The 245,426-nt window shown below is 37.9% G+C and overlaps 8 protein-coding genes across 10 annotated transcripts; 3 read left to right on the forward strand and 5 right to left on the reverse strand.

Moving 5' to 3' along the window:
• Nucleotides 1-58,496: 58,496 nt before the first annotated feature.
• LOC128507632 (vitelline membrane outer layer protein 1-like) lies at nt 58,497-66,644 on the reverse strand. The gene is made up of 4 exons (XM_053478681.1): nt 66,395-66,644; nt 64,448-64,563; nt 59,014-59,127; nt 58,497-58,777 (listed from the first exon to the last, which is right to left on the reverse strand). Exons 1-4 carry the CDS (start codon nt 66,578-66,580, stop codon nt 58,597-58,599), a joined length of 597 nt encoding a protein of 198 aa, XP_053334656.1. The 5' UTR covers nt 66,581-66,644; the 3' UTR covers nt 58,497-58,596.
• Nucleotides 66,645-115,878: 49,234 nt separating this feature from the next.
• On the forward strand, nt 115,879-119,376 carry si:ch73-321d9.2 (uncharacterized). Its single transcript, XM_053479077.1, has 5 exons — nt 115,879-115,958; nt 116,067-117,094; nt 117,325-117,480; nt 117,572-117,664; nt 118,612-119,376. Exons 2-5 carry the CDS (start codon nt 116,078-116,080, stop codon nt 118,921-118,923), a joined length of 1,578 nt encoding a protein of 525 aa, XP_053335052.1. The 5' UTR covers nt 115,879-115,958; nt 116,067-116,077; the 3' UTR covers nt 118,924-119,376.
• A 16,957-nt stretch (nt 119,377-136,333) lies between these two features.
• On the reverse strand, nt 136,334-139,847 carry LOC128507569 (vitelline membrane outer layer protein 1-like). The gene is made up of 5 exons (XM_053478588.1): nt 139,599-139,847; nt 139,264-139,379; nt 137,409-137,525; nt 136,979-137,160; nt 136,334-136,509 (listed from the first exon to the last, which is right to left on the reverse strand). The coding sequence occupies exons 1-4, from the start codon at nt 139,788-139,790 to the stop codon at nt 136,980-136,982; spliced, it is 606 nt and encodes a 201-aa protein (XP_053334563.1). The 5' UTR covers nt 139,791-139,847; the 3' UTR covers nt 136,334-136,509; nt 136,979.
• A 1,237-nt stretch (nt 139,848-141,084) lies between these two features.
• Nucleotides 141,085-143,246, reverse strand: LOC128507568 (vitelline membrane outer layer protein 1 homolog). The gene is made up of 4 exons (XM_053478587.1): nt 142,989-143,246; nt 142,625-142,758; nt 141,791-141,907; nt 141,085-141,451 (listed from the first exon to the last, which is right to left on the reverse strand). The coding sequence occupies exons 1-4, from the start codon at nt 143,184-143,186 to the stop codon at nt 141,268-141,270; spliced, it is 633 nt and encodes a 210-aa protein (XP_053334562.1). The 5' UTR covers nt 143,187-143,246; the 3' UTR covers nt 141,085-141,267.
• A 3,310-nt stretch (nt 143,247-146,556) lies between these two features.
• Nucleotides 146,557-159,364, reverse strand: c19h18orf54 (chromosome 19 C18orf54 homolog). Of its 3 annotated transcripts, none has more exons than XM_053479201.1 (8): nt 159,248-159,364; nt 156,174-156,467; nt 154,523-155,140; nt 154,268-154,424; nt 151,651-151,726; nt 150,951-151,142; nt 148,126-148,184; nt 146,557-147,511 (listed from the first exon to the last, which is right to left on the reverse strand). In XM_053479201.1, the coding sequence occupies exons 2-8, from the start codon at nt 156,433-156,435 to the stop codon at nt 147,409-147,411; spliced, it is 1,467 nt and encodes a 488-aa protein (XP_053335176.1). In that variant the 5' UTR covers nt 156,436-156,467; nt 159,248-159,364; the 3' UTR covers nt 146,557-147,408. The 3 variants fall into 3 exon arrangements, with proteins under 3 accessions (XP_053335176.1, XP_053335177.1, XP_053335175.1); XM_053479202.1 differs by lacking the exon at nt 159,248-159,364 and adding an exon at nt 158,864-158,985 and having other exon boundaries at nt 154,268-154,364; XM_053479200.1 differs by lacking the exon at nt 159,248-159,364 and adding an exon at nt 158,864-158,985.
• Nucleotides 159,365-159,433: 69 nt separating this feature from the next.
• Nucleotides 159,434-184,558, forward strand: scarb2c (scavenger receptor class B, member 2c). The gene is made up of 12 exons (XM_053478406.1): nt 159,434-159,641; nt 161,818-161,975; nt 162,538-162,682; nt 165,164-165,352; nt 166,436-166,527; nt 166,635-166,754; nt 168,717-168,892; nt 169,253-169,371; nt 173,176-173,249; nt 176,157-176,208; nt 180,725-180,868; nt 182,073-184,558. The coding sequence occupies exons 1-12, from the start codon at nt 159,522-159,524 to the stop codon at nt 182,112-182,114; spliced, it is 1,431 nt and encodes a 476-aa protein (XP_053334381.1). The 5' UTR covers nt 159,434-159,521; the 3' UTR covers nt 182,115-184,558.
• A 2,183-nt stretch (nt 184,559-186,741) lies between these two features.
• On the reverse strand, nt 186,742-189,958 carry LOC128507648 (liver-expressed antimicrobial peptide 2). Its single transcript, XM_053478700.1, has 3 exons — nt 189,810-189,958; nt 188,317-188,459; nt 186,742-186,926 (listed from the first exon to the last, which is right to left on the reverse strand). The coding sequence occupies exons 1-3, from the start codon at nt 189,873-189,875 to the stop codon at nt 186,884-186,886; spliced, it is 252 nt and encodes an 83-aa protein (XP_053334675.1). The 5' UTR covers nt 189,876-189,958; the 3' UTR covers nt 186,742-186,883.
• A 10,094-nt stretch (nt 189,959-200,052) lies between these two features.
• On the forward strand, nt 200,053-243,227 carry LOC128507168 (lysosome membrane protein 2-like). The gene is made up of 12 exons (XM_053477843.1): nt 200,053-200,543; nt 212,993-213,150; nt 217,543-217,690; nt 218,976-219,170; nt 219,329-219,420; nt 222,764-222,883; nt 226,965-227,143; nt 234,506-234,624; nt 236,025-236,098; nt 236,923-236,974; nt 237,349-237,501; nt 240,292-243,227. The coding sequence occupies exons 1-12, from the start codon at nt 200,421-200,423 to the stop codon at nt 240,388-240,390; spliced, it is 1,512 nt and encodes a 503-aa protein (XP_053333818.1). The 5' UTR covers nt 200,053-200,420; the 3' UTR covers nt 240,391-243,227.
• The last annotated feature ends 2,199 nt before the right edge of the window (nt 243,228-245,426 follow it).

A 245,426-nucleotide genomic window follows, 5' to 3' on the forward strand; every position in this document is an offset into this window, starting at 1 on the left:
TTCGACTAAACGAACCTTTTACTAACCGTTTTTGGCCAGCTGTCAGATTAAACAGTGGCTTTGCGATTCGTGAACATCCAGGGATAAAGCTTTGGTAGTAAAGGGCCATGCCCAGAAATGATCTTATTTTCTTTGGAGAAGGCGTGGAGCCATCCTCTTTCATCAGGTCTTTCTTCTGAAAAGCAGAAATGACCGCTACCTTGTCTTCATCTACGGACACACCAGAACCGCTGATCACATGACCAAGAAATTTGATAGACTGCCTGAGAAAGTGACACTTTTTCGGAGCCAATTTCAAATTACTCGTCCGCAACCGTGAAAACACCACTTCCAAGCGTGTTAAGGCCTCCTGTTCAGAACGGGCGAAAATCAGTAAGTCATCAAGATAACAAAGAAGGCTGGAAAAGTTGAGATCACCAAATATGCTAAGCATCATGCGCATAAAGGATGCTGGACTATTACACAGGCCTTGTGGAAGACGATTATATTCATATAGGCCCATGGGTGTTGTGAATGCTGTGTAATGCCGATCAGCCACATGGAGAGGAATGTTGTAAAATCCAGATGTTAAATCCATAGAGCTGAACAGAAGATTGCCGCCAAGAGCAGCTAGGCAATCTGCCTGATGAGGCAAAGGATGAGCATCCTTGACAGTTTTTGCATTAAGCCAGCGAAAATCAGTACAAACCCTCAGAGAGCCATCTTTCTTCCAGGCCATTACCAAGGGAGACGCGTACTCACTGATGGACTTACTAATGATTCCCTTCTCCTCCATGTCAGAAAGAACCTCTCTTAACTTGAGATAGTGGGCAGGGGGAATTCTGCGATAGGGCAGACGGAAAGGACGCTCATCGCACAGATGGATCCTGTGGACAAAGTCCTTCACCTCTCCACAGTCAAGCCTGTCTCTCGAGAAAATGTCACAATAGGACACAATAAGACTCGCTAACTCCTCCTTACATGACTTTGAGACCTCACACCCATCAATGTCAATATCCCCCAAACCATACTCATGCAGTAATTGCGTTGGGTCTACAGATGGAAAAGGCTTGGTGAAAGCTGAATCAGTGACATTGAGAGGTCTGCACAGACCTTGTGTGACAGTAACATCCTCCACCGCCAAGCAAGGGGACACGTCAGCCAGCTTTGTATTACGACGAAGAGTTATTGGAGACTGGGTGGGATTAAGTATTTTCACTGGCACCCACCGATCGCCCCACAAAGGAGATACCACACGCCCAACAAGAACATGACGGGGCGCTGAACGTGATGTAGTGGGCTCAACAATGACCGTGCTACCAGGGGAAATATGAGCATTCCCAGGCAATTTTCCCCAGACAAGATGCTCACACCTGGGAAGTAAAGTGACTGCTTGACGAAGCTTAACTGAGCCAAGTTTTTCAGGTCGAGTTGACCCAGACCAACGAGAAGTACAGCTCAATAGCTCAAGAAACTCTTCACACTCAGCGTTGCCGCTTTGGCTGGAAATTAGCTCCCAGTATTTCTTCTCCTCCTTCATCTTCCGAAGCACATGTTTGATGACATTACTGCCAATAATAAACTCATCCTTCTGCCCAGGTACTACCAAAGTAGGCACAATAAACTTAGACCCGTATACCTCAATTTCCAGATCATACGTGCATTTAGGATGAACAGTAAGACCACCACAGCCAACTAGGACCATGTCACTGGGAATCACAGAGGGTTCTGGGAGAACGCCATCAGCACGTAACTTAGATTCGCCATCTGTACTCAGGGTGCAAGCCATACTGCCAGAATCAAGCAAACCATTAAGTACGGACCGGCCCCCGACAGTCAAAGGAGCATAAAACAGATCACTAGCTCCATCAATTTTCTGAGATCCCACATACAACACTGTTTTGTCAGGTGGCAACAATTTACAACTATTCACAAAAACTTCTTTTGGGTCGAACGCATCTTTAAGGGGAAGTTCGTCACCGCCCACGCTAACCCCCTCCACGCATGGGCTGTTTAGTTTAACTGCGTAAGAGGAGGAAGTGGGTTAGAGTCTGCTGCCCTTGTACAGTTACTCTTAAAGTGTCCAGGTTTGAAACAGTTACGACACAGCCTATGACGCATACAGTGAGTATACGTTGTATGCTCCTTTGACTGACATACTCTACACGCCGGACTAACGTCGGGCTTAAAACCTGAGGCCCTGCTAGGACACGCCGAGTTGGACGTTGACAATGAGGCAGTACATAGCGCTAAAACTTTACCCATCATATCAACCAGCTGTTGCGTATCGGTATTTGAGACAAAAGGGGCGGCGTTGGGGTTTAACAGAACATTAGAACTTGGTGACTGACCTGACGGGAGTTCAGGTTGTTTCGGAAGACTGCATACTGAATCATCACAAACCGTCACTGTATTCTGATGGCAAGCGGACACAGATGGGTAACGTGGGGTTCTAATAGAAGCTCTTTTCGTGTCCCTATGGTGACAATCCAGCCGCTCTTGAACCTCGGCCGCACTCCACTGTTCAGCAGGTTTGAACTGAAAAGACAACGCAAGCCCAGGATCTGGACAGTGAGAGACAAACATCATGACAGCTTCAGCTGCTGGGTCTTCAACGCATTTGTTCCGCCCACGCAAACACTCGTCAGCCACATCAATTGCCTTATTTAGCCTTATCCAATAATCCATTGGACCCTCATCTACCTTGGGAAGTGTGTTATAAAAGTCAGCCATAGGCATGTTAGAATATGTTGACTCGCTGAAATTACGCTTTAAAATATCAAACACTCTGCTAGGGGGCACTGCAGCAGTTGGTCCAGAAAAGCTGCGCAGGGATACTTTGACTACATCCCTTGCTTTTCCTGCTAACCTAGTTAAAATGAACTCACAGACCTCAGCATCGTCAGTGCATTTCCTACTGTTCAAATAAGTGCGCATCATGTCTTCCCATTCATGCACGGTAAATGAATCACTCTTATCACCTCTGAAGAATGGTGGAGGCGTAACATCATGTTGCACAATAACTTTCAGCTTGGAACCATCAACACATCCACTAGAGTGCTGCACATTTGACATGGACTGCATGAGGGCTGGCTGTTGTGTTAAATTGAGACTGGTTGAAATGCTTTCACCAATTTTCTGTGCCAAATCAGAGATAATACCGCCTAAAGACTCAGTGATAACGCGATCAGTATTTGGACACGTAAAAGGAGTGGAACAAGCAGCTGGGCCCACTGAGGCACCAATACCTGAATCAGATGCATGTGTATGGTCAGTTTCAGCATTAAAGAAGAATCTACCCCTACCAACACATCGAGGTGAAATTTCAGATAAGTTCTCAGTATGATTAACTATATTCCCTCTACCCCTACCTACTGAGAACACAGCACTGGGCTGTCGCAGAGGGCTAACGTTATCCTGACTAATAGTGTCCTCAAACATGACTTAAGTAGAGATCACAAAAAGAAACGTAATAACTATCTCGAAGGCAATAAGAAAAAGAATTAAAAAATGAAATCACAACCTTACATAGGTGAACGTATAAGCACTTGCAGAAACAACCATGTACTAGCACTTTTACAAAGTAATCAAAAGTTCAGTATAACGCTGTACAGGGTAAGAAAAAGAGAAGAAGAAAAAAAAGTTCCACACGCGACAATCACTAAAACAGCAGCGTGAGTACAGCACAAAACTTTTTTTTTTTTTTTTTAATAATGAGCGTGCAGCAGCGCGAAAACTCAGTCACGTTAAATGTGCTGCTAACAGTTCAATGCCTTTCGAAGACAAACAAGATGCCGAATAATCTTTGATAAAAGCCTAAATAGTTTTTCACCATACCTCACCAAGTGCAAGTGTTTGGGTGAAACCATCCAACGGTGAGCAACGGACAAGATGAAATCGGGAGACGAGACCAAAACGCGAGGTGGCTTCTTCAATCGGCGAAACACTCCTCCGGCGTCCCTGAAGCAACGCGCAGCGCATGCGCAGTTTATCCGAAGCAGCACTCCCGGTGAGCGGCGAGCAGCCAATCACGTAAAATCCAAAGGGTCACGGCACCACGTGTAACCGGTCACTCCAGTTAGACTTTATTCTGCGTTGTGTGAATCAGACACGGGACACAGATGGCGGTTCACTGGAAGCATTTAATCTCTGACACATAAAGGAACAAACAGCCTTCGAGTGAGAATAGCCCTTGTTCTCTCTTCCATACAGTTCCATCAGGAAAAGGGGAAGAATTACAGCATAAATAATTGAACATATGTAAACAAAATTAAAAATTAAATATTAAGAAACATACCTGACACATAAAGGAACAAACAGCCTTCGAGTGAGAATAGCCCTTGTTCTCTATAAAATAAATATGATGTACATCATGTGCTTGATTTCCACATGTTTAAACCAAAATTGGTAATATAACCCAAAAAAATGAAAAATGCCATAAAATAATCATGCAAATACATTTTATAACATTATACACACAAATTGGAGTAAAGATATAGAAATAAAAAGAATAATAAAAATAAAGATTTAATTGGATTACAGGGAGTCAGAGACAACATACCTCTTCCATACAGTTCCATCAGGAAAAGGGAAGAGGAGGGGACAAAACAGGAAATTGTATTGGCTTTAGATGACATCACAGGATTTAAAGGGGAAAGGGCCTACCTCGAACAGGCATCTACATCAGGTATATGAAATGAACAATTTTGTGTAAATTCTAACAATTTAACAGGTTAATTTCTATACCTGTTACACGTGCGCCCAAATCTACTATCGCTTTTCGCTCAGTCCGTAGACTCACTCCCGCGGTGCCTTTCACTTCGTGCAGGCGCGCTGCTTCCACGTGCTCTGTTCTGCCACTCTGCCCACCGCCACCTTTCGCCAGCTATGTGCCCGCATCTGCACATGCACTTCATCCCTTCCCCTTTTCTTTCCATCCGCCCTTCTTTAACCCTTTCCTTCCCTATTTTACCAAAATTAATTATCCCTCTTCCTGTAAGACCTCGTGTCCGTGCTTCATGGTGCTGCCCATTACAGATACCAAATCCCGAGCCCAAACCTCATTTAAATTGAATTAACAAATACAATAGCCCACAATTAGAAAACTTTCAGAAATTTTTTCAGAGGCTGCATTGGGCCGCTGTTATGCACAGGGCCGGGAGATTTTCTAAAGCTCAACTCTCTGAAAGCTACACTTGTGACACAATAACAGTATTATTTCAAACATTTTTCAGGCTGCCATTTGGAGAAACCAGAGAATAAAAAATAAACCAGTTGTTGGGTCAAAATAACCCAACCAGGTGTTAATTTGTAAATGACTCACTACCTCTCATTTGACCCAAAATAAGCAGTACAACAATGTGTTTAAAGTACCCGAAATAACCCAGAATTTTGAACCAGCATAAACCACCCAACAATGTGTTTACAGAAACAACACAGCATTTTTAGTGCGTCTTTTTTGAGTTGTTGTAATGTTTTATTCTGAAAGTCTATTTTAAGTGTTATTTCTATATTTAAAGTTTGATGTTTTTAAATGTAACAATTTTTTAATAATAAGAATAAACAGATACAAACAGAGAAAGGCTATATACAGTAACAGTTCATTCATTGTACAAATAAAATTATCAGCTAGTAAACTTGATCGTCTGTCCAAACAACATTTAATCAATGTTTTTTTTTTTTTGACTCATTATTATAAAATCAATATCAATATCTCTGGTTGAGATTTTTCATTTTTGTACAGTTCTCAGATGTGGAAAATACAATCACTGTAGTATTTTTTCAATACAACATGTTGTTAAGACGTTTTTATGACTTAATTATATCTAAAACTGCCTAAATTAAAAAATGTCACTTTGTGCCACCTGGCGGTCATTTCACGAATGACTTTAAAATGCAACTTATTTATTTTGGCTGCTGCCATTTTTCCATGGTGGTAAGCGGGACGGTAATAGGCATTGTGGTTGTCTACCTACTGTTATGGAGGGATATCTTAGACAATATTTAAAAGGAATTGCAAATTGCATTTGCAATTATGTTTCCCATATGTGGACGCACAAAGTGTGCCATAATTCAAATGCAATTGCAAACTTTGCATTACCATTTGCTGTATCGCCTTCCTGAACGCACACTGACTGCCGAATTTCAAATAAAAAAAAAAGTCCATTTGCATTTGTATATTCCATATCTTACAAGTCATGAACCTGCCATATTTAAATAGCAAAATCAATGACCACGTTTGCTTTTTCACTTTCTCTGCGTCGCGCGTCAAGCGCCAATTTAAAAATCTAATCTGCTATCTCTGTGCTGTGATGAGGCCTAAATTTTGACTGATACAGTTTGTGTATGCTATTCCTATGCAGATAAAAACATAGCTGCTACGCTTCTATTTTTTTCTGGATCTTTAAGATAAAGGGGGTTTGATATGATTACAGACCGATTTCAAACCTTCCGTTCATATAAAAAATATTAGAAAAAGTAGTATCAGCTCAAATATGCACATTCTTGCAGGAAAACTAAAAGAATTTCAGGCAGGATTCAGGCCCCATCATAGTACAGAAACTGCACTAGTTAAGATTGCGAACAACTTGTTTTTAGCTTCAGACCAAGGCTGCATCTCAATACTAGTCTTACTTGATCTTAGTGCTGCATTCGACACCATAGATCATAATATTCTCATAGATCGCCTACAAAATCATATAGGTATTCAGGGGCAGGCATTAAAATGGTTTAGATCATACCTGTCTGATTGATACCATTTTGTAGATCTAAATGGAGTACCGTCTGATGTAATGCCAGTGAAATATGGGGTCCCACAAGGGTCAGTTTTAGGACCTCTGCTGTTCTCAATATACATGCTTCCCTTGGGAAAAAACATCATTAGAAGGCATGGGATTAGTTTCCATTGTTATGCTGATGATACCGAATTATATATCACAACAAAACCAGATGAAATACCCAAGTTGTCTAGATTAACCGAGTGTGTCCAGGACATAAAAGATTGGATGACCAATAACTTTCTTTTACTAAATTCAGATAAGACAGAGATATTACTTATCGGCCCAAAAACCAGCACATAACAGCTTTCACAATTCAGCCTGCATTTAGAAGGATGTACTCTTACTACCAGCTCAACAGTAAAAGACTGGGTGTAATATTAGACAGTAACTTGTCTTTTGAAAATCATATTTCCAATATCACAAAAACACCCTTTTTACATCTTAGAAATATTGCCAAACAAAGTATCCTATCCGTATCTGATGCAGAAAAGCTAGTTCATGCATTCATGACCTCCAGACTGGACTATTGTAATGCATTAGGTGGTTGTCCTGCATCCTCAATAAACGAGCTACAGTTAGTCCAAAATGCAGCCACTAGGGTTCTTACTAGATCCAGAAAATATGATCATATAACACCTATATTATGATCCCTGCACTGGCTACCTTTTCAGTTTAGAATTAATTACAAAATAGTATTACTTACATACTGTACAAGGCTTTAAATGGTTTAGCTTCCACATACCTAACCAGTCTTCTGATATGCTACAATCCACCACGTCCCTTAAGATCACAAAACTCCGAGCTTCTGGTAATTCCCAGAATTTTAAAATCTACAAAAGGGGGCAGGGCATGTTTATATTTAGCTCCAAAACTTTGGAATAGCCTTCCAGACAGTGTTCGGGGAACAGACAATTGTTTCCCAATTCAAAAGTAGACTAAAGACGCATCTTTTTAATCTGGCATACGCGTAACTCATCCCATAACCTCATACTCTAGGACATCTATCCTAATTAGCAACTACGATAATTCTCTTCTTTTTTTCTGTATTTTTCTACCCATCCCGAGGCATCTAGAGATTATGCCAGCTTTAGTAGACAAAGGCAAACCCTGCGAGGTTTTTTTTAGGCATCCAGAGAAGGACCAGCTCCAGCTGGATTCTGCTTTATGATGGTTGGAGCTACACATCCTGCTCCTGTGCTCCCAGTGACCCAGACCCCATCTGCCCTTTGCACCTACTGACTCCCTGTGCTGAACTGGACTTCATGTTAATCTACACAACTTCTGTTATATTGAACTTTCAGCTGCACAACACACATGATGTTATTTCTATCTGTTATCACCCAGATGAGGATGGGTTCCCTGTTGAGTCTGGTTCCTCTCAAGGTTTCTTTCTATTGCCATCTCAGGGAGTTTTTCCTTGCCACCGTCGCCGTCACCCTTGGCTTGCTCATCAGAGACATTTCATTCATCATTCATTCATCTAATTATTATCTAGACACATTTTTTTTCACACATACACACTTCCAAATATTTTCTTATCTTTTCTATATATATATATATATATATATATATATATATATATATATATATATATATATAATTCTTAAATTTTTTGTGAAGCTGCTTTGAGACAATGACCATTGTTAAAAGCGCTATACAGTAGGAAAAAAATTTAATTGAATTGAATATGAGCCTGTAGTTGGACAGCTGAAAAGGGGTCAAGGTCAGGTTATTTAGTTTTAAACATACCCACTGCTAAGTAAAGAGTTAACTATTTTCAACAGGGGTTCCATTATTGCTAATATTAACTGCTTTAATTAGAAGTATCGGTATAGGATCTAATATACTGTACAGGTTGATGATTTTGCAGAAAAGATGAGAGAAATTAGTTCACTCTCTTCAAGGGGAGTAAAATATTCCTGGTTTTTGGCATGTATTTACTACACATCTCAGAATCACTTGTAGGAACCGGGCTCAAAGTTAATTTAGGACTAAAAAATATTCCTACCTCAAGACATAAAAGTTTTTTATAAAGCTTCCTGTTCTTACTTTGAGCGAGGAGTAGGACTTCGCGCCAAGAAAAGCGTGATGTCACTTTTTATGACACAGAAATCTGCAAAATAGACTGCATGTTATAGTGAGTGTTGTAGTCTTTACAGGTTTTTGTAGTTTTAAATGTTGGAAAAGTGAAATCGTGAAATCAATGGCAGTTGTGTAAAAGCTTTTTGCAAGCAGACAAAATGTATAGATGTGTGACTCGCTGCATGATGGTATCCTAATCAGACTGCTCCAATCACAACTGTTTAAAGCCCCTATAATAGAACTGTGAAGTACTTGTCATAATCTGATTAAAATGATTTTGAAAAAAATGTGAAACTGGAGAGGGGACGAGAGTGTTTTGCTTGCGGAGGAGGGAGTAGAATATAAACTGTAAAGAAATAAGGTAAAATTCTGCTCTACTCTTACCTGTAAAGAAAAAAATTGTGTGGACAGCGATTTGTAAGAGCATCAATGCCACCTGTCAGTCTGCAGCACGTATCCCGAGGAGTGTGTAAGACAGGGATACATGGTGTTAATAAAGTAATTAAGTACTGCTTATAACGGATAATCTTAAATAAACAGTTGTGTACACTCAAATAAAGTAAGTATATAAAATGTATACATAAATATAATTATTTTAATGTGTGTGCCATGGATGATGCCCACAACTCCATGAATGCAGCTTACTTGTTGTTCATGCTGCATGGTGGAGAAATGTATCCCTTTGCTCAAGATCTGTGGTGCTGTGAGCAGAATTTCTTTTATTATTTCCAGCACTGTTGGCTGCGTCACGGCTGCATTGTCATTGATGTATTCCAACAAGCATCTCTGAAAAACATGTTGAACTTTGAGGCAGATGGGCTAGACCATGAGACCACACCAGATGCCATGCCATATTTTTTCCCATGTTCTCACCCTGCTTGGTGGGTTTTCTTTAGGTGCTAGACTAAGTGATAGAGTAAGAGCTACAGAAGTCATGTCACATAAACATGTCATTTGAGATATCTTTTATGAGCTATTTCTTTCTCAGCCAATCACATGGCAGCAGCTCGATGCATTTAGGAAGTAGACATGGTCAAGATGATCTGTTGAAGCAAATCATCAGCATGAATCAGAATGGGGAATAAAGGTGGTCTACTGGGATTTTTATGCACAACCATTTCTAGAATGCTCTAAAAAAAGTAATAAAAAAATATCTTGCTTATGTATTCTCCCACAGCCCAATTAACTAGATTAGGGTAATTGGTGTTTTCAAATTGTCTGTAAAGTGGTAAAGAAAATAATTGATAGAGTAAGACCTACAGAAGTCATGTCACATAAACATGTCATTTGAGATTTAAAAATGACTAAAAAATATTTTTTTCTAAAATCATATATAATTTTCCTTACACATGTTTTTGGACAAAATGATTACTAAATTGGAATTTGATGTCTCTTGTTGCATTAACATTGCATAGACATTAATATATGTACTTTAGAGGCAGCAATAATGAAGGGTACCATTAAGGGAGGTGCTGTCTTCGGAAAACAGTGGTGGCACTTTTATTTGTATTCCACAGTTTTGAAAATTCCAGTTCCAACGCATGTATTACTTCATTACAGTATTGTATTGGCATTATTAAAATGTATTAGTAAACAGAATATGACGTGTGAAATATGAAATCTAAAAAAAGTCTCATTAACAAACTTTAAGGCTGGTTGGGAAATAGTATAGCAACTTTTTAAGTATTAAGTAATTTATTATAACAATAATGATAGTCACAGTCAATTAGGTAAGCCAGTCAGTTAGGCAGAAAGAGGAAGATTTAAGATGCAAGTCAGACGGAAAGAAGAAGAAACGTGGAAAAAAGAAAAAGCTTGGTAATCATGATGGATGGCCTTAGACAAAACAGAAAATAAACAAGAGAAAAGTAGCTCAGTACAAAAGAACAATACATAAGTATCTATTGTTACAATATGAATGTGGCACTGGAACAACAAAAGAGGCATAATGAGTGTGTATAGAGAATAAGATAATTCAATAGAGAGAGTAAGGGAGAATACATCCTTAATGATATAATAGACACAAGATTCTCTAACCATGACAAGTAAATCGTGGTTGGGTGATTCCTGAGATAACAGACGCATTAATTCACCAGGGCAAGTCTTGAACATAAACTAGGTTGATTGGAGTGTAAACAGCGCCAAAGTAACTGACAACCCTAAGAGAGACATTCCTGCACCTTTTATTTCCTCATCTTTCCCATTGCGTGTAAATCTGGTAAATATTAAGCAGGTTTCATATATTGAGCCTAAAACAAAAGTTAGATACATATTTTATATGCATTATTTTTTATGTGATTAAGTGATAATTAAATTAAAAGTCTTATGCAAATTGGAAAAATGTCATCACTTTTTATAAGCTTTTTAATCTACTCCTTTTAGCCTGCTATCTTTAAATCCGATAAATGATTAAACTTGTAAGCATTGTACGACCCAATGCCCCCTCTATGAGATATCTTACCAGAAGCGGGGCACTGGGATGAGGGGCGGGATGTGTAGCTCAATAGACAGAGACAGGGACAGGAGAGGAAGAGAAGAGGGATAACAGTTAGGTCAAACAGTAAAATAAGGTGAATGAATATTTAGTGCGGAGTGAAAGCTGAGACGTAAAGCTACCAATCACCCCACCGTCAACAAACCTACATGATCAATAAGAATGGGGAAAATAGCATAATTAGTGCATACTATACTTGTATACTATCTTCTGACCATGAGAGTCTGTTACTACCACTCTTTTGGATATTTTCCATGCTTCAGAGTTTGCCTTGGGCTGTGATGGCATCTATAAAACCATAAGTCACTTGTTCTCACTATTCTCATTCTGCGCATGGACCAAACACATTTCCAGAGTTTTCGCCTGTGACAAAAAAAAAATCATAACACATTACTGCTACATACCACCCTCCTTCCTCCTCTCATTCATTACATCCACATCGACTACAGCTCTGCATTTAATACCATAATTCCCTTCACACTCACCACCAAGCTGGAGCACCTGGGACTCAGCTCATCTATGTGCCAGTGGATCTCCAACTTTCTAACTGGCAGACGACAGGCAGAAAGGATGGGCGGACATGTCTCAGCCTCACTCACTCTCAGCACTGGAGCCCCCCAGGGTTGTGTTCTGAGCCCCCTGCTGTACTCTTTGTACACCCACGACTGCGTGGCCACTACCAACTCCACCGCCATCATCAAGTTTGCTGACGACACTGTCGTGGTGGGCCTGATCACCAACAATGATGAGTCGGCCTACCTAGAGGAGATTGTAAATCTGGAGAACTGGTGCCAGAGGAACAATCTCCTCCTGAACGTCAGCAAGACAAAGGAGCTGATAGTGGACTTTAGTACAAAGCAGGAGAGGAACTACCAGACCCCCATCATCAATGAGAACCCAGTGGAGAGAGTGGACAGCTTCCGATACCTCGGTGTTCACATCATGCAGGACCTGTCATGGTCCTGTCACATCAACACCGTGGTAAAAAAGGCCCGGCAGCGTCTCTACCACCTCAGACGCTTGAGAGACTTTAGACTGCCCTCTAAGGTGCTCAGGAATTTCTACTCCTGTACCATAGAGAGCATCCTGACGGGAAACATTACGACCTGGTTTGGAAACAGCACCATGCAGGACAGACGAGCTCTACAGAGGGTGGTGCGATCAGCTGAGCGCATCATCCGCACCAGGCTCCCTGACCTGCACTTGATCTACAGCAAGCGGTGCTGGACCAAGGCCAGAAAGATTGTGAAGGACCTCAGCCATCCCAACAATGGACTGTTTTCTCTGTTGCGGTCTGGGAAGCGATTCCGCTCCCTGAAGGCCAACACAGAGAGACTGAGGAGGAGCTTCTTCCCGCAGGCGATAAGGTCTCTTAATCACATCACACCACACAGGAGTTAACGTCTTTTAAACATTGACACTGACTGGACAATCATGGACACATTCATGCAATACATATTTACATATCTGAAGCCATTGCACATGTCACTTTATACAATACATGTTTACCTGCCATTGCACATGACACTTTGCCACTCTGACACTTTAGAACATTTCAATGCCACTTTAAAACACTTTAAAAAAATGTATATATATATTCCCCCCCATATTCCTATATTCTATCATTTTTACATGCCCTTATTTGTACAGTTGTTAATTTTACTAGTTACATTTATTTTCCTTTGTGTTTTATGTTATTTCTTTTATTAATATTTATTCCTTATATATAGTTTTTTTTTTTTTCTTTTTAAGGTCACCGGCAGTAGTATAAGTATTTCACTGCATATCGTACTGTGTATGACTGTGTATTTGACAAATAAAATTTTTATTTGAATTTGAATTTAGTATAACTAACAAGGCTCGACCCAGTTTTCTTCTTCTTCTTTTGGAGTTTTACGGCGGCTTGCATCCGTAGGTGTTGCACTACCGCCACCTTCTGGTTACTTTTCCTGTGATCTTTCTTCACTTCCAGATTATTTCTTTCATCGCTTATATTCTATCCATCAAACCAGTTGCAACTAAGAAGTTACAGATATTTTTCTTTTCTCGCCCAATCATCCCACTTTTCAATAATTTTTTTTATCTCTGTCCCAACCAATCTACCTTTTCTTAATTCTTCCACCATTTTCCTCCTTTGTTCTTCATATCTTCTGCAATTTAAAAGTACATTCTATGGTTTCAATTGTCTGACAAACCTCACAAAAACCAGTGGGATGCTTCTCTATAATGTATAATGTATTATTCAGGTTACTGTGTCCAATTCTTAATCTTGTCCTTACTGTTTCCTCTCTTCTAGTCCCTCCCCAGTTCCTCTCAGTTCCAACTTTATTTTAAATGCCATATAAATGTCTCCCTTTAATTTCCCTATCCCACTGCTGTTGCCATTCTCTTACAGCTTCTTTCCAAACTATACTTTTCACTTTATTCTTTGACATTTTTATATTTACTTCAATTTTATCTTTTTTAGTTGCTTGCTTGGCTAATTTATCCACCCTCTCGTTTCCCAAAATACCTATGTGAGCTGGAGTCCAAATAAGTTGAAACTCTTTACCTTTTTCTTTTATTCTCACATATATTATCAATATTGCATACAACAGATCCTGACGGCTATTGGACACCCCTGATCTGAGACTGATGAATGCAGACAATGAATCACTTCAAATTAAGTATTTGCTTATTTTTTCCTCCTTTCCAATCCATTCTAATGCCATCTTAATGATAGCATACAGTTCAACTGTATACACACTCAGATTATTCGATGTTCGTTTGCTTTCTTCATTTCCCTGGTTACTTATAACAATTGCAGATCCAGTCCTTCCAGTTTCAGGTTCTTTTGATCCATCTGTGTAAATCTGAATATGGTCTCTATACTTTTGTTCCACATATCTATAAAATTCATCTACTAGGTCTATATTATTATTTATTGACTTGATTTAACGCAATTTAAAATCAACTTCTGTGGTTTCCATTTTCCACACTGGATAGTCAGGCCATATCACAGTTGGACAGAATTCTTTTTTACTCACCCCCAAATCTCTAGCTGACTCATCTCCTACCCACCCAAAACTATTCTTTTGTACTTTTTCCTTTTCCCAACAAGTTCGTAATACTTTCTTAGTGGGGTGATTGTCTCTATGTCCCTTTAAATTAATCCAATAATTTACCAGCAGTTGCTTACGTCGAATGTTTAATGGCATTTCTCCCGCTTCCACCTGAAGAGCACATACTGGAGATGTTTTTACTGCACCTAAGCATAATCTCAAAGCTTTAGCCTGTATTTTATCAAGCCTTGTAAGTACAGTTTTGGCTGCTGATCCGTACACCATACTCCCATAGTCAATTCTTGATCTTATTAAACTTACATATATATATTTCAGTGATTGATAGTCTGCACCCCATTCCAGTCCTGTTAAACACCTCATTGTGTTTATTACTTTTTTGCATTTATCCTCCACCTTCCTTATATGTTCCGCCCAGGTTAGCCTTGGATCAAAATGTACTCCCAGAAAGCAAAATTTATTAACCTTCTCCAGACTATTTCCATATAATTTTAAATTAATCCCCTCATTAATTTTCTTCCTAGTAAAAAACATTACTTTAGTTTTTCCAACAGAGAATTTAAAGCCCCATTTTATTTCCCACCTCTCAACCTACTGGATACCTTCTTGCATTTTCTTAACTATATACTCCACATTTCTTCCTCTTTTCCATATTGCCCCATCATCCGCAAACAAAGATCTCCCCATGTCCACTTGTACATTTCCATATATATCACTTATCATAATTGAAAATAACATGGGACTTATTACACTCCCCTGGGGGGTTCCATTCTCTGCCACATGTTTGCTAGACATTACTTCTCCTATCCTAACCTGTATTGTTCTGCCTTTCAGAAAATCCCTAACCTAATTCTTCCTCTAATTCCCATTTTATATAACCTAAGTTATTTTCTCCATAGCATGTCATATGCTTTTTCCACATCAAAAAATACTGCTATTACTGTCTATTTATTTATTTGAACTTTCCTTTTCTCATCTTCCAAGCATAACACTGCATCCATAGTACCCCTCCCTCTCCTAAATCCACTTTGATTCTTAGTCACCATACCTTGTTCGACCCAGTTTTCCAGACTACACAGCTATTTATAGAGGTTTTAATGATTTGCCTCTGATGCTCCTGCATCACCTGACCGAGGTGCCTTCTGGGAAACTGGGTCTGCAAACAAAAAAAAATAATACAAAGGAAACAGTGACCTCTAGTGGAGATCCCCTACAGATTTAAGGAACAATTTAAGGCGATAAAAAAAAGGAACTCCAAAGCTTTCTCAGATACATACACACTTGACTTACCCAGACAATGTCAACTAGCACCAGCCTTCCTCATCTGATCATTACCTGGTATCCTTCACCATAACCCTTCCCATTCTATGTAAACCTAACCACCAAAATGTCTCTTTTACCCGCAAAAACCTTCACTCTGTCTCCCCTTCCTCTGTGTCTTCATACACCCTATCATTCCTCCCAGACCCAGACTCCTTCTCCTCTTTACCACTAGAGACTGCGACTGAAACTTTCCTCTCCTCTCTCTCCTCATCCATAGATCTCCTTTGCCCGCTGTCATCTAAACCAAGGAAGACGTCTTGTCCTGCTCCTTGGCTATCTGATGTACTGCGCAACAACAGGAGAGAATAAAGAACTGCGGAGAGAAGATGGAAGAAATCACAGCTTGATGCAGATCTCATCTCTTACCAGACTCTTCTTTCCAAATTCTCATGTGATGTGACTTCTGCCAAAACTACCTTCTTCAGACAAAAGTTGGAAGCGTCTGCACATGATCCTGGCAAACTCCACAACATCTTCTCCTCACTACTCAACCCACCGACTCCTCCTGCCCCTTCCTCTCTGACTGCTGACGATTTTGCCACATTCTACGATGGGAAGATTGCAGCAATCCGCCAGTCCTTCGCTCTCAACCAAACTCCTACGGCAGAACCTCAGGACCTTAGATAGAATTTTCCAACTTGTCATCTGACGAGATTCAACAGATCATCTCGTCATCTAAGCCCACCACCTGTTCATTAGACCCAATCCCTTCCACAATCCTCCAGGCCATCTCACGAGACCTCCTTCCCTTCACCACAGCCATCATCAACCAATCCATATCATCTGGTCATGTTCCTGCCGCTTTTAAGAAGGCGAGGGTTATTCCCATCCTCAAGAAACCCTGCCTGGACCCATCAGTAGTTAACAACTATCGCCCGGTATCACTGCTCTCTTTTATTTCCAAAATTCTTGAAAGAACGGTTTATAATCAAATGTCTCTTTATCTCTCACAGAACAACCTTAATGACCCAAACCAATCTGGATTCAAAGTGGCACATTCCACAGAGACTGCCCTTCTGTCAGTCACTGAGAAGCTCCATGCTGCTAGATCTGCTAAACTTTCATCTGTCCTCATCCTCCTGGACCTGTCAGCTGCATTTGACACCGTGAACCACAAGATTCTATTATCTATTCTTACAAGCCTTGGAATTTGTGGAACAGCGTGGCAATGGTTTGCTTCTTACCTAAAAGATAGGTCATATGAGGTAACATGGAAGGGATCTACATCTGCCCCACGTAGACTCTCTACTGGTGTCCCGCAGGGCTCAGTACTTGGTCCTCTTCTGTTCTCCCTCTATACCCGGTCTTTTGGTAAGGTCATATTATCGCATGGATTCTCCTACCACTGTTATGCAGACGACACCCAACTTGTTCTCTCCTTTCCTCCCTCTGACACTCAGGTTTCCACCCGGATCTCAGCATGTCTGGCAGACATCTCATTTTGGATGGCTGCTCATCAGCTGAAGCTTAATCTCAGTAAAACCGAACTGTTGTTTATCCCTTGTGACTCATCTCCAGGTCAAGACCTTGTGATATCCATGGACAACAACCAAATCACTCCCTCAACCACTAACAATAACACACAATAACAGATGCCTGCCCATACCATAACCCCACCACCACCACAACATTGACACTCGATCCACAACATTGACATCAGCAAAGCGCTCACCCACACGACGCCACACACGCTGTCTGCCATCTGCCCTGAACAATGTAAACCGAGATTCATCCGTGAAGAGGACACCTCTCCAACGTGCCAGACGCCATCGAATGTGAGCATTTGCCCACTCAAGTCTGTTACGGCGACGAACTGGAGTCAGGTCAAGACCCCGATGAGGACGACGAGCATGCGGTTGAGCTTCCCTGAGACGGTTTCTGACAGTTGCAAACCAATTGTTTCAGCAGCTGTCTGAGTGGCTGGTCTCAGACGATCTTGGAGGTGAACCTGCTGGATGTGGAGGTCCTGGGCTGGTGTGGTTACACGTGGTCTGCGGTTGTGAGGCCGGTTGGATGTACTGCCATATTCTCTGAAACGCCTTTGGAGACGGCTTATGGTGGAGAAATGAACATTCAATGCACGAGCAACAGATCTGGTTGACATTCCTGCTGTCAGCATGCCAATTGCACGCTTCCTCAATGCTTGTAGCATCTGTGGCATTTTGCTGTGAGACAAAACTGCACATTCCAGGGTGGCCTTTTATTGTGGGCAGTATAAGGTACACCTGTGCACTACTCATGATGTCAGATCAGCATCTTGATGTGGCACACCTGTGAGGTGGAATAGATTATCTCAGCAAAGCAGAAGTGCTCACTAGCCTACATTTAGACTGATTTGTGAACAATGTTTGAGAGAAATGATAATATTGTGTATCTGGAATGAATTTTAGATCTTTAAGTCCATCTCATAAAAAATTGGAGCAGAAACAAAGGTGTTGCGTTTATATTTTTGTTGAGTGTAGATTGAGCAGGCTTTTATTATTTATTTATTTTTGTTTAAACCGAAAGCCCGGGCGAGGGAATAGCGGAAAAATAGTGGAAAAATACGAAAGGGGGGGGAAGCATGCTGATCACGCAGTTACAAGGTGAAGGCGCTTAAATTGTGTACTACAAGAGTTTACATGCAAGTGTTAGGCCTTGTTCACACGGGCGTTACATTTTTGGATAAACAAACGCGCTCTGAACGTCCTATACGTTTGTGTTGTGTTTTGTAGTGGCGCTCAATTGACTTCTACACCGGCGTTCGTTTGTCTCTGTCTAACGTCACCCTGCAGCCCAAATTGTAGTTTGTGTGTTAACCAGTGGAGGCAGTGTCGAGAACTGGATATAAAAGCCTGCCGCTGCTGGGTTCACTCTCTGACTGCACAACGTCGAATTAAAGGAAGTTTTTTGTGGTTTATGAAGAAATGCGAAAAAAATTTTGATGCCATATAAACGCGCCGCAGGACAAACGCATGTCACCAAAGTGTGAACACACTCATTGACTCCTATGTGTAGAAAACACTCTGCGCTTGATCCGCGCTCACCTCACGCTACGAGCACAAGAAAAACACTTGATTCTAACGCCCATGTGAACAAGGCCTAAGACTGACAGGAGGACAATCTAAAATAATGCAAACTTTTGTGAGAGACTGAGAGGTTCGGCTAGAATTTCCTTGAGTTAAATATTTTCTGGATACCGGCTCGTTAATACAGCGAGGGGAGTTCAGCAACATGGATAGACTGAGTGAGTTAGCTAGTTACTTTAGATGAAAAATTAGTATTTGTTTAATTTGTTTTATTGTTTAATTAAACTTAAATATATATTTTTCTAAACAAGCTTAGTGATTATTATTGTTTATGGATAACAAATACTGTTGGGACTTTAAAGTGTCAGTGCACATGGTTTTTTTATTCTGTACTGATAGTATTATTTAGCATAAGAGGTACATATTGTGATAGTGACCCAAGTCTTATAATATTAGGAAATAGAATAATCTGAGTTATCATAAAAGTAAGTTAGACTAAAAGGACTCCATTCTACGTACATTGAGAGTAGATGGGCTACATAAAATGGAGGCACTGCTGGGATAAGTCTTGGGTATCTAAAGGTTAAAGTACTTACTAAAACAAAGACCGAGTTGAGTTGTTAAGATGACAGTCAAGAGGGAGTTAGTTTCTGAGCTGAAAAGGTGGTGCAGAGGTAAAGGTTTGTATGAGGCCCTTGTGCTACTGGTCGTTGTTCCAGAAGATACTGAAATATCCAAAATTAAAGAGACTATTAAGTGCTTGGGCAGAGCACGACTCAACTGAAGGATCTTTAATGTAAGACTGAACAGCTTAATGGTCTTGTGTGAATGCAAAGAAGCCCTAACTGCAGTGAAAGTACCACCTGAGGTCTATTTTCCAGAGAGTGATGAAACATGGTCAATAGTCATTACAGATACGGCCCCAGTTTCCAATGAAGACTTTAATAGCAAATTAGCATTACTGCTTCAGTCTGAGGGCAAAACTTTAGAAGATATTAGAACTCTTTTGCCCGGTGCACAACCCTCAGTATGAACACTGGCTTGAACAAGCGTGGCTAATGGTAGAGGAGGGTGAATGCACCAACAGAGAGAAAAGGCGCAGATTGATGGAAAGCTTAAAGGGTCCTGCACTAGAAATAGTTAAAGCTGTATGAGTCAGTGACCCTGATGCTAACCCTACTGAATACTTGGAAGACCTCTGAAAGTGCTTTTGGAACTGCAGAATCAGGAGATGATTTGTATTTTGCTTTTTTAACTAATGCAGCAGCAACCTGGAGAGAAACTGTCAGAATTCCTCAAATGATTAGAGCGCTTTCTAAAGTTGTGCAGAGGGGCGGCCTTCCCCAAACCAGTATAGATAAAGCTTGTGTGGAACAGCTGCTGAGATGTGCAGTTGCTTCTGACCTTATGCTGATTCAGCTTCGCTTAAGAGAGTGAAAGACAGATCCCCCTAAATTTCTGAAACTCTTGAGTGAAATAAGAGCTAAGGAGGAATATGAGGCTTCAAGGATGAAGATTAACACTTCAGTACAGGCTATACAAACAAAACAGACAGCTGATGTGAAACAGTCTGAGATTCAGACCCTAAAAGCTGAAATGAAAGAGCTTAAGTCCATTATTTCGTCTGTTGTAGTTCCACCAGTGGAAACTCAGGAGGAGTGTTCTACAAATGCGCTTTCAGGTATTACACCGGCAAGTGAAAAGGGCCAAGATTGTGAACTTAGAGCTTCAAAGAAACAAGTAAAAAGAGTACAGCACAAACTAAATTTAAAAAGTCCCTGCAGCAGGTACTTCAATCCAGCAACAGTTGAAGCTTCCCCTTAGGCTAGTAGTTTTCCTAGTAGACCCTTTAGACCCTCTGAGGATTAGTTTTGCTACTGGTGTGGAGGAAATGGACACTTTGCAGTCAAGTGGCATTATCCTGAGAATCATAACAAAGTTATTAAAAGGCTGATTCAAGCCTTAAAGCTATCAAAATAAAATTAGCCTTCTACTAACAGCTCAGAGGCTGAAACGACTTGTATAGTTAAGAGGAGTCTTGTAATCACACCTGACAACACAGGAATACCTGAAGGTTTGATTGGGCCATCTAGTATAGTACAATTAAAAGCCAATGGCTCTGTTTAACAGTGGCTCCCAAGTTACTATCATATTTGAATCATGGTACCAAAAAGACCTGTGTAATGTCCCAGTGCACCATGTGTTTGGTCTTGCTCTCTGGGGTTTAAATGAGTCTGGTCTGGTTCTCTTAGGGATGGGGGGGGGTGGGGGGGTGTAATCATGGGAGAAGTAGTGGAGGGTTTCAGTTGAGATGTATGGAAGACAGGGTGGATCCGGAGCGCCGCAGGCAGCTGGAGCCGGTAGGTGACAGGATCGATCCGAAGGGTGATACGGTAAGGGCCAATGTACCTGATGCTCGGCTTTGGAGAACCGATCGACGATGGTCAGGATGGTGTTTTTTCCTTCGGAAACCGGCAGGCCCGTGATAAAATCAATGGCAACGTGCAACTGGGTGGAGGAGCCGGCGAGGGCCGACGAGGAACAGAAAGCGGTTGAAGTTCTCCAGGTGACGGTTGGTTGGTGTCTTTGGCCCTGGTGCACACTGGGCACGTCCGGACGAACTTTTCTACATCCTTGGCCATGAAGGGCCACCAGAAGGCACTTGAGGTTTCGAATAGTGATTAGGTTTTGGTGATCGGTCCAGATGATGAATGGCTCTCTGGAACCCTAGAGCCAGTGACGCCACTCCTCCAAAGACCACTTTATGGCCAACAGCTCGCGGTTCCCTACACTGTATCGCTGCTGAGTGGAATAAAATTTTTTGAAGAAGAAACTATAAGGATGTAGTTTCTGATCTGGACCTCGCTGGGAGAGAACAGCCCCGGCGGGTACTAGTGCCGGTCGCAGCGCGAGTGTGCATGACAATGGCAGATTCGTTGTGTCAGCTGGACAGTCATCACACTTCTTACAAAATGGAATGACTGGAATGTTGCAGCTCATAATTATATTTAGGCTCTACATCAGAAGTAGTAAATAGATAGACAGGGAAATGTTTTTTATAAAAAAAAAACTGCAGTAAGAATGTAGGTTCCTCTCTATCTGTTTACTTCATGTCATCATCGCTTATCCTAGAACACATGAATAAAATATGCTTACTACTTAATGTTTTCAGAGGACATTCATGAAATCATATTATAGAATATTAATAATTTTTTCATATCGAATAATTGACACCCGTCCACCTTCCTTGAAAGACATTTACATAAGACGCTGTCTGCAAAGGGCAGAGGCTACAGATGCATCCCGCACCAACAGACTGGATTTTTTTTTCCTATGGCTGTTACTGCACTGAACAGCTGATCATGGCCTGTTAGCTTACACATCACTGCACTCTGACTTTCTGTTTATATATTGCACTGCTTCATTTTTTTTTTTACCACTATGCATCTTTGCACCATCGATAATTATGCTCATCATTGCACTACTGTATATTCCATCCATATTTATTCTGTATATACTGTACAAATAAGAACTCACACATATACATACTGTATGTATATTCTGTTACTTTCAGGCATGTAATCTTCCAGTCATGCTAATTCACTGGAAGGTTTGCAAAATTTTGCAATACACTGTATTATACTGTACACCATTATATAGTAAATATATTCCACATATTTATTATCTAATGCACCTTTTGTTTACTATGTTACGCCCCGGTCTAGGTCGGGCCGTATCAGGAGTGAAAAGAAAAAAAAGGGGGTGAGACCCAAAAGTGCGTTTGCTTAGTGTTTATTTTACAAAAAGGTGAATAAGCAAATCCCCAAAAGGTGGCTGTGAGCTTCAGAAGCCGACAAGGCCAAAACAATAAACAAAATTCCCTCTACGTAGTACCAAAAGTGACCTTACCTGCACCAAAAATAAAGAAACAGAAATACAAGACTCTTCCCTTACTCCCTAACTAACCACAAACCAAGAAGAAACAAGGGGCAAACAAAATGGCGTTGACTTATTACTAAGCCACTCAAAAAAAAGAGTCTCAAACCAAACAGAGGGCAAAAAGCGTAGTCAACATAAGCAAAAGGGTCATTCACGGAATAGTCAAACAAAACCAAGCAACCAAAAAGTAGGAGTAGTCCGAACGTAGCAAAGGGGTCATACACAGAATAACATTCAAGATTAAGTATTGGATAAACAGTAAGCAAAAACAAGGTCTGTAGCATGGTGGTCTGAAGGCCAGAACTACCAGAGAGGGGCCATTTGGCCCTATACCCCTAGCTCTACCAGAGAGGGGCCATTTGGCCCGGTTGTTTTTACCTAATATCCTTAACCACGTGTGAACAGTTGCCTTTGTTCTGTAAATGTGGCAATTACTTACAGAGCGACGTACAGGGTGCTATTGACTTTACAATCAGGGATCACAGTCATCTAGGAGCAATATGTAAGGGGCCATACCAAGGGTACAATTGGTGTAGAAAAATTTTATTTGTCACATTCACATACATACACGGTACGGCATGAAGTGAAACACAATAAGAAAACACAAAAAAATAGAATAAAAATAAAAGCATAGAAGAGGCATACTGAAGACAAATGGTATGTAAATGCCACTCATTTATCTCCACCTAGCCTTCTTCCAGTATATAAACTACTACCACTAATAAAGTATGCAACATCTGGTGTTTGTGTATGTGTGTGTGTGTGTGAAAGTGCACTGCCACTCAGTTTCCTTTTTGCATTTTCCACATGTGCACTTGTAGCAGGCTACACAGCGTAAGCTTGCATTATTTTTCTTGCACTGGAAGGTCACCTGACACTTGGCCCTTTTCCCTGGGTGTGGTGTGGCAGGTTGTTGCCAAAGCAGCTGCTCCTTGTCCACCATCCTTGCTTGCATAAACTGCTTAGCAAGCTCAGTTGCAAGCTGCGCCAGGAAATCCACCCTTCTCTCCTTCACTCCAGTGCATGCCTGATACAGCACATGAGCATTCATTGCTGCCATGTCAATCAAGTTGTAAAACACAGCGACTGGCCATCGCCGTGTTTCTGCCCGTACGGTGTACTGTCAAACCTTTTGGTCCATAATGTCCACGCCACACTTCATGGTGTTGTAGACAGTGACTGTGTTTGGCTTCCTCTTTCTGTTATCCCCAATCTCAACTATGTTGTGCATGGTGCTGAGGATGCAGACGGTCTTCCTCCGCTTGGGCGCACAAACTGTGAGTATAGTGCCAGTTGTTGAAAACACCTGAAGTAAGATAAGAAAAGATGAAACGTTATAGCAATTGCACTTTTATATATAGTATAATAGCACAATGAAATTGGAAGCTCTTGCTCTAGGTTCAAAATAGAAAAGAAAAATAATAGCACTTATATAAATGCGTATATTAATATAGATCAAATAAATAATACAGCACTTTATATAAAAATAACGACAACATACCTGTGTGGTGAATTCGTTGCGGTCCGTGGAAGCTCACAACGAATTTTGTTTATGGTGCCAACAAGGGTAGTTTTTCGGCTGAGCAGTCGTCCAGCAAGTGACAATGAAGTGAAGTAATTGTCAGTGGTAACAGTTCTTCCCTTGTCCATGAAAGGCTCCATCAGCTTCATGACCACATTCTCGGACAGTCTCTCCCCAGAGGGACGACTGAGGTCCTTGCCAAGATAAGGTATAGCGTTGCACGTGTATTTTGACTTCAAGTCACATGCAACCCAAAACTTGATTCCAAACTTGTCAGGTTTTGTGACAATGTACTGCTGGAAAGGAAAAAGTTGCTTGTTGACAGTGACTTGTCCGTTGCTACCCGTTGAGTGCGTGTGTCCTTGTCATCAAAGCGTAGGTGTCTCATGATGTCCTGGAAGCGGTTTCGGGGCCATCGTGCTCTTGACGTGGGAGATCCCCAATGTTGCCGACCATGCATCAGCCAGCGACGGAATTCTGATTACCCCCCTCCAGAGAAGGATGGAGATGAACGCCATCAGTTCATAGACAGACATGTCCCAATCTGCTTCCATCCTGCGGCCATACTCAACTGTACATTTTCTTATAGTGTGAAGGATGTCCCAACTCACCAAAAACAAGAAGCTCTGCAAGCGATTTTTGATGGTTCTTCTGACTTCTCCTGTTGGCTCTCCATCACATGTATATGTTTCTAGTTGGCCATGAGGGAGCAGCCTCCCTTCTTCTTCCACAACCCACACTGTGCCATCTTTTGCCGTCTCATAGCTGGAATTCTTCTGTGTGGTCTGTGTCTCCAGCCGACTTTTCTTCTTAAGAGGAGTTCTACTTTCTAACCCGGAATACATCTCATCACCTGAAGACATGTCAGAGCCCAAACTCTCTTGCAAGTGAATGGATACTTCCCCACCATCCGAGTCACAAGAGTCCATGTTTTGCAGCAGTGCCAAAGCCTCAGCAGCAGTGTAATGTCTTGGCATCTTTGCAGCTTGTTCGTACCGATAAGTTCTTGAAGATTGTGAATGCATGTAGTAAACTATCCCTTTTATTCCCAAGTTTAGCTTGTCATCAGTTCACAGCCCTGCCCACAGTCATCCAAACCACAGCCATGTGTGAGGTACTTTAGAGTACACTTCTTGGGTGGAAGGGGAGTGACACATTACAATGGGCCCCCATTTACAAATTCATTTTGGTCACATATTATTGTAGAACAGTTTGTGCTGATTACAAGAAAAATACAGGTTGGTCAATAATGTTATAAATAGCTGAAAAAAAGCACAAATATCAGAACCAAACATCCAAAGGGCCCTAAAATCACCTCGGGCCCCAGAGGGTTAACCACATATTTTAGGTTTCAGACATTTAAACACACATATATACTAGTAAAACAACACATGTTAAGCTTGTAAAATACACAAAGATGTCTATGGAAGCAACAATAACAACCCAATTCAAATCTAATTTGCTCATGTGTTTTATTCATAACAGATACACATAGTGTAAGTAACTATAAATTTCACTCTATTCTTCACACATATTTAAGATAAAATAGAATGAAATGATGGATGAAGTGTGTGAGCATATTGTGTTTCACCTTTTATGTTTGTTAATTCAATTCAGCGTGTTCAGAGAGAGAGAGAGATCACATCACACATACGCTTCTTCCACTCAACTCTTTAGGTGGATTTTTTCCTGGTTTTTGTTCTCCTCTTCGATTTAAATATGGTTTCCCAGCGTCCTTCAAAGCTTTTCTTACTCTGCCCTTCCATTTGTGGGGGGAAGGGGAGTGACACATTCTAATCGGCCACCCATTTACAAATGAATGGGAGTCAATTATCGGTGATTAAGTTGTTTGTTTAAAACCAAGGGGCCATTTGGCCTACCTCTGGTAGGGCTGGAGGGGTCAGAAAAACCTGGTAGTTCTAGTGTTAAGTAGGCCTCTGGGTTGACTGTAGGACCAATCATCTGGGAGGAGGCGGGACCAACAAAGGACAGGCAGAGCAACAGCCAATAGATTTTTGGCAATGGCAGAAGTGGGCAGAACCTGCAAAGACAAGGAAGACACAAGCCCAATCCACCCCACCAGCAGAGACATAGCAGAGATAAAGCAAGCATCCCCAGACACACAAAACAAACAAATCCAATATTGTAACAACTATAGCACATTTACTGCACAATTGTGGACAGTTATACTGTACATTACTATATTTTATATATATATAACACATTGCATTTATTGTAAATAGGCCACTTATGCACTTCTGGTTAGATGCTAACTGCATTTCATTGGCTCTGTACATGTATGGGGCGAAATGACAATAAAGTTGAATCCAATCTAATCTGTTGCTACAGGGGTTAAAGTTGATGGGTTGTGTCACGTTAGGGACAAATCAGCTCTCATTTACCCGTTTTCCACTAAAGTGAACCAGATGCTAGTTCATGTCTGGTGCTAGCGCAGGTGCAAAGCTGGTGCAGAGCTGGTTCAATACCGAACCTGCATAAGAACTGACTTTACTTTTTACAAAGATAGCGGCAATGCTAGCAGGAATTCCATCAGCAGGCAAAAAATGGTAACGGCAAACACAAACACTGCATTGACTATTTGATTAAATTAAATTTAATTACATTTTATTTATAAAATAATATTTATTTTATTTCATCTAGTTTTGTTGAGATGTATAACTGGCTATTATCAGCATAACAATGGAAACTAATCTCATGTTTTTCTAATGATGTTACCAAAGGAAGGCATGTATGGTTAGTCCCCTTGGGGGACCCCATATTTCACTGGCATTACACCAGACAGTTCTCCATTTAGATCTACAAAATGGTATCGATTAGACAGGTAGGATCTAAACCATTTTAACACTAGAAGCGCCGAGCAGCGGTCATTTGACCGCAAGGGGGTAAAAAAATAATAATACTTCACACTTGATCAAATTCCAGGACCCTCCTTTCATGATTTTTCCTAGTTCTGTGAGCTTAATCACCCTGTATGCTTACATTTTCAAAATCGCACCAGTAAAAGCCAGTATAAAGCTATTTTGCTCTTATTTACGTAAAATCGCTGACAGCTGCGCGCCAGTTATGCCGTTTCCTGCCTTTTCCAACCTGCGATTCCCATTTCTCTCAGCAGATGGCGCAAGGGATCGCGCATACTTTCTATGCGTCATTCAGTGCGTATATGTAACTATTTCAGGTTTCATTCCATATATGCAGTTTATTTTATATATATATATATATATATATATTACGTTTTGAGAAAATTCATTAGTCTGTTCATTCTGTTAGAAGCTTCTGTGAAATTATCTCTAAAACAATATTGTTTTACATATTACATATGTAATGACCCCTCCTGAGGATATAAAGCCTCATTATTACATTTGAATAAATCAGATCTACCACAGCAGATAATAAACTATGCTATGTCATAACCGAAGCAAACACCACGATTATGCCTCGTTTCGTTCAGTGTTGCTGGGCAACGAACCAGCGTTCCCGCCAATTAGGCGCGGTGTATTATAAACCTGCGAATTGTTTCACTGCGTATGGTCATGTAATAAAAGCGAGGGAAATGTTGAAGTGATGTGTGGCCACTGAATGAGAACTAAATCAAAGATTTTGGTAACTACCCTGAGTGTAACATCTGCATAGTGACACTAAACAGCTGAACAACTTCACTTTTCCGTTTACCTCTGAGAAAAAAAGCTGTATTTTGTTTGTTTATATTTAGAATGTTTATAAAAGTACACGAAGTAGGCGCGCGCACACACACACACCTCCCCTGAGCCCTCGGTCAACATCTAATCACCGTCGATATGCAAATGAGTCAAGACGTAGCCTAACGTGGTGTCGTGTCGGATTTCAGCGGTCACGGAGTGGAAAGACTTTGAAGCAGTTGCAGCGTTTTTTCAGTTACAACAAGCACAGCGATGAGTCCACGTTGTTTCACTGTTTATGACATAGTGACACTAAACAGCTGAACAACTTCACTTTTCCGTTTACCTCTGAGAAAAAAAAGCTGTATTTTGTTTGGATATATTTAAAGTAACACCTTTCAACCACCTCTTATAGTCTATTGTTAGTTTTAATGATTTGGCAGAAACTAATTGTCACTACATAAGTACCCCAACACCATTGATCATGAGTTTCAGCTGAAACTAATTCTATACATGCAACAGTAAATGTAGATGCATATATATAGTCTGTATGCACACTCAGCGGTCATGGAGTGAAAAGACTTTGAAGCAGTTTATATATTAATCTAAGCTTGAACTTAACATTGAACTTGAACATTGTTTCGTTCAGATTCCGCTTCAGTGTGTTTCTTAATCTTTCCCTATATGATTTATTAATTTATTTATTAATTTTTTTTCAAATAAAATCGCTATTACTTGACCCTGAAGTTTAGTTTAGCACACAAAAAACTGAAAAGTCCTTTCTGGTAAATCAACTGCGTATGTATTTTATTTACAGCATTTCATTAAAAATGAATATACATTGTACAGTACAAGGTAAACACGAGAAAGATTACAAAATAAAAAAACAGTGTCTTCTTTATAAACAGCTTATACTGTGCGTCGAGATGCTGAAACCCCTTGCATGTTGCCCCTCAATTTTGTGCTTCCATTTCAAGTGAGATATTTGACCGACAGCTTAGAACAAAAGAACTGTAGGTGTGATCACAACCCCCTCCGAACGACCGTGCCATCAATCACTGACCACCTCAGAAGTTCCCTCCAATGTATGCTGATGTTTTGCAAGTATTTTTGCAAAACTATGGCACTCTTGAGAGGTGGTTGAAATGTGTTATTCATTTATTTATTCTATACAAGGGCACTACCTACACAGACCAAACTGTTACCTTATTGTATTCTTATACTCATCGCTGTGCTTGTTGTAACTGAAAAAACGCTGCAACTGCTTTAGGGGAGGTGCGTGTGTGTGCTGCAGCCTGTGCATTAATACGCACAGCCGAGAACAGAGACATGAGGGACATCTAATACCGTATTGTTTAGTGTCCCTTTTCAGCGGATTTTTTTGCTACCGCAGATCAGTTTATCAACTTGTAATATATTACTTGTAGGAAAATATTAACATGTGCAAACATTTAGTTGAGGGGACGCTGCCCCTCTTGCCCCTGAATAGAGCCAGCCTCAATTACACACACACACACACATAGCATGCATCTTTATACATTTGGAATCTGCATCTACATTTTCTGTTGCATGCAAGAATTAGTTTCAGCTGAAACTCATCATCAATGGTGTTGGGGTACTTATGTAGTGATAATTAGTTTCTGCCAAATCATTAAAACTAACAATAGACTATGAGAGATGGTTGGAAGGTGTTACTCTAAATATAAACAAACAAAATACAGCTTTTTTTTCTCAACGGTAAACGGTAAAGTGAAGTTGTTCAGCTGTTTGGTGTCACTATGTCATAAACAGTGAAACAACGTGGACTCATCGCTGTGCTTGTTGTAACTAAAAAAAACGCTGCAACTGCTTTAAAGTCTTTGCACTCCATGACCGCTGAAATCCGACACAACACCACATTAGGCTACGTCTTGACTCATTTGCATATCGACGGTGATTGGATGTTGACCGAGGGCTCAGGGGAGGTGTGTGTGTGTGTGCGCGCGCGCGCGCCTACTTCTTGGACTTATATAAACATTCTAAATATGAACAAACAAAATACAGCTTTTCGTAAAAAGGAAAAGTGAAGTTGTTCAGCTCTTTAGTGTCACTATGCAGATGTTACACTTAGTGTAGTTACCGAAATCTTTGATTTAGTTCTCATTCAGTGGCCACACATCACTTCCACATTTCCCTCGCTTTTATTACATGAGCATAAGCAGTGAAACATTCCGTAGGTTTACACCGCTGCAAAGTGAACCACGTTCCCGCCGATTAGGCCGTGGTTCGTTGCCTAGCAACACTGAACGAAACGAGGCATATGCGTGGTGTTTTTACGATATAAAATTAAGTAGAGCTTTCCTTTTTGTTATAGTACAAAGCCCCTAGATGAATAAAGGAGAAGAAAAAACGGCAGAAAAAAGTCATGCCAAAAACTTTGGGTTATAATGCAAAACATGACTTGTTTTTTTTCCTGCCGTTTTTTCCCTCTTCCTTTGTCCCCTTAGAGACTCTGTAGTAGGTTTTCTCAGTTGAATATGAAAAAAAGATACCGCTGATTATCAACGCAGGAATGAATTGCGCATTGTCCAAGTGCAAGTTGATCTGGCAGCTAAACTATTTGCTTTGGGTGAAAGCGCCATCTAGCGATCATTGTGTGTCAGCAGCAGCTTCTCATTCAAAACAATAGGCGGTCAAATGACAGCTGATATAAGCCGCGTTATAAGTAGGTGACACTGGCGCGGCGCTTCTAGTGTTAATGCCTGTCCCTGAATACCTATGTGATATTGTAGGCAATCTTTGAGAATATTATGATTTATAGTGTCGAATGCAGCACTAAGATCAAGTAAGAATAGTATTGAGATGCAGTCTTGGTCCGAAGCTAAAAACAAGTCATTTGCAATTTTAACTAGTGCAGTTTCTGTACTATGATGGTGCCTGAAACCTGACTAAAATTCTTTGAGGATATTGCTTTCCTGTAAGAATGTGCACATTTGAGCTGATACTACCTTGTCTACTATTTTTTTATATAAACGGAAGGTTTGAAATTGGTCTGTAATTTATTTTACGTCAAATAGCCGCGACCTTGTGAATGGCGTGCGAATGGCTTACGGCTGCCCTATGGATGCCGTTATCCCCCCCTCCTTTTCCTTCCAGAAAGGCGTGTCAAGATTTCACAGTAAACACGTCCATTCAAGCACTATTTACTCATTTACCTGGTCCACCACTAGATGGCGCTTCGTTCTTAAGAACACGTTAACACAAGCCAGCAATTTAGCTGCGCTGAATTGCAATCACATGATTTTAACAACGATCAAACTGCACTACAGAGATGAAGATGGCAGATTAATGGACTATTCGCGGTAAGTGGTGTTTTATTTCATACATTTTCTTTGGGATTAGTGTACAGTTTATTTCCCAGTTTTGTTTTTTATTGGTCATTTTGAAAATCACTGGCAGCACCAGCAGCGGTCAGATGTGACTTTAGATAACTTAATGGTCTGTTTACCAAATCTGGAATTAACATTACAGCTTACTGTCAGTGTCACAAACTCACAATGTCACTTCTCTTTAACTCAAAAAGATGCTAAAGCTTTAAAAGTACTATTAATGTCCACATTACAAAAGCTGCACTACCCGAGAAAGAGTGTTTGTGCTCTCTGAAAATACCTTCAGTATCTGACCGCGTGTTGTCTGGATAAATTCAGCATTTATTTATTCTTAGAGTAAGAGTTAATCTGCAGGTTATTTCTGTGAATAGAATGTGATGCAGTTCATGAAGGACACAAGCTGAGGATAGATGTACAGGAGCTAGCGAGCTAAACGCTCATAACCGAGTTTATATTTTTCTTAATTTGGCCGTAAGTTTGCGCGATAGCGCAAGCACTTAGTAAACGAGCTGGATAAAAACTCTGAAGTGTTTATCAGTTAAGGAGTGGGGGGGGGGGGGGTGTGTGGAGGGGAGGTTTGTGTGTGGGGGCTTCAATACTCGGTAAGTTTGGCTTCAGAGGTGAACTAATGCTCATATACGAGTGTTATATCGCTTAACTGTCCTTATTCTCCTGGACCTGTCAGCTGCATTTGACACTGTGAACCACAAGATTCTAGTATCTATTCTTACAAGATTGGAATTTGTGGAACAGCATGGCAATGGTTTGCTTCTTACCTAGAAGATAGGTCATATGAGGTAACATGGTGGGGCAGATGTAGATCCCCTCCTAGACTCTCTACTGGTAGCCCGCAGGGCTCAGTACTTGGTCCTCTTCTGTTCTCCCTCCATACTTGGTCTCTGGTAAGGTCATATCATCGCATTGATTTTCATACCATTGTTATGCAGACAACACCCAACTTGTTCTCTCCTTTCCTCCCTCTGACACTCAGGTTTCCACCCAGATCTCAGCAAGTCTGGCAGACATCTCATTCTGGATGGCTGCTCATCAGCTGAAGCTCAATCTTAGTAAAACTGAACTGTTGTTTATCCCTTGTGACTCATCCCCAGGTCAAGACCTTGTGATATCCCTGGACAACAACTACATCACTCCTTCAGCCACCGCCTGCAATCTTGGGGTAACCATGGACAATCATTTGTCATTTTTCCCACACATCGCTAACCTTACTTGCTCTTGTCGATTTTGAAGCTACAAAGGGAGCCTGAACAAGCTGTTGAGGGAGCTGTAGTATGAATGATGTCACAGTGCAACAGCTTTAAAATGATGTTTGGTTAGGTCTACTGTATATTCTGAACATAGAATTGCAAAACATCTGATACTTTAGGGGGGAAACAAAGAATTAAACTGTTCCATCTTTAATATTTTTTAAAATTGATATTTTAATATAAAAGAACCAGATAGAGACTGATAAGCAGCTGGTGTTATCCGGGTATTTTAATGACCTTTAAGCAAAAATACAACATGTATTCACCTGTTTTATACAAATTACTGTTTTACCTTTGACTAGTTTTGGAAGAATACATTTTATTTTTAAAGTCATGTGTGCGTGTTTTAATTGTTGGGGGATTGTTTGGGTATTTAAAAATACATTTATTTGAACCAACAACTTCAATGGGCAAAAATGGGAGACAAATAGTCAAAGAGTTGGGCTAATAATAATAATAATAATTATTATTATTATTAATATTATTACTGGTCATAGAAACAAATGAAAACAACAGTTAAACACTTGATCATAAGTATCTGTGCTAGTTTGTGATTATATGACCCATATAAATTTTTTCTCAGTATAATTTTTTGGGGGGGTTTTAAGAACTCTTTATCAAAAGAGCAAAGACAAACTTAGAAGGAGTGGAAGGTGAGAAACCTCAGTGGAGAATATTGACTATGACATGGCGCTAATTACTCTGTATGTGTGGGGGGGTTTTTTTGGCCGGGGGAGGGGTTCTTTAGACTTACTTGTCTGTGCGCAAATGTGTTTGTGTTAAAGCGAATGGAGAAATGCAAAAGCGCGCGCACACACACCTTTCATCCACAAATGCTTTAACTGTTGTCTTGTAAATTGTTGATTAAACCTATGAACACAGCTGTTCAGCATCAGTCCTAAACACAAGCGCAGGGTTTGTTTTTGTCCTTAATTAAAAGACATTAACATTGTTTATTTTGTGGAATAAGGTAATAAGCAACGTTTAAAATAAAACAAACCAGGAAGTAAGTGTTTCATACATTAAAGTGCTGTGTATAACCAAGTGGCCCAACAATTAGCAACAGTGTACAGAGTGTGTGCGCTGTGGGGGATTGGAAGGTGAATGAGGATAATCATTTACAAGACAAAAGAAGTTCAGAGGTGTTTTATGCCCTAAAAAAAACCCTGCCACAGGTTGCCCCCCATTACACAATCGCTATCTTCAAAGAAAAGCCGTCGCCCCTTTCCATTCAAACGCGTTAGCGAGTGTTTTTTCTTTCCCTACACTGGGTTTTGTGAACACAGTTGCATTCAGTAACACGATGGAACCAATTACCTAAACAGCAGCAACAACAACCATCATGATCACACTTTGTTGATTTTATATTGCTTAAATATTTCGCAGCTCTGTCCTCTTTGCATTGCTACGTGTTTATTTACTTCCTTTTCGCATTGCACGTATAATGCACTCTAAAATTGACACTCTCAAACTTGGAAATGATATAACAACCAATCAAACATCACATTAGTAAAAGTAAAGAATTTGTCACTACTCTCCTCTTATGCAGCACGGCTAAAAAGATAGCACACAAATGACAGTAGTATAACTAATAATGCTCGACCCAGTTTCCCAGACTAAACAGCTATTTATAGATGGATTAATGGCTACCTCGGCTCAGGTGTGCACTTGCATCACCTGACTGAGGTGCCTTCTGGGAAACTGAAAAACAGCGACCTCTGGTGGTGGTTCCTTAGTTTCCTCAAGAGATGAGATTAAACGCTGTTTGCCAACATTAATGTAGTGTGTATTTTTGAAAACACTGTTACAACAACAATATTATTATTAAATATAGATATTTGATTTATTTCACATCACTTCGTCACATAAAACAGACTTAGAAATTACTGCAACAGTTTTGGAAAAGCAAATAAAAATGTCTATTCACTGTTGTCCTTGAGTGTCTTGAAAAGCACCTGGTGGAGTTGGAATTTTACAATACCCTTGTTTTCTTCGGGTTCAGCCAAAGTCGCGTGCATTTTCGGGAGATAGATAGATATATATAAATATACTGCATTAACAAAACTTTTTTCCTATCGCCGACTCATTTTGGAAATGAGGTACTTAATGCAAATGGAATTTGTCACATTCCTATAAATAATGTTTGCCCATAAGCAAATGCATGGGCTTTGTTAGGCCATTTTTAGGCTTTTGCCCCCCTAAATTTATGTTTAGCGCCCCTAAAAAATTTGCAATTAGCTTCACAAACTCAAAAATTTATTATCGTCTCTTTCCCCTTTACATTTGATCCTTCACGTCTTTTTGCACATTTTTCAATCAGCTCAACAGCAGCGCAGAGTGAGAAACGGAGATCAAGGTGTGTGTTCATGAATAAATTGATAGATTTACATCTGTTCAGTTCTTCACTATAAATACAGTTAATAAAATATCATGAGGGAATAATCAGTTTCCGTTTTGAGTAAAGTTTCACTGCATTCACCTGTCCTCACACAACTGTTTCCTCCAGAGATAAGATTAAACGCTGTTTGCCAACATTAATGTAGTGTGTATTTTTGAAATCACTGTTACAACAATATTATATATAGATATTTGATTTATTTTACATCAGTCCGTCACATAAAACCTGCGTGGCTCCGCTTCCTGCACGCGTCTTTGGCAGAACCCAAAGAAGAAACTTGGTGTAAAATTCTGAACAAATAGACAAATATATAAGAATTGTCTATTTGTTCAGAATTTATTGTAGCTTTTTTCACACAATCACTAAGTTACATGTGCATGTAGACTATACCATACTGTACATTGCAGACTTTAAATGATTATACATATAATGTGCTTTGGCAGAGTTCTTCCATGTGCCACCTGGTGGGAATTCTGTGAAGTACAACACTTGGATGAAAATTGCAAGGTGCACACTCGCAGAATAGCGCGGCAGTCAGCGAGAAGAATTGCGTCATGCTATAGAAAAAAAAAAACGCTCGTTTTTAAATGCGCATCTGTATCTAGCCCATTTTCCGTGGTCTGGTTGATACTTGATCAACATTTTGTGCTGTCATCATATTATATTAATTTTCAAATGGTCATTTTGCATCAAAATTTGCTCCAGGAGAGTTGGAATTGCTTTTTGGACTATATTTTGGACATCAGTGATAGATGTGATGTTAAAGCTCAAAGTGTTGCCTTAAACAATTACAGTACTATTAACTGAAGAAAGTGAGCCTTGCAGTTCTAGATGTTGTAGTTCTTTAAACATTTGTACATTTGCATGTGTGCAAAAAATGGTGCCGCAGGCACAGCTGCAAAGTAATCACACTTTAAAGTGTTTGTATATTTATATATGTGTAACTAACAAAACTTCATTTATTTTGTTGTTTAATCTGTGCGTTTTCTTTTCCAGCTTTATTTTTATTACTTTATTGCTACATTACCCATTCTTAAAAAATATCTCTGGAGTGACATAAAACTATATTGCAGCTCATACTAATATTTATGTGCTTCCTGTTCCCTGTGCAGTCTACTTATGGCAGTCAGCTAGGCATGGCTTTTAGCTAAACATGGTTAAGATTGCTCTTAACCATGGCAGTCCGCTACACATTCACCTAGCATTCACATGTCTTCAGCCCCAACATGCACTAAGCTACCCTTACCTAATTTACATTTAGGCATTTTGGCAGACGCTCTTATCCAGAGCGACTTACATTTTTATCTCACTACACATCTGAGCAATTGAGGGTTAAGGGCCACGCTCAAGGGCCCAACAGTGGCAACTTGGTGGTTGTGGGGTTTGAACCTGGGATCTTCCGAACCGTAGTCCAATGCCTTAATAACTGAGCTACCCCTGGCCCATAATAGCTCATTAGGGAATGGGGGGCACAGAAAACACAGAGACAAGGGATACCCATTGGCTAGGCTAGAAGACATTCAAAGGCCAAGCTCACTGGGACACTAGGGACACAGGAAACACAGAATAGCTAGAGACACAAAGGGGCTATGGCTAGAAGCATGCTAGTTAGCTTAACCTAGATTTTAGCTACCAACACTTCTAGCCAAACACACACCTATCTATTTACCTGTTCTAGCTAAACCCACATGAAAACAAGGGGACAAGAACATGTACATACATACACAGATGACATGACAGGAATCAGCGCAACCCACAGACAGAACATCTACAGAGAAACATTGCCAAACAGAGCCCAAGTCAACAGAACATAAATCAAAATATAAACTAAAAGAACTAAACACAAAATGCCCACACAAATGACAGTGGTAAAAATAAAAAATGCTTGACCCAGTTTCCCAAACTAAACAGCTATTTATAGATGGATTAATGGCTACCTCGGCTCAGGTGTGCACTTGCATCACCTGACCGAGGTGCCTGCTGGGAAACTGAGTCAGCCAACAACAACTACAAATAAAAAACAGCGACCTCTGGTGGTGGACCCTTACAGTGAAAATGTAATTCAAGCATTTAAAATTCAATGCAAAAATATTGAAGTTACTAAATTGCAGTTCAAAAATATTTTCACGTGTTAAAAATACAATCTTCATTATTTTTCAATCTTACAAATTCAGGTCGACAAAATTCAGGTAACACAATTCAGGTCGCTAAAATTCAGATAATAAAATTCAAGTTGCTAAAATGCAGGTCTTCACATCCGGGATATCACAGGGAGAGCAGTGGAGAGCCGATTGCTGCTGTCCGTGCTGCAGTGTACTTTAAAGTGTGCTTCCTGTTCCCTGTGCAGTCTACTTCTCAGAAACTACGTACCGATCGGAACGCAGCCCTCTTAACTAACAGCTTGGGTTGCCAGTTGCACAATAAAACGGTTAAAATCACCCCTTTGCCGTAAACGCTATATTAAAAGCTTTCATTCACACGCGGGAGACCATGGGTTTCTGCCCCTGAGCTCAGTAATTTACCATCTGTGGAAAAATTCTGTACAGCAGCAGAAACAAATTTAGGAAGCAGTCAAACAGCATGTGTTTAACGAGTGACCCCAGAGTAACTGCTCTAAGGATTTTTTTAAAAATTCAGATAAAATTGCAATGCAGAAAAATTCAAACATTTGTTTTTTTCAGTTCATGTAATTTAACCTGCTATTTTGCTTTGAGGAATTTTGGCACTAATATACTTCCATAGTTAAAGCTTAAAATAGGCTGATCAGCTTTAATGCAATCAGTGATATTATTATTTCAGGCTGAAGCCCATGTACATGTCACGTGAAATTTCAGATACAGTATCTATGTACTGCAAAGGTTTTATTTAAATGCGGACTGGCCAGTTTTGTGTGATAAAATCATGTTTTGATAAATATTATTTTTATAGGGATTATATAGGGGGGCAATCTATGTCAAGGAGGCATTTTAGTGCATTCAATAGGTAGTCAACAGGAATGCCTATTACCACCGTGCTTACCGCTGCATCAAAACGACAACCAAAATAAATCAGTTGCATTTTAAAGTCATTTGTGAAATGACCGCCAGGTGGTACAAAGTGACATTTTCATTCGCTGCAGTTTTAAAATATAATCAGAGCTTAAGTCATAAAAAGGTCATAACAATATGTTGTATAGAAGAAATACTATAGTGAGGTTAATTTTCACATATGAGTACTTTATACAACACACATGAAAAATCAGAACCAGAGCTATTGATATTTATTGTACAATAATGAGTTAGAAAAAAAACCTTGGTTAAATGCTGTTTAGAAAGACAATCAAGTCCAATAGCTGACAATTTTATTTGTACAAATAATGAACTGTTTATAGCCATATCTCTTTTTGTATCTGTTTATTGTTATTTTTAAAAAATACATTTGAAGATATCAAACTTAAAATATAGAAATAACTGAAAAAATAGACTTTCAGAATAGAACCTTAGAATAACAAAAAAAAAAAATACACTCTAAAAAAATCCTGTGTTGTTTCTGTTAACACATTGTTGGGTTGGTTATGCTAGGTCACAACTTTAGGTTATTTCGGGTACTTTAAACACATTGTTGGGTTGCTCATGCTGGATCAAATTAGATGTTGTGAGTCATTTACAAATGAACAACTGGTTGGGTTATTTTGACCCAACAACTGGTATATTCTTTATTCTTTGCTTTCTCCAAACGGCAGCCTGCATAATGTTTGAAATATTACTTTTATCATGTCACGAAGTGTAGTTGTTTAGGTGAGAATGCATGTGTGTACAGCTCAAAACCTCCATCGGTTATTAAAGATAGCATCTATTTAAAAAATTGCCCCAAAGTTTTCGGAGATTTAAGCTCCAGGCAATCCCAAGGCACTCTGCGCTCATGTACCGCCCAATGCAGCCTCACCTCGGAAATAACTTCCAAAAACTGCCACTGGCTGTGATGTCTCTGTAGTATTTAAAACAGTGGGGATGATTTATTTTGGGTACTTCTAATTTTCGTTGGTATAATATGGTTATAGTATAATATATCGCGGCTGTGTGACGCATCCTGTACTCTGCCCTCCAGACTATTTGGTGGAGGCTGTTGACAAGTTTTTCTTGTCTTTGAACTACACAAAGCAGTGTCTTCCCACCTGGGAGTTTCTCCAGCATACTGTACAGTATATAAGATTGATGGACATGAGTCCATATCTGTTAAATTTTTGAGAACAGTTTTTTTTCAGCCCACAATTAATCAATAATATTTAAGCAAATGAGTTTTATTGTTCTTGTTTTTAATGTTATTTTGAAGTAAATGAAATAGTAATAGTTAAAACATATTGTAGCATTTTTCATTGCTACGAAGGGACTTGGAGAGACGAGTGAGCTTCCTTGCTGCCCAATGCAAATGGCTGGGAGTATTTTATTCATTACGGCACAGAAAAACAGCATAAACTACACAGTCACAATCACTAAACACAGATCAACAGGACACACTTCTAACTCACACACACACCCTGGCCGAAGCCACTAACCCAACCACCTTTCCTCGATAGGGTGAACACCTAACAACCCCTCCCGCAAAGCATGATGGTTACTAGTCCAAACCCCACCCACGCCACAATACAGTTAAAATACTAGAATGGGAAATGTTTGATGTCATGTGGGCATTATAAGAATTGTATTTAAAACATCTTAATAAAAAGTGTTAGATGGCATACCTAAAAATAGGTTTCTCGATTTATCAATTAGGTTAAGTATTCAGTGTGCACCGTTTGTTCAGTTGGTATATCTGTTATGTTAGAACTATATCATAACACACAGAAAGACCTTTTATTTGGGGTAAAGTAACTGATGTGCCTAATGTTTTTTTCAACAGAGCCTCTGTTTCACTAAATAATCCACAAGTTTTCATGATTATGTAAGACGTATTGCCACCTCTCAGGTATAACCACACACACAACCTGACCACACTATAGATGACAGAGACGGGGGACTCCTGAAAAGCAGACCAATGATCATCAGCACGTGTCTCTGCCAAACAGAGCAGCAATGAGCATTAACTTACACCTAAAGAGTCGTTTACATAGATTAATGACCAATAGCTCATGATACATACATTTAAACAATTTAATTATACAGATGTACCTGTTTTACATGGAAATTTACAGGTTTGTCACTGAATGATTTACCCTGATAAAGAGCCGTATAGGAACAGTGGCAGCTGGCACACCTAAAATACTGTAGATGCAGGATACTTTTTTATAGTCTAAATAAAAATGCTTTTCTAAACGTGGACTATTGTTGTTTACTTACAATATTTGTTGATTTAATTTAAATGAGGTTTGGACTCGGGATGTTGAGCCAGCATTGTGATCCTCCTCTTTAACTTCCTACATAACCTAATCAGCGCTCAACTGCACACATGAAGTTTTCTAGAGCACACCGGCAGAAGTAGACTAATGATTATAAATGCGTCAGGGAAGAACTGCAAAGAGACTGACTTTGGCCATTTTAATAATTCATTGAAAATTTTTGATGTCTTTGGTTTCGGCTGTAATGATGAAGGTAATCATGTCGTCTCGTCATGTTCACAGCAGTGAATGCGCCAATAATTCACGTTTTATACCAATTACATAATCTAAATTTTTTTATTAGTTTATATAAAAGCAGACATTTCGCTTTCTACAAGTATATATTTTTCATGTTTGTGAGGCGAGTATACACAGAGTTTCAGTCCATTTTCTAATGCACTCATCGTTACCGAAATAAATACAGAATAGCGCACCTTGTTTGCTTCATTATTTTATAATATCATAACGTTTTGTCGTTATTGTGAGTGCGTTTAAAGTGGAATATTTTAAAGGTTATGTAGCTTACAGTATATAATTTTTGCACATAAATCTGACATTAACTGTGGCACACCCACTTTTTCTGATGCACACCTAGAGTCTGTTTTATGACTATACGCTAGTGTTACACATGATAAAATCTAAAGTATAGATATATAGGTAAGCATTTACTTTGCTTTAATTCAATGCAAATAAAAAATGCCTTTAAATTTAAATTTGTACTGTAATTTTAGTGCTGTGATTGCAAAATTGTAATGTTTCACTTGTATCTCACAAAGTTTTGCTGGCGGTGGTACAGTGCAACGGGGGTGCTACTGGGATGTAAAAATGTATTGTAAGGATTTCTTGAATTTTGGTAGACCTCCTTTTGTCTACTCAGTGCTCAGCCTGTATTCTGCTTGTCCCGCCTGGATCCAGGGAACCCCTCAATGATACACACAAGTCAGTGCTCAGTGAGACGTTCAAAGTTTATTGTGGGAGACAGGAGTATATATACGCACACACACAAAGAACCAAAGAAAAGGTGAATGCAGGAGTGTTTACATCCAGTCTGGAATGCTTTTAAAAGATAAGGTAAGGAAGAACATAAATTTAGGAGTAGCTCTACATTTACGAGCGTTTAACAGTTTCACAACCTTTAACATAAACTACTATAGAATGTGTTTATTGAAAGTACAGCTTGTATCGTGAAAAAAGGAAGAAAATCACTCTGTTCTCATGCACACAGAATACAATGAAACATACTAAAAATCAAATATTCCCTACAATTCCCCCCTTTTATTCATAAGAAATATTGTTAAATAAAACTCAGAGCTTTCAAGAAGTCGCCGGCGGATAATAAGTCATCGGACGCGGCGCAGGAACATAACCTGAAACATACTTATACAAAAGATTTTGCACACAGCGAAAAATGCATGGACCTAAAAGACACAACAACAATAAAATAAACAAAACCGGTACGACAGGGGAGAAATAAGGAGCCCATTGACCAAACAAAGTATACCAAACTCCCCAGCCTACTAAGAGAGCTGATTCATTACCAGGTAGGGGTCTCAGTGACGTCTGTCCTACAGCGGAAGGGAAATGTTGGCACACATAACAAGACTCATTGGTATATTGCTTAGCGGTCCAATTAGCGAATCTCCAAAAAACATTATCATGTGGATGAGGTTGCACTATGTACAACAATCCCTTGTTCAAGATTAGGAGGACAAAAAGAACCTTCATCCTAAGACAGGAGAGGTTTCCACTCTACTCCTAGTGCTGTTCTACAAACTCTACAGGATGGAGTGTGACCAAAAGAATACACAGAAATATAACAGGTTGAGTGCAAACTCATAAATAACTACTAGTGGTGAACTATTGCCTTTCTTGACGATACAGTGCTCAGAGTGCGGGCACGCCCAATCTGCACTCGTCCCACCTTACGAGGTGCTAAGACACCACCAGAAATGCTACACTAATAGCAGAAATAAAGTCGTTCAGTGGCAACCCCAGGCGATCCCTCTGTGTCACGTCACTCTCTCTATGTCACACCACGGGTTGGACATCACTGCAGCACGTCTTTAGTCTAGGAAACAAAAATCACAGACAGAAAGATACACATGCATTTATTCATCCTTTGTTCTCACGCCGACAGGACATCTCTTCAGCCTAGTAGCATGGATCCACTGTGGAAAAAGATCAGTTAAGACAGCAGTACGAGTAATTGCGATTATTTCTGCTGGTCCATCATATTTACAATCTCCCAGTTTTCTGGGGGTCAAAGATTTTACCAGAACAGTATCTCCCACATTAAAAGGATGTGTGGGTTTTGTTGAGGGTATTAAAGTCACATCAGCAATTTGTTCATAATGTTTAGTTAGAGTATCTATCAGAGCAGCAGAATATTCAGCAATATGTACATCAAGATCAGTTGTTCCTATCGTGGGTTTACCTTTCCTCCATGGCACGGGAAAGGGTCTGCTAAATATAATTACATGTGGGCACATGTGCACGTCTATTCTTGGTGTCATTCTCATTTCAGCTAGAACAGCAGGTAACAGATCAACCCAGTTTTTACTCCCCATGGTTTGCATTGCTTTAGTCAATTTTTCTTTCAGTGTCCTATTTGTTCTTTCTACTATACCTGATGACTGTGGATGATAAGGAATGTGAAAATACCAGGACAGTGAAAGATATTTACACAAATTCTGTGTTACCTGAGATGTAAAAGGTGTTCCTTTATCTGAGTCAATAGCATGAGGCACGCCATAACGAGGTATTATTTCTTTCGCTAAGACTCGGGTCACCATCTTTGCACTCTCACAAGCACACGGGAAAGCTTTCACCCACCTAGAAAACTTGTCTACCAAAACCAGAAGATATTTGAATGTGCCACATGCAGGCATATGCGTAAAATCAATTTGCCACTCTGCAAATGGGGCAGTAGGTAATGGAAGACTTTCGTGTTTACCTAAACCCTTTGTCACGTTATTCTGAGCACACACCAAACATCTAGATTCAATTCAATTCAATTCAATTTTATTTGTATAGCGCTTTTAGCAATTTTCATTGCCGCAAAGCAGCTTTACATAGTCAAAAGAATTATTTATGAGGTGATAAAAGCATGAACTAGTTTTTCTGCGTCGTTTAGCGACAATAAATTTCTTATTCTGGCAATATTTCTGAGGTGAAAGAATGCTATCCTGGTAATATTATCTACATGTGCTTCAAATGAAAGGCTGGAATCAATAATCACACCAAGGTCTTTTACTGTTGCATTTGATGGAACAGAAAGGCCATTTAAAGTTACGGTGTGATCTAAAATTTTACTCCTAGCTGTATGCGGTCCTATGACTAGAACTTCTGTCTTATCCGGATTTAGCAGAAGGAAGTTAATTAGCATCCAATTTCTTATGTCCTGCACACATTGCTCAATTTTAGTAAGCTGTTTTTTCTCATCAGGTTTTGCTGAGACATATAACTGTGTATCGTCGGCATAACAATGAAAACTAATACCATGCTTACGGATTATGTTGCCCAGAGGAAGCATGTAAAGGGAAAAAAGCAGTGGACCTAAAACTGAACCCTGCGGAACGCCAAACTCCACTAGAGAACATGCAGAATAATCACCATTTAAGTCTACATACTGATAACGATGGGTCAGATAGGATCTGAGCCAGGAGAGGGCTGTACCCTTAATTCCCACTACATTTTCTAATCTGTGAAGAAGAATAGCGTGATCAACAGTGTCAAAAGCTGCACTGAGGTCAAGTAATACAAGCATAGTTACACAACCCTGATCAGAGGCCAATAGAATGTCATTTACTACTTTAACGAGCGCTGTCTCTGTACTGTGATGAGGCCTAAATCCTGACTGATACAGTTCATGTATGCCATTTCTATGTAGATATAAGCATAGCTGCTCCGCTACTATCTTTTCCAGGATCTTAGAGATAAAGGGGAGGTTTGATATTGGTCTGTAACTGGACAGCTGACACGGGTCGAGGTCAGGTTTCTTAATTATTGGTTTGATAACTGCTAATTTAAAAGATTTTGGAACATAACCAATGCTGAGTGAAGAATTAATTATTCTCAACAGGGGTTCTATTATTGCTGGTACTATCTGTTTAAGAAAATGTGTCGGTACAGGATCTAATATACAGGTTGATGAATTTGCAGAAGAGATGAGTGAAATTAGTTCATTCTCTTCAAGGGGAGTAAAGTATTCTAGGTTCTGGTCTGACATGGCTAGATTAACATCTGCATCAATTACATTGTTCGGTTTCAAAACCTCAATTTTATGCCTAATATTTACAATTTTATTATTAAAAAAGTTCATGAAGTCCTCACTATTGCATGATGTTGTTGTGGAGATTTCTGCAGTGGTCTTATTTCTGGTTAATTTGGCTACAGCATTAAATAAGAATCTAGGATTATTTTTGTTATTTTCTATAAGAGTGGAGAGATATGTTGATCTAGCTACACTAAGAGCTTTTCTATAGTTCAGGATGCTCTCCTTCCATGCTATTTGAAATACTAGTAATTTAGTTTGACGCCATTTACGTTCTAATTTCCGAGCGGTCTGTTTTAAAGTGCGCGTGTGATCGTTATACCAGGGAGCAAGTTTTTTATCTCTAATAATTTTTCTTTTGACTGGAGCTACATTATCTAGGGTATAGCGAAATGTCGACTCTAAATATTCAGTCGCCTGATCGAGTTCTGTGGGGTCAGACGGTGATCTATAGATATTAATGAATCAAATGTTCCAAGCATGTTGGCTATGCAAAAGAGTTTTTTCATATCTTCCTTAACCCCCCTTCGCACGCGATGTGTAACACCGTGGAACTCGCGCACGAGGAACGGAAGACAATGAGATGGCAGGCACAAACGACCAACAGCACAATACCATAAACCATCAGAAGCAACGTAGGCACCTTGAGCTTGCCAAAAAGAGGAATCATTTGGCGTGGCTGAAGCTTGCAAAGACCATAAATCTACATCAGGAATCAAAGAGCTAGCAAGAAAGGATGTATTGATCAAATCAGAATCAGAGTCAGGAAAGAAAATCTGTTTTTGAGCTGCTTTTTTAGCAATACAATCAGCTAGAGAATTACCTTGCACTTCCATAGAGTCACCAGAAGAATGACCCTTAGTTTTTACAATAGCGAGAGTACTAGGTAGATGGCATGCGTCTATCAAATCCTGAACTAGAGAAGAATGAGAAATTGGCTTACCCTCAGCAGAACGAAAACCCCTGGATTGCCAGATGCGTCCAAAGTCATGAGCGATACCAAAAGCGTAACGAGAATCAGTGTATATAGTGACATCTTTTCCCTCAGAAAGAACACACGCACGAGTTAGAGCAAAAAGTTCAGCTGCCTGAGCAGATGAGAAAGGAAGAGAGTAAGCTTCAATGGTTATATCTGGCAATGCACACACAGCATAACCACAGAGAAATTTCCCATCATACGGTTTTGAACAGGAACCATCTACAAACACCAGTTGGTAATGGAGTAGAAGACAGATCAGGGCGTATACTAGTGGAGTAAATGATCTCTGAACAGCAGTCATGATCTGTATCTACTAGCGTGTCGTCCTGTGCATTGATCAAGCGTGCCAGAGCATATCCAAGGGTGTCAAAAGAAGAGGTGGATTTTATCTCTAAGTTACTTGTAGAACAAAGGATAATCTCATACCCAGACCGTCTCTGAGCCGTCATATGTTGTGTTTGAAGGTTTTGTAGCACTTGTTTAACCTAATGTGGAGAATACAAAATTAAAGGATGAGAGAAAACAATCTTCTCAGCATCTTGTACCATAACCGCACAGGCGGCCACAGCCCTGAGACAGGCAGGCAAACCTTGTGCCACAGCATCTAAAGTTTTAGATAAGAAAGCACATTCAAGGGCAGCAGGAAGAGAGCTGTTCTGTGAAGAAAGGAAACAATTATTTACACGCATATTTGTAAGGTGGGAGAAAGAAACTGAATCAGGGCACTTCAACAGTGAGTTTCGCGCCAGAAAAAGTCAGGGACATGTGTAGCCTGCTCATTAAATCACGACCTAACAGATTCAAGGACAATCAGGCATGCAAACAAAACGATGAGAAAGATGAATTCCCTTATCTAAAGGACATGTTACAGTTTACTGGGGAGTAAAATAATTTCGTTGAGCAACCCCTTCAATTCCCACAGAGCTGATACTTTTATTCGACAGCGGCCCCTCGTAATCACGACCCAAAGACGACATTGTGGCTCCCGTATCAACCAAGAAAGAGAATACGGAACCATCTATACATAATTCTATAAAGGGCAACTCATTAACCTGAGGTGACTCGAAAGTACAAAGTAACATCGCGGGGCTGGAACTCTGCGGGCATCCCTATGCATCATATGCTCCTACCTGCATCCCTGAGAAGAGATTGGGTCTATATTGCTGTTGTTGTTGTACTCGCTGTGATGGCTGGTGGGAAGGATTAGGAGAAAACACCTCATTAGCATCATTCAATTGATTATACACATTTTGTTCACCACGTCCCTCATCTCGGGCCTTCGTGTGACATTTATGAGCCCAATGACCTTCTTTATAACAATAATAACAATAACCAGATCTACGGGGTACACTCTGACCCTGCAGACCTCCTCTACCTCTTCCACGGCCTCCTCGGCCTCCTCTACCTCCCTTTTTTCCACCTCTGTATCCTTCACTTTCCACAAACAAACATGCCACTTGTTTATTTTCTAAAATACCATCTCCTTCTAGTGTTCTCACACGCTCACCTAATTTTTTTATAGTCATTGTAGAACGATCTGAAAATTGAAACTTTAAAATTTTCACGATTTCTGGTCGACAATTATTCAAGAAGGTGGTAAGGAAAAGTGGGTTAGGGTTTTCTTCAGGGAGGGGCATACCACCCAAAGGGGTCCAGGTCTCTCGAAACCGCTCAAGAAACCTGGATGTAGTCTCACTCTTTTCTTGTCTACAATTAGTTACCTGCGACAGATCTTGACTAGCTTGTTGACGTGCAAGAAGATAAGTAGTTATCTTTTAAAAGTTTCATAGCCTCATTAGAATTACCCCAATGAAAGTCATATTCCTTCTTTTTCCGTCTTCCCCCACCCTCTACGTCTTCCTGTTTCACCACTACAGTCCATGTGTCTTTTTCAGGGTCTAAGCATTTTACTGTTTTTATCAAATCAGCCTCATCGTACCCATCTCCCAAAACCGATTGCAAAATAAAGCGATAATCTGCACCCACGAGCTGACAGTGCCTAGAAGCCTTTATCAGCATATCAACACAATGCAAAGGTTTGTTGGGAGAAGGGAGCATCTTAATAATGTCCTTCAGCGTGCTTACGGATGGTGGAAGGCTTTTTGGACCCTTTGGTCCCATAGAGAAAACAAACGCAGTGTTTTCTTGTCGAGGTTTGGGGCAAAACATCTCATCCGGACCTTCATCGTCTGAATTATCATCATCCTCACCATCAGTATCCTCAGGATCATCCGATAGAGGGCTGTCAGGAGTTCGTCCTGACACCTTCTTGGGAGTCTTTCCCTTTCCTGAGGCACACACTTTCGACGAAGGTGAGCACGGTTTTGTGGGTACGGGGGAGACAGGCACAGATGGGCAGCTTACAAAAGGATTAGTGGGATTTAAATTAGGATAGATTTTCTTAATAATTAGTTGGTTAGATGCTGACGTTACTATGTCAGCATGATATGGAGGAGGGATCGGAAAGGTTGAGTAAACGGGCGGCTTGAATTTAGTTTCAGATGTGACCTTTGGAATCTTTTTCTTCTGTATTTTAGTTTCTTTTATGTCTAAATATTTATCCCAAAGAGCTTTCATTTCTACCCATTTTTGATAACATGAACCCATGTAAGGATAATCCCAACCTGAATCACCCATACCCTCATATATCTGAGAGTAAGCAGAGGCTAGATATTCAGGCTTAAAAGTACCTCCTCGTGGATAGGTTAAAAATTGAGATTGTGGTTCAGTCCACCCTGATAAATTATCAAGCCAAGGTGTGGTAAAGTAAGTAAGTCCACACCTATTCATCCAGTCACGCGGAACCTCTTCTGGGTCCGGCTTTGGATAAGTAGTTATGTTCTTATTACCCATTTTATAAATGTGAATTAACCCGCGACAGAAAGAACCAATATCTTCAACAAACAACACACAATACTTCAACAAAGACAACAACAAAGAGCTCAACAAAGACAATAACAAAGAGTGGGCAACAGAATAAAGCTTACACACTATGCTTCAGTTCAAGGAACCTTTCAGAAGCGAGCGCGCGCTAAACAGGCGTAAAAGCCCCAAGACAATCCTCCCCCGTACTGTATATGGTCCAGATACCAAAAACCAGGGAGCGTGCTTGCTCTATGCTTATAGAGAAAAAAATTTAAAAGCAGCACTCACCTGATTAGAGGTATCCCGGACAGAGCCCCCAAATTGTAAGGATTTCTTGAATTTTGGTAGACCTCCTTTTGTCTACTCAGTGCTCAGCCTGTATTCTGCTTGTCCCGCCTGGATCCAGGGAACCCCTCAATGATACACACAAGTCAGTGCTCAGTGAGACGTTCAAAGTTTATTGTGGGAGACAGGAGTATATATACGCACACACACAAAGAACCAAAGAAAAGGTGGATGCAGGAGTGTTTACATCCAGTCTGGGATGCTTTTAAAAGATAAGGTAAGGAAGAACATAAATTTAGGAGTAGCTCTACATTTACGAGCGCTTAACAGTTTTACGACCTTTAACATAAACTACTATAGAATGTGTTTATTGAAAGTAAAGCTTGTGTCGTGAGAAAAGGAAGAAAATCACTCTGTTCTCATGCACACAGAATACAATGAAACATACTAAAAATCAAATATTCCCTACATGTATTTAGATTTTTTTTTGCATAATTATGTATATTATTTGTATTTTTGCATAATTATCATATCATAATCATAATTAGTATAATAGCCTACTGCATTTCAAATCCAAATTTTATTTGTCACATACACAGTCATACACAGTACGATATGCAGTGAAATGCTTTAGACAACTGCCCGTGACTTTAAAATAAAAGACTATGAAATAGAAAAATAAATATGAAAGGGAAAACAGAAGGTAAATTTAACTAAGAAAGAATAAAATAAAATATAGAATTAAACTAAAATAACAACATAACTGAACAGTAATAAATTGTCCATAAATAGAAATGTCACGGATTTAAAGTGTTTAAAGTGTTTAAAGTGACTGTGCATCGGGGTAACAGAATGTCCAGGGTGTGTGCAAATATACTTGAAGAAACATATTTAAAGTGATTAGTGATAATTTAACTTAACTAATGTCCATGGATGCAGTGTTGCCAACTTAGCGACTTTGTCGCTATATTTGGCGACTTTTTAAATCCCTCTAGCGACAATTTTTTTTTTAAAAAGCGACTAGCGACAAATCTGGCGACTTTTTCTTGTGTTACTGGAGACTTTTGGAGACTCTGATGTGTCTGTACTGACTCTTCTCAACTTGCCACAGCAGCAGCCGCCGCCGCCCCCCTTGTCCCAAAGCACTCACAGACAGTGAGTCTGTCCTCTCGCAGGAGTCCCCCCCCCCCACCCAGCTGCAGTTACAGCAGGAGATGCTCACCCTACGAGTCTCGACTGCAAATGAATTGCCCATGCGCGAATCTGCCGTTAAGTGATCCCGCCCCTGGCTTGTAAGCGGGATGTAAATTTAAAATATCCTGTTCCGATGCATATTAAAAAATTTTCTTTGTCTAAAATAAATTGCTGCACAAGAATAAATCGCTGCATTTGACTTAAACAGCCTTATTACTTACCTCATCCACTGTATGTGTGCTTCTCTGTGACTTTAGCATAAACATATAGCTCGCTAGTTCATCATGTCTCAGTCAAAACTATACTCTCAGAAATTCAGAAAAGAGTGGGAATCAAATCCTGAATTCAACGGATGGTTGAAGCCTTTTATTGGAGATAATACACGGGCATACTGCCTGTATTGCAAGACTGATTTTTATGCCAAACTTTGCGATATAAAAAAACACGTCAACTCAGAAACATACACAAAAGGCAAAGCCTTACAATAGTTTCACACAAAACAAACTGCCATTTATGGTAAAAAATTACTCTTCAAAAAAAGCTGAAGCCACCATGGCATTAGTTATCGCTGAACACTGTTCTATGCTGGCATGTGATCACATTGGAGAAGCATGTAAAGCTGCTTTTTCACACTGTGCAGCGCGCATTATGCAAATTACGTGATGACGTCTTCTAGCGACTTCTAAGACAGCCAATAGCTACTTTCCTTACTGACGAGTTGGCAACACTGCATGGATGTGTAGTTGTGCAGTGGCCACTAGTGTAAGTGAATGTCCAGAATGTCCACAGTGAGTGCAAAAACCATGTGTGTGGATGTGCAAAATGGATCAGTACTGTATGGTGTACTGATTAAGAGACCGTATCGCCTGCGGGAAAAAGCTCCTCCTCTGTCTCTTTGTGTTGGTCTTCAGGGAGCGGAATCGCTTTCCTGACCTCAACAGAGAGAACAGTCCATTACTGGGGTGGCTAAGGTCCTTTACAATCTTCCTGGCCTTGGTCCAGCACCGCTTGCTGTAGATTGAGTGCAGGTCAGAAAGCTCAGTGCGGATGATGCGCTCAGCTGATCGCACCACCTTCTGTAGAGCTCATCTGTTCTGCATGATGCTGTTCCCAAACCAGGTTAAGATGTTTCCCGTCAGGATGCTCTCTATGGTGCAGGAGTAAAAGTTCCTGAGCACCTTGGAGGGCAGTCTGAAGTCTCTTAAGCGTCTGAGGTGGTAGAGACACTGTCAGTCCTTTTTCACCACGGTGTTGGTGTGACAGGACCATGACAGGTCCTGTGTGATGTGAACACCGAGGTATTTGAAGCTCTCCACTCTCTACACTGGGCTCTCGTTGATGATGGGGGTCTTGTAGTTCCTCTCCTGCTTAGTGCTAAAGTCCACTATCAGCTCATTTGTCTCTGGCACCAGTTCTCCAGATTCCCAATCTCCTTCAGGTAGGCTGACTCGTCGTTGTCAAAGATCAGGCCCACCACGACTGTGTCATTAGCAAACTTATTGATGGTGGTGAAGCTGGATGTGCAAAATGGATCAGTACTGTGTGGTGTACTGATTAAGAGACCGTATCGCCTGCGGGAAGAAGCTCCTCCTCAGTCTCTTTGTGTTGGTCTTCAGGGAGTGGAATCGCTTTCCTGACCTCAACAGAGAGAACAGTCCATTGCTGGGGTGGCTAAGGTCCTTCACAATCTTCCTGGCCTTGGTCTAGCACCGCTTGCTGTAGATTGAGTGCATGATGGGGGTCTTGTAGTTCCTCTCCTGCTTAGTGCTAAAGTCCACTATCAGCTTCTTTGTCTTGCTGAAGTTCAGGAGGAGATTGTTCCTCTGGCACCAGTTCTCCAGATTCCCAATCTCCTTCAGGTAGGTCGACTCGTCGTTGTGGGAGATTAGGCCCACCACGACTGTGTCCTCAGCAAACTTATTGATGGTGGTGGAGCTGGAAGTGGCCGCACAGTCATATGTGTACAAAGAGTACAGCAGGGGGCTCAGAACACAACCCTGGGGGGCTCCAGTGCTGAGAGTGATGGAGGCTGAGACATGTCTGTCCATCCTTACTGCCTGTGGTCTGCCAGTTAGAAAATTAGAGATCCACTGGCACAGAGATGAGCTGAGTCCCAGGTGCTCCAGCTTGGTGGTGAGTGTGGAGGGAATTATGGTATTAAGTGCTGAGCTGTAGTCGATGAAGAGCAATTTAACATAATTCCCCCTTCTAGTCTCCAAGTGAGTAAGTGATGTGTGGAGGAGATGAGAGATGGCATCATCAGTAGAACAGTTTGGGCTGTAAGCGAACTGTAGAGGGTCCAGTGTGTCTGGTAGAGATGAAATGATGAAGTCCTTGACCAGGCGTTCAAAGCACTTCATCACTATTGAGGTGAGGGCTACAGGGCGATAGTCATTGAGAGAAGCAGGACGTGGTTTCTTCGGGACAGGAACAATGATGGACTCTTTGAAGCATGTGGGGATCACTGACTGAGATAAAGAGATGTTGAATATCTCAGTGAACACAGGTGCTAGCTGTTCTGCGCAGGCTCTGAGAATACGACCTGAGATGCACCGGTGAACCGGAAACATTCCTCAGATTGATTTGTCTGAACGGACGTCCGGTCACATAGGCAGTGCGGCATTGGGACGCAGCATCTCATTCCCGCCTTTTCAGGGAACAGGGATACAGCAAATTAACCCGAGACGTTCCCTTTCAAAGGCTAAACTCGATGCTGTGTGAAAACGCTATGGGAACGAAAATACCAACGCCGCCGCACTGCAAGTGTCTGGACCCCAAGGTTGTGTAGCGTGTGCACACAAGGCCGAGGAGGTCTCAGAACTATATCTGGGAAGCTGACTCGAGGACCTGTGAGCCCGGAGTGGCATGAACATCCAGATTATAAAATCTAACAAATGTGTGCGGAGAGGACCACGCCGCCGCGTCACACACTTGCTGCAGGGGAATACCTCCTGCTAGTGCAGTAGATAAGGCGATCCCCCTGGTTAAATGAGCCCTGATTCCTAGAGGCGAAGTGAGCCTACGCTTCTCATACGAGAGGGCAATATCATCTCTCACCCAGTGTAGTGGCGGCCGTCGAAGCTGTAAAAGGCAGAGGACAGAAGGCTTCAAAAACAATAGGGTGCATGTTGAGAATTGAACTTTCGAAAGATAGTTCAGTGAGGATGCAAAATGGCCCTGACTAGCCCATGGGCAAAGTCTAGGCAGGATGGGGAGACAGATCTCCAATCCTCTCAGAGAGGTAACGGCCCTTAGAAAAACCATCTTAAACCTGAGGCGCTGACTCTAGTGGTTCAAAAAAAAGGGTGTCAATTGGCTCTTCGAGCACGATAGATAAAACCCACAAAAGGGACCGTGTCACAGTAACCCCACCAACCAGGACATGGCAGGCTGAAATAGCAGTTACAGACGTCCTGAGGGTGCTAGCGCACAAGCCCGAGGACAATTTTTCCTGCAAAGACTCCAGCACTGAAACATTTAGGCAGTGGACTGGGTCTACCTGCTTCGTCATGCACCAACTTTCAAATACATTTGAGGGCATAAGCTCTTCTAGGGAAGGGAGCTCTAGCACTTAGAATAGTCTTAATTACGGTGGCTGGAAGACCAGCTTGACTCAGCTGGTCCCATTCAGGGACTGAACGTGAAGGTTCCAAAACTCGGGCCGGGGATGAATATCGTCCCCTGCGCCTGAGACAGAGTATCCCACCTCATTGGAATCACCCATGGTGAGCTGTTAAAGAGGGATACTAGATCCGAGAACCACACTCTGGTCGGCCAACAGGGCGCTATCAATAAGAAGCGCAAACACTGTTGATGGACCCTCGCCAAGACTCCCGGGAGCAGAGCTATCAGGAAAAGCGCATAAAGGCGTAACCAGGGCCATGTATGGGCCACGGCGTCCAGCCCTGGGGTAGCCGGAAGAGTCAGAGAGTAGTAAAGGGGACATTTGCTGATCTTTCGAGGCAAAGAGGTTCACCTCTTCTACCTGAAATCTCTCCCAGATTAACTGACTATTTCGGGGTGGGTTTTCCATTCCCCATGTGCCAGAGATTGACTGGATAGACCAACTGCTGCCACATTCATATGCCCTGGAATGTAAATCGCCTTGAGGGACAGGAACCTGGTGCGCTAGCTATTTAGCGGCGCGAGCACAGTCCGCCCTGGCGATTAATATATGAGACTGCCATAGTGTTGTCCACCCGCACTAGGACATGGTAGGCTCTCAACTGCTGAAGGAAGTGCTTTAGGGCCAAAAATAGAGCCATCATTTCGAGGCAATTGATGTGCCACGCGAGTAGATGGCCTCTCCAGCTCCCTTGGGCTAGACGGTCATCTAAGAACGCACCCCAGCCCATGAGGGAAGCGTCTGTCGTTAGCATCTGCAACAACAAGACGAACTTAGAGAGCTAACACTTTATTGGAAACTGGTGTTGCCCGAAACACCAGTGGTGGCGGAGCAAAAACACCGACCTCCTGGGGTGCCAGGGAAAACACTTCATTCTCGAAAGGAATTCTGCGCTCCTCTCCCCATTGGGGGGCCACCCCCATGGTCCTAGAGTGGGACCCAAAGTCAGAAACCAGGGTCTGAACCACATAGAAAGGGTACGAAGCACCTGGCGCGTAACCTTTATTGGGGATTGGCCACAACTAAAAATGCTCTCATGTACAGAAGGCCCAAAGGTGTCACCGTAGATACAGCTGCCATAAGAGCTAAGATCTCTGAAAGTGATGGTCACTTTCTGGTCTAGCTTGATTTCATTGAGGGTGTTGAAAATGGATTCAACACGAGCGGGAGACAGCTGTGCCCGCTTACGATCGAATCCCATGTGGCACCCAATATGTTGTCCTCTGAACAGAAAAGAGCACGGTTTTCGTGGCGTTGGGTCTCAATCCTAAGAAACAAAGATGAGCTACGATGACGTCCTGATGTCAAAGCGCTAGCTACTGAGACTGGGCCAGCTAGTCGTCTATGTAATTTAAATACGGATGCCCTGGAGTCGTAAGCGCCAGAACTACATCCATGCATTTCGTATATGTGCGGGTGGGAGAGCTAGACCAAATGGAAGGACCTGATACTGGTAAGCTTCACCCCCGAAAGCGACCTTAGGAACCTCCTGTGTTGTGGCAATATTTCTATATGAAGTAAGCTTCCTTCAATCGATTGTCCCAAATAAATCGCTTGGTAGGATTTGAGAGCAATCACTTTGACAGTCAACATTTTGAAGCTGTATTTATTTATTTTAGATAGCGGAACAGCCCGCGAAAATCTAAACATTGGACGCAGCCCCCCGTTCCTCTTGGAAACCAAGAAATACCGACTGTAGTAGCCTGACTCACTGTCTGGTAGGGGAACATGTTCCATGGCCCCTTTCCCCAGAAACTTCTGTCAGCAGATGCGCACTTTTCGGTTTCACGGAAGTGAAGACCACACCGTTGAAACACGGAGGATGATGTGAGAACTGCATCCTGTAGTTTCTCTCTACAGTGCTAAGTACCCAAGGAGATATGCTTGGCAGTAGTTTCCACGCTGCCAGTTTCTCTGAGAGGGGCAAAAGTCTCGGCGGCTTGGTTAAACAGGGGGGCGATGTTAGATGTTCGGCATCCTGAAACATGGCAGGAAAAACCGAAAAGCTAACACTTTATTGGAGACTGGTGTTGCCTGAAACACCAGTGGTGGCAGAGCAAAAACACCGACCTCCTGGGGTGTCAGGGAGAACACTTCATTCTCGAAAGGAATTCTGCGCTCCTCTCCCCATTGGGGGGCCACCCCCATGGTCCTGGGCACATGAACCTCAGGGCTTTTTATGAAGAAGACAATATGCCAGTCCTAGTTCTTTTGAGGCGGATTGCGAAGCGCGGTGCAATGCACCCCAATCTTTACAAGGGGGTGCCCGGCTCAAAAACACTCTCCTTGTGTGTTTCACGCCTTGCAAGAGTCAGACCCGGCCGAGACTGGGTGGCCGACAGTCCCGACTCTTGAGCACAGCGGGAAAGGAATTTCTGAAGGCTTGTTCATATAACTTCGCCTCATGAACCTGAACAGGCCGGAAGGCGAAATAGGGGCATCAAGGAGGAATGCGCGATCCTATGGTTGATGCCGCTGAGATTCAGCCACAAGTCTGTGGCCCGGCGTAATTCCAGAACGCCCTATCTTGAAGAGCCCCGCCAGTACTCAAGTCTCTCAGCAGGTCAGCCTGGTAGGCCTGCAAAACTGTCATGGTGTGCAAAACACAGGAAAACACAGGATAAATACAGCATACTCCATAAAAGGGATAACTCATATGGAGATTGCTAAAAAAAAGGGAGAGAGCATCGTTGAGGCTCCGCCCCCCAGCCACCCGACAGAACCTGCCGTCTAATGTTTTTTTTTATTTAATTTTTTTAAGTGCTTGGGTGCTATTTCCATCTCTGCAGAGCGAGAGAATGTTTATCCTTGCCCATTCACAACGAGGAAGTGAGAGATAGGAGTTTTAAATCCATCTCTCACAGCTCTGCTATATACACACGTTTTAAGCCCCAGAAATGTGCCGCGGCCCAGTGCTTCTCAAGGAATGCGGGCGCGCGCGAGCACTATATTGAAAGCAGTAAAGTGTAGAGATCGCCCTCCGATATGTATTTATCAGACACGGAGGGATATCTCAATTAAAACTCTGCCATATCGGTGAGTTAAACACTTTCTTAATTTGCTGGTTTAAACACACACGCATACACAACAAGGTCAGTGAAGACAAAAGATCTGAGGAATGTTTCTGGTTCACTCCTATTTATAACCTGCAGGTGCGTCTCATCAGATGACGTCACCCGACCGAGGTTATATAAGCCAAAATTTGGCGTGTTTGATACACCCATGCTTCACAACCGGCAACATGACAAGATGTTCCCCTTAGCGTTTTCACGCAGCATCGAGTGTAGCCTTTGAAAGGGAACTCGGCCAGCTGGATGGCGTGGTCCGACACCGCTGGGTTCAGCCATGTCTCAGTAAAGCAGAGGAGATTGCAGTCCCGAATGTCTCTCTGAAATTTTATCCTGGCCCTGAGGTCATCGAGCTTGTTTTCCAGTGACTGGACGTTGGCAAGCAGGATGCTAGGCAGAGGTGTGTGGTGTGCACGGGCTCTCAGCCTGTTTCTGACACCGGCTTGTTTCTCTCGAGGCCACCGCTTCGCGTCACGTCCTTTGTTCTCCCTCAGGATCTCACTCAGCCAGCTCGGATCCGGAGTTAAAAACGTCGAATTGTGAGTACATTGTATACCAATAGAAACAAGAGTGTCTCTATTATACCTAATGCACTCAATGGTGGTGATTTTGCCGATTTAAAAACGCTGAAAACTAACTTAAAAAACAAAACCAAAGAAAAAGTGGTCGGAGCAGTCGTGACAGCAGCCGACCTCACCGGCGCCAACTTCATTTTCATTCTTATAATAACGCAAAAACATGCAAAAATGAATGACATCGACATCTGCTGATGCAGTAGCACGTCCTGACATTGTTTGAATTTCATGGTCATTTAGCTTCATTTATTTCAGTTAATAAATCTACTACAAATTTAAAGGACACAAAGTACACAAAACCCTACACGCATAGCTTTTCTAATTACACCTGTTAAAATCTAAAGGCTCCTGTGTTAATGTTTACTTTGCTTAAATTCGATCCTAAGATTTAATTTAAATACTGTTTTATTTGATTTTATCCGCTACTAAAGGAGATGCGACTCATTAATCTTTGTGAATGAACTAAGGCCTGAGGCATCAGTCTATAGTTATATAGCGCCACTTAACGGTAAAGCGGTAAAGCCATCAAGTGTTCTGTTAAGTGATGTGTATAGCTATGGCCAACTTAAGGAAAAGCAATACTTTTGTCCAAAAAAAAGCACTAGATGCTGTGACAATCTAGTAGATAACTTCTTATAACTTTACTTCTACTCAATATTTTAATTTTATTCATCATGAAGATTTAACATCAGGCAAATACCCATGTAATGGCAAAGCTTCATTAAATTATGTCACAGCATTATGCAAAACTACCTGGATAGACTAAAATACATACAGACAAAAATTCTGTATATTGGTCGAACACTTTTCAGTTTTTTATTTGTTTAAAAATTTGAAAACCATTTAGAATTTTCACAATTATGAACCTTTGTGTTGGTCTTTCACATAAAATCTGAATAAAATACATTTATGTTTGTGGTTGTAACATGACAAAATAAAATACACTATAAAATACACTATAAAGTAGGACAAGTACTATTAAACACTGAGCAGGAAATAAGACATTATAAGATGTATTTACTAAGATTCACACATTAAACCTTTTACTCTCTGTATAAATAAATGGATGGATGGTTCTGTTTATGTGCTGCCAAGTAGATCAGACATTTTTCTGTGGCAGTTGATTACAGAATTGTGTTGCCAGCTCAACGACTGATAGTTTTTGAGCACTCGGTGGTGAAGTTTGCTCAAGGGTCAAACAGTAGCAACCCTGTGGTGTCAGGGCTCAAACCGACACCTTAACCACCAAGCCTTCCCTGCCCCTCTGTGAACAAATGAAATAACTGTTTCACAGAAATATAAAATCCTCCCAGAATAAGTATTTATGTCATATAAACATGCCATTAAATATTAAACATTTTGAAGTATTGAAAAAAAAATGAAAACCCCCCCCCACAGTTTTGCTAATGAATGATGGCGGGGGAAAAATACCCTAAATTAAAAAATTCACAAAGATATTTAAAAACATTTACTGTATTTCTCATGATCCATCCCTAATTAAATGACCTTAGTAGCAACAATAAAATTGGACATCATTAAGAGAGGTGTTGTCTCCAGGATCCTGGGGAGGCTCAACTCTCGTCTGGATTCCACAAATCGCTGTCCCATCACACGAAGCGCTCCATCTACCCCATTCTCCCCAGGACATGCCATTGCCAGTAATTATTTCTTCTGAGCTGCACCTAAATCTTTTTTTTGAAGAACAAAATAACTCAGCATTATTCATTTAAACTATATTTATTCATTCTTTGGAGATAGATAAAAAAAAAACAGCTTAATAAACCAAAATCAACAAAACTATAATCATTAAAAAAAAATTTGTGAAGCACTATTAATAAATTATAAACTCAGTCTTATATAACCAAATTTCAAATTAAACTTTTTAAACACTGAATTACAGGTAGTTATATAAGATATTGGCCACCTTATGTTGTTGGCAGCAGTATCATCACCAACTCCTTGCCAGCCTTCTACGAGTAGCTGAAATGACTTTAAAACTCCACCTCTGCACCAAATATTCTGTGTCCAAGTCCCCCAGCTATAAGGCAAAAAAAAAAAAAAAAAAAACTAAAAACAGACCTCCTACTGTGTATAGTGGTTTAAAATGATTAGGTGAGGTGTAAAAGCTTAAATAAAGTTCAGTGTCACTAAGGTTTAAGAGAATGAGAACACAGTAGATCATCTATTGCCACAGGGGTGCTATCCAGCCTACTTTGCATACTATGATTAGTAATTAGTAGAGACGCTGCTTTTCTCCGAGCTCCGCCAGACTGACCAATTTTTCAACTTTTTCGTCCCCTTACGAAGAGTAACATATAACAGGTAAGTATTTCATACTACCTTATACTATATTCACTCGAAACGCGTGTTATATCGTTTTCGTATAAGTTTATATCGTATAAGTTTAAATTGTTTTGCAGCACACCGCTTCTAGCCGGCTTTCCATTAGCATCGCTAGCCCGTTAGCCCGGCTATCACAAGTTTGTTTACGCTCTTGCACACCGGTTATTTCTATTTTTAGACACCATGTCGGTTGGGTCTCTGCCTCTGTGTGCAGGTGAGGAGACATTGGAGCTGCACTCGGTGGACTTGGAGATGGAGGCCGTGGAGAAGCTGATCCGCAACCTACAGGTGAAGCTGGCCCGGCTACAGCAGCGGAAAGCCACGCTGAAATCGTCGCGGACCGACGCTCACCTGTCCCAGGTAAATTCTCGGCATGAGAATTCTCTGACAACCTCTACCCCGCGTGCTTCTCTGCCCAGGTCCAACGCACCGAGGACGCAGCCCGCCCAGGTTTCCTTTACCCCGGCGCCGGGATACCACGAGGCCTGGATACTGCAGCAGCGGAAGACGCGCGCCAAGCCCCGGGCGAGGACCTCTCCTCCTCCGCCACCACCCGTCTTCGAGATCTCAACCCGAAACTGCTTCGCTCCTCTCCGCGAGACGGCACACGACGCGCTGGTCATCGGAGACTCCATCGTCTGGCACGTGCTTGCTACCACGGCTAAAGGTAAGGTGTACACGCGCTGTTTACCTGGTGCACGTGTTCTTGATGTTGCTGCACAGGTGCCTGGGGCCCTGAGGAAGAACATTCGAGCTGTGGTTCTTCATGCTGGCACGAACGACATCAGGCTGAGGCAGACAGAGATCCTAAAGAAGGACTTCAGAAGCCTGGTTGAGAAGGTCCGCAGCACATCACCCACGACAAAGATCGTCGTATCTGGACCACTTCCGACATTTCAGCGAGGAATCGAAAGGTTCAGTAGATTATTTGCTTTTAACGAATGGTTACAATCTTGGTGTCAACAACAGAGATTACCCTTTGTTGATAACTGGAATGTTTTCTGGGAGCGTCCTAGGCTCTACCACACAGATGGCCTGCATCCTAGCAGAGCTGGAGCAGCGGTCCTCTCTGACAACATCTCCAGGACACTATGAACCATCTGACTGGCGGTAAGTCATACCTTAGATTCTTTAGATATCAGCCACAATACAACCCACCATACTATTAGACGCACACACATAGCTTGTACTACAGAAACTGTGTCTGTTCCCCGAATAGTGAGAAAAAAGAATAAATTCGTTAAATCCAGCCGAAACAATCTGGTTACCATTAAACCAGAAAGAGGCCAAATAAGTAATCGAAATCTACCTCTAAAGTTTGGACTTCTCAACATTAGATCCCTTGCGCCTAAAGCACTTATTGTTAATGAAATGATATCAGATTATTGCCTTGACGCACTCCAAACCTAACCAAACCTCACCGAAACCTGGTTTAAACCAAATGAATATATTGGTCTGAATGAGTCTACTCCGTCAGGATATTTTTATAAGCACGAGCCCCATCTAACCGGTCGCGGTGGTGGTGTCGCCACTATCTACAATGATGTACTCACGGTTACTCAGAAAATGAGGCCCAGGTTTAACTCATTTGAAGTGCTCGTCATTAATGTTACACTTAATGAAATACATATGCTATATTTTACAATTGCCACCGTGTACAGACCCCCAGGGCCATATGCCGATTTTCTTAAAGAATTTGGACGTCTGCTATCAGACCTAATTGTTAACTCTGACAAAGTGTTGATAGTAGGAGACTTTAACATTCATGTAGATGATGCTAACGACACTTAAGCCCTCGCATTTATGGACTTACTAAATTCCTTTGGGGTTAAACAAAATATAAATGGATCAACTCACCGCTGTAATCATACGCTAGATTTAATTATATCTCATGGTATAGATGTCTCTAATATAGAGATTTTACCTCAAAGTAATGATATAACAGATCATCACCTCCTGATATATACTCTACCCGTAGAACAGATTAGCTGTGTCTCCCCACGTTATCGATTTGTTAGAAATATGAATCCGACTACTAAAGACAGATTCACAAGTAATCTGCCGGATCTGTCCCAAATTCTTATTAGACCCCTAAATGCAGACGATCTGGATGAAATGACTAGCAGCATGGGTACTATTTTTACCAGAACATTAGACACTGTTGCTCCCATCAGATTAAAAAAAGTTAGAGATAAAACACTTGCTCCTTGGTACAATAGTCATACTCGCGCCCTAAAGAGAGCAACCCGTAACCTTGAGTGAAAATGGAGAAAAATTGCGTTTAAAGACAGTATGTGCAGCTATAGACAGGCTCTAAAAACTCTAAAAAAGTTCTTATTTAGTACAGTGGCTCGCCTAACAAAACCTAAGATGCCTGCAGAGAGTACTCCACAACATTTTAGTAGTGAAGATTTTATGGTCTTCTTTAATGAAAAAATCGATAGCATAAGGAAGAAAATAACTGAAGTTCAACCTCTAATAGCATCTCATGATCTAGTTCAGCCTAAAGTTTCACATTTAGTTTTTCACTGCTTTACAGGTGTAGGACAGGAAGAGCTTTATAAACTTATCACCTCAGCTAATTCAGCAATGTGCCTGTTAGACACAATCTCAACCAGATTTTTGAAAGAAGTGATGCATACGGTTGGAGAGCCACTTTTAAACATTATTAATTCTTTATTATATCTAGGTCACGTCCCTAAACCTTTCAAGTTGGCAGTTATTAAGCCGCTTCTTAAAAAATCTAATTTGGACGCAAATGAAATAACAAATTATAGACCGATTTCAAACCTCCCCTTTATATCAAAAATATTAGAAAAAGTAGTATCAGCTCAAATATGCACATTTTTGCAGGAAAACAACATCCTTGAAGAATTTCAATCAGGTTTCAGGCCCCATCATAGTACAGAAACTGCACTAGTTAAGATTGCAAAAGACTTGTTTTTAGCTTCGGACCAATTCTAGTCTTGCTTGATCTTAGTGCTGCATTCGACACTATAGATCATAACATTCTCATAGATCGCTTACAAAATCACATAGGTATTCAGGGACAGGCATTAAAATGGTTTAGATCATACCTGTCTGATCGATACCATTTTGTAGACCTAAATGGAGAACTGTCTGGTGTAATACCGGTGAAATATGGGGTCCCACAAGGGTCAGTTTTAGGACCTCTGCTGTTCTCAATATACATGCTTCCCCTGGGTAACATCATTAGAAGACATGGGATTAGTTTCCATTGTTATGCTGATGATACCCAATTATATATCTCAACAAAACCAGACGAAATACCTAAATTGTCTAGATTAACCGAGTGTGTCCAGGACATAAAAGATTGGATGACCAATAACTTCTTTTTACTAAACTCAGACAAGACAGAGATATTACTCATCGGCCCAAAAAACAGCACACAACAGCTTTCACAATTCAGCCTGCGTTTAGAAGGATGTACTGTTACTACTAGCTCAACAGTAAAAGACCTGGGCGTAATATTAGACAGTAACTTGTCCTTTGAAAATCATATTTCCAATATCACAAAAACAGCCTTTTTCCATCTTAGAAATATCGCCAAACTTAGGAGCATCTTATCCGTATCTGATGCAGAAAAGCTAGTTCATGCATTCATGACCTCCAGACTGGACTATTGTAATGCATTACTAGGTGGTTGTCCTGCATCCTCAATAAACAAGCTTCAGTTAGTCCAAAATGCAGCCGCCAGGGTTCTCACCAGATCCAGAAAATATGATCATATAACCCCAATATTATCATCCCTGCACTGGCTACCTGTTCAGTTTAGAATTAATTACAAAATAGTATTACTTACATACAAGGCTTTAAATGGTTTCGCTCCCACATACCTAACCAGTCTTCTGAAACGCTATAATCCGCCACGCTCCTTAAGATCACAAAACTCTGGACTTCTGGTAGTTCCCAGAATTTCAAAATCTACAAAAGGGGGTAGGGCTTTTTCATATTTAGCTCCAAAACTTTGGAATAGCCTTCCAGACAGTGTTCGGGGCTCAGACACAGTTTCCCAGTTTAAAAGTAGACTCAAGACGCATCTCTTTAATCTGGCATACGCGTAACTGATTCCATAACTTCATACTTCAGTACATCTATTCTGAATGGCAACTACGCTAATTCTCTCCATCTGTTCTGTACTTTTCTACCCATCCCGAGGCATCTGGAGATTGTACCAGCTTCAGTAGATAAAGGCCAACCCTGTGAGGATCCTGAGGCATCCAGAGAAGGACCAGCTCCAGCTGAATTCTGCTTTATTATGATTGGAGCTACACATCCTGCTCCTGTGCTCCCAGTGATCCAGACCCGAACTGCCCTCTGCATCTACTGACTCATCCCTATGCTGAACTGGACTTCATGTTAATTTAAAGAATTTCTGTTATATTGTACTCTCAGCTGCATAAAACACATGGTGTTATATCATCTCTATCTGTTATCACCCAAATGAGGATGGGTTCCATGTTGAGTCTGGTTCCTCTCAAGGTTTCTTCCTATTGCCATCTCAGGGAGTTTTTCCTTGCCACTGTCGCCGTCACCCTTGGCTTGCTCATCAGAGAAATTTCATTCGTTCGTCTCGTTATTATCTAGACACATTTTTCTCACACATACACAATTTATTATTATTATTATTAATATCTTTTTATTATTTATTTATTTATTTATTTATTTTATTATTATTTTTTATTTTTATTTCTTTCATCTTTGTGAAGCTGCTTTGAGACAATGACCATTGTTAAAAGCGCTATATAAATAAAATTGAATTGAATTGAATTGAATTAATTGTTCAAAATTTTGTGCTGTAATTGTATCATATTCTTTTAAAACTTGTCATTTTGTATCTAAGGAAAGAATTGCTTCCTGGGATATATTTTGGACAGCAGTGATGGATGTGCTGCCACCTACGTACTGCTAAAATGCTGCACTCCGAAGATGATTACTAATACAGTATACTGTATGTTGAAAAAAAATGATTTTGGACGCTTGTGAAACATTACCTCCCTACATCAGACTGGACTGTAATGTAGGACAGAGTACCCAATTCAGGTCTGCTGCAGAGAAGGGCAATGCCATTTAAAGCTGTGTCATCCCCATGTCCTAATGCTTCTTCAACCTGAAAGGAAACCATAAAAAATAATGTTAAATATCCAATAAAACAGTTAGCATAAACGGAGAAAAACCTACAGAATGCCAAATGTCAAAATCAATACCGTACAGAATGATTCACTAATATATACTGCCCAGCCTTATTATAAGCTTATGCAATATCACAACATTTACAGTGGTGTGAAAAACTATTTGCCCCCTTCCTGATTTCTTATTCTTTTGCATGTTTGTCACACAAAATGTTTCTGATCATCAAACACATTTAACTATTAGTCAAAGATAACACAAGTAAACACAAAATGCAGTTTTTAAATTATGGTTTTTATTATTTAGGGAGAAAAAAATTCAAACCTACATGGCCCTGTGTGAAAAAGTAATTGCCCCCTGAACCTAATAACTGGTTGGGCCACCCTTAGCAGCAATAACTGCAATCAAGCGTTTGCGATAACTTGCAACAAGTCTTTTACAGCGCTCTGGAGGAATTTTGGCCCACTCATCTTTGCAGAATTGTTGTAATTCAGCTTTATTTGAGGGTTTTCTAGCATGAACCGCCTTTTTAAGGTCATGGCACAACATCTCAATAGGATTCAGGTCAGGACTTTGACTAGGCCACTACAAAGTCATTTTGTTTTTCTTCAGCCATTCAGAGGTGGATTTGCTGGTGTGTTTTGGGTCATTGTCCTGCTGCAGCACCCAAGATCGCTTCAGCTTGAGTTGACGAACAGATGGCCGGACATTCTCCTTCAGGATTTTTTGGTAGACAGTAGAATTCATGGTTCCATCTATCACAGCAAGCCTTCCAAGTCCTGAAGCAGCAAAACAACCCAAGACCATCACACTACCACCACCATATTTTACTGTTGGTATGATGTTCTTTTTCTGAAATGCTGTGTTACTTTTACGCCAGATGTAACGGGACAGGCACCTTCCAAAAAGTTCAACTTTTGTCTCGTCGGTCCACAAGGTATTTTCCCAAAAGTCTTGGCAATTATTGCGATGTTTTTTAGCAAAATTGAAACAAGCCTTAATGTTCTTTTTGCTTAAAAGTGGTTTGCGCCTTGGAAGTCTGCCATGCAGGCCGTTTTTGCCCAGTCTCTTTCTTATGGTGGAGTCGTGAACACTGACCTTAATTGAGGCAAGTGAGGCCTGCAGTTCTTTAGATGTTGTCCTGGGGTCTTTTGTGGCCTCTCAGATGAGTTGTCTCTGCGCTCTTGGGGTAATTTTGGTCGGCCGGCCACTCCTGGGAAGGTTCACCACTGTTCCATGTTTTTGCCATTTGTGGATAATGGCTCTCACTGTGGTTCGCTGGAGTCCCAAAGCTTTAGAAATGGCTTTATAACTGTTACCAGACTGATAGATCTCAATTACTCTTGTTCTCATTTGTTCCTGAATTTCTTTGGATCTTGGCATTATGTCTAGCTTTTGAGGTGCTTTTGGTCTACTTCTCTGTGTCTGGTAGCTCCTATTTAAGTGATTTCTTGATTGAAACAGATGTGGCAGTAATCAGGCCTGGGGGTGACTACAGAAATTGAACTCAGGTGTGATAAACCACAGTTAAGTTATTTTTTAACAAGGGGGGCAATCACTTTTTCACACAGGGCCATGTAGGTTTGGATTTTTTTTCTCCCTAAATAATAAAAACCATCATTTAAAAAACTGCATTTTGTGTTCAATTATGTTATCTTTGACTAATAGTTAACGGTTTTTGATGAGCAGAAACATTTAAGTGTGACAAACATGCAAAAGAATAAGAAATCAGGAAAAGGGCAAAAAGTTTTTCACACCACTGTACTTCCATGAAAAAAGCATTTGTTATTAATTAAAGAAAATGTACTTACTTTGAGAATGAAGCCTGTAGCATAGGTTCCAAAGGGACACATTTCTCGATGTCCCCATGAGCCCCAACTCCCTCCATTACTAACTTTAATCTTGTTCCTATATGGTCTCTGCCCATTACTAAGTCTCATGAACTGCCCAAAAGAGAGAACAAGCAGACAGTAAACAATTCTGAGCACAAAACCCATGCTTTTTTTATCAACATAAATTCTAAATAGTTAGTAATTAGATTAATACAGTTTTTTTAGTCCTAAAATAGTAACTAAATTCTATACAAATAGAAAACACACTGATTGGGATTAGGACTGTTTATCCGTTTTTATGCTGTTGTCACTGCTGCCAAGAAAAAGAAAAACTATTGGCTGCCTGAGTCGCCTCCTCTTTCAGTTGACATGACATGAAGTGCTTTTAAATATTTAAAATGTAGAAATTACCCATTTTTATTTGAACGATTAAATTTCCAGACTTTGATTTAATATTAAATTTGGCTGTTTTTTTTAGACGATGATAGTTAATTGGTAACAAGCATTGCAATAAATGCTCTCTTTCTCTCTTCAGTAAAATGATTTTAGTTTTACAAAACCTTTTGTAAACTGCACCCAACTTTTCTAAAAAGGATGTGATCCTGACTTAGCTGAATATTATATATAATATATATATACTATATAATATTGTCTGAATGCACAGGTGGAACATTTTTTGTATATACCCTTACCTTAAGCTTTTGTAGATACCTTTCAGTAGATACCTTAAGTTGTTTTCTGTTAAAACAATCATTATAAAAAGAGATAAAATAGGTAAATGAACCATTCTATAAATTATTATTACCAAATCAAAAGATGATTAGTTTAACATTAACATAAAAAATAACATGAATGTTGTTGCCAGTTGAAGAGAATTAATAATCCTTTTTCCCCTTCACATTAAAGTACCAATGGCCCTTACCATCAGTGTTTATACTGTATATTGGGGTGTCACATTGTAAACCACATTGTAAACCAGCCAAACACCCTGAGCATTAAATTGCTTTGTGTGTTTACTCTGTACACTTGGACTTTGTATTAAAATGCTGAGTAATGGATTGAGAGATGTAAGATGAGTGGAATAAATTAATTTTTGTAAGTATATTTAAATTAATAATGTAAGGGGGAGTAGATTATAATATAAATTGACACATAATACTTTATTTTTAACCAAACTACTAATTTCTCTTATCAGACCAATTGATTTAGTTATTTTAGAAACAAGTTTGTATGTTTTTTCCCAGTTTAATTTAGCATCTATTACCAAAGAAATCTCACTGATCATTTATTCCACATAAAACAACAAGTATTAGATATACATTGTTTCTCAATCTATTTACCAATATATTTCACCTTAACTAATTTAATTCTATCTTCAAGCTTTAATGAATGGCCAACTTGCTTTCTAAGCGAGGTAGCTAATGTTAGAAATTTACTTTACATTAAATTTAAATAATATTAAAAATATATTCTCCATGTAGTTGCCATCAAATTATCTTTGCAATGCCTGTAATACAATTATTAATTGTGAGGTTTACACGTGTCAAATTTTGAACAATTTAATTTGCTTTTTAGCCCAATTAATTGTCAGTCTCTGTGCACCTAGATTAACAAAATCGGAGAGTGACAGTCTGAAACTCCTGTTTCAAAAACATGACCTGCTTGTATGACATCACTGCTCCTGAGAAAAATGTTAGGAAAATGTTATTAATAATGGCCATTTCCTGGTAACTGGATCCAATGTGGCTAAATTACTTGTGTATAACTTATATACAGCACTAATAACTTGTTTAACAGAATCTAAGAGGGATGAACTAGAAGACAAAGGAAAAGAGTCAGAATTACAGGAAATAAAATTTCTCAGTTGTAGATACCTATAAAAATGTGTAAAAACGCTGGCAAGAGAGAGAGAATGGCATCCATCAGTCCAGCGTGCGCACTCAGTTAAAGTGTACAAAGCACAAACAAAACTCGTTTATCTAAATCCTCGGTAAGGATATAGTTTTTGTTTCAGTTTCCAGAACCCCGTCCGTTCTCACGTAGACATCGAAGTTCTGTTTATTTTGTGTTTTTAGTTTTCTTTTATTTACTTTTAAGTTTCTAATTAATAATCATACGCCATCTACGCGGTGCGTCTCTCCATACCACGCCATGTAACAATACAATTGTCCAATTCACCCCTCCCTTAATTTTGATTGGTCACAGGTGCGCAAATGGGTGTCTTAACGGAAAGCAATATCAGCTTTAAGTTGTTGGAAATAAATTAGGACGTTTTTCGATTTTACAGAATAGTTAAGTACTGCTGACTGGCATGGACCCTTACTTTACCACCCATTAGAATCAGGTGATTAACCCAACACACATGAACGTATCCACACATTGTGCTATTTGGATTTCCTATTGAGCCAAAATTCAGGCTCCCACTGAACCATTATATGAACTTGAAACATCTAAGTACTAACAGGTCTAAACATTAACTATTCAACATCATCCTCAATTATAATAATAGTACATTTTATTTATAAGTGCCTTTCATAACACTCAAGGACACTGTACAAAACAATAAACAAACAAATGAGAAATACAAACAACCAAACAACACAGAAAAAACAAGAATGTACAAAAATCAGTGAATTTAAGGAGAATAAGCTTTAGTCAATAGATAGGTTTTGAGTCTGGTTTTAAAGAGAGAGAGAGAACCTAAGTTACGGATGTCTGGTGGGAGGGAGTTCCACAGAATGGGAGTAGAGCGACTGAATGCTCTACTCCCCAAAGTACTGAGACGGGCAGAAGGTGCGACCAGGCGAATGGAAGCGGATGATCTAAGAGAACGAGAGGAAGTGACAATTCGAAGAAGATCGAGTAGATAGGGAGGGGCCAGATTATGTATTAGCTTGAAAGTGAGCAAAATGATTTTAAATTAAATTCTGTATTATATGGGAAGCCAGTGAAGTTGCTGCAAAACAGGGGTAATGTGATGGAAATAGGGGGTTTTGGTAATGATGCGAGCTGCTGAGTTTTGGACAAGTTGTAGCTTATGAAGTGATTTCTGGGGAAGACCAAAGAGAAGAGAATTGCAGTAATCAATATGAGATGACACCAAACTATGAACAAGAATAGAAGTAGAATGAGTGAAGAGAGAGGGGTGAAGACGATTAATATTGCACAGATGGAAGTAAGCACAGCGAGTAATATTGTTAATGTGAGATTGAAATGATAATGAGCTATCGAGGATGACACCCAAACTCCTTACTTGATCGGATGGAGAAACTGATGAACTGTCAATTGTGAGGGTAAAAAAGTGGAACCAGTCAAAGGGTGTGTGAGAAATGCCAATAGATGACAGTCTGGTGAGAAGAATGGTGTGAGAAATGGTATCAAAGGCTGCAGTCAGATCAAGAAGAATATGAATCGTAAGTAAGCCAGAGTCAACAGCCATGAGGAGGTCGTTAGTGATTTAAACAAGGGCAGTTTCAGTACTGTAAAGGGGACGAAAGCCAGACTGGAATTGTTCATAAAGACTATTCAGTGAAAGGTGGGTGTGAAGTTGAGCAGCAACAGTATTTCAAGAATTTTTGAGATAAAGGGAATGTTAGAAATTGGGCGGAGATTATTATAATCATTGGGATCTAGACCAGGTTTTTTGAGTATGGAAGAAACAGCAGCAGTTTTAAAAAGTGAATGTACAATTCCAGTGGAGAGAGAAGAATGGATAATGGCAGTTAGGGAGGCAAGATTTAACCAGGGCTGTAGGTAGAGGGTCAAGCTGACAGGTAGAGGGTTTGGATTTGAGAATAAGGTCAGAAATTACTGAGGCTTCAGGGAGGAGGAAAGTAGAGAATAATTTGTATTGTGAAGAAAAAGAATAGGGAGACAAAGAATGGGAGTTGAGGAGGTGGTAATTTTTTTTTTTCTCAATAAAAAACAGCATTAAGGAGTTACAAGTGTCAGTTGAGTATATATGGGGGTGGGGAGAATCAGGGGGGTTGAAGATTTTATGGAGTAATGAAAACAATGTCTTGGAATTACCTTCATTAGAACGAATTATACCAGAGTAATAATCAGATTTAGTTTTGAAAATAGATTCTTTATAATGTAATAGGTGGGAGTTGAACATTTTTCTATGAACAGAAAGACCAGTTTTGCGGTAAAGACGCTCAAGTCTCAGTACTTGTAAACCAAGACTTATTCCATTTTCAAGTCAAAATTTATTAAAAATCTTTGCTCGTCTTGCGGAACACTCGCAAACCGTGTTACTCACAATTTGAGGTTTCACTGCATTTTTTTTTCTTTTTTCGTGTGTGTACCCAAACACTAGGGATCATTTAGGGATTAAAACAACTTTCATTTCACCACCAGAACAAAACAAGAAAGATATTTTTTTTTAATTATTTGTTTTATTCTGTTGCCTAATAAGCCACACACAACACTTCAAATAATATATATATTTTTTACTGTATTTATATAGAGTTAGTATTCAGCAATCATCTGCAAATGCACTTTAAACTGAACTCTAGTGCATCATCTCTAGAAATTGACTGGTGGCAACTTGAGAAGTATATAAGAGCAGACCAAAAAAAATTATAAAGCCATGTTGAAGCTTTTCAGCAGCATCCGCTAAAAATATGTGACATTATATGCAGTGCATAATCAGTATGTATAACATTATTTATACCAGTGGGTTGTAAAATTATGCAATTCTTAAAACAGATTTTTTCGTTCCTGTACTGATGTATTGTCTTTCGCTATCAGCAAAAACTATAAAATCTTTTAAATATGTATAGCTTGTAGTTTAGGTACATGTACAGTATGTAATGTAGAAAAGTACACTCAGGTCGACTCAGATGATTCTAACAATACACATGGGTGAAACAACAAGGTCACAGGTCACCATTAAAGAATCCACAGAGTTTATATACCTGCCACACCAAGCCAGTTAGGTAAAACTGAGTTGCAAGTCCTGTTGCCCCTGTGGGCTGTAGTGGTACTGCAGCACACCTACAGTATGTGTAATTGTGCATGGTTGTGTCTCAGTTTTATAAACATAGTTTTTATCATGTTAAAAATATTATACAACAGTAAATCAAACCTTTAGAAATACAGAAACATATTCAGGAGGATGGATGTACTACCAGCAACATTTACAAATTCACAAACATACAATTTAATTACATTTAATTGCATGTTACTTAATGCATGAGCTGACATTGTAAATCAATCAACACCTTAAAGTTTACAGCTTATAATTTTATGCTTTCTTATTGAGTCCCAATTTTCGTATTGATTTAAATAATTTATTATTTACTCTCATGTATTCTCAGTGTTTTAGATCTCAATTTAAATTGTTAGTTTGCAAATAGAATTACATATTACATAAGATTTGCATTAATGTTATGCAGTGATCTTTTTTGTGTACCCTGTGGTTGGTGGTGGAGCCTTCCTAAAAGAGAGCACTTACTTTCTGAGCAAATTCATTGTTTGACCTCCCATGGTAAGGGTCAAACATTTATGGTGAAAGATCTCTTCTGACTAAGATCTATTCCTAGTGTATGTAGACCTCTACCTATTTTTTTTTTTTTGTTTTAAGGTTTATGTATACTATACCACAATATCCCAACTCTATACAACTGTGCACATAGAGATTTGACTGATTGTTTAAATATATTGTCAGTCACCTAAAGAAAAGTTTCCCCCATTAAGACACATATTGTCATTGAACTTAATTTTCATTACAATTTCCAATGAGTAAACCTCAATAAGTTTTTTTTTTTTATGTAGAAAGAGGTAAGAAACTAATATTGTTTTGTGCAAAAATTGTTTCTGAATTAAGGACTAGCTAGGCCACTTTATGACCTTAATGAGCTTCTTCTTGAGCCACTCCTTTGTTGCCTTGGTGGTGATGTTTTGTGTCATTGTCATGCTGGAAGAGTCATCCATGACCCATCTTCAGTAGCTCCTCATCCAAGATTTTACAATACATGACCCCGTTCATTGGTCGCTCAATGCGAAAAAGATGGCCTGTACCCTTAGCAGAGAAATAGCTATATATTTGTTTATACTTACTCATGGTGGTGAGGATTGTATGGAAAATTGAGATTCTGTGGACAGGTGTCTTTTATACACACAATGAGTTGTTAGAAGTACCAGGAAGTGTGCAAACTTGCTGCAGCTCTGGATAAGTGATAAAGATAATAAGTGAGAGCACAAAAGCTACAGGATTCCAGTATAACTAACCATGTCACATAAGCGTCTCATTTGAGATTAAAAAAATAATAATGATAATTAAATCTTGGCTGGCTAACGTTTGATGGTCAACGGGTACCTTCCATTAAGGAAATAATTCAGTAATTTTCCTTACATATATTAAGGAATAACCCTAACTCTTAAATATATTTTTCCTAACCCTTACCCTAACCCTAAATTGGCATTTGATGTCTCATGTTCCAAACATTAGAGAAGGCAGTATTGGTGTCAAAATATTGTGGATGTAAACAATGTATTAAAGCATGATATATGAAACCTAAAAAAAATATTAATAAAAGTTTAATCTTGAGTAGGGAATATTTAATTAAAACATATCAATGCTTGTATGTGGGAAATAATTTCTGATAATAATAATAAAAAGAAAAAGAAGAAGGCAAGTCACGGTTAATTAGGCAAGCCAGTCAGTTAGGTCAAAAGGGGAAAATTCAAGATGCAAGTCAGACTGGAAGCAGAAGATGCATGGAAAAAAGAAGAAGTTGGGTAATCAAGATGGGTGGCCAAAGATGGGTGGGGAAAAAAGGTCAGAAGGCCAGATGTGATATATGAGCATTTATTGTTAAGACAATATAAATGTGGCACTGGAATAACCAAAAAGAGACATAATGAATGTGTAGAAAATAGAGATTCAGTACTTATGAAACAAAGGAAAAAACTATTTGTAACATCGGTACCACCTCGGTCCGGGGGAAAAAGATCTGGGTCTCCGGATTACTAGCCGTAGCTTTGTCACCCCCTAGTGTGTCTACATGTGTACTTGTCCCCCGGTATCTGTATTAGCACAAGACCAAGTTCACCTGTGTTTACCCCTGTGTGTCTCTATATATACCAGCCGAGCCCGTAGCCCTTTGTCTGTTTACCGTTGTGCACCTGTGTTTTTCATGTTCTCGACTGTACCCATGCTGACGACTCTGTCCCCTTCCTCCAGGAGTAAAGGTGTAGTTAAGGACTGTGAAGAGTCACGGCCCGCCTGCAGACCCAGTGAGGGAAGCTGTGACAGATCGGGCTGAGCCTTAGTTTGTTTTTCTTGCTTTAGTTAAGTTCTTTTGTTTAAATAAATAAATATCTTTATCCTGCAACCCTGCATCTGCGTCTGTCCTATCTCCCGACATGACAGATGAACAGACCTTCAAAGACGCAGCAGGGACGCCCCTGCCGGACGAGGAGACGCCCACACTGGATTATATTGTCCGGCAGCAAGGGCAGATTGACGCCTTGGCACGGGCGGTTTGCGACATGGCACACAGCGTGGAACGGCTCTCACTCAGATGGAACCAACCCCCCGCCGCTCGGCCGCGCTCCGCACACTCTCCACCACGCGCCGCCCCGCCGGAAAGGTATGCGGGGAATCCCGAGGGATGTAAGCGCTTCCTCCTGGCCTGTGAGCTCTACCTGGCGGATTATCCGGAGCTCGCGGACACAAAAAAGATCAGTTTCATCACCCAGCAGCTCACAGGTCCAGCGATGGACTGGGCGGCCGCAGTGTGGAGCGCTGGTGGGACCGAGATGGCGGATTACGAGCAGTTCCTTGAAGGCTTTCGCGCGGTGTTTGATCATCCTGACCATGGAAAATCGGGGGAGCAACAACTGCTGAGGCTGAAACAAGGTAATCAAACGGTCGCGGACTACGCGGTGAAGTTCCGCATTCTAGCCGCGGAGAGTGGCTGGTGTGAAAAGAGCTTGTTGGCCAGGTTCAGAGACGGGTTGCAACCCGAGCTCCAACTAGAACTATCTTGTCTCAACCCCCCAGCGAACCGCGCGAAAGCAGCCATCCGGAGCCCATGGAGATCGGTACGTCACACCTCTCGGTCCAAGAGAGACGAAGACGGATCTACGCAGGATTGTGTCTGTACTGTGGGGGGGGAGCGCACAGAGTCAGCAACTGTCCCTTGTTGAATGTAACCACACACATACCTCCTCGCACTCATCACTCCTTCTGTCTACATGCCAGTTTGTCTTATCATAATCACACTGTGTTTGTTTTTCCACTAATAGATTCGGGATCGGCTGGTAACTTCATCTCATCAGCACTTCTTTCCGAGCTAAAAGCTCCAGTGTCGAAGCTTCCATACCCGATCTCAGTCAAAGCTCTAGATGGCCGAAAATTAAAACAATCGCCTGTTGAATTAATGTCCGTGCCCCTACGTTTAACTTTCCCCGGTCATACCGAGGAGCTAAAATTTTTTGTGCTACCTCAGGTGGACCAGTCCGTCGTGCTGGGCCTCCCCTGGCTCAGTTATCATAATCCTAATTTTGATTGGGCTCAATCACGCATCACATCCTGGGCTCCTAAATGCGCTAAATTATGTACACCCTCAGCTTTGACGGTCCAAACAACAACCATAGAAAGTCCAAGCGCCCAAATATCGGTCACTGTGCCATCGGAGTACCAAGCATTTCAAGATGTATTTAGTGTTAGAGCTGCAGCACGACTTCCCCCCCACCGTCCGTGGGACTGCGCGATTGAGCTCCTGCCGGGGAAAGCACCACCTTGCTCGCGCATTTATCCATTGTCCGTGGTGGAAACCCGTGCCATGGAGGAATACGTGAGTGAGGCTCTCCAGCAGGGGCTCATCAGCAGGTCCACGTCTCCAGCTTCGGCCGGATTTTTTTTTATTGAAAAGAAAGGGGGGGGACTTAGGCCATGTATTGATTATCGTGGTCTAAATACAATAACAGTAAAGTACAAGCACCCCTGGTACCAGCCGCTATCGACCAGCTCTGAGGCGCCTGAATCTTTACAAAACTCGACCTCCGCAGCGCTTACAATCTCGTTCGTGTTCGTAAGGGCGATGAATGGAAGACTGCGTTTAGCACGACATCCGAGCATTACCAATACAACGTAATGGCATATGGACTGGTAAACGCACCTGCGGTGTTTCGGGGGTTCATAAATGACGTGTTTCGACATATGTTAAACCGTTATGTCATAGTATACTTAGATGATATCTAAGTGTACTCGCGGTCATATGCCGAGCACGTCCGTCATGTAACAGCCGTCCTTCGTCAGCTGCGCGAACACGGGCTCTATGCGAAGGCAGAGAAATGTGATTTCCATCAAAGGGAGATTGCATTTCTAGGCTATCGCAAAGGACCACAGGGGGTCGCGATGGAGGCAGCCAAGGTCCAGGCGGTGCAACAATGGCCGGAACCCAAGTCAGTTAAGGCGCTACAGAGTTTTCTTGGGTTCGCCAACTTCTATCGGCGATTTATTCGGGGCTATAGCACGGTGACAGCACCGCTCACAAGCTTGTTAAAGGGGAAACCACAGCGGCTGCGCGAATTCCCGCTGGAGGCACGCGCAGCCTTCCAGCGGCTCAAAACAGCTTTCACTTCTGCGCCTATATTAAAGCTACCCGACCCAGATAAGCCCTTCTTAGTAGAGGTCGATGCGTCGGAGGTGGGACTGGGAGCGGTGCTGTCACAACGCCACGGCAACCCAGAAAAACTCCACCCCTGTGCTTTTTTTTCACGAAAACTAAATCCAGCCGAACGCAATTATGATATTGGTAACCGTGAACTGCTAGCAGTAAAAGCGGCGTTAGAGGAGTGGCGGCATTGGTTGGAGGGAGCTAAACAACCCTTTACTGTACTCACTGACCATCGTAACCTCGAGTACATTCAACAAGCAAGGAGACTAAACTCTCGCCAAGCCCGATGGGCGCTGTTTTTCACGCGTTTCCAATTTATTATTACTTATCGCCCCGGCTCACGTAAAAAGAAGGCGGACGCGTTATCCCGCTATTATCCGACGCCGGATCGAAACCCCGATCCAGAAACCATTCTGCCCGCGACACTCGTGGTGGCCCCGATCGTATGGGACATCGACTCGGAGATAGCCCAAATGACACGATCCCATCCCGTGCCTCAGGGCTGTCCTCCGAATCGAACATACGTTCTGGAGCCATTACGAGAACGAGTGACGATCGAGGCACACACCAGTCTATCATCTGGCCACCCCGGCGTGTCACGCACCATCCACCTGCTGGAACCAAAGTTCTGGTGGCCAAAACTGCGGGAAACCGTGAAAACAGTAGTTTCGTCTTGTACAGTCTGCGCCGCAACCAAGAGTCCCCGCTGGTTGCCAGTTGGAAAATTAATGCCCCTGCCCACGCCGCACAGACCGTGGTCCCACATTGCAGTGGACTTTGTGACGGATCTGCCGGTGTCAAAAGGGTACACGACAATTCTCGTAGTGGTGGATCGCTTTTCTAAAGGAAGTCGTTTTCTTCCGTTTAGCTCTCTCCCATCAGCCCTCCAGGTGGCAGAAACCCTATTCGAGACAGTGTTTCGTTACTACGGTATCCTGGAGGATATTGTTTCTGATCGTGGTCCCCAATTCATCGCAAAAGTCTGGAAAGCTTTTTTCCAGAAATTGGGAACCACTGTTAGCCTAACGTCAGGTTATCACCCCGAGTCTAATGGGCAAGCAGAGCGGACTGTCCAGGAACTTGGAAGGTTCCTCCAAGCATACTGCAGTAGTCGACAGCATGAATGGGCAGACTGTTTAATCTGGGCGGAATATGCGCAGAATTCACTACGTCACTCCGCGACCGGCATGACGCCGTTTCAGTGTGTGCTAGGGCATCAGCCGCCGCTCTGTCCCTGGGATGCCACTCCCACCGATATCCCCGTGGTGGATCAGTGGTTTCAAAGAGCGGAAAAAGTATGGGAGGAAGCGCACACCAAGATCTCCCAAGCAGTTCGCAGATTCAAAAAATTTGCCGATAGACGGCGAAGGGAAAGTCCGCCGCTCCAGGTAGGGGATCGAGTATGGCTCTCGACACGGGACCTTCACCTTAACCTCCCATGTAAGAAACTCACTCCCAGATACATTGGTCCATTCCCCATTCTCACACAAATAAACCCTGTCACATTTAAGTTACAACTCCCAAGGCATATGAAAATTCACCCTGTTTTTCACATTTCCCTTCTCAGGCCGGTGGTTCGGGGACCCCTGGACGGAGGTGTCGCAGAGCCTTCGATCCCCGGGGCTGTGGAAATAGCGGGCGCCCCCGCATTCAGAGTAAGAGAGTTACTAGACTCCCGGAGAAGAGCGGGCTCCCTCCAGTATTTGGTGGACTGGGAGGGGTATGGTCCGGAAGAACGGAGCTGGGTCCCGGCCCGAGACATTGTGACTAAGGAACTCATCACAGAGTTCCATCTAGCTCGGCCGGATCGCCCGGCACCGCGACCACCGGGCCGACCCGCCCGCCGGCATTTCCATCAGGCCGGTGGGTCCCGACTCCCTCCGGTCAATCGGAGTGAGCGCCCGCACCCCCCTCGGAAAGCCGGTCCTGGGGGGGGGGGGTACTGTAACATCGGTACCACCTCGGTCCGGGGGAAAAAGATCTGGGTCTCCGGATTACTAGCCGTAGCTTTGTCACCCCCTAGTGTGTCTACATGTGTACTTGTCCCCCGGTATCTGTATTAGCACAAGACCAAGTTCACCTGTGTTTACCCCTGTGTGTCTCTATATATACCAGCCGAGCCCGTAGCCCTTTGTCTGTTCACCGTTGTGCACCTGTGTTTTTCATGTTCTCGACTGTACCCATGCTGACGACTCTGTCCCCTTCCTCCAGGAGTAAAGGTGTAGTTAAGGACTGTGAAGAGTCACGGCCCGCCTGCAGACCCAGTGAGGGAAGCTGCGACAGATCGGGCTGAGCATTAGTTTGTTTTTTGATTTAGTTAAGTTCTTTTGTTTAAATAAATAAATATCCGTTTCCTGCAACCCTGCATCTGCGTCTGTCCAATATCACGACATGACACTATTTACATTTTCCCTTTGGTGTATACACCTACTAACAAAATGTTTACATCCACTCACAAAAGTGAGCCCATTTTTACACCCCTATAATTTCAGCAAATATTTTAGTATATCTTCTCAAAGGACAATACTATAGAAATAAAACATAAATATATTTTGGAGTACTCAATGTGCAGCTTGTAAGAGTACTAATCTACTGTGATCTGAAAATAACTCAACATATAGTCAGGACAGACATTGTTTTTTTTTTTTTGAGGATTAATAGCTATTTGTGAGTATAATTCTGTTTCCTTAATATTGCCTATAGAACAATAAATATTTAGTGATCCACAATGACTAAATAATTTGTAAGAAAATGCAATGCATTGAGAGAACAAAACAGAGAAACATTAAATTGCCTATTACCGCTCATGCACGCTAGCGTGTTGAACACAAGCACTTTGTATGCTGCCAAAGATTTGATATGCCAAAAGACAATATTACTGGAACTATATGTTCTGTTATCATAAATTTTATCTAAATGGATTTGCGATGATGTCAGCTAAGCAGTGGTAAAAATGTGTTGTTATTTATTTCTATTCTCTCTGTTTTTATTTATGCCTAGGTTAGGCTAAAGGTTAAAATTGTACGTACATAAATAATATGCACTGCCATTGGCCCAATGTTGGCCTTTCAGCATTGTACTATCTGGGTACATAAAAACACATACTTCTAACTTTTTTAGTAATATCATTCACTAATAAAAAAAAAAGTAAGGAAAAAATTAACAGTCTTTCCAAATTTATCAAGAAGCCTTTCCTGCACTCACCCAGCGCATGTGAAAAGAGAGAGAGTGGGAGAGAGAGAGAGAGAGAGAGAACATCCTTAATGAAATCATAAACACATGGAAATTCCATAATCAAGACAAGTGAATCAGGGTTAGGTGATAAGGTGACCCAATGATTCACCAGCACAAGTACCGAACATAAACAAGCCAGGTTGTAGTGTCAGTGCCACCAGTTCCACCACGACTGACAACCCTAGGAGAGCCATTATCAGAATTATCAGAATGATCAGATTCAGAACTTATGTAACCAGATTGTATGTTACCGCTAGGGCTTTTTCCCCACACTCAAAGTCATCACTAGAAATTGAAGAATCAAGCTCTAATCCAGATGAAGCCAATACAAAATCAAAAGATTTATTTAAGTTTGTAATAAATGTGAATGTGTATGAATCAGAATGATAAGATTGTCCCTGATGAGCCAGCCAAGGACGACAGTATCAGTGGAAAGGAAAAACTTCCTGAGATGGCAGTAGGAAGAAAACTTGGGAGGAACCAGACTTAACAGGGAACACAAAGGAAATGACACATCCACAGTGGTGGATTTAGATATGGGCAACTTGCCTCCCAGCAAGTCATCTGCCTAGGGGTTGCACAGAGCATGCGTATAAATAAAATAAAAATTTAGAATGATAATAAAACTTGCATGGTTTTCTATCGCTAGTTTGCATGTTGTTTGTCACATTTTTTGTAACATTTCCTATGTCATTGTGTAGACCTATTAACCTTGTTGGTGCCCTGATTCTAGTTTGTGAGGCATTATACATCACTAGGAAGAAGATGGGGGAAAAAGTGATTTGACTGGCACCTGCCTAACACAGTTCTTTAATTAGATGTCAATTTATGGTTTAAATTAGGTTTGGTCAAAATCATCAGTCTCCACCATCAGTAGGTGGCTGCACCAACCTGTGTTGCTGCTGCCTTCTTTAATCTTCGATCCGTGCTTCTCTGGTTCAGTATGCAAGTCAGGCTAGTCTTGACCTTGGATTGGGTCACAGAAAGCTCAGGAAAACAAGCGTTAAGCTTGTATTTACCTAGGTGGTCGCCAACCACAAAGTTCACAAAGTCCTCAACCTCCCACTGCGTGCCATGCTCACAGATGACAGACTTCGATTTCCAGGGGGGGCACATTGGGTGGCACCACTATGGGGCGTGCCAGTGTTACTGTGCTTTCAGTAGAGATCAGCGCAGGAAGCGGTGCTCTATTAATTTTTACTAAGCGCAATGCAGGCTCTTCTGTGGACTGCTTGTTGACAAGAAAGCCTCCAACCGGCACTCTTTCCGGCTCCGACGGCTTCGGAAATCAGCTTTTTATTTGTCTTTTGGCAGCACTCGGAGCTTTTATACATGCTTTAGAAAAAAAAACATTTATTGCTAGATGTTTTATATATTTTGTATGTGTTATTTTTATACCAGGCCACAGTTTGTTTGTTTTTTATACAAGGCCACAGTTTATTTTTTTTATACCAGGTCACAGATATTTTTTGGCAGGCCACAGTTGTAAATAAGAAACCTGTTCTTAATTGGAGATTAAGATTTCACCTGTCTTGCCTGGTTAAATAAAGGTAAATAAATAAAAAAATGTATGTGACTGTATTGAGATTTTTTTTAACATGCGAGTTAGGTTAAATGTCATTTGTAAATTGAAAAAATGGTAGCACTTTTTTTTATAATGATTAAATATTTGATTAAACTTATCATTTTAAGTCAGTACCCAATATCTCCCTTCCATTTGGCAAGCAAACTGGCTATGATGAGTTTAAGACAAAATTTGCTGAGGTTGCCTATAGATGTTTGTGGTCAAATTATGTAATATCAAGCTTGTGAAGTTACTGATATTGATTATATTTGCTGCTGTATCATCCCATGCGGTTCCTTGGTAAGGTTCCACATGTAGCTGAAAAGTTTTTAACACCTAAGATTAACACCATTGAATATCAGTCTATTTACCCCAGCTGAGAAAAAAACTAACCCCAAACATGCACAGTGTTGCTGTTTTATTTGTTTCTAAAAAATCGGAAACATTTTATGCTCAAAAACAAAAAAACAAGCCACATTTTAAAATTATGATTTGTAATCATATATCATACTGACAAATTTCATTGCTATTGTAAAATCTGAAGCCATCATAATACCAATTATAGCAAAGGAATCACTGAATCAGTCCACGTCACCCAAGATCCTTATAAAGTTCTTAAAGACTCTGGGACAGATTAAAATCACAACCATTAGGGCAGCCACTCAAGATTATTGAGATCATCCAGCAGATGGTGCCATCTCCACTGTTCTACACAACCTTTCAGAAAACACAGGGTGTCGAAAAGAATTTTAAGCTACTGTACCTATTGCCTCATATTTAAAAGGTTTTACATTTTCAAGGGTTTTACTTTGTCATTCTCAGGAGTAACTACATGTTTGAAATAATGTTTTAAATTAACTGGGTATTTACTGAGTCTTGTTTTAAATAAATTAACAAATATAACACTCGTAGATGTGCATTAGCACCTCTGGTGGTTTTTATATTCCTTAACTTACTTCAGTCTGTGTGTTTAAAGTTTTCTAGAACACATCTTACCTTTCATCTCAACAAATACTACTGTAAGATGTTAGGCCACAGTACAATATTAATTCATTCAACATTTATCTATTTGGACTTCTTACAGTGTGAAATCCCTGTGCTTGATTGACCTAAATCTATGGGGTATTGTGAAGAGGAAGATGGTAGCCACCAGACCCAACAATGCAAAAGAGCTAAGGACAATATCTCAAACAGAATAAACAGGTCATAGAAAATACTCTCCTCTTCTGTCTATGATTTAGGTTTTCCCAGTTTGTGCTGTTTGTAGGTTGCCTTTCTACTGATGCATGTTTGATTTGTTTGCCAAATGAGTTTATTAACGACTCATTCCACAGCAAATGTGTCCTTGCCTCAAACATACCAAGGATTTATGTGATGTGCCAGACATCAAATTCTCACTCCGCAACCCAAAAGGGAACCTGTTAACTTTCACACACACACACACACACATATAGATACATAATATATTTAGATATATTTTTTTGTCTGGCCTATCACATGCAGTTCTGTCAGGAAGAATGGGCTAAAATTCCTCTTGAATGATGTGCAAGTCTAATCCACAGCCACAAGAAATGCCTGGTTGAGGGTATTGCCGTCAAGGGGTATGTACAATAATGATTGTGTACAATAAGTACATAAGAGTGCTGATTTTTTTTTGTTGTGTTATTATTTAAGATACACTATATTTTTTAATAACCTTGACTTAAATGAAGATCTAAAAAACATAAAATTCCAAAAGGTTTATGCTTTATATACTTTGTGTGTTTCTGTATGTGTGTTTGTCTTATACCAGGAAGTTAACAGGGTATTTTTTGGGTCGCTAGTTGGGGACTTGTTTGTCCAGGACATCAAATGGGCGTCGGTTAAGTATGAGGTGAGCACACAGTTGCCGTAGAGTGAGTCATTAATAAACTTTTAATTTGGTAAACAAAGAAACACCCAAAAGATTCCATTGAGTCAAACACACACAAATATACAGTTGTCAGGATAAACTAACCTCGGAGACCAGACGACTTAGCTTTAGCAATTAGCCTAATGTAGCGTGGATGGTAACCCCAAACGCGAAAGAAAGCGAGTAGGCAGGATAACCACGCGATTAAGTTTAAGGGCTCTCACAGAAGGGGAGCAAGGGAAAAACACAAATTTAACCTGCGTTCTAGAAACACACACAAAGCAAAATTCCGAAATTCATTGGAGAGGTGGTGAAGTGTTTCAGTTGGGAGATGTGAAAAACTGGATGGATCCGGAGCGCCGCAGGCAGCTGGAGCCGTTAGGTGACAGGATTTATCCGGTGGGTGATGCGGTATGGGCCGATAAACCTGTGAAAATGTTTGCGTGACTGTGTGAAGATAGAGATTTTTGGTGGAAAGCCATACCTTGTCACCAAGTTGGTACAAGCGTCCTGGAGGATGTTGACGGCGATGCTGGGCGACGTAAGTGGTATTGGCACGTTGGATGGCGAGGTTTGCGAGGTCCAGAGCCGCCGACACCTTACGGACCAACTGTATATAATATATACCTCAAATGGGCTTAGGTTGGTGGCCGAGGAGACGTGGAGATTGTAAGACAGCTCGGCCCATTTAAGGTAGCGGGCCCAGGAGCACTGGCAATCCAAAACAAAACACCTCAGGTAGAGCTCCAGTTGTTGGTTGGGCCGTTCCGTCTGACCGTTAGTCTGGGGGTGATAACCGGAAGATTGAACAGGTGGAATTGATCAGACGGCAGAAGGCCTTCCAGAACCTGGCGGTGAACTGGGGCCCCCTGTCCGAGACGATGTCCTTAAGGGAACCCATGCAGGCGGACAGCTCGGCGGTGTCTTTAGCTGATGAAAGTCCGGTGAGGGCCACCGGGTGTACTGCTTTGGAGAACCAGTCGACGATGGTTAAAATAGTGTTCTTTTCTTCGGAAACCGGCAGGCCCGTGATAAAGTCTAGGGCGATGTGCGTTTAGGGCCGCCGGGGAACAAGCAGTAGTTGGAGCTCTCCGGGGGTGGGTTGGTTTATGTCCTTGGCCCTGGCGCACACCGGGCACGCCGGAACGAACTCCTTGATGTCTCTCCTCATGGTGGGCCATCTGGACCTCGCTGGGAGAGAACAGCGTCAGCGCCCACATCTGACACATCCACCTTCACAACAAACAGTTGGTTGGCATCAGAGTGAAGAAGAATGGGGGCAATGGTGAAGCGGTGGCAAAGTCCTTGAAATGCAGAGATGGCGGCAGGAGTGAGTTGGAAGGGACGAGAGAAAGGCCTGGTCAGACTGGTCTGTGGTGCTGCAACTGTACTGTAGCCCCGGATAAAGCGACGATAAAAGTTCGCAAACTTTGACAGCTTCCAGTTTCTGCGGGTCCATGGCCAAACCCTGGGACGAGATGACAAAACCCAGGAACGTGGTGGAGTGCTGGTGAAAAGCACATTTTTTCAACTTGCAGTACAGTTGGTGATAGGCGGCAGGGTCCTCGGGGCTGGCTTCGGACGAGAGAGGAGGCGCTGATCGATTTGGAGGGCCCGCTGGATTAATCCCTCCAGCGTGGCTGGAAGCTCTTGTCCGGCAAGCTCATCTTTTATATGTGATGCCAGCCCCTCGTAATAGGATGTCTGGAGCGCGGCGTCTCCCCAAGATGTCTGTACGGCGAGGGATCGAAACTTCAATGTGTAGTGACAATCCCTCCTGCCGCGGGTGAAAAAGCTTGGTGTCAGTCTCCACCTCGCCCGCAGGGTGTTCGAAGGTGAGTCTGAGTTGGCGTGTGAATTCGTTATACGAATGGGCGGTGTCCGAGTCTGATCTAAGAACTGCCTTGGCCCATCCTCCTGCCTGCCCTAATAGCAACAAGACGAGTAAAGCAATGCGTAGCCGATCAGTGGAGTACTTGGTGGAATTAAACTCAAACACCAGATCAAGCGCTGTTAGAAACACACTACACTTCCCGTCCATGCCATTCTATTTCTCTGGTAATGAGAGAAAAATATCAGAAGAAGGGGGGGGGGGGGGTGCTGCCGCGACCACTGCGGTGGGAGGCTGGCTCGCCGTGCCAGCAACAGCCGCCCAGAGATCCGCGTTCTCCTGTCTGAGCTCCGCAAGGCCGCGATGTCTTGGACGCTCTGCCATAGAGTAGCTATCTCCCCGGTCTCCAGCTTATTGATTAGCTCGGCATGCTGGTCAACCACGTCGCAGGGATGCGCATAATCCGCTGGGTTTACCGCGTTAGGCTCAGTCATTTTGTCAGGATGAACTAACCTCGGAGACCAGACGACTTAGCTTTAGCGATTAGCCCAATGTAGCATGTATGGTGAACCCAAACGCGAAAGAAAGTCACCTGAGGAAGGAAGTCACCTGAGATGGCGCCGCGGATGGCTGCCTCGGTGTGGAGCTCTCTATCTGTCTTACTGTTTTTGTTAGTTTGTTCTGTTTTTTGTTTCTCAAATGTTATCACTTATACCAGAGATGAACTGCTGAACATTCAGCAGGACACATCACACAATTTCCAACCAGTTTTCGACTTTTCAAATGTTTTTCTGAACATTGTAACTGGCGGAGCAGCGGCACTGTTGAAATGCTTTAAGAAGCGCAAGCGGGGGAAGAGAGCCGGCGCGCTCGTCAAGCTCCGACAGCGCGGCTTCAACGGGGAAATCGCGAGGCGGCGGGACATGCTTTTACATCAATGAACGTTGGTGTACAAATGTGACACCATTGAAGAAGATGTGCTGTCCTGATTTAGAGGCATATTTTATTAACTGCAAGCCTTTCTATTCGCCGCGGGAGTTTACCTCGTTCATTCTTGTGAGTGTGTACATCCTTCCACAAGCGTGTGTGAACGCAGCATTGCAACAGCTGGCTGCTCACATCACAGACACGGAGCAACAACACCCAGACTCGGTTTTAATTATACTTGGGGATTTTAACAAAGCAAACCTTAAACGTGAACTGCCTAAATACAAACAGCACATTACATGCCCCACCAGAGACAAAAATACTTTGGATCACTGCTACACCACAATAAAGGATGCATATCGCTCCGTCCCCAGAGCAGCTTTAGGACTTTCTGACCACTGCCTGGTTCATCTTTTCCCGACCTATAGGCAAAAACTTAAATCTGCTAAGCCTGTAGTAAGGACAGTAAAGAGATGGGCCAGTGAAGCAGAGCAGGAATTACAGGCCTGTTTTGAGTGCACCGATTGGAGTGTTTTTGAAGCTGCTGCCACCAATCTGGACGAGCTCACAGATTCTGTAACATCCTACATCAGTTTCTGTGAGGACATGTGCATCCCTACCAGGACTTTTTTAACATATAACAATGACAAACCATGGTTTACAGCAAAACTCAGACAGCTTCGGCAGGCCAAAGAGGATGCCTACAGGAGTGGAGACAGAATATTGTACAAACAGGCCAGGAACACACTAACAAGGGCGATCAGAGCGGCTAAGAGAAGCTACTCTGAAAAACTAGAAAATCAGTTTTCTGTAAACGACCCTGCTTCTGTGTGGAAAGGCCTAAAAACCATCACTAACTACAAGACGCCATGCCCCAACTCTGTAGGGAATCAACAACTGATTGATGACCTGAATGAGTTCTATTGTAGATTTGAAACACCCAGTCTCACACCACACCCCTGTCCTGACCCTCTTTCTACACCACCATTATCACCTCTGGCAACCACCCCCCCCCTGCACTCCAGGTCTGTGAAAAGGATGTTCGCCAGATCTTTCTAAAACAAAAGAGAAGGAAAGCTCCAGGCCCAGACGGCGTGACACCAGCCTGTCTGAAATCCTGTGCTGACCAGCTGGCTCCCATCTTCACACAGATCTTCAACAGATCACTGGAACAATGTGAAGTGCCTTTGTGCTTTAAACGTTCCACAATCATCCCCATTCCAAAAGAAAAACTAAAATCACAGGACTTAATGACTACAGACCAGTCGCCGTAACATCTGTGGTCATGAAGTCATTTAAAAGACTGGTATTGGCCTATCTGAGGGACATCACAGGACCCTTACTGGACCCCCTGCAGTTTGCCTATAGAGCAAACAGGTCTGTTGATGATTCAGTCAACATGGGACTGCACTTCATCCTTCAACATCTGGACAAACCAGGGGCTTATGCAAGGGTCTTGTTTATAGACTTTTTATCAGCTTTTAATACGATCATCCCAGCACTGCTTCAGACCAAACTGCATAAGCAGACCATCTCTGTTCCTAGCTCTATCTGTCACTGGATCACCAGCTTTCTGACAGACAGGCAGCAGCTAGTGAGACTGGGGGAATTCATGTCCAACAGCCACACCACCAATACTGGAGCCCCTCAGGGATGCGTTCTCTCCCCACTGCTCTTCTCCCTGTACACCAATGACTGCACCTCTACAGACCCCACTGTCAAGCTCCTGAAATTTGCAGATGACACCACAGTCATCGGCCTCATTCAGGACGGTGACGAGTCTGCTTACAGAAGTCAGGTCGAGCGGCTGGCTGTCTGGTGCAGTCTCAACAACCAGAAGCTGAACACGCTCAAAACAGTGGAGATGATTGTGGACTTCAGAAGGAACCCACCTGCACTTCCCCCACTCACTATCATGAACAGCACTGTGACAGCAGTGGAGTCATTCCAGGTCCTGGGCACGACCATCTCTCAGGACCTGAAGTGGGACATTCACATTGACTCCATTGTTAAAAAGGCCCACCAGAGGTTGTATTTCCTTCGCCAGCTAAAAAAATTCAACCTGCCACAGGAGCTGCTCACACAGTTCTACTCAGCCGTCATTGAATCTGTCCTGTGCACTTTAATAACTGTCTGGTTTGGCTCAGCTACGAAAACAGACATCAGAAGACTACAAAGGACGGTTCGGACTGCTGAAAGAATTATTGGCACAGCCCTACCCACGCCACAAGAACTGTATACATCCAGAGTGAGGAAAAGGGCTCGTAATATCACTTTGGACCCCTCACACCCAGGCCACCTTTTATTTGAACTTTGCCGTCGGGTCGACGCTATAGAGCACCTAACACTAGGACAGTCAGGCACAAAAACAGTTTTTTTCCCCAGGCAATCTCCCTCATGAACAGTTAAACATCAACTGTCAATAAATATATGTGCAATACTGTGTACAGTATCACAGTGCAATATACTGTATAATACCACAGATTTCAAATATTTATATAACTTATTTAAATAAGTATCTTACACCCTACTCCATTTGATGTCAAAAAACTTTTTTTTTTTTTTTTTTGTGTCGTGCTGTTTTGTCTTGTCATTTGTTTTCTGTTCTGGAAGCTCTGTCACTAAAACAAATTCCTTGTACATGCAAGCGTACTTGGCAATAAAACTCTTTCTGATTCTGATTCTGAGAAAGCGAGTAGGCAGGATAACCACGCGATTTAGTTTAAGGACTCTCACAGAAGGAGAGCAAGGGAAAAACACAAATTTAACCTGCGTTCTATAAACACACACTCAATATCAGAAAGCAAAACCCAAGAAAGTGAGTACTCACGAATCGGTAGACGGACAGCCAGAACCGACATGGGCGAACTTAATGACTGAGCGTTGAATCGTGGTTTGTTTACTCCTCTTATACTTCCTGGTTCGCAACCGCTTTACTTCCGAGTCTTAGTGCCGGTCGCCGATTGAGTGTGCATGACAACAGTATAGAAGGTGGCATAAAGAAGTGTGTAAACCTTTTGGAATTTTACGGTTTTCTGCATTTAATTGTTTGAAATGTGATCTCTCCCTTGTATGTGTTTGTGTGTGTGTGTGTGTGTGTTTGTGTGTGTCACTGTAGTTAGATAAAACAGGCTTAGGTCAGGCTACCGACAAATAGCACAAACTAAATCACAGATATTAAAACATCATAAAATAATAATACACACAATGCTCAACTGTAGTCGACCAGGCTCTAAGGACTCGCCTTGAGATTCCGTCTGGTCCTGCTGCTTTCCTGGTGTTCACTCTCCTGAAGGCTTTTCTCACGTCATGCTCGGAGATGATGAACGAATTTCCGGTGCTGGCATTCTCTTTCTGTCTGCAGCCGACGGCGCTGCTAGCACAGGCATCGCTAGTGTCTTTAGCTGCAGCCTGGATGCAGGCATGGAAGGTGTTTATCTCGTCCGCCAGAGACACGTCCGCATTCGTCACACTGGATGTTGGTACTTTGTAGTCCGTTAATGTCCTTAACCAAAGCTTCGGGCACTGCCACAGGTGGCTGCCTTCCAGAGCTGCTCTGCAAATGGAAATTCAAATTTTATTTGTCACATACACAGTCATACACAGTACGATATGCAGTGAAATGCTTAGACAACTGCTCGTGACCTAAGAATAAAAGAATAGGAATAGGAATAGAAAATAAATAGGAAAATTAAAATAGAGGGTAAGTTTAACTAGGTAAGAATAAAATAAAAATATACAAATAAAAGTTAAAAATAAAATAACTGTACACAAAAATACACAATATAGAAAATATATGGAGAATATATGAAAAAATGTTAAACAATAAGAGCAGCCGAAAAAATGGTAATAAAAAAATGGTAATGTCCATGGTTGTGCAATCCACATATAAAAAGTGATTTTATGCAGTGCAAATATGCTTCAAGTGATTTATTTAAAGTGATTTATTTAAAGTGACTTGTGAAAAGTCACTGCACTGTCAACTGCACTGTTTAGTTGTTTTTTCAATTGCTTTTCCGTTTGTAATCGTACACTAGGTGTAACAATACAGTTTTTTTTATCCATTCTGTTTTGTTTTCATGGCTTTTGCATCCCTTTTAACATGCCAGAGTATCGTCATGGCGGAGACGCGACAAGCCTCTATTGTTTACACTGGGGATCAGCTGTTGAGTCTTTAGCAAAGCGGACTGCACGGACAATCTTCTAAAATTCCTAAAGAACTGAGAAGAAAATATCGGGGATGCAGAGCAGGGAAAATGCGACGACTATGGAAGAGTAGGTTTAGACCATATCTTCCGTCTATTGTTTTGGGAAACGTAAGATGGTACTGTATGTCAATGGTTACTGTATGTTCTTCACGGAAACATGGCTGTATGACAAAACTAATGTAAATATTGTAAGCCTACCTGGATATTAGTTTGTGCGGGCGGACAGAAACAACACTGCGAGCGGCAAGATGAAGGCAGGGCGTGTTCCAAACTGTGTCAACAAAAAGTGGTGCAACCCTGGACACATTATGGTAAAGGAAAGTGTGTGCAGCCCGGATATCGACCTGTTAGTCTTCGTCCATATTATTTGCCAAGAGAGTTCTCCCATGTCATAATCATCAATATTTACATTTGTCCCTCCGCTGATGCGGCGGACTGCTGACATCATCAACTCCACAACAGCGAAGCTACAGACACTGCATCCCTGTGCCTTCATTGCTATCTTTGGCAACTTTCATCATGTCACACTGGTTTCTACATTACCCACATTTGACAAGTTTGTGAATTGCAATACAAGAGAAAATAAAACCTTGGTCTTATTGTATGCTAATGTCAAGGAGGCATACAGTTCCATAGCCCTTCCCCTCTGGGTAAATCAGACACAATCACAATCTGGTTTACAGATTGTGATTGTGTCAGTGTGTACCTATTTACATTTCTGCAGTTGTGCGGCAACCAGTGACCACAAGAGAAGTACATAGGTGGTCACAGGAAGCTATGGAGACTCTACAGGGCTGTTTTGAGGTGACAGACTGGGATGTTCTCTGTAACTCGCATCTGGAGGATGTTAATGGACTACCTGCATCACCGACTATGTTAATTTCTGCATGGACAGTGTAATCCATACTAAGACAATGAAGTGTTTACTAAATACCAAACCTTGGGTAACTAAAGACATCAAAGCCTTTTAAAACAGAAAAAAGGCAGCTTTCAGGAATGGTGACAGGGAGGAGATGAAAAGAGCACAGGCAAATGTTACAGAAAGAAACTGAATCAGACTGGCCCAGAACAACATGAGAGAGGTGTGGAGTGGAATGAGAACGGTAACTGGGATTGGAAGAAGAGCTGACCAGGTGATGGAAAGTGACCACAGTAGAGCCAATAATCTAAATCTGTTTTTTAACAGATTTGATCAGACATCTACCCTACTTCACCTAAGTATCATAAATACCATCAGTGACTTACCCCATGTGGGGGGTTGAGCTCTCAGGCTGGTTGTGGACCCCCCACATGTCCACAACAAATTCAAATTCAATTCAAATTCAAATTCAAATTTTTATTTGTCACATGCACAATCATACAGAGTACAATATGCAGTGAAATGATTTTGTGCGACCACAGAGTCGCGACAGCAGCCACCTAACCGGCGCCATCATAGAAGATAAGAAATAGATACATTAGGATAACGAGGGTAAAAAATCCCCTCCCAGACTGTCCTTCGAAAAGGGCAGTGTGCGATCAGGGGTACAAAAATACCTCAGCAACAAGCACATAAAAACATGTAAACACAAGACATAAACATTGCAACGATTAGGGTACAGGGGATAGGAAATGTCCAATGTAGGCAAACAGCTCCAGTCCCTGCAGCTAGAGAGCGCTGGTCCCGATTCCGCCTACCCACACTGAAGGGAATAAGCACACGAAGGCGTTGGATATGGGGGAGGTAGAGTGTCTATCTGTAGCTGTTATGTGTGTGCGTGAGTGCGTGCGTATCAGTTTGTAAGCCTGTAACATCCCGTAATAGTCTGCGCCAGGTGTCCTTGAAGGGGGGGGGGGAGTAAGATTCCAGAGCGTCTCGTTATCTTGGTCTTCGGGGAGTTAGTTATGTCTCCAGCCACGGCCTTGAAATGCAGTAGCTGGAAAGAAAAGGGGCAGCCGAAAAGAAAATCATATTTTCCAGGTTTCGGTCAATATCTGCCAATTTCACAGATATTTAATGTCCATCACTGGTCTCCAGGTCTGTCCAAATCACGTTGCATAGCTGCTAGTCTCACCAAGATGTTATCCAATTTGCGGTCCAAAACCACAGTCTGATTACTGACAGCTCTCGTCACCACTATTTCCCAGCCAGCCAGTCTCTTGGGGTTGAGACTGACTGCTTTTAAGATTTTTCGATATCCAAGTATCCCACCTAATCCAATCAGCAGAATCCCTGTTATCAAAGTTCCGAATAGGTAGATATCTTCAACGTCCTCCAGAGACAGTGCGGCCAGGCACACAATGCGCCACTTCTCCCAACCGTCCATCGTGTATCCAGCAGCAAACGTCCCAGCAGGACAAGTAGGTTCCCCAGAACCCACACTTCTCGTCGAGAAGATCGTGTCAATTGCATTCAGAGACCACTTGATCAAATCCATATTCCTTTTTATTTTCAAGAGCAAGGCGAGGAGAGTCTCTGAATAGTATTCACAAGACAGACAAGAGAAGCAAGCGGGGAGAGATAAGGGAGGGAGAGCAGATGCGACCGCCTTCGTCAAGAGCCAAGAGGGAAGGCCCCTGCCCCCTCGACACTGCTGAAACCTTTACCCTCAGAGCCATCCTCTACATTGTATCCAATACACTTCAAAGTAGAGTATGCCAGAGGGGAGTTCAAGCGATTACGTCCAGACAAGGCCGCAGATCCAGATGGACTCAGTCCTAGGGTTCTTAGAGGTTGTGCTACTCAGTTGTGTGGAGTGTTTCAGCACATCTTCAATCTGAGCCTGAGCATAATGACTGTACCAGACCTGTGGAGGACATCATGCCTTGTTCCTGTGCCTAAGAATAAAAACCCAAAGACGGACAGTGACTACAGGCCTGTTGCTCTGACCACACATGTCATAAAGTCACTGTAAAGACTGGTTAATAAGCACATCCAGACAATTGTAGAACCATACACCAGGACCCTCTGCCGTCCGCCTATCAGCCCCGCATTGGTGTGGAGAATGCCATCATATTTCTGCTGAACAGAGCATATATATACCTCCAGGAGTCAGGTAACACTGTGAGAGTCATGTTTTTTTTTTTTCTCCAGTGCGTACACCATCAGACCTGAGCTACTCAGTAAAAATGAGTAAAAAATGTTTCCCTTGTGACCTGTATTACGAACTATCTAACAGGTCGTCCACAATATGTGAGGCTGCAGAACATCACTTCAGACACTATTGTGAGCAGCACAGGGGCCCCCCAAGGGACAGTCTCCCTTTCTGTTTAAAATCCACACCTCAGACTTCAGACACCGCTCACAGTTTTGCCATCTGCAGAAGTTCTCAGATGATTCTGCTGTCGTGGGCTGTATCAGAAGAGGCCAAGAGACTGAGTACAGGAGTTTGGTCGACAGTTTTGTGGGGTGGGGTGGACTAAATCACCTACAGCTCAATGTTTCAAAAACCAAAGAGCTGGTGAAAGATTTTAGGAAGCAGAGAACTATCCCTAACCCCATAAACATCATGGCCAGTGAGGTGGATGTTGTGGACAGCTACAAATATCTGGGTGTTCACATTGACAATGAACTGGACTGGTCGAAGAACACTGAACTGTACTTTCTCAGGAGACTTAGCTCCTTTAATAACCATTCGGTGGTCTCCAGCATTATCTTCTCTGCTGTAGTCTGCTAGGTAAGCAGATTAAAATCAGCTGATACCAACAGACTTAACAAGCTCATCAGAAAAGCGGGTGTGAAGCTGGAGTCTCTAGTTGAGGTAGCTGAGAGGAGGATGCTGAGGAAACTCAGTATCATGGACAATACATCACATCCCCTACACGAGTCACCGATGTCATACAGGAGCACGTTCAGCCACAGAATGAGACTACCAAAGTCTAAAGCGGACGCCACAGGACGTCATTTATACCAGTGGCAATTAAACTCTATTACTCCTCCCCCTTCATTCGGGAGCTTTCATAACAGAATTAATCATTAGAACTTTATCATGCCCTAATTCGTCCTCTGCAACTGATCCAGAATGCAGCAGCACGTCTTGTTTTTAACCTTCCCAAGGTCTCCCACACCACCCCACTCCTCCGCTCCCTGCACTGGCTTCCTGTAGCTGCCCGCATCAAATTCAAAACACTGATGCTTGCCTACAAAGCTAAAAATGGCCCAGCACCCACTTACCTCTCTGCGCTAATTACACCACGCACTGCACCACGTTCCCTCCGATCCTCCAGCACTGCTTGCCTCATCCCACCATCTCTCAGGGATCGAGGGCGGCATTCATCCAGGCTCTTTTCTGTTCTGGCACCTAGGTGGTGGAATGAACTTCCTCTAGATGTCCGTACATCAGAGACTTTGACTATCTTTAAACGACGACTCAAGACTCATCTGTTTCTTCAGTACTTGGACTAACCTCCCCCCCGGAAAAAAAAAAAAAAAAAAACTCTTCTTAGTTGTGTTGGACTAATGGCACTTAGTTATTAACCTAGTTAACCCAGTGTAAGTATGTATCCAATTATGTAAACATTAAAGCACTTTTTGTAAGTCGCTCTGGATAAGAGCGTCTGCCAAATGCCTAAATGTAAATGTAATACATTGTGCAATATTATCACAATAACAATTTCACATGCAAAACCACTAATTATGCAATATTATGAAATCATGTGCAATATTTATATATATCCGGTGTGCAATATCATTAGCACTCTATATGCAATATCAAATATTATGTGCAATATAAATCCTGGGTGCAATAATATAAATGTACATCACACAAAAGAGTCAAATCTACACCTTTCTGTATTTGTTTTTTAGTTTTCTTTCTATATATTTTATTCTATTTATATCCGTTTATATTGTATTTTATTATTTTTTTTATATTGTATTTGTATCTTTTAAATATGCAGACACTGGAGAAACAATTTCCTTCGGGATTAATAAAGGCTCATCCTATTTTATCTTAATCCCTGCCACAGGCTCCTAGAGTCACCTTTTTTTCCATCCGTAACTGATGGATGCAAAAAACTTTACCATAGATATGTCAGCCCCTAGAAGTTGTTACAGTAAATACAGTTCTGGAAAACAAAATAGGAAACCACTGCAATTTATTACAGAAAACTGGAATGTCACCAATAGAAGCCATCTAGCAAAATTGAGCTGTTTGCTTTTTCTGCAAAAAGAATGGTATAAAATTACCCAACAGCAATACTAAAAACTGGTGGAGAGACAACATCACAATCAAAGGTGTAATCACATGAAAGCTGTAATTGCAAATCAGGGTTATTTCACCAAATAGTAATTTCCTATTGTTATTTAGTCAAAACATAAATACAATTTGTTTACAAATTATTTGCATTTTGTATTATTTAAATTATTAAAACTCTACAAATACTGTATGATTTTGGGTTATTTTGATGTTTTGTGATGTTACCATTTTCTTGAAATATACACTTTAAATAACAATAGTTATATTTTGAATTTAGGAGAAATTTTGTCAGCAGTTCAAAAAAATGAAACCGTAAAACAGATTATTTTGCATTTAGGATTTATTTTATTTTTTTCCAGAGCTGTAAATGATGTAACATAAAAATTTTATTTTGAACCACTAAACCTCTACAAAAAGATGAAGAAGCACCATTTTCACTAAGAACCATTTTAAATTCTAGCTGTTTTTCACTGTGTGTGTGTGAGAAGGAGAGAGAGAGAGAGAGAGAAAGAGAGTGTGTATATGTGTGTGTCTGAGACCAGGAAGTTCATAGGGATTTTTGGGGGGGTTGCGGGTTGGGAACTTGTTTGTCCAGGACATCGCATGGGTGTTAGGTAAGTTTGAGGCAAGCACACAATTGCCGTAGGTTGAGTCATTAATAAACTTTTGATTTGGTAAACAAATAAACACCTTTTAATTTCCTGGTGCCCGGCACACACACACACACACACACACACACACACACACACAGCATATAAAGCGACAAGAAAAAGTATCCAAACCTTTTGGAATTTCATGGTTGTCTGCATTAAATTGTTTGAAATGTGATCTAAACTTTCTTCTTCTAAGTAAGTTACTGTAAGAGGATTGACAAATATTATGTGACTAAATAATAATGGGCAAACAAATAAAGATGAGAGCCAGAAAAATCAGGCTTAGTTCGGGCTACCTACAAACAGCAAAAACTGTTAAAAGCTAAATCAGATATTAAAACACACACACAAAAAGTCTTTATTGAACAAACTCAACCAATGTTTAAAATGGTAGTGGAAAAAGTAACTGAACTCTTGGAATTAATAACTGGTTGACCCCCCTGGCCAGCAACAATGTGCTTCGAAAAGTGAATACAATTTAGCTTTTTCCAGTTTCTGCTGTTTGTAGAGTAGGTTGCCCAACCTAAGATCGTTTTTTTTTTTCTGACGCCTGTGTTTGCATCTCCATAAAGCTGGTTAGTAAAAGAAAGCCTGAAGTGTTCTAAAACCCAAACCACCACTGACTGTACAAACTTTACATTGGACCTCAAGCAACTTGGATTCTGGTCCTCTCATCTCTTCCTCTAGACTCTAAGACGTTGATTTCCAAATGAAATGCAAAATTTACATTTATGTGAAAAGAGGACATCTAAAAGAGGCCCAGTGAGCAACTATCCAGTCCTTTTTGTCCGTAGCTTAGGTAATTCATTCAAAGGCAGCACTGACCAAGCATTAAGTGCTGTATATGTTCATACTTTTTAGTAGTACAACATTTCTGTGTTAAAATCCAATTTTTTATTTGTCTCTTTGATAGAGAATTTTCGGTTTTTATTAGCTCTTAGTCTGGATATTTAAGAAAAATCTAGGAATATCTAAGGAATGCAAAAAGCTTTACCACCCATATGTCGGCCCTGACAAGGTGTTACAGCAAATAAATGATGTAAAATACAAAAAATACAAACCACTAAACCTCTACAAATAGATGGCCAAGCGTAATATCTACTAAGAACAATTTTAAATTCTGTCTGTTTTTACTATGTGTGTGTGTGTGTGGCATTAGGAACTTTACAGGGAATTTTTTTGGGTTGGGGACTTGAGAGTGAGTCATTTATAAACTTTCAATTTGCTGAACAAATTAACACCCAAACGATTCCCAGTTAAGTTCCTGGTGCCAGACACAGAAACACACACACACACATACAGTATACAGTATAAAAGGGGCAAGAAAAAGTTTTTGGAATTCAAAAACCTTTTGAAATTTTATGGGTTTTTTTTTTGCATTAAATAGTTTGAAATATGATCTGATCTTCATCTAAGTAAGTTAAGAGTATTGACAAATACAATGTGCCTACAGTAAATAATAATGGGCTCTGACTTGGCCAATCCAAAAGGCAGATTTTGTTTTCTGAAGCCATTCTTTTGTGGGTTTTTATGCTTGTTCTCAAAAATACATAAAATATCAGATTTTATTTATATATTATACTTTTAAGTGTTGTATATGTGTATAAACGTTTGGGATTATATACTTTTGTTGCCATATACAGCTCTGAAAAAAAAAAACACTGCAAAATAAACTGTTTCTCATGTTTTTATTTTTTCTTACAGGTGCAAGTACTGGTGAGATGAACAATTTAGTTTAATTTTTTGTGAACTGCTGACAAAATTTATCCTAAATTCAAAATATAACTTGCTATTTAGAGTGTATATTTACCAGAGGTGGGACAAAGTCATTGTTTGGCAAGTCACAAGTAAGTCTCAATTCATTGCCCTCAAGTCCCAAATCAAGTCCCGAGTCAAGACAGGCAAGTCCCGAGTCAAGTCCCAAGTCAAAGGCAACAAGTCTCAAGTCAAGTCCAAAGTCCTACGGTTTGACTTTCGAGTCTTTTCAAGTCTTTTTAGCAGAAAAATAAAATGTATACAGATTATGTATGGTTGTAAGATCTGTATTTATTAAACAAACCTTTTTTTTATGAAAGAACATTGCTCAGATACATAAAAATACAAATGTTAGTAAATGCTAGTAGAAATGTAAAATGGTAGCACATATTCTCAATGAAGTAGGCTACTTCATACAAACAATAACGTTGTTTTCTTCACATAACATTAAAGAACTTTGCTCCCTACCTTGTGTGATACACTCACGTAGGCTACCTCATGCTGTGTCGAAGTTTGTTCCCCCATCAGGATGCGTTTTTTTAGCCCCACTCCCGTGAAAAGGCACAGGGAACGCGCATTTAGGAGAAGGCTCGCCCGCGAAGGGTTATGCGCGGACCACTGAGATTCTACAGAGCGCGGTAAAGAATAAAAAGGACAGTTAGTGTTTTTTAATCCCTGACGAACTCTAGCCAACAGGATGTGTTTCCCTTGTTATCTTGGACATATTTAGAATAATGAACCTCGGCTGAGTCACTTGTAGGCTGTAAACATGTCAGTATTTTGTCTGATATTTTATATCAAATATGCCTTTTCAGCAAAACCATAATGCCAAAATAGAGACCCGTCAGATACAGTCTCAAGACAATAATAATACTAATAGTAATAATAATTATTATTATTATACTATAGTTAAATATTATATATTATAATATTAATAATAATAATTATTATAATTAAATATTATATTATAATAATAATAATTATTATTATTATTATCATGCGAGATAATTAGCATTTTATCCGCGTGATGTCAATTTACTAGGTCACATTATTTGAATAAACCCAAACTGCATATGAAAGAAATCAGCAAATCATGGGTAGTGTATACCAGTGATTAAATATAAACAATACAACGCATGTACTGACATGTTTACAGCCTACAAGTGACTCAGCCGAGGTTCATCATTTTAAATATGTCCAAGAAAACAAGGGAAACACATCCTGATGGCTAGAGTTAGTTCCTTTTTGGCCTTTCCTGCGTTGCGTAGAAGCTCAGTGGTCCGCACATATAGCCAATTTTTTATAGCCAAACGAAACTACCTTCGGTATCATTTCGCAGACACATAAACAGAGATAGAGCGGACCGTGTTAACATTCTTTTTATCTTTGGGCTTTTTATGGGAAGTAGCAAGTCTTTACAAGTCAATAGGCGCAAGTCCAAGTGAAAGTCAGAGTTATTTATGTTAAAGTCCAAGTCGAGTTGCAAGTCTTTTTATATTTTGTCAAGTCGAGTCTAAAGTCATCAAATTCATGACTCGAGTCTGACTCGAGTCCAAGTCACGTGACTCGAGTCCACACCTCTGATATTTACAGTAAAGAAAATTGTGACACAGAACATTAAAATAATTCAAGATCATGCAGTATTTGCAGAGTTTTAATAACTCAAATAAAACAAAATGCAAATATTGTTTAAACAAATTGTGTTAATGCTTTGGCTAAACAAAATAAAAAAATTAGTATTTGCTGAAATTTGCAATTACAGCTTTTATATGTTTTGGCAAGCTCTCCACCAGTTTTTTCACTTGGTAATTTTATACCACAGCTCAGCCTAGCTTAATCTTTTGTGACCATCTATCCTCCTTTTGATAACATTTTAGATGTTTACTGGAGTAAATTGCTGTGATCTCTTCATTTTATATAACTATTGCTATTTAGCAATGGTTCAGGGATTACAACATAAATGCTCTGGAATGGCCAAGTCAGATCTCTGACCTGAACCCAATTAAGAATTTGTGGATAAATTTGAAGATCGGGATTGGGGCTAGAAAGCCTTCCACTCTTCAACAACTTGAGACTTTTGAAAATTGAAGACTGGGGAAACATTCCACAAAAGACCTGGAGAAATTTTGTGGGGACCTACAAGAAGTGTTTGCAGGCCGTCATTAAGAACAAAAGCTTTTCTATTGATTATTGAAACCTTGTAATATAAAATGTATGTCATACATAAAATGTATGAATAATTCTAAATGTGATTTTTTAATATTTGTTAATAAAACCCCATAAATTGTCATATTTTTTTAAATATTGCATCTCATTAATTCTTCAGTTGTTTGTCACATATTAAATTCTTAAATATATGGAAGTATTATAAAACACATTCATCACAAAAGAGCACAATATATATACATATACTGTGTGTATATGTGGATACATAATGTTCTTCCAAATACCACAGAGACCATGGTCATACAGCACTGGTTTCCATTACAGATCTTCCTAATCCACAGCAATTGTAGTCATAAACAACCGCTTCTCAAAATTATGGAAGCAAAAGAAAGTCTTTAATAATTCACACAAAAGACACGATGGAAAACAAAAAAGTATCCCAATTCACGTGCACAAAAAATATATATATTTACATAAAAACAACTCGTGCACAATATATATACGTATATATATATATATATATATATATTGTGCACGAGTATGATATATATATATATATATATATATATATATATATATATATATATATATATATATATATATATATATGCAAAACACAATTCATAGATTTACAACTGTGTACAAAATCTTTGACCACCTTTTGCACAATCTAAGTTAATTACAAACTAAGAACAGGATGCACGTGTAAGTTATTACTTTATTTCGTAATGTTTCATTAATGAACTTCGCCGAAAATAACACAGCTAACCACTTTGTCATCTTTTTAAATACTTCACCCTCAATAAATATTTGTCGCAGTTTTTCATTTTCAAATGAAACAACGCAAACAATCAGCATAGTAAAACTAGCATGTGACTGACTATTGTTCTTACAATTTGAGTGTGGTGAATTGATCATTCATTGTGACTTTCTAAACTGGTGTTTGGTAGGTCCGTTTGAAATTACAGTTACAGCAGTAAATACATATAGCATGTTGTACTTTATGTAGCAACTACAGTATGTTAATACAGTGTGGTTTGGATGAGATATGCAGCATGATTCAAAACATTTATTTTAAACGTTGTAACTTACTGTCTGTGCATTGAAATACATCTTCTCTTTTTAATAATTTAGAAATCTCTCCAGCAGTACATCCTGGTAACTTCCTGTTTTTCGTATCGTTGCCGCGAAGGTTTCGTGTTTGTATCAGCGTTTTAATTATATTGCTTTTTTCGTTTATACAATAATAATATTAATAGCAACTAGTTTTTACATCTTCATACTATTTGGCTTTGACTTTTTTCCTGTTTTTTTTGCACTTTTTGGAAAAAAAGAACAACAAAGGGAATTCAGCTCAAAACAACTTATACTAATGTTTAAACATTCTTCCACCGTCGTTAGTGGTAATTTTATTTGTGAAAGGTGTGTGTTAGTGAGCACTCTGACAGAAAAGATATCAGTGTTAGAGGAGCGCATCCAGACTTTAGAGAAGGTTAGAGAGTGTGAGAGCAGCGTTATTCCCGTAGCGGCCAGTCTGGGTGCCGTAGGTTGAGATAACCAGCCCCTGACTCCGGCATTAGAGCCCTCACAGTGGGGCGAGTGCGTGACGACTCATACTCGTTCAGCCAAAGCTAACACTAAGGCTAGCCCACCGGAGCACACCTCTTCTGCGCAACAGGTTTGCTGAACTCAGTGGTGCACCCGCTGAGAAACCTGAAAAGAGCTCTGGTTATAGGAGACTCTATACTGAGACATGTGAAATGTAAAATTAGCCAGGCCTTTAGGGGCACCAGCGGCAGTGGTTAGGTGTATCCCGGGAGCCAGAGCATCGGACATAGCAGATAATCTTAGGGCTCTAGGACAGCACAGGTTCTCTAAGATACTGTAGTAGTACATGCTGGAGCTAATGATTTACGCCTTCGTCAGTCAGAGGTTAGCAAGAATAACTTCACAGAGGTGTTTAAATTAGCGAAGGCGATGGCCAATGACATAATATGCACTGGTCCCATCCCAATCAGACGTGGCAACAAAGCTTACAGCAAGTTATGGTCGCTGAATCGCTGGATGTCCAGGTGGTGCTCAGAAAACAATGTGGGCTTCATAGACATAGTCTTGAAAGACCTTTAAGGGCAAAACTGGCCTGTTAGGGCGGGACAGTGTCTGCTCTCATTTCCTGTAAAATAGCTCATAGTCTCAGAAGAGGCCTTGTTAATCAGTGACAATCAGGCTAAACCAACCGTCTGCTAGCTGCATAGAGTCGTCACTTAGGGTTCACTATATTGAGACTGTGTCTGTTTCCCCGAGTTAAGCAAAAATGTAGAAAGACCCAGAAAGTCTGTTTTAGCAATTTAATTAACATAGATACCACAAACTCGGATCTGAATGTGCAGCCGGCACCTCTGATCTGAAGCTAGGACTGTTAAATATTAGATCTCTTGCATCTAAAGCAGTTATAGTTAATGAAATTATCACAGATATGGAATTTAATATACTCTGTTTAACAGAAACCTGGATTAAACAGGACGAGTATGTAGCTTTAAATGAAGCTGGTCCTCCTGGATACAACTACATACACCAGCCTCGGTTAACTGGTAGAGGAGGAGGCGTCGCAGTTATTTACAACGATAATTTGACTATTATACAAAAACACGGACACAAATTTAATTCATTTAAAGTTCTCTATAGTAACATAACAAGTGTAGCTACAAATATTAAGTCAGCTCAGTCGATTCCACTAATCATCATTTACAGACCTCCAGGGCCGTACGCTGAATTTCTTAGTAAATTTGAAGATCTCCTCTCAAACCTAGTCGTTTCTGTAGACAAGGCATTAATTGCTGGGGATTTTAATAATTATTTTGAGAATCCAAAAGACCCTGTGCGTAAAGCATTTATGTCTATACTGGAGTAAATCTGTGTGTAGTAGGACCCACTCATAAAGTAGGTCACACTTTAGATTTAATAATATTCTTCGGATTAAGTATAAGAAATTTATTTACAAGTCCATTGTCTGAAGTTATATCAGATCACTATTTTGTCTCAATTTAAGTGTGTCATAGTAATGACGTGCGCACAGCAACGCGCTACCGTACTAAACGTACATTTACATCAACTACCACACAGAGTTTTATCAATAATCTCCCAGAGTTACCAACTTTGATTAGTTTACCGTCTGACCCCACAGAACTCGATCAGGCGACTGAATATTTAGAGTCAACGTTCCGTTATACCTTAGATAATGTAGCTCCAGTAAAAAGAAAAATTATCAGAGATAAGAAACTCGCTCCCTGGTATAACGATCATACACGCTCTTTAAATTTCCGCTCGGAAATTAGAACGTAAATGGCGTCAAACTAAATTCTTAGTATTTTAAATAGCATGGAAGAAGAGCATCCTGAACTATAGAAAAGCTCTTAGTGTAGCTAGATCAGCGTATCTCTCTACTCTTATAGAAAATAATGAAAATAATCCTAGATTTTTATTTAATACCGTAGCCAAATTAACCAGAAATAAGACCACTGCAGAAATCTCTACAACAACATCGTGTAATAGTGAGGACTTCATGAACTTTTTTAATAATAAAATTGTAAATATTAGGCTTAAAATTGAGGCTTTAAAACCAAACAATGTAAGTTATGCAGATTTTAAACTAGCCATGTCAGATTGGAGCCTAGAATACTTTACTCCCCTTGAAGACAATGAACTAATTTTACTTATCTCTTCTGCAAATTTATCAACCTATATATTAGATCCTGTACCAACACATTTTCTTAAACAGATAGTACCAGCAATAACAGAACCCCTGTTAAGAATAATTAATTCTTCACACAGCATTCTTCACCATACCTAACTGCCATCTCTCCTCTTCTTCTCTTCCCCCCCCTCTTTCTCTTTCTTCTCTCCTCCTGTCTCCCCCTTTCACTCTTTCTCTCTCTCTGTCGAGCTACACATGTCGTTCCTGAGCTGCCAGTGATCCAGACTCCCTCTGCCCTCCGGACCTGTCTGACCCATCCTGGTGCCCCGCTTCTGGCTGAAGATCTCGTCACATGGATGCCCCGTGTGTCTCTCCGGGATGCGTCTGGTGTCTGGGGATGGTTCTCTCTACCTAGAAGACGGTTCTGGCCTTGACTGGTGTTGGCAACTGTTTCTCTGGGGACTTGACAGTTCGATAGTTCATGACTGGAACTTCTTACAAGTCTACCTGGGTCTTCAATAACTACCTGGACTCCATATTAACATCAATTAACATCAGCTATTATAGCTGAACTGCCTCCCACCCTACACACTGTATAAATGCAAATCATTTACTGCTTTCTGTTTCACCCAAATGAGAATGGGTTCCCTGTTGAGTCTGGTTCCTCTCAAGGTTTCTTCCTATTACCATCTCAGGGAGTTTTTCCTTGCCACTGTCGCCCTCGGCTTGCTCACCAGGGACAAACTGACCATTTTGATTCATACAAATTCACATTTCATACAAACTTAAATAATTTTTTTTGACTGTGTAAAGCTGCTTTGCGGCAATGAAAATTGCTAAAAGCGCTATACAAATAAAATTGAATTGAATTGAAGCATTGGGTATGTTCCAAAATCTTTTAAATTAGCAGTTATTAAACCGATTATTAAAAACCTGACATTGACCCCTGTCAGCTGCCCAATTACAGGCCAATATCAAACCTCCCCTTTATCTCTAAGATTCTGGAAAAGATAGTAGCGGAGCAGCTATGCTCATATCTACATAGAAATGGCATACATGAACTGTATCAGTCAGGATTTAGGCCTCATCACAGCACAGGCCTCCTCTTGGCCACTGATCAAGGTTGTGTAACCATGCTTGTATTACTCGACCTCAGTGCAGCTTTTGACACCATTGATCATTGTATTTTTCTTCACAGATTAGAAAATGTAGTGGGAATTAAGGGTACAGCCATCTCCTGGCTCAGATCCTATTTGACCGATCGGTTTCATTATGTAGACTTAAATGGTGATTATTCTGCATTTTCTCTGTGTTTCACAGGGTTCAGTTTTAGGCCCACTGCTTTTTTTTTCTTTACATGCTTCCTCTGGGCAACGTAATCCGTAAGCATGGTATTAATTTTCACTGTTATGCTGACGACACACAGTTATATGTCTCAGCAAAACCTGATAAGATAAACCAGCTTACTAAAGTTGAGCAATGTGTGCAGGACATAAGAAATTGGATGCTAATTAACTTCTTTTTGCTTAATCCAGATAAGACAGAAGTTCTAGTCATAGCACCGTATACAGCTAGAAGTAAGATTCTAGATCACTCTGTAACTTTAGATGGCCATCTTGTTTCATCAAGTGCAACAGTAAAAGACCTCGGTGTGATTATAGATTCCAGCCTTTCATTTGAAGCTCGTGTAGATGATATTACCAGGATAGCATTCTTTCACCACCAAGATAAGAAATATTGTCGCTAAACGATGCAGAAAAACTAGTTCATGCTTTTATCACCTCTAGGTTTGAGAATTGTTCTGGTTGTTCAACTAGGTGCATAAACAAGCTTCAGCTAGTCCAGAATGCAGCAGCCAAAGTCCTCACTAGAACTAGAAGCTACAAGCTCATCACACCTATCTTATCTTCACTTCATTGGCTCCCTGTGAAATTTCGTATTGATTTTAAAATACTACTTTTGACATATAAAGTATTAAATTGTCTCGCACCACAGTATCTAAGTGAACTGCTAGTGTCTTACGATCCGCCACGCCTACTTCGATCAAAGGATGCAGGTTGTTTATCAGTACCGCGTATTATGAAAACTACAGCTGGAGGCAGAGCTTTTTTTTTTTTTACAAAGCCCCAAAATTATGGAATAGTTTTCCAAATAGTGTTCGGGACTCAGACACAGTCTCAGTGTTTGGGTCCAGGCTAAAAACCTATTTATTTAATAATTTTTATAAATTAATTTGCCTTAGGTGAAGGAGCAGATCTGGGGGTGAACTGGTATGTTTAGATGCTGTCCTCCCCACTCTCGTTGATCACTCAGGTTTGTTGACGGTAAGGTAATTGGTTGCTTTACATCTCAGGGAGCCCTCATGTCTGTGCTTCCTTCTGGCTCTCCCTTTTAGTTATGCTGTCATAGTTAGTCCTGCCGGAGTCTCTGCTTGCCCTCTACAGTAAATATACATTTACATTATTCGTACATTATATGACTGTGACCAGACTTAACTGATACTGTCTTCTTTTCTGCTCTCTCTCCTGCTCCTTCTCCTCCCTCTCTTGCCCTCTCTTTGTCGAGCTACACATGTCGTTCCTGAGCTGCCAGTGATCCAGACGATGTCTTATGTCTGGGGATGGTTCTCTCTACCTAGAAGACGGTTCTGGCCTCGACTGGTGTTGGCAGCTGTTTCTCTGAGGACTTGACTGTTTGATAGTTCAGGACTGGAACTTTATACAAGTCTACCTAATTTTTCAATAACTAACTGGAACTCCATATTAACATCAATTTACATCAATTTACATCAATTGTTATGCTGAACTGCCTGCCAACTAACACACTGTATAAATGCAGATTCCTGCAATTCCTGCTCTCTGTTCTCTGAGTCTGGTTCCTCTCAAGGTTTTTTCCTACTACCATCTCAGGGAGTTTTTCCTTGCCACTGTCACTCTCGGCTTGCTCACCAGGGACTATCTGACCATTTTGATTCATACACATTCAAATTCCATGCAAACTTAAATAATTCTTTTGATTGTGTAAAGCTGCGTTGGGACAATGGCAATTGTTAAAAGCGCTATACAAATTAAATTGAATTGAATTGAATCCTTCAATGACACAACCATCAATGATGGTTTGGTTCAAATCTGGGCGCGACGACCACTGAACATTGACTATTTATAGTTAATTTGCAGACAGGAGGTAGTGGTTATTAGTGCCCTGGATGAAATAATACATATTCCAGATGATGTCATGATATCTATATATACAGTACTACCGTTCAAAAGTTTCTAACTCCATGATCGTTCCTGATTACTCTAAATGAACTTCTCGTCTGCGGCAGAGGTAGGTTTTAGTTTTGCCCTCCTAGTATGGCCTTCATGAGAGCCAGTTTCATTATGGTGCTTGAAGGATTTTGCAAATGCACTTGACAATATTTTTCTTGCAAGAACTACTACAGAAAGGCTGACCTCTGTGTCTTAAAATAACAACTAACTGTTGTTTTTGTTGTTGTTACGTACACTGTAACAAATTGCTGTATTTTTTACAGCAAAATTAGACAGAAACTTACTGTTTTGCCATTTTACAATTTATTGCTGTAATTTGCAATGCATTATGGGTTATACAAGGTTTTACGAGTGCTAACTGTATATTTCATTGTTAGCTGTAATTAATTTACAGGTAGGAGGTGCTTTCACTGTATCCTAAATATTTTTACAATAATTACTGTGCTGTGGCATTATGGTATTGCATGGTATGGTTTGAAATCTGGTGAACTGAAGCACAGCGACAACAGCTGAAGATAAACGGCATTCTATATATTTATGATCTCTCACATCACTGAGCTAAAAGGTAAAAACTTTTAGAAGAAGGCTCGCCCGCGAGGGGTTATGTGCATACCACTGAGATTCTACGGAGCGCGATAAAGGCCAAAAATGACATTGCTTTTATATTTAATAAAATGCCCGCAGTGGCATGTGCATACCACTGAGATTCTACGGAGCGCGATAAAGGCCAAAAATGACATTGCTTTTATATTTAATAAAAAATGGACCACTACCTGTGCTAATTCCTTTCATATGCAGTTTGGGTTTATTCAGATTGATGTAAATTTGAGTGATTATTTTTCTAAATCTTTGTTTTAATGCATTTACATCAGTATAATAATAAAGTACAGTACAGTTACAGTTCATAGCACAGTACAGTTCACAGTTAAAGTTATAGTTATTTATACAGTCGCCCAGAAGGTCAAATCATCATTCCCGTATATGTGTATGTTTTTTCCCTTGTAAGTGAGTTTTTCCCCGTTGAAAATATATAATTTTTTCTTGTAAATGTTACCTTTTTAAATGTTACTCGTTAAAGTAGTAAATGACATCCTATTGGCCTTTGATCAGGGTTGTGTAACTATGCTTGTATTACTTGACCTCAGTGCAGCTTTTGACACTGTTGATCACGCTATTCTTCTTCACAGATTAGAAAATGTAGTAGGAATTAAGGGTACAGCCCTCTCCTGGCTCAGATCCTATCTGACCCATCGTTATCAGTATGTAGACTTAAATGGTGCTTATTCTGCATGTTTTCTAGTGGAGTTTGGCGTTCCACAGGGTTCAGTTTTTCTTTTTTCCCTTTACATGCTTCCTCTGGGCAACATAATCCGTAAGCATGGTATTAGTTTTCATTGTTATGCTGACGATACACAGTTATATGTCTTAGCAAAACCTGATGAGAAAAAACAGCTTACTAAAATTGAGCAATGTGTGCAGGACATAAGAAATTGGATGCTAATTAACTTCCTTCTGCTAAATCCGGATAAGACAGAAGTTCTAGTCATAGGACCGCATACAGCTGGGAGTAAAATTTTAGATCACACTGTAACTTTAGATGGCCTTTCTGTTCCATCAAATGCAACAGTGAAAGGGCTTGGTGTGATTATTGATTCCAGCCTTTCATTTGAAGCACATGTAGATAATATTACCAGGATAGCATTCTTTCACCTCAGAAATATTGCCAGGATAAGAAATTTATTGTCGCTAAACAATGCAGAAAAACTAGTTCATGCTTCTATCACCTCTAGGTTGGACTATTGTAATGCCTTACTGTCTTGGTTGTTCAGCTAGATGCATAAATAAGCTTCAGCTAGTCCAGAATGCAGCAGCGAGAGTCCTCACCAGAACCAGAAGATATGAGCACATCACCCCTATCTTATCTTCACTCCATTGGCTCCCTGTGAAATTTCGCATTGATTTTAAAATACTACTCTTGACATATAAAGCATTAAATGGTCTCGCGCCGCAGTACCTGAGCGAACTGCTAGTGTCTTACGATCCGCCACGCCTACTTCGATCAAAGGATGCAGGCTGCTTGTCAGTACCGCGTATTATGAAAAATACAGCTGGGGGCAGAGCTTTTTCTTACAAAGCCCCAAAATTATGGAATAGTCTTCCAAATAGTATTCGGGACTCAGACACAGTCTCAGTGTTTAAGTCCAGGCTAAAAACCTATTTATTTAGCCAAGCATTTTTATAAATAGATTAGCCATAGGTAAAGGAGCAGATCTGGGGGACTCATGGATGCAGAGTATTATGGTGAACTGGTATGTTTAGATGCTGTCTTCCTCACTCTCATTGATCACTCAGGTTTGCTGACGGTGAGGTGATTGTTCGCTTTACATCTCAGGAAGCCCTCATGTTTGTGTTTCCTTCTGGCTCTCCCTTTTAGTTATGCTGTCATAGTTAGTCCTGCCGGAGTCTCTGCTTGCACTCTACAGTTAATATACATTCACATTATACATTGTGTGACTGTGACCATACCTAACTGCCATCTCTCCTCTTCTTCTCTTTTCCCCCCTCTTTCTCTCTCCTCCTGTCTCCCCCTTTCACTCTTTCCCTCTCTCTGTCGAGCTACACATGTCGTTCCTGAGCTGCCAGTGATCCAGACTCCCTCTGCCCTCCGGACCTGTCTGACCCATTCTGGTGCCCCGCTTCTGGTTGAAGATCTCGTCACATGGATGCCCCGTGTGTCTCTCTGGGATGCGTCTGGTGTCTGGGGATGATTCTCTCTACCTAGAAAATGGTTCTGGCCTTGACTGGTGTTGGCAACTGTTTCTCTGGGGACTTGACAGTTCGATAGTTCAGGACTGGAACTTCTTACAAGTCTACCTGGGTCTTCAATAACTACCTGGACTCCATATTAACATCAATTAACATCAGCTATTATAGCTAAACTGCCTCCCACCCTACACACAGTATAAATGCAGATCATTTACTGCTTTCTGTTTCACCCAAATAAGGATGGGTTCCCTGTTGAGTCTGGTTCCTCTCAAGGTTTCTTCCTACTACCATCTCAGGGACAAACTGACCATTTTGATTCATACAAATTCACATTTTATACAAACTTAAATAATTTTTTTGACTGTGTAAAGCTGCTTTGCGGCAATGAAAATTGCTAAAAGCGCTATACAAATAAAATTGAATTGAATTGAATTTTTCCCTTGTAAATGTGACCTTTTCCCCTTGTAAATGTGACCTTTTCCCCTTGTAAATGTGTGCTTTTTCCCTTGAAAATGTGTTTTTTCCCTTGAAAATGTGTGCTTTTTCCCGTCTAAGTATATTATTTTTCCCGTATAAATATATTATTTTCCCCTTGTAAGAATATAATTTTTTCAATGAAAATGTGTGCTTTTTCCTGTGTAAGTATATTATTTTTCCCGTATAAATATATTATTTTTACCTTGTAAGTATATTATTTTTCCCTTGAAAATGTGTGCTTTTTCCCATGTAAGTATATTATTTTTCCCATTTAAATATATAATTTTTTTCTTGTAAGTATATTATTTGTCCCTTAAAAATGTGTGCTTTTTCCCGTGTAAGTATATTATTTTCCCCGTATAAATATATTGTTTTTCCCTTGTAAGTATATTATTTTTTTCTTGAAAATGTGCGCTTTTTCCCGTATAAATATATTATTTTTCCTTTGTAAGTCTATTATTTTTCCCTTAAAAATGTGTGCTTTTTCCCATGTAAGTATATTATTTTTCCCATTTAAATATATAATTTTTTCCTTGTAAGTATATTATTTTTCCCTTGAAAATGTGTGCTTTTTCCCATATAAATATATACTTTTTCCTTGTAGGTATATTATTTTTCCCTTGTAAGTGTATTATTTTCCCCTTGTAAATGTATTACTTTTCTCTTGTAAGTATATAATTTTTCCCTTGTAAGTGTATTATTTTTCCCTTGTAAGTGTATGATTTTTCCCTTGTGAAAGTAAAAATTTTCCCCTTTGCTCTATGATCTTTTTTCTATGTGTATGACGTTTCCCTTTTGAATGTGTTCCACCCCCCCTAAATTTTAAAACTTAAACACTTTTGCATGATATTCATTTATTTATTTATTAATTTTTTTTAAATAACACACTCATTGTTTACATGTGTATTTTAATTATTGGGAAATTTATGATACTCCTATTCTTGAACATTACATTACATACATAGATATTCACATAAGGCTGCATGTTTTTAAATAGTTGGTATTTTTATGTAACCCATTGCAGTAAGCTGTTAGACACCCTGGTTATGTTTGCAGATCACACCTGAAGCATTCAGCTTGTAAATTTATCCCAGATTTCAGCTCATCTTTTCCATGAAACGTCAGGTGAGATGGCTGGCCAATCAAGCAACATCATAGTCAGCGAAATAGTTGGTGGTAGTGTTTGACCTTAGGGGGCTTAAACTCCTGGAAGGTGTAGATGATCATCTTCTGGACAATTTGTTAAGTCAGCAGTCTTCCCCATGATCGCAGTGAAAAATTCTAATATTTTGACATACTGGATTTGTGATTTTGAGGTGTAAGCAGTAATCATTTAAATGAAAACAAAAAGGCCATGAGCTTCATGGGTATTGAATCTAAAATATGAGTTTTACTTTTTAAATAATTTAATTAATTTTTAGAAATGCACTATAAGTAAATGTATGCAGATGTTTGTTTTACAGTTGAAGGAGTCCTTTGCTGTAAAATGTTTAAAAACCTCTGTTGTAACTGCTGAACATATGGTATTAATGTATTCATAAATATTATGGAATATGTTGTTCAAACTCAAACAAAGATTTCACTAATATCATTTCCAAGGCAGCATGCTTCAGTAAGCTGTCTATAAGCCTGTATCTTTACAAAAAGTGCAGTAATGTGTATTGTATATACTGTAAGCCTGTACCCTCACACAGATTGGAGTGACATCTGATTCTATTTAATGTCATTTGCAGCAATGTTTACATGCACTTTAACTGTTTTGCTAAAGAATAAGCAAACTGGAAATAAATACTTAACTATAAATTACCTCAAACACTTTATTTACAAATTAATAAAATTCACGTATGTATTGATGGTGCACGACGGCAGAGCATCAAGGGTCTGTCCTCTTCATGACAATCTACAACAGGGGAGAAATAAGGACATGTTTATATAAGTGTCTAGTAAAAAAGACTTCATGATGTTACTATGCAGTTTAACACACACACGCAGGCAGGCACACACACAAGATTTCATAGTATGCAAGCTTTTATTAATGATGTGTACAATTATTTGCTTTTGCTATTAAGGAATGCTGCAGAATTTGGCCCTATCTACCCCATTCGTTAACACACACACGCATCATGTCCATGAAGAGACAGACGCATGTGTCCCTGTCCCCTGATTAAGATGTGCTCATTGGTGTTCCTGAAAAGAGAGGTAAATACTGAACACTCACCTTCTGCTCAGGATGTAAAGCTGGTGTAGAAATCAGCTGATACACAGGCAGTTGATGATTTGCAGACAGTTCACTGTGAAAAGGAAAACATACAGTCATACATGCACTGAAAAAAGTGCACAAGGCATGTCATTAATCTAAAGAAGTTGTTTTACTTGATCAAACTCAAAACATTTAAGTTTTGTTTTAGTCATCAGTGTTACGTAAATAGTTGGGTTGATTTTAAATTAAAAGTAAGTCTTGTTTGTATAAAGTAAATTAATATATTTAAATTAAACTACAAATTTTGGGTGCCATTGTCACGTGACTTATAACGTCATCCGTGGTCGTACGTGCCGACGTTCTCCTTTACGCCATTTTGATACACCGCATGGAAGAACTCGGCGTGGTGAAACGTGAATCAAGAAAATTGGTAAGTAATTTTAAACACACGTTTGGGCGTATTATTAACATTATACATGTGTGATTTCATAAAATATTATTATTTTGTACTGTTTACATACGCATACATACAGTTATTACTAGTTTGACGGCGCTAACTCGGCTAGAAGCTTTACAAGATTCCATCATCACGATGTTAAACCGAGTGGGAAAAAATAAGAATAATTCAAGTAAACTGCTTGAGGTGAGATGGATTGGTACTGAAACGTATGATACAGACTGTTTATGCTGGAGCGCGATACTTTACGGTGCCATCACCGTTCATGTCATTATACACGGCGCCGGCATGTATAAAGTACACGCACGCTTGGTATGGACCTAACATTGTTATAAAGCTTTATTATTATGAATATTTATTATTGATTTATTATTAAGCTTGCGTTCGCAAGGTTTACGCTCTGGTTACATGTATGGTCTCTTATGTATGGTTAATGATTAACACATTGCGCTTTCATGTAAAAATAACGCTAACACGTGTGGCTAAACACATGTTAACGTATCGCGTCGACCAGCATACCCAAATTTAAATTTTATTTGTCACATACACAGGACGATATGCAGTGAAATGCTTAAACGACCGCCAGTGACTTTAAAAAATAAAAGCTTATAGATAAGAAATAAATATGAATAAAAAGAAATATGATAGGAAATAAATGTAACTAGGATAAAAATAAAAAATATACTGTACAATTAAGGACATTCACAATATAGCAAAAAATAGAAATTTATCAAAATTTTGTGTAAATAAAGAAGTCGTCTGTTTACTTCTATGTGAGCCAGTTTATTTATCTTTGTCTTTTGTAGGATGGGGGTACTGCTGAATAACAATTAGGACAGGTTTTGAATTATCCAGTCACATGAAAAACGTAAGTAATTTGCACCTTTTACTTATTGCTTTGGAGGGTCAGTTTTGTGATTAATGCTTTCTTCTCCCCTATGCTCTACCTCACCGTTCTTGTTGGCAAGCAAACAAATGTGGAAATGCAAAAATTGTGGTGTCTCCAAAGCCAAGCGTTCTGAGCTTCTCAAGCATTTTAAGCTCAATCATAGGATTTTTGGACGTTGTCATCCTTATCCTTGTGTTCATTCAGACTGTCCTTGTTCATTTAATACTTGGAGTTCTCTGAAGAGCCATGTGTCAAGGAGGCATCCTCAGCATCCCCCTCAAAAAGATGCATTGACAACTTATAAATGCTTGCTTTGTGAATACAAACACACATCATCATTTAAAGACTATTTCCATCACATTGGACAGCACCTGAAAAATAATGAAACTGTTCATTGTGTTTTTAGTGGGTGCTCTTACAAAACCAATATTTATGGATCATTTAGAACGCACAAGGCAAGAAAACACAAATCATTCTCTGAAGAGGACTTAAAGCCTGGCATTATTGTCAGTGAAAGACCAGTCCCTATTTTTTCTACAGAAGATAAAATTGAATTAGATGAAGATGTCTTACTTGATGAACCTACATCCTCTGATGTAATAGCAGAAAGTACAGAAGACTTGTCCAAAGCTATAGAGCACAAATTAGCCTCAGTCCTATTAAAGTTGGAGCATGTTTTTCTTGTACCTGGTGTGGCCATTGATGACCTTTTGCAGGAGTTTCAGTATTTAATTAGTACGGTTTCTGTTCCAGTTGTTAATCAAACTATTCACCATGTACTGCAGGAACATAATTTGCAGGTTGATAAAGTTGTTGTAGATGAGTTATCCACTTTTCTTTGCCAGTCACATCCAGTTCAAACAGCAATCAGAGAGCAAGGTCCACTTTCCACTACATGGAAACGGAAGGCATACTACAAAGCCCATTTTTCAGTAGTAAAGCCTGTAGAGTATGTGCTTGAGCAGAGTGGTGGAAGGACATTTCAGTACGTTCCAATTCTACAGTCCTTGCAGCAACTTCTGAGTTGCCAGCCAATACTTGATAATACACATCATTTAAAATCAGTGTATAAAGGAGATGAATCTAAATATACATGTTTTTTTGATTCACTCAACTTTAAAAGGAATGAACTGCTTTCTGAACCTGCTATCTCTTTAATTTTGTATGTTGATGAATTCGAGATATGCAACCCCCTTGGCACGTCCAAGAAAAAACACAAAGTTTTTGGAGTGTATTGGATATTGGGCAATTTACATGAAGGATGTCAGTCATCCCTGTCTGCTATAAATTTAGCTGCTTTAATTAAAAGCAGTGATGTTAAGCATTTTGGGTATGACAAAGTGCTGGAACCATTAATTGATGATCTTGTCACGTTGGAGAGACATGGACTTTTCATTGAAAAACTGGGAAAGACTGTGAAGGGCACAGTTCAGTGCATTGTTGCTGACAATCTTGGTGCTCACAGTATTGCTGGATTTGTGGAAAATTTCTCTGGAAAATATGTCTGCAGATTTTGTACAGCAGAGAAAGAAGAGTACCAGACTCTAGAAGTTGGATCTGACACATTCTGCATCAGAACTGAAGAACTACATTCTGCTCATCTTCAGTATATGAAAGACAATGACTTGCCTCACCATTTTGGCGTGAAAAGGGGTTGTGTGTTTTCCGAAAAATTATCACACTTCAATGTTTGCACAGGATTCCCAGCTGATGTTGTGCATGATCTGTTTGAGGGTATTGTCCCTTTTGAGATAGCTTTGTCCTTGACGGTCTTTTCATCTAAAAATTATTTCACCTTGGAACACCTGAATAAAGCCGTTCAAAACTTTCCATTTAAATGGAGTGACAAGACAAATTGTCCACACACTGTTCCTCTCACATTTTCTGCAAGAAGAACAGTAGGGGGTAATGCCCATGAAAATTGGAGCCTGTTGAGGTTTTTTCCTTTTTTGATTGGCGACAAAGTGCCTGCCAATGAACCTGCATGGCAACTTCTAAATGATTTGAAAGATATTGTAGATCTTGTTGTCACTCCTTTACACAAAGCATCTATAGCATATCTGGCCTTCAAGATATCTGAACATAGAATCAGATTTCAAGAGTTTTTTCCTGAGACTAAACTTTTGCTCAAACACCAATGCTTGGAGCATTATCCTGAGCTAATTAAGAAATTTTGTCCTCTGGTTGCTCTATGGACACTGATTTGAGGCCAAGCATAGCTTCTTTAAAAGAGTTGTGCGTCACATTAACTTCTTCAAGAATGTGCTCCTATTGTTGTCACAAAGACATCAGTTTCATATGGCATATCATCTGTATCAGTGCAGCTCTCTTATACCAAGATTTGGAAGTATCACATGTTTCAAATCTTCCCATTGATGTTCTGAATGAATACATATCACAAACTGTACAACAGAAACACCCAAACCTAGATGTTGTCTGCTTGGCCAAGAAAGTAACATTTAAAGGCTTCACCTACAGAGAAAGTATGTTCATTGCTCATGGAGAATGTTCAGGACTTCCTGAGTTTGGCGAAATTGTGCAAATCATTGTGTTGCAAGACAAACCACCGTTCATTGCCCCAAACCTTGGTGCATGTTATACTGAACATTATGGAGCCTATGTCTTGGTCCAGTTTTCTGATGAAAAAAATAAACTTTTAGGGCTTTATGACCTTACAGATCCATATCCACTTGTTCAGTACACAATTGGGGGGAAACGCATGGTGACTTTAAAGAGATATATTCATGTTTGAGGTGAGAATTGTTTATAAATTCTAAGAAAAGGGCACAAGATGTAGTGAATGTAAATGTCTAGCAATTATCTATTATTTGTTCTGTATCTAATATATATATTTTTTTCAGAATCTGCTGGCATGTCTGGAAGATCTGCCAAGCTTTTGGTGATTGTGAGTCAAGATGATTCAAGAAAGTTGCTTCTGCCAGATGGAATTCCCGAATCAGTGGCTGAGCTCATTGAAAAAGTGAGGGAGGCTTTTGGATTAAATGGTAGATTCAGACTACAGTATCAGGACAAAGATTTTGGGGATGTATTTGTAAATTTGACAAACACTGGAGATCTTCAAAATCTTGGCACTCTAAAGATTATCCCCTTGTCAGATGAAGACTCATTCACTGCTCAAACAAATGATGGGACCCAGTCTAATGATGATGCTCTGTCCTCTGTTGGCTCTGGAGACACTGATGATACAATCATTCTTTCACTCCCTTACTCGGAAACAGTTTCTACAAGAAATCAACAGTGGCCAAAAGAATTTAATATTCCATGCTTTTCTTATGACACTGAACTCCAATTAGAGAGAGGAAATGCTCTTTTTAAGGCTAACGGAACAAGGCTGTCTGTCACTCCAAAGATGAAGTCTGATATTCTGGAGAAGGTTTGTGATGAGATATACAAGTATAAATCTTATCCCAGCAGTGCAAACTTCTGTGAAGTTTCAGAGGCACTTATCAAGAAACACCCTTGCTTAGCAGAAAAAGGATCCTTCAATGGGTGCTATGGGTGGACACAGAGGTTCAAAATGAAGATGGGAAACCTACGCACACATTTGAAAGGTCTTGGATGCCCTGAGTATTTGGTAAATTCTCTGAAAACCAAATCTTCAGACCAAGTTTTTCCAGCAAAAAATGTTAAGCGACCTAGACGTGGTGAGGCCAATCATATCCCATCCCTTCCTGCTGGAGAGACATCAGCAAACCTTGAAGTTGAGCGCCTGGCACTTTTAAAGGAAGGGAAGAAAAGAAACAATGCATTGACAATCAGAGAAAAAATGACAAAGACATTTGCCATACGCAGACAAGAGATTGTGGAAAACCAACCTAGTGTTCAAGAACTGCAAGAAAGATGGCCAGCACTGTTTCAACAAGAGGAGGTAAAAGCATTTATTCTATTGCAAAATGTTAAAATGTAAGTGACGACTAATCCTGAATATAACAGTTTTTACCATAGGATTTTAGTATGGAGTGTTTTTGAAAATGTCTTAGATGCCCAAATGATACCTTTTGTTGTTTAATGCTTTGTGTGTATATGTATTTTTACAACTAGTTCTCAAAATGAAAAAAAAATTTTTAGAAGTCCATTTTCTTTTTCTCTTCCTGACAGATTAATGCGGAATTTTTGCGCATCACGACCTTACCTTTACTACCGAGATTTATGGCTTCTTTGGACAGACAGAGCTCTCAGCTTCTCCAGGTTATTAGGAGCAAAGGTGGAGTCCTCCGTGAAAAAACTAAGGACACTATTCAAGTTCTGGATCAGGTATTGGTTGGATGCAAACAAAATTGCTTGTTGCAATCAATTTGGTAGTGTTTTGGTCCAATAAAAGCAATACATCTTGAATATTTTGTAGAGTGTGGACATAGACATCAGAAGAGAGTGCCTGCTGAAGTGCCTGATCATGTATCTTGGTGAAGATGCAAGCTGTCTGATCAAAGAATACCAGGTAATGTAGGCAAAGCAAACTACTAAAATTTTGTCCAACCATGTTTGTCTTTAAAGTTATATTTTACTACCAAATCGAATTTCCCCATGTTTTAAATGCCCTCAAGTCATTTTAACTAAATTTAGTTATATTCTTGAACAATACAGGCAAAGTTATAATCCTACTTAATGTTTTACTTCCAAGCAGTAGAATGGAAGTAAATTGTTGACTTTTTAAAACTTTAAATAGTGCATCCATCGAGCAAAGAACTGCTCTACAATGCTCTGTGGTTTAAAAAAAAGGTTCTCAAGCCTTGAGGGTGAGTAAAACGTGGGGAAATTTTGATTTGGTAAAGACATATTGCTTTAAAGTAGTTTAAATACTTATTATTTACACATCAGCCTGTGTGACTTTCTTCCACAGAACACAAAAGAATATATTTAAAAAAAAAAATTAAGAGCCCCCTTTTTACTTGCATTGGTTTTGGTTCCATACAATAATAGTGAATGGGTCAAAAGGACAGTAATTTATACAGGTTTGAAATGACAAGAGGACGTGTAAATGACAGAATTTTGAATGTGAACTACTCTGTTAAAGGGGGTTGTCTGTGATTATTAAAATGTCTGTGATTGTCAACAATGGTCAACACATGGGAGCATTTAATTGTGCAAGTGTTTAAAAGCATTTTTAAAGCCAAAGAGTGTAAAAGTACGTCCTTACCCAAAAACGTCACTTAAATAACTCGTGTAATAAACCGTACAAATTATGCTGAACACAAATTAAAATATTTTAATGGAAGTTGGCACAGATGTTTGGGCTAAACATTGACCCTCAGAATAGGATGGCTAACTTAATTTTGTAATTTTCAGATGGGGTGTTTTTTAGATGGGGTGTTAATTTTTTTTCTTTCTTTATTTTTTCCCCCCTTACAAAGTTTGTTAATTGCTCTCTGTTCTTGTATGTTTTAGGCTGGCCAAAGGGAGGAAGCGGAGAAAGAATTCGAAAAGACCACCATGGCATTTTTTGTCATCCGTGAAGGTGATGCTCTTAGTCGTGCACTGGACATTTCCATTGTTATTGACGGTGTGGAAGTACTAAATGAGTTGCCCTCTGTTGCATGTGCCTGTGCCATGATGTTTGGACTCATTTATGCACTGAACTTAAAATATCCTGAAGGACTAAAATATACATTTGAGGCTTTTCAAAAAATAATCATGGATATAGAGAGTAAGCAGATGAGCCGAAGGGTGCAGAACCTCTCTTCAAAGCTGCAGGAGTAAGTTTGTTTTCTTTGACCAAGCTACAATGTTCTGCTGATGGTAAATTGCTTTGAAGATGTAGGACTTTATGAACGCTTTTATACAAAGTTAACTAGTGTTTACTAAACCTGGTTTGTTTTATCTTGGTTAAGATGTGTTTTATCTAGGGTTAAATAGTTTACCCCAAAATTAAAATTTGTATGTTGTTTACTTATCCTTAAGCTATTCAAGTATTCAACTTTAATTAAATTTGGTTAACAGACATAATAGAATTTTTATTATATATTTTTCTCCTACCATTGGCTAATTTGGTAAGTTTTATTAAAAGTGCTTGGTTGTACACTGCCCATTTTAAAGCAGTTTTTGGTGCCAAACTTGTTCTGAAGAATTTTCTTGCATAGTCAGTTCTAAGTGACTGTTCATGGAAAGGTTACATGTTTCTCTTCAAAACCATAGCTGATTCTTATGGTGAATTTACATTGTATCCAGTGTGTGTGTATATGGATACTAAAAACTGTTATACAGTATGTTTTAGAACAATACTATATTATATACCCATTGTAGAATTGTTTTGACAAAAATTGTCAAGTTTACGATGTTTACACTGTTAGACAATGTTGTATTTGAGGATACTGTACATTGTAAAAAATGTTGTATTATGACAAAATAAATTGTCAAGTTTGATGCTTGAAGTCATTTATCTTAGATGATAAAATTACACATTATGAAAGTAAATAAATTCCTTAATATTACATTAATATTTTAAATTGTATTTGGTTGGATATTTTGATATATGTAAAGTAAAATAATTAGGTTAATACAAAGAGAAAACATTATGACAAAGTATAATTTAAGATTTCATTAAACTTAAAAACTTTATTTGATTCAAAGATACTTTTTGCTTTGGCTAGGTAATGGATAGTTCATTCTTATCAAAGTAAAAATTTAAAGTTGATAAAAAGCAAAGTAATTACATGTAACAAGTTGAGGCAAAATTTTTACTTTGATCCAATGAAACACTTTTTCCAGTGTGGTATAAGAAGTATAAACACATATTTAATGACTTTATAATAGAATAGATAGAACCTGAACAAAAGCCCCTTTTTTTGACTGTTACATACACTGTGTAAGCACAGAGCTGATATGGGAGAAATGTTTATTTAATTTCATTTGATTTTACTTACTTTTGGGGGGTAGAAGGTACCATATCTGTATATAATCGTGGATGTGCGTGCGAAGCTGAGACATAGGCTTCTCTGTGTGCGCGTGCATAGGAAACCAGAGCTTTACATTGGGGCACCTTCATTGTGAGCTAAAGAGGGCCCCTAATGGGAAACAGATGTTGAAGGAATGTACAGTGAGCCCTGCATATATAATGGTGGAAACGGACCAGAGATTCAGTTGTGTCCATGGTGCAGCTCCGGCCGTTATTGCATGATAATAAGCATCGTAATCTTCTGTAAGCAAAGCCTGACTCTGAGTATTTTTCCACAACATCTTGGCGCTGCGAGCAGGGTGGTAAAGGGACAAAGGTGACTGATCAGCATGGGCTTCCTTGGTCAGCAACACAAACAAGTGGCCACTTACAAAGGTAAGCAACTTTTGCTTATATACTTAGTTTGTGTTGTTTGCTGGGGATCACCCATGGTGATGAGGACGCCTGATAAAGGCCTTAAGTAATTTAAAATGGGCTTTGTTTTCAGAAGAAAATGCATGCATCAGCTTACTTACTGTTGGACTGATAGTAAATTGATAAAATAAGCATTGCATTGGTCTGTTTTGTTGTCAAGAGGGCATTGATTGATGGCAGTAATAACAGACGATATGAGAGAGTGCATTTGAGTGTCTATTTGAGTTGCTAATGTAAAAAGGTAGATAGTCTTAATATTAATTTGTACTCATTTCCAAGTGGGCCTTGATAGATGACAGGAGTGGAAAGCAAGTTAATAAGGAATTGTGTTTAATTAGTAATATTGCTTCTGTAAGAGTACACAGCAATTAATAAAAAATACCCTTATGTATGAGGAACACATTGCGGTGTATCGTAAACATTTTGTAGCCACCTTAAAATTTGTATTGTATGAGGTTTTTGTGGCTTTTATTGATATCTTTTTTATGAGGAATGTACTGTTGTACATCATAAACATTGTGTAGCCACCCAAAATAGGTATTATGTGAGGTTTTTGTGGCTTTTATTTTATATCTTTTTTATGAGGAGCACTATTTTGTGCCATTAAGTTAAATGCAATTGCAATTGTTTGTGTCTAATTGATGTTGTGTCTGTCTGTTACTGTCTAAGTGTGTGAGAGCTCTATGTTCGCCTAAGTGTGTGTGTCTGTGTGAAAGAGAGAGAGAGAGAGAGAGAGAGAGAGAGAGGGAGAGAGAGATGGAATCTGGGTAAGTGATACCAAAACCTCCCGAGGGAATTGTGTGTACAACCCTCAGAGGGGGGGCAGCTTGTTGCCGGACCATAGATGTGTGTGTGTGTGTGTGTGTATGAGCCCTAATTAGCAAAGGGGACAAGTATGCAAAGAATAAGCCCTATTTTCTGGGAAAAGAGGGACAAAATATGAATGCATAAGCCTATAAATAAATAATGTGGTGAATGTGTCTGAACCCCATATTAATACTGTGGCAATAATCAGTTATTGATGGAAGTGTTCACTGTGTATAAGAATACTGTGCTTTTTGGCAAGCTAATAGGCAAATAGTAAAATATTGTATATTAAAAAGTGATTATTACTGTTAAGCCTTGTTAAGGGAGGTGGATATCTCTGTGATTATACAATATTGTATGTTGTTAGTAAATTTAGTCGCTAAATAAGTGCATAAGCATAAGATAACGTAAGAATATCCAAGTTGTGGTAACAGACTATAAAGCATAATGGCAGCCTCTCCAGTGGAGATATTAGTGCTGAAGCATCCTTTGTGTGCAGATCTCATGACTAAGATCTCAAATAAATGGCAAAAGAGAACTAAAGATATAATTACAAAATGGCCAAAGAAGGGGACCTTAGATGTGGCATTGTGAGGAGATGAAACCTTAATTATAATTATAAAACAGCGGCAAGAGAGAAAAAGCGTGTCCAGAGGAGTTGAAAAGACAGCAGAAAAGAGAGGTCCTAGCTCTGTTTAAGAAAGAATGAGTAGAGTTGGTAAGAAAGAAAAAGCAAGTGAGGAAAAAGTTGAGAAAGTCAGACAGTGAGGCACAGAAAAACAGGGTAATGGAGGGGAAGCGCTAGTTACACCTCCCCCATTTGTGCAGGCAGAAGGTCAATTCCCGATGTTTAAGGGAATGTTAAATGTTGAAGAAATGCAAATGGAAGGTCATGTAGATTTAGATGGAGATGACAGAGAGCCAGGTGTGAAGTTAAGAAAGGAGAAGGAGTAGGGAAGAAAGCACACCATTTGATTGTTATAAGAAAGTAGGGGCAGATTTACAGGTAGTGAAAAAGCTATGTGGGAAAGAGGATAAGATAAAGGAACAGGAAAGGGTGCAGATATGTGAGAGAGGTTAGGCAGGAGCACTTAAACACCAGGACAAGTAAGAAGTCACATGGATACAACATTAAGGACTGGGCATAGGTCTTTGTACAGTAAAGGGGATGAAGGTGAAGAAGATTTGTTATTTAATATGGGCAGTTGGAAACAAAGAAGGAACACTGGAAGACTTAGGAACCTAGCTCCATAATTCCCAATTTACCTTAAATTTTAGTTAAAGGTGCACTGGGACAGTATGTACCATGGGCAGCTCAAGATCTCGAGGGACTTGTCAATCGCCTCCCTAACATTCACGAGAGTGCAGGGAAATGGATAAAGGTAAGGAAATGGAGACCTCAGGCAAGCTTTTATCGGTGACTGATATGAAAACTCTGTTGGCGAAGATTATGGGGGAGGAAAAAATGTGCTTCTGACTCGAGTGAGGCTGTGAATACATAACATGGATGAACTGTCTTTGAGACTTACCGCCCTGTTGTGTGGAAGGCCTTTCGTGCCGAGTATCCACCTAGAATTGACCCAAAGACATTAAAGGGGCGACCTGGAGGCAGTTACAGCTTGAAAAACTTACAGAGCGAACCAATAAAAAGGCCCAAGCTACTCTGATTACCAAAGAAACAGAGAGGGCCCCAAGCAGTCCTTTACCAAGTATCCAGCCAGCTGCAGATACAGTGAGACATCATCAGCAGCACTACCTCCAAACTCAAACCAGATGCCTGCGCCTGTCATTAACGTTTTCACTCAAAAGCCAGGGCAGAGGGAGTGGAGAGACAATCAGCAACAGAGAGGACAAAGGAACACTCAGTCTAACTTTTCCCCAGGCGTATGTTGGGGGTGTGGACAGGCTGGACACAACCGATCAAACTGCCTAACATCCATGGCCCCAGCCCCGAGGGATGGGATGGGAGAGGGGTGGCAACATCCACCCCGAGATCAACTTCAAGGCCCAGTAAATCCTTGAAGAGGGGGATCCAAAACAGGGGTGTTAGGGGGCCCAGAGAATCCAACCGGAGAGAATCAATCACCTATTTTGACAACTAACAAGAACTCATGTTACACACTGAGGTAAAAGTACACCCATGTTAGTTGATACAGGGGCAGTTTATACGTGCTTAAATTTAAGTCATTGCCTCATGTTTGGGGAAAATTTGCCAAGACAGTAGGATTTTTGGGACAAAAGCAGTTAGATCCTACGACCACACCAGTCCATCTACAAACTAACAATAAAAGTATGACTGACTCTGCATTAGTCTCAAGTCATAGATGAGTTAATTTACTAGGCAGAGAGGCAGTAGGTAAATTAGGACTGCAAATATGGTGTTCTCCAGAAGGTGTGTATGTTGATCACAGATTCCTGAAGCACAATTACCCTGTTCAGACTTTTACTGTACAATGATGTATGACCCAACCAAAGATACTGACTTAGGACAGGCATAGCAGGAAGAAACAAAAGCGCACAAGGTTGGTTGAATTAGTTACTCAGTATATCATCATAGGCCGGCAAGGAGCAGCTATCAGTGTAGATGAGTGTGATTTTGTAAAAAGGTGGTTCAATGTAACTGATTCTGTTCTTCAGGTGACATTATATGTACGGTAGGATAAATTACAGCTCAAAGGACATAGGACCAATAAGGAAAAAAGCTAAAGAAGTCCAGTGGGAGTCAACCATAAACCCGTTGATTTTTCATGCTACAGATAAAAACTATATTAAAATCTTGTGTGGTAATAATTTGATTGGTAACCCTTATAGGAAGTTGTAGTTAGCCGCAAGTCACAAACACAATTGGCATCAGCATCTAAGGTAGTTGAGACTGTCGAAGATGAATTGTATAGGGAAATGGAGAGTCAGGTCCCACCTGAATTATGGGTTCGGCATGACACAGTTGTAGGCCTATTTAAATCAGCCAGCTCAATTCAAATACAACTTAAACCAAATGTGAAACGTCCCAGAATAAGGCAATATCCTTTGCGACCTGAGGCAGAAGTTGGCATAATGAACACTACTAAATGCCCTCGTTAAAGCATCTGTGCTAGAAGAGACAACCAGTTGTTGTAATTCTCCTATTTTCCCGGTGATCAAGCCAGGTACAAATAAATAGCGTCTTGTGCATGATTTGGATGCAGTTTATTAGTATAACAGGTAAATTATCCAGCAGATGTTCCAAATCCTCAGGCACTGCTAACTAATGTCCCTCCCAAAGCCAAATATTTTACTGTAATTGATCTTTGTTCAGCCTTTTTCAGTGTTTCAGTGGCAGAAGAAAGTAAATATTTGTTTGCATTTACATGTGCTGGTAAACAATATATGTACCAAAAATGCCATGGAGGTTCAACCACTCACTGCATATATTCAATCAGATTTGGAAGCTGATTTAGGAGGTTTAAGGATAAAAAATAGCCTTCGTCAGCATATGGATGAGTGTTTAATATGTTTATCATTATTGAAAGCATGTCATAGGGATTCCATTAAGGTACTCGGTAAGCTATGTAGAGTGTCCAAAGCTAAACTACAATACTGCAAGCCTCAAGTTAAAAGGTTAAGGTGACTAATTTCACATGATACGATAGCCGTAGTGCCTAAATAATTAGAAGGCATAAGTAAAGCACCATTGTCACAACCAGATAAACAGTGATGACCTTTATAGGATTAACAGGTTTTATGCTGACTGAAGTGAGGAGTATGCAGTGAAAACAGATCCACTAAGGGAAATAATGAGAGAAGAAAAACTGCAAGATCTAAATGCTTCATTAAAATGGAACACAGATGCACTGTTAGCATTTGAATCCATCAAAAAGAAATGCAGACTGCACCTACTTTAGGTACACCTGATTATATCAAACAATTCTATCTGTATGTGGCTAACCGAGCAGATGGATCTGCCTCAGCTATATTGATGCAGGAAACTTGCAGTGATAGGAAAAACCAGCCACTAGCTTACTACAGCACTAAGCTAGATAATATAACTTAAGGTTACCCACCATGCTACCAACAGGGTCTTGCAGCTGTACCGTATGCATATGGAAAAGCATCTACGTTGACGACAGGTTACCTATGGGTTGTATAAATTGATAAAACTAGGGAAATTTGTTCTAACTCAAGTTCGCATTCTAGGTTATTCTTCACTGCTCACATATCCCGACATTCTATAAAGTGATGTGACACAGCTAACCCAGCTAAATGAATCCCTTATGCCTATGAAGGAGTGTCTCATAATTGTGTGTATTCAACATCAAGCAGGTCCTTACGAGCACTCGATGTGGCTCCAGAGGGGAGCGCAGAAGGGTATTTGGCGTTCACATGAAGGTCTGATCATAGCACCCACAGCACTGTTGAACATTTTTGGTTTTAAATGCTCATAGATTTGACCATTGAACAAGAGGTGAGGTAGTTAGAAAAAAAATCAAGCAACAAAGGTATCGGTCTTCATATCTGCATGCTATGGTTGATGATTTCCTAGCTTTATGTGAGATATGTGCTAAGCATAATGTCAGGAAGGAAACAGCGACACCTATTGGTCATATACCGGCACCAGAACGACCATTTAAGCACTTAGTGGTGAACTATGTGGACATGATAAAGTAGGGTTCGAGGCGAAAGGTACATGCTCGTAAAATTATTTAGTAGATGGGTAGAATCAATACCATCTGCAGATGAAGGGGCAGGAACAGTTATCAAATCACAAGGGAAGTGATACCTAGATTTGAAATTCCGTTAGAGATCAATTCAGATAATGGATCAGTATTCATTCAGAAAATATAAGGCAGGTATTACAGTTGGGAACATAGCAAAGATTTGGGTATGTCCACAGTCCCAGGGGAAGGTAGAAAGTATAAATGGCAATCTCAAAGCCAAGATTAATAATATTTGTAGTAGTACAAAGCTTAACTGGGTTGAGGCTTTACTTTTTGCACCAATGAATTAACAAGCATGCAAACTAACAGAAATACACACTTAACCCTGCATGAAATGCTTACGGGTCGACCCATGCCTGTGCCAGTCTGTAGAAGCCATATAAAGGCCCACCGCTAAAACAACTGCAACAATCTTATATGAACACAACTAACTGCCATATATGAAGCAATTTATGTGCAGAAAAAGAGCAAGGAGGCGATGAAGGAAAAGATGCTCCATGTCCCACCACTTCAGGAGACCAGGTCTACTGTATCTGCAAGAGTTCAGGAGGATAGGTACAAGCCCAGGAGGGAGGGGTCCCACAAATTTGTGGCAGCCACTCCAACAGTGATTTAAGTGAAAGGCAAAACCACGTGGTATCCCTTGAACCATTACACAAGAGTCCCCAAAAAATGAGTACCGAAAACTAAGGAAGAAATAGAGAAGGACCTAACATCAAATAGTAACAAAAATCTTTTTTGGAAAATAACCAACTATTGGCACAAGTTGCTCTGCTGCTCCAAATTAAGTATGAAAAAAGAGCAGCATCCCACTTCTGATACAGACGAGACTGACTGACTGACCTTGACCAGTTTTCCCCTGACACAATTGACAGGACAAACAACTGTAGAGATTATGTGTGACAACGATTTATGTCCTCTATATTGTATAAATGCATTTCTGTTTAACTAACACTATATTGCTTTTACAAATAAAACAGCAGCAGCGACAACTAATTTTAATTTCCTCCACAGGAAAAGTGCACAAGAAGGAAGCAAACCTTAAACAAATTATGACAATGTGTAATGCCACTAAACAACGTTCTCTTTTATTCCAGATGCAGAAATTTAATTGAAGCAGCTAATGGGTGACGTTATTGTGTCTAATGAATTTTATGAATGTTATTTATATTTAACCAAAGGTTTTCTAAAATTAACAGCATTTCCTAGCAACAGACAAGGCTAAATTTCTGGACACAGTCATAAAAGGATACCCCTAACTCATCCATATATAACTCTAATAAGAAACTTTACTGGTTCATATATTGATGCGTATCGTCCATGGCATGAGCCCATAATGACGTGCTGTCAACCTCTCTTGTGGGCTCCAACTGACTCTCTACGATGCGCAAAGCATCTGGGTTAAAGACTATTATATTACGACAAGGCTGTTTAAATTTCTATCTATTCTTAAAAATTGTATTGTTATGTATGTTTCATTGTAGGTGATATGATTTATCCAATTGATGTAATCCTAGAAAATCACTGTATTATTTACATGTTCATGTCATGTTCATGTCATGTTCAGTCCCTTGTTATTTTAAGACTGGACTACTGCAACTCACTCCTGGCAGGCCTGCCTCTGTCCACGATTCGTCCTCTGCAACTGATCCAGAATGCAACAGCACGTCTTTTTTTTTAACCTTCCCAAGGTCTCCCACACCACCCCACTCCTCCGCTCCCTCCACTGGCTTTCTGTAGCTGCCCGCATCAAATTCAAAACACTGATGCTTGCCTACAAAGCTAAAAATGGCCCAGCACCCACTTACCTCTCTGCGCTAATTACACCACACACTGCACCACGTTCCCTCCGATCCTCCAGCACTGCTCGCCTCATCCCACCATCTCTCAGGGATCGAGGGCGGCATTCATCCAGGCTCTTTTCTGTTCTGGCACCTAGGTGGTGGAATGAACTTCCTCTAGATGTCCGTACAGCAGAGACTTTGACTATTTTCAAACGACAACTCAAGACGCATCTGTTTCTCCAGTACTTTGACTAACCGCCCCCCCCCCCCCCCCCCCCCCAAAAAAAAAAAAAATATTCCCAGTTGTGTTGGACTAATGGCACTTAGTTATTAACCTAGTTAACCCAGTGTAAGTGTGTATCCAATGTTGTGAACATTAAAGCACTTTTTGTAAGTCGCTCTGGATAAGAGCGTCTGCCAAATGCCTAAATGTAAATGTAAATGTTATTGGGTTATGGGAAGTATAAGGTCATGGAGGTCGAGTCTTTTACTCTGTCCTAGTCAAATAGGGGCGGAGAACTTTGGCTCGATCTTCCCTAGAGTATGAATCCATAGGTTGGTCATTGATAAAAAACCAGTGATTTAATTTAATCACCAGTTAGTGTTAGAAAGACTAGCTCATGGAGTCGCACTCTAGAGTAAACAATTAGTGTGGGACTTATAAGCCCCAGAGGGGGGGATATGGGAAAATTTTTTATTTAATTTCATTTGATTTTACTTACTTTTGGGGGGGGGTAGAAGGTACCATATCTGTATATAATCGAGGATGTGCGTGTGAAGCTGGGACATAGGCTTCCCTGTGTGTGCGTGCATAGGAAACCAGGAGCAGCTAAGAATTAGCTCTGGGATAATTAGCAATAGTTGATAGGCAACAGTTAATAGTCTGCTATCTTAGCTCTTTTAGTAAGCTAGCGCTTACCATAATATTAACTTGCTTAGAGATTCATATTTGGACAGGAATTTTACAGAAACAATGGAGCTAACTGTTTACATCACATGTGTGTCCAAATACACTTCATTAATTTGTGTCCAAATTGATATATATTACTCAACAAGCTAGTTTCCCTGTGCTAAGCGCTAGCGTTTTGACCTCACTCCCATAGTCCTTTGTGCATTAGCTTTAAGCTGGCAAAATACGAGAAAAAGATAGTTCTCACTCAGGAAAAAGTAGTTGCGCACAAACGGGAAAAAGCACACACTTACACGGGAAAAAGCACACGCTTACAAGAGGAAAAAGCATACATTTTCAAGGGGAAAAAAAGCACATTTATAAGAGGAAAAAGCACATTTATAAGGGGAAAAAAGAACATTTATAAGAGAAAAAGCACACATTTATAAGGAAAAAAGCATATATTTTTAAGCATAAAAAACATTTTCAAGAGAAAAAGAATACACTGCAAAAATGAATCATAAGGCTTGTAATTTTCATTAAAAAATTGATGTAATCATTAAAAATTAAAAATGGTTTTCTGTGGTTTTTTTTATAATATAGAACATTTCACTAATAAAATAAAAAATTTTTTTACCTATTTTTTTTAGGAAATGAGTGCAATTTTTAGGCTTAATTTGAGGAACCATTTAGTCAAAAAATTTGAGGAAAAAGGGCTTCATATTTATTTTAAGAGACTTGGCCCAATTATCCGGGTTTTATTAAGTCACCTTCATTTGAATCTCAACAACAGCAGTGATCAGACGCCATTTTGAAGGAACAGGCGAACAGTGTAAAATGTTAAGAAGTAAATTAAACCCCTTACTAATTTTTATACTTTTTTAAAAAATTTATTAAACAATGTGAACATTTTTGAAAACATCCTGTCCACCATTAGCATACTTAAGTTTGTTGTTGTGTCTCCACAGTTCACTGAAACAAGTTTTGGGGAGTTCACCTATGCGGTTTCGCGCGGTGGCCGTTAGTATGGTTCATTATGATTCACCACGAGTTTTTAACGCTGTAAGTACGTTTTTATCTTTTTTAAAAATTAAACATGTTAAATTTTTTTGCCTTTCCTCGCGGAAGCTTGCGGACCTTACAGAACAATCGTGCTGACTCACAGTGCCGGACACCGTATCTCAACGTGAGTTAAACCGCATAGGTGAGATAGGGTAATGTTACAAAGATAGGAACCTAGAAATGGTTTACTGTACAAGTTCTCTCAGGTTTTAGTACAGAATGTGCCTATTCCCACAAGACAAGATGTTAGCATATAATGCTAAACAGTTGATTTCAATGGCATAGTCAAATTGTCAGTTACAAACTGTTTTACAAATTGTTTTACAGATCTTAAAACTGCTGTAAATGTTATATACACTATTTTACACAGTGTTTAATATTTTGATACCAGTGAAACATGAAATAGAAGCATGTTTACCACCAAAATGCATTATGCATTTATTTCATTATAAAATGTTTTTATATTATTAAGTAATTTTCCTTAATACATATGAGTACCTTTTGTTTTATCTGCTTAAACTAAAAAAGATTATTCCACTAATAATGTTAAAATCATTATGTATCTGGCTAAATAATTTAGGATGTTTTACATGATTTATTTAAGTAGATTCTGCTAGGGGATAAAATCAAGCCGTAAATACTTAAAAATAATATGTGTCTGTCTAAATAATTTAGGATTTTTTTTACATGATTTATTCAAGCCTTAAAAACTGCTTAAAAATAATATGTGCAATTTTGTTACCATATTTTTTTAAGTAGATAGCACATAAGATTTTTTACAGTGTACACATATACGGGAAAGATCATTTGCCCTTCTGGGCCACCGTATATTTACAGGAATTTTATAGAAAAATTCCACAGGATTTTATTTGCAACTTTTGTTGCCAGGTAAGTACTGTAATTTAGCATAATTACAAAAAAAAACCCTGTAATGCATGTTTACAAGTTTAATTTTATAATCCTGTAAAAAAAAAATACTGTATTTTGCAAACATCATTTTATTGTAAATTGCTAAGCAGTATTCAGTAGTGTCAAAAGTATTCACATTCATCACTTGGGTAGAAGTATAGATACTAGGATTTAAAAAGACTTCTTTAGAAGTATCAACTCAAGCTTTTTACTCAAGTAAAAGTGTAAAAGTACTGGTTTCAAAACTACTTAAAGTGTAAAAGTAACAAAAGGAGGAAAAAATCATTAAGGATAAAAGCTTAGGCTTTGCCACGGGCCTATATACTGCACTAACACCAAAAAAAAAAAAAAAAAGTGTTGTTTTTTTGTTGTATTTTTTAACGGCCATAGTGATTTGGGATACTGTATATGGCAATTTATAGTATCCCATTACTTCATTACGAAATAAAGTAATAACTTAGACTGCATCCTGTTCTTGGTTTAAGGAGGTAAAATTTTATTTTTGTTATAATTAACTTTGATTGTGCAAAAGGTGTGCAAAGCTGAGCTACTTGAGTGCTGCGCTCCTGAAGGGCTGTGATTGGCTGAATAATGAGGTCGCATCTAATTGGCTAAAGAGTACGAGTGACCCACGTTGGTGCCAGCAAAGTCTAGAAATACACACACAAATCCAGGGTGATTTACACACAAAAGACGATTTTCACATTCACAGTCCATGATACACAGTTGTACATCTTTGTGGAACGTATATTATGAATAATATAATATATTTATATTCGCATGTGAATTGGGATATGCATGTGTCCATCCTGTTTTTTGTGTGAATTATTAATGAGCCTAATTTTGCTTTCATACAATATGCCTGCTCCTTATTCATATAAATCAAACTTTATTCATGCACACACATAAAACACTTGCATGCGCATATATGAAACAGTCACACATACAGTACATATATAATACTAAGTGCTAAAATAACTATATACAGTATGAAATGCGCGCGCGCACACACACACACACACACACAAACTCTCCGTGCACACACACCTATCAGATGCTCAGGCACACACACACAAACTCTCAATGCACACACACCTACAGTATGAGGTATGCGCACACACACACACAAACTCTCAATGCACACACACACACACACACACACCTATGAGATGCGCGCACATACACACAAACTCTCCGTGCACACACACCTATGAGATGCTCAGGCACATACACACAAACTCTCAATGCATACACACCTACAGTATGACATGCGCACACATATGAGGTGCCATATAGGGCTTAAATAAAACTTTACTCATGCACACACACATGAAACACCTGCATACAAATATATAAAACAGTCACACATACATATATACTACTAACTGCTCAAACAACTACATATGAAACACTTGCATACTCATATATGAAACACTCACACATACATATATACTACTAACTGCTCAAACAACTACATATGAAATGCGCGCGCACATACATACATACTTTCCGCGCACACACATACATACTTTCCGCGCACACACATACATACTTTCCGCGCACATACATACATACTTTCCGCGCACATTTACCTATGAGATTCTCAGTGTAACCGGAAGGCATTTCAGTGTAAAAGGAAGGCATTTCAGTGTAACCGGAAGGCATTTTAGTGTAAAAGGAAGGCATTTCAGTGTAACCGGAAGGCATTTCAGTGTAAAAGGAAGGCATTTCAGTGTAACCGGAAGGCATTTCAGTGTAGACGGACTTGTCGCTTCATTCTCCCTGAATGGTAGTACTGGTTTGTATCATCACTGCTCAATCACATGGCGTATTCAGAACTATCCACATAATGTCTGAATATTTCAGCGGCAGAAAACGCAGGTGATGATTTGCAAAAAGAAAATTGAAGCACGGAATCTGTGGCTAATATGTCGGATCCTACAACAGAAAGAAATACTGTTTTGTGAAATGTGTTTCCTCGCCTTCGCTAATATGAACAACTCATCGGAATCCCACGGGACAAACATTGTTCCGACCCCCCATATCACCCACTTTTGTGAATAAATAAATCACTCGTTGTCTTCTAAACTGTCCATTAACGGTCTATTTAAGAAACGCTACTACTAATCAGGGAGAATGAAGTTCATATACATTGAAATGACTACACCCTACACCCTACTCCCTGCGCAGGAAATGTCTAAAAAGGGAACTTCACTCTACAAAATTCCACCATTCAGAACACCATGCAACGTCACTTCCTCCTTGCGTTACCATGGTAACACAAGCACCTCGGATACCTGTCGCTGCTGCTGTGGAAATTTCACGCTACGGACATTAAATATAGATTATTTATTGAAACAAAAACTGATACCATAAAAAAATATAAAACTTATTATTTATTTATTTATTTTTACAGATTACTAGCCTATATAATACGAATGGTTTCTTTATTAAATCAAAATGTAAATTATTGTGTCCTATTTATATGATGTCCTCGCCTCGATAATAATTATAATAAAAATATAAATTATTTTTCGAGTAAATTTTTTTCACACTCCAGCGATATGTAATGACTTATAGGAAATTATCCATTCCCTTTTCCGCTAAACTAAAGATCCGTTGTTCACTCGTTCCCTACACCGCTACAGTTGGCTTTGTGCGCGTGCACAGAAAGTATGTATGTGTGTGTGTGCGTGCGTGTGCGCGAAAAGTATGTATGTATGTGCGCGGAAAGTATGTATGTATGTGCGTGAAAAGTATGTATGTATATGCGCGGAAAGTATGTATGTATATGCGCGGAAAGTATGTATGTATGTGCGCGCGCATTTCATATGTAGTTGTTTGAGCAGTTAGTTGTATATATGTATGTGTGAGAGTTTCATATATGTGTATGCAAGTGTTTCATATGTAGTTGTTTGAGCAGTTAGTAGTATATATGTATGTGTGAGTGTTTCATATATGTGTATGCAAGTGTTTCATATGTGTGTGCATGAGTAAAGTTTGATTTAAGCCCTATACGGCGCCTCATACACACACACACACACACACCTATGAGATGGGCGCACATACACACACGCAAACTCTCCATGCACACACACTTATGAGATTTGTGCACACACACCTGCTCTAAACACGCTGATGTAATCAAAGCTGATTCAGGACATGTCCCACACAACATCAGATGGGGCAGATAGAAGGGTTGACAAACAATAGACATGTGCTTTAGGTCAGGTGAATATGTTATAAATGTTTCTGGGGTTTCACCATTTGTTGTTGTTCATAAAGCACACTCCTCCATCTTTAGATTTACCAGAATCCTCTGTTCTGTCTGATTAGAAAACAAAGATTACCAGATGGTAAAATGGCATAATCAGGTACTTTGTGAGAGAGCCATGTCTCCATAATGTTACGGTCTTTGATGTCCCTATGAAAACAAACTCAAGCTTGGATGTCGTCCAACTTATTGTCAAAGCATTGAACATTTGCGAGAAGGTTGCTGAGCAGTGGTGGACTACTGTATGTTCTCTTGTCTGCAGTCTGTTCCAAACCCCGTCTCTTTCCCTGGTGTTTCTTCCTCCTTTATTTGTGTGAAGGCTTGTTGCATCTTTACTGGTCCAGGTTATGTAGGTTCTCTCATGGCCAGGAGGATTTATCCAGGCTAAAGCATAAGTAACACTATTTTCTAGCTTTAATAGTATTGCAAAGTCATGACAGCACATGATGGAAGAGTTAAAGAACATAAAATATAAACATAAACAACAAATGGAAAGCACAGCTGTACTTGACACTGCCACACCATTTTAGAATTTTTACATTCACATTTTTTAGTAAGCTAAGTTAAATATTACAGTACTTGCCACACCCAAGCCTAATTACTGCCAAACCTGTTAAATCAGTAAATCACCTAAATAGAAACTGTCTGAAAAAGTGAAGCAAACAGCAACAAATCATGCCATAATCTAAAGAACAGATGAGAAACAAACTCATTAATCTATCATCTATCAGTCTGGAATGGTTTACTAAGCCAGATCTATTCCTTTGGGACTTCAGCCAACCAATGTTACAGGCACTATTCATAAATGGAGTACACTTGGAACAGTGTTGAACCTTCCCAGTAGTGGTCAGCCTACCAAAATTACTCCAAGCACACAATGACGACTTATCCAGAAGGTCTAGAAAGAACCCAGAGCAGCATCTAAACTACTAACTGCAGGTCTCACTTGCCTCTTTTAAGGTCAGTGTTCCTGGATTAACAATAGGAAAGAAAATAAACAAAAATGGCATCTATGGAAGAGTTTCAAGTTTAAAGTCCCTGCTGACCAAAAAAACACAAAGTCTCATTTCAAGTTTGCCAAAAATATAAAGACTTTTGAGCAATTCATTTGTGAACTGAAAAGACAAAAGTTTAAATTTTTGGAAGGTGTGTTTTCCTGTTACTTCTGGCATTAAATTAACACGTTACATTATATATATATATATATATATATATATATATATATAAATTGATGCAACCATTAATTCTGCATTCTTTTAGAAAGTACTGAATGTGTATGTCCAGCCTTCAGTTTGTGATCTCAAGCTCAACTTGAATTATGCAGCAGGACAATAGTCAAAAACTTCCAGTATAGGTAAACAGTACTGTTGAATCACCACCTTAGACAACCTTATACCAGCCACTAAAAACATATTACAAACTTGGAATGAACTGGTGCTAACTGTTAAAAGTTTATTTAGATATTTAGATGTGCAGCTAACAAATCTCCAATTAGTTTATTTTTTTATTTTGAACTGTGCATTTTCTTTTCCAGCTCCTCAAAACCTTTTGAAACAAATCGTATACACAAATACAGCCCTGGCCAATTTATTAAAAACATGCATTAAATCACTGGAATTCCTTTATTGTGCTTAACTGAATGTGATAAATGGATTTTAAATACAAATGGACAGAACACCAAGAATAACAACAACAACCCTTTTGGGCCAATAACTCCAAATGAACATGATGTATATACTGTCTCTTTAAGCCTTAAGGAGCCCTTTTTTTTTAGTAAATGTATTCATTATACAGTATTTATTATTTTTTTTTCCTGACTTCTGTTGGTTTACTCAGGCAAAATTATAGACTCAATGTTGTCATTCACAGGGAAAGTTTCGCAAAAGTATGTGGAATGATTGCTATTTTTAATTCTTTCTAAATGTGCTTAGTGAACTCAGGACACCTGCATACTGTATGACCACATGTGTGATACTGTATATGCATCTCACAACAGACACCTGAAAAATACTAAAGTAAACACACTGTGTATTAATTCCTATCACTCTTTATTATGTATTTCTCTCTAAGCAAGTAGGAATGTTACAATAGTAGCAATTTAACTCAAAACTAAAATCTAAGAAAAAAACAAATATGCAAAAACACATAGAAAAGCTTTTTATTTGTGTCTGGCTATCACCTTAATTTTCCTTTGGGGTAACGATTTGTTAGAGGGAGATGTCATCACACTCCTCTCAGGTGCCTAAAGTTATGTTAGTCTTAAGTTTTAGAAACAGGTCAACTAAATGATGTGAAGACAAATGAAAGTTACACACAAACCAAAGCTCTGATGTATACCATCATATTTTTATTGATGCATTACATATTCTTGAGAGAAAAAAAAGTCACTGGAATGACAGAAATCTATATGCAGCTCATGATTATATTTATGCATTTAAAGGTTTAGATGCAAAGTAGTAAATGATAGAAAGGGAAATTTCCATTATGAGACAAAGCAGAATAAGGATGGAGGAAGAAGGTCCTTTTTATTTATTTTTTCTCCATGCCGCCTTCATTTACTAGAACACACAAAAAAGTGCTTACAATTTAAAGTTTTCAGAGGACACTCATACAAATTTATTGTGGAATATTAACAATTAATTCAGATTTCCTTATATTTCCAATACATTTATGACAGTAATACTCATGTGTTTAATCATGTTTATATTAATACTCATACCATTACCTGCAATAAAGATAAATAAGCAACTGAAAAGATGATACTATCAATAAATGACTGGACATAAGACATTTTAGGTACTTGCAAAGTATATTTACGATTACCACATGCATTAAACTTTGTGATAACAAATTAAATAACTTTTTTATATAAAGCTTACCTTTTAAGTAATTATGTCAAATAAACACGCAACTCATTAAAACAAATCTACATTGTTTTGTTAAAAATTACCTTGATTTTTTTTTCTACAAACAAGACAAGAATTTATTTTTTTGTATTTCTCATGATACAACCTTAATTAAATGTACCTTAGGAGCAGCAATAAAATTGCACATCATTAAGGGCGGTGTCATCTTTAACTCTCTGTGGACGCTCAACTCTTGTTTGGATCCCACAGATCTTTTCCCCATGACAACAAGCACTCCATTCACCCCATCGTCCCCAGGACATGCCATCGCCGGTGAGTATTTCTCCCGAGCTGCACTTAAACCTTTTTTTTTTTTTTATTATTATTATTAAAGAACAAGCTTAGCATTATTCCATTAAGCCACATTTATTCATACAAGTTACTGGAGGTTAAAAAAGTAAATCACCTTAATGAATAGTTAACACAGTTTTAAAAAACTTAAATAAAGCACTATTAACAAATTATAAACATAGTCTTATATATAGAGAGATTTTAAATAAACACATCTCCTTTTAATACTGAATTACAAGCAGTTATTAGATATTGCTCACTTAATGTTGTTGGCAGCAGTATCATCACCAAATCTTTGAGGGCCTTCTACACGTAGCTGAAATGACGTTAACACTCCACCGCTGCTGCACCAAGTGTCCTGTGTCATAGACCCCCAGCTTTAAGGGAAAAAATACCTTTTCTATATAGTGGCTCAGAATTTAGGATTAGACGATATCTAGGTTTCCAGGTTTAGATGATAGATGTTTTATTGAATATTTCATACCTATTAGGTGAGGTGTTAAAACATAAGCAAAATTTATCATTATCACCAAGGTTTAAGATAAATCAGCTCTTTTTGTCATCAACAAGAAATATATTTAAAATCAATGAATGTGTGTGTGTGAGAGAAAGGGGGAGGTGTAATTTATCACAAATTATAATATTCTAATGCATAGTCTGTGAAAACAACCAAACCTTTATCTTATTATATTCTTATCAAGCAACTTCTGACTTCTGACTGATATCTGGAAGATGTGATTGTCTTAGCAGTGGGCAACATTGACTCTGCAGTTAAGCTGCTAGCCAAGTTAGGCCAATGATAAAGCCCTTTTAAAGATCTTAAACCTTGAAAAAGATGTTTTATTTAAAACAGACAAACAGACTGCTATTTCCAGGTTTACCTATTTAAAAACCAAGGGTGCATTTTTTGGCCATTTAAACCCTTGCTATAAAAACTAACATTAGTATTCTTGCTATCTAGCCTACTTCACATATTATTATATTATATTTTATATCGATACCTGTTCATGACTTATTACCTGTCATTGTATCATATTCTTTTATAATCTGTCATTTGCATCTAAGGTTGCTCTGAGAGAGGTAAAATTGCTTTCTGGGCTATATTTTTAAAAGCAGTGATACATGTGAAGTTAGCGCTCAAAGTGCTGCCTCTAAAGATGAATATTAATATACAGTAGATGTGGCTTTAGGCAGCCACAGTAATTTTTTCCAGTACAATGAAAATAGCATGAAATCTGTATATAAACAAAAGAGAGGTTTTGTCTGTATATTGGTCAAAACTACCACTTTCAATTATATCTTTATGTTCCATACATTGAAGAACCCAAAACCAACATCAGAAAAATTTCTTTCTGTATGTCTGTCCAGCCAGAATTTGTCACAGCATCACACAAAACAGAATTTAATGAAAGTTCTTGCCTGAAGTTAAACCTATGCCATACAGTAAATGTTAGAGCAAACATATCTGCAGCAGTCCGAGGTGATAGATGTTTTATGTAAAATCTCCGAACTCAAAGCCCACATTTATGTGCTAAAATCAAAATGTTGAGAAGTGAAGATATGAGCAATTAATAAAACTTTTCAGGACTTAGATATCTGCCTCAGGTTTAACCTGCAACCTAAGTGAAATTAAAGTGATGTGTAAAACCAATGCTATGAACAATATAATAATAATAATAATAATAATAATAATAATAATAATAATTTAAGCTTAATAAGTGGTATTACTAAACATGGGGGAGTAGTTCTAAAACAAAACTTAAAATCCGATATGGTTTTTTTTTTTTTTTTTTAAAAAAAAAATTTTCATCTGTGATTCACCCGCCGATTACTAAACAGGGAGTTTATTTGCCTGATGACAAAAAAAGTACACCTTAGTGTAAACAAGGCATAGGATACTATTTGTATTAATAAGTTAGGCAGAGAGTTCCATCGTACAGACAGGCAGGGAGATGTATTAATGATATGATTACATTAATAATATTATTACATTAAATCTGATCAGCTTATTTTTTGCTGTAACCTTTTAAATATTTCTACAAACTCTTTACCCATTAATGACCCATACTCCAGCTAGTGTAAAATAAACAATTTTGGTTGCATATGAAACTATACCTTCCTTCATCAGACCGGACTGTAGCAGAGGATGGAGTATCCAATGAGGGTCCGCTGCAGCGAAGGGAAATTCCATTTAGGGCTGTGTCATCTCCCCCTTTTTGTGATTGTTCAACCTGAAATGAAAACATAAAGAAATAATAATAATTAAATTATTTAAATATTCAGCAAAAATTATTCATATGGGATACGCTGTAATATTTCATTGGGACATCTTTTAACTTGATAACGGCCATGGCATAATTTTTTATAAGCTTATGCAATATCACAACATTTCGCTACAACGAAGCAATATAAAAAACGTATTTGTTATTAATTTAGTAAAATATACTTACTTTGAGACCAAAGCCTATAGCATAGGTTCCAGCGGGACACATCTCTATTCTCCCCCATGAGCCCCATTTCCCTCCATTATTAACTTTAATCATGCTATTATATGGTCTCTCACCCTGTCCATTACTAACGCTTATTAACTGCCCAAAAGAAAGAACAAACAGAGGGAAAACCATTCTGAGCACAAAATCCATGCTTTTTGATTAACCTTAATTCAAAATAGTTATGTTATTCGATTCCCACAGTCGTCCAAAAATAGTACTAAACTCTTAGCAAATTGAAAATACACTGAGGCTATGTAGGACTGTTTATATGCTGCTGTCAAGGGGGAAAAAAGAAAGAAAACAAAACATTGGCTGCCGAAGTCTCCTCCTCTTACGGTTAACAAAGGAACATGATGAGAAGTGCTTTTAAATATTTATATTGTAGAAATAACATATTTCCATGTGAAATATTCAGATGTTTATTCAATGTTCAAACTTTGATTTAATATTGAGATTGGCTGTTTTTAGAAGAAACCACCATAGACATATGATAGTTAAATAATAGCACAAGTACTGTATTACAATGAATGCTGTCTCTCTTCATAAAATAAAATATATAATAATATTAATAATAATAATACAATGATTCATGATCTAGACCAGAGTCTCTCTTAACACACACACACACAAAAAAACAAGGAAGTCATCATGAACTTCTATAACATCATACGTTTTATTTTTAGTTGCCAGAGCCCTGTCCGTTCTTCATAGACGGCGGAACTCTGTTTATCTTGGGTTTTCAGTTTTCTTTTGGTTTCCTTTTATTTCTTTAATTAATTATCTCATCTCTAAACAGGAAGGTCTCCCTGTGCCTATCAACACTCTCACAAACTCCTGGGGTCTATTCTTCGTACGTTGCTAACTCAGTTAACTGGATTTGAGTGTTGTGGATTTGTACTGATTTTGGATTGTTTCCTTCTTTGATGCGCATTTGCTGTCATAGCAACATGTCCGTGAGCTTAAACTTGCTCAGAAGCAGGTGTATTTCATGTAAACAGCATTTTGGAATTAGCAGCTTTCAGAATAACTGTCTGCTATTGGGTTCACTCCCGTTCTACCCCATCCGTGACATGGCAATACTTACTGCCTTTGGATATCTATAAAACTTTCTCCCTTTGTTTACCGAGATTTTACTACAACATGTTAAATGGCTTATGGTCTTTGATGTAAAAGATATGCTGTAGAATAAAGGGTGTTAGGCAAAGTATGTACAAACTTCTTCTTCCATGAATAACCTAGAAAATATTTGACACCCCGTCATGTATGTGTGTGTTTATCTCCGGGTCGCAGGTGTGTCATAGCTTACTAATAATTGTATCGAAGCTGGGCGAACAAATATATAAAAAATTATATTGCATATAGTAAAAATAACAATAATATTCTTGTGGACTTGACTTGAAGAAAGACAGATATAACATCCACTTTTTATGATTTTTTGTTTGTCTGTTTTTATTATATCACATACTGAGTTGAAGAAAATAGCAGATGAACAGCCAAAAGAAACTGATGAACAAAAAAGTAGCAATTTCTGTAATTACAGAAAATACAGAGAATAATGGTGTATAACCCTTCAGAACAGCTACAGATTTGTAGAATCTAAGCATAGACATGCACACACAAATTAAATTTATTCACAGCAGTAGAATCGCACATCGTTCAGCGCTGTGTCATCTCCCACACCTTTTGGTTCCTCTACAATTGTCTGGATCCCACAGATGCCTGTTCCTGTACAGGGGTCACTCCATGAGCCCCAGTCACCCCAAGACATTCCCGCACCTTTAATTTCCTCATCATCCCCACTGCATTTAAACCTGGTAAATATTAAGCAGATTTCATATATTGAGTCTAAAACAGAAAAGTTGTATAGTTGTATAAGTTGTATTTTATGTGATTATACTGTATATTGTTAAGAAAAATATTTAAAGTGATAATAAATTAAAAGTCTTTTAATTTAAGTCTTTCAAAATGTTTTATAAGATTTTTAATCTGCTCCTTTTAGCCTGACATCTTGTTAGCATTTTAAGACAGTACCCAATGCCCCGCTCTATTAGCAAACAAACTGCATTTAATGTTTTGAGACAAAAGTTGCTGAGGTTGTGTAGATGTAGCCTATGTTTTTAAATTATGTAATATCGAGCTTGTGTAGTTACTTGATATTATTTGCTGCTGTGTCATCCCACATGGTTCCTTGGTAAGGTTCCACACGTAGCTGAAAACTTTGTAACATCCCAGAATTACACCACTGAATATCAGTCCATTTGCCCCAGCTAAAAAAAAGAAAACCCAAACATTCACACTGTTACTGTTTTATTTGTTTGTAAAAAAAAAAAAAAATTATGCTGAAAAAAAAAGACAGAGTGTAAATGGTGATTTATAATCATAATGACTTTCCTATTGCTTTTCTTATTGTGAAATATAATAAACAGCCACCATACCAAAGTCATCATATATCCCTGATAAAGTGCTTTAAGACACTAGTACAGATTATACTGGTACCGTTTATGCAACAACTATTATGGCAGTCAACCATGATTAACTCTAGTATGCAAACCAGCCAGCAGAGGGTGTCATGGACAGTCAGCTCCATAGCAATGGCAAAGATGGTATAGCAGCAATATCTTAAGCTAATATATTAAGCTGTTGATAGACATAATACACATATTCAGTTTGTGTCTTTTGTGAAAATCTACAGAACAGTCTGCCCAAACAGAGCAACCACTCTTTCCAGAGGTTCAACACAACCCTGCCACGACTTCTATGCTCATTTTCTACACTAGGCAATGTAATCTCTGTAATGACTTTCCAGTTAATTACCCAGGTGATTCTTACTGGGAGGTCTAAAATTAAACACTAGTTACGTTTGTTAGTATGGTTCCACAAACGGCCATTTTTCTTTTATCGTTAAAACCTTAATAATAAAGGAAATAAGAGGGACCATACAGCTTAGGGGTGATGCAGAATGAAATGAGGTTTAAAGTACATACCTTCCAGTGTCTGATTGTACTGTGGCGTAGTCAGAGTATGGTCCTGATCCTCTATGTGAGTTAACACAGTGAAGACGGATTCCATTTAGTGCGGTGTTATCACCAATAAGCAACGATTCCCAGTAACCTGCAACCTGAGGACACAGTTACTATAGAAAATATTCTTTACTGTATTCTTATGTAGTAAATATATTTCTCTGTTGATTGCCACTGCAACCCTCACCAGCAAAAGCAGAAGGAAATAGAGTAATGCACGAATGAAAAACATGACATAATTAGTGTGAACAGAAAAACTTACATTGTAGGTATTGTACCTGTCTTAAAACAACAACAACAACAACAACAACAACAACCAAACACTCACCTTAAGACTAAAGCCTGCAGCATAGTAACCATTTGGACACATTTCTTTAAGACCCCATGTTCCCCAGCGTTGTCCATTATCCACAAATAACAGTGACTGATAGAGCCTGTCAGCAGTTCGCTGAGCTCGTTTTCCCATTACATGGCATCCAAACAATGCCAGAAAAATGACAAGTGTACTGCAAACTAGCCGATGCATTGGTGCTGACTTGGTTAATAGGTCTCTCCTTGTAATCTATAGTGAAGGTCTGACTCGAAACCTGGCCAAATTATATTTTGTCTATTGATTTTTCCAGTTAAGCTGTTTTTTTAAACCTTGATCCACAGTTCACAAAGCGACACAGTTCACAAAGTGATACTTTGATCCTAAACCTCAGTACTCAGTTTTTAGTAGGTATATCTTATATTAAATTCTAGGACATAGAATCTCTCCCTTACTTTACAGTAAATTGTTTACATTATTCATTTAGCACTTCTATGCCTTCTGTCAAAGTTTTAGCAGTGTTGATTAGACCTAATTAGCTTAATCGGCCACAGCCTAGCAACTTACATCAAAGAAATATCCTGCTTAAAACTAATAATCCTGATTCTGTGGTTTATCTTATATTGTAACAAAATGACAAATATGGTTCATACAGTAAACCATATTTACTTAAAATAATAGACTTTAAGGAGTCCATCTGCTGCTTTTTGAGTGAATCATTAAGTGATTTCCAAACAGAGACAAAGATCAACATTTGCCAGATTTTCAGTGGGAGTATTTTACAACAAATATACACAGAGGGAGTCTCGACACACCTTTTAATCCAATGCTTTTGTTTTGTGATTTATTTTCTACACTCTAGAACGATACACACTACCAGTTAAATGTTGGAAAGATCTCATTTATTTGTCTTTCTAATTTTTTCTCTCTTTCTACATTGTAAAACAATGCTCGAGGCATCCAAAATAATCAATTTGTTGATACTGAGATGTGTCTGCTACTTCTGTAAAGCCTTTATAATGGCTCTAATCTGAGGTGCCATAAATTGGTGATTTTTGAGGCTGGTAACTCTAAATGAACTTTTCCTCTGCAGCAGTGGTAAGTTTCGTTCTTGCTTTCCTGGAATGGTCTTCACGAGAGGCAGTTTTATGATGGTGCTTGATGGGGTTTGCAAATGCATTTGACAATACTGTTCTCGCAGGAACTGCATTGGCAAAAGTATTTGCTCTTCTGCCTTCACATATGAACTTAAGTAACATCCAATTCTTAATCTATAGTGTTTGATATGATGTTGGCCCACCCTTAGCTGCTAAAAGCTTTAACTCTTCTGGGAAGGCTTTCTACAATGTTTAAGAGCTGTTAATGGGAATTTTTAAATATTCTTCCACGAGAGCATTTTAGAGGTCAACTTAAATTAATCCCAAGGTCTTCTATTGAGTTAAGTTCTCCTTTGAGCAGTTAATGTTCAGATGTGTCTGCTAATGTACACGTGATCTGTAAAGTCTTCATAACTAAGTCAGTTTCAACATGGTGCTGGATGTTTGGTTATGCAAATGCACTTGAAAATACTGTTCATTTAAGAATTATTCCAGGGGGGCTGACCCTGGTGTCTTAAAATAACAACTGACTTGTTGTTGTTGTTGTTACATAATTACCTGATTCCATATATATACTCAGCAAAAAAAGAAACGTCCCTTTTTCAGGACTGTGAGGTTCAACAGTAATGTTGTAAAAATCAAAATAACTTTACAGATCTTCATTGTAAAGGGTTTAAACAATGTTTTCCATGCATGTTCAATAAACCATAACCAATTAATTAACATGCACCTGTGGAATGGTCGTTAAGACCTTAACAGCTTACAGAAAGTAGGCATTTAAGGTCACAGTTCTTAAAACGCAGGACACTAAAGAGACTTGTCTACCGACTGTGAAAAACACCCAAAGAAAGATGCCCAGGGTCCCTGTTCATCTGCGTGAACGTGCATTAGGCATGCTGCAGGGAGGCATGAGGACTGCTGATGTGGCTAGGGCAATAAATTGTCATGTCCACACTGTGAGACGCCTAAGACAGCGCTACAGGGAGACAGGAAGGACAGCTGATCATCCAGTGGAAGACCACCTGTAACAACACCTGCACAGGATCGGTACATCCGAATATCACACCTGCGTGACAGGTACAGGATGGCCACAACAACAGCCCGAGTCACACCAGGAACACACAATCCCTCCATCAGTGCTCAGACTGTCCGCAATAAGCAGTCAATGAGGAGGAGATGCACTGCAGTACCTCAAGCAGCTTGTGGCCACACCAGATACTGACTGGTACTTTTGATTTTGAGCCTCCCTTAATTTAGGGACACATTGTGAAACATTTTTAGTTTATGTTTTATGGTGTTGACACTTTTAGTGTTCATACAAATATTTACACATTAAGTTTACTGAAAGTAAAAACAGTTGAAAGTCAGAGGACGTTTCTTTTTTTGCTGAGTATATGTTATTTCATAGTTTGAAATCCCCAGCATTGTTGTAAAATGTAGAAAATAAGTCACATATGAAAAAATGTCTGTAGACCTCAGTGACAATGCTGTCTCTGAGGTCTACAGACAATTCCTTTGACTTCATGCTTGGTTTGTGCTCTGACATGAACTGTCAACTGTGGGACCTTATATAGACAGGTGTGTGCATTTCTAAATCATATCCAATCAACTAAATTTACCACAAGTGGACTCCAATTAAGCTGCAGAATCAGCTCAATGATGATCAGGGAAAAACAGGATGCACCTGAGTTCAATTTTGAGATTCATGGCAAAGGCTGTGAATACTTATGTACACATGCTTTCTTAAATAAAATAAATTTGCAAAACTCTCAAGTAAACCTTTTTCCTGTTGTCATTATGGGGTGTTTTGTGTAGAATTCTGAGGGGAAAAATTAATTTAATTTATTTTAAAATAAGGTTGTGTCCTAACAAAATGTGAAAAAGTGATGCACTGTAAATACTTTCTGGATGCACTGTACAAGCATTTTATAAATGTCAAAGGCTTTTATTGACAATTACATTAAGAAAGTCAAATTTCGTGCTGACCGTTCTTATTTAGGACCTCTGCAATACACCATTGCATGCTGTCAATAAAGTTCTGGGCCACATTATGACTAAAGGCAGCCTATTCCAGAATAATCAATTTTGGAGTTTATCAGAATTTGTGGGTGTTTGTTTATCCACTTGATTCTTGAGGATTAAACACATGTTCTCAATGGGATCAAGGTCTGGGACGTTTCCTGTCCATGGACACAAAATTTCTGTCTTCTCAGATTCACTTAGACAACGTGCTCCGTCATGTTTGAAAAGGCATTGTTCGTATTTGTACATACTGTATATGTGCCCTTAATTCCTGTGTTGCCTTGTGTGTTGCATTATAGTTCTGCATACACAGTTGTGCACGAAAAAGCAAAAAATATTCATTGATAAATTCTTTTAAAGGTTCTTTTTCTTTATATATAAATTTTATTATTTTCTGTTTTTATTTAGTAACCTGTATTTGCCAGGTTTTGAAAATACTGAACATAAACAATGTGGTTCCATAGAAACAGTGCTTTAATATCAAAAATAAAATGAGACAGTACCAAACAGCAGATGGTAAGAAATTAGCAAAGAACTAGTAAAAATAAATATAAAAATAAAAGTATATATGTATATATATATTTATAATATATATAAAAATATAAAAAGTAGAGTGAATAAAAATTAAACATGTGTAAACAGACCAGCATGCAAATACGGCGTAACAGTGAACTAAAAGACCTACAGGAGGTAAAGTAAATGATTACATAACAGTGAAACATGGCTGCAGTTTGATGAGCAAGGAGGTGAGGGCTAATTTATCCCTTGGAAAGTTGAAAGTTTCTAGAGATCAGAGTTTGGCTCGTCAGTTTTGTTACTCACTCTGAATACATTGTCTATTTTGTAACAATTCCATTTTTGTATGGCCATTTCACTTCCTGAGCGTAGTTCAATAAATTTCATGTGTTATTAGCTATGGAACTCTAGCTATAAAAACAAATAGGTCAGAAAAACACTGCATGAAATGTTATAAATGGAGCCTTTATTTAAACTCCTGTATTTTACTTAAAGCATATTATTTAATAACATCTGAACAGAACAAATCCATTTATTAATGATCATCATTTGTTATTTTCATAACAATCACACCATGAATGCTCACCAAATATAAAAATCAAGTTGTTTTGTAATTCAAAAGCAAATAACAAAACAGACCCTGTACACAAAATATAGCGCGATAATGAAATACGGTTAAAGTCAACTTATCATAAGGCACCAATGTTATATAAATACACACATAATCATAATTATAACAGACTCACATATAACAGACATACATGTCTTACATATAACATTTTGTCTAATATTCCCTGAGGACATCATAAGACAGAACTGCTACGCACCTCCTCCTTACATTCTGTAGACCTTCTTTCATTCATTTCATCCACAAGGTTTTTCAGTCTTCCAAGGTGGTGCAGGGCTCTAAAAACAAAAGGTAAAACTATTAAAATATGTACGAGATGATAAAAACCATGTGTGTAATAAAGAATAAAACACAGACATGTGCTGTTTTAAAAAGTTAAATTTATTCTTTTAACTGCATGATGAGAATAGTTTTATTTCTCTTAAGGCTGCGTTCACATTAGACATGACATGATGGTTAACATTCATAAATCACTCACTCACTCACTCACTCACTCATCGTCATTACCGCTTAATCCTGTATTCAGGGTCACGGGGGCCTGGAGCCTATCCCAGGAGACTTATGGCATGAGGCTGGGTACACCCTGGACAGGGTGCCAATCCATCGCAGGGCACACACACATACACACACTCATTCACACACTATGGGCGATTTGAGCAAAATAGCAATAATGTCTTAACATAATACTTTACCAGAGCAACAATTAATGTGTCTTCAATATGTTTATGTTGTGAATCCACCAAAATGAATAAATGAAACCAAATTAATCTCTGATGGTTTTACAATGTATTGAAATAAGCACTTAAATATAAAACTTCCATTTAGTACTTAAGATTCCATTAAGTTAATCAATATATTATGAACAATCAAACAGCATTGTGGTATAACTGACCTTTTTAAAGATTGTCCACCAGGAGCTAAATCAGAATCTTTAATATATGGTTTAAGAACCTGGAAAAGATAGGCAATTATGTTATGGGTCATACAGTCTTATGCAAAAGTTTGGGCACCCCTTGTTGACAGATTTTGGTGATTTTTTTTATTTAAAAAATGTTAACACAGTCTTTCTTGTAAATGGAAAAAATAAACTATATTTATATTAATGCATAGTTACTTATTATGCCATAAATGAAACAAAAATAAAAACATTACTATGGCACTGTGCATGTTTGGGCACTCTACATAATTAGTACCTCTGGCAGATACAGTATCACAGATTTTTGTACTTGAGATTTTCTCTCATTTTTCCTTGCGAAAGGCTTCTAGGTCTGTAATATTCTTTGGTCGTCTTGCATGCACAGGCCTTTTAAGATCTACCCACAAATTTTCAATAATGTTTAAATCAGGGGACTGTGATGGCCATTCCAAAACCTTGAGCTTGAGTCTCTTAAGGTATTTCATAGAGCATTTCAAGGTATGTTTAGGATCATTGTCCTGTTGTAGAAGCCATCTCAGCTTTAGCTTTTTTTTTTACAGATGGTATGATCTTTCTGACCTTTCAGAATTTGCTGGTATTTAGTGGACTCCATTCTTTCCTCGCCCTGTGCAATGTTTCCTGTGCCACTGGCTGCAACAAAGCATGATAGATCCACCTCGTGATTAATAGTTGGCAAGGTGTTCTTTTCATGAAATGCTGCTCCTTTTTTTCTCCAAACATGCCTTTGCTGATTGTAGCCAAGGAGTCCTATTTTAACTTAATCAGTCCACAGCACTTGTGTCCAAAACGCATCAGACTTCTGTAGATGTTCTGTTGCATACTTCTGACGTTAGATTTTATGATGGGGACGCAGGTAAGGTTTTCTTCTGCTGACTTTTCCATGAAGGTCTTGTGGAATGGTGCACCACCACTCTTGAGTCTGCTAAATCTTTCTGCAGTTTTTTTGCAGTCAAATAGGGGTTTTGATTTGTCTTTCTGACCAGCATATGAGCAGTTCTCTCTGAGAGTTCACCTCCACAGTTCCCCTGAACTGGCATCTCTAAATTACATGAAAACTGCAAGCTGACAACGCTTTGCTACCTTTTTGTGGGCATCAATAACTTTATTTTTTAGAGTTTTACACAGCTGCTTAGAGAAACCCATGGTTGTTGAGTGTCGGCAAGTGTGTGCACAAGATTTGAAGAGTCAAAGTATTTGAAAAGCTTTGAAATTGGCATTAACTAATGACAGCTGTTGCCATGCATCAGATCTAAAAAGTTGGAACCTGAAACCTTTTGCACAGTGCCATAATAATGTCTTTATTTTATTTTTTGTTCAATAAATGGCATAAGAAGTAACTATGCATCAATGTTTGCTGAAAATATTGTCAATTTTTCTATTTCCAAGAGAGACTGTGTTAACACAAATCACCAAAATCTATTATTTATCAAGGGGTGCCTAAACCTTTGCATAAAACTGTATGTATTATATTTTTTAACATTTGGACTGTACACTTTTCCTTTTTTGTGTATGCTGATGGTGATATATACTGCTTATTCAAATATCTTAATAGGTAACATCTTAATATCTTATACAAATGACTACATTTTCTTAAACTTTAAAGCAATGAATATTATAAAGCAAAAAAATAGAAAAATGAGCAATTATGTAATTAATTATATTAAGCAGTAGCATCACATGGACCAAATAAGGGTCTACAGAAAACATAGAGAATTTGGAAATAAGCATGTTGGGTTCACTGTAAGCCATACTAAGCCATAAACTCTCACTTTGTAAAATCAGCAGTAAATCAGTAGCTTTTATTTAGTTTTCCAACAAGATAATCTGCAGCTTTTGAACATTGATATCATGGCAAGTTCACTTTTTTTTAAAGTTAGGTCTTCTGATATCCCAGCAGTCATATTTATACATAAACCCAGTTAGGTTATCAATATAGTGGATCAGAAACTATTAAAACATTTTTTATTTTGTCACGCTTAACGCCGCTTAACTGTCACTGTCTATAGTAAAGGGAGATTTACACAACATTGGACCGAAAGGCTGCTGTCCTAGAGAGAAGACCCTTATCCAAATTCGACACCTTTAAGCCTGGCCAAAGTCAGCAGCCCACCATATGGACAAAGAAAAAGCCTCCTGAAAGAAAGTTTTCTCCAAAGAAAAAAAAACTTTACTTCCAAAGAAGTAAAGGTAAGGCATTAACACAAACATACCGCTATACTGCATATCTTTTATCCCAGGAGACTTAGGGCACGAGGCAGGGTACACCATGGACGTGGTGCCCTACGTGGTGTGTGCCCTGCAATCGATTGCAGGGCGCACACGCTGTAAGCAATTTGAGAACACCAATTAGTCTAATTTACATGTCTTTGGACTGTGGGAAGACCCTTATCCAAGAAAACTAGAGAAAACAGGAGTACCCAGAGGAAACGTATCAAGCACAGAGAGAACATGCAACCTCCATGCACACAGACCAAAGGCGGGAATCGAACCTGGACTCTGGAGGTCCAAGGCGACAGTGCTAACCACTAAGCCACTGTGCTGCCCCTACATATTTCACTTAAGTGAAAATTCTGCCCTCATTTTAAATATGCTGACAGATGAACCATTTTTTTCAGCATACAAAAAACATTTTTCTTTTTAGCACTGGCTCACAGTCACGGTTTGAGAAAAATAAAAAACTTAATTATGTGCTTGAAACAACAAAACCCTTATGTAAAAACTAATTCTTATATTATTAACTAATAAATTTCATTTAGTTTTAGTAGTATTAGTTTCTGTACCTCATCATTGCCATGGTTCTCTATCTGCATTAGAGGATCTGAGATAGGTCTGCTAGAATTGTTTTGTAGTTCCTCTTTTTGTTGTGTTACTCTCTGCTCCACGGCTTGGAGGCTAAACAGCATCTGTTTAAGGGCTTCAACTGGCCCCGGGTGTTTCCTGCTGCTGTAGCCTGATGAAAATGAGCCTAAACACTAAGAGACACATTAGAAAAAATAACTTTTTGCATGAATCGTGACTGAATAAAAGATCAAAAGCCTTGAAAAAAAAAATCTAATGAATCCAAACTTTCTAACATGACCTTATTTATTTTCTTGCCTTGAAGAGATGTTAAATTATCTTATTAGGCTGAGTAAGGTCTGTTTAGAGAGCCACAATGAAGACATTTTATTATATATAGTGTATTATGAGCAAAACACCTCTCTGGACAACATAAAATTGCAGGTGAAAATGTTTATTTGTAAGCAACATACCATTAAGTATTTTAATTACTTATATTTTTTATGTAATTTTCTTTTTTAATTAGTTTATTCTGACTACAAGCAACCAGACATGATTCTGTAAAATGAAACAAAATCTTTAACCATATTAACTATAATAGATTCCTACTTTTTTGTTACAAGTTGACACACTCTTCTTTGATTCTTTACATAAGAAAATAAACAGGGCTGTGAAATGAAGAAATCAACTGATTTATTTTACCTTCTCTTTTGCATCTTCCTGAGATTCCTTAGCTATAATTTGTTCATCAGTGGAGCCTACTGGCACAGGAGACTTACTGCAACATAAATAATCTATTAAACTGCATAATTAAAATGAGACAGATACAAATCAATTAGGTTCATTCTCAAATGTGAAGCCCTCTTGGAAATTTGAGTTGGTGAATTCTGCAAAGAATATATATAGTTTATTGTATATACAGTTTATTGAAAACAATGTGGTTGTGGTAATAGCATACATCTCTTTTTATGTAAATACAGTGGTGTGAAAATCTATTTGCCCCCTTCCTGATTTCTTATTCTTTTCCATGTTTGTCACACAAAATGTTTCTGATCATCAAACACATTTAACTATTAGTCAAAGATAAAACAAGTAAACACAAAATGCAGTTTTTAAATGATGGTTTTTATTGTTTAGGGAGAAAAAAAAATCCAAACCTACATGGCCCTGTGTGAAAAAGTAATTGCCCCCTGAACCTAATAACTGGTTGGGCCACCCTTAGCAGCAATAACTGCAATCAAGCGTTTGCGATAACTTGCAATGAGTCTTTTACAGAGCTCTGGAGGAATTTTGGCCCACTCATCTTTGCAGAATTGTTGTAATTCAGCTTTATTTGAGGGTTTTCTAGCATGAACCGCCTTTTTAAGGTCATGCCACAACATCTCAATAGGATTCAGGTCAGGACTTTGACTAGGCCACTCCAAAGTCTTCATTTTGTTTTTCTTCAGCCATTCAGAGGTGGATTTGCTGGTGTGTTTTGGGTCATTGTCCTGCTGCAGCACCCAAGATCGCTTCAGCTTGAGTTGACGAACAGATGGCCGGACATTCTCCTTCAGGATTTTTTGGTAGACAGTGGAATTCATGGTTCCATCTATCACAGCAAGCCTTCCAGGTCCTGAAGCAGCAAAACAACCCCAGACCATCACACTACCACCACCATATATTACTGTTGGTATGATGTTCTTTTTCTGAAATGCTGTGTTACTTTTACGCCAGATGTAACGGGACACGCACCTTCCAAAAAGTTTAACTTTTGTCTCGTCGGTCTACAAGGTATTTTCCCAAAAGTCTTGGCAATCAATGAGATTTTTTTTTAGCAAAATTGAGACGAGCCTTAATGTTCTTTTTGCTTAAAAGTTGTTTGCGCCTTGTAAATCTGCCATGCAGGCCGTTTTTGCCCAGTCTCTTTCTTATGGTGGAGTCGTGAACACTGACCTTAATTGAGGCAAGTGAGGCCTGCAGTTCTTTAGATGTTGTCCTGGGGTCTTTTGTGGTCTCTCGGATGAGTTGTCTCTGCGCTCTTGGGGTAATTTTGGTCGGCCGGCCACTCCTGGGAAGGTTCACCACTGTTCCATGTTTTTGCCATTCGTGGTTAATGGCTCTCACTGTGGTTCGCTGGAGTCCCAAAGCTTTAGAAATGGCTTTATAACCTTTACCAGACTGATAGATCTCAATTACTTTTGTTCTCATTTGTTCCTGAATTTCTTTGGATCTTGGCATGATGTCTAGCTTTTGAGGTGCTTTTGGTCTACTTCTCTGTATCAGGTAGCTCCTATTTAAGTGATTTCTTGATTGAAACAGGTGTGGCAGTAATCAGGCCTGGGGGTGACTACAGAAATTGAACTCAGGTGTGATAAACCACAGTTAAGTTATTTTTTAACAAGGGGGGCAATCACTTTTTCACACAGGGCCATGTAGATTTGGAATTTTTTTTCTCCCTTAATAACGTAAACCTTCATTTAAAAACTGCATTTTGTGTTCAATTATGTTATCTTTTACTAATAGTTAACGGTTTTTGATGAGCAGAAACATTTTGTGTGACAAACATGCAAAAGAATAAGAAATCAGGAAGGGGGCAAATTTTTTTTCACACCACTGTAAATAACTTATAAATAACTATATACCCTACCTGACCAAAAAAAGTCACCATTTCAGGTGACTGATGCATGCCTGCATCAATCTCTAAAAAATGACTGGAATTGGGTTAAGAACCTTTTTAAACATTATTAAAACCTGTGAAGACTGTGCTAAACTTTCAACATTGTGGAGTAAGTGCTTAGTAAAGATGCATGGTAAAAAAATTACAGTAGAAATTACAGCTGTGCTTAGTTGGTGAAATAATAGCATTTCCACATGTACATTGTGATGAGAATTTACATAATTGGGACAAAACAGCTGTGTGGCCATAAGAAAACCACTTATTAGTGAGACTAATCAGGAAAAAACACTGCTAGAGATGCTAAACATTTGACTTTGGAGTAATGAAAAAAAGACCATGTGGTCTGATGAGTCCAGATTGTCCCTATTTCAGACCAACGGGTGCATCATAAGAAGGGAAGCACATGAAGTGATGCACCGATCATGCATAGTGGCCCCTGTACAAGCCTTTGGAGGCAGTGTTATGATCTGGGGTCGTTTCAGTCTGTCAGGTCAAGGCTCAGCAACAAAATAAATTCAGCTGAATGACCAGGGTCTATAAAGTTTTTTGTTAATTAATATTAAAAATTTATAAAAGACACCTATACACCTAAATTCATACCACTCTGTAAACCAGAAGGGGGGGGGGGGCATATATTTTTGATTCTATAAATTAACTTACAATGTTACTGGAGGATTGTCCCAAGAACGGTCAGCCTCTAAAAGCTCCTCTGTGTTCCCTGGGCTGCCATGCTGCTCTTTATCCGAAACATGGAAACCTAAAAATGGGGACTTCAGCACATCCTCTGCCCTTTGAATAAGTGATCCAATCTTATCGCCTGAGAAAAGGCACAGAGGTACTTACAAGAAAGTTACGAGGACAAAATAAAACCTTTGCACTTTACCTTTAGCAAAAAAATAGTTTTGTCTCACAGACCTCTAAAAGGCACTCCATTATCATCAGTTTGACCTATGAGGCCCTCTTGACTGTTCAGCTCCTCATGACTTTCTTCAGCATTCCCCTCCAGCTTGTTGACCCATGCTGGAACATTCTGAGTGCTAACAGTAGTGCCAGTTTCTTCCAACCAGGCTGGGTACTTTAGATCAGGAATGCTAGTTACACCAGAAAATTCCATCTCTGACTTGTGACTGGTCATCCATCTTGGAAGATTATGGGATGTAACAGGGTGTTGTTTATCTCTTTTTGTGGACATATAAGAGTTGAACTGCAGAGGTGCATGCTTAGGTTTTAAACTTTCCATCAGTAAATCATCCACATACAGAGTTCTTGATGCAGAGGTAGAACTTAATGACTTATTTGGTGTTCCCGCAAGCCTGGATCGAGAGCAACTTCTCAAGTTCGCGCTGTTCTCTAGCCTGGAACTTTCTAATCGGGAGAGAAAAGCTGATGTGCGGGTCACAGGAAGAGAACCGTCAACAGGCAGTAGCAGCAGATCATCAGTGGTCATACTAATGTGGTCTGATTCTCTGCGCTTTGAAGCAGTTGGAAGCCTTAGGAAGTTCAGCTCTTGGTCTGTAAGGCTTTCTTTTAACACTGTAAATAAAACAAGTAAACAATTGAAAGCATTTTAGTAGGAACAGTATTCCTTAGTATAGCAACTTTAATTTAAAATATTCATAGTACATGCTACTATACTATTTGCAAAAAGTTTTCTGATGATAAAAAACGGACAAAAGATTCAAATTATATTACTTCTAACTTACAGTACCTAAACATTCTAATTTTAATCATTTTTAACAATGTACCTCAAACATCTTAAAATACTGAATTATCAATTAATATATTTTTTTGGGGGGAAATTTTATTTTAGGTGATGTCAGGTTTACCTACCAATCAGGGTCCATTTGTTTACCTAAGTTGTGACTTCTCAAATTTTTCTGAATATATGCCATTTGAGTGAGCTACAGTAATGGTGAGTATTATAACAAGTGAGAAATTAGCAAAGTGGCTTAAGACTCACTCATCAGGAATGTAAAAAAAAGGAAAAAAGGTGTACAAAATTATCACAAAATCTCACACAATTATAAACATTGTAAGACAAAATTTATGACCTAATGGGTTAACATGCCTGTTACCTTGGTATTGAAGTAGTAAAAAAACATATTTAACATTAAATAAAAGACAGCCGATGCAAAAAAAAATCATGAACGATTCTACTTTACACCACTATTAGCTATTAATTTTCGTCATTTTAAATTAAGGCTTCACATTAAATTTAAGATAAATATTCATCACTTTTTGTCCTCAAATATAATAAAATGCAAGGGCATTGGTGGCCCAGTGTTCAATGACCAAGCCAATGCCCAAGCCACTGGATGCTGTACTGCTTCCAAGCCTGGATATAATGGGAGGTTTGTGTGCCCAAAAAGGGGATTCAGCATAAAATCTGTGCCAAGTTGTGTGCGGATCGGATGGTTTGCTGTGGCAACCCTTTGACGGGAGCAGCCAAAAGACCAACAACATATAATAAATTGAAAAATCAGCCTTCTGCGTTCTGCAATACAAAAAAATTTATAAATAACATTATCAAACTAAGTTTCATGTAAGACGCAATAATCTACTCCACCATCTCTGTTTCTGTATCCTGAGCGTAGCAGGCTAGATGTGCTTTGTTCCTTCGGAAGCTCCAGCTGCCCCACTGACGACACAGAAGACTGAAAATCTGCGATGTAAGCGTCCAGAGCATCAGAGGCAGACTCATAATGTCTGTCTTTGTATTTAATAATGTGAAGTGGTTCAGGATGCAAAGAACTTTTCAGTCGTCCTGAAGTGGCTAGCAATGAAGTGACGGTTGATTCTGGAGATCGAACACCGTCTACAGATGCCATGATCCATGCAGTGCACCACCATTATCCAGATCCTGTAACAAACAATCAAAATAAAATTATAATTATGAGTTAAATTTTGGGCTTTTGAGAGAGACCACAGTAAAATCTTATTTCAGAGAAGCAGAAGTTACAGATGTGTTCTTTAAAAAGTACTCAAGCTTTACATTATGTATCCATAAATCAATTTATAAACCTATTTTATATTTTTATTCATTTTTTGCATTTTATGTGGCAAAAAGTTATTCCGTTCCTCTACATTCCTAAAGATCCTGCTCTAAACTACTTACACATTGACAGGCAGCACAGCATGAGTAGAAAATAAATATTTGTTAAGTTTGTTTAGAATTGTATTAAAATCTGAAAAAATTTAGATATTTAAAAATTTTGATACTTGCAGAATTGCAATATGAATCGAATCACCACATAGGTATCGTGATAATTTCGTATCAGGTGATTCCCATACTTAAAAAGAACATTTTCTGACTGGGCGAAAATTTTCTGAAAAATAAAAAAGTTTTAGGACTGATTTAAAGGTTACGATGCCCACAAAGTGTTTATTTATTTATTATTATTTTTTATGAGCCTGATGTGAAATTGTGATCATGTTTTCTTATGTGTGATGAATAGATAGAATTGTGACCTTTAAGTTGCTGAGAAGGCATTCTCACAGCCTTAGTGGTTTATTAGATTATTAGAGTTTATTAAAACTATAAAATAACAAATGTGGAAAGTAGGTAATGAAGTAACAACAACAATCATTTGTTATTGTTAGACACAAAGGTAGGTTGTATTGTCAAGTGCATTTGCAAAACCCATAAAGCACTATGATGAAACTGGCTCTAATGAAGGCCATGCCAGGAAAGCAAGATCTAAACGTACCTCTGCTGCAAAGAAGAAATTCATTTAGAGTTACCAGCCTCAGAAATTACCAATTAAATGAACCTCAGAATAGAGCTGTTATAAGGTCTTTACATAGCATAAGCAGGAGGCACATCTCAACAAATATCAACTGTTCAAAAAAGTTATAGCATATTTTCAGATACCCTCAGTCTTGTTTTAAAATGTAGAAGGAAATAAAAATCAGTAAAAACCACAGAATTAGAAGGAGTTTCCAAACTTTTGACCTCTTTGTGTATGTCAGGTCATTTATAATAATGCTGTTTAAATTGATGTCTATTTTATGTTTATTTTATCAATACCATAAAGTTTGCTTTTAACCTATGCAATAAACTATATATTGTAATTGAATGTAACACTTCGGGTATTGGAATTTCTTCCCTGCTGTAATGAGAATAAACATATTCCTTTGAAGCTGACTGTGTCTCTGTGAACCGAAATTTTTTTGACCATCTCTCTTACCTATACTGTACATTCAGTGATCAGGTTGTGTCAGAGGCTTATAAAAAGTGAAACGCCCCCAAGGTTTCATTTCTATTTGGAAACATGGCATAAAGTAACATTAATTGTAAAAAGGCTTAATCACTTACACAGCTGATTATCTGTCTTCAACTGTGTGTGTAATATTTTTACCATTAATTTATTATCACCTTCATAAACAGGTGAACTTGTCTATATGCAATCCGTTGTATAGAAGTACAAACATGCTTTTTTAAAATAAACTTCTTATACCCTACTGTACATTACTGTTATTTGACCTAATCAAACATCTCGTACTGTATATTGTGTAAAAACACCAACATGCTTCTTTCAAATTTCTTACATCCCAATTCAAATTACTGCTATTTGCATTACTTATTGAATGGTGTGTAGTTACAGTTTATAGTGTCTTGTTTATAACTAATATACAGTGTTTTAGATTGATCTGTACTTTGAGAGGCACAAACAGAAGGAATTAAATTCCTTGTGTTTGTCAACATACTTGGCAAATAAAACCTTTTGACTAAAACCTAAAAAGATTTTGATTCAGACTTTTATTTGGCCATTAATGAGACTTATATATACATAATGCATTGCTAATCCTAATAATTTAATCAATTATTTAATTATTTATTACATTTTACCCAACAAACACAAATGTTATGCTATTATTTATTCCAAACACTGAGATTGATGTTACTTATTTACACTAACTTACTTTTAACCGATTTAAAAATACACTTAAATAAACTTATGTTCCATCTATTACTAACTCTAAATAAAAGTTCAACTATTCACAAGATTTAAGTTCATAGAACTTAAATCTATTAAAAATCACTAAAACTGATTAATGAAGTATATACTCGGTTATTAATAACTGGTTAAACTATTTTACTTTATTCATTTAATTAGGAACGCCAGCATCTTTTTAATTTGTTTTGCTATGTGGTTGTCAAGCTAGCAGAGTTTATGGGCTAATAATGTCCTAATTAACACGTTATTACACATTTTAAAGCGGTATATAAGTATAAATAACTTGGAGAAAGCTTACCTGTTTAAGGATAATACAAATTTTATTTACTGTTAGTGTAAATAAAACCAAGTATATAAACGTCTCGCTTAGCAACGGCCATGTTTCTGAAACTGTTGAAATCAAATCAGCTGGGTTTACCGCGCCATAACGCGTGTGCGCATGCGCCAAAGTCACGTGATTTTGCTTTCCACTTCGGTTTAAATTCTACTGAAATTTAAGCGCATGATATTATTATTATTATTATTATTATTATTAAAAATGATAATTTTATATATGTTGCACCTGTTAAGTGGTGTTTTTCTACTCCCATGATTGTAAGGCAAAATAACAATATCAAAAGAATCTCAGACATTAATACACTAATCATCGATAAGATATGCCTAAACTTGGTGTTGACCGTACCTGTTCCAATGTCACTGTAGGTGGTTTTGTCGCCTCGTACACGCGAAAGTTGATTTAAAACTATATACTGTATAGCATCTCTTTGACCTTATCATCATGGCCGCTGTAAATGCTCTGATTTGAGTGCTTCGACTCACGTGCGTCTAAAAGGTTGCGCATGCGTAGTAAAGATTAAGCCGTGACAAGCGCTTGCCGAACCCAAACAATAACAACGGAGAGTGAGACAGAGAGAGAGGTGTCGGCCTAAGATACCTTATTAAAACAATTTACAATAATGATGAAGTCTTTTTGTGCGTACAGCCTCGCTGTTCTTTGTATTCTTTTATTAATAACGGGAATTGCAATGGTTGTGGCTCATGTTTTCCAAAACCTCTTGTACAACAAGATAAAGCGGGTGAGTCAATCTGAGCAAACTTGCTCTACGTGTTGCTAGATTAGTGCTATGCTAGTGGTGTTTAGTCTGATATCTCACTGATCGATTAGTGTGATAAATAAAGCCATGATTAAATGCATTTTACATAAACAACCACATAAACATAGTTTCTATAGGGCTTGGAGGAAGTAACTGTAGTGTTTTTTTTTGTTCTTGATCCCTTCTGATACACGATGTGATGTTTACGTGATTAGATTTTTACCCAAAAATATCAACCAAAATGAAGCTCAGTGGCAGCACGGGGGCTTAGTGATTATCACTGTGGCCTCGCATCTCCAGAGCTGAGGGTTAGAATTCCGCCTCTGGTCTCTGGCATGGAGTTTGCTTGTTGGGTTTCTTCGCACAGTCCAAAGACATGCACATTAGGCTAATTGGTGTTCCCAAATTTCCTGTAGAGTGTAAATATTGACCGAAGGTCCTACCAAAATTGGCATAAATAAAATGGTAATTTTTCAAAACTGCAGAGGTTCCTAGATGGGTGGATGCAGCTAAGTGTAGCTTGTGTAATCAGACTGAATTACTATGGAAAAGCTGTCTGAATGCAGGATTTAGTATGTCTGTGTGTTCTGCAAATTTCAGTGAAATTGTATGATCAGACACGTCTGGTCAGTGTGTGTTTTAACAACAGGAGACAGACAGTTAATGAGCAGATTGCCGGATCGGGCTAAGATTTTATAGCAAAGATGAATTTCATCTTCAGTTAAAGCAATTCATCAAATGAACCTGTAAATGCAGGCAGTGTGTTTATAATCTACAAAGCTATAATAATCTTAACTGCAAACATTTGGAAACATTTAAAGCAAAAGTTTAAAGTAATGAAACTCTGTTCTGATTAAATTTCTTTACACAGGTTTCTAATGTTTACAACATTTGAAATCTTTACTGGCCTGCCAAAGAAATTTTTTAGTCATCACAGCATTTAGTTTTATTCATATTAATTTAATAAATCACTGGGCAAGTTAGTTAGTATTATTTTATAGAGTTGCACATTATTCCAAACTGAAAGTTGAACATGGGAACAATTAGTAATCTATTTATCAATAATGGTAACAAAGCACATTTTCTTCTAGCAGCACAATTTCAACAAAACAGGACACATGACACAAATCAATTAAGCCCAATTAACTTGAACATTAATTTTTCAATTTTAACAATTATACTGCGAAATATAGTTTTGACATAAGCTGTATGACATTCTGTTTGGGATTCATTATTGAGGAAAGTCTGCTTTTGTACGAGCACAAATTATATTTTCACTCATTCAAACACTGGCATGCTTCTTCCCTCACCTCCTTCTGTCCTCCAGGTTTGCCAGCGCACTCTGTAACCTGGCCATTAAGGAGGGAAAAAACACTCCAAATATTTAGTGCTTAAACTCATACTTACACATACCTTCTTTTATTTAATTGAGCATTATATTTATTAGCAACGCAAAGCACAGTTTTGTAACATAAGGTGATAAAACATTCGTCCAGTTTCAGAAAAAAACACCCAATCTAGCAATAGTGCTACTTAACTTTTCACAGCCTGACCAGGCAAATTTGGATTTGCTTTGTGTTTTCTAGAAAATCTGTTCTTTTTTTTTTTTAACAATAAAATAAATGAATGAACAAAGTAGCTTTTGAATTGGAAATCTGTAACACTGCTTAGCTGTTGAAAAATACTGCTCACTCTTTGTTCTTGTTTAAAATTGGCTGCGTAAAAATACAATGTCCATTACCTGAGCTGCAAGTTCGCCCTCTTGTGGTGCCCAGGTTAATAAATAGGTAACATACAGAGCATTGTTATGCAATACAAACATAGTCCGTGAGCACATTTTTAAAATTGGTTCAATACTGTACCTCATTAATTAAGTAGTGATTAGTGACTTACCGCCATAATTATTTTGTAAGGCAGATAAAGCATGTTTTTTGTTAATAAAATTTATTTTAAAGTTTAACTATTGAACCCTATTTCTTCAGGCTTTAGTCATAATCATATTATTCTTCTATATTTTATGTATATGTATATTTTTTAAATTAGTATTATATTTTAAGTCCTTCTGTTTGCTGACCCTCCAGACTATCTCTGCTGACAAATCATTGTATTGCTCATCATATATTATGTGAATAAATATTTGCTAACCTTTGCCTTACAGGAAGTGGTGCTGGAAAATGGTACAGAGGCGTTTATGGTGTGGCAAAATCCACCTCCTCCTGTCTACATGCAGTTTTACTTCTTTAATCTGACAAATCCCAAGGAAGTGCTGTCAGGAGACAGACCTGTAGTAATTGAGATTGGCCCATACACGTACAGGTAATGAGCAGCCACGTGTCTTTTACACTCATAGGAAATAAAATGATAAAAAGCACTTGACTGGGTGTGCTTCTACACGTTTACAACAGTGTAGTAAATGACACAATGAAAGAGACTTTCATTATTGTTTGACATGCAGCAGTACTACTTTATTGTCTTGACTATGAAATTGATGTGCAACACTAAAACAATTACTTAACACAGTATCATAGTTTTTAGAACTTTACAGCATCAACAAGGATGAAGTTCTTTGAACTTCAAAGTTATCCTTAGATACTGGCTGGATCTCAAAGTGTGTGATCAACATTTTTTCCAACAAGGTCCTGTAGTGTTTCTGTTCCTGTGGTAGAAATATGTTTTTAAAATCTTTTTGGTTTCATTTTTATGTTTATGGATGTACCATATGTTTTTTATACCACATAGAACAGAATTCTTATCAAGTAGTTATTTTTATTTATGCCAAGTCATCCACACCAAATCTCATAACATCTTGTTTAAGCTGACTTTGAGGTTACGCTGTGCTTTTGACTTCCTCTTTTTTCCTTTTTTCTATTTCCCCAAGAGAGTATCGACCTATGGAAGGAGTGAACTTCATGGACAATGGCACCAAAGTAGCTGCGGTTAACCCTAAGACATATATTTTTGAGCCCAACATGTCACGAGGATCTGAAGATGACATAATCAGAACTGTCAACATCCCAGCAATGGTGAGACACTGATTGTGTCCTAAATGTCGCATACTGTACTTCATGCTTAGTCATCATGTGATGGTACATTGTCACATGATGTTAAAGGGAAATGAGTTAAAGGGATAGTTCTTTTTTCAATTCTCTATTAAATCAGAATCAAGGTTTCAAGTATCTATTTTACTATAGGTCTGATTTTTATTCAATAGTAAAGGCCCAGAACGATTACTGATCTGCAAATTCAGCTCAGTTTATTTATATAGGGCTTTAAAAAATGGTCATTGTTGCAAAGCAGCTTTACAGAATCCAAAAAATTATGGAAAAGTCTGAGATAATTATAATTATCAGATTGTTCCTCAAATGTGACTTTGGAAAGGAAAAAGTAAAAAACCTTCAGAAGAACCAGCTTCAACAGGAAACCCATCCTAATTTGAGTGGTATCATATCAGATCAAATGAATTTTATTAAGCTTGCTTATAACTTACAAGCACTGTACATTAAATTCAGTTTAATTCAATTTTGTTTTTATAGCACTTTTAACAATTGACATTGTCACAAAGCAGCTTTACACAATCGAAGGAAAAGTTTGAATGTGTATGAATCAGAATGAGAAGATTGTCCCTGATGAGCAAGCCAAGGACGATGGCGACAATGACAAGGAAAAACTGCCTGAGATGGCAGTAGGAAGAAACCTTGAGAAGAACCAGACTCAATAGGGAAAGTATCCTCATTTGGGTGAAATCGGTTAGCAGGGATTGATCTGCATCATTCTGTGTGAGACTGCAAGTTCAGTATAACAGATGTTTAAGTTGATGTGGATTCCAGTTTGTTATTGGAGGCTTAGGCCTGAACTATCGAGCAACTGGAGTCATGACTTTTCAGCGAAAAGCTGTCAGCATTAGCCGAGGCCAGGACCATCTTTGTGGAAAAGTGAAACCGTCCCCAGTCACCACACGCATCCCAGTTTCATTCAAGGGTCTGCAAGATTCAAATAAGATAAGATAAATAACCATGAGCACGTGATCTGCAGTGCACTTGCAGTATTCTGAAAGGTTAGGATGTTTTTTCTCGCTGCGCCATGGACGCATGAACTTTGTGATGTTGTGGCTTGCTACTGTAAGCGTGCTTGTCGTGCCTCTCTATTTAAGATAGCACAATTGAGCATGCAAAAAATATGATATGTGATCAATCAAAAGTGCGGACTTTAAGAAGCTTTGTTATATGTCTTGGTATGTACTATTCGCTGGAACTAGGCGGATGGCTACCCTAAGTTAGTTCCGGGGAAAGAAAATAGTTAAATCTATACTATATACACCACAATCTGAAAATATATCAACTCAATTTAACTCAGCGGGACTACAGAAGCTTCATACGAGTCTTAGCTCAACTTTAGAATGCATTTTTGCACAGGACAAGGGCTGTGGAAGTTGCCTCTGATTGCTTATACTTGTAATTGTGTTTCAGGTGACAAACGTCATAGTCAGTGTAAAGAGCAGGAAAAATTATAAGGAACAAGACCTATTGGTGATATTCTTATATACACCTCAAATTTAATTTAAAGCACTCTTGGAAAAAAAAATGGTTTAAATGCATTTTCAGCAGAGTTTAAACTATAAGATCATTGTCTAATTAGGGTAAAGTGTATGGTTTAAATTTAGTTCAAAAGTTATCATTGCATATCATTTATTTGTTCCCCATATTTGAAATTGTACAGGATTATTAAACTTTTAAATGCAAATTTCACAAATGATTGTTGACTGATATTAATAATCAATAATCTATTAATTATTATTAATAATAAATGTATACCCATTTCTTTGTCAAAATAAGTTTTATTCCAACAGTGAATTACTTTTTTAAAGTCATGTATATTTTAATCTTACAGCTGCTGTATATTTGTTAAATCCAGCATTTCCCGTACATTGATTTATTTTTGGTACAGCACACTGATTACTTCCTTCCTGTGCTCTCTCTCTCACACATACAATAAGGCTGTCGAAAAAATACTGCTCATCTGCAAGCGCTCTCTCTTGTGGTGGACACATAATTAGATATGTGAGCTAGCGATAAATAGATGCAAAACAAACATAATTAGTAAAAACTACTTATTTATCATGTCCAAGTCAGTGAGTCATCCACCGGCATCCTTTTTCATGAAGGTGTTTCCTCTACAGAACTCCTGGTTCCTGTATGTTTTTTTTTTTTTTTTTTTAATCTTTGTTTGATTTTGCACACCATTCTATATAAACTTTTTAGACTTTTGTGTTTGCTGTCTTCCTGGAGTTTTTAATGCTTAAATCAGCCTTTCTAGTAGTCACTTTAATTAATTACATTTTCCTTCCATTCTGTTGCTGTTTTTGACTCTTAGCTGACGCTTTCATCCTGTAGCTGTCACCAATGCTGATTATATGAATTAGTAGTTATATGTTCCTAAGAAAGTGAAGTAATGTATATTTCAATATCACAGCTGCTGTGTATTTGTTCTGTTTGATTTCCTTCTAGACAGTGATGGGGAGGTTCCAACAATCCACATTTAGTCGCATAATCTCTGATATTATGAAAAGTAAGGGTGAGGGGCTTTTTGGGACTTGGAAAGTGAAAGAGCTGCTTTGGGGCTATGAGGACCCGTTACTGAAAGATCTTCACTCAATCATCCATTCTGTGGACCCCAACTTCGGCCTGTTTTACCAGGTAGCGTGATAATTTTATGACATTAAACATGATTTTCACAAAAATTTAGTGATGAAGCTTTTAGAAACCATATTACGTGAGAAAACATGCCTGCAAGATTTTTTTAAATCAGTAATAATGTAGAGTGATATTAACAGTTTTAAGAGGCATATGATAACAGATTACTGTCATTCGGAATTTTAATGTTCGTGCTTTTATGTTCAGCCGTTTCTTGTGCAATCAATTCTCAACCAATCGATATCTCAATTTTTCTTAATGGTGCCTTAATTTTCCAAATATTTAGTTTACTAAAATATTTTTTTCCCTAAATTTTTTTCCTCATGTAGCCAGCTCGTCCTTTTACTACTATCCATTATACCATTTATCACTTTGATGTAAAAATCTTGCATATGTGTAAAAACTAATGAAATTTTGTACTTATAGCACACAGAGGAAACGGGTATCAAAAAGAAAAATATAACTAAGAGGAAGTTGGGTAATAGTACGAAAATCTCTGTGGGGGCCAAGAAAAAAAACGTACCGTTCATACTGTTTTATACACACGTAGTGTTTTATATAGTTCTGAATTTATAGGTAACTATTTATACCAAAAAATTCAACCGGTAGATTTGTTCTACCAGAATTAGTTGAGCGGCATTTCACTTTAAGTGCTTCTATTTACTATAATGGACCTGGGATAGATCACCAGGTATATCACACCTGTACTCTCTCTCTCAGTCACTCACTCTTTCTTTGTAGCGCCTATACTGAACAAGGCCTGGAGTCTTTCTCTGGGGACACCCTCTTATAAGGGTGTTCTCTTATACACCCTGGTAGTGTGAGGGCCAGTGCTTACCACTACACTACCAATTTGTACTTAGCCCATAAAATTCAACTTTCTAGTTTTCAGCATTTGTTAGTGACATCATCAGCAGACATTTCAAATGATAATATTCAGCCATAGTGTGTCCAAAATGTCAGTTACTAAATTACTGAATGAGACATGTAATTCTTCAATAAATGAATCAAAGTCTGATATTAACTGGGTAAGGAAATCACACTTTTAAAACTGCAGTTGTGATTTATTTGTGTATTCCGCTTTAGATGAATGGCACAGATGATGGCGAGTATGTGTTTTACACCGGCAAGCAGGACTATCAGGACTTTGCTCGAATAGATCTGTGGAGAGGCCAGAGGTAAACTATGGTGCAAAGAAGTACAATGCTTCTTTGTAAGTTAATTTACTAAGCATGCATTCATTTATCTGTATGTGTTTTTTTTTTTGTGGGATCTCTGTTTGCAGTTCACTTGATTGGTGGACAACCAATCAGTGTAACATGATCAATGGAACCAATGGGGGAACATTTCATCCGATCATCAGCAAGACAGAGAAGCTCTACATGTTTTCGTCAGATCTCTGCAGGTGAATAATCTTGTTCATGTCTCTAGTACACACATTTAAATGTGAAATCCAGGTACAAGAGACAGCAATTTCCTACACACACACACACACACACACACACACAGAGTTCCTGAATCATGCATAGTAAGAAATTTGTGTAGAGTTTTCAACAATTGCAGGATTTATTTTTTTTTATTTCGAGATAATAAATATTGATACACATCCTTCGAATGAGAACGTTCGTCTAATTGTTTACTGTTAGCCTAGATAAAAACCCTTAATTGCAAAACAAAATGGTTTTAATAGTTAAGTTGTCAAAAAAAACACAATGTGATGCACATTTCTATAAAAGCAGGAATTGTCAACTGACCATTTGACATCTTGGAATTTCACAGATTTTTACTAAATTTTGTTAATTGTGGATTTTTATCTTTAAAAATCAGGAATCAGATAGCACACAAATGCACCTTTTTTATCTGCACTGGTATTTTACAAAGTGAGATAGCAATAAAATTTCCAGAAGGTATTTTAAAAAAGCATTTCCAAAACATTCCACAAAAAAAAATTTTACGTAAAAAATATGTAGTAAAGAGTGGTTAACTGAAAAGAGGCCCCGATATTCTGTAGTAATAACTTTTTAGATTGCTTTATAATTGCAAAAGTTATTACAGAATATAGAGGGCCTATTTCGAATGAATAATTCTGTATTAGCAGTAATGATAATAATAATAATAACAATAAAAATAATTAGATACAACTTATGAAGAAATTGTGACGGGTCGCAGTAGTGCACAGATTTTTCTGGTCTGGCACAGATTTTTCGCAGTAGTGCACTGATTTTTTAACAGTCCTCTTTATTCCACACAATTCTTACAATATAAGCATTGATGCTGGCTGTGAGTTCAGGGAGTGTGTTAGTGGAGGGGTGTGGTTTGGTCCCACTGCTGCACCCTTTCCCCAGCATGTCAAAATCACAGACAGAGAGAATGTAACTTGACATCTTGCATTAACTTGAATTGCAACAGCAGTCTCATGTGTTTGACCCTGCTCAGTCTAGTTCAACTCATCTGTTTTCATTAGTTAGTGATGAGGCACCATTATGTGGAAATGTTCTGACTCTTAAGCACATTTTTGAACAATTCTGGTTTTAATATCCTCAGACAAATGTATTACTCATACAGTTTTTATAATCAGGAATTTCATACAATCATTCCAGAATGAGTTTTAGAAATGTATTTTAAATGAATAAAAATGTGCCTGTTCTTACAGTTATCTGTCTTTGTATTAATTTTAGCATGTTTCTTTTTTACATCCTTGCTCCTTTTATGAACATTGCACAATAAATAGCGTTCTCATGTACATAGGACAGTTCATTAGATTGTTAAACTATGGTACTGTGGTACATTTGTGACAGTTTTACACATACTCTCATGCCTCTGTACTCTCATGTACTTGCATTCACATGCTGATAAGCAATTAGTGAAGTGAATGCTTAATCAACAGAAGAGATCAATTTGACATTTAATTTGAATTTAAATCTCCACATTGTTTAATACTCGCTTTATGCCGTGCTTAGCTACCCAACTAGTCCTGAATCTGAAAAACTGGAATGTTGAAATGCTCCCTGTTGAGGAAATGCCAGTTAAATGAATCTACTTCATCTAGAAAACCATGTGACACCACCAGCCTAGACGTCAAGATTCAAGATTCAAAGAACTTTATTAATTCCAAAGGGAAATTGATTAAATCAACAAAATCAACAAAATGCTTAAATCACTCACTCAACAAAACAAACAAACAAAAAAAAAACAGCCAAAATTTGATAAGCGAGTATGGTGATCACAATAATTTTTTTTTCTTACAAACATTTTTCTCTCACATGAGTAATTTGAGTAAATGAACAACATTTAAAAATTAATTAGAGCAGGTTTGTTTTTCAGTTCATTGTAACGAGACTAACATATTTGTATATGTGGTTTTCAGGTCAATTTATGCCACATTTGAGTCAGAGCTGAGCATCAGGGGAATTCCTGCTTATCGTTTCGTCCCTCCCAGTGCAGTTTTCGCAAATTCAACCATCAATCCAGATAACACCGGATTCTGTGTGGGAGGGAACTGTCTCAGTTCGGGTCTGCTAAACGTCAGTGTCTGCAAAGAAGGTGCGAGTCAACAACTACCCACTGACCAGAAAACAGCCACATAAGGAAATGAAAATGTTTACATAAGTGCTGTTGTCACGTTTCTGAAAATTCAGTCATACACATGCATTTTTTTTTAATTAACCGAAATTTTTAAAAGAATTTTAACTGCAATCATATTGGTGTCTAAATTAATCAACTTAAAAAATAACTCGAAAATAGTGTATTTATTTCAACAGGATGCAGGCTGAAAATGCACATCATTAACCCAATAGCATGGCTAAAGACTCTACCATTCGTCTTTGTCTTGCATGTACGACATTTGTCTTTCTCTTGTTGACAAATTTTTTCCCTTGCTCTTATCCTTCTTTTTTCCTACAGGTGCTCCAATCATCATGTCTTCCCCTCATTTCTATCAGGCTGATCAGAAGTTTGTCGATGATATATTTGGGATGCGCCCCAGGAAGGAGGAGCACGAAACGGCCATCGACATCCACCCAGTATGTGCATGTATTACATTATCGGTATCTTTGGTATTTATCATGGGATGACCTCAATGTCTTTCTTTGTAAATCACAACTACTCTAAGACTATATATTTTACCACAAAAAAAAAATCAGGTCATAAGAGCCATCTTCGTCTATTAAATCATTTTACTGTTCTACAGCCAATGTACTGTATAATGTACACCACTTTTGGGGCACAAGAGGGCGATATACAACTACCACTTAAATACTGATGCAATAAAAAGGCACAACAGGAAAGGCTTTGCAATTCTTGTTTCTTGTTTTGTGTCTTCAAATTAAAAAAGAAGTACCGAATGAGATGAGACTATTGACTTGAGCTTTATGGTGCACCATAGTATTCATAAGCCTAAACTATTACTCAATATATAGACCAAGTTCAAGTTCAACTAGGCTTTATTGTCACTTCAACCATTTACAGTTAGTACACAGTAAAACGAAACAACGTTCCTCCACGACCAAGGTGCTACATGCAACATAAATTTACAACATAAATTAACAGAAAAACTAAACTAGCTAACTAAAAGGCCTAGTTAGCTGGCTAGCAAAGACAAGACAGATTGACCTAACATAAATTACAACATAAATTAACAAAAACTTACTAGCTAAGGAAGACTATCTACAGGGTTTTTACAGACAACAAACAACATAAAGTGCATGTGCAAATGTGCAAACAAAAGCAACAAAGTGACAGTGCGACAACATAACATAATAATAAGGTGTTGAGGTGATGAGTTGAGGTAGTGACAAGAATTTAAGAAGTTAGTGCAAAAAGTAGTCCAGTAATGAATATTGTGCAAAAGAGCATTTACAGGTTGGGGTGTACGATAGTTTGGTGGTGTAGGTCAGTGTGTTTGCGCTTGTGTTGATTAGTCGGTCCAGTCTCAATGTTTTGAGGTAGTTGAAGAAGAAGACGGATAGCTTGTGGAAAAAAGCTGTTGCACAGTCTGGATGTGTGTGCCCGAATGCTTCTGTACCTTTTTCCAGATGGCAGGAGTGTGATGTGTGTGTGAGAGGGGTGTGTCCGATCAGCAACAATGCTGGTGGCTTTGCGGATGCAGCGTGTGGTGTAGATGTCTTCAATAGAGGGGACAGAGACCCTGATGATCTTCTCTGCTGTTCTCACTATCCGCTGTAGAGTCTTGCGGTCTGATATGGCACAATTCCCAAACCAGACAGTGATGCAGCCACTCAGGATGCTCTCGATAGTTCCTCTATAAAAGGTGGTCAGGATCGATGGTGGAAGCTGGGCCTTCCTCAGTCTTCTTAGAAAGAAGAGACGCTGTTGGGCTTTCTTGTGTAGGGAGCTGGTGTTGAAGGACCAGCTGAGGTCCTTCTCCAGGTCTCCAGGAATTTGGTGCTTTCGACGATCTCCACAGAGGAGCCGTTGATGCTCAGCGGAGAATGGTCGCCTCGTGTCCTTCTAAAGTCAACAACCATCTCCTTTGTCAACATTCAGAGACAGGTTGTTGTCTTTACACCAGTCTGTTAGCCTCTGCACTTCTTCTCTGTACGCTGACTCGTCGTTCTTGCTAATGAGACCCACCACGGTCGTGTCATCAGCGAACTTAATGATGTGATTCGAACTGTGTGTTGCTACACAGTCGTGAGTCAGGAGTGTGAACAGCAGGGGACTGAGAACACAGCCTTGTGGGGCCCCAGTGCTCAGTGTGGTGGTGCTGGAGGTGCAGTTCCTGATCCGTACTGACTTAGGCCTTTCGGTCAGAAAGTGGCCTGAGATACAATTTGGCCTGAGATACAATTTCATCATATTAATCTTTTTTGTAATCTGATCTGCTGGTGTGTTAGACTGTTTAGTGACTTCACCATATTCCAGCTTGGCAATACATTGCATTGTTCTTATTATAATATTTCAGGAACCCGGGTGTGCAAATAACTTTATTGTGTCTTGATGTTGGTCAGTTTAGTAAGTTGATGACTGTTTAGCACTCAGGGTGTTTATGACATTATGGTGTTTTACATTCCGGTGTACAAGAAGGAAGGTGGCATTTTTCTTTTCAATGAAATATACCGTAAATGGCCTTTAAATAAAATATATACACGGATCAGCTGTAACAATAATACTGCTGACAGATGAAGTGAATAACATTGTTGTTACAGTAAACAGTCAAGTGTTAAAGTTGATGTTTTGGAAGCAGGAAAAATGGGCAAGCTTAAGGATCTGGGTGACTTTAACAAGTATTGGTTAGTGTGAGTGGCACGAAGCATCTCCAAAACTGCAGGTCTTGTGTGGTGTTTCTGGCATGCGGCAGTTAGTACGTACCAAAAGTGGTCCGAGGAGGGACGATCAGTGAACAGGGTGAGGGTCATTGCCGTCCAAGCCTCACTGATGAGCATAGTAAGTGAAGCCTGCCATGTCTAATTCCACAGAAGAGTTTCTGTGGCAAGCCTCATAACTTGTTTCACATGAGGCTACACAGTCACTGACCGGTCGGAGTGCCCATGCTAACCTTTCTTTACTGGACATGCTTTGGATATGTTCTGCTGTTAAAATCATTGGCATTTATATGGAAATTATAACTGACCTACAGACTAAGTACACCTTTGGGAAGGCAGTGGTTTCTTTCAGTAGCATAATGCACCCTGCCACACTCCAACACTTTCTCAGAAATGGTTTAAAGAACATGACAGAAAGTTCATGCTGTTGACATTCCACCGATCTCAATTTGAACAGGTATCTGTAGGACACACTGCAGCACAAGGAGATCTACACAATGCTAGGCAGACAATTTTAATGTTATGGGTAATGTGTATATTTGGTTATTTACTTTCTGGATTTATGGAAAGCACTGACATGGTCAAAATAACCCTTGACAGGTTGTTTTTAAGTTAGGACAGAGCGCAAGGTGATAAGATTAAGCTTTCACCTGCCCTAATAACCAGACCGTATTTAGATATGCTTAATAGTTAAATATTAACAGTGTTCTAGAAGCACAGTATGCGTTATAGAAGAATGGCTTATGAACATTTGGTGTCATTCAAATAGTAAGTAGTCCTGGCTGCACGGAAAATTACAGGTTAATATTAATGAGCTTCTTATAATTTCTTTGGTAACAGCTAAATCATAATGACTTGTATGTTGGATGCTCCATGTTATCCTAACCTACCAATAACACATTTCTAAAAAAAAAAAAAAAAAAAAAGCATATTTAATAAGAAAGATTATTGACGTAATAAATGTATGGACCTAGGTTTCTGCATACTTTCACACCATAATATTTATAAAAAGATATTTTATTAAACATTTATGAATGTTTATAGTCTGTGCTGTCAGCACTTTGTACCAAGGGCAAACTAGGGTGTAACTATAAAGCATAACTTGAAGATACAAGATGTCTCCTACTCTTTTCTCTCTTCCATGGGAAATGCATTGTTCTTGATTTAGTAACTTCAAGACAAGGAGAAAAAAGTGCACTTGATAAGGGAGTGACTACTTATAGCTATTACAACGTCATAGTAACAGTAGCTGACAGGTTTTGCAATATGTAATTACAGTATAAACAATGAAAAAGTATGATGTCATTCATTCAAGTTAAATTTATAATTGCACAACATTACTGTGCTTGTATACTAATATATTTATCATTTATATAATAAATAATTCACTTGGTTTGTTTCTGCTACTTAAAATAAGTATAATAACTTATACACAGCAACTTGTATGGAGGACATTCACATCAAAAAAGTATTTTAATAAAAGCATAATAAAATGTTTATTTGAAATTTTGTTTTAAATGGATTTTTTTTTTTCTCATAAAGCTCACTGGACTTGTTGTGCAAGCAGCAAAACGTCTTCAGGTGAACGTCTTCATCGAGAAGATTTCAGCCTTCAGGTATTCGTAGGGGTTTTTATGACTATATGCATGTGTACTATGTGCCAAAACGCCAAAAAGTGTGACATGACATGTTTTTAAATTCTCCAATCAAACCCAGCTTTGGACTATGTCACAATTCAGATCAGTCAGCTTCCAACCAACAAGACTTTCCTCATGGCATTGCCACTGTGTTTTATTTGGGTGTCTAACAAGCCAAAGGTCTTTTTCCACGCTGGATTCAGACATGCCAGAAATGTGCTATGAGCATGCATGATATCAGAGCACCTGCTGAACAACATCCTAGTGATAAATCAGAGTCTGAAACGCAGGACGACTTTAAACAGCCAGCTATAATGATTTACAGCACACCAAAATGGTAACCATCAGTCGTGCAAACGAATTATATCTGTTTAGCCAAAAACAGAAAACTTATTTGTTAATTATTAGCAATTGAGGAATTAAAAAACACTGGTACATTTGTGTAAAAGAGGTTTTGTCACCGTCAATAAAAATCTTTACTAAATATAGCATTACTTAATTAATTAATCATTTTTAAAACCAGCTTGCATTTGAAATATATGAATTTGCTAAAGTTATAATTTATTCTATCGACAACTCCTCCTAAACTATTCATGGGAATTTGGCCAAACCTTTACAGAAACTGCATTAGGAGGCATAGATGTACACTAGTTATTTTGTTTTTTTAATTCATGTTATTCTTGTAAATCTAATACTGTACTTTAAACCATAACAGTCAAAGTTTTAGTACTGTTGTGGAGAACTGGCTTGTATTGTCATCATTCAATATCGTAATTGTGCCCTAGCTATTTTATTGTGTTGCCTGCATGTGAAACACAGGTGACACATATGAATCAGTACAATAATCAGATCCTTGTAATCTGTCACAATCACCCTTTAATTCTATCCACAACTCTTCCTAAACTATTAGTGGGAATTTAACTAAACCTTTACAGAACCTTTATTAGGAATCGTAAATGCGCAATAGCTATTTAATTTTTAAAAGTAGCCCATTCAGTAGGCAGGCAACAAAAGTCTTTCTAACAAGATTATTTTTTTTTTACATTATTAGCTATTAACACTAATAACCTTAGCTTCAAACATGCGTTAAAATAGGATATTTTTACAGGCGTGTTCAAGTGTATAATGGTTATAATGCTGATTAGAGATTTCCATCTGTATGTCTTTTCTAAATATCTTAAAATATAATGTTAAGAAATAAATAAAAGAAGAACTGTCTTATTATTTAATATACATAAAATATCAATTGCTGAAAAACAACAAATGCATTGTTTCTCAATTGGATAATTTTGTCAAATCCAGCACAATGATGTCCATTTTTAAGTCATGAAAGTATTGACTAAAGACCAAAAAAAAAAGAGCAAAACCTTCCCAACGGTGTTTGACTGATGGTAACATAGTAACCAGTATAAGGATCTATCCAATAATGGAAACTTTTTTTTTAAGTCGCTCTGGATAAGAGCATCTGCCAAACGCTTAAATGTAAATGTATTAAATAGTATATTTAAATTTTAAAAGGCGACTGTGCAATTGTTTTGGAATGCTGCAGATCGGGGATGGGTGGGTGATTGTTTTGGGGGAGAGAGACTGAGAACAAGAGTATAGGCGTGTTCTAACGTAAACATCTGTCTAAAAGAACAAATGAGGGGAAATGTGAACAGTGCGAAGGAAGTGGGACGTCCGTATCCTGTACTACATTGTTGTAACTTATAGCCCACAACACGCACATACCAGATGTAAGAGATCTTTTTGATTTCACTTCAGAAGTTTTTAAAATACTGGCTTCAGGTGTCTATTCATGGAAAGAGAACTCTCAAAGGAGTATTGGCTCAGTGTGTTGCCAAATACAAAGCAGTGAACATCAAACACGGATTACAAATGTCCCATTACTTGTAATTAACATTGAGTCATACGCTAGACCCGGCATACAGTATAAATATTTTTAGAACGTTAACTGCAAGCGTTTAACTACAGAACCTACAATGCTACATTAAGCTTTCTCATGTTAGTATTCTAACCTCAGTGCTTTATCCTAAAATGTATGTTTTGTTGTGCAAATACACCATCAACCTATCCTACCTATTTAGACCTTTATAATTTAAAAGAAGCTAACTTAGTTTCGTTTCAGGAATTCCGAGTAAATTGACACTTATGATTTACAAATGATTTACTACAAAGGGGCGTTCAGGTCAAACTGGTAGTTTTGATCATTTTGCAGTTCCTGTGCTCGAAGTATTCTGACTTTGAGCACAGTGCAGTGGTGAGACATTTAGCCGCAGTAAAACATTTGAAAGGTGGTCATTCTTGGCGATACCAGCCAAGGTTTGCAGCCTACTACAGTCGTTCACGTAAACATTCAGCCAGAAGAATTCAGCCAGAAATCGACCCAGCACCCACTTACCTTAAAGCATTTGTCACACCCTATCATGCACCAAGTTTCCCTCTGATACATCAGCACTACTTGACTGGTCCCACCATCTCTCAGGGATCGAGGATGACGTACAAAATATTAAAAACTGAGTTTCAAAAAATTATTGATTAATGCCATTGCGAGTTGCTAACCTAGTAAACCAGTGTCAGTATATATTTATTGACGGAAACTTAAAAGCACAAAAGTTGCTAAATGTCTGCCAAATGTCGTAAATGTAATAGGTCGCTTAAAAAAAAGGTTTTCCACAGTTTATATTAGGTTTTTGTTACAGCTGGCTCAAATGCTCTTTTCTCAGACACTGATGTCTTGTTTACAGTGGTATGTCCATAGTTTTACCTGCCCATGTATAATAACAAAAATCTATTTTGTTGCTTGTTACACAATTCATATGCATGAAATAAAACATTATTATTTGTTCTTGATTGTATGTTTTTTTTTTTTTTTACTTCTTACAGCCAAACTGGTGATGTAAAAACATTGGTCTATCCAGTGATGTACATAAATGAGGTAAAATATCCAGATCTTTTATAATAGACTTTTATACTGTGTATATAAACGTTTCATAATGGTCTTATGTCATGCAGTTGGTTAGCTATTTATTATTGACATAACTTTTTATTTTAGCAGGTACATCCTTTTAGTAAAAACTTTTATTCTAAAGTATAGGTGTTGGTATCGACTATATAGCCATAAGTGTGCACAGTTGACCATGTACAGCCATACTTTTGTTTTTTCCAAACTGTTGCCACGTGTTGGAAGCAGACAACTGTAAAGGACGTCTTTTGTATGATGTATTACAATTTCCTGTTAGTGGAAATAAAGGGCTCAAACATGTTCCAGCATGACTGTGCCCCTGTTCATGAAGTGAACATTATGAAGTCATTGGTTGTCAAGGACCCTGATCTCACTACCACTGAATACTTTTGGGATGAAATGCAATACTTATTGTTTCTCAGGTCTCTTTACATGGTTAAATCTTTGCAACCGACTTCGAAAAATGTAATGTAGTGAAAAATGTATTTTACTAAATTTATTTATACTAGAAGTGTAGTTCCATTAATTATGTTTTTTTTATTCCTGTGCGAGAAACAAACTGTCTGATAACTATTAATAAAACTGTTTATAAATCATTATAACACAATAGTCACTTTAAAACAGAAAATATTTACTTGTATTTAAATGGCCAGAAATACACAGATGAAGCATATTTGCACAAAAAGTTATGGGGATTTATTTATTGTTTAATTTTACTTTTGATGCATTATTACACTTCTATTTGCTCAGGATTATTATTTAAACCATAGTGAGATTTGATGTAACTATACTGTGTGTAAATGCTGTTGATATCCAGTAAATGCAATAGCTTTGTACCTAATCATGCCACAGTCTAAACAGCCATGTTTGTGCTTATTTACAGATCCACACTGTTTATTCAGTTGTATGCCTTTATCTTGTTACATATTGTTTTCTTTCCCACACTCGTTGGCCTGTGAATTAGGGTTGTCAGCTACCCCGACCTAGAATGGTTTATATTTTATCACTTGTCAAAGATTGCTATGCCAAATTTAATGTCTTAAGTAAGTCATAACGATGCATCATAAATAGAAATGCAAATATGTGTTCATATTACCTGAAACAGGGAGAATTGTATCGATTTTAATTATGTTTCACTTTTAGAATGTGTCACATTATGTGTCACTTACAGTATCTGATGTAAAGACAGCAGTGAACCCTGTTTACTTGAAGTGTACAAAGGCTTTTGTGTAAATAATTCATAAGGTAGTGCAACAGTTTATGAATAGAGGAAAAAACAAAATGCCTTCTGAACAAAGACAAGTATGATTGTTATAGTTAATAAAAAATGTATGCATTGTTGACATTTTCCTTGTCAACAATGTCACCACAAAAATAATAATAAGGCACAATATAACCCATTGAATGTACTGGCTTTAGTTGGAACAGGTTTATAAATTGTATCTATTTTCTTGGGTCAATGCCAAATATGATGGATAAAATAGTTCTTCTTACCAAATTTATTTGGTTATACCCTTTCACAACTGAATGCAGGGGTGGCATTGCACAAACCTCAGTTGGAATGGTTCTCAAAGTGTGCTTCAGCAGAGCACCATACCTCACCCCTTCGTTTGCAAAGCCTTACTATAAGTACTGTATGATGAAGAATTTCACCATTTGAAAAATGTTGTAGACTGTACCTCTAATTGTCAAAAGTCACTTGAAGACCACTTACGTTTTTATATGCAATAGGAGCTTGTGTTAGATTTTATTTGGTTTCCTAACTTATTCAAATTTTCAATTGACTACAATAGCATATTTTTTCACATTTAAGTGATGTATTTTTATTAATTCATATCAGTAGAGTATAATGTATTAATTTCAATCACTGCTAAATTTAGTTCTTGTGCTCTAGTGGAAATTTTAATCTAACTGCTTCCACTTCTTGAGTTCTTTGAAAAGGAAGTTTTTAATAGGATGTGGTGTATTTACTGCATGTAGAAAGCTCATGGACACATGTTCTTTACCTCATGCTCTGGTAATTGTCTTGCACCATCAGACATAGAGGCAGCTGTTTTAGTTTGATACAGCAAAGCCAGACTTCCCAGCATCACTTCCCCCTCTGATGTGTCCAAGGTATTTTCAAGATAATAGGGTGGGTTCTTCCAGCCATTTGAAGCACACAAGGTCACAATTTACCTTCACTGCCAAGTGGTATAAAGGTTAAAATGTGTGTATTCCAGATTCAACAAATTCAGAACCTACAGGACTAATAGCACAAATTAGTTATATTATATACTGTTATATAGTTGGTATAGTATATGAATTATATACTTAAGCTAGCCACAATTAATATTTTCACATATTGATTTAAAACCTACTGTAGGACTGCTAAAATGCTTATTTTGGCAAATATTTGTCAAGAATGAAAAATGTCAGGATACAGACGTTTCTCCTTACAAATCCTAAAAATTCCTTAAAAGATATAATAGCACATTAAAAAAACAAAACAGAAATACAGTGCAAACTATGAATGAAAAAAAATTGTAGAATTGCAAAGAGCCCCCTGTAATGATGCGGTTATCACAAGGGCAGAACTGTGTGAACATACTCTACACTGTAAGGACAACTTACAGTAGGAAAAGCAGGGAAAACACGTTGAGCGTGCAAGGGAGACACTGCACACACATAGAGTGCTTAGTCTGCTCTCAGAATGTCAAAACTGTGTGGTCAGGATCTTGGCATGAATATTAACGCCATAATTGACCCACTTAGGCTCTTGTTAATATTATTACATTGCATGATGTGGCTCTCTAACCCACCACCATGTGACACCCCCCATTTGCAGGAAATATGGCCTTGTAGAACTTTAACACTAGTTTTGTTAAGGTAATCTAGATAATTTTTACCTCTTTCTTCTCGAGTCAGCTCCTAGAGTTAGATTAGCTCGATGGCCACATGTTTTCGTACCATCTGGTCAAGCTGCCAAAAGAGCTCAATAGGGTTGAGGGGATTGTGCAGGCCAGTCCATTTCAACAAAATTTCAGCTGACTATTCTTCCCTAAATAGGTTGCCTAATTTTGGACAGTGCTTTGGTTGTCCTGCTGTCAGATGAAATTAGCCCTAATCAAGCATCAGGTATGCTATGGTGTTGCAAGTGGAATTATATCATTCCTTGTTTAGGATATATATTGCCCTGTACAAATTTCCTATTTGCACCAAAGCACTTACCAACCATTATATTTCCCTCTATCATGCTTAACAGTTAAAATCATCAAGTTAATATGGCATTAACAATGTCCAGGCTGTATTTCTTATCTGTCTAACATTATTTCAGTTGATTTTTCTTAAAAAAAAAAGGGCAAGTATAATTGTAGATTGTTTTAAATTACTGTATACAGTAGATATATGTTCGTAATGCCGCTGGCAATCATAGTTCTATCATGGGAATAATGGATGTGTGAGATTTCTTCCAAACCTACAGTAGCTGGTGTTTAAATACACTCTTTGGGACTCTATTGTGCATTTATGGGCACAGTACAAAGGCGTGAATAAACTAAATGCTTAATTAAAATTGAATATTTAAGTAAATTTGTTACAGATGTAACTAAAATTATGACAGCAACATAATACAAAGTTGCTCAAATTCAAAAGTTCTAATTTTGTGTTATAAACCTCATTGTAGCATTTGATGAATATTTGATTGAGGCTGCTATGACCTTCTGTAAAGTTTTGTATTTTTTATTTCATTACAATATCCTAATGACCTTATGGCATAACTTATTTTTTGTAAGAAATTGTATGTAAGAAACAGTGAAAGCACAATGTCCTTGATTGAACCATGGCATATTGTCATATCTTATCTAGTTTTTCAGCTCTATAGCACATTTATGATTATGTTTATCTGTTTTACCTGCCCTATCAGAAAGCATTATCTCATGATACTTTGGAGCAAAAGTTGGAAATGAACAAGATATTCGATCAGTGATCGGTCTACGAAATTAATGTTGTCTTCAAATTTCAATACATAACTCATGCCATGAAGTATTAGGCATAGTTGGGCAGTGAGTAGTGAACCTATTCATATCAGCTCACTCGTTCATCTCACAAACAGTACATAGTCTTTGTTTAGTAAATGTACAGTAAAAGCAAAATATTTATTTTTTTGGTCCATACAGTATCAAAGACAATTAAGAAGTTGACACCAATGCTTTAGAATTAATTACACACCAATTGATTCATTCATTCAGTGTTTCATATAGTAAAATTTGATTATTATTTTTTTTTTTTTTACACATTTATTTAAAATGTATTTGGAGGGAAATTAAATCTAATCAGTGTTTAAAATGCATACAAGTTGGCAAAAAGTGTGCAGAGCCAGTAAAAATGTAATCACTCAGTGTAAGGGTCTCATTTGATTTCTGTAAGCACTTGATACTATTCTCATACTATGACTGAGGATCTAATAAATAATGTCCTTACCCTCATCTTTTTGTTTTAAACTTATTAGAGTGTCCTAATAGATGAGGATTCAGCCAAAAAGCTCAGAGCCGTGGATACCCAAGCTGACGTCGTGATTAATGTGCCCTTCTTCATTATTGGTATCGGCATCATATTAGGTGTGGTCTTCATCGTGCTCATATGTTACAAAGAGGTGAGTAATTAAGTGCATTACAATATGTGCAACAATTACAGTAGGTTAACTTTACATTACAATCCATGTTTTTTATTTCAGTTGTTTGGTCAGATTGGATTTGCATGTTATGATGGTTCACATAATTACATAATTTCATAAGTGACCTTTATTTGATTCTAATGTAGACACATCTGTCCTCTAAAATGGCACGCAAGCACCATCTGTCTTAAAACATGTAGTGAGTTCATGCAACCACCATGATTTTAGCTATAATATGCTTTTATATCTGGAGCACGGCCACCTTTTAGTTGGCTGTATTTGTGAGGTCAGGGAAAAGGAAGTTAGTCAGATGACCCACTTTAGCTGTTTTAGCACTATTTAGTCCCAATCCTGTGACATCTCATCACATTGTATACAGATGAAAATGCTTTTAGGTTCACTATTAAACAGAGGTCTATTGTTGGTTGTTTTCAATGTAACCAGGCATGTACAGTAAGTGATCTCCGATCCTAAAAAAAAATCCAAAATAAAAAGTAAATGAATAATGCCAAAAATGTGATTTCCAATAATTGGAAAAACTTTACTTTGAGAGTACAGATCCTCATAGATTTAAAATGCAGCTTAAATAGACATTTGTGGCACTGTGTGTTAAAAACAAAATTTGAAAAGCGATTTAAAATAGAAACAGTAAAAACTGTTTTGATCAGGTAACCTCTTCTGTTTCTCAGTTATGGGGAAAAATTGCAAATTTGAAAATAAAGATTTAAAAAACCTTTAAAGAGGGTTAATCTGTGCAAGTGATAATATTTTACAGTGACAAATGATCAGCTGGGGAGTGGGAAGTGGTTGTTTAAACTGTGAAGGCTCTGGGTTCCTGAATGGAAGGTTAAGGGTTCAAGCCCCACCACTGGCAACCTTCAACCTTTCACTGTTTAGCCATTCAGCATGGCTCTTAATCCTGTCTGCTCCAGGGGTGCTGTATCCTGGCCGACCCTGCGCTCCGACCCCAGCTTCCTAACTAAAATATGTAAAAAAAAGAAAAAAGAGATTTTCATTGTAGATTTACTTTCTGTGCACTGAAAAGTTGTTTTGTTAACATATTTAACTCATCGGTAATACATTACCTTTATGGCATTTTATGTAGAAGAGCTAATCCAATTTTCTATTTTCTTATTTTGCCACCTCACTGTCATGATGTTTTTGTTTGTGTGTAATTTCACAGCGGAGCACTCCTGATGAACGCCAGCCTTTGCTGAGCTCCTAATACAGCAGGAAGGTGATGTTTTTCCTGATGTCAATGCGGCATCTGCAGCTGTGAACTGAAAGTAGCTTTGCACTGATCCAATCCTGAAAATCTACAGTAACGCAAGAAACTGCAGTATTTTTCACACCTGACATTTAATATTACATTTAGTACTAAATAACAACTAACTAAGATAAGCAGAAATGTGTTGTGTGATATAGCTCATAAATATTTGCATGCAGTGCTATAACGTATTTGTCGCTTCAGGTCACATACATTTTCTATGAAAACAGTATTCATAATGTCTTTAAACTGTAACATTTTAACACGTTTCCAGTATATTGCTAGCATTAATTTTTTGATTACTCATAGTAATGTTAATGATTGTGTTTATAAATACAAGGGAATTTATGAGTATTCAAGGAATTATTGATAGCAAATTGTTTGCTCCACATTCTCTCGAATTGTACATAAGCTTAAACAGCACACTGACAGTGGCATCCTGTGTCATCATTTCATCAGTTGTAGGTAAAAATTGGTTGTTTTTGGTATGGTTTTAATCTAATAGTGTACTTGAACAAATGCTGTTGATTTACTTAGTGGTGAACATTATACTACTTCAGTCATTTATATAAGGAAAACATGAAATATTACTGTTTTCTAAGGAAAAAACATCCAGTGGTCATTGTTCTATAACTAGGTGTTCATTCCTGTTCATAATTGTTGCTAAACTCGGTGCTGATGTCAGTGTTATTTTTGGAAAGTATTCATTTTTGTTTATGTTCATAAAAAAACTGAATATTAGTAAAATACTATCATCATTTCTGCTAAAATCTTAGATACATTCTGGCCTAAAAAACAACTACTGTAGGCCATACAAATGAGCAAATCTGACTAGTTTCTGACGTTTTCAAAAAAACAACCCTTATTTATTAGTGTTTTAATAATAAAAATTGAGTGTAAATGGTTATGTAAAGCGAACAGAGCTAAATAGTACTACTGGATTTACCAAAATTCTAAATATTTGTATACTTGCATGTGTTTTGATGCACTACTCAATCAGAAAAAAGTTACTTATATTATAAATAAATGTTCCTTCAGCTAAGGCATTTGTTTACGTCTTATGGCTCTGCACATTATCCCATTTACAGTGCATTAAAAAAAAAGTTTAATATTGTGGAAAGAGTATTTTTTGTAATTGAATTTAAAAAGTGATATTCTCATATATTCATTGTTTATAAAGTGAAATATTTTAAGCCGTTTTTACTTTCAATGGCTACAGCTTTTCCTGTAAAACTTAAATATCCAGTATCTCAAAACATGATAATAGTTCATAAGAGGGTAAGCCACAGAAGGTTATAGTGTAGAAGCTGGGGTCAGTGCGTCAAGAGCCCACATGCATTCTTAGCATCAATCCACTTCTAAACAGTGGACAGTTAAAAGCTTGTTCTAGAAGCTTGTGGAGAGACAGTTAGAAGCTTGTTACAGTACATGGGCTAAGGAGAAAAAGAACTGGACCACTGTTCGGTGGTCCAAAGTCCCCTTTCAGATGAAAGTAAATGGCAAACAGTGCCAAAACTACCACTAACTGGTTTGCTGACCAGGATATTACTGTGCTTGAGTGACCAGCCAACTTGCCTGACCTGAACCACATAAAGTAGGAAGATGAGAAACACAATATTTTAATTATCAAAAGTAAAACAATAAGGCTTTAAATGTTTCGCTTGTAATGAATAGATTATATATGTAAAACTTTCCCATGTTATTCAAATTTTTTGAGACCCACTGTACAGTAGATGTTGCCATTTTTTCCATGATACGTTTTATTTCTGTCTTGTGGCTTGGACTATTTATCATTTATATTTCTTCATTAATGCCAAGAATATAAAATGACTGTTTTTTGCTTAATGTGATTGATGATGGTCTTAGTTCGTGATCAACTGGCCTAGCACAAGAATGTGTTTTTGATAAAAACTCAAAGCACTTCTGTTCTGTAAATGGCTGTGGATAATGCCACCTGCTTAATGTCATAAAAAATATTCTTAAAAATAATAATTCCTACATTTAAAATTAAAAGTTTATTCTAGATATAAATCTATATTAATACATGCAAATTATTGATTTGAAGTTAATTAAACTAAGATTTGCATTAATTCATCTTGTGCATAAATTTAGGTAAACTCGGCTAATTTTTTTTCAAAAACAATTTTCTTAAAAGCAAAACTGATTGTTACAACACTTATGCTAACAGTTTGGACAAAAAAAAAACAATGTGTAACTTTGTCCTCTGTCTGCTACTTTTTTTTTTTACATTTATAGTTTTTGACCACTGTGTCCCAAACCCATTGTGTATAAATCTGTTTTTCACCAACACTAAATGTACAAATTTGCTAATCTGTTTCTTGCAATTACAAATTGTTAAAAAAATGGTTAAAAAAATAAATAAAACTGTTCTATTATCCGTTTTTAAACTCGTGATTTAAAGGAGAAGGTTATTAAAGGGAAATGTAGAGTGCTTTGTGTATGTGTGTGTGTATGTATGTATGTATATATACTCAGCAAAAAAAGAAACGTCCCTTGTTCAGGACTGTGTAATTCAACAAAAATGTTGTAAAAATCCAAATAACTTTACAGATCTTCATTGTAAAGGGTTTAAACAATGTTTTCCATGCATGTTCAATTAACCATAATCAATTAATTAACATGCACCTGTGGAATGGTCGTTAAGACCTTAACAGCTTACAGAAAGTAGGCATTTAAGGTCACAGTTCTAAAAACGCAGGACACTAAAGAGACTTGTCTATCGACTGTGAAAAACACCCAAAGAAAGATGCCCAGGGTCCCTGCTCATCTGCGTGAACGTGCATTAGGCATGCTGCAGGGAGGCATGAGGACTGCTGATGTGGCTAGGGCGATAAATCGCCATGTCCGCACTGTGAGACGCCTAAGACGGCGCTACAGGGAGACAGGAAGGACAGCTGATCATCCTCGCAGTGGAAGACCACGTGTAACAACGCCTGCACACAGGATCGGTACATCCGAATATCACACCTGCGTGACAGGTACAGGATGGTCACAACAACTGCCCGAGTCACACCAGGAACACACAATCCCTCCATCAGTGCTCAGACTGTCCGCAATAGGCAGTCCATGAGCAGGAGATGCACTGCAGTACTTCAAGCAGCTGGTGGCCACACCAGATACTGACTGGTACTTTTGATTTTGAGCCTCCCTTCATTCAAGGCACCTTGTGAAACATTTTTAGTTTATGTCTTATGGTGTTGACTCTTTGTGTTCATGCAAATATTTCCACATTAAGTTTACTGAAAGTAAAAACAGTTGAAAGTCAGAGGACGTTTCTTTTTTTGCTGAGTGTGTATATATATATATATATATATATATATATATATATATAATTACATATATACACACACACTCTGCCTGCCTGGCTAAATAAGGATATCTGGAATAGGGTCAATCTGTACTCTTTAAACCATGTGACCTTTTTCCATCACTCCTAAGTCTAATATTTATGCTCCCTAGCAAATTGAAGCCTTTTTCCTGCTTAGTCTCACTAATAACAAGTAGGTCTCTTATGACCACAAAGCTGTTTAGTTTAATATCTGAAAATGCTCTCACTTTTACTATAAGGCATAGCTGAGTTTTATTTTAAGTAATTTTAAGGAATATTCTAATTTAAGTAATCTCCATAATGTATTCCATGAGGCATGAACTTGGCTGTTCAGAATTATCATTGTTGCAGGGTTCTTGACCCAATATCAGTAATTTGAAATGTCTCTAGTTGGTTTCTTTGTTTGATACAATCCAATAATTTGACTATTTTAAAATGGGATTTTTTTTTGATGTGATGCAAATGTTTTGCCATATGTTTGTACTGTATGATATGATGTGCTATGTTTTTAAGGTCATCAACTCGCATCTGATTTTTTTTGCACACTTGTTTTGTTTTCCATTGTTCGTTTATTCCATTCAGATTTTCTTTTCCTTTTTTAAAAAAAAAAAGCCAGAATAAAAAAACATCATATTGCACTCTTAATGTAACAATATAAAAAAATGTTTAAAGTACACATTAACAAACAGTATCGACAAATAAAAAAAATAATCCTTTTATAACATGTTAATAAACCAAATGGGCTTTATGTTATTTATTTTATAGGTTGAGTATATTTAAAAAATAAAAAAGGCAAATATGCTATAAATTAAATATAACTGATCTACAGACAGGTGACAAAGAAAAAGTGTAAAAGTGCCTTAGAAATGTGTTTGGCCAACACTAGCCACCAGAAGAGCTTCAGTATGCCTAGTCTGTGGAACTGTCCTGAAATCATGAACACCATTCTTCCAAAAGATGGTATTTAATACAGTATGTCTCTCATCATACAGTTGGGTTGAGATCTGGTAACTGTGTAGGCCAAAGCATAAGATTTAGATCATTTTTGTCCTTGTTGAAAAGTCCCATGAGCTCTCACTCCCTGTGAATGGGGGTAGAGTCACTCTGGAAGAACTCCAATTATCAGGACAAATATTGAAGAATATTAGTATAAGGGGTTTTTCTCTTTAAATTTGTCAGTTGTCTGTTGTTCTTCCCACACAATATTCATTAAAAAAAAAAAAAACATTCCAATGCTAATGTTTCTGTGCTTTAATTAGATTTCAAATATTTTGTCAATTTTTTCTTCAGTTTTCTTTCATTAGAGTTGTTATTGTACAAAAAGGTCCATTTTTCCATTCCCAGAATGTTCTTTTCAATTTTGTGCAAATCATTCTTGTTAGGATGAAGAATATTTGAGCTGGAACGTGCAGATGTTTTTCCTGGAGGAACAGACAGGAAGAATAAAAGGGTAAACATGATAGATTGCTATAAACACTTACATAGTGACATATTTTGATGTTTAAAATGATGTATATTTCCCCTTCCAAGTGCTCTCTTTTGCATAGATGTTGAAAATCTAAGGTAAATGTAATGTCTTAGTGCTCTAAAGTGATCCAAAAAGCTATTCCAACGATTAAACTGTGTGCTTGTACAATTTTATTTGTTATTAGTTATTTATAATAATATAAAACTAATAACAACATGGGTAATGAATTGTTAATGCAGGTTATGAATCTTTGGTGAAAAGTACAGTATGTCTGCCGTAAACTCGCTACAGTACAGTATGTTGCACCTGTTTGTGGCATTCTGTAGTCAATTGTGGCTTCTGTTCCATTTTTTTATGCTAACCCACTGTTATAAAAATATAACTTCTCACTAAATGAAGAGCAAACAGACCCAAATAGCATCAACATATTATGAGTTTGTAAATAATTCAGGAATTTGAAATCTGGCTCTAATAGAAGGGACATGTAATTTTATCACTATCTAAACCAATGAGCCTACTATTTCTATACTGTAGTATTATGTTTAAAAAAAATCTGTACTATGGACTCCAATGGAGTTTATTTTACAGATTGAGGAATATCTTGTTGCTTTGACATTTTGACAGGCCCAACAGAGAACTGGGACACCAATTTTTCTTTCCTTGTGACTTCTGGATAGATTGAGAAGAAGATGATAAGATTAAAATCATCTTTGAATTTCTTTTTCCTGCCGACTCAGTATATATTTTAATATCCTGGTACATGCTTATCAAACACTATAGGGTCAACGTTCATTCATCTTATGACTCAACCATATTAAGTAAACATGTTATTTTACCACTGTGACAGGACAATTACGTTCAGGAACATTCAGGAATGAACAGGAAGGAACCGTTATACTATTTTATCACCTGTAATATGTGTAGTATTAAAAATATGAATTTAAATTGCATTATCCAAAAAGTCTGCAAGTTGTATGTTGAAATATTGTAGTTATTGCATAATACACACTGGCTCCTCTTTTGTCACTCTCTCAAATTAATGAGACAAAATAAGATTAGATTATCATGTAATTGAGAAACTGCAAAGCATTCTCTTTTGGAGACTTTCCTAAAGTTACAAGTTTATCTTTTAAGTACTGGCACTGCAGACTCTATCAAGCAAAAAAAAAAATGTTGCATAAACATTGCAGATTTCACCTTAGAGAAAGCTTTTACATATCAGTGACCATGTGTCTTTAATAGGATTACATTTTTGAATAAGCACATAAACTCCTTCTAGAGTTGCTGTTGTAAAAAATGTATCAAGTTTATGGAAGAGTTATGTCATTTGTGTTGTTCTTTACCTGCAGTAATTTGTACCACACTCGTAATTATCTCTACATCCGGCACCAAATGGTTTCAGTGTGTTCCAGCGCCAAAGTAAAGAACGCTTGGCACGGTGTATGATTCCTGTTGCCCAGCTGTCCACTACTGGAGCTGTCTCTACCTGCGGACAGACAGACCGAGAGACAGTCGGCGGTATTAGACTGTTAATCAGGCAAGTGAACCTAGCCCGAGATAGACAGGTAGACACTTTTTTCACGAATTTCCTTTTGTTGTTTTATGGTGTATTACTTGAAATTGTGGTTGAGAAAATGTATTAACAAAAGGACATATTAGACAAATAAACTCATGAGGAAATGGGTCTAGTGTCAAACACTAACCACTTTCACTTTCTTGAAAAAACTAATTTCTTATCATACTGTGTTAAACAAACAAGATAAACCTTAATGTGTGAGAAATTGATAGTAAGAGAAAAAGGTGTTCCTCAGCGATAAGTAATAAATATACATATATTAAATATATTTTGGTTTGATTGGAAAAGTAAGCAGAAACAATGAGATTTTGTCCTGTTCATGCATACATACAATACATACATACATATAGCCTGTTCATACTATATATTAGTAATGGGAATTACCATGGATCACCCGATACAATATTATCACGATACCTACATGTCAATTTGATTTGTAGTCTTTGTAAATATTCTTATTTATTTATTTCAGATTTTGTTGCAATTCTAAACAAAGTCAGCAAATAATTTCCTCCTGTGAACAGTTTTGAATACACCACTCTTAGAATTATAGAGGAATGCAACATTTTACCTCAAATGTGAAAAAATAAATTGGATGATATATATTCAAAAGTAAATTGATTTCGGAGTAAGTGTGGCAATACGTGTGCCAATTCGGGTCAGTTTAATTTGACATGTATGCCAATATGTTAATTAAATTATATTTTAAAGAGTGTGACTTTTCAAGGTTTAAAAGTATGGCTAGATCAGGAGGGAGTTAGTAGTACTTATTCATATTATCAGTAAAGTGAACCAAGTAGGCTTGCAAAATACAATCATCTATTAATGAAATCACTGATTTTAATTTTCTTGCAAACAAAACAAGAAAGAATTAGTTATATATTGAAAAAGAGATTTTCTGAACTGTACTCTGATCAAATATGTAAAATTTGACCTAAATGATTTACAATTTATTTGTGGTTACACTTGGTATTTCAGTCTACAGTAAATTACCCAACAAGCTTGTTTAAGCATAGCTAAAGCCAATGTATACTGTACATATATAGCCAATTACAACTATATATGAATCATTCGTTGTGCCTTATTAATTACTGACAGCAGTACTGTAATTAGTCACCATGTAAAAAAAAGGTTCAATTATTTTAATAATTCAATAAATTAATTATTTCATCTTCAGCAAAATACATTTTCCCTGATTAAAGTAGAGAAAAGCAGCTCTTAGTAAAGGATCTGTCACTATATTATATAATGGTGGCTTACCTCCATTACACAGATTAGAGACACGAGCACAGCGAGTGCTAAAAGCGTGATTCCTGACAGCTTCATGCTGAAGAGCGGCTGTAATTATTTTCCCGTTTGTCTACTTCTGGAGTGCACTGTTGAACGTGTGAAAGTGTGATATGTGCACCATGCTTATATTAGTGCATTAGTTATCTGACTGATAAGGATCTCGAAGGGCAATGTTCACCTGCGATGGCGCGAAGAGGAACACTTTAACCAAAAGAATCAGGACAAGGCCACGTCTACAATGAAAACTTCGATCAAGTAAGGATTAAAAAAAAAATCAGATATGACTGTGTGTATGGCAAGATGTGTAAGAACTGTAATCAAGTTTAAGTATTTATTACTTAAAACAAAATATTTTTAAACTGTACAATATTTAAATTAAACTGTAATCAAGTTTAAGTATTTATTACATAAAACTAAATAATTTTAAAATATACAATATTTAACTGTACAATTAAACTGTGATCAAGTTTAAGTATTTATTACATAAAACAAAATATTTTACAACTGTACAATGTTAATACATACAGATCTGTAATAATGATAGACTAAGATAAAGACAGTCAAAACTCAACAATAACAGCCCATTCTTTGCAATACATAATGTACATACTCAGACAAAATGATGTACTGTAAGTACACACCCTTTCCTTTCATGAAATGTATCTATTTTAGTATCATTGGTTTTGTTACATCATCCCTGCTATTTTTTCTCTTTATCTATTATCAATATTTATTTACTATTAATTAGTTATCCATTGAGCCCTACATTTAGAAGTCTTACATGATCATAGTACTAGGTTTTTTTTAACATTCCTTTTGGTTCCTCCTATTTGAGCTCAGGAATATCCTGCACCTACTTGCATCAGGCTTCCTGCATGTATATGATAGATTTTCTTTAAAGCCATAGGTCTTTCGAGAATTATGTCATGAATATTGTAGTTGATCCCTTCTACCTTCTGATGGGCTTTTCCTATTAGACTTAGTAACAGGTACTTTAGACTACTCAAAATTGCCTAGCAGTTACCTGAACCAATCAATATTGGTACTGAACCAATCAATTCCCAGTACTTAGATGGACTAATCCCTTTATTCACCTGAACTAATAATAGCATCTTTTTTTGTCATTGACTCTGGCAAAACATATTGAAACCCCCAGACTAAGCACAACCTTTTTCCCAATGCCCACTTTTGATTTTGTGTTGCCAATCGAGTTACTGGATTGGGAGTGGAAGGAAACCTGAAGTGGTTTCCCTACCAAAAAAAGCATAAGGAGAGAATGTACATTTATTGTCATGTTCTATTTATTTGTTTCTCTTGTGTGTATTTTTTTTTTTTCACTTTTTACACTTTTTCACTGTCATGTCATTGCTCTTCAATGTAGTCATGTGTACTTAAATACATTCCAATTTATACAAAATTGTATTAACTAATGTCAGTAAAACCCACATGACCATTCATGACTTACTCATTTCCAGCCCCTTTTGGACTTTTCTGTGTCTGAATCTTCTATTATTAGAACATTCCATGGAGGGATTCATGTAGGCTACGTTATCCACATCCTCTGTCTGTTTACTTGGCACTAAATGCTTATTCTTCTGGTCCATTGTTAAATTTTATTGTTACTTTACTCTATGCCTGTACTTTATTGTTTTTGGTATCCTGTACCCATAAAACTCAAGTTGATAATTTAACTCTCTTTTTCTATATTGGACAATCGTGACATGTTCTTGTCCTAGATTTTGGGGCAATTTCACATTTAATTTGTTTGTTTCCTAAATTAAAAGTAATAACCTATATGTCCAGAAGTATGTGGACACTTGAGCATTATCCCCATACTGTATGTTGTTCATTGCCAAACTGTTGACATAGGGTTGGAAGCACAAAGGTGTATTTGGGTGTCTTTCTATGCTGTAGCATTACACAATTTATTGGTATAAAATGGTTCCAGTAGTGCTTAAAAAGAGACCCATCATAAAATGGTTTTCCAAATTTGGAGTAAAAGACCTTAAGTGGATCACACAGACCTTTAACCTCAACTCCACTGAACAGCTTTGAACTGAAACGCCAGCTGCACTCCAGGCCTTTGCACTCGACATCTGTGCTCTTGTGGCTGAATGAGCATACAGTGATTATAGCAACGAATGTGGGAATAAATCCACGAAGCACTGGCTATATAACTGATCTCCATATAGTCCAGTAAAACCCAGTTCTTTATGAATGTGATTGTTTCTCTAATGTTTGAAGTCTCTAATGCAATATTTTTCCCATGTGTGCTTATAAAAACTTTTAGTGGATGTTTAATTGCCTTTTACCTTACAGTTACTTTAGATCCTACTTTTGGTAAAAGAGTATTTATTATTTTTGCAAGAATCTATATTAATTTAATTAGGGTAAGAGAAAATAAAAACTCCGACAGCATGAACAGCTATAAGACAAATAGATATGTCACCCCAGATCATCTCTGCATAAGGCATGTAACTGGATATGAATACATTATTCAGAATGAACAGAAGGGGCAGTGGTCGCTCAGGCATTTGAGGCACTGAGTTGCTAATCTAAGGGATTGGGTTTTGAGCCTCACAGCTGCCAGATTGCCAGTGTTGGGCCCTTGGGCAAGGCCCTTAGCCATATGTCTAGATAAAATACCCAAAGAGTATATTATCTAGACATAGTATTTGGAGTATCTGGAGATGTACAGTATTCTGTCCCAAAGTGCCAGGCCCAAAGGAGAAATGGTTGGCAGCTGGAAGGGCATCTGACTGAAATAATATACAGACCGAAATATATATATATATGTTTTTTAAATTAACGCACATTCACTTTTTTATATTGCATTTAAACATTGAACATTTTAAATGTACCATTTAACTTAAGTATTTATATTCCTCCACTAAAGTCATAGTACTTTACAGAGAAAATAAATGTCACTCAGCATTTTCTGGGCCAGTTCTAAACAAAACAAACATATGTATAGATTATGACTGTGCAGAACAATCAAGACTGAGTAGGCCCGGCAAAAAAAAGGCTTTTTTTGGCACTTTTCTTACTTTACCCTGCCATTTACAGCCCTTATGCCACACCCCAAGCATGTGGGCCAGATTTTAAATAGTAAGCACTTCTTACATCTTCATGCATATCCCAAAGCATATAATATTAAAGGCTGGTGGAATTTTTGTCAATCCATTTACATATCACATGACCAAGAGTAGATGCACATCTTATATAGTGTTTATTTTAAGTCACCTTTTTAATTTCTTTTCCAAAGCTACCAAGGCTGAAGGTGTCCACTGCTTTGAATTAAGTGTCTATGAACATTTCTCAGATCAATAATTCTCCCCAGTTATACAAAAAAGAAAAAGTTAAAATTTCTAAACTGTAGTGATGCGCACATTATTATACTGTTTGGGAAAGCCTTATGTTGAGAAAGACCTGCTGTGAAGATTTAGGCAGCTCCAGGGCTGTAATTTCTGGCTTTATAATAGCAACTCTGTTTAACTGTGCCTTCTGTCTGCTTTCACAGACACGTCTGGAGCCCTACTGGAGCCTTTGCAGTTATTATCTTATCATCATTACATCAATTAAAGAAATTAGCGTACATCAAACAGCAAAATACAATTAATCTCATGATCAAATGGTTCAGATGGTGCTGTTGTTTTTCATTTGAGACATGAACATAGAGCTCATTAAAATCAAAGTCCTTCATTATATTTTTCTTACAGTGATCCTCTGGTTATTTTTCACTTACATGATAAATCAGTTTTAGCATCCAAAGTTCGGTGGTGTAGTGGTTAGCACTGTTGCCTTGCACCTCCAGGGTCCGGGTTCAATTCTCGGCCAGGCTTGATTCCCGTCTGTGTGCATGGAGTTTGCATGGAGTTTGGTGGGGTTCCTCAGGTTACTCCGGTTTCTTTTCACAGTCCAAAGACATGTAGATTTGGCTAATTGGCGTTCCCAAATTGCCCGTAGTGTGTGAATGCGTGTGTGTGCCCTGTGATGGATTGGCACCCTGTCCAGGGTGTACCCCGCCTCGTGCCCTAAGCCTCCTGGAATAGGCTCCAGGTCCCTGCGACCCTGAATACAGGATAAAGGAGTATAGAAGATGAATGAGTGAGTGTGCAGGAAGTTTTCTTCAAAACACAAATTAAAACTGATAAGGTTTGTGTGGTGTTTTCACATTTTTTTAACAGTGTGTTTGCTTGCACTATAAAATGCATTGCTGCAGTGAGACTCATTGTGAAATCACTTCTGAAACAAATGAATAATTTCAAAGATTTTTTTTATTCTCATTGTAATTTTTTTCTGCATGGCGTCATGGCATTTTGCTGCATTATGAAATGTTTTTCATAACTAATACCACAATTTGGTTTCACTTATAAGTGCAAATCTTTCTATATAAGTAATTTTGGTATACAGTACGATACCCAGATCACAAAACAGTTTTGCGAAAGTCCATATATATAGGAGATTTTCAGTAAAACATTCTGTAATGAGTCAGAGGTGACGGAAAAACCTCCCGTGAAAACAGGGGAAAGTAACCTTGAGAGGAACCAGACTCAAAATGGAACCCGTGTAGCTCTGGGTAATAATAGATAGGGCTTTTGATTATTGAAAATTACTTTATACAGTTGTAAAAGTCAGTTAATTAAGGCAGGCAATTAAGAAATAATTACATTAGATACAAAATTTCCACATGACAACTAAAAGTTCATTTTCACTTCTTAAAATGTTAAATATAGAACTGAACTCTTAAGTGTTACTGAACCTACTTCACCAGCGGCAGAGGAGAGCAATGACTTAGATCAATCCGGTGCTTATTGAAACTGTTATGAGCGTTTCTATAAATCATCACATGTATGGTTGTGTGCTTAACTTCCTGTTTTAACCACTACAGGAAGTTAGAGAATGCAAGAAATGCGAATTTAATTTAAGCATCAGTTACATTATTTATCCTTTTTTTGCTTAATCCTGAACAAAAGCTGGGGGTTCTATTTGTTTTCTAATGGTTTTCTGACTCATGCACATATGGGCAAAAGTTTGTGGACATCTCACCATCGCACCAAGATGTCATTTTTTTTTAAACATTCTGTGTCAGGGGTTTTAGTTCCGTCTTTTTTTTTTATAATAACCTCCACATTTCTGAGAAGGCTTTGCTCTAGATCTTGGCACATGGCGTGACTGGAGATTTGTTTATGTTGGGCGTGGAGACTTGGGAAGCATTCGGCATTCAAGTTTAGTGTTCAAAGGTGTTCAGTGGGGTTGGGGTCAAGACTCTATCCACTTGGATTCTTCCACTAGAGCCTTAGCAAACCATGGGTTAACGGAGGTCACTTTGTATACAAGGGCATTGTCATGAACATTTTGGCAACAGTTTGGCAAGAAACCATATATGGTTGTCATGGTGAGTTGTTTACAAACATATGAACATAGAGTTCCAAATGAAACTAACAACAGGAAACCTTTTTATAGATTTTACCGATTCTTTTTGATGCCTAAACACGTCTGATTTTTAATATACTGTAGACACTTGAATCCAGTCTCAGTCTCCATATTCACTTTATAGATAATAGTAAAACCATGCCACGATGGTAAAAACAAGGATTTTTAATATTGTAACACAAAAAAGATCATAATAAGAAGTTACAAATGTCAAAATCTACAGTAAACCCTGTTAGCAGATTTTTAGTTGCCATCTTATATGTAGTTGAGCCTTTAATACGAGACACATCTGTACAGTTAAGATGAGATTTGAGCAACAATTTGAGCAGCAACTGTAGGTTATGTTTAGAAAACAAGTACAGTCACAGGCTCATACAATAATTAAGTGAAAAGAAATGTTGATATAAACTGATGGTCATTTACCCTTGGTACCACCTCTACAATTTACCTAGTGCATTTAACCCCATGTCTTGTATATATTATCCATTAAATAAAATGAACACTATATTGAATAGTTTTAAATCAATAATATTTAATTGACCAGCTAAGATTGAGACTGATGGGTAAGTGATGCTTTTTGTTTAATTTTTAGGATTGCATTTAAAATGTTCAAGTGTTTAAAAGCACAGTTTTACTTTGTAGCATTAATAGATGCAGTAATAAGATAGTCATAAAGTGAAAAGGAATATCACTTTATGATTAACCCTGGCTTTTGAATTACAAGAAATCCGTCTCATGTATAATTGGTTAGATCTTCACAGATGAGCCAAACCTAGAGCACTGAATGTGGGACTCCCTAAGGACAGGTACTGTACGTATGTTTGCATAAAAAAACACTCCATGTACCACGGTCGACTCTATTTGTTAAAGGTGGTCCCAAGGCAGGGTGTACTGTATGTACTTTATGGTGTAATCAGGCACGATTCAAATCAGCCAACCACATCAGCCAGGAGGCACAGGATGTGATCATTGATGCCATCTGCTTTTTCTGAAAATAACACACTGATCTCATTGTCTAAACTATACAACTACAGTATAGCTGATAAAATAGCATGCAAAACCCATGCAAAATGCTTTCCGTGTTGCTTTCGATGTGTTTTATTCCTATATATCAGTACAGTGGTACCTCGGCACACGATGTGCCTGGGCTCACAACTTTTTTGCCTTCAGCACTGAAATTTTGCAAGAAATTTTCATGACATACAAGCAACCGAACCAAACATTAGTGGAAAGTCGAGCGAAGCAAGTTCACATATTTTTGTGAGTTTATTTATTTTTTACCATTTTGTGCAAGATATGTAGATGGACTATTTGCAAGACGTAGCACCATGGGTCTGAATAATGGTTGCAAGGACAGTAGCAAAAAAAAAAAAGAAAAGGGCCACTTTCGTTTTTTTTTTTTAAACAGCTGGTGCCATGACGAATCATCAATTAAGTTTAAGTGAGGTTTAATGTCTTTATTTCATATTTTATTTTATTTACATGTCTCTTCTGAAATTGGTTGGATAGTATGTATTATCTGCATTTACACTATTTTCTATGGAAAAATGTGTTTCACAGTATAAACTCAAGCCTCTAGAATGGATTAAATTTGTTTGCCAAGGCACTACTGTCATATTATTTTAACTATCATCTACTTTTATTCTCCTTATGTTTATCAGCAGCTTACAAACCAACAAGGAGCATGCTGCCACCTGCTTGTTCAAAGAGCGCAAGTGTACTCAGGTACGGTATAAAAATATTTATGTAAAAGCTGGCAGGGGGGTGGGGTTGGGGGAGCAATTGCACCAAGGCATGCAACAGTGCCAATATGAACTCAGATTTAAACAGCATTTGTTTAGCGCAGTTAATTAACCTAATCTACATATTTTTGGTCTGTGGGAGGAAACCAGATTACCCAGAGGAAACCCATCATGCATGGAGAGAACATGCAAACTCCATGCACACAGACCCGAGGCAGGAATCGAACCCAGACCTGAGAGGTTCAAGGCGACAGTACTAACCACTACCCCACCATGGGGTACAAAATGACAGCTGCATAGGAATATGTGTTTGAAAGTATTTTTTTTCTCATCTGCATTTTCTCTTCAATCTGCATGTTTTCCTGGACAATTGTTCATGTAATGTGAAAAAATAACAAAGTACAGTATATACTAGTCATAGCTATCTACAGTACTACAGTTTGTTCAAAATGTACAAATAATTTGCTTTGTAGTCTAACATGGTAATATTCGAAAATAAAACCATTTTTTTATTTATTTTTTTGCTTTGTCAGCTAAAGTAGAACTGGTACACATTTGTGTCTTGTACTTGTTTTTTTATTTCTTATCTAGACAGCTACAAAGAAATATTTTTTACTTTTAAAATATTTTACATACGTTTTTACAAACTTTACTGCATTTTTACATTTAACAAAAATGTGAATCGGAAAATTTAGCTTGCTTGTATGTAGACAGAGAGAAGTCAAACTTTTTCCTCTCTGTCCCACACACACACACACACACACACACACATGGACTCGATGGTAACCGATTTTGTAATTCTAGTTTGCAACACTCTGTGTAACTCTGCCAGGTTGAGGACACACACAGTCATGAGAATTCACAACTCCAGCTGTGTATGTGTGCGTGTATAAAAAGTCAGTAGCTGGGACGGTTAGATTGCGTCCTGACATTACCCTTTGTTTACACTCTTTGTGTGTTTACACAGTGTAGTGGCTGTGTACAGTAGTGTTCCTCTCTCACTCTTTTTCACATTCCTATCTCACTCTCTGGTATAAACTCTTTATATCCCTATAATCCCCATAAATATATTTCTCCATATTGTCAAGTCATTTTTCTTTCTCTATACACGTTTTTTTCTATCTTCCCTGTTTTAAGACACCCGTTACAGATGTAGAGTGATGTTACATTGAAGCCAGTGTAACTACTATATTATGTTCTCCCTCTCTCCCTCCTCTTTCTTTCTTCTGTCTCTTTAAAAAAAAAAAAAAAAAAAATCACATTTAACCCTGATTGCAGGTCAGAGTTGTTCTTTTGTTCTCTGGCCTTGCACTCTCTCATTATATTTTTCTACATTTTGACACAAAGAGCTTTGTGTGTGTGTGAGAAAGAGCAAAAGAAGGAAAGAGAGAGAGAAAGACAGTTTTTACACTTGTGAATATATAACATTTTACCAGACTCGATACTCACTCTCTCACTCACTTATACCACTCATCCCCTAAAGGGTCACGGGAGGCCTGAAGCCTGTCCTTTGGGACTTGAAGCATTAGGCAGGGTACACCCTGGACAGGGTGCCAATCTATCGCAGGGCACACACATACACACATTCACACACTACAGGGAGTTTGAGAATGCCAGTTAGCCTATTTACATGTCTTTGTAAGACATGTGGGAGGAAACCCACCAGGCATGGGGATAACATGAAAACCTCCAGCCTCAATACATGTAAGAATTGACAGCAACAACAACAAAATGTTAAAGGTATACGATAAGAATATCTTTACCAATGATTTTGAACACTTTAGACATTAGTTTTCAGTATATTATCTCTGAATGTTCATTCAGAACTTGCAATGATGTGAGAAAGCATTGTACTTTTATTCCTCATGTGTCTTTGGGATTGTGTGAGAGAGTGGGGGAAGAGCGGGTGAGAACGCATGAGAGAGAGAGAGAGAGCGCGACGAATACAATTCAGCAGAATAGAGAGTGCGTGTGACCTTGCAGAGCAGCTCCAAATACACACAGACATTTTACCCAGTCCCCTCCCACACACATATGACCCATGTTGCCAGATTGCTCTTATTCCCTCTTGTTTTATCATACTTTTTACTCACATGACCTTAAAGAACCTTAGACCTATGATCAATTTCTTTTAATAGAATCGAAAGTGACCTAATACTGTATGTGTTCAAAGTTTTTTATTTATTTTTTATGGCATGCTTATGTAATATGGGGCAGTGGTGGCTCAAACGGGTAATGCTCTTGGTTACTGATTAGAAGGTTGGGGGTTCAAGCCCCATTAACCTTGAAGCAGAGAGGGCCTTAACCTTATCTGCTCCAGGGGTGCTGTATCCTGGCTGACCCAGCACTCTGACCTCAGCTTCCTAACTGGGATATGCGAAAAACATTTTGTTGTAAGGGCTTAAATCTTTTTTTTTTTTTAATCTGAAAGCATTTTCTCTAATACAGTATTATTGACTTTTTTTTTTTGTACAGTAGCTTGCTGCCCCACAGAACAAAATATGAGTCAATTATCCTACGTATAATTTGGAAACACCAGAAAGACTAAAAGTTGATAATGCCTTTGGACAGAAGGAACCCACCAAGCATTTGGTGAACATGCACAAACACAGACTGGATGCAAGATTTACTGATGAACTTCTGATGCTGGAGGTACGATGCCACAGTGATAACCTCTAAGCCAACATGCCACCCTTCATGTAAATATTAATTACTTTATTACATTGTTATAATAGGATTATTATTTACTGTTGGCACCTTGTTGAGAACAGTGAATCCGGTCACAAATCTGCCGCTTGAGTATTTTGAATAGATGATTAAAATGATATCTCTTATAAAATAATCAGTCTAAAAGATTTAATGACAACTATAAAAGAAAAAATGCATGCAATTTTCCTATCATGTTCTGTTAAATTAGGAAATTTCCAAACTCAAGATCTTGATCGGTAAGCTTTTTTTGTCAATCTGGCAACAAGGCTCAGTTTAGACCCTCCTTCTTCCCACCCCACTCATTCATATGAACGCTAGAGCACGCCTGAAGTGCAAACAACACACTTCTGAACTCGCTTAAACTTCTAAACTCATTCAAACGTTAAAGTTTGGGTTTAAGCTCCTTGCTTTCTCAAACTGTTATCTCACGTTGTACAGAACCTCTCTGAAGAACTCTTTTGAATACGTCTGATAAAGAGGAACAGAATAGCAAGTGACTGCAAGTGAACTTGAGCAAGCACGTGGTGTTAGACTGAGCGTGGCAGTTTTGAGTGTGTTAGAGATCGTAGAGATACACACTTTTCAAGGAGATCCTGTTATGCTTTTTTGAGTTTATAGTTTAAAGGTTTTTTTTTTTGTGTCTATTTGTTTTTCTCACTTTTCAAGTTCCTCTCGAGGTCTCTGATTTGGGACAATGAGGTGCAAGACCTGTCTAATCTATGCCTCCATAATAACTGGTGCAGTTATGATAATAACAGGCATTGGCATCATCTTGGGTGGAGATTTGCAAAAACGAATAGAAGAGAAGCTCAAAGGGGTAAGTTCATACAAACCTTATTTTATGAACACACACCTGCATTCACCCTCTTTTTGACCCTGGTTTTGAAACTTTGCACATCAGTGCCCTGGATGAAATGTTTGCAGGTCTATCATGCAGCTTGTTTTTTTTTTTCCCCTTTATAATGCAATGACAGACAAATTAAAAGAGGCTAGTCATTTTCGTACAGAAAATTAAATACAACGTTTATTTAGATTCACTTAGGTTCTCTAAAAAGATTGTATTGTTTGCTATGAATATTGATTTCTGAGTGCTTATAACAGTGCCAGTATGTGTAATTATATGTTCTACTAGCCATGAGAGGCAAACTTTTGCTAACCCCATCGCAACTATTTCTTCACTTTCTGGTAAGAGGAACGTTGTCATTACAGGAACAGCAACAGGAGGAAACCCTTTCTGACAGGGAAACGTTCATTTACGGGGTTCCCTATTAAACCTTAGAGGAAAAAACTAATCTGTTAATGCTTTAATCATTTAAATCTTTTGTAGGCAGTATAAGTAATGCATTTTGACCACTTTAAGGTTTTCTTCATTTTTATTGTTTCCCTCATTTTAAAATGAGAATAAACCAAACTATAGAAAGTCTTCAGTCTAGCATTAATGACGGTCTTGCACAATCTTGGCATCTCTAAACAGCTTCACAGTGAAGAGGTCTTGTCTGCTTTTTTAACACAATGTTTTGCTTGCATTTCCAAGTTCAATTTGTTTAATAGAAATTCTTTTGTGGGTAAAATGCTTTATTCCTAGTTTTAGATTTCCCACTATTATTAGTCTTAGGCTTTAGGGATATTCAACTAAATTTTTTGACATGACTGAATGGGAAAAAACAGTTATCTCTTAATGCTTAACTATTAGTGACTAGTTTGTGTCAATAGATAAGGCAAATCAATTTGAAGTTATGTTTTGCTTCACAGTAGAGCTTTTCCTGTCACCACATTTGAAATGGACTCTGACCAGATGTCTGGGTTTTAACAAGCAGTACAGAATGAGCACATACACCTCTGGCCAGATACCTTTACACATTTTGTTTTTGACCCCTGTATGTATTCCAACCAATCACACTGCTTACAAATACACTGCATAGAAAAATATAATAACTAACTAATAACAATAAGTTGTTGCAAAGGATAAACTATACTAGTCATTTAATATAGCACTAGTATTAATATAGTTACAACATATAAACGATATGGTACTGAAATAGTAAAATTATGACAAAATGACTCATGACACTCTTGAAAACTTGACTGATTTTCATAAATATACACTGTCAGTCAAAAGTCTGGACACATCTTATTCTATGGTTTTCCTTTTTTTCAGCATTTGTACATTGTACTGTACATTAATACTTAAGATATAGAAATTATGACAGAACATATATGGGACTATGCTGTCAACAAAAAGGTGTTAAATACCTCAGAATATGTTTTATATTTTTAATTCATCAAAGTAGCTTCCTTTTGCTTTGATGGCAGCTTTGCACACTCTTGGCATTCTCTCAGTCGACCTCATGATATCACCATCAGTTCCCAGAGGTGTTGAGTACTTGTTGCCGAGTTTTCCTTCATCCTTCGGTCCAACCCATCCCAAACCATCTCAGTTGGATTTAGATCAGGTGGTTGTGGAGTCATCGGATGCAGCATTTATCACTCTCCTTTATTGACAAATAGCTCTTTCATAACCCAAAGGTGTGGTTGAGGTCACTGACCTTGTGGAAATCAAATGATAGCCCTCCTAAGTACAAACCAGATATACTAGCCATGCTGGGTAAATATGGCCTCAGTTATGACCAACGGTGTCACCTAATCAGACCAAAGCACAGTTTTACACTAATCTAATGCCTATTACTTGTGTTTCTTGGCCCAAGAAAGTCTATTTTGCTTTTATTCTGCCAATTCGACCATGGCCTGACTCATGCAGTTTCCTCTTGTTACAGTGGATGTTGAAATAACTTCAAGAAGCATTTATGAGGACTCTAATCTGAGGTGCTGTAAATCGGCGGTTTCTGAGGCTGGTCATTCTGATAAACTTATCCTCTGCAGCAGAGGTAGCTCCTGGTCTTTCTTTCCTGGGATGGGCCTTATAAGGGCCGGTTTCATCATAGCGTTTAATGGTTTTGGCGACTGCTCTTGGGGAGACATACAAAGTTCTTGAGTTTTTTTGGATTGACTGACCTTCATTTCTTAAAATAATGATGCATTGTGATTTCTCTTAACTTGACTGTTTTTTCTCCTAATGTGGATTGTACTGTAGTTGTATTAGCACTAATAGGGCTATTGACTCTGTACCCACACTTCTTCTGAACAAGACAACTGCTTACCTAAAGCACCTGTCAACTGAACAGAAGTGTCCAAACTTTTTACCAGAACTATATTTTAAATATCTAATTCTTGTGTTTATACACTTAAAAAAAGAAGAACGAATCACATGTCACATTTGGTTGAGTTTTTAACATTTCCAAATCTTTTTGTGGCATATTAATGCGATTCCACTTAGAATTTAGTATGCAGTTTCACCCTAATACAACAACGTACTGTATAAGAAATTGACCTATTTTAACTTCTCAGGGTTAGAAAAAATCCTGGATTCCCAGAGCCCTGCCCTTGGGTTGGAGGTACACTGACTAATGGATGTTGAGATAGAATTCCGTAATTAGCAGGAAACCGCTGGGAAGCATGATATATTATTTAAACAGTTTGCTTTTTCAGTAGGTTAGATAATGACAGTACACTTTGCCCGGCAACATGCAGGCCATTAAGGAAAGCACTTATATTTCTTCAGGCACTGAAATAGCATAAATAGTACATGCAAACACATGCCAATTATAGTGTTATTGTGGCAAAGAATGAGAATTAAACATTATTAGTGATCTGTTCCTGGCTGTTCTGTGCCAAAATAAACATTGGGTGCACATATTTCAACTTCCTTTCCCATTTAAGCAAAACTTACAGTTTACAGATAGTTTTCCCAGGTGTACTGTTTCTAAATAGTGTGAACAAAGCAAAACGTTAGCTATTTAATAAATGCTAAATTTACCTTGATTCATGCTCGCTTTATGCTCGGTTCAATAGCTTAATTCTGAGTAGATCTGATGCACACAAAATAGATTCCCCTTAGCCTGGCCTCTGCAGAAAAAATACTGCCCAGGGTGCCTCACATGACTTCAAACAACTTTGGAAATATCAGAAACATAGGCAAGGCTACTAGGCTACGTGGAGTTTAGATAGCAGTTGATGGATCATCATATACTGTAGTTGTCTAAAATCAATATAACGTCTAACATAACTCAGATTACTGAGCTAAAGTGATTTAATTCTGATGTTTAATCTGATTTTTTCAATCCTGATGTGAAACAGATCTGGGGGTTTTTAGGGCTGTCTGAAAATGTTGAAATATAAAATTTTTTACTTTCATATTCGGTACTAGATCAGATGTACAGTATATAAAATATATGGTCAGGCGACTTTAATGAGAACGTGCAGACCATGATTGATCTGATTTTTTGCCTTTTTTTGCACTGGCTCAGCGTCAGTCAGCACCAGCGGCATGGGGATTTTATTGCAGTGCTAGCAATATCTTCTAAAGTTAGGCGTCTGGGTTTAATTTTTAGGTTTCCAATTTATTTCTGTAATATAGACAGGGGAATTAAGCAGTACACAGTAAACGTTATGTCCAAGATACTCACTAATGCAAGTGAATGGCTGAACAGTAAATGTTAAATTAACACTCAGAGTATTACCACCCTAAAAGTTTTTATAGGTCTAGCTCACAGGAATTCTACTGTGTACAAAACTGCACAATTTAAGAGATAGCCTGTTTAATTAAAACTTCTTTCATCCAGCCCATCATCATTTTCAGTACTGAAATATGGACAGAAACACTAACCACGACTCTTAAAAAAATATATATTTTAACTTATCCTCTTACATTAACATATAATAACATAACAATATTTTGGCTACACGAAATGTATGCATCATCGCATGAGTCATTATGCCATCTACATTATGATCAAAAACCTGAGGCCCTCTATGACATTTATTAAGTGTTGTAATCAAAAGCTATTTATATTTATTGAAAGTTTGTTTTATTACATTGCATTAACCCTTTCTTTAATTTTTTGCTGCATGGCTCAAACTCCAAGGAGTCCAATGATGACTCAAGGTAAATTTTCCATCATGCTGTAGCTAGCTTTTAAATAGGTGTAAAAATTAATTAATTAGAAGTGATATAAATATCCAGACTTAAAAGTCCGAGCCATTACATTTTAATGACAAATTAATTTTTGGAGACTGGATGGGGAAATCCTCTCACAAGTGGAAATCATGCTGACAAGACGAAAGAAAAAAATATTGGTTTAGATGCAGGCTTTTGTGGACATGTGTGTGCGTGTGTATGTGTGTGTGTGTGGCGGGGTGATGCATATCTGGTTCGATGCCACATACACATTTATTGCTGTCTTTTAATGGGTTTAAATATTTTAGAGAAAATTATTTTTTATTATTATTATTATTATATTGATATCACTGTGTATGAGTATTTTTCTATGTATGTAATATATTGAAATACATAGGGGTTAGTGTGAAGATTTATGGAAATTAGTTATTGATAAGGAGCAATGATTATTGGTATAAAAGACTAGGTGAGTTTCAGTTTAAGCATGGCTGTGGTTGTGGTTGTCTGAGACACTTTTAATTTATCCCCTAACAGCACATTGATACGTCTCATTTCCCTTTTAAACTGTTTTAAGCTGTGGCAGCCACATTAACACAATCCATCCAATGCCAGGAAGCACATACTCTGCACTAATGTTTTACAATTTCACACACATCATTCCACAAGAGTTTTTTTTTTTCTTCCACAGACACACCCTCACACATCTGTTTCATGTTATTCCCCTCCCTTGATCTATGGAATGTAAACTACATTAAGTGCTTATATTTAAGAGAAACGGCACTGGAGATAGTGGAGACAGATGGATAGTTTTTCCTGCCATTGTATAGAATAAATACAGATCCCACATCAAACCTGGACTCAACAGTCTAAAAAAACAACAAACAAACTATAGGTAATGAAACACCAATGAAAGGCCAAATTGTAAAAGAAAAAGAAAAAAAAAATTAGATGAGGTAAAATTCAGATTTATATACCCTTTTTTGTGGATTTAATCTGAAAACACTTGTTGACTTTAACTTTAGCCTTCCATCAGGAATACTACCGTATTAACGATGAAGCCAGACAGTTTGGCACTGTCAATGTTGGTATATTAGGTTATCAAGGGGTCCAGAATCTTCAGAGGCGCCCTGCTACCATGGATAGTGCATAAACAGATTTATGAAGTTAAGTCACATATGTGGATTCATCTTGCCCTTAGGTCATAATTTTTTTGTTGACTTAACAGTTAAACAGTTAACAGTTAAAGGATATCGACTATACTGTATAATTTTGACTTCTCAAATACCCATACTTTAATTGAGTTCTTTAATTCTTTAAACCTCAAAATTATAAGTTAAAGACCTGTAACTTGACTTAGGCTTATCAGTCTTGACTTGCATTCCAAGACCTATGACTTGTTTGTGACTCAAAAAACAATGACTTGGTCCCACCTCTGGGATTGAACATCACAACCCGGGTCAAGGGCAGAGTTCCTCAAGTCCTTCTGTTAGGTAACATTTAAATGTTCTTTTAAAAATTGCCAGTTAAAAAAAAGAGTATGTTTTCTGTTTAAATAGATATTATTCTTTGCAAAAGGGAAGAAAAAGAACCTGATCATATTTATAGAGACTTTATTCTCATTAGACATTGTTTCTTTAACACATCTCTTATATATAATTTTTGTCTTATCTTAAATGTATATGTGAATATAAATGCTCTAATTAGGGCAACAAATAATATGCTATTGAAAATAACATTTTGATAAATTTCTGATTTGAAATTGTAATGATGCATTTCAGACTGGACACATGCAAATCTTCAAATTTCACAAAGGTGGAAACATTAAACTTGTACATTAATAGACTAACATATTATGTGTTTTCTAAAGCAGCATATAGTAATGATGCTGGACAAGCCACATAAATGGATAATGTTAATGTTACTGTTAAAACCATTGGGACACAAGAAAGTCTTCAGGTCAAAGAGCTTTGCATCAACAAGATGTATTTATTTACTTATTATTAAAGTATTTCTATAGGTTTAAGAAGAATGAAGTGTCATACATAAATAAAGGTTGTTAGTGTTGCATGAATATTAAGAGGAATTAAACACTTCAGGTCAGGACATGTTGTCATAAAAAAATTAATTTCCAAGAAAGCCTCAGTCTGTCTTGCGCTGTATTTCTTGAGAAATTCATCACAAATATTGGTAAGTCATGTTAAAATAATAAAATATAAAAAATAAATAAATAAATAAATAAATGCTTTCAAATGTTTAAAGAAAAACAGGAAGCAATATGATGTTTTCTGAAACAGAAGGATAAAAGATCAAAAACTAATGGCCATTATTAACTTTAAAAAAAAGCTGATTGCTTGTGATGAACTTTATCTTAGCAAACAAACTTCCCTTCTGGACTTTATCACTGTTTGAGGAATTCTGGCAAATTCAGGAAATATTCCAAGCGTTTACATAACCCATATGGTCAGACTTTGTATTTGTTGTAAAAACATTGACACTTTATAAATTTGATTCACTTAAAATGAACATGAATTTATGTATATGCATGCCTAAATACTATATATATATATATATATATATATATATATATATATATATATATATATATAGAGAGAGAGAGAGAGAGAGAGAGAGAGAGAGATAGCTATATGATCAGAGAGTAACTGGGAAAAATAAAAGTGTGACGTGTTAATATGAAATAAATGTGATTTATTTACTGTTGCATTCCTGCCATTAACTATAGGAAAATGGCAAAAAATGTGTTTTATTCTCTTTTTAATGATCTTTACTCACATTTGCTACGTTTACATGGACAATATTGAAATCATTGCCAGTTAGAGATGCCATCTTAGCTACTTAGGTAAGATGTACGTTTACATGCTCAAAGCAAAGAAATCAAAACAGAAATATTTTGCCATACACAAAATAGTTTTTCCAGTTGTGGAGCATTTCATCTGTCTGAAACATAACAGAAAAATGAGAAGAAGCTGTATTTGTTGGGTTAGGCTAACCTCTGGGTTATAATTGGCAGTGTTGGGGGATGTTACTTTTTAAAGTAACTAATTACATTACAAAATTACTGTCTTTAAAAAATAATAGTTACATTACAGCTGACTTTCTGATAAAAGTAGCTAGTAAGAGTACCTTTCTATTGCAGAAAATAAAAACTCTCTTGTGTAAAGCTGCTTTGCGGCAATGAAAATTGCTAAAAGCGCTATACAAATAAAATTGAATTGAATTGAATTAAATTGTGATTCCTCATGCATGTTGTTTTAGTCAAGACCTTTATAATTATTCTACCATCATCACTCAGTGATGTTTGGCCCATAATTTAGTGTTAGGTATAACTTATAATACCCCTATCTCACCTACGCGGTTTCGTCATGGCCGTATGTGAGGTTCATCATAATTTACTGCAAGTTTTGGCACTGTGATTAGGTTTCCAACTAGCATTGGTCCTCGACCGTCAAACCGTATAGGTGATATAAGGGTATAACAGAAAGAATAACAGAGGGGGTTATCAGGGTGCGGCTTGTAGGACGACTTGGGAATGACTGCTGTCTGGCTCGTATTTCAAAACACTCAAAAAGCAAATCAAATTTTCCCATGAGAAATAATGGAAACTCAAATTATTCGTTCTACAGCCCAAATAAAATAAATACATAAAAATAATTAATACAAAATATAAAGTAAAAATAAATCTCGACAGATAAGTGTTTCCATTTGTGCGTGCAGGCGCTGTGTATGTGTGTGTGTGTGTGTGTGTGTGTGTAAAGCTTAAGTAAGGAGCCCAAAAGCCCCCCCCCCTTTCTTGTCTTACATAGTTACCCTTCCTCCACTCTTTTCACACGCTCGCACACAACGGAAACACTGTTTCATCAGAAAAATAAACAAGAAATCTCTCTAATGACATTTGACTGAGCGACACACTAACAGAATCACTGCTGTAAAGTAAAAAAATAAAACACATTAACTTATACTTTACCTTTGAAAAGAATCATGACATAGCACTGTTTCTGTGTAGAGCAGGGAGACAGAGTACGTCTGTGTGTCTGTGAAAGCAAAAATAGGAGGGGTCTGTGTGTGTGTGTGTTGGTGGTGGGGCACAGTGTCCAATGACGCGCACGCACACAGACACAAAGAGCAGACTGATACAGGGAGGGTAAATAGTTTTTCAACCTCTCTAATGAGACTTGCCTTTGCTTTACATGTGCGCTGTACACACATGCATACAGACACAAAATAAAATATGTTTTACGTACACACACATGGTTACAGTAAACAGTACACGCAAGCACGGATGTTGATTATACCAGTAAAGGACGTGCACTAAGACCCAGCAGGGGAGACAATTACTCACCATAGTAATTCTGCAGTACAGGAGAGAAAAAACCCTTGGCTCAGTTGTGATTGCGTAATGCTCGGCATCAAAACAAGAAGCGCATGCATGATACATGATACTCGGTACTCATAAATCAAGACTTGTTTGTTTTTTAAGCCAAAATGTATTAAAAACCTTTGCTCGTCTTGCGGAACACTCGCAAACCGAGTTACTCGCAATCTAAGTTTTTACTGTTTTAGATTTAGAAGTTTTAGAACGACGTGGGTCTCACCGGGGCGGAGCCACATGAAAATGCTCTGCGCTGTTTGGAACTAGCAGATTCGGAGGCTGCTACCTCGTGGAGTTTTTAACAGACAGAGTCGTGGCCACACGGTCGCCAGGGAACGCCGCTGCAAGGCAATCAGTGTGGACATGCCACGTGTCTCTTTAAGGGTCCTCACACCTTGGCACTTCGTGCGATTATTTAGGTAGCACCGGTAAGGTATCAGGGTCAAAGAAAAAGAAAGACAATAGAAGACAGACAGACAGACCAAGTGCGCTGTTCAGAGGCAAAGCCCAGCCTCTGCCTGTCTAAGATGCTGGCAAGAGAGAGAGAGAGAGAGAGAAAGAGTCTAGCGTGCGCGCTCAGTTTATTGTTAAAAAACACAAACTCTCCCTCATAAATAAATAAGTTTCCAGAGTTATGTTAATTTTTTTGTTTTTACAGTTTTCTTTCGTTTCCTTTCGAGTTTCCTAATTAATTATCCCACGCCATCTCCAAACGGGATGGTCTTCTCGTGCGTGTCACAAGCGCTCTTACAACCTCCTATTTCAATGACCTGGAAGAATATCAGCATATATACTGTATGCTGGTGTGTTTGTCTCTTTTGGCAGTTAGAGAAGACACTGCAGTATAAAGCTGTTCTTTTGCAAGCGAAACATGCTTTGTACATGATGCCAGGGATGCATTATATTTTTTGGGATGCATAAAAATGTATAACACGTGTGTTGCCAATTAATTCAGTACTGATTAATAATGATATAGAAATAAATGGTTAGAAAAGTAACAAGTCGAGTGTAGCCGAATGTAGCGGAGTAAGAGTAGCGTACAGTATCTTCTTCACAAGTAAAAGTAAAAAGGATGGTGCAGTAAAACTGCTTACAGAAGGAATTTGTTTTTTTTTTAAGTTACTCCAGTAAATGTAATGGAGTAATACAGTAGTTAAATGTAACTCGTTATTACCCACATTTAGTACCTGTCAATCAGGGATCTTCCTTTGCTCTCACAGAGTTTAACAAGAAAAAAAATCTTTATCCCAACATGTTTATATGGGTAATGGTTATATGGTTTATAGCGGTAATATTTACATATTAAATGGACTGATTTTCAAAGGTTTACACCCTCTCATTCCAACTGGAACATTCGTTCCGATCGTGCCAGTCAGGTCAGACTGTTCTGACTTATTCTAGTTAGGTTATTACTCCCAAGATTACTGTAATGTTAGAGTCACCTATTGTTCATTGTATAGTATACATTACATTTGTGTGTCATATAATCTAGAGTGCTCTTATGCGTTGCTGGGGCACATTCTTGCTAATTAGTGGCTTTGAACATTTTAGTTACTGATTATACCATAACGACGCTGTTGATTCAGTTGTCCTCAGTTCCAGCATCATTACAGTATATTTACATGACCACAACCATCATCTGTTTGCTGCATATTAGTTTCCATGTCTTACTTTTTTTTTTTTTTTTTATAAATCTACTGTTCTTTGTGACACTTTATATTCACTCATCAAATGCACTAAAAGTAGGGACCACTGTGGTGCATTAGTTAGCACTGTGGTTCAGCACCTCCAGGGTGTATCCCAGCTCGTGCCTCAAGTCCCCTGGGATAGGCTCCAGGCCATCGCGACTCTGTGTACAGGATAAAGCGGTATAGACGATGAGTGAGGGCACTTAAAGTAACAATGGTCTTTTTCCATTTCTTTGTCTTTGTTTCTATCATTGTTCACCTGTTTATTTTTCTTTCTCTCTTTTCCCATAATCTCTCTTAATTTGTTTTATTCTATCTATCTATCTATCTATCTATCTATCTATCTATCTATCTTCTTTTTCTTTCTTTACTCAGTTTTTTATCTCACTCAGTTTTTCTTTGTCTCCTTCTATTGTTTACCTTCTATCTTTTTTCAATTACTTCATCCTCTATCTAACTTTTCCCCATCGTGTCGTTCTCACTATTCAAGCTGTATTTCTCCTGATGCCGCTCCCAATCTCATGCTTTTTTCTCTTCTTCTCTTTTTTTTCTTAGTTAATCCATTTTCCCATCTCTCTCTCTCTCTTTTTCTCTTAAATCCCAGATTTGTCTCTCTTTTGTCCATGCTTCTTTCTGTCTACTGTGACTCTATTGATTAGAGAATGTAATGAATACTTGGCCAGTTTTCTGTAGCAGGACTTCAGAGATTTAGGAGTGGATGAAGTCCTTTTTACAAAAAACCCATAGTTTGCTTCTGGCATTTTTCATGTGTGGGATTGTAGAAACCTTTTAACGCGTGAGAACTTGTCTCTTGCATGCAAATTCCATCAGCACAGTTGCGGCAAATGAACCTTAGGGGTGTGCTGACATGTTAGTTTGAAAGTATTCTAAGATCAATAAATATGAAATAGTTGCTGTTTACAGCTAAAATTATACGAAGAGAAACATAACAAACATTTTTGGTTAATGCTACGAAATCAATCATCAATCAACATAGTTGTTTCTAAAGCTTGAGGTTGCGCTGAAATGCTTATGAACTTGTATTTAATTAATTCAGACATTGAATAATTAGTGAGCATGCAATATAAGCTAAAGTGGTATAGATTAGAGCATTAGAACTATTTCTCATCAGTTCTATAAAGGCTTTACTTCTCACTATAGTGCATTGTTGTGCTGTAGGTCATGTACATTGTGCTATTGTTGCCATGGGAGACCGTGATGGCAGCTGGGGGTCTGAAAACAGACGAGTCACGTGACTGTCACCAGCTAAAGTGGAATGTGTTGTGTGTGTGTGTGTGTGTGTGTGTGTGTGAGTGCGTGCGTGCGTGCGTGCGTGTGTGTGTGTGTGTGTGTGTGTGTGTGTGTGTGAGTGCGTGTGTGTGTGTGTGTGTGTGTGTGTGTGTGTGTGTGTGTGTGTGTGCATACAGTATGTGTGTGTCCGTGTGTGTGGCAGAGAAAGAGAAGACAGCGTTAAAGGGACTGAAAAAAAGGTCTTTTCAGCTAACTGGCATGGACTGTTAAAAAAAAAACATTGTGATGTCTTAGGATTTGTCCTTCATTGGCATTTCTGGTAGTCCTGGTACTTATAGTGTACAGTATATTACACTAAAGACAAGATTTTTTTTTTAACAAGAGTCACAGCAACTAATTATTCAAGTTCTATTTTTTTTTGTTTGTTTTCTTACTAAGGTTGGTGTCTGAATGCAAAAAAATAAACATATATTTACCAGTGTTGGGTAAAGTAACGTGTTAGAGTACTTGAAATACTTTTTTAATGGAATGAGTAATCTAACGCGTTAGGTCGGCCCTTAAAGTACTCAGTTATTACGTTATATTTTTCAAGAATGTAATCCGTTATTTAGATATCCGCCCTCCAAGCCCCACCCTACCATCTGCTGTTAGTAGATTATGGGCCAAACTTGGCTGAGTGATGATGGTACAATAATTATAAAGGTCTTGACTAAAACAACATGCATGAGGAATCACAAAGGATTTCATTTTCTGCAATAGAAAAGTACTCGAACTAGTTACTTTTATCAGAAGGTGATGCTGTAATGTAACTGATAACTTTTTAATGACAGTAATGTTGTAATGCATTTAGTTACCTTAAAAAGTACCGTCCCCATCACTGATGTTTACAATCAAATAATGCAGTTTTGTGTGTGTGTGTGTTGTAGGAAATCACTCTGACTGAAGGCAGTAAAGTGTTTGATACATGGAAGAACCCACCTCCACCTGTCTTCATGGAGTTTTTCCTCTTCAACGTTACAAACCCAGATGAGTTTTTAACTGGAAATAAGCCACGCCTCACGCACATGGGGCCTTACACATACAGGTAGAATACGCGCACACACACACACACACACACACACACACAGCATATAAAGTGTGTAGCATATACAGTACAGTACATTGCTTTAATCAATTATAGTAGTTCTGATTTTAAAGGCTAGACAACGGGGTCAGAAGTCAGAACAACTCCAAGACTACAGCTCTTGTGAGATAATCCTAAGCTGCAGTAGTCAGGACCTACCAAAAGTGATTCAAGGAAGGAAAACCGGTGAATTGGCAGAAGGGTCATGGGTGGCCAAGGCTCACTGATGCACATGGGTAGTAAAGGCTGGCCCTTGTAGTCTGATCCAATAGAAGCACTAGTGTAGCGTAAATAAAGGAAAAGGTTAGTGCTGGTTCCAAAAGAGAGGTGACAGAACACACAGGTCCTTACTGTTTTGGTGGCAAAGCGGGGACCTACTAGATATAAGGGGGATGGTCATAATGTTGTGAATTTTATTTGTCACATACATAGCCATATACAGTATGATATACAGTGAAATGCTTATGCGACCGCCTAACCTAAAATTAAAAAAAAGAAAATAAAGAAATACATTCTGAAAAATATTAGATGTTAAATATTAATCAAAAAAAATTATATTTATATATTGTAGAAAACTTGAGTAATAAGGGATAATTGAAGAGTGTCAGATGTTAAGTGTATACTGTAGGTTAAACAGGATACGTTACAGCTGAGTGCAGTTAGTCCTGATCAGAGTATAATGTATTTATAACTGTGATGTAGTCATAAACACCCTCGCTACATACTGGAAGTGCCAAACAGTCACAAAATCTCTACCAACCTTTTACCTATTTACCTAAAAAGTACCTACCTCATGATTGAATATGAACTGTTAAGACTTGCCTGGAACTGCTATGATTTCTTACCTGTTATTTTAGTGCACAGAGTTGGATTTGGCCATTTTACCGGATTTGCTCCACCTACTTTTGGAAAGGTTTTTAAGTGCTATATTAGTAGCAATTTACATGCTTGTTTTTTTTCTTTCTAATGTCTCCTATTTAATTTTCAGTCTCCCCAAAAGTAAGAGCATTAAGAGTTATTTTCAAAATCAGGAGTATCTTGTGTCTACACTGTAGAAGATAAAAATAAAATAAGAAATAAAAAATAATAATAATCTCTAAATAGAAATAATATAAAGTACATATTAATTTTAAGGAACCTGGGCTCCCCAAGTCATACTGATTGTCATTGATAGTTCACAGTTAAGCATAAATATATGATGTGCCTCAAGTGCGCAATTAGAATGATAAAGATTTTAAGCATTCTAAGCATTATTCTATTTACTTTTAACTATTTCTTTATTAGAGCAGTGGTGATTCAGGCAGTTAAGGCTCTGGGTTGGGGTTTTGAGCATTGCCACCACCAGATTGACACTGTTGGGCCCTTAACCTTACACCCATAAAAAAACAAAAACAATCACTCAGCCATTCCTAGTCCCAAAGTACAGATAAGAATCATAATGGTCGGGCATGGGAAGATCAACCCTGCCTTGTAAAAAACATCATTACTATAGATGGGGCCCAGATTAATAAGCCAATTTTCTAATAATTAAAACAAAGTCAACTAAGTGCAAATATTAACATATTACATATTTAAACCATCTGACTTGCAGTGTGGTAGCATTTTGAAATGACTCGAAGTATTTTAATCTTGTAACATGTACATGTGGAAGACAGTTGACACAGAGGCATCTCTCTGGTAGCACAAAAGTCTGTACTTATGTACGTCTCTACTTATAATTTCTGAAATGACTCACTGAGTGAGTAACTTACTATATATATACTGTATGCCAATGCACATACTGTATTGGCGTATATATAGTAGTATGCCTTACTTAGTACATAAACAAAAATGTCACATTAAAAATTGTCACATATTTCCGTCAGTGTGTTGTGCATATGGACCAAATGTTCGAAAAAGTGTCTAATAAGCACGCTATAGTTTGACAAAAAACGCTTACATGCACACACGCCCCAGATCATTAAACACACTCTGAATGTTCAGGACAATGTGCACTAACAAGTACATTTTACATTTCATTAACAAACAAGTTCTACTGTAAATCTAACCAAGATTTGCATCAGATTAGTAACAACAAACATGATGACATTTTACTCAAATTATTATCATTTAAGAATAGTTTTGAGAAAAATCTGCATTCGGATGTTTAAGTATAATTTAAATGTTCACCATAACATGATTGCTTCATTTTTTTCGTTTTTATCTGGACTATATTATATTTAATTTCCTTCAATTATAAACATATATAAGTTATAAGTTTTTATCTTTTAACTTCTAGTGATTGAAATTTAAACCTATTCAACCTGGTTGTTAAAGCAGCACTGTATAACAAAACACTATCAGGTTACTTCTCTGGTTCAAAACATTAGATAAGACAGAACACAATAGACATAATAAATGGTGCATACAACATGAATACATGATATGTACAATGAACAGGAACCGTAGGTTACTTTCAGTTATTATTTACCTGTTATTGACTCAGCTGGTGCTGTGTATTACAGTATGTTTAATCTTTCCAGCTTTCAGTTATTATAATAGATCAGTTAGATAACACATGTGCATAAATCCTTTATTGTGTACCATACACTCATTTTTGAAATTTATATAATCACAGTAAATTAACTAACAAAAACCAAACTAGTCAGGCCTTTCAGTTCTGCTTTTAGGAGATACTAGTGAATAATAAATGGAATAATGTGTAAACACGTACTAGCATTTCAATAACCGACTCTTGGTAGTCGTCTCAGACATTTGGACACAGCTGTTTGTACTTGAGGTTTAGTTCTTACTTAATTCCAAAAAAAGCAAGCAAATACTCCAAAGAAGAAAAGCTGTACGAAAATGATTAGGCCAGGAACCGTTAGGTCATGTTATGATTAGTTTGCAAAATCTACCATTTATATTCACATTTAGGCATTTGGCCAGTTGCGGCCGGTTGGTATTAAGGTATTTCTTAATATAATTTATTTACAATTAAAAAAATGTCTATGTAGGCGCATACATTTTTAAAAAGCATGTGATTTGAGGCTAAATTCTAATTGGATATTTTCAAATCATCCTTGGGGTGCGGCACTGTGCGCCCCAAACCCTCCCACTTTTGTTCTTATTGAATCAATATTGTTTAAAAATATTTGGGCTCGAGTGATTGGATCATTCTTAACGAGTCTTATTGACGGTCAGCAGATTGTTAGTTAACGTATTGAACACTGACAAACTGATATTAATTAGTCTAAAAGTAAAAAATTTATACAGTACCAGTTCATGCTACCTTCTTGCTTTAATTGGTTGACCGATTATAAACGTCCGGTAAATTAAAGCATGTGAATGAAAATATTTTTAGTTATGCATTTCTGGGGCTAAACACAATGCAATAAAAATGCTTTGCCTTTACTGTATTAATCTTGTTAGACCTAATGGACACGCCTTGTGCGTTATCTACTGTACAGTGTAGCAGATTTATTATATTTATTGAGCCAAAGTAAATACAAATGCTTTTTGATATCTGATATAGCATCTGTAAAATGTACTGTACTTCCTGGTTTCACTTGAGTCATACAAACGCTGATGAATTTAAGCAGCTTTCAATTATTTAACAGTTTTGGTTTATTTCAGTTTTTATGCAATCTCAGGCTAAATCTTGCAGATGGATGACAAATTCTCATACTGTTCATAATGGAACTTTCAGGAAATTCAATTGGACAACACCCCCCCAAATACAGCAAGACAAACATGAACTCAAAACTTAAACACACCCGGCAATCAGAAACAAACATAAACCAGGTGTATGTGGTTGCAAACATGATGCCTGATGGGTGGTGTAATCAAATACCATCATGTTTATATTTTAGATTGAACATAATAATATATTTTATAAACTACACTATTTTTAAAATAGAGGTATCCAGGTTGTGGTGGTTAGCACTTTCGCCTTGCACCTCCAGAGTCCGGGTTCGAATTCCGCCTCTGTGTGCATGGAGTTTGCATGGTCTCCCCGTGCTTGGGTTTCCTCTGGGTACCCTGTCCAGGGTGTACCCCGCCTTGTGCACTAAGCCTCCTCGGATATGCTCCAGGCCCCCCGTGACCCTCAATACAGGATAAAAGGTTATGGAAGATGAGTTAGTTTATTAATAAGTCAGGCAGGCATGAACATGCAATTTAACATGAAATAAGGATATCCCTGATAGAATTAAAGCTGATTAGCTTATTTAGCTTTAAATATTTTAACATTAGTATAATATAAACATTTGCTTATTGAACACAAAAATCTAAGAAAGAAATAGTTGTAACTATTGATAATTGTAATTATTTTATTCAACTATACTACACTGCATTGTCTTGTGTTAATCTTAGGGAGTACAGACCCAAGGACAACGTCACCTTCGTGGAAAATGGAGCCAAAGTCTCTGCTCTGACACCAAAAACCTTTGTGTTTGTGCCCGAAATGTCAGCTGGAGACCCGAGTGTGGATCTCGTAACTACTGTTAACATCCCAGCTGTGGTAAGTCATGTCATTTTTTTTAAACTTTCACAGATATTCAGAACATCAATATTTACAGCTCACCTAAATTACCTTCAGAAAATGGTTTATGTCTTGTATATATTATTACTGAAATATTTTTTCCTAGATTATTATGATAATATTTAAGTGAATTTTGGATTCAAACCGAAGCTTGTGACAGATTAAAGGATCATACATGAAATCTTTCTTTGTGTTCTAAGCCCCTAGTTATTACAAATAAAATAATACATTGCATTTATTTATTTATATCCAGAAAATAAAAGAACAATTATAAACTTGTGCTTGAATTCAGAAAAACCCATCAAATACCTGTGTATTTAATATAACAAGTCTCATAGACATTATGGTTCCAAAAAGTCATGAATTTTAAAATCCTCTGTCTATGCACATTCATGCAGCATATTAAGTCAAGGTCAAAATAGCAGCAGAAGCAACAATTTTCTGTCCATATATTATTCAAACTTATACAATCTGGACATTTAGTACATTCAGATCATCAGCTGACTTAATTTTATTGCCACGTATTGCTGAACATAGACCTGACCAACTGAAATGACCCCAGATCATAACACTGTCTACTCTTAACCTGACATGCCTGTCACACTGGAATAGGGTCGCTCTGGATCATCAGACCACATGAAAATGCATTGTATGTGTAGAAATGTACTTACTTTTATTGGTAAACATAGATGTGATTCTACTGTCTATTTTTTACCATTGGCATTCACATAGCTTTAAATCATTTCCGATTTTCTTCTGACCACATTTCTTTCACAAAGTTGTCAATACAGCACTATTCTTTCAAGTTTTTAATAATATGTTGGACAATTTATAACACATTTCCATATCACCTTAGTGATTTTCTTTTCTATCTAAAATGGGGACATTTTTGCCCAGGCTATTTATATCCCAATCATGCCACTTTTCAGTGATCCACTGTGTTTAGAAATACAGTATATAATAGTAATGAGTACGGTTGTCTGACCTTGGGTAAGTTGGGAAAATCTTTCTCCATGCACTGTATTGACACATCAACAGATAAGTTTAAGAAATCATAATTACAACACTAGTCCAGTCATTATAAATCAGAATTACTAAATACTGTAGCAAGGTTCAACAGTTTCAGCAAGATATACACTGTTATATCTGCTGGTATGGAAAAATGATCAACACCTTTAAACAATCAGATTTTCGAATGAAACAATCTTGTGGTATAAAAAGAAAATGCATCTCTACACTAAACTGTCTGTTTATCTTTTCCCAGGCGGTGATGAATAAATTAAAGGATGCGAGTTTTTGGTACAAATCACCCGTTGCATTCATCATGACTCAAGTCAAATCCACCATGTTTATGACACACACAGTGGATGAGCTGCTGTGGGGCTATAAGGATCCACTTCTCACCCGTTTACACGCTTCAAAACCGGAGATAGATGAGAACTTTGGCCTCATGCTATACGTATGTATCCCTCTCTCACTGAATTACTTTACATTATTGCCATGTAATTAAGGGCCATGATAGATAGCATGTTTGTATCAGTCATTTATCCATGTATTCATTCATTACTTTATTAGTTTATGACTGAATTTTTTAATTGTTTTGTCATTTTTACACAGAAAAATGGAAGTAGTGATGGTGAGTTTGTTTACTACACTGGAGAAGATAACTATTTGGACTATGGTCGCATCGACACCTGGAAGGGAGAGAAGTAAAGACGTTTTATCATCTCCACCCATTTTTACTAATATTCCAGAACAATAGTGGGAAGGAAGAGGAGAAGGGTTTTATTTAGGGACTTCTTTGTGCATTATGTGCATGAGTTTTGGGAAATAAAATAAAAAAAAAAAAACTTTCATATAATAGCATGCTGTATAGTGTTTAATAAGTTATAGTGAAATAATAGCTATACAGCATTAAACACTATACAGCATGCTATTATAGGAAACATAATCAACTACGGATCCAGACATTGAGCAGAAAAACATTTAACAGTGAAATTGATTTTCTTTAATAATTGCACATTCTGAATGGTTTTATTTATCGTATATCACAGCAATTTGACATGGTTTAACAATCTTCATTTAATGCTAATCAGTGTCACATCATATCCACAAATCTTAGCTGATGTTTCTTTAAACAGTTTTGTTTTCATCATGTTGTCATGCTACCAAGTAACCAATCCTTATTATAACAATAACCAGGTACAAGAGTGTACAGTATCAACATTCTGTATCAACAGTTACTATAGAAAAGATCATATTGTTAGCATTAATATGAATTTATGATTTAGATTTTTGTGATTCAAAAGTTGACACTATGGTCAAAGCTGCTATTATAGAAAATGAATAAAAAAAAATTCCTTTTGGCAAATCATTTTGAGAAAAGAATTGTGTAAGAATCATAAATATTTATGTGTGCATCTTAATGATTAGATACATTCCATGATCATTAGTAGGCAGCCTCCTTTAAAAAAATTAAATATCTTTTAATTTAGAAAATCTTATTATATCTTATAATATTCAAGGTTGGGGTTCTTAAATAATGCAAAAAATACAGTAGCTGACAAGCTCTTGCACGGGGAGTTGAAAGTGTCTAATACAAAAGTTTGGAACATTCTGAAAAAAAGACAATGAACTGGCAAGGTCAGCAAAAACAAAAGGCCCAGAAGACCACAGGTGACAGCTGAAGTGGATGATCATAAAATTCTGTCCATGATGTCCCTTTCAACATCTATTCAAGTCAAGAACATTCTTGAAAAAGTAGGCATGTCATTGTCTACACTCAAGAGACAGCTTTATAAAGTAAATACGAACAGTTCACAAGAATATGCAAACCACTGATAAAGCTCAAGAACGGGCAGGCCAGATTAAAGGCTTGATTAGACTTTGCCAGATTCTTTGTCATGATGAAACCAAAATGAACATGTGCCAGTATGATAGGAAGAGAAAAGTATGGAGAAAGAAAGGAACAGCTTATTAAGAGCAAACCACACATTATCTATTAAATCACACATTATCTATTAAGCGTACACTGGTTTTTGTTAATGACCTGACTGCTAATGAAAGTAGTAGGACCAATTCCCAATTCAAGTTGAAGTTCAAGTAGGCTTTATTGTCACTTTAACCATATACAGTTAGTACACAGTGAAATGAAATAACGTTTCTCCAGGACCAAGGTGCTACATGCAAATTAAATTTACAACATAAATTAACAGAAAAACTAAACTAGCTAACCAAGAGGCCTAGTTAGCTGGCTAACAAAGACAATACAGATTGACCTGACATAAATTACAACATAAATTAACAAAAACTAACTAACTAAGGAAGACTATCTACAGGGTTTTTACACACAACAGACAAGATAAAGTGCACGTGCAAATGTGCAAACAAAAGCAACAAAGTGACAGTGCGACAACATAACGTGATAATAAGATGTTGTGGTGATGAGTTGAGGTAGTGACAAGACGTTAGGAAGTTAGTGCAAAAAGTAGTCCAGTAATGAATATTGTGCAAAAGAGCATTTACAGGTTGGTGTGTACGATAGTTTGGTAGTGTAGGTCAGTGTGTTTGCGCTTGTGTCGGTTAGTCAGTCCAGTCTAGATGTTTTGAGGTAGTTGAAGAAGAAGACGGATAGCTTGTGGAAAAAAGCTGTTGCACAGTCTGGATGTGTGTGCCCGAATGCTTCAGTACCTTTTTCCAGATGGCAGGAGTCTGATGTGTGTGTGAGAGGGGTGTGTCCGATCAGCCACAATGCTGGTGGCTTTGCGGATGCATAGTGTGGTGTAGATGTCTTCAATAGAGGGGAGAAAGACCCCGATGATCTTCTCTGCTGTCCTCACTATCCACTGTAGGGTCTTGCGGTCTGATATGGCACAATTACCACACCAGACAGTGATGCAGCCACTCAAGATGTTCTCGATAGTTTCTCTACAGAAGGTGGTCAGGATCGGTGGTGGAAGCTGGGCCTTCCTCAGTCTTCTTAAAAAGAAGAGGCACTTTTGGGCTTTCTTGTGTAGAGAGCTGGTGTTGAGGGACCAGGTGGACACCCAGGAATTTGGTGCTTTCGACGACCTCCACAGAGGAGCTGTTGATGCTCAGCGGAGAATGGTCGCCTCGTGCCCTCCTAAAGTCAACAACCATCTTCTTTGTCTTGTCAACATTCAGAGACAGGTTGTTGTCTTTATACCAGTGTGTTAGCCTCTGCACTTCCTCTCTGTACGCTGACTCATCGTTCTTGCCAATGAGACCCACCACGGTCGTGTCATCAGCGAACTTAATGATGTGATTTGAACTGTGTGTTGCTACACAGTCGTGAGTCAGCAGTGTGAACATCAGGGACTGAGAACTCAGCCTTGTGTACAGCCAATTGTACTGTGTAGGGCTGTATAGGGCTATACTCTCTGTTCAAATTCAGCCAAGTGCTGAAAAACTGACGTTTCATTTTATTGGGAATAAATAAAGGCCAAAAACGTACAGTGAAAGCAACCCAAGGCAAGGAAGAAATGAGATATTCTTCACTAGCAAAATCAGTCACCAACCCATAGACAATGCTTTTCACTTACTTGAAGACAAGACTTAACGCAGAAAGACCCACAACCAAGTAACAGCTGAAGGCAGCTGCACTAAAGGCCTGGCAAAGAATCATAAGAAAGGAAAGTCAGTATTTATCCATGCTCATGGGTTCCAGCCACACTTTTGCTACTTTTGAAATTATGCGAGAATTCTTGAATTTGCTTACATGTAAGGTGTTTCATTTCAAATTCAATGAAGTGATTTAGGGAGGGAAAATGCCAATAGACTTTTTTTTTATTCCAAAATGTGTGGACTTGACTGTACAGTACTTGCTTTTCTCATTTTAAGTTAAGATTTCTGAACCCAAAGTCTAAAGTATGTTTTTATTTATAACATACAGTTTACAGTAATAACTATATCATCAAGGTCCTGTACCAAGTCAATGTAAATACCTTAAAACATTAACTATATATAATACTTATTGACTATAAAGTTAAGTACTACTAATACTTTATTGATTTTTTGTATGGTTTTGTTTAGATTTCTGTCATTCTGGGCCACCAACCAGAGTAACATGATTAATGGGACAGATGGTAGTGCTTTCCACCCATTCCTGACTAAAAAGGAGCGTTTGAATGTGTTCACGGCAGATCTGTGCAGGTAAAGTAGTTTATTATTAATTTAGCTATATCCACTAAATAATTATAAAATCTCTGATTTTGGTGATAAAATGCTTTTGTTATATTAAATTTTAATACATAATGTTACGAAGTTAAATCTAATATGTACGTTTGAAATTGCAATAAACCTTTATCATGAACGTTAGAAGTAACAACCATATACCTGCACATTCGTGCTACAGCAGAAATAGCGACTTTAATTGTGGTATAGAAATCGGTACTGAGCTTTAAGGGGTTGTTTCCATAAACATCTGAATTCCTGGTATTTTCATCCACAACAATTGAACCTTGTAGGATGCCATACATTAAACATTGAGGTTGATACGCTACAACAGCAGAAGACTAAATTGGGTTTGTGTCAGCCAAGAGCAGAAATCTAAGCATTCACAAGCACATATTCACCCATGCTGTTAAAAAAGGGCTTTTTCTATACTTTAACTTTCTAGTTTCGGCGAGTCTCCAAGTTAATCCCAATGTGGTCTTCTGCTGTTCTAACCCACCCACCTTGTGGTTTGAAGTGTTATGCACCCTGGAATGCTTTTCTGCTCACTAAGTAAAAAGTGTAAAGTGATTATTTGTGTTACTATAGACTTCCTGTGAGCTCTAACCAGTCTGGTCCTCTGATCTCGTTTACCAACATGGTGTTTCAGCAGGCAAACCATTCACACACAATTTTTTTTTAATCAATTTAAATTTTATTTTTGTCTTTTATGCAATTCTGTGTAAACTCCAGGGACTGTTGTGGGTATCAAAATCCCACAGTATCATCTCTTTACTCAAACCAACCTATCTGGCACAAATACATAACTTTGCCAATATTGAAGTCACAGCAATTAAACTTTTTTCCAATTCTGATGTTTGATCTGAAGTTTATCTAAAAGCTGCATTATTTTACACCTTATGCTGCTGCCACATGATTGGCGGATTGGTTAACTGCAAAAACAAAAAGGTATACACAGGTAGACAGGCAGATGACAGGTTGTAGTGTATATTGTTTTTTTTTTTAAATTGCTATAAAATTATGTAAAAAGAAAATTATTTTAAAAAATTAGCTGTCTGAGAAATTCTGGTATGAAACTGAATTTTTTCTAGGTATTCCGTTTATTGATTTTTCTTTAGATTTTGTTCGAAAACTGATTTTTGTTGATAGAAGGAAGTTTGTGTGTGTGTGTGTGTGTGTGTGTGTGTGTGTGTGTGTGTGTGTGTGTGTGTGTGTGTGTGTGTGTGTGAAAGAGAAAGAAAGAAAGTGAGAAATAGAGTGTTGTTTATTATTATTATTTGTTTGACATTAAATTGTTCTTTTTATGAAACACATCCTCCCTTTTGTTGAGTTGGGCATTGTAATTAGCAGAATTGGGAATAATGTAAACAGAGGGCCAACAGCACACAGAACAAAGTGTATACATGATCATTAAACACTAGCCGTGCAAGGCATTACAGCATTGACTGGATATGACCATTTCTTTTAATTAATTTATTATTCCATCAAACACAATTAATTATGTGGAAAATAAATTATGCTGAAAAATACAAATAAAATAAGTGATAAAATTATACTACAACCAATCTTAACAAGAACATTAAGACATGTTATCGTAGACATCCATAGTGGGAAAGTTTCCCTCTCTAATAACTATTACTGTATATAATAGATCTAAGTGCAGTGTGCAGACTGTAATAATATATAAAACATACAGCATAACTTACACTCTTAATTGTCACTATGTGTGTCATGTCACTATGTTTGACTTGTGTCAATGTTAAAGTTGATGTTAAAGTTAATATTTGCTTATCTGCAGTGAAACACTCAGTGAAACATTTTTATGTTTCATCCTTTCTACTTGTTTTTTAAAATAAATATGAAAATGGGCAAGAGGTTTCTTAATTCCCAGTGCAATACATGAACACATGCACAAGTATGCACATGTTTTAAACTGTGTTAAAGGTTAGACAGCTAAGATAAGATCTAACAAACAGAACACTGGAGAAAAAAAATTATATGTGAAAGAACATGCCTACTGTAACAAGAGTATCAAACAACATAAGGATATAATAACTAGTTCTGCAATAATAATAACAATAATATTAATAATATTCTTTTTCTTCATCTTCTTCTTATTATTATAAGCTACAGTGTATAAAGTTAAACCTTACAAACATAATTCTTAGGGGGAGGAGGGAGGGGGCTACTGTGTAGGACGACTTTCACACACACGCGTGCACTCGCACACACAAACACACATAGGAAATTGTGATATCTTTATCTATAGTTTACAGTTTACCATTGTTGTTAATAATAGCTATATCATTGTCATGGCTGTATACACTCTTTGTGGCCGAAAGAATGTGGATGACATATTGCACTTTTTATAGTTTATTTTAATAATATTAAGAATATTTAAATAATACAAATATTATTAAAATATTCTTCTTATTATTGAAATTGAAGTAAGAGATGTTTTTATTCATTAGCTTATGTGTATTTTTTTTTTTTTTTTGGAACTTTTACCCATGACCTCCAACCTAGTTGCATGTCATTCTCATTTTCTAAGTTTTACGATGATGAGAGGTATTATTTTCAGTGAGACCCTTGGTCTAAATGTACACATCACATCTCTTCTTTGTTCACATGGAAAGAATCTCCATGACGCATGGTCTTCTAGCCCTTGGATCTGTGACAGCTAAAACTCATCAAGCTTGTTTTAACCTTTATACACAATTGGAGAGAACACAGGAACAAGTGCTCCATGTTCCATCCTTTAAACTTGCTTTCTGATCACTTTAAGTAAATACAAAAAAAGACATGGTATTATTGAATGCTATATTCACTTTTTATATTGAGATGGTCATGATTCCTTGAGTATATTTATTAAATTTAATAATACAATTTAAAGTTCTAATAACATGCTATAAATTAATCACCTATAACTTATAATCAGGTTGTAATACAAGTGTTACTGTTTATTATAATTTCATGTTTCTTCTTTACTATGCATTAATTTATGACCAATCATGACCAAAATGTTCATAAAAATAATCACTCAGTAATTTAAATTAAGTCATTTATATGTTAATGTTTTTTATTTTATTTTAAGTAAATGTATTTAAATTGTCATGTAATAAACCTATTTCCATTTTAGTTTCAAAATCACACAGGCACACATTGCACTTTAAATATTTAGAAAAAAGAGCACATTACCATATATGATAGCTATTTTCTTAAAAAAAAAAAATTAGTAGACAGGAATATGCCCACCTGCTAAATCCTGCAGTGGCAGAAAACATAGTGATACAGAAAGTTTTGTGTCCTTGTCATTTAATTTTAAACCAAAAGTTTAAATGTGGGAAAGTAAAGTTTTAATACAATTGTGTGTAAATTTTTTCATAGGCCAAACTTTACTAAACTCAAACTTATCTTATTAACCTATATAATTCCTTTTACACTTGCACTTGTCCCTTAATAAAACAGGATAAAGGATAAAGCAAAGATGATGATTAAGAGATTTTATAATTAATTTTACAGGCGAAATACAATGTAAATATGTAAACCTTTTTATTATATAACTATCTAAGTAGTGATTAAAGCAGTAAGGTTACACCTGCGTGTTTTCACTCCATTGACTTTTCCCCTAAATATTTTTTAGAACAGGAAAAGGAAGCACAGTTTGCTGTGATCAAGCGTTATCTCGTAACTAAATTTCTGTGCTGGAAAAATTATACCTTCCCACAATTCTAACTGCAGTGAAAACAAAGACTTGGGGGGAAGAAATATCAGGCTATTCCATCTATTTAATCTTTACTGCCAAGTAGGCTAAATGTTAACATAGATGTGTGATTAAAACAGAGCCAAATGCCTTGAAAAGATTGTGATAAAATTGACTTTATTCAATATAAATTAAATTAAATATTCTATATTATGGTTTTATATATTATTATTATTATTATTATTATTATTATTATACTGATTTCAAAAAGGAAATTCCTGATTTAGTGTCTGCCTATAAACAGCCATGTGTTCTTATCTTATTTCATGCTTTTTCATTTCTACATTTTTTTTCTAGGTCAATCCACATGTTGTTTGAGAAAGAGGTGGAGGTAAAGGGGATTCCGGCATATCGATACACTCCTCCTCGTGCTGTTTTAGCCAGTGGAAAGAACAATCCAGAAAACGAAGGTTTCTGCCTTGACAAAAAATCATGCCTGGATGATGGGGTCTTAGACGTTTCAGTGTGTCGCAAAGGTAATGCTCTGTCTACTATATGGAAAAAGTCACATCAGTATTTAATACCCCCATGCTGCTATAACAGATTTTTCTGGTAAGGCCTTCCTTTTTAAATAATATGTACGTCAATTTTAGAAAAGGGGGACTTTTATGTCAAGACCTTTAAAAAGCCCCGGATGCTGGAAAAAAACATCACACTATGATGCCACTCAATGTGATGCCACTTAGTATGATGTCACATTGAGTGACATCACATCGAGTGACATCATAGTTCACACAGGAAGTTATTAACCGGCACGCTGATCTATTTGAGATATCAAAATTCCCATTGCAATTTTGCATCCTCAATATCTTGAGATCACATGGGCTTGGTTTAGTGACAATCATGTAAATTCTTTAGGAGGAGTATATTTAATTTCATTGGGTGCATTTTGCAAACAACCCAAGTTAACCGACTTCCTGTTAAGTAGAGCCCATGACATAAAATGCAAAAGTTGTTCAGTTCAATAAAATCTACTTCCAAATCTACTATGTGAGTCGTGGTGTCTATGCTAATCGAACATTAGCGAGTTTATACACAATTTTACAAAATTGTGGGTGCAAGTTAACCCTTTTTAACCTTTAACCTCTTTAACCTTTTAATATTGTATGTAAGAAAATGTGCATTATGAAACAGTTGTTTTAGCTGACAATGCCCCCAATTTACACTTTTTTTCCTATACAAAATGATCGTTGTGGACTTCATTCAGTCATTATTAAAATATGCGTAAAATCATGAACAAGAGAACTCCCATACTCAAGAAATTCAGAAATTTACTGTGTTGACGATACATATAGAATATGACAGTTATTTATTTCATATGGATGAATGCACTGAGTCGACAGGATTGAGGTAATATACACTTGTCATAACCTGTAATGAATGACTGAAGGAAAAGGGGGTTTAAAACATAATAAATTTAACATTAATGCCACAAAGGTGTCGTGGTAGTTGTCATGGTAGTCGTCCTAGAGGTATTTAACTATACTATATCTCCCATCAGCCAGCAGTAATCACGTATCTAACAACACAATTACATTTTGTCTTGTTATTTCCTATTTATTGAATTACACATGTTCATTCATATTCCTTGGTGTTGCTCATTGTCCTTGTTTCCCTTGCCTAATAACATAGTTCCTGTTTTCTAAGTTTGCTAGAACTATCTTTTCCTGCCGTAAAAGTTTTGTACACTGCTGGGTAATGATTTGACTTTTTGCCTACAATGCTACAGATTTTCAGTGAGATTCAGATTTGGAAGTTGTTGTGTAAACCATAGTATATTAATATTTTTGTTAGAATGATGCTGCCGTATTTCTCTTTAGGGATATAGTGTGCGTTAGTGCTTTAAAACTGGCCCTAATACAGTCTTGACCTTGGTCTGGTTACACTATATGACGATATCTTGACTAAAAGCAACTCTTGTTCCTTTATATGTTCTTCTTAAGCAATAATGTATTACCCTCCCTTACAATCCTTAATCATGCAGAGCTCTTTAAATGGTTATCTGGTGCACCCTCACTCCCCTCACCAGGCTTTTTCTTGGTTTTGTGCTGAGTTTTCAAGAACAGCCTTGTCTAGGTAGTGCAGGAGGGGTTTGATTTTCTTATTCTTGTCCTTACTCTAATCCAAAAGTGCTGAACTGAAATGGTAAACCTCTTAGACAAAATTTTACATTCTTAAAAAATTTTTTAGTAGGCTACGGCACGAAAAATGCTGTTTCCTTAACAAATAACTTTTATAAATGTTTATGAAATTTATCTGAAACATTAATAGGTTATAATACTTTATTTATGCTTAAAATGTACTGTATTTTAGATTTACTTACATATTGCAAATGTTATATCTGTAAATCACAAATGGCACCACAATCCCAGAATCCACCTACAGATTGTGCGGTTTAATGTTACGAAAGAGAGTAAAGTAAATTTGAAATGCATTAATATAACATTGATTGGCTTTTGAAACTTTTTGAAACAACTTTATTCTTAGCATTTTTGACCGAACCCTGCTCCTTTGAGCATTCCAGACACTAAAAAATGTCAGCTTAGTGAGAATTTTATGTTTTTAACATAGCGCAAGCTACAATAACTTCAATAAACGACGATGCTAACTTCCAGTAGATATCAGTATTTAAGTTGAACTTTAACCATGATTACTAACATTCAGGAAAAGCTGTGTGTTGGATATTTATTATTGACACACACACACACACATTTCGTTGATTCCTTTCAAATATACCTTTTTCTTTTTACACAAATGTTAAATTCACATAAAAATATCAGGTTTCCTTACATTCTACTGTGGATGGATGATAATGTCCTAAAAATGATGTTTAAATATAGGGTGATAATGTCTAGATTATTATTAATTTTTTTATCTGGCACGAGGATAACTGTTCTGCATTTTTATTTTTATACAAAATGTCATTTAGTACAAATGACTGGCTAATAATTCAAATTCAAAATCAAATTTTATTTGTCACATACACAGTACGATATGCAGTGAAATGCCTGTACGACCTGCAGTGACCTTAAAAAGAAAATAAAAGCTATATATAAGGAATATATTTAACAAGACTTTTAAAGATCTTTCTTGGTAAAAAAAATTTTTTTTTTTAAACTGTTACTGTTGAAAATTGTTTATATTGTTGTCCTTTTGAAAGCACAGTGGCTTAGTGGTTAGCACTTCCGCCTTGCACCTCAATGGCCTGGGCTCGATTCCTGCCTCAGAGTCTGTATGCATGGAGTTTGCATGTTCTCCGAGTGCTTGGTGGGTTTGCTCCTGGTACTCTGGTTTCCAATGACATGCAGATTGGGCTAGTTGGTGTTTCCAAATTGCCCATAGTGTGTGAATAAGCCATATGAGTATGTGTATAAGTGTGTGCCCTGCGATGAATCGGCACCCCATCCAGGGTGTACCCCACCTTGTGCCCTAAGTCTCATGGGATAGGTTCCAGGACCCCCATGACTCTATATGCAGGATAAACACAGCCGCAGAAAACCTACCAACCACTGGTACAACATGCATGCTTCACGCACACAGACACCAAGTGTAACCATACACAAGATTTGATCACTTTCTATCATTTTTTTTTACCTTAAACACTATGCCTCCACCCTAACCCCTGGTTTTAGGCCTTAAGCCTTAACTTGTCGTTTTTGTTGCAGGTAGTTGCATTAGCTAACTGTGCATTAACTTTCTTCAAGTACTGATAACTCCTTGCTTACAGTGAAACCTGTAGAGGAGATATGGCTTTATAACTAACACCTTCAGTCAGAGCTCAGGCATGTGACCCCCTAACCACACACACACACACACACACACACACACACACACACACACCTTGTCACCTGACACAGAATTCCTAAATCATTTCTAATCTCCCACCTGCTGCTTGTGTGTGTGTGTGTGTGTGTGTGTGTGTGTGTGTGTGTGTGTGTGTGTGTGTGTGTGTGTGTGTGTGTTTGTGTGTGTGTGTGTGTGTGTGTGTGTGTGTGTGTGTGTGTGTGTGTGTGTGTGTGTGTGTGTGTGTGTTCATTCCTCATTTCATTTCCACTTCTCCTTTGTTGTCAAACACACTCTGGAAAATGTTCCCCTCTGTCCCACTAACAGATTCTGTGTGTGTGTGTGTGTGTGTGTGTGTGTGTGTGTGTGTGTACAAGCATGTGTATCCATGTGACGGAATGAGTTATGTGTCATTTATTTCAGTCTTGTGACCTTGTACACCGATACAACATGTTCTAGATATGGGAACCCAAATGATATTTGGCGTCATGCAGAGTAACACTTCAGAATGTAATAACTGTTAACCTGTTTACCCTTTAAGTTTTCCAAACGTCACAGTGCTTGCTTACAGCATCTCTTTTTTTTTACTTGGGATGCCATTAAGCACTGTGGCAGCGCGGGAAATGGATTATTCAGTTGCGAAGATTTCTAATAATAGCGTGATAGTTTATTAGTCTTACTAATATTCAAATTCAAATTCAAATTTTATTTGTCACATACACAGTCATACACAGTACGATATGCAGTGAAATGCTTATACGACCGCCAGTGACCTTAAAAAAAAAAACATATACGTAAGAAATAAATATGGATAAAGAGAAATACTAAAGAAAATAAATTTAACTAGTGAAATAAACTGTACAAATAAGGGCATAATAAAAATAATACAAAAAATATAGAAAAAATATACATATAAATAAATATATATAAATATAAATAATATAGTAAAATTTGAAAGTGGCTAATGATTGTGCAAATATGCATAAAAAGTGACTTATTAAAGTGTCTTGTGCAATGGTTCAGAATGAAAATATAAATATGTAGTGCAAGTGTGTATGAATGTGTGAACATGATTGTTCAGTCAATGTTGGGAGTTTAAAAAGATGTTATTAGTCCTGTGTGGTGGTGTTGAAGAACTTGTGAGTGAGCAACCCCACACTTGAATCGTCTCAGTAGGACTGTATAGTAGAGCAGTACTCAATAGTAGAGCTCACCTTTTCTTCTCCCGACATGCTTTCTTCCGGATGCCCCAAATAGGAAAGGATATTTCTTAGAGAAAATGACTTTACTCCAGTTTCCAGCAATGCAATCCCAGTGTACATCAAAATTTTGGGTCCATGGGCAGAAAACTCCCAGACTTTAATCCCGTTAAGAACTTCCCCAAGTCAATCCTCAAGAGGCAGGTCAAAAAACTAAAACCCATAGATGCTGATGCGATTAATGGTATGAAAATGGGCTGCCATTAGTCAGGCTGTGGCCCGAAGGTAATTGATACAGTAGCATGCCGGGTGAACTTCAGAGGTTATGGAAAATAACTTTTTTGCATAAAGTCAATGTAATTGTAGTTCAGTATACCATAGCAACGTCTGACAAAAAGATCTAAAACCACTGAAGCAGCAGACTTTGTGAAAACATTCCCAAAACTGCTAGCCACAGCTACATGAGCTAAACCTTAAACAAGCTTTAACTATTTCATTGCTTTTCCCCTAGAGCCATTGTTTAACGATCATTGTCTTAAAAGACATTTAGGTCATGGGGCACACAGCATAATCAAGGACGTGCATCATCAAATGTGACGTGGATAAAAATAACGGAAAATTAAAGAGACAGCCAAAAAATTTTGAAAGGTTGGCTGAGTTCATGAGACATGATGGTTTTGTAACAAAGGTCATTTCCTTGGTAAACTAAGGCTATTAAAATAGCTCAGATGCTTTGAGTTAAATATACAAGAAGGACAAGCTGATAGCAGGATTGGAGCATAGTGTAGGAGATACTCCAAGCTGATGTACTGTAATGACATGGCTTGGAAACAATGCATTGGTCTTACAAAGGATTTGTTAATTGAAACAATATTTTTGGTTTGTTTTATGACCCTGTTTATGGAGAACCCATGAACCCATGTTTTGAGGAAAGTAAAATTATGTGATAAAACTCAAAGCGTTTTAGCCATTATTTGTTTTACTGCTTTTTAATATACCATATCATACTATATATAGGAACAGAATTTTAGTTCATTTCAACCAACTTTCCCAAACATGATTGACATATGCAAGAACAGGGTTGGAAAAACGTGGCCTAGTGAAAGTTGAATTAAATAGAACTTAAAAACCATTCAAAGCAATACATGCCAGAGCAGAAAAATAGCAAGTAGTGTAACACTAGCTATCCAAATGATAGATCATTAGATGTTTGATGAGTACATAAAAAATGATGTTTAGCACATAGAGAAAGAAATGTAAGCTGTTGTGAAGTTAAAGAGCTCAATTGTCGCTCTGGTTTTCAGTTTTAAATCATGGTATATAAATAATGCAGATGTCTGAAACACAAGACATTTGCAAGAATTTTGCAACATGTAGGGCAAGCAAGTCATGCTCAAGTAGGGTAAAAAAGCATGAAAGATATTTAAAAGTTTTTGAAACAACCTCAGTTGTGTAAATGGTTTTTGATTTGTAATGCTGAATAAGTTTTTTTTTTAAATGAATAGAATATATCTCTGTGAACTTTTCCTCCCGTTTGTTCCTTATCAGTTTCTTCCTAATCTTGGTTCCATGTTATTGTTCTCAGACCTGCAGTACCATCATTATAAAATATCTGTTCCTTGGTAAGGAGGTTTGTGCATCGTGTCACAGAGAGGGTTATGAGGATTGGAATGTTAAGGTTTTATCTTATGAGTTAATGCAAGATTGTATAGAAATACTGTACAAGGAAGGAAAGATGTGGTTGTGTCCCACATACAAGGTCCCACCCTTGGTGTGAGTTTACTTGTAGTTTTTGATCTTTGCATTGTTTTCAAGGATACTGTATTTTTTAATCATTTTGCCAAATGTGAAATATTCCAACTGTGAAGTATGTCTCAGTTCACTTTCAATCCAGTTCACCCTGTTAATATAAACTTATAAACATGGAGTATTGCCCTAGACATATAATGGTTTAGTGACCTAGCAACATCTGGTTAGCAGTTGTACTATAATATAAGGACAAATTGTGTTAGCTATTTGTTATATTGTGATAGATGAGCTGTATATGTTAAAAAAAAAGTAATTATATGTGTTATGTCTAGGAAAGCTTTCTAAATGTTGTTCTTGCCAAACTACAGCAAAAGGTCGGCGCCCATTTAGGAAATATTAGTTTATAATAGTAATAATAGTTTTATTCACCTTTTAATCTTACCTATTAAGACACACAGGCAGAATTGTGTAAACGCAACGTGTGCTTTCCTAAAAGCCATTCATGAAAAAAGAAAAATACACGAGAGTCCGAACCAGGAAGTAGGATACACAGAACTTTGAAATATGACAAAAGGAAATTGTGGCTCAGGTGCAACAACATGAATGGATAGTAAGACCCTGTAAATAAACAATGCACTGGGAGAGTATAAATAGATTAACTAAATTAGGAAAAGGTGAATACAATAGGGTCCCAAATAATGTCTAGACAGTGGAAGAGACAGGAATAAAACAGAAGCACAAGCACATGGCAGTGTAAACTGATCCCTTGATACAGTATGAAAACAGTGATACTAACCATGACACATTTTGATGTGGCACTTCATATTCCTGAACATATCAGCAGGAATATCTAGGGGAATGGCAGGAATTTCACGTTGGATGTTTTCCTTTAAAATCTTCCCCTCAGACGCATCTCAGGATGTTCAAAGCTCCATATACTGAGAAGCACATTGTACTGTACAGTGTTTTGTTCAGATTGTTTCGTCCTACCCAGAGTTATTACAGAATATTCGGGGCATCTTCCAAGTAAATCACTCTGTATACTCCATGTTAGGTTTCGATCCTGTCCATCTTGTAATCTTATATACCTGTACTTTTCTTCTCCAGGTGCTCCTGTCATCGTCTCTTTCCCTCATTTCCACTTGGCTGATCAGAAATACGTAGATGCTATAGAGGGAATATTACCAGTGCACGAACATCATCAGACTTTCCTCGATCTAAACCCTGTAAGCAAATTCCCTCTTTGGATCAAGGAAACTTCCTGAAATGTTATGTTATGTAAATCCGATTAACTAACACTCAGGAAATATTTCTAATTTGCTACAGTTCATGTATTTTACATTTTTATGCTAACTGAGTTTGTTCTTGATGTGTTTGTTATTGTGACTACTTCTTTCAGTCAGTGAGGACTTAAAAAAAGTGTGCATTAGTGCATATTTAATGAATAACGTTAGGACAGTACAAAAAAATATGCATTTAATTAAAACCATGTGTGAAAATGGTCATTAAAAATGACATGCATGTACTGTATCCACTGCGAGCAATATAGAAATTCCAATTAGCCTAAAGCCTAATGTCTTTGTACTGTGGGAGGAAACCGAAGAACCTGAAGGAAACCCACCAAGCATGCACACAGATCCGACGTGGAAAGGCGACAGTGCTAACCACTGTGTCTGAGCACATATAAGTTTTCACTGTTCATTCAATTAATTAAAATTTAGCCATCATGCCACACATTCATGTATGCATTTCCTGAACTCTTAAAGACTGACAAAGACCATACAGGGTTTTTTAAAATGTATATTACATGCAGGAGAATGTAAGTTAAAATAAAGAGGAAAAAATAAAATAAAGTAATTATAGCAAATACAATATGTTGTGTAAATATTAAAATGATTGATCCCAGACAAGGCTGATCCTGTGTACATGCCCATCTTCGGCAGACACTAATGAATATTAATGAGTAAATTAAACAGTCATGTGACAAGGTGTCAAAACAAATGTCTGATACCCAAACAAGTGAAGTATTTTATACAAATGTTTTCTGAAGATTTACACAGATTCCGTAAAAAGCTTGCGTCTTGCAAGTTGGCTTTGTGTCCGCCATGATGGTTGTTTTGAAGAAAATTATAATGAACCACAATGCCACAAAAGGGAGGTTGGGCCTAATCATCATGCTAAAAATACAGGCTGCACAAAACAATATTTAAAAAAAAAAATTTTTTTAGATAGATGTACAAGACCAAGGCAATAACAGTATTACTCATTTTTCAAAGTCTTGATCAAAGTCTTGAACGTGTTTAAATTGCAATATCAGTGCATAAAATACTCACTTGTGAAAGCACATACAGTAGAGCTTCAATAAAACAGTATATTAATCCATATTTGATGCATGACTTTCTAAACCTAAAACTGTTTTAATATTTACTGTTAATTTGCACAATATTATTTATTATAAAAAAAATCTATTTATCAATAAATGTAATAATCACAAACATGTCCAAATTAGATAAAAGAAATGTACTTCATGCATGCTTGCAAAATACCGCAAGAAAGCATATATACAGTATATAATAACATTTGTGTGTGTGTGTGTGTGTGTGTGTGTGTGTGTGTGTGTTTGTAGACCACAGGTGTGCCAGTCCGTGCTGCCAAAAGAGCCCAGATAAACATTAAACTTGATAGGGTAGCCGGATTTCCGTAAGTACACTTTTATTATCAGTTTGAATTACTTTTAGTTTATTTATTCTGCATATATAATTATACCATACTAAGCATTTCACTGCATATCGTACTGTGTATGACTATGTACAGTATGTGACAAATAAAATTTGAATTTGATTACCAACATCACTGGGCAGAAGTATGGAGTCCCCCTTATTTTTTCATATTTTGCTTTGAAAGAGCTAAACTTTAGCTAGAAGAGAAAGAGCTGGACTGAGGAATAATTCTCCAGGCTTACTGAATGCCTTTTTTTTTTTTGTACCTGAGCAGTTTTAGAGGAATGTTTAGATCACAGTGATCTATGAATCAAGTACAAACAAAAAAAAATCTAACTTAATGCATGAAGCAGTGAGAAACAGGTGCAGATGGTGACAGATGATCAGGCAGGTGACTAGTATACTGGTGATGCTGAACGCTGAATGGTTGCAGCAGACGAGAGGGGAAATGAGGTTGCTGCTGATGTTATTACATAAACAAGTTTTTGATTTGTCTCTTTAGGCAATTTGCAGCCTGTCTCAAAAAAACATTTGTTCCTATTTCATTATTTTAATCTACACTCTTTTATTTTATTTTATATGAAATGAGGTGTAACGGTACAATACTGTATTTTTATGATTTTTTTAAATATATATTTTTTTGTATATATTTCCTTTTGGTTACAGTGGTTAAGGTTAGGGTTACTTTTAAAATAGCCATTTAACTTGTATAATAAGTTAGCCGTTTTAATAATAAGGTCAGTATAAAACAAAGTGTGTGTGTGTGTGTGTGTGTGTGTGTGTGTGTGTGTGTGTGTTATGCAGAATATCCAGAAGCATGAATGGAACCATTTTCCCTGTCATGTTCCTAAATGAGGTAAGAAATGAGTTTAAATTAAAAAAGTTAATAAAAAAAAATTAGTTTGTCTTTTTTTTTTTGTTGTTTTTTGCCTAATTGTAGGTGATCACTTTTTTTTTTTTTACTATGTATTTATTTTGCCCTGGATTTGTGGGAATAATGTAGTTATGAAAGAATATTATTTTCCATGAACAGATAAATAATAACAGCTACAAAAATAATATTAATAATGATAGCAATAATAATATGGAAGGAGATTCCTTATATAATGATGATAATAGACTATTTTAATTTTTTTGTAATTGATTCCTATTGGTGTCATGATCATCTATTAGCTAGTTTGTATTGTAGTGCCCATTGAATTATGACGTGTGTACGTGTGTGTGTTGTAGTCCGTTGTGATTGATGACGCCTCAGCCCAGAGACTACAGAAGCTGCTTTTTATTGTGAAAATTGTACCACTCTTCCCTTTCATCCTGCTGGGTCTGGGAGTTTTTCTGTTACTCATCGGACTTTTCGTCTACATCCATAACCGCCAGAAAAAGGTAATGGGTTTGTGTTTGAGAAAGAGAGAGAAAGAAAAAAAGCAAAATGTGTGCACATGTACATGTGTGTGCATGTCAAGGTTTCTCGGAAGGTTTTCGGTTACTCTTACTCCCTCATTTTTCATTCTTCTTACACACTCAGCATTCTCATAACCCACAGAAGAATGTGACATTTTAACATAGGGTGAAGATCACAGCCTCACACTCCAGTCACATAACCTTAAACTGACCTAGCCTTTCTTTCCCAGAATGCCGGAGACCCTCTGGTATGTGTGAGTTGTGCTCACACAACATTAAAGCAGAATATTAGCACTAAAATCACCCAAGATTAAAAGTGAAAAGACTTCAAGCCTCATTTAATTCAGACTTTATGATAAATATCAGCCTGAACAAGATGTGTTGCAGTGTTGTTGACTTTCCTTCACTCCCATGTGTTGATTTATCAGCTTGTCAAGAATCCTCTCCACACACAAGTGTGTTTGATTTCCTTTTGATGCTTAAAGGGGGATCAATCACTAGCCAATCATGATCTCTGCGAGCCCACACAAGAGGAAGGGGCGGATGTCCTCTAAAACACTTTTAAGAAAAAAAAAAACAGGCACGGCTGAGCAGTCTGAATCTCACTTGATCTGTCAGCTAGTTGCTATTGCTGCACTACAGGTTTAGCACTTATTAAGAACGGTACATATGTCTGATCTTCTCTACACAAGATACACTATGCAGTGAAACCTCGGATTGTGAGTAATGTGGTTAGCGAGTGTTCTGCAAGACGAGCAAAGATTTGTAATAAATTTTGACTTGGAAAACGAACAAGTACTGAGTATCATGTATCACGTGTACACTTCCTTGTTTTGACGCCAAGCGTCACATGGCCACAGTCTTTTACTGGTATAATCAACATCCATGCACACGTGCACTGTTTACTATAACACTGTAACCACATGTGTATGTGTGTGTAAAACATATTTTATTTTGTGTGTGTATGCGTGTGTAAGCAAGTCTCATTAGAGAGGTTGAAGATCCATTTTCTCTCTCTGCTCAAGGCTTAGCCTGCTCTTTGTGTCTGTGTGTCTGTACACCGTGCTCCCCCCCACACACACACACAAACACACAGACAGTGGTGTCAAAAGTATTCACATGCATTACTTGAGTAGAAGTATAGATACTAGGGTTTAAAAAGACTTTAGACTTTAGAAGTTAAAGTATTAACTCAAGCTTTTTCCTCAAGTAAAAGTGTAAAAGTACTAGTTTCAAAACTACTTAAAGTATAAAAGTAAAAGTAACGTAAGAGGGAAAAAACATTAAGGATAAAAGCGTATATACAGTATACTGCACTAACACCTTGTTGTATTTTTTAATGGCCATAGGGATTTGGGATACTGTATATGGCAATTGAAAAAGAATGCATTTTAGTACAATGCAAATACATTAAAGAACCATATATGTGTACTAGTGAGCATTAACATGTTTGTTTTATGGAGAAGAAGATATGATAACTAGTTGCCTATAAGTATTTTAATAGTGCAAAAAGTCAAACTTCAGAGGCGTGTCATCAGTAACCTTTATTGGAATGTAAATGTACATCCAAGTTTAGCTGCAGGAATCTGTGAGGGCAACAAACAAGAAAATTAGTGTACCCAGGGCGGGCTTAGGAACAATTACCCTTGTGTGGTCTACAATAAACATTAGTGCTGTCAGAATGAATGATTAATCCAAGTGATTAAACAAAAAAAAAAAGAATTATGTGTGTGTGTGTATATATATATTTATATATATATCATTCCTGTTACCTTCCTGGTGCTGTTTCCTTTCGCGCAGGTGCTTGGTTGTGACATTTCACTCGAATCTTGAGTCTCTATCACGGACATTTTCGTCTACTTACACAACCTTATTAACCGAAAATGCTAATTTATTCAAACGTCCTTGCTGGAGTGTGTGATGTGATGTCATGTGCAGGTGCGATGGATCGCGTACCAACCAATAGGGTGTCGGAATGATATGTTTATACTTCTCATCCAACCACAATCAAATTCGCTCCATCCGGATGGCGCAATTAATCCGGATGTTTTTTTTTTTTTTTTTTTTTTTTTTTTTGAATGACAAGCTGAAATAAAATAGGAGTAACGAGGCTATTTTTTTATGTAAGAAGTAGAAAATACAGATAATTGCGTGAAAAACCCTAACCCTAACCCTAACCCCCCAACTTGTTGGGGGGTTCCAATTTTCTCCCTAATTTACTCGTGGCCAATTCCTCCCCGTCACTAGGGGACTAACACATTAAGGCTACTACTACCATTTAACCGGGAGGGCGAAGACTATCACGTGTTTCCTCCGATCCGCGTGGTGTCAGCCGACTGCATCTTTTCAAACTGCTCGCTCACGCACCGTTAGGGGCGGAGTAACACACTCGGAGGAAAGCTCTAGCCGTGCTTCCGCGTGCAAGAGCTCACAGACGCCCCTGATTGGCTGTAGAGCTGTGATTAATGTGGGAGTGCAAGTACCTCTTATCCCTCCCCCCTGAGAGAGCTCGGCCAATCAGCTCTCTCTGTGCCTCCGGCTGTGAAAATTTTAAAAACATTTATGTGGGCTCTTGAAAATTATAAAAATTGTTAATGAAATGGTTAATGAAATGATTAATGAAAATTAATCAATACCTTCTGACTAATTAACAGTACTGTCATAAAGCTATGAAAAATAATAATAGTTTTCAAATAGTTAGTCAGATATGATCTCACAGTGTAATTAAATACAATGAAATGTAAATCTTCTGATTTGCTCTTTTTCCTGTAGAGCTCCACAAAGACAGAGACGTCATACTCTCCAGTCAGCCCTAAAGATGACGAGAAGAACGGCACTTTCATCGGCATGGCGTCTGTGGAGAAGTCTTGAACATGACCTGCTGCTGTAAAGTGGATGTGTGGATGTGTGTGCGTGAAAGCAAGAGAGTGTATCATTTAAATGCTACTCCTCCCGAAAAAAATGATGCTGTATTTCCCCTTATCAACTCCTTAGATTTTAAAATTTGACATTGATAGGCCTCCACTCAGGATGATCATGGAGCTGTGAATGAATGAAGGAATGAATGAATGAGTGGTTGAGTGATTAAGTGACTGAATTGCTAAGAGAGTTTAGAGTCAACATTTGAATTGAAATATTTTTTTTAATGAGCTGATGATGCACCTGGCAGGGCATTTTCAGTCAGATTTTAGATTAAGAGGTTAGCAAAATTTCAGGTCATGTAATATACAATAAACTATAAATGCTGCTGAGTTATTTCATGATTCAGGGATGCAGCAGTTGCTAGCATGGCTTGTGCCTTACATTTGCATGTAAAAGTCAGAATCCACTACCAAAAACTGATTTTATCAGGGATCAAAAATAATCTGATTTTAAATGATTTCATATAAATCTGAATAGGAAATGCAAAAGGAGGACAGTTGTAGTGCTTTTCTTCTTTGTCCAATGTAAAACAATATACTGTACCATAAAATCTATTAGGCATTTAAAATAAAAGATGATATACGAGTAAGAAGGGGGAAAGTATTGAAATAAATCTAATAAGATAATAACTATTATATTTCAAATATGATGCTACCTGAACAGTCTTAATAAATATTATCACAAAGCTGTTTTAATTTAGTAAAAAAAGGTTTTCACCTGTAATATGATATGATTTGGGTTTTCACCTGTAATATGTAATAATTATGAAATAGCACTTGATTAAGCACATCAGATTATTTCAATTTTTTTTTTTTTTTTTTTTTTTTAATTAAGGGACACTAATTACTTTAAAACACAAAATTGAGGAAACCTAAATCAGGGTCATGAAATTGTCATTTGAATGCAAGACATTATTTATTTTATCCCACATTGTTTTGTCCTTCATTATCCTCAGTTAAAGGGCACTTTAAATAATTCTGATGATACTGTTAATCACTTCATTGAATATTTTTTATAAGGTTAGGATAGAACATGAAGTTTTTTTTTTTTTTAACTTTATGTAGGGATTTAAAAACAAGTGGTCTAATCATGTAGGATGTAGGAAAGCAAACTTTGTTAAAATTAATCAGTTCAGTCATATGCAATAGATTTACGCATTTCAGTAAGCATTTTTTATTATTGTGTGTTTTATATTAGACCATGGTAACCTTCCATAGTTTTCTGAGTATATTTGCATCCCAAATCATACATTTCAGCATGACAGAAATCGGACTGTTCCTCACATGATTTGATCACACAAGGAAACTACGACCTAAATGCATGGTGCTCACATAACTTAAGTTCTAAATAATATCAAGGGATCTGAATACATAATAGATAGCCCACTATGTTAACAATTAATTAATTCATCTATTCATCATATTAGGTTAATATAAAAAGGGATAAGTCAATCATAACTTTTTCTTAAAGTAATAAGTATTAGCTGGATGTTTTTGGTGGTGAATTTCAACTTTTCGATGCTTTTATGGGCAAATTCTAAACTGTTCTTTTGCATAAGAGTGTTAAATGCACTGAGCATTGTTACATACAGTATGAGTCTGGTCGCATTTCATGTATTTTACCCACTATATAATTTTTCAAATATGGTAATAAGAAATTAATTCATTATGTTATTGTATTTTTTATTTTTGATGGAAAAAGATACAAGCTTGTTTTCTTGTTTTGGTATCTGCTTAATGGAATGTTGAAAGATGGTCATGCTAACATTTCAAATTATGTTACTATTGTTACTGCGTAGGTTTTAACAGACATCATTAATCCTTTTGTCATACAGTGACATAAATATTAACACATACTACGAGGTCATATTGCACTAAAAACACTCACTGTTATATGAATACATATACCAATGTTGTTAATGACACATTCTATAGATTTGCATTGTATTCTGTTTCATAAATCACTGGTTTTGTATTATGGTGTGTCCTATTATTTCAGACTTGCTATTAGATTTACTGCTTAGCATTTAGTGTTTTCTATCTTATTCTCTTCTAAGTAAGGACAGCATTGATCAAAACATACACACAACAGTACTTCCTACAATATGTTCGGTGATCCTCCTGATAGCTGGAGTGTTTGTATATACAGTATGACATGAAAGAATTTAAAATCTAATAAGTTAATAAAAAATGTACAACTACCATCTATTTTCTCAGGATCGAAATGACCCGATGTAAATGTGAATATGGTTAAAATGTTGATTTTTTTTTTCATATTTTTAAAGATATTGAACCAGTCAATATCAGATTAACAAGTTAATCCATACAGTATAATCAATTTTTTGTATATGCAAAGTCTATAATTTTCTGTCTTTATTAGGTCTATTGATTTTCCGTGCAATTACTAAACAACCAGATTTTTACTACAATCATTTATTAAAATTCAATATACTGTAGATGTTAGAACAAGTCCTCACCATCTTCTCTACATTGTCCTTTGAACACTATGTTATAGGCTTAAAAAAGGTCAATAGTAACAAAGATGGGATTGAACCATATTTTGAATGTAAAAGCATATGAGAAAATGTTTGTTGTGCCACCCTTGTACAATGCTTCATATAAGCAGCTAGTGAAGTTTATTTTATGAAATTATTCTTGTCTAACTTGATGTGTGATAACAGACTATTGCATTACAAATTATAGAAATGTCTATACAATATTTTGTATATACGTGAGCAATTGTGTGTCTGCTTTCAATATGAATAAAACTAGATCTGTTACAACTAATTAGTGTTTGAGTTTCCTTATCAAGCATACAGTGTACACACTTGAAGATCCTGAAGGCTTTTTCTGTTTGTCTCTTTACATGGAATGCCTAATTTAATGCCTGATCATAAATAAAATAATTTAAAGTTTCTCTCTTGCATAACCCTCTTGTTTTAGTGCAAGAATTTGTCTATTATCATGTAGTCAGCTATCATGTTGTCACCCTGGTTTTGGAAGAACCAATGCAGGAAACTCCACCCTACACACAAACCTCAATAACATTACATTACACATTCGGTACATTTGGTGAGGAAGGCCTGTGACACGCTCATGCTATGACATAAAAGTTGATGATGATGCTGATGCATAATGTGGCTTTAGAAAGGAAGGCCTGTAACAAGAATTAACTGTGCAAACACACAAACATCAGCCACCGGCCTTACGAAAATAGGGCACGAGTTGAAAAAGAGCGAGACATCAGAAAACTAAGAGTTTCTGAAAAAAAACTGTGAAGTTATAATACAAAGTCCTTTGTATTCTAAGTAGCATTGAAACATACATGTATAAACAAAGATTATTGTGATTAAGTGTTGTTTTAATTTCCATAATTCAATTATGAAATAATTTTTATGTTAAAACTAATTTTTAAAAATCGCTCTTTTGTCACGTAGCGTTTATGGGAGTTACGTGACAAAAGAACAAACAACTAAAAGTAGTTTGTTCGGACTAGAAGACATATGAGATGAACCGCTCATTTCCGGTTCCTGTACATAACCAAAGGAGTTTTTGAGTTGCTTCGCACATGCAAGCCCAGTAGAAAATGAACGAATCACTCTCTGAGACTACTCATTCTTCTGAATCACGTTAAAGACTCATTAAACAAGAATGAATAGTTCATAATAGACCCATCACTAAAACAAAGCTGACAAAAGAAAAGAAATATAAAAATAAGAAAGAAAGAGATTTTTATCGGTAAGTCGAACAGGTCTGTGTTTTTGTTAGCTTGTTGGCTAATACTGGTTTGCTTATCAGGCTTACAAAAATAGACTCATTGGCCTTTTTGTTTATCCATAACCGTCAGAAAAAGGTAATAAGTTTCTAAAAGAGAGAGAGAGAGAGAGAGAGGAAGCAAAAGTGTGTGCACATGTACATGTGTGTGCATGTCAAGGTTTCTCGGAAAGTTTTCGGTTACTCTTACTCCCTCATTTTTATTCTTCTTACACACTCAGCATTCTCATAACCCACAGAAAAATGTGACATTTAAACATAGTGTGAAGATCACAGCCTCACACTCCAGACGTATAATTTAAAACTGATCTAGCTTTTCTTTCCCAGAATGCTGCAGACACTCTGGTATGTGTGAATTTTGCTCTACATTCATGTACAACAACATTAAAGCACAATATTAGCACTAAAATCACCCAAAATTAAAAGTGAAAAGACTTCAAGCCTTATTTAATTGGCATATCAGACTTTATGATAAATAACAGCCTGAACAGGATGTGCTGCAGTGTTGTTAACCCCCATGTGTCGATTTAGCAGCTTGTTAAGAATCCTGTCCGCACGCAAGTGTGTTTGATTTCCTTTTGATGTTACGGGAGCTTAAAGGGAGATCGATCAGGCTGACACTGGCCAATTATTCAGTTTTTAATTCAATTTAAATTTATTTATATAGCGCTTATAACAATGGTCATTGTCTCAAAGCAGCTTCACAAAAACAAAAGAAATTCATACAAAAAATAATAAATAATAATAATAATAATAATAATAATAATAATTTGTGTATGTGTGTCTACATAATAATGAGATGAATGAATGAAATGTCTCTGATGAGCAAGCCAAGGGTGACGGCGACAGTGGCAAGGAAAAACTCCCTGAGATGGCAATAGGAAGAAACCTTGAGAGGAACCAGACTCAACAGGGAACCCATCCTTATTTGGGTGATAACAGATAGAGATGATATAACATCATGTGTGTTATGCAGCTGAAAGTACAATATAACAGAAATTCTTTAAATTAACATGAAGTCCAGTTCAGCATAGGGATGAGTCAGTAGGTGCAGAGGGCAGATGGGGTCTGGATCACTGGGAGCACAGGAGCAGGATGTGTAGCTCCAGCCATAATATGGCAGAATCCAGCTGGAGCTGGTCCTTCTCTGGATGCCAATTATGATCTCTGCAAACCCACACAAGGAGAAGGGGGGGCGGATGCCATGTTTTT

Source organism: Clarias gariepinus, chromosome 19 (genome assembly GCF_024256425.1).
Source record: "Clarias gariepinus isolate MV-2021 ecotype Netherlands chromosome 19, CGAR_prim_01v2, whole genome shotgun sequence".
Taxonomy (NCBI): Eukaryota; Metazoa; Chordata; class Actinopteri; order Siluriformes; family Clariidae; genus Clarias; species Clarias gariepinus.

What these genes read in the sequence shown, in the direction of transcription:
- LOC128507168 (XM_053477843.1), top strand. Translation starts at nt 200,421, where the DNA reads ATGAGGTGCAAGACCTGTCTAATCTATGCCTCCATAATAACTGGTGCA. An exon ending in CTGTTAACATCCCAGCTGTG is followed by an intron (nt 217,691 to 218,975) that starts GTAAGTCATGTC and finishes ATCTTTTCCCAG; the next exon opens with GCGGTGATGAATAAATTAAA. An exon ending in ACTTTGGCCTCATGCTATAC is followed by an intron (nt 219,171 to 219,328) that starts GTATGTATCCCT and finishes ATTTTTACACAG; the next exon opens with AAAAATGGAAGTAGTGATGG.
- LOC128507648 (XM_053478700.1), bottom strand. Translation starts at nt 189,875, where the DNA reads ATGAAGCTGTCAGGAATCACGCTTTTAGCACTCGCTGTGCTCGTGTCT. An exon ending in CTCTAATCTGTGTAATGGAG is followed by an intron (nt 188,460 to 189,809) that starts GTAAGCCACCAT and finishes GTCTGTCCGCAG; the next exon opens with GTAGAGACAGCTCCAGTAGT. An exon ending in TGTGGTACAAATTACTGCAG is followed by an intron (nt 186,927 to 188,316) that starts GTAAAGAACAAC and finishes CTGTTCCTCCAG; the next exon opens with GAAAAACATCTGCACGTTCC.
- LOC128507632 (XM_053478681.1), bottom strand. Translation starts at nt 66,580, where the DNA reads ATGGGTTTTGTGCTCAGAATTGTTTACTGTCTGCTTGTTCTCTCTTTT. An exon ending in CTACAGGCTTCATTCTCAAA is followed by an intron (nt 64,564 to 66,394) that starts GTAAGTACATTT and finishes GTTTCCTTTCAG; the next exon opens with GTTGAAGAAGCATTAGGACA. An exon ending in GTCCAGTCTGATGTAGGGAG is followed by an intron (nt 59,128 to 64,447) that starts GTAATGTTTCAC and finishes TTTGCCTTATAG; the next exon opens with CTGGGGGACTTGGACACAGA.
- c19h18orf54 (XM_053479201.1), bottom strand. Translation starts at nt 156,435, where the DNA reads ATGGCATCTGTAGACGGTGTTCGATCTCCAGAATCAACCGTCACTTCA. An exon ending in AGGATACAGAAACAGAGATG is followed by an intron (nt 155,141 to 156,173) that starts GTGGAGTAGATT and finishes TTTTATTTACAG; the next exon opens with TGTTAAAAGAAAGCCTTACA. An exon ending in GACAATCCTCCAGTAACATT is followed by an intron (nt 151,727 to 154,267) that starts GTAAGTTAATTT and finishes TTTATGTTGCAG; the next exon opens with TAAGTCTCCTGTGCCAGTAG.
- LOC128507569 (XM_053478588.1), bottom strand. Translation starts at nt 139,790, where the DNA reads ATGGATTTTGTGCTCAGAATGGTTTTCCCTCTGTTTGTTCTTTCTTTT. An exon ending in CTATAGGCTTTGGTCTCAAA is followed by an intron (nt 139,380 to 139,598) that starts GTAAGTATATTT and finishes TTTTCATTTCAG; the next exon opens with GTTGAACAATCACAAAAAGG. An exon ending in ACTGCTGCCAACAACATTAA is followed by an intron (nt 137,161 to 137,408) that starts GTGAGCAATATC and finishes AAAAAAAAAAAG; the next exon opens with GTTTAAGTGCAGCTCGGGAG.
- LOC128507568 (XM_053478587.1), bottom strand. Translation starts at nt 143,186, where the DNA reads ATGCATCGGCTAGTTTGCAGTACACTTGTCATTTTTCTGGCATTGTTT. An exon ending in CTGCAGGCTTTAGTCTTAAG is followed by an intron (nt 142,759 to 142,988) that starts GTGAGTGTTTGG and finishes CTGTGTCCTCAG; the next exon opens with GTTGCAGGTTACTGGGAATC. An exon ending in ACAGCAGCAAATAATATCAA is followed by an intron (nt 141,452 to 141,790) that starts GTAACTACACAA and finishes AATATTTACCAG; the next exon opens with GTTTAAATGCAGTGGGGATG.
- si:ch73-321d9.2 (XM_053479077.1), top strand. Translation starts at nt 116,078, where the DNA reads ATGTCTGGAAGATCTGCCAAGCTTTTGGTGATTGTGAGTCAAGATGAT. An exon ending in CACTGTTTCAACAAGAGGAG is followed by an intron (nt 117,095 to 117,324) that starts GTAAAAGCATTT and finishes TCTTCCTGACAG; the next exon opens with ATTAATGCGGAATTTTTGCG. An exon ending in CTATTCAAGTTCTGGATCAG is followed by an intron (nt 117,481 to 117,571) that starts GTATTGGTTGGA and finishes AATATTTTGTAG; the next exon opens with AGTGTGGACATAGACATCAG.
- scarb2c (XM_053478406.1), top strand. Translation starts at nt 159,522, where the DNA reads ATGATGAAGTCTTTTTGTGCGTACAGCCTCGCTGTTCTTTGTATTCTT. An exon ending in TGTACAACAAGATAAAGCGG is followed by an intron (nt 159,642 to 161,817) that starts GTGAGTCAATCT and finishes TTTGCCTTACAG; the next exon opens with GAAGTGGTGCTGGAAAATGG. An exon ending in ACTTCGGCCTGTTTTACCAG is followed by an intron (nt 165,353 to 166,435) that starts GTAGCGTGATAA and finishes ATTCCGCTTTAG; the next exon opens with ATGAATGGCACAGATGATGG.